The sequence below is a fragment of the Salmo salar genome, chromosome ssa20 (genome assembly GCF_905237065.1).
Source record: "Salmo salar chromosome ssa20, Ssal_v3.1, whole genome shotgun sequence".
NCBI lineage: Eukaryota > Metazoa > Chordata > Actinopteri > Salmoniformes > Salmonidae > Salmo > Salmo salar.
Genome location: NC_059461.1, coordinates 92,410,340 through 92,698,697, shown reverse-complemented (window position 1 = coordinate 92,698,697; position 288,358 = coordinate 92,410,340). Strand labels below are relative to the sequence as shown.

The 288,358-nt window shown below is 44.0% G+C and overlaps 6 protein-coding genes across 19 annotated transcripts; 1 reads left to right on the top strand and 5 right to left on the bottom strand.

Moving 5' to 3' along the window:
• Positions 1 to 10,670: 10,670 nt before the first annotated feature.
• Positions 10,671 to 58,407, bottom strand: prcp (prolylcarboxypeptidase (angiotensinase C)). Of its 2 annotated transcripts, XM_045704146.1 has the most exons (9): positions 58,015 to 58,407; positions 48,189 to 48,329; positions 47,383 to 47,484; positions 47,018 to 47,199; positions 39,697 to 39,854; positions 37,217 to 37,386; positions 32,654 to 32,824; positions 19,332 to 19,519; positions 10,671 to 12,435 (listed from the first exon to the last, which is right to left on the bottom strand). In XM_045704146.1, the coding sequence occupies exons 1-9, from the start codon at positions 58,198 to 58,200 to the stop codon at positions 12,222 to 12,224; spliced, it is 1,512 nt and encodes a 503-aa protein (XP_045560102.1). In that variant the 5' UTR covers positions 58,201 to 58,407; the 3' UTR covers positions 10,671 to 12,221. The 2 variants fall into 2 exon arrangements, with proteins under 2 accessions (XP_045560102.1, XP_045560103.1); XM_045704147.1 differs by lacking the exons at positions 48,189 to 48,329; positions 58,015 to 58,407 and adding an exon at positions 47,873 to 47,891.
• A 16,273-nt stretch (positions 58,408 to 74,680) lies between these two features.
• On the bottom strand, positions 74,681 to 84,782 carry rab30 (RAB30, member RAS oncogene family). The gene is made up of 5 exons (XM_014163691.2): positions 84,630 to 84,782; positions 82,584 to 82,682; positions 80,400 to 80,483; positions 79,206 to 79,389; positions 74,681 to 78,238 (listed from the first exon to the last, which is right to left on the bottom strand). Exons 2-5 carry the CDS (start codon positions 82,674 to 82,676, stop codon positions 77,985 to 77,987), a joined length of 615 nt encoding a protein of 204 aa, XP_014019166.1. The 5' UTR covers positions 82,677 to 82,682; positions 84,630 to 84,782; the 3' UTR covers positions 74,681 to 77,984.
• Positions 84,783 to 87,525: 2,743 nt separating this feature from the next.
• ndufc2 (NADH:ubiquinone oxidoreductase subunit C2) lies at positions 87,526 to 91,018 on the top strand. The gene is made up of 3 exons (NM_001140802.2): positions 87,526 to 87,774; positions 90,294 to 90,437; positions 90,836 to 91,018. Exons 1-3 carry the CDS (start codon positions 87,639 to 87,641, stop codon positions 90,883 to 90,885), a joined length of 330 nt encoding a protein of 109 aa, NP_001134274.1. The 5' UTR covers positions 87,526 to 87,638; the 3' UTR covers positions 90,886 to 91,018.
• A 542-nt stretch (positions 91,019 to 91,560) lies between these two features.
• thrsp (thyroid hormone responsive) lies at positions 91,561 to 92,304 on the bottom strand. Its single transcript, XM_014163692.2, has one exon. It carries the CDS (start codon positions 92,174 to 92,176, stop codon positions 91,721 to 91,723), a length of 456 nt encoding a protein of 151 aa, XP_014019167.1. The 5' UTR covers positions 92,177 to 92,304; the 3' UTR covers positions 91,561 to 91,720.
• A 22,604-nt stretch (positions 92,305 to 114,908) lies between these two features.
• On the bottom strand, positions 114,909 to 135,113 carry guca1c (guanylate cyclase activator 1C). Its single transcript, XM_014163693.2, has 4 exons — positions 133,525 to 135,113; positions 117,860 to 118,009; positions 115,243 to 115,330; positions 114,909 to 115,062 (listed from the first exon to the last, which is right to left on the bottom strand). Exons 1-4 carry the CDS (start codon positions 133,717 to 133,719, stop codon positions 114,920 to 114,922), a joined length of 576 nt encoding a protein of 191 aa, XP_014019168.1. The 5' UTR covers positions 133,720 to 135,113; the 3' UTR covers positions 114,909 to 114,919.
• Positions 135,114 to 152,393: 17,280 nt separating this feature from the next.
• LOC106581569 (TPA-induced transmembrane protein) lies at positions 152,394 to 260,822 on the bottom strand. Of its 13 annotated transcripts, none has more exons than XR_006761070.1 (15): positions 260,760 to 260,822; positions 223,618 to 223,704; positions 219,426 to 219,503; positions 218,927 to 219,007; positions 213,700 to 213,921; positions 187,920 to 187,997; positions 186,431 to 186,475; positions 185,724 to 185,801; positions 184,796 to 184,897; positions 174,721 to 174,814; positions 173,925 to 174,085; positions 157,541 to 157,611; positions 155,303 to 155,515; positions 153,907 to 153,966; positions 152,394 to 152,945 (listed from the first exon to the last, which is right to left on the bottom strand). XR_006761070.1 is itself a non-coding variant. In XM_045704138.1 (15 exons), exons 1-14 carry the CDS (start codon positions 260,763 to 260,765, stop codon positions 153,957 to 153,959), a joined length of 1,326 nt encoding a protein of 441 aa, XP_045560094.1. In that variant the 5' UTR covers positions 260,766 to 260,822; the 3' UTR covers positions 152,394 to 152,945; positions 153,933 to 153,956. The 13 variants fall into 13 exon arrangements, 11 of the variants coding, with proteins under 11 accessions (XP_045560094.1, XP_045560095.1, XP_045560096.1 ...); XR_006761071.1 differs by having other exon boundaries at positions 152,394 to 152,934; XM_045704138.1 differs by having other exon boundaries at positions 153,933 to 153,966.
• Between the last annotated feature and the right edge of the window lie 27,536 nt (positions 260,823 to 288,358).

Sequence of the window (288,358 nt, the reverse complement as noted above, 5' to 3'; positions counted from 1 at the left end):
GACAGTCTGTTAGTGTTATTACATAGAGACAGTCTGTTAGTGTTGTTACATAGAGACAGTCTGTTAGTGTTACTACATAGAGACAGTCTGTTAGTGTTGTTACATAGAGACAGTCTGTTAGTGTTACTAGATAGAGACAGTCTGTTAGTGTTACTACATAGAGACAGTCTGTTAGTGTTACTACATAGAGACAGTCTGTTAGTGTTATTACATAACAGAACTCAAGTCTTTTTGTTCACCTGACCTAGAATTCCTTACAATCAAATGCCCACCGCATTATCTACCAAGAGAATTCTCTTCGATTATAATCACAGTCATGTATACCCCGCCCAAGCAGACACCTCGACGGCCCTGAAAAAAACTTCATTGGACTCTATGTAAACTGGAAACCACATATCCTGAGGCTGCATTTATTGTAGCTGGGGATTTTAACCTGGCTAATCTGAAAACAAGGCTCCCTAAATTTTATCAGCATATCGAATGCGCGACCTGGGCTGGAAAAATTCTGGATCATTGTTACTGTAACTTCCGCGACGCATCAAAGCCCTCCCCCGCCCTCCTTTCGGAAAATCTGACCACGACTCCATTTTGTTGCTCCCAGCCTATAGACAGAAACTAAAACAGGAAGCTCCCGCCCTCAGGTCTGTTCAACGCTGGTCCGACCAATCTGATTCCACGCTTCAAGATTGCTTTGATCAGGTGGACTGGGATATGTTCCGGATAGCGTCGAACAACAACATTGATGTATATGCTGATTCGATGAGCGAGTTTATTAGCAAGTGTATCGGTGATGTTGTACCCACGGCGACTATTAAAACCTTTCCGAACCAGAAACCGTGGGTTGATGGCAGCATTCGCGCAAAACTGAAAGTGCGAAACACTGCTTTCAATTAGGGAAAGGCGACCGGAAGCATGACCGAATACAAACAGTGTAGCTATTCCCTCCGCAAGGCAACCAAACAAGCTAAGCGTCAGTATAGAGACAAAGTAGAGTCGCAATTCAACGGCTCAGACACAAGACGTATGTGGCAGGGTCTACAGTCAATCACGGACTACAAAAAGAAAACCAGCCATGTCGCGGACCCCGATGCCTTGCTCCCAGACAAACTAAACAACTTCTTTGCTCGCTTTGAGGACAATACAGTGCCACCGACACGGCCCGCAACCAAAACCTGCGGGCTCTCCTTCACCTCAGCCAATGTGAGTAAAACATTTAAACGTGTTAACCCTCGCAAGGCTGCCGGCCCAGACGGCATCCCTACCCGTGTCCTCAGAACATGCGCAGACCAGCTGGCTGGTGTGTTTACGGACATATTCAATCAATCCCTATCCCAGTCTGCTGTTTCCCCAGATGCTTCAAGAGGGCCACCATTGTTCCTGTTCCCAAGAAAGCTAAGGTAACTGAGCTAAATGACAATCGCCCCGTAGCACTCACTTCCGTCATCATGAAGTGCTTTGAGAGACTAGTCAAGGACCATATCACCTCCACCTTACCTGATAACCTAGACCCACTCCAATTTGCTTACCGCCACAATAGGTCCACAGACGACGTAATCGCAATCACACTGCGCACTGCCCTATCCCATCTGGACAAGCGGAATACCTATGTAAGAATGCTGCTCATCGACTACAGCTCAGCATTTAACACCATAGTACCCTCCAAACTCGTCATTAAGCTTGAGACCCTGGGTCTGAACCCCACCCTGTGCAACTGGGTCCTGGACTTTCTGACGGGCCGCCCCAGGTGGTGAGGGTAAGAAACAACATCTATACTCCGCTGATCCTCAACACTGGGGCCCCACAAGGGTGCGTTCTCAGCCCTCTCCTGTCCTCCCTGTTCACCCATGACAGCGTCGCCATGCACGCCTCCAACTCAATCATCAAGTTTGCAGACGACACTACAGTGGTAGGCTTGATTACCAACAACGACGAGACTGCCTACAGGGAGGAGGTGAGGGCCCTCGGAGTGTGGTGTCAGGAAAATAACCTCACACTCAACGTCAACAAAACAAAGGAGATGATTGTGGGCTTCAGGAAACAGCAGAGGGAGCAGCCCCCTATCCACATCGACGGTACAGTAGTGGAGAAGGTGGAGAGTTTTAAGTTCCTCGGTGTACACGTCACGGACAAACTGAAATGGTCCACCCACACAGACTGCATGGTGAAGAAGGCGAAACAGCGCCTCTTCAACCTCAGGAGGCTGAAGAAATTTGGCTTGTCACCTAAAACCCTCAAACTTTTACAGATGCACAATCGAGAGCATCCTGTCGGGCTGTATCACCGCCTGGTACGGCAGCTGCTCCGCCCATAACCGTAAGGCTCTCCAGAGGGTAGTGAGGTCTGCACAATGCATCACCGGGGGCAAACTACCTGCCCTCCAGGACACCTACACCACCCGATGTCACAGGAAGGCCAAAAAGATCATCAAGGACAACAACCACCTGAGCCACCGCCTGTTCACCCCGCTATCATCCAGAAGGCGAGGTCAGTACAGGTGCATCACAGCGGTGACCGAAAGACTGAAACACAGCATCTATCTCAAGGCGATCAGACTGCTAAACAGCCATCACTAACACAGAGAGGCTGCTGCCAACATACAGACTCAAATCATTGGCCCCTTTAATAAATGGACCACTAGTCACTTTAAATAATGCCACATTAATAATGTTTACATATCTTACATTACTCATCTCATATGTATATACTGTATTTTATACCATCTACTGCATCTTGCCTATGCCGCTCGGCCATCGCTCAGCCATATATTTATATGTACATATTCTTATTCCATCCTTTTACACTTGTGTGTATAAGGTAGTTGTTGTGAAATTGTTAGATATTACTGCATTGTCGGTACTAGAAGCACAAGCATTTCACTACACTTGCATTAACATCTGCTAACCATGTGTATGTGACCAATAACATTTGATTTGATTTGACATAGGAACAGCAGTAATATGTAATAACATAGAAAAATCTACCAAAACAAACCTACCCCAGGCCAAACCCTGTGAATAAAACTGACAACTGGTGAACATTTTTTTGGTGGATTAATTAAACCCTTTTCTGTGTCCCATCCATTGCTACTAACTAGCCCACTGGTGAGCAAGAATATTTTCTTTCCCAAGTACACAGTTCCCATATTGTTTGGATATTGTTAAACATCGGCCATCACACCCTCCTCTTCCATTGGAATGTACTTACTCAGCAACACCAACCCCCCCCACCCAACAATATCCCCCAGGTACCCACCCTGTCCCCCTCCCCACCCAGCCCTCCTCAGGGCGATGGGATGCGACACCCAGAGCCCTAATCTCCTCCCAGTAGTGGGTGGTCCCTGCCTGCTCTATGACACACTCAGAGCCCAAAGGTCAGGCCCACACTGAGAACACAGTTGATTGATGGGAGTGTCAGTGGGCAACAGAACAGGGTCAGCCCAAATTAATGACTGGGAGTTGCTGTTCAGAGGAGGAAAAGCTAAGGATCTGTTAGCTAGGGGACCTCCTCGCCTGTGGTTAGATTATTTCTGAGGGTTTCTATACCAGGGAGGAACCTCTGAGATCTGGACAAAATGGCATGGAAGTCTGGCTTTGTGTCTATCAATACACTGATAAACAACACACTGTCTACCATACACTGATAAACAACATACTGTCTACCAATACACTGATAAACAACATACTGTCTACCAATACACTGACCTGATAAACAACATACTGTCTACCAATACACTGACCTGATAAACAACATACTGTCTACCAATACACTGATAAACAACATACTGTCTACCAATACACTGATAAACAACATACTGTCTACCAATACACTGATAAACAACATACTGTCTACCAATACACTGATAAACAACATACTGTCTACCAATACACTGATAAACAACATACTGTCTATCAATACACTGATAAACAACATACTGTCTACCAATACACTGATAAACAACATACTGTCTACCAATACACTGATAAACAACATACTGTCTACCAATACACTGATAAACAACATACTGTCTACCAATACACTGATAAACAACACACTGTCTATCAATACACTGATAAACAACATACTGTCTACCAATACACTGATAAACAACATACTGTCTACCAATACACTGATAAACAACACACTGTCTATCAATACACTGATAAACAACATACTGTCTATCAATACACTGATAAACAACATACTGTCTACCAATACACTGATAAACAACATACTGTCTACCAATACACTGATAAACAACATACTGTCTACCAATACACTGATAAACAACATACTGTCTACCAATACACTGATAAACAACACACTGTCTACCAATACACTGATAAACAACATACTGTCTACCAATACACTGATAAACAACATACTGTCTATCAATACACTGATAAACAACATACTGTCTACCAATACACTGATAAACAACATACTGTCTACCAATACACTGATAAACAACATACTGTCTACCAATACACTGATAAACAACATACTGTCTACCAATACACTGATAAACAACATACTGTCTACCAATACACTGATAAACAACATACTCAATATCAAGCTCTACACTCTCACCAATATATTCCAACTAAATAATGTAGCAAACCATGTCGAAGAAAGACTGAGGAGGTTTTTTTACCTAAGGGACCTCTGATAGTCGGACAGGTGAGACAAAGGCCTAGATCCAATCAGAACAAGCGTTAACCGGTGTTAGCCGACACCCACATAGCTGATGTTTTGGCCGTGTGGTGCCAGGACAACAACCTCTCCCTCAACGTGATCAAGACTAAGGAGATGATTGTGGACGACAGGAAAAAGGAGGACCCGAGCACGCCCCCATTCTCATCGACGGGGCTGTAGTGGAGCAGGTTGAGAGCTTCAAGTTCCTTGGTGTCCACATCACCAACAAACTAACATGGTCCAAGCACACCAAGACAGTTGTGAAGAGGGCACGACAATGCCTATTCCCCCTCAGGAGACTGAAAAGATTTGGCATGGGTCCTGAGATCCTCAAAAGGTTCTACAGCTGCACCATCGAGAGCATCCTGACTGGTTGCATCACTGCCTGGTATGGCAACTGCTCGGCCCGAGGGTAGTGGGTAGTGCGTACAGCCCAGTACATCACTGGGGCCAAGCTTGCTGCCATCCAGGACCTCACAAGGCGGTGTCAGAGGAAGGCCGTAAAAATTGTCAAAGACTCCAGCCACCCTAGTCATAGACTGTTCTCTCAGCTACCGCACGGCAAGCGGTACCAGAGCATCAAGTCTAGGTCCAAGAGGTTTCTAAACAGCTTCTACCCCCCAAGCCATAAGACTCCTGAACAGGTAATCACATGGCTACCCAGACTATTTGCATTCCCCCCCTCCCTTTACGCTGCTGCTACTCTCTGTTATTATCTATGCATAGTCACTTTAATAACTCTACCTACATGTACATATTACCTCAATTACCTCGACTAACCGGTAATCACGCACATTGACTCTGTACCGGTACCCCCTGTATATAGCCTCCACATTGACTCTGTACCGGTACCCCATGTATATAGCCTCCACATTGACTCTGTACCGGTACCCCCTGTATATAGCCTCCACATTGACTCTGTACCGGTACCCCCTGTATATAGCCTCCACATTGACTCTGTACCGGTACCCCCTGTATATAGCCTCCACATTGACTCTGTACCGGTACCCCATGTATATAGCCTCCACATTGACTCTGTACCGGTACCCCCTGTATATAGCCTCCACATTGACTCTGTACCGGTACCCCCTGTATATAGCCTCCACATTGACTCTGTACCGGTACCCCCTGTATATAGCCTCCACATTGACTCTGTACCGGTACCCCCTGTATATAGCCTCCACATTGACTCTGTACCGGTACCCCCTGTATATAGCCTCCACATTGACTCTGTACCGGTACCCCCTGTATATAGCCTCCACATTGACTCTGTACCGGTACCCCCTGTATATAGCCTCCACATTGACTCTGTACCGGTACCCCCTGTATATAGCCTCCACATTGACTCTGTACCGGTACCCCCTGTATATAGCCTCCACATTGACTCTGTACCGGTACCCCTGTATATAGCCTCCACATTGACTCTGTACCGGTACCCCCTGTATATAGCCTCCACATTGACTCTGTACCGGTACCAACTGTATATAGCCTCCACATTGACTCTGTACCGGTACCCCCTGTATATAGCCTCCACATTGTTATTTTACTGCTGCTCTTGAATTATTTGTTACTTTTATGTCTTTATTTTTTTGTGTATTTTTCTTAAAACTGTATTGTTGGTTAAGGGCTTGTAAGTCAGCATTTTACTGTAAAGGTCTACACCTGTTGTATTCAGCATTTCACTGTAAGGTCTACTACACCTGTTGTATTCAGCATTTCACTGTAAGGTCTACACCTGTTGTATTCAGCATTTCACTGTAAGGTCTACTACACCTGTTGTATTCAGCATTTCACTGTAAGGTCTACACCTGTTGTATTCAGCATACAGCACAATACATGAACCCTCCTTATACAACACCACAATAACTGACAAGTTCAGGATAATTTTCCAACTAAATGATGTAGAAAACCATCACAAAAAGAGGACTCCAAATGAAAACCAAGTCATTACCACTGATATTGCTGTCGCTGTGAATGTTGACAAATGTTCTCAACTATAAAGGTCTGAAGAGTTGTGTGTGATAATGTAGTCATCAAATCTACACGATTCTGAGAGCAGTGACTTTACTGTGAACCACAAAAACCCATCAACTCTCCTTCCCTCCCTCTGTCCTCCCCTCCCTCTGTCCTCCCTCCCTCTGTCCTCCCCTCCCTCCGTACCCCTGCCTCTCTCCCAACCATCCCTGCCCTCCCTCCGTACCCCTGCCTCTCTCCTAACCATCCCTGCCCTCCCTCCGTACCCCTGCCTCTCTCCTAACCATCCCTCCCCTCCCTCCGTACCCCTGCCTCTCTCCTAACCATCCCTCCCCTCCCTCCATACCCCTGCCTCTCTCCTAACCATCCCTCCCCTCCCTCCGTACCCCTGCCTCTATCCTAACCATCCCTCCCCTCCCTCCCTCCTTTTCTCCTTCATCTCCTCTCCCATTACCCCCCCCCACCTCCCTCATACAACCACTCCACCCCCCCCTTCCCTCCCTCCCTCCTTCCCACCCTAGCCCTCCCTCCCTCCCTCCTTCCCACCCTAGCCCTCCCTCCCTCCCTCCTTCCCACCCTAGCCCTCCCTCCCTCCCTCCTACCTACCTACCATGGCCCTCCCTCCCACCCTAGCCCTCCCTCCCTCCTGCAAACCAAGGCCCTCCCTCCTTCCTTCCCACCCTAGCCTTCCCTCCCTCCTTCCTACCAAGGCCCTCCCTCCTTCCCACCCTGGCCCTCCCTCCTTCCCACCCTGGCCCTCCCTCCTTCCCACCCTGGCCCTCCATCCTTCCCACCCTGGCCCTCCATCCTCCACCTGGCCCTCCCTCCTTCCCACCCTGGCCCTCCCTCCTTCCCACCCTGGCCCTCCATCCTTCCCACCCTGGCCCTCCCTCCTTCCCACCCCTGGCCCTCCCTCCTTCCCACCCTGGCCCTCCATCCTTCCCACCCTGGCCCTCCCTCCTTCCCACCCTCTCTGGCCCTCCCTCCCTCCTTCCCACCCTCTCTGGCCCCCCATGTGTAGTAGTAATAATATTGCTAGCAGGGGTAAACTGACGGGGGACCATGGCCCGTCTAGGTACAGCAATTTAAAAAGCTTTGAGGTTCCCAGCTGTATGAATCTGTTCCAGGGGGAATCCCACAAGCTGGTCCGCATGGGGTAAGGGTCAACACTTCAATCCCTTGCATCCCAAATGGTACCCTATTGCCTATTATATAGTGCACAACTTGAGTCCTGGTCTAAACGTAGTGCACTATATATATATATATAGGCAATATGGTGCCAAATGGGACGCAAGCCTGTGGATTTACCCCACCAACCTCTATCCCCTCCCACCAGCGCCGTTATTGGTCTCCTCCGATTTGGCTTTCTATGCTTTTTGTTATTAAATCACAACCACATGCTACTGTGGTGATTGGCAACAGAATGAATATATACACTGAGTGAACAAAACATTAGGAACACTTTCCTAATATTGAGTTGCACCCCCCCTTTTTTGCCCTCAGAACAACCTAAATTCGTCATGGCATGGACTCTACGAGGTGTTGAAAGCCGGTTTCACAGGGGCGCTGGGCCCATGTTGACTCCAATGCTTCCCACAGTTGTGTCAAGTTGGCTGGATGTCCTTTGGGTGGAGGACCATTCAACATGAAACTGTTGAGTGTGAAAAACCCAGCAGCGTTGCAGTTCTTGACACAAACCGCTGTGCCTGGTACCTACTACCACACCCCGTTCAAAGGCACTTCAATATTTATGTCTTGTTCATTCACCCTCTGAATGGCACACAGACACAATCCATGTCTCAATGGTCTCAAGGTTTAAAAATCCTTCTTTAACCTGTCTCCTCCCCTCATCTACACTGATTGAAGTGGATTTAACAAGTGACATCAATAAGAGATCATAACCTGGATTTACCTGGTCAGTATGTCATGGAAAGAGCAGGTGTCCTTAATGTTTTGTCTACTAAGTGTATAATGAAGCCTTGCTCAGCGTGACGGGGAACGCTCAGCGTGACGGGGAACGACGGGGAACGCTCAGCGTGACGGGGAACGCTCAGCGTGACGGGGAACGACGGGGAACGCTCAGCGTGACGGGGAACGACGGGGAACGCTCAGCATGACGGGGAACGCTCAGTGTGACGGGGAACGACGGGGAACGCTCAGAGTGACGGGGAACGCTCAGAGTGACGGGGAACGCTCAGTGTGACGGGGAACGCTCAGCGTGACGGGGAACGCTCAGAGTGACGGGGAACGCTCAGAGTGACGGGGAACGCTCAGAGTGACGGGGAACGCTCAGCCTGACGGAGAACGCTCAGCCTGACGGAGAACGCTCAGTGTGACGGGGAACGCTCAGCGTGACGGGGAACGCTCAGAGTGACGGGGAACGCTCAGCCTGACGGGGAACGCTCAGAGTGATGGGGAACGCTCAGTGTGACGGGGAACGACGGGGAACGCTCAGTGTGACGGGGAACGCTCAGAGTGACGGGGAACGCTCAGAGTGACGGGGAACGCTCAGCGCGATGGGGAACGACGGGGAACGCTCAGCGTGACGGGAACGCTCAGAGTGACGGGGAACGCTCAGAGTGACGGGGAACGCTCAGAGTGACGGGGAACGCTCAGCGCGACGGGGAACGCTCAGCGCGACGGGGAACGACGGGGAACGCTCAGCGTGACGGGGAACGCTCGGAGTGACGGGGAACGCTCGGAGTGACGGGGAACGCTCAGAGTGACGGGGAACGCTCAGAGTGACGGGGAACGCTCAGTGACGGGGAACGCTCAGCGTGACGGGGAACGCTCAGCCTGACGGAGAACGCTCAGCCTGACGGAGAACACTCAGCGTGACGGAGAACGCTCAGCGTGACGGGGAACGCTCAGAGTCACGGGGAACGCTCAGAGTGATGGGGAACGCTCAGTGTGACGGGGAACGAGCAGCGTGACGGGGAACGCTCAGCGTGACGGGGAACGACGGGGAACGCTCAGTGTGACGGGGAACGCTCAGAGTGACGGGGAACGCTCGGAGTGACGGGGAACGCTCGGAGTGACGGGGAACGCTCAGCCTGACGGAGAACGCTCAGCCTGACGGAGAACGCTCAGCCTGACGGAGAACGCTCAGCGTGACGGGGAACGCTCAGCGTGACGGGGAACGCTCAGCGTGACGGGGAACGACGGGGAACGCTCAGAGTGACGGGGAACGCTCAGTGACGGGGAACGCTCAGTGACGGGGAACGCTCAGCGTGACGGGGAACGACGGGGAACGCTCAGAGTGACGGGGAACGCTCAGCGTGACGGGGAACGCTCAGCGTGACGGAGAACGCTCAGCCTGACGGAGAACGCTCAGCCTGACGGGGAACGCTCAGCGTGACGGGGAACGCTCAGCGTGACGGGGAACGCTCAGCCTGACGGAGAACGCTCAGCCTGACGGAGAACGCTCAGCGTGACGGGGAACGCTCAGCGTGACGGGGAACGACGGGGAACGCTCAGAGTGACGGGGAACGCTCAGCGTGACGGGGAACGCTCAGTGACGGGGAACGCTCAGTGACGGGGAACGCTCAGCGTGACGGGGAACGACGGGGAACGCTCAGCGTGACGGGGAACGCTCAGCGTGACGGGGAACGCTCAGCGTGACGGGGAACGCTCAGCGTGACGGGGAACGCTCAGAGTCACGGGGAACGCTCAGCGTGACGGGGAACGCTCAGTGTGACGGGGAACGCTCAGTGTGACGGGGAACGACGGGGAACGCTCAGAGTGACGGGGAACGACGGGGAACGCTCAGCGTGACGGGGAACGCTCAGAATGACGGGGAACGCTCAGCGAGACGGGATGAATATATAGATTATAGAAGTAGCCCTCTGATGTTTCAGCACGTCTACACATGAATAATTGTTACGCCAATGACTCGTCCATCAAATATCCATATCTTTCGAATGTTCAATGTAGTACACACATGATTTATTTAGCGAGTATTCCGTTCGTGAGTTTAGAGTTGCCAAAGATAGACAGAAACAGCATCAAAGTAAAATTGCTTTTAATCTGGGCACAACACATGGCAATAGCAGTAAGACATTAAAGGGATATTGATTAACAGCCATAGCCATTAAAGTCAATGAATCATGGTAACACTACATTGAGAGACACTGCTGGGTCCAGCCCTTCTGCTGCCATTGTTGTTAAATATGGGTCAATTCCTGGACCAAATACAACTCATGCCGTAGTATAAAAACTGTAAACTACAAGTGAATGTTATCAATTGTTTGTTTGAAAAACCTTTAGAATCACTGACTAATGCTAATTCTAGTTTAACAGAAATGGTAAATTACAAAGAATTGTAAACACTTAACGAGAGTTGTTAAATAAATATTTTCTGTACTAATTATCCAATAAACACAAGTGTTGTTCTGATATACAGTTTGTGTAAGCTATCAAACTTCAATTAAACACAATTCATAAATACTGTAACTGAATCTGGTGTTATGTGAAAATGTCTTTAATTTTCAAATTAAAGAAAATATTTCTTTAGTTTTAAATTTGATATTCTAGCCCTTTCTGACACTCGTAAAAAAAAAAAGACTTTGTCATGAAACAGAAAACACTGTAACCAATCATTGGAATCAATACATCAACATTGAAATAGCTACTTAACTAAACCTGATTATTGGTGCAAGTAGTTCTTCCTTAAACTCATCACATCTGAAAACAATATTCCACTGAAAATACATCAGTACATTCTGGTGGTAGAGTATTATATGGCATCCTATTCCCTACATAGTGAACTCCTTTTAAAAAAGAGGGTCCATAGGGGCCTCTGGTCAAAAGTAGTGCACTATATAGGGAATAGGGTAACTTTTGGGATGCAAACATTGGCTTAGTTTCAACGTCCACACTAGCATATCACTTAGAATACACATTCAATACATTGCTCCCTTTTTAGTAGTATGCTAGAGTGGGCATTGCAACAAAGCCACATGTTATATGCTCTGGTCTTTTAGCTTCAGGTAGTTTGAGAGGCTGGGGCTGCATCTCGTGCCCTACTTCTGACCAGAGTCCTAGGGGTCCTGGATAAAAGTAGTGCACTATATAGGGAATAGGGTGAAATTTCAGGCCGACCCTGGGTGTTTAAGTTCAGAGTGATTTAGTCTGGCAGTTTTAGTTCTGTTTGATTTAGCAATTGTAGTTCAGAGTGATTTAACCTGGGAGTTGTAGTTCAGAGTGACTTAGCATGAGAGTTGTAGTTCAGAGTGATTTCGCTTGGTAGTTGTAGTTCAGAATGATTTAGCCTGGTAGTTGTAGTTCAGAGTGATTTTGCCTGGCAGTTGTAGTTCAGAGTGATTTAACCTGGGAGTTGTAATCCAGAGTGATATAGCTGGGTAGTTGTAGTTTAGAGTGATTTAACCTGGGAGTTGTAGTTCAGAGTGATTTAGCTTGGTAGTTGTAGTTCAGAGTGATTTAACCTGGGAGTTGTAGTTCAGAGTGACTTAGCATGAGAGTTGTAGTTCAGAGTGATTTAACCTGGGAGTTGTAATCCAGAGTGATTTAGCTTGGTAGTTGTTGTTCAGAGTGATTTAACCTGGTATTTGTAGTTTCCTGGCCTGTGTGATCCACAGTTTGAAGTATTTCACCTCCAGGACGCGGGCTGAGAGAACGGTGTGAGGGTCATACTCGTTGTTGTAGCGTAGGTCCAGGTGGTGAGCTCCGTCAGGTATCACTATGGCAACCAACGAGTCCGAGATGTTTCGGGTCACCCCGCCACTTGACCACGGGTCCAGTCCACCGTTACTGTAAGAGTTTAGAGGAGAGGGATCAATCAATCACATTATATTACCTTTTTTTAAGGAAGGAGGATCAAAAGGTGAAGCAGGTGAAGCAGAGAAAGTTAACATAGAATAACATCAAATGGATTAACCTCTATTTAAGCAATAAGGCACAAGAGGCAGTGCTGAATCATGAATACAGTCACAGGTAAGAGGCAGTGCTGCAGCATGAATACAGTCACAGGTAAGAGGCAGTGCTGAATCATGAATACAGTCACAGGTAAGAGACAGTGCTGTATCGTGAATACAGTCACAGGTAAGAGACAGTGCTGTATCGTGAATACAGTCACAGGTAAGAGGCAGTGCTGCAGCATGAATACAGTCACAGGTAAGAGGCAGTGCTGCATCGTGAATACAGTCACAGGTAAGAGGCAGTGCTGAATCGTGAATACAGTCACAGGTAAGAGGCAGTGCTGCAGCATGAATACAGTCACAGGTAAGAGGCAGTGCTGCAGCATGAATACAGTCACAGGTAAGAGGCAGTGCTGCAGCATGAATACAGTCACAGGTAAGAGGCAGTGCTGCAGCATGAATACAGTCACAGGTAAGAGGCAGTGCTGTATCGTGAATACAGTCACAGGTAAGAGGCAGTGCTGAATCGTGAATACAGTCACAGGTAAGAGGCAGTGCTGAATCGTGAATACAGTCACAGGTAAGAGGCAGTGCTGCAGCATGAATACAGTCACAGGTAAGAGGCAGTGCTGAATCGTGAATACAGTCACAGGTAAGAGGCAGTGCTGCAGCATGAATACAGTCACAGGTAAGAGGCAGTGCTGCAGCATGAATACAGTCACAGGTAAGAGGCAGTGCTGTATCGTGAATACAGTCACAGGTAAGAGGCAGTGCTGTATCGTGAATACAGTCACAGGTAAGAGGCAGTGCTGCAGCGTGAATACAGTCACAGGTAAGAGGCAGTGCTGCAGCATGAATACAGTCACAGGTAAGAGGCAGTGCTGCAGCGTGAATACAGTCACAGGTAAGAGGCAGTGCTGAATCGTGAATACAGTCACAGGTAAGAGGCAGTGCTGCAGCATGAATACAGTCACAGGTAAGAGGCAGTGTATTCATGATACAGCAGTCACAGGAAAATGCCGTTCTTCGACCCGACGTGATAGCCTTAAACGTTCGGCCCGACGTGTGCCTAAAACTGTTGCCAACATATTAAAATAACAATAAATTTGATATTTTAATTTAAAAGTTATTTTGATAAGTAAATTCATACAATGTAATTCTTCCACCAGAAGATATAGTCTGGACAAAACTCTGGTTGTTAGTTATTTTGGTCATGTTGCTACAGATGCCTGCCAGTCATTCATTATGTTAAAATAGTTGCTATGCAAAAGGCTTGGTCGTCGGTTCTAAACAAAATGGTCGCTATTCAGGCTGGATAACGTTCTAGTCACCTGCTAGCTAGCTCAGCTAACTCAGCTAGCTCAGCTAACTCAGCTAACTCAGCTAGCTCAGCTAACTCAGCTAGCTCAGCTAACTCAGCTAGCTCAGCTAACTCAGCTAGCTCAGCTAACTCAGTCACGTCAAACATTGAACCTGGAATTACAGGACACTAGTGCAATTTCCTTTCTTTGAGCCTTTTTTTCTATTGCATTTACTTGGATATGTCCGCGATAATGACGATGATGTGTGATTTCGACTGGCTCGGAAAAAGTTGTCGTGTCTGGGGAACCATTCATTCTATGTATGGTACGGATATCGATAATTCAAAAGTTAAACATTGTTTCCCGAGGTCAGACAGGCAGACAGTGAGGCTTATATTAACCCCCGCTGTACCAGACTAAATGCTAGGCTTAAATTAACTCCCCCTGTACCAGACTAAATGATAGGCTTAAATCAACCCCCGCTGTAACAAACTAAATGATAGACTGGAAGCCTGGGGAAATAATGTGTGAGTTGAGATAAATACAAGAGATAGTAAAAACCACAGACAGCAACATACTGTAGATTCGTTAAATCAAACTCAACCAAAACAATGGAATTGCCATGGAAACGCATTGGGGGGAAAGATACTGTGGGGGAATGATACCGAATCTCCTTATTGCCCCCCCCCCCCACCCCAGCCAAATTAGCCTATAATTAGAATATTGTGTATATGTATATTTCACATTATGTTGAGGTAAAAATCTGAGTATAATGTTTGTATGGATGTCAACCCCAACACATTTATGTCATCGTCACAAATCAACTGTATTACAGTTCAAAAACGACTTTGACTACCAACACTGATTTCTGTATGCTAGCTATGCTAACCAGCTTACACGAATGGGAGATAGCATTTAGCAGCCACTTCCCCTGTATATAGTATCGCTATTGTTATTTCACTGCTGCTCTTTAATTACTTGTTACTTTTATCTCTTATTCTTATTTTTTTTTTACTCCATTGTTGGTTAAAGGCTTGTAGGTAAGCATTTCACTGTAAGCTCTACACCTGTTGCATTCAGCGCATGTGACTAATACAATTTGATTTGATTTGATTCGAAACCTGAAAAGGGATGTTATGCAGCAAATACAGTTGAAGTCGGAAGTTTACATACACCTTAGCCAAATACATTTAAACTCAGTTTCACAATTCCTGACATTTAATCCTAGTAAGAATTCCCTGTCTTAGGTCAGTTAGGATCACCACTTTATTATAAGAATGTGAAATGTCAGAATAATAGTAGAGAGAATTATTTATTTCAGCTTTTATTTCTTTCATCACATTCCCAGTGGGTCAGAAGTTTTCATACACTCAATTAGTATTTGGTAGCATTGCCTTTAAATTGTTTAACTTGGGTCAAACGTTTCGGGTAGCCTTCCACAAGCTTCCCACAATAAGTTGGGCGGATTTTGGCCCATTCCTCCTGACAGAGCTGGTGTAACTGAGTCAGGTTTGTATGCCTCCTTGCTCACACACACTTTTTCAGTTCTGCCCACAAATTTTCTATGGGATTGAGGTCAGGCCTTTGTGATGGCCACTCCAATACCTTGACTTTGTTGTCCTTAAGCCATTTTGCCACAACTTTGGAAGTATGCTTGGGGTCATTGTCCATTTGGAAGACCCATTTGCGACCAAGCTTTAACTTCCTGACTGATGTCTTGAGATGTTTCTTCAATATATCCACATAATTGTCCCCTCTCATGATGCCATCTAGTTTGTGAAGTGCCCCAGTCCTCCTGCAGCAAAGCACCCCCACAACATGATGCTGCCACCCTCGTGCTTCACGGTTGGGATGGTGTTCTTCGGCTTGCAAGCCTCCCCCTTTTTCCTCCAAACATAACGATGGTCATTATGACCAAACAGTTCTATTTTTGTTTCATCAGACCAGAGGACATTTCTCCAAAAAGTAAGATTTTTGTCCCCATGTGCAGTTGCAAACCGTAGTCTGGCTTTTTATGGCGGTTTTGGAGCAGTGGCTTCTTCCTTGCTGACGGGCTTTTCAGGTTATGTCGATATAGGACTCGTTTTACTGTGGATATAGATCATTTTGTACCTGTTTCCTCCAGCATCTTCACAAGGTCCTTTGCTGTTGTTCTGGGATTGATTTGCACTTTTCGCACCAAAGTACGTTCATCTCTAGGAGACAGAACGTGTCTCCTTCCTGAGCGGTATGACGGCTGTTTGGTCCCATCGTGTTTATACTTGCGTACTATTGTTTGTACAGATGAACGTGGTACCTTCAGGCGTTTGGAAATTGCTCCCAAGGATAAACCAGACTTGTGGAGTTCTACAATTTTTTTCTGATATCGTGGCTGATTTCTTTTGATTTTCCCATGATGTCAATCAAAGAGGCACTGAGTTTGAAGGCAGGCCTTGAAATACATCCACAGGTACACCTCCAAATGACTCAAATGATGTCAATTAGCTTGTCAGAAGCTTCTAAAGCCATGACATCATTTTCTGGAATTTTCCAAGCTGTTTAAAGGCAGTCAACTTAGTGTATGTAAACTTCTGACCCACTGGAATTGTGATACAGTGAATTATAAGTGAAATAATCAGTCTGTAAACAATTGTTGGAAAAATTACTTGTGTCATGCACAAAGTAGATGTCCTAACTGACTTGACAAAACTATAGTTTGTTAACAAGAAATTTGTGGAGTGGTTGAAAAACAAGTTTTAATGACTCCAACCAAAGTGTATGTAAACTTCCGACTTCAACTGTATATCCAAATCGGACTTCAGTAACCATATTGTGGGCCTGTTACACTACACAAATCATGTAGCATTTGACGAATATCCACTTTGTTAGATCAGATTTGTTGAATGTGAGCCAATCTGGTCAACGGAACGTCTGGTCAACGGAACGTCTGGGTCAACGGAACGTCTGGGTCAACGGAACGTCTGGTCAACGGAACGTCTGGGTCAACGGAACGTCTGGGTCAACGGAACGTCTGGTCAACGGAACGTCTGGGTCAACGGAACGTCTGGGTCAACACGGAACGTCTGGGTCAACACGGAACGTCTGGGTCAACACGGAACGTCTGGGTCAACACGGAACGTCTGGGTCAACACGGAACGTCTGGGTCAACGGAACGTCTGGTCAACGGAACGTCTGGTCAACGGAACGTCTGGGTCAACGGAACGTCTGGGTCAATGGAACGTCGCGTTCCACTGACTCCTTTATCACATCTATGACCATGATATTCTTATGGAGGCGCAGTGATCATTTTCAGATGGAAACTGTCTGCAGGCATAGTGTGCCTGTAACGGCCAAAACAGCACGGCTTGGAATGCTGCTTGTCCAATCAGCATCCTGGATCCAGAGAACAGCAGGGTATTATTTAAGATGGCTGAACCTCTATTGGGTAACAGTGTATTATTTAAGATGGCTGAACCTTTATTGGGTAATAGTGTATTAATTAAGATGGCTGAAGCTCTATTGGGTAACAGTGTATTATTTAAGATGGCTGAACCTTTATTGGGTAACAGTGTATTAATTAAGATGGCTGAACCTCTATTGAGTAACTGTCACGGTTGTCGTTGGAAATGGAGGACCAAAACGCAGCAGGTATGTGTATGCTCATCTTGCTTTTTAATAAATACAAAATGAACACCAAAATAACAAAGAACGAACGATCAACAAAAAACAGTCTGGTAAGGCACAAGGCTATACACAGAATAATCACCCACAAATAACAAACACACCCTCATATATGGGACTCTCAATCAAAGGCAGATAGACAACACCTGCCTTCAACTGAGAGTCCCAACCCCAACTAACCAAACATAGAAACAGACATACTAGACAAAATCATAGAATACCTGAAAACCAAACAGTGCCCAAAACCCCCGGAATACTTAAACCAAATGCCCCTTCAACAAAACACACCACCCCGAACCACATAAAACGAATACCCTCTGCCACGCCCTGACCAAACTACAATACCAATTAACCTTATACTGGTCAGGATGTGACAGTAACAGTGTATTATTTAAGATGGCTGAACCTCTATTGGGTAACAGTGTATTATTTAAGATGGCTGAACCTCTGGGTAACAGTGTATTAATTAAGATGGCTGAACCTCTGGGTAACAGTGTGTTAATTAAGATGGCTGAACCTCTATTGGGTAACAGTGTATTATTTAAGATGGCTGAACCTCTATTGGATAACAGTGTATTATTTAAGATGGCTGAACCTCTGGGTAACAGTGGTATTATTTAAGATGGCTGAACCTCTGGGTAACAGTGTATTATTTAAGATGGCTGAACCTCTGGGTAACAGTGTATTATTTAAGATGGCTGAACCTCTATTGGGTAACAGTGTATTATTTAAGATGGCTGAACCTCTATTGGGTAACAGTGTATTAATGAAGATGGCTGAACCTCTATTGGGTAACAGTGTATTATTTAAGATGGCTGAACCTCTATTGGGTAACAGTGTATTATTTAAGATGGCTGAACCTCTATTGGGTAACAGTGTATTAATGAAGATGGCTGAACCTCTATTGGGTAACAGTGTATTATTTAAGATGGCTGAACCTCTATTGGGTAACAGTGTATTATTTAAGATGGCTGAACCTCTGGGTAACAGTGTATTATTTAAGATGGCTGAACTTCTATTGGGTAACAGTGTATTATTTAAGATGGCTGAACCTCTATTGGGTAACAGTGTATTATTTAAGATGGCTGAACCTCTATTGGGTAACAGTGTATTAATGAAGATGGCTGAACCTCTATTGGGTAACAGTGTATTATTTAAGATGGCTGAACCTCTGGGTAACAGTGTATTATTTAAGATGGCTGAACCTCTATTGGGTAACAGTGTATTATTTAAGATGGCTGAACCTCTATTGGGTAACAGTGTATTATTTAAGATGGCTGAACCTCTGGGTAACAGTGTATTATTTAAGATGGCTGAACCTCTATTGGGTAACAGTGTATTATTTAAGATGGCTGAACCTCTATTGGGTAACAGTGTATTATTTAAGATGGCTGAACCTCTATTGGGTAACAGTGTATTATTTAAGATGGCTGAACCTCTGGGTAACAGTGTATTATTTAAGATGGCTGAACCTCTATTGGGTAACAGTGTATTATTTAAGATGGCTGAACCTCTATTGGGTAACAGTGTATTATTTAAGATGGCTGAACCTCTGGGTAACAGTGTATTATTTATGATGGCTGAACCTCTATTGGGTAACAGTGTATTAATTAAGATGGCTGAACCTCTGGGTAACAGTGTATTATTTAAGCTATAAGACATGAGAACCTGTTAATTATGGTAAATAACACATGGCGAGGGCTGTACTTAGCCATGGTCCAAGTTAGATTGACGTGTCCGGGAACAATTCCAGTCGCAATCTCTAGTTACACGGTCACAGGTAAATCTTCTGTCCCTCACTCAGTAAAATCAGCAGCTGTTAGTTTACCTGAAGATGATGTTACTGTGAGAAGCGATGTCCAGTCCTCCGTAAACGGTGTCTGCCCAGTCAGGCCGTGGACGCACCCCGAACAGGGAGTGACACTCATCTGAGAAGGCCTGGAAGTTCCAGTCCTGGGGCTCAAACATGTCCTGCACCCCGTCAGTGCAGAGCGGCATCACCATCTCTGTACACGCCTGAGGGAGGGAGAGGGGGAAAGGAGCAGTTAAGGACTGAAACCAAGGTGACCTACTGCTCTTCAGACATCGAAACATTTTACTGTAGAGACTAACAGGGTCCCCACAAATAAAGAGGACCAGACTAGAGAGTCCATACAGAGGACCAGACTAACAGGGTCCCCACAAATAAAGAGGACCAGACTAACTGGGTCCATAAAGAGGACCAGACTAGAGAGTCCATACAGAGGACCAGACTAACAGGGTCCCCACAAATAAAGAGGACCAGACTAACAGGGTCCCCACAAATAAAGAGGACCAGACTAACAGGGTCCCCACAAATAAAGAGGACCAGACTAACAGGGTCCCCACAAATAAAGAGGACCAGACTAACTGGGTCCCCACAAATAAAGAGGACCAGACTAGAGAGTCCATACAGAGGACCAGACTAACTGGGTCCATACAGAGGACCAGACTAACTGGGTCCATACAGAGGACCAGACTAACTGGGTCCCCACACATAAAGAGGACCAGACTAACTGGGTCCATACAGAGGACCAGACTAACTGGGTCCATACAGAGGACCAGACTAACTGGGTCCATACAGAGGACCAGACTAACTGGGTCCATACAGAGGACCAGACTAACTGGGTCCATACAGAGGACCAGACTAACTGGGTCCATATAGAGGACCAGACTAGAGAGTCCATACAGAGGACCAGACTAACTGGGTCCATACAGAGGACCAGACTAACTGGGTCCATATAGAGGACCAGACTAACTGGGTCCATATAGAGGCCCAGACTAACTGGGTCCATATAGAGGCCCAGACTAACTGGGTCCATATAGAGGACCAGACTAGAGAGTCCATACAGAGGACCAGACTAACTGGGTCCATACAGAGGACCAGACTAACTGGGTCCATACAGAGGACCAGACTAACAGGGTCCCCACAAATAAAGAGGACCAGACTAGAGAGTCCATACAGAGGACCAGACTAACTGGGTCCATATAGAGGACCAGACTAACAGGGTCCCCACAAATAAAGAGGACCAGACTAGAGAGTCCATACAGAGGACCAGACTAACTGGGTCCATACAGAGGACCAGACTAACTGGGTCCATACAGAGGACCAGACTAACTGGGTCCATACAGAGGACCAGACTAACTGGGTCCATACAGAGGACCAGACTAACTGGGTCCATACAGAGGACCAGACTAGAGAGTCCATACAGAGGACCAGACTAACTGGGTCCATATAGAGGACCAGACTAGAGAGTCCATACAGAGGACCAGACTAACTGGGTCCATATAGAGGACCAGACTAACTGGGTCCATATAGAGGACCAGACTAACTGGGTCCATATAGAGGACCAGACTAACTGGGTCCATATAGAGGACCAGACTAGAGAGTCCATACAGAGGACCAGACTAACTGGGTCCATATAGAGGACCAGACTAACTGGGTCCATATAGAGGACCAGACTAGAGAGTCCATACAGAGGACCAGACTAACTGGGTCCATATAGAGGACCAGACTAACTGGGTCCATAGAGAGGACCAGACTAACAGGGTCCATATAGAGGACCAGACTAACTGGGTCCATACAGAGGACCAGACTAGAGAGTCCATACAGAGGACCAGACTAACTGGGTCCATACAGAGGACCAGACTAACTGGGTCCATACAGAGGACCAGACTAACTGGGTCCATACAGAGGACCAGACTAACTGGGTCCATATAGAGGACCAGACTAACTGGGTCCATACAGAGGACCAGACTAACTGGGTCCATACAGAGGACCAGACTAACTGGGTCCATATAGAGGACCAGACTAACTGGGTCCATACAGAGGACCAGACTAACTGGGTCCATACAGAGGACCAGACTAACTGGGTCCATAGAGAGGACCAGACTAACTGGGTCCATATAGAGGACCAGACTAACTGGGTCCATACAGAGGACCAGACTAGAAAGTCCATACAGAGGACCAGACTAACAGGGTCCATATAGAGGACCAGACTAACTGGGTCCATACAGAGGACCAGACTAACTGGGTCCATACAGAGGACCAGACTAACTGGGTCCATACAGAGGACCAGACTAACTGGGTCCATATAGAGGACCAGACTAGATGAGTCCATACAGAGGACCAGACTAACTGGGTCCATACAGAGGACCAGACTAACTGGGTCCATATAGAGGACCAGACTAGAGAGTCCATACAGAGGACCAGACTAACTGGGTCCATATAGAGGACCAGACTAACTGGGTCCATACAGAGGCCCAGACTAACTGGGTCCATATAGAGGCCCAGACTAACTGGGTCCATACAGAGGACCAGACTAGAGGGTCCTCACAAATACATTCCTTGATCTGGAAGACCCTGAAGAGAAATATGCATCTGAAATGGAACTACTATTCTCTATTCCAGAGGCAGGGAACTACTATTCTCTATTCCAGAGGTAGGGAACTACTATTCTCTATTCCAGAGGTAGGGAACTATCTATTCCAGAGGTAGGGAACTACTATCTATTCCAGGGGTAGGGAACTACTATTCTCTATTCCAGAGGTAGGGAACTACTATTCCAGAGGTAGGGAACTACTATTCTCTATTCCAGAGGTAGGGAACTACTATTCCAGAGGTAGGGAACTACTATTCTCTATTCCAGAGGCAGGGAACTACTATTCTCTATTCCAGAGGTAGGGAACTACTATTCTCTATTCCAGAGGTAGGGAACTACTATTCTCTATTCCAGAGGTAGGGAACTACTATTCTCTATTCCAGAGGTAGGGAACTACTATTCTCTATTCCAGGGGTAGGGAACTACTATTCTCTATTCCAGAGGTAGGGAACTACTATTCTCTATTCCAGAGGTAGGGAACTACTATTCTCTATTCCAGAGGTAGGGAACTACTATTCTCTATTCCAGGGGTAGGGAACTACTATTCTCTATTCCAGGGGTAGGGAACTACTATTCTCTATTCCAGAGGTAGGGAACTACTATTCTCTATTCCAGAGGTAGGGAACTACTATTCTCTATTCCAGAGGTAGGGAACTACTATTCTCTATTCCAGGGGTAGGGAACTACTATTCTCTATTCCAGGGGTAGGGAACTACTATTCTCTATTCCAGAGGTAGGGAACTACTATTCCAGGGGTAGGGAACTACTATTCCAGAGGTAGGGAACTACTATTCTCTATTCCAGAGGCAGGGAACTACTATTCTCTATTCCAGAGGTAGGGAACTACTATTCTCTATTCCAGAGGTAGGGAACTACTATTCCAGAGGTAGGGAACTACTATTCTCTATTCCAGAGGTAGGGAACTACTATTCTCTATTCCAGAGGTAGGGAACTACTATTCTCTATTCCAGAGGTAGGGAACTACTATTCTCTATTCCAGAGGTAGGGAACTACTATTCTCTATTCCAGGGGTAGGGAACTACTATTCTCTATTCCAGAGGTAGGGAACTACTATTCTCTATTCCAGAGGTAGGGAACTACTATTCCAGAGGTAGGGAACTACTATTCTCTATTCCAGGGGTAGGGAACTACTATTCCAGAGGTAGGGAACTACTATTCTCTATTCCAGAGGTAGGGAACTACTATTCTCTATTCCAGAGGTAGGGGAACTACTATTCTCTATTCCAGAGGTAGGGAACTAATACTATTCCAGAGGTAGGGAACTAATATTCTCTATTCCAGAGGTAGGGAACTACTATTCTCTATTCCAGGGGTAGGGAACTACTATTCTCTATTCCAGAGGTAGGGAACTACTATTCTCTATTCCAGAGGCAGGGAACTAATATTCTCTATTCCAGGGGTAGGGAACTACTATTCTCTATTCCAGAGGTAGGGAACTACTATTCTCTATTCCAGAGGTAGGGAACTTCTATTCTCTATTCCAGAGGTAGGGAACTAATATTCTCTATTCCAGAGGTAGGGAACTACTATTCTCTATTCCAGGGGTAGGGAACTACTATTCTCTATTCCAGAGGTAGGGAACTACTATTCTCTATTCCAGAGGTAGGGAACTACTATTCTCTATTCCAGAGGTAGGGAACTACTATTCTCTATTCCAGAGGTAGGGAACTACTATTCTCTATTCCAGAGGTAGGGAACTACTATTCTCTATTCCAGGGGTAGGGAACTACTATTCTCTATTCCAGAGGTAGGGAACTACTATTCCAGAGGTAGGGAACTACTATTCCAGAGGTAGGGAACTACTATTCTCTATTCCAGAGGTAGGGAACTACTATTCCAGAGGTAGGGAACTACTATTCTCTATTCCAGAGGTAGGGAACTACTATTCTCTATTCCAGAGGTAGGGAACTACTATTCTCTATTCCAGAGGTAGGGAACTACTATTCTCTATTCCAGAGGTAGGGAACTACTATTCTCTATTCCAGAGGTAGGGAACTACTATTCTCTATTCCAGGGGTAGGGAACTACTATTCTCTATTCCAGAGGTAGGGAACTACTATTCTCTATTCCAGAGGTAGGGAACTACTATTCTCTATTCCAGGGGTAGGGAACTACTATTCTCTATTCCAGAGGTAGGGAACTACTATTCTCTATTCCAGAGGTAGGGAACTACTATTCTCTATTCCAGAGGCAGGGAACTACTATTCCAGAGGTAGGGAACTACTATTCTCTATTCCAGAGGTAGGGAACTACTATTCTCTATTCCAGAGGCAGGGAACTACTATTCCAGAGGTAGGGAACTACTATTCTCTATTCCAGAGGTAGGGAACTACTATTCTCTATTCCAGAGGCAGGGAACTACTATTCTCTATTCCAGAGGTAGGGAACTACTATTCTCTATTCCAGAGGTAGGGAACTACTATTCTCTATTCCAGAGGTAGGGAACTACTATTCTCTATTCCAGGGGTAGGGAACTACTATTCTCTATTCCAGAGGTAGGGAACTACTATTCCAGAGGTAGGGAACTACTATTCTCTATTCCAGAGGTAGGGAACTACTATTCCAGAGGTAGGGAACTACTATTCTCTATTCCAGAGGTAGGGAACTACTATTCCAGAGGTAGGGAACTACTATTCTCTATTCCAGAGGTAGGGAACTACTATTCTCTATTCCAGAGGTAGGGAACTACTATTCTCTATTCCAGAGGTAGGGAACTACTATTCTCTATTCCAGAGGTAGGGAACTAATATTCTCTATTCCAGAGGTAGGGAACTACTATTCTCTATTCCAGAGGTAGGGAACTACTATTCTCTATTCCAGGGGTAGGGAACTACTATTCTCTATTCCAGAGGTAGGGAACTACTATTCCAGAGGTAGGGAACTACTATTCTCTATTCCAGAGGTAGGGAACTACTATTCTCTATTCCAGGGGTAGGGAACTACTATTCTCTATTCCAGAGGTAGGGAACTACTATTCTCTATTCCAGAGGTAGGGAACTACTATTCCAGAGGTAGGGAACTACTATTCTCTATTCCAGAGGTAGGGAACTACTATTCTCTATTCCAGAGGTAGGGAACTACTATTCTCTATTCCAGAGGTAGGGAACTACATTTCTATTCCAGAGGTAGGGAACTACTATTCTCTATTCCAGAGGTAGGGAACTACTATTCTCTATTCCAGAGGTAGGGAACTACTATTCTCTATTCCAGAGGTAGGGAACTACTATTCTCTATTCCAGAGGTAGGGAACTACTATTCTCTATTCCAGAGGTAGGGAACTACTATTCTCTATTCCAGAGGTAGGGAACTACTATTCTCTATTCCAGAGGCAGGGAACTACTATTCTCTATTCCAGAGGCAGGGAACTACTATTCTCTATTCCAGAGGTAGGGAACTACTATTCTCTATTCCAGAGGTAGGGAACTACTATTCTCTATTCCAGAGGTAGGGAACTAATATTCTCTATTCCAGAGGTAGGGAACTACTATTCTCTATTCCAGGGGTAGGGAACTACTATTCTCTATTCCAGAGGCAGGGAACTACTATTCTCTATTCCAGAGGTAGGGAACTACTATTCCAGAGGTAGGGAACTACTATTCTCTATTCCAGGGGTAGGGAACTACTATTCTCTATTCCAGAGGTAGGGAACTACTATTCCAGAGGTAGGGAACTACTATTCTCTATTCCAGAGGTAGGGAACTACTATTCTCTATTCCAGAGGTAGGGAACTACTATTCTCTATTCCAGAGGTAGGGAACTACTATTCTCTATTCCAGAGGTAGGGAACTACTATTCTCTATTCCAGAGGTAGGGAACTACTATTCTCTATTCCAGAGGTAGGGAACTACTATTCTCTATTCCAGAGGCAGGGAACTACTATTCTCTATTCCAGAGGCAGGGAACTACTATTCTCTATTCCAGAGGTAGGGAACTACTATTCCAGAGGTAGGGAACTACTATTCTCTATTCCAGAGGCAGGGAACTACTATTCTCTATTCCAGAGGCAGGGAACTACTATTCTCTATTCCAGAGGCAGGGAACTACTATTCTCTATTCCAGAGGTAGGGAACTACTATTCTCTATTCCAGAGGTAGGGAACTACTATTCTCTATTCCAGAGGTAGGGAACTACTATTCTCTATTCCAGAGGTAGGGAACTACTATTCTCTATTCCAGAGGTAGGGAACTACTATTCCAGAGGTAGGGAACTACTATTCTCTATTCCAGAGGTAGGGAACTACTATTCCAGAGGTAGGGAACTACTATTCTCTATTCCAGAGGTAGGGAACTACTATTCTCTATTCCAGAGGTAGGGAACTACTATTCTCTATTCCAGAGGTAGGGAACTACTATTCTCTATTCCAGAGGTAGGGAACTACTATTCTCTATTCCAGAGGTAGGGAACTACTATTCCAGAGGTAGGGAACTACTATTCTCTATTCCAGAGGCAGGGAACTACTATTCTCTATTCCAGAGGCAGGGAACTACTATTCTCTATTCCAGAGGTAGGGAACTACTATTCCAGAGGTAGGGAACTACTATTCTCTATTCCAGGGGTAGGGAACTACTATTCTCTATTCCAGAGGCAGGGAACTACTATTCTCTATTCCAGAGGTAGGGAACTACTATTCCAGAGGTAGGGAACTACTATTCTCTATTCCAGAGGTAGGGAACTACTATTCTCTATTCCAGAGGTAGGGAACTACTATTCTCTATTCCAGAGGTAGGGAACTACTATTCTCTATTCCAGAGGTAGGAAACTACTATTCTCTATTCCAGAGGTAGGGAACTACTATTCTCTATTCCAGAGGTAGGGAACTACTATTCCAGAGGCAGGGAACTACTATTCTCTATTCCAGAGGTAGGGAACTACTATTCTCTATTCCAGAGGTAGGGAACTACTATTCCAGAGGTAGGGAACTACTATTCTCTATTCCAGAGGTAGGGAACTACTATTCCAGAGGTAGGGAACTACTATTCCAGAGGTAGGGAACTACTATTCTCTATTCCAGAGGTAGGGAACTACTATTCCAGAGGTAGGGAACTACTATTCTCTATTCCAGAGGTAGGGAACTACTATTCTCTATTCCAGAGGCAGGGAACTACTATTCTCTATTCCAGAGGTAGGGAACTACTATTCCAGAGGTAGGGAACTACTATTCTCTATTCCAGAGGTAGGGAACTACTATTCTCTATTCCAGAGGTAGGGAACTACTATTCTCTATTCCAGAGGTAGGGAACTACTATTCTCTATTCCAGAGGTAGGGAACTACTATTCTCTATTCCAGAGGTAGGGAACTACTATTCTCTATTCCAGAGGTAGGGAACTACTATTCTCTATTCCAGAGGTAGGGAACTACTATTCTCTATTCCAGAGGTAGGGAACTACTATTCTCTATTCCAGAGGTAGGGAACTACTATTCCAGAGGTAGGGAACTACTATTCCAGAGGTAGGGAACTACTATTCTCTATTCCAGAGGTAGGGAACTACTATTCCAGAGGTAGGGAACTACTATTCTCTATTCCAGAGGTAGGGAACTACTATTCCAGAGGTAGGGAACTACTATTCTCTATTCCAGAGGTAGGGAACTACTATTCTCTATTCCAGAGGCAGGGAACTACTATTCCAGAGGTAGGGAACTACTATTCTCTATTCCAGAGGTAGGGAACTACTATTCTCTATTCCAGAGGTAGGGAACTACTATTCTCTATTCCAGAGGTAGGGAACTACTATTCTCTATTCCAGAGGTAGGGAACTACTATTCTCTATTCCAGAGGTAGGGAACTAATATTCTCTATTCCAGAGGCAGGGAACTACTATTCTCTATTCCAGAGGTAGGGAACTACTATTCTCTATTCCAGAGGTAGGGAACTACTATTCCAGAGGCAGGGAACTACTATTCCAGAGGTAGGGAACTACTATTCCAGAGGTAGGGAACTACTATTCTCTATTCCAGAGGTAGGGAACTACTATTCTCTATTCCAGAGGTAGGGAACTACTATTCTCTATTCCAGAGGTAGGGAACTACTATTCCAGAGGTAGGGAACTACTATTCTCTATTCCAGGGGTAGGGAACTACTATTCTCTATTCCAGAGGTAGGGAACTACTATTCCAGGGGTAGGGAACTACTATTCTCTATTCCAGAGGTAGAGAACTACTATTCCAGAGGTAGGGAACTACTATTCTCTATTCCAGAGGTAGGGAACTACTATTCTCTATTCCAGAGGTAGGGAACTACTATTCTCTATTCCAGGGGTAGGGAACTACTATTCTCTATTCCAGAGGTAGGGAACTACTATTCTCTATTCCAGGGGTAGGGAACTACTATTCTCTATTCCAGAGGTAGGGAACTACTATTCTCTATTCCAGAGGTAGGGAACTACTATTCTCTATTCCAGAGGTAGGGAACTACTATTCTCTATTCCAGAGGTAGGGAACTAATATTCTCTATTCCAGGGGTAGGGAACTACTATTCTCTATTCCAGAGGTAGGGAACTACTATTCTCTATTCCAGAGGTAGGGAACTACTATTCTCTATTCCAGAGGTAGGGAACTACTATTCCAGAGGTAGGGAACTACTATTCTCTATTCCAGAGGTAGGGAACTACTATTCCAGAGGTAGGGAACTACTATTCTCTATTCCAGAGGTAGGGAACTACTATTCTCTATTCCAGAGGCAGGGAACTACTATTCTCTATTCCAGAGGTAGGGAACTACTATTCTCTATTCCAGAGGTAGGGAACTACTATTCTCTATTCCAGAGGTAGGGAACTACTATTCTCTATTCCAGAGGCAGGGAACTACTATTCTCTATTCCAGAGGTAGGGAACTAATATTCTCTATTCCAGAGGCAGGGAACTACTATTCTCTATTCCAGAGGTAGGGAACTACTATTCTCTATTCCAGAGGTAGGGGAACTACTATTCTCTATTCCAGAGGTAGGGAACTACTATTCTCTATTCCAGAGGTAGGGAACTACTATTCTCTATTCCAGAGGTAGGGAACTACTATTCTCTATTCCAGAGGTAGGGAACTACTATTCTCTATTCCAGAGGTAGGGAACTACTATTCTCTATTCCAGAGGTAGGGAACTACTATTCTCTATTCCAGAGGCAGGGAACTACTATTCTCTATTCCAGAGGTAGGGAACTAATATTCTCTATTCCAGAGGCAGGGAACTACTATTCTCTATTCCAGAGGTAGGGAACTACTATTCTCTATTCCAGAGGTAGGGAACTACTATTCTCTATTCCAGAGGTAGGGAACTACTATTCTCTATTCCAGAGGTAGGGAACTACTATTCTCTATTCCAGAGGTAGGGAACTACTATTCCAGAGGTAGGGAACTACTATTCTCTATTCCAGGGGTAGGGAACTACTATTCTCTATTCCAGAGGTAGGGAACTACTATTCTCTATTCCAGAGGTAGGGAACTACTATTCTCTATTCCAGAGGTAGGGAACTACTATTCTCTATTCCAGAGGTAGGGAACTACTATTCTCTATTCCAGAGGTAGGGAACTACTATTCTCTATTCCAGAGGTAGGGAACTACTATTCTCTATTCCAGAGGTAGGGAACTACTATTCTCTATTCCAGAGGTAGGGAACTACTATTCTCTATTCCAGGGGTAGGGAACTACTATTCTCTATTCCAGAGGTAGGGAACTAATATTCTCTATTCCAGAGGTAGGGAACTACTATTCTCTATTCCAGAGGTAGGGAACTACTATTCTCTATTCCAGAGGTAGGGAACTACTATTCTCTATTCCAGAGGTAGGGAACTACTATTCTCTATTCCAGAGGTAGGGAACTACTATTCTCTATTCCAGAGGTAGGGAACTACTATTCTCTATTCCAGAGGTAGGGAACTACTATTCCAGAGGTAGGGAACTACTATTCTCTATTCCAGAGGTAGGGAACTACTATTCTCTATTCCAGAGGCAGGGAACTAATATTCTCTATTCCAGGGGTAGGGAACTACTATTCTCTATTCCAGAGGTAGGGAACTACTATTCTCTATTCCAGAGGTAGGGAACTACTATTCTCTATTCCAGAGGTAGGGAACTAATATTCTCTATTCCAGAGGCAGGGAACTAATATTCTCTATTCCAGAGGTAGGGAACTACTATTCTCTATTCCAGAGGTAGGGAACTAATATTCTCTATTCCAGAGGCAGGGAACTAATATTCTCTATTCCAGGGGTAGGGAACTACATTCAGCCTCGGGACGAGTTTGGTTGGAGCAGATAGTCGGGGGACGGGGGGGACATAAATATAATAATTTTGAACACTGTAAATTGACCACAACTAAGCCAAAAAATATATTGTACGGTTACATACACACAATAATGAGATTATTGTGGATAGTCAGATTAATATAATAGTTTGGTTTAAACGTTTACACGCTTTGCAAGAAGAACAATTTCTCTACTGATCCTGTTTCCATGGACACATCTGAAATCAGGCCACCTGATCCTGTTTCCATGGACACATCTGAAATCAGGCCACCTGATCCTGTTTCCATGGACACATCTGAAATCAGGCCACCTGATCCTGTTTCCATGGACACATCTGAAATCAGGCCACCTGATCCTGTTTCCATGGACACATCTGAAATCAGGCCACCTGATCCTGTTTCCATGGACACATCTGAAATCAGGCCACCTGATCCTGTTTCCATGGACACATCTGAAATCAGGCCACCTGATCCTGTTTCCATGGACACATCTGAAATCAGGCCACCTGATCCTGTTTCCATGGACACATCTGAAATCAGGCCACCTGATCCTGTTTCCATGGACACATCTGAAATCAAGCTACCTGATCCTGTTAACATGGACAGTGCCTGATGGGACTCTGATAAATGCAGAAAATAACCAATCAAAATCAACGTTCCACCACAGCGACCATCTTATTTTTGGGAAGTATATTTTATTCTGAGTTTGGACAGTTTGTCACTTCACTCCCGCAAAAGAAGGAAGCTCCTGCTGCTCGTGCTAGCACATTAAATACACCGCCGTGACTCTGATTAAATACACCGCTGTGACTCTGATGATTAAATACACCGCCGTGACTCTGATTAAACACACCGCTGTGACTCTGATGATTAAACACACCGCTGTGACTCTGATTAAACACACCGCTGTGACTCTGATTAAATACACCGCTGTGACCCTGATTAAATACACCGCTGTGACTCTGATGATTAAATACACCGCTGTGACTCTGATTAAATACACCGCCGTGACTCTGATTAAATACACCGCTGTGACTCTGATTAAATACACCGCCGTGACTCTGATGATTAAATACACCGCTGTGACTCTGATTAAATACACCGCCGTGACTCTGATTAAATACACCGCTGTGACTCTGATTAAATACACCGCCGTGACTCTGATGATTAAATACACCGCCGTGACTCTGATGATTAAATACACCGCCGTGACTCTGATTAAACACACCGCTGTGACTCTGATGATTAAATACACCGCCGTGACTCTGATTAAACACACCGCTGTGACCCTGATGATTAAATACACCGCCGTGACTCTGATTAAACACACCGCTGTGACTCTGATGATTAAATACACCGCCGTGACTCTGATGATTAAATACACCGCCGTGACTCTGATTAAATACACCGCCGTGACCCTGATTAAATACACCGCTGTGACTCTGATGATTAAATACACCGCCGTGACTCTGATGATTAAATACACCGCCGTGACTCTGATTAAATACACCGCCGTGACTCTGATTAAATACACCGCTGTGACTCTGATTAAATACACCGCTGTGACCCTGATTAAATACACCGCTGTGACCCTGATTAAATACACCGCTGTGACTCTGATTAAATACACCGCCGTGACTCTGATGATTAAATACACCGCTGTGACCCTGATTAAATACACCGCCGTGACTCTGATGATTAAATACACCGCCGTGACTCTGATGATTAAATACACCGCTGTGACTCTGATTAAATACACCGCCGTGACCCTGATGATTAAATAAACCGCTGTGACCCTGATTAAATAAACCGCCGTGACTCTGATTAAATACACCGCCGTGACTCTGATTAAATACACCGCTGTGACTCTGATGATTAAATAAACCGCCGTGACTCTGATTAAATACACCGCTGTGACTCTGATTAAATACACCGCTGTGACCCTGATTAAATACACCGCCGTGACTCTGATGATTAAATACACCGCTGTGACCCTGATTAAATAAACCGCCGTGACTCTGATTAAATACACCGCTGTGACCCTGATTAAATACACCGCTGTGACCCTGATGATTAAATACACCGCCGTGACTCTGATGATTAAATACACCGCCGTGACTCTGATTAAACACACCGCCGTGACTCTGATTAAATACACCTCCATGACTCTGATGATTAAATACACATTAAATATACACAGCATTACCTTTGACCAGAGCCCTATTCCCTAATTAGAGCACGACCTTTGACCAGAGCCCTATTCCTTAATTAGCGCACAACCTTTGACCAGAGCCCTATTCCCTAATTAGAGCACGACCTTTGACCAGAGCCCTATTCCCTAATTAGAGCACGACCTTTGACCAGAGCCCTATTCCCTAATTAGCGCACGACCTTTGACCAGAGCCCTATTCCCTAATTAGCGCACTACTTTTGAACAGAGCTCTATATAGGGAATAGGGTGCCATTTTAGAAACAGCCTGTGAGTTTGTGTTACCTGGTAGTACCAGCCGATGAAGCCCAGGTTCCCTGTAGCCGTAGAGGAGGTGTTGAGACAGGGACAGTTTCCTGTGTAGTTGTAGTAGACTCTAGCAGCTTCGGAGATACCCCCTAACAACTGGTAGTCTGACACAACGCTGGGGTCAAAACCAAGGTGCTTGCACACCACCTGGGAACAAAACAAGAAAAGATGTAGAGGAATTAAAAAATATATTTAAAAAAGTAGGCAGAAATGACAATTATTGTCTCAGTATACTAAATACAGGATATTTTTGGTCAGTGTTCGTCACGAGGCACAAAGATGGAACAATTACTAATGAATTAATACATGTCTAACAATGGCAGAGTGAAAATACTTTACCCGCTAATTAAATAGTAATACTAGGTAATAAGTAAGAGTTTTTTTTTTTTTTAGGTATCTCTCTCTCTCTCTCTCTCTCTCTCTCTCTCTCTCTCTCTCTCTCTCTCTCTCTCTCTCTCTCTCTCTCTCTCTCTCTCTCTCTCTCTCTCTCTCTCTCTCTCTCTCTCTCTCTCTCTCTCTCTCTCTCTCTCTCTCTCTCTCTCTCTCTCTCTCTCTCGTCTCAGAGCTGTTCACCGGTTGATTTCACTATAAAAAAAATGTAGTGTCTAATTTACATATGAAATTGAGTGGAATGGAACTAAAGGCTTAACTTGAATGTATAGCTCTGCGCTTTGCAAAGAGAGAAGACATATTTCATTTAGCCATGCATGAGGATGTTAAAGGATTTAACGACCTAGCTATGGTTCCCCCCCCCCCCCCTCCGCCCCAATCTCACCCTACCAGGACAACTTCTCAACTTTATAAAAGTGACTGTTTCATCTATAGTGACGATTAGTGCAGTTGAGATACATTTTTTTTTTTTTTCCCCCTTCATCGTTCGTGGGGTTTGCTTTCAGACATAGTTACTGTATTGGTAGTTGTCATGGTAGCAGCAGAGTTTGCTGCCTGTCCTGTTCTGTCGCTGTTTTTTGTTCTTGTCAGTCTTTGTAAGGCTGCTGGAGAGACTGGAGAGACTGTGGCTGCTTGTTAGGACATTGGACTGGAGTTCTGGCAGAATGGAGGCTGTTACTGAGGCTTTTGTCTACAGGCGGGCTAGGGAGGAGGAGGAGGAGGAGGAGGAGGTTGAGGAGGAAGGGGGAGGATGTCGATGGATATATGAGAAGGAGGGGTAGAGCAACAGGCATGTCTGAACCACAGATTTATACCATGAAAAAAAAACGAAAAAAAAAACTCCTGCAATTGGTCTAAAGCATCTCCTCTCTACTTTTCAGATAGGATTAGTCTCCTACATTCATCTTTGCCAACAGATTTCCCCCCCTTTAAGCCCTCAATACTCCCTTCCCACAGTCACTCACATAATCACATTAGCTTTGTCATTAAAAAAGCTCACTGGCTAAACCGCTTAAACCACCCATAGGGCAGGCATACATTACAGGCACTGAGCCACAACGGCTTCAAATGTCCATTTAGCTTCTCCGTGTCTGCTAACCTGCTGCACCACTAGGGGATTTAGGATTTATATATATATATCGATGAGGACCGCAAATGTTTATTTAAAAAAAAAAAAAAAATTAAGTTGCACTGAAAGTGATATATTTATATATGTTATAGGATGATTGGAGCACCCCAGGAGGGAGAGCAAGCACTATCAGGGTTTAGGGTTTAGGGTTCAGGGTTTAGGGTTCAGGGTTTAGGGTTTAGGGTTTAGGATTCAGGGTTCAGGGTTTAGGGTTTAGGGTTCAGGGTTTAGGGTTTAGGGTTAATGTGTGCCTTGGTTGGTGACGTGCCGTGTCAGGGGAGCTGGTACAAAGAATGATGGGTCACATTCCTTCAGCCTTCCATAACGAACCGCCCTTGCTGTCTCTGCCTGGCCGGTTCCCCCTCTCTCCACTGGGATTCTCTGCCTCTACCCCTATTACAGGGGCTGAGTCACTGGCTTACTGGTGTTCTTCCATGCCGTCCATGGGAGGGGTGCGTCACTTGAGTGGGTTGAGTCACTGACGTGGTCTTCCTGTCTGGGTTGGCGCCCCCCCTTGGGTTGTGCCGTGGCGGAGATCTTTGTGGGCTATACTCGGCCTTGTCTCAGGATGGTAAGTTGGTGGTTGAAGATATCCCTCTAGGGGTGTGGGGGCTGTGCTTTGGCAAAGTGGGTGGGGTTATATCCTGCCTGTCTGGCCCTGTCTGGGGGTATCATCGGATGGGGCCACAGTGTCTCAGCCTCCAGTTTTTATGCTGCAGTAGTTTATGTGTCGGGGGGCTAGGGTCAGTCTGTTATATCTGGAGTATTTCTCCTGTCTTATCCGGTGTCCTGTGTGAATTTAAGTATGCTCTCTTTCGATCTTTCTCTCTTTCTGTCTCTCTCTCGGAGGACCTGAGCCCTAGGACCATGCCTCAGGACTACCTGGCATGATGACTCCTTGCTGTCCCCAGTCCACCTGGATGTGCTGCTGCTTCAGTTTCAACTGTTCTGCCTGCGGCTATGGAACCCTGACCCAGGTATCACTGAGTCCTTCAGCCTTCTATAACAGTCTCTATAATACAGGGATCACTGAGTCCTTCAGCCTTCTATAACAGTCTCTATAATACAGGGATCACTGAGTCCTTCAGCCTTCTACAACAGTCTCTACAGTCCAGGGATCACTGAGTCCTTCAGCCTTCTATAACAATCTCTATAATACAGGTAACACTGAGTCCTTCAGCCTTCTATAACAGTCTCTATAATACAGGTATCACTGAGTCATTCAGCCTTCTACAACAGTCTCTACAGTCCAGGGATCACTGAGTCCTTCAGCCTTCTATAATAGCATCTATAATACAGGTATCACTGAGTCATTCAGCCTTCTACAACAGTCTCTACAGTCCAGGGATCACTGAGTCCTTCAGCCTCCTATAATAGCATCTATAGTACAGGTATCACTGAGTCCTTCAGCCTTCTATAACAGTCTCTATAATACAGGGATCACTGAGTCCTTCAGCCTTCTATAACAGTCTCTATAATACAGGGATCACTGAGTCCTTCAGCCTTCTATAATAGCATCTATAATACAGGTATCACTGAGTCCTTCAGCCTTCTATAACAGTCTCTATAATACAGGTATCACTGAGTCCTTCAGCCTTCTATAACAGTCTCTACAGTCTAGGGATCACTGAGTCCTTCAGCCTTCTATATTAGCATCTATAGTACAGGGACCTTCTTTAACAGTCTCTATAATACAGGGATCACTGAGTCATTCAGCCTTCTATAATAGCATCTATAGTACAGGGACCTTCTTTAACACCCTACATTTTTTCTTGAGTGGATGGTCAGGGGGCCGGAACATAATTTCAAATAATTAATATATTTTCCATAATCAAAAATATTATATATCCAGCTGTTTTAAAGCTGGTGTACAAAACCTGAAAGTAAAAGAGGCAAAAACAAAACTTAAGAACGGGAAGCATAGAAATAGCGCACATAGAACGTATCTTCCGCTTCTTAAACTTGCTTTCAAATGACAATGGCAGATCTATAACTCACATTTCTATGTGAATTTGGACGGCTCGCCCAAAAAGTGACATATTGCAGCTTTAAGAGTTAAAAAGTATACAGCTGATATCATCAAGTTACATAGTACTGTTGCCATGTCAGACAAACAGGGTTTAGTGGAGCAGAAAACGCTACAGATGCACTTCTGAGGCCTACTGTGTAAAATGTCTCTCTCTCTCTCTCTCTCTCTCTCTCTCTCTCCTCTCTCCTCTCTCCTCTCTCTCCTCTCTCTCTCCTCTCTCTCTCTCTCTCTCCTCTCTCTTTCGGTATCTCTGTCTCCCTCTATCTCTCTCTCAATTCAATTCAAGGGGCTTTATTGTCATGGGGAAACATATGTTAACATTGCCAGAGCAAGTGAAATAGATAATAAACAAAAGTGAAATAAACAATAAAAATGAACAGCAAATATTACACTCACAGAAGTTCCAAAAGAATAAAGACATTACAAATGTCATATTATGTCTATTTACAGTGTTGTAACGATGTAAAAATGGTTAAAGTACAAAACGGAAAATAAATTATCTCTGTCTGTCTGTCTGTCTGTCTGTCTGTCTGTCTGTCTGTCTGTCTGTCTGTCTGTCTGTCTGTCTGTGCAGTTGAAAAGTTGTAGCTGCTGTTCTGAAGAGAAAAGCCACCTCACAACCCCACAGGAAATATACAAGTCCCAAATGGCACCATGTTCCCTATGTACAGTCGTACAGGGTACAGTCAAATGGCACCATGTCCCCTATGTACAGTCGTGGCCAAAAGTTTTGAGAATGACAAAAATATACATTTTCAAAGTCTGCTGCCTCAGTTTGTATGATGGTAATTTGCATATACTCCAGAATGTTATGAAGAGTGATCAGATGAATTGCAATGTCCCTCTTTGCCATGCAAATGAACTGAATCCCCCCCCCCCCCCAAAAAAACAAACATTTCCACTGCATTTCAGCCCTGCCACAAAAGGAGTCAGCCCTGCCACATTATTATGAAAGGTATACAAAATTGTATATATATATATATATATGTACCTGTATTGGCCAGCGTGGGAGAGGTTGGAGGAAATTAGCTTCGTAAGGATAGTCAACCATGGCCAGATTCACCCAGGTCTCTTGGAGCCAGGCCTTAAAACCATCCAAGTCCGTCTTCTTGAGCGGGGAACATAAGCTAAACTCACCAGACAGCCACTGGAGGCCATCATCTGTACAGAGATGAGGAAAATAGTCCTCATGAGTTAAAACTATGCTTTAAACTAGCTTTGAAAAAAAAAAGGCTTTCATCCTACCAGTTGCTGTGATGTTGTCATTCAGACAGGCTAATTCATCCTACCAGTTGCTGTGATGTTGTCATTCAAAGACAGGCTAATTCATCCTACCAGTTGCTGTGATGTTGTCATTCAAAGACAGGCTAATTCATCCTACCAGTTGCTGTGATGTTGTCATTCAAAGACAGGCTAATTCATCCTACCAGTTGCTGTGATGTTGTCATTCAGACAGGCTAATTCATCCTACCAGTTGCTGTGATGTTGTCATTCAAAGACAGGCTAATTCATCCTACCAGTTGCTGTGATGTTGTCATTCAAAGACAGGCTAATTCATCCTACCACTTGCAGTGACGTTGTCATTCAGACAGGCTAATTCATCCTACCAGTTGCTGTGATGTTGTCATTCAAAGACAGGCTAATTCGTCCTACCAGTTGCTGTGATGTTGTCATTCAAAAACAGGCTAATTCATCCTACCAGTTGCTGTGATGTTGTCATTCAGACAGGCTAATTCATCCTACCAGTTGCTGTGATGTTGTCATTCAGACAGGCTAATTCATCCTACCAGTTGCTGTGATATTGTCATTCAGACAGGCTAATTCATCCTACCACTTGCAGTGACGTTGTCATTCAGACAGGCTAATTCATCCTACCACTTGCTATGATGTTGTCATTCAAAGACAGGCTAATTCATCCTACCACTTGCTATGATGTTGTCATTCAAAAACAGGCTAATTCGTCCTACCAGTTGCTGTGATGTTGTCATTCAGACAGGCTAATTCGTCCTACCAGTTGCTGTGATATTGTCATTCAGACAGGCTAATTCATCCTACCAGTTGCTGTGATGTTGTCATTCAGACAGGCTAATTCATCCTACCAGTTGCTGTGATATTGTCATTCAGACAGGCTAATTCATCCTACCAGTTGCTGTGATGTTGTCATTCAAAGACAGGCTAATTCGTCCTACCAGTTGCTGTGATGTTGTCATTCAAAAACAGGCTAATTCATCCTACCAGTTGCTGTGATGTTGTCATTCAGACAGGCTAATTCATCCTACCAGTTGCTGTGATGTTGTCATTCAGACAGGCTAATTCATCCTACCAGTTGCTGTGATATTGTCATTCAGACAGGCTAATTCATCCTACCAGTTGCTGTGATATTGTCATTCAGACAGGCTAATTCATCCTACCAGTTGCTGTGATGTTGTCATTCAGACAGGCTAATTCATCCTACCAGTTGCTGTGATGTTGTCATTCAGACAGGCTAATTCATCCTACCAGTTGCTGTGATATTGTCATTCAAAGACAGGCTAATTCATCCTACCACTTGCAGTGACGTTGTCATTCAGACAGGCTAATTCATCCTACCAGTTGCTGTGATATTGTCATTCAGACAGGCTAATTCATCCTACCAGTTGCTGTGACGTTGTCATTCAGACAGGCTAATTCATCCTACCAGTTGCTGTGATATTGTCATTCAGACAGGCTAATTCATCCTACCACTTGCTGTGATGTTGTCATTCAGACAGGCTAATTCATCCTACCAGTTGCTGTGATGTTGTCATTCAGACAGGCTAATTCATCCTACCACTTGCTGTGATGTTGTCATTCAGACAGGCTAATTCATCCTACCAGTTGCTGTGATGTTGTCATTCAGACAGGCTAATTCATCCTACCAGTTGCTGTGATATTGTCATTCAGACAGGCTAATTCATCCTACCAGTTGCTGTGATATTGTCATTCAGACAGGCTAATTCATCCTACCAGTTGCTGTGATGTTGTCATTCAGACAGGCTAATTCATCCTACCAGTTGCTGTGATGTTGTCATTCAGACAGGCTAATTCATCCTACCAGTTGCTGTGATGTTGTCATTCAGACAGGCTAATTCATCCTACCAGTTGCTGTGATATTGTCATTCAGACAGGCTAATTCATCCTACCAGTTGCTGTGATGTTGTCATTCAGACAGGCTAATTCATCCTACCAGTTGCTGTGATGTTGTCATTCAGACAGGCTAATTCATCCTACCAGTTGCTGTGATGTTGTCATTCAGACAGGCTAATTCATCCTACCACTTGCTGTGATGTTGTCATTCAGACAGGCTAATTCATCCTACCAGTTGCTGTGATGTTGTCATTCAGACAGGCTAATTCATCCTACCAGTTGCTGTGATGTTGTCATTCAGACAGGCTAATTCATCCTACCAGTTGCTGTGATGTTGTCATTCAAAGACAGGCTAATTCATCCTACCAGTTGCTGTGATGTTGTCGATGGCCTTCCAGGACCTCCTGATGTTAACGTCACAGTTCAGTCCACTCCTGGCGAAGTCCTGGGTGACTATCTTATAGAAGTCTCCACATGGAACCATGTCAGGGAACTGCCATATGGGAGCAGAAGCAGCCAGAGCTCTGGAATACACAGAGAGAGACAGTTAGAACCCATTGTTAACCACACAGAGGCAGCCAGAACTCTGGAATACACAGAGAGAGACAGTTAGAACCCATTGTTAACCACACAGAGGCAGCCAGAACTCTGGAATACACAGAGAGACAGTTAGAACCCATTGTTAACCACACAGAGGCAGCCAGAGCTCTGGAATACACAGAGAGACAGTTAGAACCCATTGTTAACCACACAGAGGCAGCCAGAGCTCTGGAATACACAGAGAGACAGTTAGAACCCATTGTTAACCACACAGAGGCAGCCAGAACTCTGGAATACACAGAGAGAGACAGTTAGAACCCATTGTTAACCACACAGAGGCAGCCAGAACTCTGGAATACACACAGAGAGACAGTTAGAACCCATTGTTAACCACACAGAGGCAGCCAGAACTCTGGAATACACAGAGAGAGACAGTTAGAACCCATTGTTAACCACACAGAGGCAGCCAGAACTCTGGAATACACAGAGAGACAGTTAGAACCCATTGTTAACCACACAGAGGCAGCCAGAACTCTGGAATACACAGAGAGACAGTTAGAACCCATTGTTAACCACACAGAGGCAGCCAGAACTCTGGAATACACAGAGAGAGACAGTTAGAACCCATTGTTAACCACACAGAGGCAGCCAGAGCTCTGGAATACACAGAGAGACAGTTAGAACCCATTGTTAACCACACAGAGGCAGCCAGAACTCTGGAATACACAGAGAGAGACAGTTAGAACCCATTGTTAACCACACAGAGGCAGCCAGAGCTCTGGAATACACAGAGAGACAGTTAGAACCCATTGTTAACCACACAGAGGCAGCCAGAGCTCTGGAATACACAGAGAGACAGTTAGAACCCATTGTTAACCACACAGAGGCAGCCAGAGCTCTGGAATACACAGACAGTTAGAACCCATTGTTAACCACACAGAGGCAGCCAGAACTCTGGAATACACAGAGAGACAGTTAGAACCCATTGTTAACCACACAGAGGCAGCCAGAACTCTGGAATACACAGAGAGACAGTTAGAACCCATTGTTAACCACACAGAGGCAGCCAGAACTCTGGAATACACAGAGAGACAGTTAGAACCCATTGTTAACCACACAGAGGCAGCCAGAGCTCTGGAATACACAGAGAGAGACAGTTAGAACCCATTGTTAACCACACAGAGGCAGCCAGAACTCTGGAATACACAGAGAGAGACAGTTAGAACCCATTGTTAACCACACAGAGGCAGCCAGAACTCTGGAATACACAGAGAGACAGTTAGAACCCATTGTTAACCACACAGAGGCAGCCAGAGCTCTGGAATACACAGAGAGACAGTTAGAACCCATTGTTATCCACACAGACACTAAGATACAATTCTGCACTTTACAGTAACATTTAGGGGGTATTTATCTCTTAAAAAATACAAAAAGAAGCCTGAACACTTTAAAACTCCTTATAGCACCTTCTTGTAATTGTCACGTAAGAACATTCAGACCAAAGCGCAGCGTGAAATCGGTTCGACATTTTATTTGAGGTGAACCGCACAAAAAAAACAATAAAGAACAAACGAAACGTGACGTTCTGGAGTGCTCACAGGCAACTACACAAAAACATAACAAGATCCCACAAAACACAGTGGGGAAATGGCTGCCTAAATATGATCCCCAATCAGAGACAACGATAAACGGCTGCCTCTGATTGGGAACCATACCAGGCCAACATAGAAATAGAACAACCTAGATAACCCACCCTAGTCACACCCCGACCTAACCAACAAAGAGAATAAAAGGCTCTCTAAGGTCAGGGCATGACACTACCCCCCCCCCCCCAAAGGTGCAGACTACGGCCGCAAAACCTGACTCTATAGGGGAGGGTCCGGGTGGGCATCTAGCGTCGGTGGCGGCTCCGGTGCGGGACTTTGTCCCAGCCCAGCCCACGGGTCCGGCCATGGAGCTGAGTTGAACGCCACACCCAGACTGTGCACCGGCGCCGAGGAAGGCTCCGGCCTTGGAGCGGGACTAGAGGTCGACCGATTAATCGGAATGGCCGATTAATTAGGGCCGATTTCAAATTTTCATAACGAACGGAAATCGGTATTTTTGGACGCCGATTTGGCCGTTTTTTATTTTTATTTTATTCTTTTATTTTTTTACACCTTTATTTAACTGGGCAAGTCAGTTAAGAACACATTCTTATTTTCAATGATGGCCTAAGAACGCAGGGGCGAAAATGTGATATAATCTTTGGAGGGGACAATTACATGAAATCTTCTCAAGAGCAATTCCTGGGGGGGGGGACACCAAAAGTAGTGCTGTAACACATAGCCTACATTGTAATATGGTAAATGTATATTGAGGAACCAAAGAAATAAGGTGTTTGCCGTACTCCTAACTACCGGTACCCAAAACTACACAACTAATCACAACAGCAATACCATTGCCTTTAACAAATCTTAGTTCAGTCACCAGTTTAAGTTGGGAGTGGGGGTATCCATGGCATTTTCCAATTATGTTCCTATTTTACAAGTTAAAAAAATTGAGAACCTTTCATAATGTTGCCAAACAAAGACTCAACAAACTTACCTGAGACTCCCTGTCTCTGCCAGTCTGTCCCTGCATATCTGTCCCCAACTCTGCTGTCTGCGTGCCATATGTTGCCTGCTCTGCCCAATGACATCATTGTGAAACATTTCCATTAGAATTTCATTTCTTTCTTATGAACATTTTATCAACTAGTCTTTGAGATATTAGGCTACTAGGGTTCTTACTATGCGTTTTGGTGTATTGATAAATACTCTGATGTCCGTCTTTTATTTTTCTGCCATTTTTCTACCTGGCTGGCTGGCTACACACACACACAGTGTGTAGGTTATTTACAGTAGGAGATGGGCTTCTATCATCTTCTATCATTCTATTTGGGCTTCGATCTAAAAGGTAGCTAGCAAATGTGAAATGGATTAAAATGACAAGAGTTGACAGCTGTATGAGTTCACCATTTACACAACATATGCTGCAACCTTTTGTAATTTTAATAGTTTGTTTCATATTGGCTGGCTTCCAACAATAGCTGAATTTGCAAAGCTAGCGAGCACCAATTCAGTTTCAGTGGTGTTTGCTATAATCTTTGCTACCCGGGTGAAATAAAGGTGAAATAAAATAAATACATAAAAGTTCACTTGCGACAATTTAGCTTTTGCAACGAGACCATTAAATATATTTAAGACAATGGTGGAAGAGAGTGTAGTTCTGTTCAGTTTGGATTTCAGTTTATCGCTAACCTTATCACAGGGACTTTGAAGCACTAACTTACATCATCTGCATGCTGACTCCATCTTTGACGACGCCACATAAATGGAATAGGTACTAGCTAGCTTAATAGTTAATATTTGCGCGCTAGCTCTGCATATTCAGCTAGTGTGTGTGCGCGATTGACTGGATTAACCTCACGCCAGTTACGTGCATTGAGTGCCTTTCAGACAGAAGATACGAACTCTCTGTTACCGAGCAAGCTAAGAAACTGGCAGTGGATCAAACCATTGTGAGGCAAAGGGTGGGGGGGTTGCAATCTTTTGAAACTTAAAAACGCGCTATTAAGTGTCTATAATCAGCACAATTGCTTTCATTGCGTATTATTAATATTATTTAAATTACATAGTTATGTTTCAGTGATATATTGGGGGGGACAAATCATATTTTTCCCAGGATGGGGGGGTCGTGTGTCCCCCGTCCCCCCCGGGATTTCCGCCCCTGTAGGAACGGTGGGTTAACTGCCTTGTTCAGGGGCAGAACGACAGATATTTACCTTGTCAGCTCGGGGATTCAATCTAGCAACCTTCTGGTTAACTAGTCCAACGCTCTAACCACCTGCTTTACATTGCACTCCACGAGGAGCCTGCCTGTTACGCGAATGCAGTAAGAAGCCAAGGTAAGTTGCTAGCTAGCATTAAACTTATCTTATAAAAAACAATCAACCAATCATTATCACTAGTTAACTACACATGGTTGATGATATTACTAGTTTATCTAGCCTGTCCTGCGTTGCATATAATCGCTTAGGTACACGTTGCTCCAACCATAAACATCAATGCCTTTCTTAAAATCAATACACAAGTATATATTTTTAAACCTGCATATTTAGTTAATATTGCCTGCTAACATGAATTTCTTTTAACTAGGGAAAATGTGTCACTTCTCTTGCAACAGAGTCAGGGTATATGCAGCAGTTTGGGCCACCTGGCTCGTTGCGAACTGTGAAGACTATTTCTTCCTAACAAAGACAGCCGACTTCGCCAAACGGGGGATGATTTAACAAAAGCGCATTTGCGAAAAAAGCACAATCGTTGCACGACTGTACCAAACCATAAACATCAATGACTTTCTTAAAATCAATACATAGAAGTATATATTTTTAAACCTGCATATTTAGCTAAAAGAAATCCAGGTTAGCAGGCAATATTAACCAGGTGAAATTGTGTCACTTCTCTTCCGTTCATTGCACGCAGAGTCAGGGTAGATGCAACAGTTTGGGCCGCCTGGCTCGTTGCGAAATAATTTGCCAGAATTTTACGTAATTATTTACATTTTAGTCATTTAGCAGACGCTCTTATCCAGAGCGACTTACAGTAGTGAATGCATACATTTTATTAAAAAAATTCCCCGTACTGGTCCCCCGTGGGAATCGAACCCACAACCCTGGCGTTGCAAACACCATGCTCTACCAACTGACATAACATTGAAGGTTGTGCAATGTAACAGGAATATTTAGACTTAGGGATGCCACCCGTTAGGTAAAATACAGAATGGTTCCGTATTTCACTGAAAGGAAAAACATTTTGTTTTTGAGATGATAGTTTCCGGATTCGACCATATTAATGACCTAAGGCTCGTATTTCTGTGTGTTTATTATATTATAATTAAGTCTATGATTTAATAGAGCAGTCTGACTGAGCGGTGTTAGGCAGCAGCAGGCTCGTAAGCATTCATTCAAACAGCACTTTCATACGTTTTGCCAGCAGCTCTTCGCTGTGCTTCAAGCATTGCGATGTTTATGACTTCAAGCCTGTCAACTCCCAAGATGAGGATGGTGTAACCGATGTGAAATGGCTAGCTAGTTAGCGGGGTGCGCGCTAATAGCGTTTCAAACGTCACTCGCTCTGAGACTTGGAGTAGTTGTTCCCCTTGCTCTGCATGGGTAACGCTGCTTCGAGGGTGGCTGTTGTCGATGTGTTCCTGGTTCGAGCCCAGGTAGGAGCGAGGAGAGGGACGGAAGCTATACTGTTACACTGGCAATACTAAAGTGCCTATAAGAACATCCAATAGTCAAAGGTATATGAAATACAAATCGTATAGAGAGAAATAGTCCTATAATTCCTATAATAACTACAACCTAAAACTTCTTACCTGGGAATATTGAAGACTCATGTTAAAAGGAACCACCAGCTTTCATATGTTCTCATGTTCTGAGCAAGGAACTTAAACGTTAGCTTTCTTACATGGCATATATTGCACTTTTACTTTCTTCTCCAACACTTTGTTTTTGCATTATTTAAACCAAATTTAACATGTTTAATTATTTATTTGAGGCTAAATTGATTTTATTTATGTATTATATTAAGTTAAAATAAGTGTTCATTCAGTATTGTTGTAATTGTCATTATTACAAATAAATAACATTTAAAAAAATGGACGATTAATCGGTATCGGCTTTTTTTGGTCCTCCAATAATCGGTATTGGCGTTGAAAAATCATAATCGGTCGACCTCTACACTGGACGCCGTGTCTGGACTGGGCACCGTCGCCGGAGGTTCCGGACTGGGGACCGTCGCCGGAGGTTCCGGACTGGGCACCGTCGCCGGAGGTTCCGGACTGGGGACCGTCGCCGGAGGTTCCGGACTGGGGACCGTCGCCGGAGGTTCCGGACTGGGGACCGTCGCCGGAGGTTCCGGACTGGGGACCGTCGCCGGAGGTTCCGGACTGGGGAACGTCGCCGGAGGTTCCGGACTGGGGACCGCCGCCGGAGGTTCCGGACTGGGGACACGCACTTCAGGGCGAGTGCGAGGAGCTGGCGCAGGACGTACTGGGCTGTGGAGGCGCACTGGAGACCTGGTGCGTGGAGCTGGCACAGTTTTTACCAGACTGCTAGCACGCTCCTCAGGAAGAGTACAGAGAGCTGACTCAGGTGGCATCAAACAGAGAACACGCTCCTTAGGGCAAATGTCGTGCATCACACACCAACACAACAACTCTCTCATTTCTCTCTCCTCCAATTTCTCCATCAACTCACTAACGGTCTCTGACTCTCTCCGTTCACTCTCCTCCAATTTCTCCCTCTTCTCCCAGATTGGCTCTGGTTCGCTCCTCGGCTCCGCCGACCACCCCGTGTGCCCCCCCCCCCCCATTTTTTGGGGGGGGGGCTGTCCTTTGGGCTTTCCTTGTGGCCGCGAACCCCGGCGTCGTCGCTGTCCTCCCTTCTCTCCTTGCGTCTGCCGCCAAAGAAGGCGATCCTGTCCTGCCAGGATTTCCTCCCAAGTCCAGGATCCATTCCCATCCAAAATCTCTTCCCATGTCCAGGATACTCTCTCCTCCTGGGCACGCTGCTTGGTCCTGTTGTGGTGGGATCTTCTGTCACGCTCGTCGTAAGAACATTCAGACCAAAGCGCACCGTGAAATCGGTTCGACATTTTATTTGAGGTGAACCGCACAAAAAAAACAATAAAGAACAAACGAAACGTGACGTTCTGGAGTGCTCACAGGCAACTACACAAAAACATAACAAGATCCCACAAAACACAGTGGGGAAATGGCTGCCTAAATATGATCCCCAATCAGAGACAACGATAAACGGCTGCCTCTGATTGGGAACCATACCAGGCCAACATAGAAATAGAACAACCTAGATTACCCACCCTAGTCACACCCTGACCTAACCAACAAAGAGAATAAAAAGCTCTCTAAGGTCAGGGCATGACAGTAATAGTGACGTTTTGGTCTGAGGTTTTCATCAGGTCAAATAGCACCCTATTCCCTATAAATCACACTGCTTTGGCCACAGCCCTATGAGCCCTGGTGAAAAGTAGTTCACTATATAAACAAATATATATATATATATAGGACCACATGAAGACCTGTACACAGTATCTCTTACCCAACAACAACATTAGGGTATTTCATTCTCAACCAGGCAGAGAGCATCCCTCCGTAGGACCCTCCGATGGCGATCACAGGACTTTTCTGAGCTCCAAGCACAGTCCTCTTCAGTTCTCTGATCAGCACAGAGAAGTCAGCTAGCGCCTGCTCAGACGTCAGGTAGTTCAGGTGCTTGGCGTCCTGTTTGGGAACACAAAGCACGTTTTAAAGAATGTTGTTTCTAAACGTGTAATAAACCATCACGTTATATACCACGTGTGTGTGTGTGTGTGTGTGTGTGTGTGTGTGTGTGTGTGTGTGTGTGTGTGTGTGTGTGTGTGTGTGTGTGTGTGTGTGTCTGCAAAGGCATAACGGTTCATTTACACTGTAAGAGTCTTGTCCAAACGGCAGGGATTCTCCATAGTAACGATGTTCTGCAAACACCAACATAGCTCCCAGTTCCTCTGCAACGTCCCACATGAAACCCTACGGATAAAAGTACAAGTAAGGCATGCTGTGTAGATCAATACATTACAGAACAGAGAAGATCAATACATTACAGAACAGAGAAGATCAATACATTACAGAACGGAGAAGATCAATACATTACAGAACGGAGAAGATCAATACATTACAGAACAGAGAAGATCAATACATTACAGAACAGAGAAGATCAATACATTACAGAACAGAGAAGATCAATACATTACAGAACAGAGAAGATCAATACATTACGGAACAGAGAAGAGAAGATCAATACATTACAGAACAGAGAAGATCAATACATTACAGAACAGAGAAGATCAATACATTACAGAACAGAGTAGAGTAATTATTACAGTGTTATTGCAGAACAGAGTAGAGTAATTATTACAGTGTTATTGCAGAACAGAGAAGAGTAATTATTACAGAACAGAGTAGAGTGATTATTACAGTGTTATTGCAGAACAGAGTGATTATTACAGTGTTATTGCAGAACAGAGTGATTATTACAGTGTTATTGCAGAACAGAACAGAGTGATTATTACAGTGTTATTGCAGAACAGAACAGAGTAATTATTAGTGTTATTGCAGAACAGAGTAGAGTGATTATTACAGAACAGAGAAGAGTAATTATTACAGTGTTATTGTAGAACAGAGTAGAGTGATTATTACAGTGTTATTGCAGAACAGAGTAGAGTGATTATTACAGTGTTATTGCAGAACCAGGTAATGTCTCCTTCATTGCCGGTGTAGAACAGGATAGGCCCTCCCTTCTGATCCCAGTGTTCATTATTAACCAGGTATCTCTGCTTAAAGGTGCCATCCTCCAGGAAACCAAAGTGATCAATCTGTAAGGACAGAGAAATACATCAGAAGAAAAGAAAAACATGACCGACGCCATTTTAGAAAAACCCATGAAGAAATCAAGAGGACGATGGCTAAAATACGACATGCTGCTACTTTAAACCCAACCTAGTGTCACGGATCCCTCCGGAACGTTCATCACGAACACCTGTCCCCTATTTCCCACTGATTAGTACTTGTATAGGTGTGCCCTTTGGTTTCCATTGGGCTGTCCATCATTGTTACTATGTCCGTTGGTGCGTGTGAGTACCTGTGCTGTGTGTTTTGGGCTTTCGTTCCATTGCGCAGATGATTACGGGTCTCGTCCCGTGTGTTAATCATTGTGTGCGCGTGTTATTTATTCGAGGTACTCCTCGCTCTTTTGTTTGGGTTTCAACCCTGTGGTTTTGTTACGTGTTTGTTTGGTCGTCGTCCCCGTGCCTTTACACGGCACGCTGTAATTTGGGTAAATTAAAATCCCTATTACCCATTCCTGCACCTGTCTCTCTCGCCGAATAATTTATACCAGCATGACACCTAGTCTCTAAGATATTCATATTTAGCTTGAGATGAGATGAAGACTCAGGAGAAGAAATCGAATCAATGTGTTACGAATCCATTTCAAAGTCTCTGACTTTAACTCTAAATCGAGGCAGTTATAATGCGGCCCTGACTTCCAGTGGAATGGAACTGGGATTCAGCAGGCTGTCAAGCTGAGAACCAACAGTTCCCCTCAGACAGACACCTTGTAAAGGTTCCAGTTCCCCTCAGACAGACACCTTGTAAAGGTTCCAGTTCCCCTCAGACAGACACCTTGTAAAGGTTCCAGTTCCCCTCAGACAGACACCTTGTAAAGGTTCCAGTTCCCCCTCAGACAGACACCTTGTAAAGGTTCCAGTTCCCCTCTGACAGACACCTTGTAAAGGTTCCAGTTCCCCCTCAGACAGACACCTTGTAAAGGTTCCAGTTCCCCTCAGACAGACACCATGTAAAGGTTCCAGTTCCCCTCTGACAGACACCTTGTAAAGGTTCCAGTTCCCCCTCAGACAGACACCTTGTAAAGGTTCCAGTTCCCCTCAGACAGACACCTTGTAAAGGTTCCAGTTCCCCTCTGACAGACACCTTGTAAAGGTTCCAGTTCCCCTCTGACAGACACCTTGTAAAGGTTCCAGTTCCCCTCTGACAGACACCTTGTAAAGGTTCCAGTTCCCCTCTGACAGACACCTTGTAAAGGTTCCAGTTCCCCCTCTGACAGACACCTTGTAAAGGTTCCAGTTCCCCTCAGACAGACACCTTGTAAAGGTTCCAGTTCCCCTCAGACAGACACCTTGTAAAGGTTCCAGTTCCCCTCAGACAGACACCTTGTAAAGGTTCCAGTTCCCCTCTGACAGACACCTTGTAAAGGTTCCAGTTCCCCTCTGACAGACACCTTGTAAAGGTTCCAGTTCCCCTCAGACAGACACCTTGTAAAGGTTCCAGTTCCCCTCAGACAGACACCTTGTAAAGGTTCCAGTTCCCCTCAGACAGACACCTTGTAAAGGTTCCAGTTCCCCTCAGACAGACACCTTGTAAAGGTTCCAGTTCCCCTCTGACAGACACCTTGTAAAGGTTCCAGTTCCCCTCAGACAGACACCTTGTAAAGGTTCCAGTTCCCCTCAGACAGACACCTTGTAAAGGTTCCAGTTCCCCTCAGACAGACACCTTGTAAAGGTTCCAGTTCCCCTCTGACAGACACCTTGTAAAGGTTCCAGTTCCCCTCTGACAGACACCTTGTAAAGGTTCCAGTTCCCCTCAGACAGACACCTTGTAAAGGTTCCAGTTCCCCTCTGACAGACACCTTGTAAAGGTTCCAGTTCCCCTCAGACAGACACCTTGTAAAGGTTCCAGTTCCCCTCTGACAGACACCTTGTAAAGGTTCCAGTTCCCCTCAGACAGACACCTTGTAAAGGTTCCAGTTCCCCTCAGACAGACACCTTGTAAAGGTTCCAGTTCCCCTCTGACAGACACCTTGTAAAGGTTCCAGTTCCCCTCTGACAGACACCTTGTAAAGGTTCCAGTTCCCCTCAGACAGACATCTTGTAAAGGTTCCAGTTCCCCTCTGACAGACACCTTGTAAAGGTTCCAGTTCCCCTCTGACAGACACCTTGTAAAGGTTCCAGTTCCCCTCAGACAGACACCTTGTAAAGGTTCCAGTTCCCCTCTGACAGACACCTTGTAAAGGTTCCAGTTCCCCTCTGACAGACACCTTGTAAAGGTTCCAATGTGAGAGACAGTACAGTAGCACCTTCTCCAGAGGGTGACCTCTCTGTCCCTCCAACGTGCCCGTAGGGTGTGATCTTTGTGGCCCTGGCCTTCTGCCATACAGCACTTTGTACTGTGCAGTGAGTCGGTGACAACCCCAATGCAGAACGCTAGGATAATTAGCCTCAATTTGTATTAAAACCCAGAGAGAGAGAGACAGTTCCAGGGATGCCACGTTAGTTCCACTAGCACATCTGCCTCCCAAATTGAATCCTATACAGTGCACTACGCTATTTGGGACGCTATTCCCTCTCTCCAGCCTAATGCCACCACTGTGTGGCTAAAGACGAGTTGTCCCCTACTTGAAACCCGCCCAACACTTGATAAAGAATGTTTTTGTTGTGTTTGCACCCTCTCTCTCTCTCTCTCTCTCTCTCTCTCTCTCTCTCTCTCTCTCCCTTCCCAGCGCCTACAAAAGGAGCCACCAATTTTATGAGCCAATGACAGGGAAAAGATTTCAGGCTTGAATGTGTTCATTCATCCACTTCTGGAGCCTCTCTGCAGCTTGGCACTGGGCTAGCGGGACAGGAAAACCACATTGAAATCCAGACTGAAAATGTTTTGTCAATTTCATCTGCAAATAGTATATTCTCTGTAATAAATAAAAAATTACATATTAATTCCAATTCTGTTGGATGATCCAAAAATAGGTTTTACATCACTCAAGAAGGTACTCTAGGAAATAGATTAAAAATCTATAGCTGCTATTCCAGCTGAGTGGTTCTAACTCAGTGTTAAGCCAATCTGGGCTGGAGATTTTCCCTGTGTTTGTGCTTATGGTTTCATAATATGGTTTTATAATATAGATAAGGTTTTATAATATGGTTTAATAATATGGCTATGGTTTTATAATATGGTTTAATAATATGGCTATGGTTTAATAATATGGCTATGGTTTAATAATATGGTTTTATAATATGGTTTTATAATATGGTTTAATAATATGGCTATGGTTTAATAATATGGCTATGGTTTTATAATATGGTTTAATAAGGCTATGGTTTTATAATATGGCTATGGTTTTATAATATGGTTTAATAATATGGTTTTATAATATGGTTTTATAATATGGTTTTATAATATGCTATGGTTTAATAATATGCTATGGTTTAATAATATGGTTTAATAATAGTATGGTTTTATAATATGTATTTTATAATATGGTTTAATAATATGGTTTTATAATATGGTTTAATAATATGGTTTAATAATATGGTTTTATAATATGGTTTAATAATATGGTTTAATAATATGGTTTTATAATATGTGTTTTATAATATGGTTTTATAATATGGTTTAATAATATGGTTTTATAATATGTGTTTAATAATATGGTTTTTATAATATGGTTTTATAATATGGTTTCATAAGGGAACTGTAACCTTCATAGCGTTGATGTCCATGTCTTACTACCAAACCTAATACTGCCACCTTGTGGTATATGCTGGTAGCATTTAGTTACAGGAAACTCATTAGGCGAAATCTGCTGACACATTGTATGTCAAGTCAAATGCTGCAAAATCTGTAGCTTCTGAAAAGCAGTGAGGTAAACATTACTTACAACTAAATGTTATAGTATGAAAAAAAATGGCCAAAAAATTAATAAATGACAAAGCCAATGTAGGAAACAACTGATGAACATAGGAGGTTGGTGGCACCTTAATTGGGGAGGATGGGCTCGTGGTAATGGCTGGAGCGGAATAGGTGGAATGGTATCAAACACATGGTTTTTGATGCCATGCCATTCCATTCACTCCGTTCCAGCCATTATCTTGAGCCGTCACTCCCCTGAGCAGCCTCTACTGCTGTATTCAGAGTAAAGGCCTCCCTGTGGCTCAGTTGGTAGAGCATGGTGTTTGCAATGGTGTTTGCAACGCCAGGGTTGTGGGTTCGATTCCCACGGGGGGCCAGTACGAAAAGAAGAAAAAAAAGTATGAATTGAAATGTATGCATTCACTACTGTAAGTCGCTCTGGATAAGAGCGTCTGCTAAATGACTAAAATGTAAAGGACAGTAGATAACTTCATTAGGGTAGGGTGCAGCATTTGGAATTTTGGATGAAAAGCGTGCCCAAATTAAACTGCCTGCTACTCAGGTCCAGAAGCTAGGATATGCATATAATTGGTACACTCTAAAGTTTCCAGAACTGTTAAAATAATGTCTGTGAGTATAACAGAACTGATATGGCAGGCGAAAATCCATCCAGGAAGTACTATTACTTTGAAAGGCTGTATTTCCATTGAAAGCCTATCCACCATACAAAGACTTAGGACCCAGTTCACGATCTCTATGGCTTCTTCTACATGTGGCCAGTCTTTAGGCATTGTTTCAGGCTTTTACTCTGAAAAATGAGGGAGATACAGCACTTTCAATGAGTGGACAGTGGAAGTCCAGCGCGCGATCGGGGGAGCGACATTCTTGTTTCTCCTTTTCTATTAATGAAGCTTTTGTCCAGTTAAAATATTATTGATTATTTATGACAAAAACAACCTGAGGATGGATTTTAAACATCGTTTGACATGTTTCTACGAACTTTTATTGTACTTTTTTGACTTTTTGTCTGGGTGTTGAGAGCGCGCTTTGTGCCTTTGGATTACTGAACTAAATGCACCAACAAAACTGAGGTTTTTGGACATAAAGAGGGACTTTATTGAACAAAACAAACATTTATTGTGTAACATGGAGTACTGGGAGTGCCACCAGATGAAGATCATCAAAGGTAAGTGATTAATTTAATCGCCACTTCTGTCTTTTGTGAGTCCTCTCCTTGGCTGGAAAATGTCTGTATGGCGTTTTGTGGTTAGGCGCTGTCCTAACATAATCACATGGTTTGCTTTCGCCGTGAAGCCTTTTTGAAATCGGACACTGCGGTTGGATTAACAAGAAGTTAATCTTTAAAATGGTGGATAATACTTGTATGTTTTAATTATGGGATTTCTGTTGTTTGAGTTTGGCGCCCTGCAATTTCACTGGCTGTTGTGGAAGTGGGACGCTAGTGTCCCGATGATACCAGAGAGGTTAATGTACAGTTCACAATTGATGCTAAAAACAGGACTCCATTCTTTATTCCAGGAGAAGAGAGAAGCCAAGAGGATTTCCTGGATAACTGCTAGATCACTTGATTCCCTTCAGACCAGCCAGCCATCCCATCCCATCCTCCTTTTGTATAAATGTTTTGTCATTGTTCGTAAAGCACTGCCTTTAAGTCGTTGTGATATTGTCAAGTTTGCTACCCTGCCCGTTGGTTGCGCCTACCCCACCCCGCCCTGTACAGAGTTCGCGTGCACCTTCCCCCCCCAGTCTATCCGGGTACAGAGATCGCACGCGTAATATATTCAAACATGCATGGCTTGAGAGATGCGATCATCGGTGGAGTGTGTGGAGCCACCTAGTTTAACTAATCAACAGTACTGCCACTGCAGCATAACATTTGATTTAACCCATAGGTTATAAACATCATCATCAATATTTGGTAACTGTAACTAGCTTGGCATTTGGTGTGTTATGAGATATGAAAGTCAACAACAACAATAAATCAATCAGGGGACATTTTTTTCATTTTGAGTACCTGCCCCCTGAAAGGTCTGTGCACGGCCCTGGTGTGTGTGTGTGTGTGTGTGTGTGTGTGTGTGTGTGTGTGTGTGTGTGTGTGTGTGTGTGTGTGTGTGTGTGTGTGTGTGTGTGTGTGTGTGTGTGTGTGTGTGTGTGTGTGTGTGTGTGTGTGTGTGTGTGTGTGTGTGTGTGTGTGTGTGTGTGTGTGTGTGTGTGTGTGCGTGTGCGTGTGCGTGTATTTGTGGGAGAGTCGGTGTGTGTGTGTCCCGTGTGGCTCAGTTGGTAGAGCGTGGTGTTTGCAACGCCAGGGTTGTGGGTTCGATTCCCATGGGGGACCAGTACGTAGAAAAAAAATGAATGAAATGTATGCATTCACTACTGTAAGTCGCTCTGGATAAGAGCGTCTGCTAAATGACTAAAATGTGGGTGGTGATGAGGCAGAACCATTGCCTGTGTTCCCAAATGGCACCCTATTCCCTATATATTGCACTACTTTTGGCCAGAGCCCAATGGGTAGTTCACTATTGTAGGGAATATGGTGCTATAAGGGATACAACCACTAGTTATGGAACTGTTGTATTTTCTTTTAAAGGGTCTCTGCACTGGCTGCCTGTGAGTTTTAGAATTCATTTTAAGATTCTTCTATTGGTTTTTAAATCAATCCACGATTGTTCACTCCAATACATGTCAGACATGCTTTTAAGTTATTTACCCAGTAGGTCCCTCAGGTCCTCTGGCCTTTTAACTATCCCAAAGCCCAGGACCAAGAGGCATGGAGAGAGCAGCCTTTTAACTATCCCAAAGCCCAGGACCAGGAGGCATGGAGAGAGCAGCCTTTTAACTATCCCAGCCTAGGACCAAGAGGCATGGAGAGAGCAGCCTTTTAACTATCCCAAAGCCCAGGACCAAGAGGCATGGAGAGAGCAGCCTTTTAACTCTCCCAAAGCCCAGGACCAAGAGGCATGGAGAGAGCAGCCTTTTAACTATCCCAAAGCCCAGGACCAAGAGGCATGGAGAGAGCAGCCTTTTAACTATCCCAAAGCCCAGGACCAAGAGGCATGGAGAGAGCAGCCTTTTAACTATCCCAAAGCCTAGGACCAAGAGGCATGGAGAGAGCAGCCTTTTAACTATCCCAAAGCCCAGGACCAAGAGGCATGGAGAGAGCAGCCTTTTAACTATCCCAGCCTAGGACCAGGAGGCATGGAGAGAGCAGCCTTTTAACTATCCCAAAGCCCAGGACCAAGAGGCATGGAGAGAGCAGCCTTTTAACTATCCCAAAGCCCAGGACCAAGAGGCATGGAGAGAGCAGCCTTTTAACTATCCCAGCCTAGGACCAGGAGGCATGGAGAGAGCAGCCTTTTAACTATCCCAGCCTAGGACCAAGAGGCATGGAGAGACAGCCTTTTAACTATCCCAAAGCCCAGGACCAAGAGGCATGGAGAGAGCAGCCTTTGAACTATCCCAAAGCCCAGGACCAAGAGGCATGGAGAGAGCAGCCTTTTAACTATCCCAAAGCCCAGGACCAAGAGGCATGGAGAGAGCAGCCTTTTAACTATCCCAAAGCCTAGGACCAAGAGGCATGGAGAGAGCAGCCTTTTAACTATCCCAAAGCCCAGGACCAAGAGGCATGGAGAGAGCAGCCTTTTAACTATCCCAGCCCAGGACCAAGAGGCATGGAGAGAGCAGCCTTTTAACTATCCCAAAGCCCAGGACCAAGAGGCATGGAGAGAGCAGCCTTTTAACTATCCCAAAGCCCAGGACCAAGAGGCATGGAGAGAGCAGCCTTTTAACTATCCCAAAGCCCAGGACCAAGAGGCATGGAGAGAGCAGCCTTTTAACTATCTCAAAGCCTAGGACCAAGAGGCATGGAGAGAGCAGCCTTTTAACTATCCCAAAGCCCAGGACCAAGAGGCATGGAGAGAGCAGCCTTTTAACTATCCCAAAGCCCAGGACCAAGAGGCATGGAGAGAGCAGCCTTTTAACTATCCCAAAGCCCAGGACCAAGAGGCATGGAGAGAGCAGCCTTTTAACTATCCCAAAGCCCAGGACCAAGAGGCATGGAGAGAGCAGCCTTTTAACTATCCCAAAGCCCAGGACCAAGAGGCATGGAGAGAGCAGCCTTTTAACTATCCCAAAGCCCAGGACCAAGAGGCATGGAGAGAGCAGCCTTTTAACTATCCCAAAGCCCAGGACCAAGAGGCATGGAGAGAGCAGCCTTTTAACTATCCCAAAGCCCAGGACCAAGAGGCATGGAGAGAGCAGCCTTTTAACTATCCCAAAGCCCAGGACCAAGAGGCATGGAGAGAGCAGCCTTTTAACTATCCCAAAGCCCAGGACCAAGAGGCATGGAGAGAGCAGCCTTTTAACTATCCCAAAGCCCAGGACCAAGAGGCATGGAGAGAGCAGCCTTTTAACTATCCCAAAGCCCAGGACCAAGAGGCATGGAGAGAGCAGCCTTTTAACTATCCCAAAGCCCAGGACCAAGAGGCATGGAGAGAGCAGCCTTTTAACTATCCCAAAGCCCAGGACCAAGAGGCATGGAGAGAGCAGCCTTTTAACTATCCCAAAGCCCAGGACCAAGAGGCATGGAGAGAGCAGCCTTTTAACTATCTCAAAGCCCAGGACCAAGAGGCATGGAGAGACAGCCTTTAGTTACTATGCCCCCAGCCTCTGGAATAGCCTGCCAGAGAACCTGATGGGGGACGAAACTGTGGACATATTTAAAATAGATCTTAAAACACACCTTTTTAACACACCAATCTGAGATCACGAGTTACAAGAAAGCATTTCAACTCACATGAATCACAATTATCTACAAAACAGTTGATAATGCTATCTAGCCATAGCTTTACTAGACAACCTAACAAAATGGATATGAAGTGTTCAAATCATTTGTATTTTACCTTTATTTAACGAGGCAAGTCAGTTATGAACAAATTCTGACACCCTTGGAACAGTGGGTTACCTGCCTTGTTCAGGGGCAGAATGACAGATTTGTACCTTGTCAGCTCGGGGATTCGATCCAGCAACCTTTTGGTTACTAGTCCAACACTCTAACCACTAGGCTACCTATAGCACATGCATTTCTTGGGGGAAAGCTGTAACCTCCAGGATCTTTAATGTTCTTTAGTCTATAGTAGCCTACTTTAAATTCACTTTTATGGCAGTACACTGCAGTTCCTCTGGGCAGGATGCCAGCAGGGATTGAGTTGTGTTGGCAGGAAAACAGCCCAGAGTATGGATGGCTTTCCCGTCCTACCAGGAAGCAGAGCGGATACGCTGATTGTCTGCAGACACAATACCCAGACAGTTTAGAAGTGATTTAAAGTACACAGAGAATTAAGGAAATCCTCCAAGGAAAGCCAGCGGTGCAGTTATAAGTTCACCACAAACAAATAAAAACTACGGTCAATAGTAAATTAGGCAATAAGCGTCAATATAAACAATGCTCATTTAATTTCAATGACTTGGTGGCCAATGGCCATAGTGGAACGAGATAATATATTCCCTAAAAAACAACTACCAAATCTAGTTGTGGTAAATAATCATTACAACAAAAAAAAACATAGCTACATAACTGTGCACAAATTGGTGCACATGTAAATAAAATGCATCAACTCAACCGTTATAACGTTATTATTACTACATTAGCGCAAACTTTTTAAAGTTGTAAAGTTCTTACTAACATATCTGTCAGATAGCCTAAACGTGCAGTGTGTGTCCTGCTAATCTACAGAGCTGATTAGTCTAGTCCCTTTGTCTAGACAGTGATTGTTGACAGACATCATGACAGCCGTCAATAACTTTATGATATTATTATAGCGAAAAGAAACGTACCTTCTGGTCAAAATACCATGTTTCATAGTTGATGACGGTGTCCTGAGCATTGAGATCTGTAACCCCGCCATGCCTCGTCAAAAGTTGCGACTTGAGCGCCAACACATGAAAACAATAGAGCGATAAGATGAGAACGATAGACGTTAAGGCCGGTCTGGATACCGAAACGAATCCTCCAGACCTCATATCTGCAGTGGCCAGGACTATACTAAAGAAAAACCTGTATGAACAGTCTATATAAAGTGATCTGTGTGGGCTGCAGTCGCATGATGCAGCAGCGGTGAGTAGGAAGGAAGAACCTAGTTAAGATTTGTTGATGTTTCACTAAGAGGAAGTCAAATTGCCTGTCAGCAAATCAAAAGTGCAATGCAAAGACAGTACAGTATGAAGAGAGGCTAAAAACTGCTTCTCCAATAGAAATCCCTTATAAGGCTTTTTTTAGGCGACGTCATGGCGACGCTACGCTCATGTGTAAAAAAAATACGTAATCGCGTCTAATACGTTCGTATCGCGATGAACTGCGCATGTGCGAGCCGTCAAAAATTCAAAAGGCACTCCTTATATGAAGTTGTTTTTTGACGAAAATGAAAACGTGTCAGTTTATCACTTTTACTACGAGTTTGGAGTAATAACATGTTCAACGACTTAAGAAATTGTCTCGAATGTAAGTTGTGCGTTTTTAGATTTGGAGAAAATTAACAACTAAGGACAAATGTTTCACTTCTCTCATTGACTTCTCAAACCTCCTCAAAACACACCAGCATGGTCTGTTCCTCAATTCTCATAAATCTCGCGATGTTACGCTTCTGGGTTTAGAAACTCTGTGACGTGTGCTTGTCGCAAATTGATGAACAATGAAGCTATCACGTAACATTGATAAGATTCCTGCAAAATTATCTGCTTTCTCATAGACAAGTATTCATTGCGTGGTCGTTGTTATATAAACGTATTTTTTTCCCCCACTTTAATTTTTAAGAACTGGTTCAATAATCATATCCTGCTGGTGAGTCAAGTGTTTAATGTAGAAGGATTGTTACTCAATAATGAGGATTTTTTTTTTACTTGTTACAATATCCCTGTAACACCTAGAGAGTTGACCATAGTCTTTGATGCTATTCCATCTGGAAATCTCATGTTGTATAGAGGTGTAACCAGACCTAACCTTCTTGACCTACCCTCACTTAATCCAGTTGACTCTCCAATAGGGAATCATTTGTTCCTCCTTGCTCCCTCAGAACAACAGATCTATACGTGCTTTATTTCAAAGGGATATTGTATCCATTCCTTATGTCACAAGTTACTGGAATACATTGGTCACTAATATCTGTTGGGGGGAAAGTCTGGTTATTACCACACAAATACCTGCTTGTTAACAAGGTGAAAGAGGTGTCTTTCAGAATGATCCATAAGTATGACCCTGTGAATCATTACCTGAAAGAAACTAAAAAAAATACATTAATATTGATTGTACTTTTTGTGTTGAGCATCCAAAAACAGTTTCACATTTATTTTGGCTTTTGTCTACATGTAAAACAATTATGGAAAGATATTCACAGTTTTATAATTGTTAATATTCTTGATGACTTTTGTTTTTTTGTTATGGGAGAATGTGCTGCTCGGTTTCCTTAACCATAATAAAGATAAAGAAAAACTATTTTACCTCATAAATCTAATTGTGCTAATGTGAAGAAAAAAAATGTAAATTCACTAATTAAAAAAAAAACAGTCTTCCGTGTTTTCTAGAAGGAATTCGAGCAGTACATTAAGACCATTCAACATCAATATGTGTGTTTCTTTTAAGGCCTTTGTATAATCTGTAATTTATTCTACCCCCCTAACATATGTTATCATTGTCTATTTATGTACTTATTGTATGTATACAGACTTTTCTACATTGGTAATAAAAAATAAAAATAAAATATATATATATATATATACAAATATTTTTTTTAAATGAAGCTATCATGTGAGAAGACATCGTGCCATGATGCAAGTCAATCGATTGACAGACTGGACAAAGATTACAAACTAACAGTCGGTATATGGTGTAAAAGGTTTTCAGTTACAATGTAGCCATTGATCACGATTTGCGAAAACATAGATGCAAATGGAGCTGTTGTGTGTTGACACCATTCAAATAACGGTTGTCACCTGCGGCGTATTCATCATGCAAAACGTTTCTTAAACAGCCGCAAACAAACCGAAACGGGGAGGGACCTACCTGAATTTGTCCCCCCCCCCCAAAAAAAAACCTGTCTGTTTAGACTAGTAATCACACACCATGTTGACATGTCACTTTACGGTCGTTGTAAATGCTGTAACACATTTGGTTATAGGCAGTGCATTTGGTAGGCAAGACCTTCTCAAATGATCCAGTTCATATATACAGGCATTGTGTTGCAGATAGAAATATAATGTATAGAACCAGCATGATTCTATTTCAAGTGGAGGAGTCATTCAACTATTTCATTCTCTGAAACATTCTGCACCAGGTGTATCAGTTGAAGTACAGAATTCACACAAATAACATTTCCTGATACCTTGCTGATGTTATTTCTATTTGAGAATTACAAATCGTGGAAATATCATAATTATTCAACTATAAAAATCGACATTAAACTTGTAGTTCACTATTTTACAACGTGATGTTAGATGGCGTCTCACCCTGAAAATAGTCTATGGGCCAGGAGAAACTGTAATCCATGGTTCAGTTTCCTTTAAACAGCTTCCTTTAAACAGCTATTACAAACTTCAGCAAAAATGTGCCACCGCTAGCAAAAAATCCCTGACACTCGAAGGAGGGGGAGACGCCGCTATAGAGGCCTGCGTGTGGGGTACCTGACGAACCTACAGTACCAGTAAAAAAGTTTGGACAAGGGTTTTTCTATATGTTTACTATTTTCTACATTGTAGAATAATAGTGAAGACATCAAAACTATGAAATAACACATATGGAATCATGTAGTAAAGAAAAAAAGTGTTAAACAAATCAAAATATATTTTATATTTCAGATTCTTCAAGGTAGCCACCCAGATAGTCACCTGGAATGCATTTCAATTAACAGGTGTGCCTTGTTAAAACTTAATTTGTGGAATTTCTTTCCTTGTGTTTGATCCAATCAGTTGTGTTGTGACAAGGTAGGGGTGGAATACAGAATATAGCCCAATTTGGTAAACGATCAAGTCCATATTATGGCAAGAACCGCTCAAATAAGCAAAGAGAAATGGCAGTCCATCATTACTTTAAGACATGAAGGTCAGTCAATATGGAAAATGTCTGGAACTTTGAATGTTTCGTCAAGTGCAGTCGCAAAAACCATCAAGCACTATGATGAAACTGGCTCTCATGAGGACCGTCACAGGAAAGGAAGGCCCAGTTACCTCTGCTGCAGAGGATAAGTTCATTACCGTTACCAGCCTCAGAAATTGCAGCCCAAATAAATGCTTCACAGAGTTCAAGCACATTTACATTTTACATTTTAGTCATTTAGCAGACGCTCTTATCCAGAGCGACATACAGTAGTGAATGCATACATTTCATACATTTCATTTCATACATTTTTTTTTTTTTTTTCCTGTGCTGGCCCCCCCGTGGGAAGTAATAGACACATCTCAACATCAACTGTTCAGAGGAGACTGTGTGAATCAGGCCTTCAAGGTTGAGTTGCTGCAAAGAAACCACTACTAAAGGACACCAGTAATAAGAAGAGACTTGCTTAGGCCAAGAAACACGAGCAATGGACATTAGACAGGTGGAAATCTGAGTCCAAATTTGAGATTTTTGGTGCGAACCGCCGTGAGAGACGCAGAGTAGGTGAACAGATGAAATCTGCATGTGTGGTTCCCACCGTGAAGCGTGGAGGAGGAGGTGTGATGGTGTCGGGTTGCTTTGCTGGTGACACTGTCAGTGATTTTTCTTAGAATTCAAGGCACACTTAACCAGCATGGCTACCACAGCATTCTGCAGCGATACGCCATCCCATCTGGTTTGGGCTTAGTGGGACTATCATTTGTTTTTCAACAGGACAATGAGCCAACACACCTCCAGGCTGTGTAAGGGCTATTTGACCAAGAAGGAGAGTGATGGAGTGCTGCATTAGATGACCTGGCCTCCACAATCATCTGACCTCAACCCAATTGAGATGGTTTGGGATGAGTTGGACCGCAGAGTGACGGAAAAGCAGCCAACAAGTGCTCAGCATATATGGGAACTCCTTCAAGACTGTTGGAAAAGCATTCCAGGTGAAGCTGGTTGAGAGAATGCCAATAGTGTGCAAAGCTGTCATCAAGTCAATGGGTGGCTACCTTGAAGAATCTAAAATCTAAAATATATTTTGATTTGTTTAACACTTTTTTGGTTACTACATAATTCCATATGTGTTATTTCATAGTTTTGATCTCTTCACTATTATTCTAAAATGTAGAAAATAGTACAAATATAGAAAAACCCTTGAATGAGTAGGTGTGTCCAAACTTTTGACTGGTACTGTACAGCGGAGTGTGGATGAATCGCCTCTACGCTCCGTTCTATTGGCGAATGTGTAATCACTGGAGAATAAACGGGATGAGCTCAGTTCGAGCCTATCCTATCAATGTGATCTGAAGAACTGAAATGTCCTATGTTTCTCAGAGTCGTGGCTGAACAAGGACATGGTGAATATAAATCTAGCTGTATTTTCTATACATCAGCAGGACAGAATGGGGTAGCTCAGGGAAGAAGGTGTGTCTCTTCGTGAACAACAACTGGTGCGCGATCTCAAATATTAAGGAAGTCTTGAGGTTCTGCTCTCCTGAGTTAGAATACCTCATGATAAGCTGTAGACCATACTATTTTTCATAGCTGTCTATTTACCACCACAAATTGATGCTGGCACTAAGCGCAACACTCAACAAGCTGTATAGGACCATAAGCAAACAAGAAAATGCTCACCCAGAGGTTGCGCTCCTAGTGGCAGGTGACTTTAAAGTAGGAAAACTGAAATCCGTTTTACCTAATTATTACCAGCATATCAGCTGTGCAACTACAGGTGAAACACACAGAGACACATACAAAGCTCTCCCTCCTCCATTTGGAAAATCTGACCATAACTCTATTCCTCCTGATTCCTGCTTACAAGTAAAACTCAAACAGGAAGTACCAGTGATGCGCTCAATACGGAAGTGGTCCGATGAAGCGGATGCTAAGCTACAAGACTGTTTTGCACAGACTGGAATATGTTCCAGGATTCATCCGATAACATTGAGGAGTACACCACATCAGTCACCGGCTTAATGAGTAAGTGCATCGATGACATTATCCCTACAGTGACTGTACGTACATATCCCAACCAGAAGCCATGGATTACAGGAAACATCCGCATCGAGCTAAAGGCTAGAGCTGCCGCTTTCAACGAACGGGACACTAATCCGGAAGCTTATAAGAAATCCCGCTATGCCCTCAGACGAACAATCGAACAGGCAAAGCATCAATACAAGACCAAGATTGAATCCTACTACACCGGCTCTGACACTTGTCGGTTGTGGCAGGGCTTGCAAACTATCATGGATTACATAGGGAAACCCAGCTGTGAGCTATCCAGTGACACGAGCCTACCAGACAAGCTAAATACCTTCTATACTCAGCTTTGCTAGACACACTGAACTATGCATGAGAGCACCAGCTGTTCTGGACGACTGTGTGATCACCGTCTCCGTAGCCAATGTGAGTAAGACCTTTAAACAGGTTAACATTCACAAGGCCACAGGTTAGATTACCACGATGCGTACTCAGAACATAGGCTGACCAGCTGGCAAGTGTCTTTACTGACATTTTCCATTTCTCCCTGACCGAGTCTGTAATACCAACATGTCTCAAGCAGACCACCATAGTGCCTGTGCCCAAGAACACTAAGGTAACCTGTCTAAATGAAAATCGCCCTGTAGCACTCACATTTGTAGCCATGAAATGCTTTGAAAGGCTGGTCATGGCTCATGTTAACACCATAGTCACAGACATCCTGGTTCCACTTCAATTTGCATACTGCCCCAACAGATCCACAGATGACGGAATCTCTATTGCACTCCACACCTACCTTTCCCACCTGGACAAAAGGAACATCTGTGTGAGTATTAATTGACTACAGCTCTGCTTTCAACACCATAGCGCTCTCGAAGCTCATCACTAAGCTAAAGACCCTGGGATTAAACACCTCCTTCTGCAACTGGATCCTGGGTGGTGAGGGTAGGCAACAACACATCGATCACGCTGACCCTCAACACGGGGGCCCCTCAGGGGTGCGTGCTTAGTCCCCTCCTGTACTACTCTGCAGAGTTGCAAAGAAAAAGCCATACTCAGACTGGCCAATATAAAGAAAAGATTAAGATGGGCAAAAGAACACAGACACTGGACAGAGGAACTCTGCCTAGAAGGCCAGCATCCTGGAGTCGCATCTTCACTGTTAACGTTGAGACTGGTGTTTTGAAGGGTACTATTTAATAAAGCTGCCAGTTGAGGACTTGTGAGGCGTCTGTTTCTCAAATTAGACACTCTAATGTACTTGTCCTCTTGCTCAGTTGTGCACCGGGGCCTCCCACTCCTCTTTCTATTCTGGTTAGAGCCAGTTTGCGCTGTTTTGTGAAGGGAGTGGTATACAACGTTGTACGAGATCTTCAGTGTCTTGGCAATTTCTCGCATGGAATAGCCTTAATTTCTCAGAACAAGGATAGACTGACGAGTTTCAGAAGAAAGTTATTTGTTTCTGGCCATTTTGAGCCTGTATTCAAACCCACAAATGCTGATGCTCCAGGTACTCAACTAGTCTAAAGAAGGACAGTTTTATTGCTTCTTTAATCAGCACAACAGTTCTCAGCTGTGCTAACATAATTGCAAAAGGGTTTTCTACTGATCAATTAGCCTTTTAAAATGGATCAGCTAACACAATGTCCCATTGGAACACAGGAGTGATGGTTGCTGATAATGGGCCTCTGAACGCCTATGTAGATATTCCAATAAAAATCAGCCGTTTCCAGCTGCAATAGTAATTTACAACATTAACAATGTCTACACTGTATTTCTGATCAATTTAATGTTATTTTAATGGACAAAAAAAATCATTTTCTTTCAAAAACAAGGGCATTTCTAAGTGACCAGCCAACGGGACAAGGACCCTAAGAACACAGCCAAGACAGCGCAAGAGTGTGTTCGGGACAAGTCTCTGAACGTCCTTGAGTGGCCCAGCCAGAGGCCAGACTTGAACCCAATCTAACATCTCTGGAGAGACCTGAAAATAGCTGTGCAGCAACGCTCCCCATCCAACCTGACAGAGCTTGAGAGGATCTGCAGAGAAGAATGGGAGAAGCTCCCCAAATGCAGGTAAGCTTGTAGCATCATACCCAAGAGGACTCAAGGCTGTAATCGCTGCTAAAGGCGCTTCAACAAAGTACTGAGTAAAGGGTCTGAATACTTATGTGATATTTCAGTTTTAAAGGTTTTATAAATTTGCTAAAATTTCTAAAAACCTGTTTTTGCTTTGTCATTATGGGGTATTGTGTCTAGATTGACGAGGAAAAACAACAATTTAATCAATTTTAGAATAAGGCTGTGACGTAACAAAATGTATGAACATATCTATCTCCATCATACCCCTGCACATTGACTCAGTACTGGTACCCCATGTATATAGCCAAGTTATCAGTACTCATTGTGATTTCTATTTTACATTTTAGTCAGCAGATGCTCTGTTATCCAAAACGACTTAGAGGATTAAGTGTCTTACTCAAGGGCACAACTACACATTTTTCACCTAGTCAGCTCTGGGATTTGAACCAGTGACCTTTCGGTTACCAGTCAAATTCTCTTAACCGCTAAGCTACCTGCTCCTTGTGTTATTATTATTTTTTCTATTATTTATCTTTATTTTCTCTCTACATTGTTGGGAAGGACCCGTAAGTAAGCGTGTCACTGTTTGGATGTGTAACCCATATTTTCCATACTTCACGCACATTTGCTTCGCTTTCCAACTAGCTAAAAAGATAGCTAGTGTGTGTGTGTGTGTGTGTGTGTGTGTGTGTGTGTGTGTGTGTGTGTGTGTGTGTGTGTGTGTGTGTGTGTGTGTGTGTGTGTGTGTGTGTGTGTGTGTGTGTGTGTGTGTGTGTGTGTGTGTGTGTGTGCGTGCGTGTGTGTGTGTGTGTGTGTCTGTGTGTCTGTGTAGAATAGGATAGGACATCTACACCACCCGATGTCACAGGAAGACCAAAAAGATCATCAAGGACAACAACCACCCGAGCCACTGCCTGTTCACCCCTCTATCATCCAGAAGGCGAGGTCAGTACAGGTGCATCAAAGCTGAGAAACCAGAGACTGAAAAAAACAGCTTCTATTTCAAGGCCATCAGACTGTTAAATAGCCATCACTAGCCGGCCTCAACCCAATACCCTGGCCTGAACTCAGTCACTGTCACTCAGTGGTGGCTCTAGCTTGTATGGCTCCCTGGGCGAACTCCCCTCCCCAAAAAACACACAAATAAAACTAAATTGCACAAATCCTTTATGACACAAATACACAAATAGAATAACACACTTATAAAGAAGAGAACCTGGTTATTACACTATTGGTCTTCAAACAAGAAACACACAAACTAAATGACACAACTGTCATCTACATCCTGACCTTTCTTGCCTTCCTTGATGCCTAGTCATCAATTACATCGTCATAACAAATCTGCCCCAGCAATTGCATGGTTAATACTGATGACAGCAAGGCTACTAAAGGTGTTCCTGTGACATGGTGGACCTCAGGTAGGATTAGATGAGCTCCAGCTTTGAAAAGTCTTCCCTGTGGCTCAGTTGGTAGAGCATGGTGTTTGCAACACCAGGGTTGTGGGTTCGATTCCCACGGGGGGGCCAGTATAATTTTTTTTTTAAATGCATGAATTGAAAATGAAATGTATGTATTCATTACTGTAAGTCGCTCTGGATAAGAGCGTCTGCTAAATGACTAAAATGTAAAAGCTCCTCTCTGCTTCAGCTAGGGGTCACTGGAAGAGTAACACAAATTCTGAGAGCAGTCCACAAATTTGGATACATTTCTGAGAGCTCCCTTTCGTGTATAAATATCAGCAGCTCAAGCAGGGTCATGGTCTTCCGATGTCAAGTCAGGCAAGTTCTTCAGTTCCTGTGCAACAAGGTCTCAGCCATCCAAGTCTGAGTGGTCTTTATAGTACAGAGCTGATTAGTCTAGTCTCTTTGTCTAGACAGTGATTGTTGACAGACATCATGACAGCTGTCAATAACTTCATTATAGCGAAAAGAAACGTACCTTCTGGTCAAAATACCATGTTTCATAGTTGATGACGGTGTCCTGAGCATTGAGATCTGTAACCCCGCCATGCCTCGTCAAAAGTTGCGACTTGAGCGCCAACACATGAAAACAATAGAGCGATAAGATGAGAACGATAGACGTTAAGGCCGGTCTGGATACCGAAACGAATCCTCCAGACCTCATATCTGCAGTGGCCAGGACTATACTAAAGAAAAACCTGTATGAACAGTCTATATAAAGTGATCTGTGTGGGCTGCAGTCGCATGATGCAGCAGCGGTGAGTAGGAAGGAAGAACCTAGTTAAGATTTGTTGATGTTTCACTAAGAGGAAGTCAAGTTGCCTGTCAGCAAATCAAAAGTGCATGCAAGTCACAAGTTGATGAACAATTAAGCTATCATATGAGAAGACTTTGTGCCGTGGTGCAAGTTAATCTATGGACAGAGTGGGCAAAGATGACAAAGTAACAGTTGGTATATGGTGTAAAGGTTTTCAGTTAAAATGTAGCCTTTGATCTCGAGTTGCGACAAGATGGATGCAAATGGAGCTGTTGTGTTGACGCCTGGGGTATATTCATTATGCAGATTCCGTTGCAAAACGTTTCTGAAACGGAGAGAAACGGAGAGAGACCTACCTGAATGTTTCCAATAGAAACTCTCGGTTTAGTTGCAATTGTAACTGTCTGGACTAATGATTAAACCCCAGGTTGACACTTCACTTTATGATTGTCTTAAATGATAAACACGTTCTGTTTACCTCAGTGCATTCGGTACGCATGACGTTCTCAAATGCTCCGGTGCATTGGGAAAGTAGTCAGACCCCTTCTCTTTTTCCACATTTTGTAAAATATTTTTTTCCCCTCATCAATCTACACACAATATCACATAATGACAAAGCGAAAACAGGTTTTTAGATTATTTTTTTTTAGATCTTTTTTTTATAGAAATGCCTTATTTACATAACTATTCACATTTTAGTCATTTAGCAGAGGCTCTTATCCAGAGTGACTTACAGTAGTGAATACATTTCATTTTCATTACACACATTTTTTTTGTTCATATTTTTTAGTTTTTGTACTGGCCCCCCGTGGGAATCGAACCCACAACCCTGGCATTGCACACACTATGCTGGCGTTGCAAACACCATGCTCTACCAACTGAGCCACAGGGAAGGCTCAGTTGACCCTTTGCTATGAGACTTCAAATTGAGCTCAGGTGCTTCCTGTTTCCATTGATAATGGAAAAAGCCAAGGGGTCTGAATACTTTCCTGAATGCACTTATATACAGGGAACGGGTTACCTCGTCAGTTGCACAACTGAATGCATTCAACTGAAATGTGTCTTCCGCATTTAACCCAACCCCTCTGAATCAGAGAGGGGGCTGCCTTAATTGATGTCCATGTCATCTGCTCCTTCCCTGGCGCTTGAGGGCGCCAGGCTACCCATCATCATACACAGCTGTTACCTTCATTACGCGCATATACTGTTCCCGTGTTGTTCCCTGTATGTCTGTTCCTGTGTTGTTCCCTGTATGTCTGTGTTGTTCCCTGTATGTCTGCTCCTCTGTGTTGTTCCCCTGTTCCTCTGTGTTGTTCCCTGTATGTCTGCTCCTCTGTGTTGTTCCCTGTATGTCTGTTCCTCTGTGTTGTTCCCTGTATGTCTGTTCCTCTGTGTTGTTCCCTGTATGTCTGATTCCTCTGTGTTGTTCCCTGTATGTCTGTTCCTCTGTGTTGTTCCCTGTATGTCTGTTCCTCTGTGTTGTTCCCTGTATGTCTGTTCCTCTGTGTTGTTCCCTGTATGTCTGCTCCTCTATGTTGTTCCCTGTATGTCTGCTCCTCTGTGTTGTTCCCTGTATGTCTGCTCCTCTATGTTGTTCCCTGTATGTCTGTTCCTCTGTGTTGTTCCCTGTATGTCTCCTCCTCTGTGTTGTTCCCTGTATGTCTGTTCCTCTGTGTTGTTCCCTGTATGTCTGTGTTGTTCCCTGTATGTCTGTGTTGTTCCCTGTATGTCTGCTCCTCTGTGTTGTTCCCTGTATGTCTGTTCCTCTGTGTTGTTCCCTGTATGTCTGTGTTGTTCCCTGTATGTCTCCTCCTCTGTGTTGTTCCCTGTATGTCTGCTCCTCTGTGTTGTTCCCTGTATGTCTGTTCCTCTGTGTTGTTCCCTGTATGTCTGCTCCTCTGTGTTGTTCCCTGTATGTCTGTTCCTCTGTGTTGTTCCCTGTATGTCTGTTCCTCTGTGTTGTTCCCTGTATGTCTGTTCCTCTGTGTTGTTCCCTGTATGTCTGTTCCTCTGTGTTGTTCCCTGTATGTCTGTTCCTCTGTGTTGTTCCCTGTATGTCTGCTCCTCTGTGTTGTTCCCTGTATGTCTGCTCCTCTGTGTTGTTCCCTGTATGTCTGTTCCTCTGTGTTGTTCCCTGTATGTCTGCTCCTCTGTGTTGTTCCCTGTATGTCTGTTCCTCTGTGTTGTTCCCTGTATGTCTGCTCCTCTGTGTTGTTCCCTGTATGTCTGTTCCTCTGTGTTGTTCCCTGTATGTCTGTTCCTCTGTGTTGTTCCCTGTATGTCTGTTCCTCTGTGTTGTTCCCTGTATGTCTGTTCCTCTGTGTTGTTCCCTGTATGTCTGTTCCTGTGTTGTTCCCTGTATGTCTGTTCCTCTGTGTTGTTCCCTGTATGTCTGCTCCTCTGTGTTGTTCCCTGTATGTCTGTTCCTCTGTGTTGTTCCCTGTATGTCTGTGTTGTTCCCTGTATGTCTGTTCCTCTGTGTTGTTCCCTGTATGTCTGCTCCTGTGTTGTTCCCTGTATGTCTGCTCCTCTGTGTTGTTCCCTGTATGTCTGTTCCTCTGTGTTGTTCCCTGTATGTCTGTTCCTCTGTGTTGTTCCCTGTATGTCTGTTCCTCTGTGTTGTTCCCTGTATGTCTGTTCCTCTGTGTTGTTCCCTGTATGTCTGTTCCTCTGTGTTGTTCCCTGTATGTCTGTTCCTCTGTGTTGTTCCCTGTATGTCTGCTCCTCTGTGTTGTTCCCTGTATGTCTGTTCCTCTGTGTTGTTCCCTGTATGTCTGTTCCTCTGTGTTGTTCCCTGTATGTCTGCTCCTCTGTGTTGTTCCCTGTATGTCTGTGTTGTTCCCTGTATGTCTGTTCCTCTGTGTTGTTCCCTGTATGTCTGTGTTGTTCCCTGTATGTCTGTTCCTCTGTGTTGTTCCCTGTATGTCTGTTCCTCTGTGTTGTTCCCTGTATGTCTGCTCCTCTGTGTTGTTCCCTGTATGTCTGTGTTGTTCCCTGTATGTCTCCTCCTCTGTGTTGTTCCCTGTATGTCTGTTCCTCTGTGTTGTTCCCTGTATGTCTGTTCCTCTGTGTTGTTCCCTGTATGTCTGTTCCTCTGTGTTGTTCCCTGTATGTCTGTTCCTCTGTGTTGTTCCCTGTATGTCTGTGTTGTTCCCTGTATGTCTGCTCCTCTGTGTTGTTCCCTGTATGTCTGTGTTGTTCCCTGTATGTCTGTGTTGTTCCCTGTATGTCTCCTCCTCTGTGTTGTTCCCTGTATGTCTGTTCCTCTGTGTTGTTCCCTGTATGTCTGTGTTGTTCCCTGTATGTCTGTGTTGTTCCCTGTATGTCTCCTCCTCTGTGTTGTTCCCTGTATGTCTGTTCCTCTGTGTTGTTCCCTGTATGTCTGTTCCTCTGTGTTGTTCCCTGTATGTCTCCTCCTCTGTGTTGTTCCCTGTATGTCTGTTCCTCTGTGTTGTTCCCTGTATGTCTGCTCCTCTGTGTTGTTCCCTGTATGTCTGCTCCTCTGTGTTGTTCCCTGTATGTCTGTTCCTCTGTGTTGTTCCCTGTATGTCTGTTCCTCTGTGTTGTTCCCTGTATGTCTGTTCCTCTGTGTTGTTCCCTGTATGTCTGTGTTGTTCCCTGTATGTCTGTGTTGTTCCCTGTATGTCTGTTCCTCTGTGTTGTTCCCTGTATGTCTGTTCCTCTGTGTTGTTCCCTGTATGTCTGTGTTGTTCCCTGTATGTCTGTTCCTCTGTGTTGTTCCCTGTATGTCTGTTCCTCTGTGTTGTTCCCTGTATGTCTGTTTGTTCCCTTGTCTGTGTTGTTCCCTGTATGTCTGTTCCTCTGTGTTGTTCCCTGTATGTCTGCTCCTCTGTGTTGTTCCCTGTATGTCTGTGTTGTTCCCTGTATGTCTGCTCCTCTGTGTTGTTCCCTGTATGTCTGTTCCTCTGTGTTGTTCCCTGTATGTCTGTTCCTCTGTGTTGTTCCCTGTATGTCTGTTCCTCTGTGTTGTTCCCTGTATGTCTGTTCCTCTGTGTTGTTCCCTGTATGTCTGCTCCTCTGTGTTGTTCCCTGTATGTCTGTGTTGTTCCCTGTATGTCTGTTCCTCTGTGTTGTTCCCTGTATGTCTGTGTTGTTCCCTGTATGTCTGTTCCTCTGTGTTGTTCCCTGTATGTCTGTTCCTCTGTGTTGTTCCCTGTATGTCTGTTCCTCTGTGTTGTTCCCTGTATGTCTGTGTTGTTCCCTGTATGTCTGCTCCTCTGTGTTGTTCCCTGTATGTCTGTTCCTCTGTGTTGTTCCCTGTATGTCTGTGTTGTTCCCTGTATGTCTGTTCCTCTGTGTTGTTCCCTGTATGTCTGTTCCTCTGTGTTGTTCCCTGTATGTCTGCTCCTCTGTGTTGTTCCCTGTATGTCTGTGTTGTTCCCTGTATGTCTGTTCCTCTGTGTTGTTCCCTGTATGTCTGTTCCTCTGTGTTGTTCCCTGTATGTCTGCTCCTCTGTGTTGTTCCCTGTATGTCTGTGTTGTTCCCTGTATGTCTGTTCCTCTGTGTTGTTCCCTGTATGTCTGTGTTGTTCCCTGTATGTCTGTTCCTCTGTGTTGTTCCCTGTATGGTCTCTGTGTTGTTCCCTGTATGTCTGTTCCTCTGTGTTGTTCCCTGTATGTCTTGTTGTTTCTGTGTTGTTCCCTGTATGTCTGTTCCTCTGTGTTGTTCCCTGTATGTCTGCTCCTCTGTGTTGTTCCCTGTATGTCTGTGTTGTTCCCTGTATGTCTGTTCCTCTGTGTTGTTCCCTGTATGTCGTTCCCTGTATGTCTGTTCTCTGTGTTGTTCCCTGTATGTCTGTTCCTCTGTGTTGTTCCCTGTATGTCTGCTCCTCTGTGTTGTTCCCTGTATGTCTGTGTTGTTCCCTGTATGTCTGTTCCTCTGTGTTGTTCCCTGTATGTCTGTTCCTCTGTGTTGTTCCCTGTATGTCTGTTCCTCTGTGTTGTTCCCTGTATGTCTGTTCCTCTGTGTTGTTCCCTGTATGTCTGTTCCTCTATGTTGTTCCCTGTATGTCTGCTCCTCTGTGTTGTTCCCTGTATGTCTCCTCCTCTGTGTTGTTCCCTGTATGTCTGTTCCTCTGTGTTGTTCCCTGTATGTCTGCTCCTCTGTGTTGTTCCCTGTAGTAGTGTTTGTCGTGTCGTGTTTATGTCCAGATGCTGTTCCTGTTCCATGTCCGTCTGTATTAAATGGTTGATTCCCTGTACCTGCTACTCATCTCCTGCGTTGGGCCGCACAATTACAAACTTCAGCTAACTTTAGCAACGCTAGCTAAAAATCTATGTAAAGGCCGAATCACTTTTAAGTAAAATCAAACCAAATATGAGTTGATTTCAGGTGATCTGGACAGTATTTTTTTTTTATGGTCATGTCACGTCCTGACCCTTGTAAGAGGTCATTTTCCATAGTAGAGTGGTCAGGGCGTGACAGGGGCGGTGTTTTTGGGTGTGTTTTTGGGGGTTTCTGTTTCATTGTGGGGGTTTCTAGATTTCTATTTCTATGTTTTCCTTTTCTATGCGTTGGCCAGGTATGGTTTCCAATCAGAGGCAGCTGTCTATCGTTGTCTCTGATTGGAAACCATACTTAGGTAGCCTGTTTTCCATGTGTGGGTTGTTAATTTTTTGAGTAGTGTTTTGTTTGCCTGCTCTGCGTTACGGCTTTTGTTATTTAAAGTGGTTGGTGTATTGCATTTTAGTTTCACGATTAATAAAAAGATGTGGAACTACGAACACGCTGCGTTTTGGTCCGATCCTTCAGAAAGCCGTGACAGAACAACCCACCCAAAAAAAAGGACCAAGCAGCGTTGGAGGAAGTATCTGGAGTCATGGACTTGGGAGGAGGAAATCCTGGATTGGGAAAGGACCCTGGAGCCAGGCTGGGGAGTATCGTCGCCCGAGGGAGGAAATAGAAGAAGCAAAGAGGGAGCGACGATACTATGAGGCGCTATATCCTCCAAGAGGCAAGGTGGAGGGGGGGCATACGGGGAGTTTGGCGATGTCAGGGGGGAGACCTGATCTAACTTCCTGTGCTTATCGGAGAGAGCCGTGGAGTAAACCCGGAGCCAGTCAGGGAGTCAAGCGCGGAGCTCGACGCAAGATTCCGGAGAGAGGTACTGGGGGAAAGGGTACTGCGGAGCGGACGTGCTGAGGAGCGAGCAATAGGTTATGGTGTGATCGGTGCAAGCTCCTCACCGGTGTAGGGCGAAGATGGTCATTGAGCCAGGAAGGAGTAGGCCTGCTCAGCATGCCCGGTCTCCAGTTCGCCTCCATCGTCCGGTACGTCCTGTGCCTCCTTCCCGCACTCGCCCTGAGGTGCGTGCTACCAGTCTTGCGCCACCTAGGCCAGTTCCACGCATCAGACCTCCAGTGCGCATGCTCAGTCCGGAGTGTCCTGTTCCTGCTTCACGTACAGAGCCTCCAGCGACTCTCCCCAGTCCGGAGCCTCCAGCGACGCTCCCCCAGTCCGGAGCCTCCAGCGACGCTTCCCCAGTCCGGAGCCTCCAGCGACGCTCCCCAGTCCGAAGCCTCCAGCGACTCTCCCCAGTCCGGAGCCTCCAGCGACGCTTCCCCAGTCCGGATCCTCCAGCGACGCTCCCCAGTCCGGAGCCTCCAGCGACGCTCCCCAGACCGGAGCCTCCAGCGACTCTCCCCAGTCCGGAGCCTCCAGCGACGCTCCCCAGTCCGGAGCCTCCAGCGACGCTCCCCAGACCGGAGCCTCCAGCGACTCTCCCCAGTCCAGTCTCCAGCGACTCTCCCCAGTCCAGTCTCCAGCGACGCTCCCCAGTCCGGAGCCTCCAGCGACGCTCCCCAGTCCGGAGCCTCCAGCGACGCTTCCCCAGTCCGGATCCTCCAGCCCCCGGCCGGCACTTCCATAGATTTTTAAGCTAGCAGTGGCTAAAGATAGTTGAAGTTTGTAGTGGCTGTTTTAAAAGAAAACTGAACCATGAATTACAGTTTCTCCTGCCCCATTGACTAGAACCATCTAACATTAAGTTGTAAAATAGTGAGCGACTCCTCCTTTTTAAATTATTATTTAAAAATGACCATTTGCAATAATGGATGAGTCAGAAACACGAGTCATGTTTAGTGTGATTATTTAATGTAATACAGGTAAGCCTTAGGTATTATTTTGTACACATAAAAGAAAAAAAAACATTAATATCCAAATAAAATGTAACAACATCCTAATGCTTCTCAACTGTATTCTATTGAAGTATTTTACTGTATTTTACTCCTTCTAGAGTCTCTAGACCATAGAAGGAAAAGTACGAGACAGAAACATGGGTAAACACCAAGTTTGACCAAGTTACTCGGTACTATAGCAGTCAAAAGACAACAATACCAGCTAGATTAACATTAGTTTTTAATCAAATAATGTTCAGGAGGAGAGAAAAAAAAAAAAAAAATAAAGTATATATTACCGGTAATATAAAAGCAAAGTGCTAAAGTTAAAATACAGGCGTACAACATAAACAAGAAATTGAAATATTAAAACTACATTATCAATATACAGCAGATTATGATGCTGTGTAACAACAGTACACCATGGCAATCAGGTCTATAAAATAAAGCTAGAAGACACTCAAATATATGGCAGGAGCTGTAAGATAAAAAACACCAAAAGCATAAGAATATGGAATACAGTACAAATTATCCTGAAATCCAGACCTGTTTTATGCCAACATTACAACATTCCACAAGGAGTACAAGGAGTGGAATGTTAGCACAAACAGACTGGTACCCCAGGCTACAAATAATTCTGTTTACAAAACTAAAAATTCTAAACATTTTTTTTTTTTGCTTTCAAAGAAAAATGTGGTAATATAGAATGCATGACACTTTCAAATCATCGCAAGCATTGGGCAAGTGAACACTACAGATGTAGTCTCTTAATTTGATCACTCTTTTGTTGCTGAGAATTTATCTGCAAAGCAGGAAATGCAAACGTGTAGTAGGTTTTTTTAGTTTTAAAAAGGCTTCTAAAAGTTTGTCATTTCCACTTTGAAATTTCAGATTCGAGTTGCCCTAACGAAAAATTATATCAACCCCCAACAACAACCCCCCAAAAAAAATTCATTAATTATAATCCACATAATAATTCACATTTCCTGTTATAGTTAAACATGACGTGATTGGTCACTCTAAAAATCACAATAGATCACATGAGATGTCATGGACACATCTTAATATTAGAGTACTGTTGATGTCTGGAAACAGCTGACACTCATTTAAATCTAATAAATGTATTTAGAAACAGCAGATTGCTCCTTTTTATTTTATATCAACTGTAAAGAAAACAAATACATTTTGAACTTAAATGTTGAAGTGAACTTATTAGTGTTTTAACACTTTGAAAAGTTGAAATATATTTTCCGTGCAGCTAACTAGATACTGACTAAAGGCTATGGATTAACTGAATAGTTAATGTAGTACATTATTAAATGCATTATCAAGTAAACAATGCATTCAAAAAATAAAATAATACAATTGGCGATACAGAATTCTGTTTAACTTAAGAATAAATATAATCTATTCTTGAGTACGGGTTTGATTTCATATTAGACAACATGAAAATGTTAAAATAAATGTAGCAGCAGGTAAAAATGTTGAGAATCTATTTTAAAACGAAAAAAATATATATATAGATTCACAGTTCCATTGTAATAACATGTGCAAACAATCAGACAAATACATTAAGGGAATTGTTACATTTAGTCATGAACACTGGTCCATTATCTGAAATGAACATCATCATTCATGAACACTGGTCCATTATCTGAAATGAACATCATCATTCATGAACACTGGTCCATTATCTGAAATGAACATCATCATTCATGAACACTGGTCCATTATCTGAAATGAACATCATCATTCATGAACACTGGTCCATTATCTGAAATGAACAACATCACTCATGGACAAAGCAGACAAAAACAATACTTCAGCTGCATCCCTATTCTCTATATATAAGTGCACTACTTTTGACCAGAACCCATCGGGGCTCATAGGGCTCTGGTCAAAGGTAGAGCACTGACTATATAGTGAATAGCACAGGATACATACCGACTGCTTTCTTTACCATGTAGCACTGCATTGCAATCAGGCGTGTCAAACTACATACACCAATAGACACTTGAGTAAATTGAGCCTAGAGACAAAATTACATGTGCAATGAATTTTATAATATTGATACAATTTGAAATGAGTTTAACCATACTGGGTATATGCTACTAGAAGGAATTTGAATTTTTACTATGAGCTCTCGGACATGAAGTGTACTGATGAGGAATAAACACAAAAACCCTTATTGATCACTTCTGGCAAATTGGGCTTTTCATTTCTTTCAATACTGTAAAAAAAAAATGTTTTTTAAATGGCACCAATCAATTACTCAATAACCAATAGGTCAACTGAGGAAGCCTAAATCGAAAGGGTATATAATATCTATATATTAAAGTTGTGCATTGTATAGGTAGGCCACACTAACAAACAATTTCATGTAAGCATGCATCAAAATGTAAATGCATAAGTGTTTTGAATTGTATTTTATTTTTTGTTAAGCGGTTGAGTAGTTTCCCATTCCCACACATTTATCTATTCAAATCTTATTTATGATCATTTGTTGACAAATAATTTTTTTTTTTTTTTAAACTTGAATTGGGCTGTACATGTCCTGTTTGTGAGGAAATAATTGTGGTGCTTTTGAAATCAGGTAACACTGCTGGTGACTTCTCCTGGATTTTCATTTTAATCTACCCCCACCAACCCACAGGAAGGAGGCACAACCATCTCCCCCCCGTTGAACCTTTGTAAACCTCCCAATAACTCACATCATCTTGCAACAAGGCTCTATAGTACAATATGTTTCAATCCTGTTGCACCAGGAATACAAAGTGATGTACTCCCATCTAGTGGCAGCGACTTGTATTGCATCCTCTGAAACATATTTCTAATTCCCGCGAGGATAAAACAACAAAGAAGGTGATTGGTACAGATCATACTCTTGTTCTGTTGAAGGTATTAAAAAATAATAATTAAAAAGGCATGATGGAGGATACTCAACAAAAAAAAAAGACTGACATGTGGCACCATGGAGTCTGGACTGGAACAAACAGACAAAAAGACATCCTGCCAAATCCATTCCATTGTGTTAGGTCTACTTTGTAGTGTACTCAGCACAGCTGCATGGCCATAATACAGCTCAGGGTCGCGTTCAATAGGCATTAAACCTGGAAGAAAACGTCCCAAAACAGAGGGTAACCCGGAAGGTTACTGAGCTAAATCTGTCCGATTAAGAACCACCTCGCCCCGCCCCAGCCGTTGGTGTTGTTCCCTTATGAACAGGAATGAACACGACCCAACACTCTCAGAATCTGAACTAGTTAGTGCTGCAGCAGCCCAGGTAGCTGATGGTTTTTCCCTCTCCTGGCATAGCGTTAGCCGTGTCATTGTTGTCCAGTGTGTTCTGTTTGGCATCGCGGATCAACTCGCAGGCCAGATCCAGAAAGAGCTTCTCCACATTATCGGACTCCTTAGCTGACGTCTCCAGATAAAGCATGCTCTGGGAGTTCGCAAACTCTTCAGCTCTCTGCCTCACGACTTCTCTTTTCTCCGCTAGGTCGATCTTATTGCCTGGAGGGTGAAGAAGGACAAAAAATAAAATAAAAAAGGTAAATGACATTGAATGAAATACACTGGAAGAGAATGGACATGTTTCCCTTTAATAATGACCGTCAGCCATAGTGTCTAGTGAATAGGCTGATTTTTACAGAGTGACTTTAACCTCTCACCACTGACATTAAGCATCAACGACACTGTTGATCTTTTTCACAAGTTGTGTTCTTTGCCAAAAAATAAAATAAAAAAAGACATTCCAAAAAGGGAGTTATCTAATCTAAATATTTTCAATAGCAGATAGAATGGAAAGCGTCACATTTTTATATATATATATATATATATTTTTTTTTACTTTTATTTAACTAGGCAAGTCAGTTAAGAACAAATTCTTATTTTACAATGACGGCCTACCCCAGCTAAACCCTTCCCCTAACCCGGACGACGTTGGGACAAATTCTGCGCCGCCCTGTGGGACTCCCGATCACGGCCGGTTGTGATACAGCCCGGGTTCAATAACAACATACATATTATACATTATCTATGAAGCTTTTTCACTCTTGATAAAAATCCCTTCCCAAATTCTAGAGTGGACGCATGGTAACCTAACCCCGTGGAACAATTGCATCTAATATTAGTTTGTTGTACATTGTCTGATAAAAGTACAGAAATTAGTTACCGGTAAGTATATCTTTAGGACATCTGACCCTACCCTGATAAGCCAATAGCACATTTCAAGATGCCATCTACTTTAAATACCCGAATAACTTTTTGATTTCCTACGTTGAGCTAGTCCTTGGACTGATGACCATTGCTTTTGCATGGGGCTTGACCTTTAACCAGAGGGATATTGACATCAATGTGATGTAATGTGACGCAATGCTATTGGTCCACACTGAGTTCTGGTCAAACATAGTGCAACTTTCTAAACAATAGGATGTAATTTAGGACGCACGTTACTACAGTATGTGAACGCTAATCTCACCGACTAAAATAGTGACCACGGTGGTGTTGGCATACTGCTCAATCTCCCTCAGCCATTCCGGAAGGCACCGGAAGGAGTCCTCACACGTGATGTCATAGGTGAGGATGAGGGCGTTGGCACTCCGGTAGTAACTCTGGGTGATGGAACGGAAACGCTCCTGGCCTGCTGTGTCCCAGATCTGCAGCTGGAGGAAAATATAAAAAAGTGTTCAAATCACATTATCACAGCTCTTTGTCCAGAGCTCCTTAGTCTGGGCATTCATTTAACTAATTCATTAGATTCCTTTACAGCAGGGATCATCAACTAGATTCCTTTACAGCAGGGATCATCAACTAGATTCCTTTACAGCAGGGATCATCAACTAGATTCCTTTACAGCAGGGATCATCAACTAGATTCCTTTACAGCAGGGATCATCAATTAGATTCCTTTACAGCAGGGATCATCAACTAGATTCCTTTACAGCAGGGATCATCAACTAGATTCCTTTACAGCAGGGATCATCAACTAGATTCCTTTACAGCAGGGATCATCAACTAGATTCCTTTACAGCAGGGATCATCAACTAGATTCCTTTACAGCAGGGATCATCAACTAGATTCCTTTACAGCAGGGGTCATCAACTAGATTCCTTTACAGCAGGGGTCATCAACTAGATTCCTTTACAGCAGGGATCATCAACTAGATTCCTTTACAGCAGGGATCATCAACTAGATTCCTTTACAGCAGGGATCATCAACTAGATTCCTTTACAGCAGGGATCATCAACTAGATTCCTTTACAGCAGGGATCATCAACTAGATTCCTTTACAGCAGGGGTCATCAACTAGATTCAGCCGCAGGCCGAATTTTTTCTTGAGAGGATGGTCAGGGGGTCATAACATAATTACAAATAAATGTATAGACTGCAAATTGATCGCAAGAAGCCCGAAACAGATATAATATTTGACTAAAACATGACAATCCATTTGTATACGATCACACATATCTCTCTATTCTGCATGAGAATACTTTGAAACAGTTTTCCGAAATGAAAATCACTTGGAGCCGAGTTGCTGGTGTTTTTACAGTCTCAGAAAACTTGGGGGGGCAAATAAAATCACCTGCGGGTCAAATTCAGCCCATGGGACTCCAGTTGGGAAACCCTGCTTTATAGAACTCTAAAGTAATTGTACATGAAGTGTGATTGACAGACCTTTACTTTTTCCCCTTTGATCTCCACAGTCTTGATCATGAAGTCAACTCCTATGGTAGCCCCTTGTCCAGGCGGGAAAAGGCCCTGGGAAATGGACCGAAAAATTACAGAATTTAAAATATATATATTTTTTTCCCCCCGCAAACTCATTGATGAGACTGATGTACGATTACGACACTAACCTGAATGAACCATCTGACCAGGCAGGTTTGATGTACGATTATGATAATAACCTGAGTGAAGGGTCGGACTAGGCAGATTTGATGTACACTGCTCAAATAAATAAAGGGAACACTTAAACAACACATCCTAGATCTGAATGAATGAAATAATCTTATTAAATATTTTTTTTTTTCTTCTTTACATAGTTGAATGTGCTGACAACAAAATCACACAAAAATAATCAATGGAAATCCAATTTATCAACCCATGGAGGTCTGGATTTGGAGTAACACTCAAAATTAAAGTGGAAAACCACACTACAGGCTGATCCAACTTTGATGTAATGTCCTTAAAACAAGTCAAAATGAGGCTCAGTAGTGTGTGTGGCCTCCACGTGCCTGTATGACCTCCCTACAACGCCTGGGCATGCTCCTGATGAGGTGGCGGATGGTCTCCTGAGGGATCTCCTCCCAGACCTGGACTAAAGCATCCGCCAACTCCTGGACAGTCTGTGGTGCAACGTGGCGTTGGTGGATGGAGCGAGACATGATGTCCCAGATGTGCTCAATTGGATTCAGGTCTGGGGAACGGGCGGGCCAGTCCATAGCATCAATGCCTTCCTCTTGCAGGAACTGCTGAGAGACTCCAGCCACATGAGGTCTAGCATTGTCTTGCATTAGGAGGAACCCAGGGCCAACCACACCAGCATATGGTCTCACAAGGGGTCTGAGGATCTCATCTCGGTACCTAATGGCAGTCAGGCTACCTCTGGCGAGCACATGGAGGGCTGTGCGGCCCCCCAAAGAAATGCCACCCCACATCATGACTGACCCACCGCCAAACCGGTCATGCTGGAGGATGTTGCAGGCAGCAGAACGTTCTCCACGGCGTCTCCAGACTCTGTCATGTCTGTCACATGTGCTCAGTGTGAACCTGCTTTCATCTGTGAAGAGCACAGGGCGCCAGTGGCGAACTTGCCAATCTTGGTGTTCTCAGGCAAATGCCAAATGTCCTGCACGGTGTTGGGCTGTAAGCACAACCCCCACCTGTGGACGTCGGGCCCTCATACCACCCTCATGGAGTCTGTTTCTGACCGTTTGAGCAGACACATGGACATTTGTGGCCTGCTGGAGGTCATTTTGCAGGGCTCTGGCAGTGCTTCTCCTGCTCCTCCTTGCACAAAGGCGGAGGTAGCGGTCCTGCTGCTGGGTTGTTGCCCTTCTACGGCCTCCTCCACGTCTCCTGATGTACTGGCCTGTCTCCTGGTAGCGCCTCCATGCTCTGGACACTACGCTGACAGACACAGCAAACCTTCTTGCCACAGCTCGCATTGATGTGCCATCCTGGATGAGCTGCACTACCAGAGCCACTTGTGTGGGTTGTAGACTCCGTCTCATGCTACCACTAGGGTGAAAGCACCGCCAGCATTCAAAAGTGACCAAAACATCAGCCAGGAAGCATAGGAACTGAGAAGTGGTCTGTGGTCACCACCTGCAGAATCACTCCTTTATTGGGGGTGTCTTGCTAATTGCCTATAATTTCCACCTGTTGTCTATTCCATTTGCACAACAGCATGTGAAATGTATTGTCAATCAGTGTTGCTTCCTAAGTGGACAGTTTGATTTCACAGAAGTGTGATTCACTTGGAGTTACATTGTGTTGTTTAAGTGTTCCCTTTATTTTTTTTAGCAGTGTATAATATTGATAAAAACCTGAGTGAAGGGTCGGACTAGGCAGGTTCAAATCAAACGAAATGTTATTTGTCACATTCGCATTAACATCTGCTAACAATGTGTGTGTAGCGAAATGCTTGTGCTTCTAGTTCCGACCATACAGTAATATCTAACAACAACTACCTTATACACACAAGTGTAAAGGAATGAATAAGAATATGTACATAAAGATATATGAATGAGTGATGGCCCGAACAGCATAGGCAAGATGCAGCAGATGGTATAGAGTACAGTATATACATACAGTATATACATATGAGAAGGTTTGATGTACGATTACGATACTAACCTGAGTGAAGCGTCGGACTAGGCAGGTTTTCCCAACACCGGCATTTCCTATTAGTACAATTTTGAACAGGTAGTCATAATCTTCCATGCTCATCCTAAACTGTTGAGAGAAAGAGAGAGAAAGGGTGGGGAGAGAGAGAGAGAGAGAGAGAGAGAGAAAGAGAGAGATAGAAAGAGAGAGAGAAAGCGAGAGAGAAAGCGAGAGAGAAAGAGAGAGAGAGAGAAAGCGAGAGAGAGAAAGCGAGAGAGAAAGAGAAAGAGAGAGAGAGAGAAAGAGAGAGAGAGAAAGCGAGAGAGAGAGAAAGAGAGAGAGAGAAAGCGAGAGAGAGAGAGAGTGAGAAATAAAGGGGGGAGAGAAAGTGAGAGAGAGAGAAAGAAAGAGAGAGAAAGCGAGAGAGAGAGAGTGAGAAATAAAGGGGGGAGAGAGAGTGAGAGAGAGAAAGAGAGAGAGAAAGAGACAGAGAGAGAGAGTGAGAAATAAAGGGTGGGGGAGAGAGAGTGAGAAATAAAGAGAAAGAAATCAATGGATTGAATAACAGAATATTCTAGGTCATTCTGCAGAGGTAAACAACAACACGTGTGGACGACCTAATACAAATACTGACCTTGCATAAAAATTATTCTTTATAAACCTCCTGTATAACGTACTGTTTTTCTACACTGTCTCTTCCTACCGTTTCCATGAGCATAGTTTAGATAACGTCACCGATATTTTGCATAGCATAAGCGCACAATACGGAATTTAAGTAAAGGTCTATTCCCCCCCAAAAAAGAGGTGTTGAGTAGTTCTGCATTTCATCAACAGCGGCAATAGCTGCTCTTGAAGCTTTCGAGATTCTACAAAGTGAAATAAAACAACTGTTGACATTTAACCAGTATCTGACAGTAAGTGTTTAGTTCGAAATGCTGCCTTTTTATGCATCACATCAAAAGAACCATTGTGTTTCCCTGAAGCACATTCAGTGTTTTTCCTCTTGAAGGATCCAAGATGTTGCTATGGCAGAGCCTAGTGTGCATGTGTCTTTATGGACTGGTTGCCAGGGGCTAATGGTGTGATGCTGGGAAGACTGCAAGGAGAAGTCCGCACACACACACACAGAGAGAGAGAGAGAGAGAGAGAGAGAGAACAATCCAAGCCAACAACCCCTTTAGCTAGCCACTAGTTACTATCAAATTACAGCCTCGTAACATATGCATTGGAAATAGCACGCTATATTTTATCCTACTACTGTAATAGCTAGCTATGTATTAAATATCATTCAGTGGTTTCTGCTTTGAAGTAGGCCGATCATGTGGCATGCAAACCTGGAAAAGAAAAGACAAATTGCATGATGCGGCTAGATTTAAGTGATGGCTTAGCTACTTTCACGGGTTTCAACTGTAATCTTACTAATGTTAGTAAATTTACTGACACGTATCCAATGATACCAAACAAAATGTATTGGCCGTCCATAACCAGAAAGAGCTCTGGCTAAGGCCCCCAGTCCCCCACCCAATTCATAATTACATGAAAATATATATATATTTTCCTACTTTCATTGTTCTATTCTATAGAATATTAATATTTCGATATTACTAACACTTGATTACAAAAAAAACAATCCAATCAGTATTCGGCAAACAAAGACTAAGGGTTATTATTTATCTTAGAATAACAAGACTATAATATTTTCCAGGGAGGGTTTGCATCAGTGGCTAGCTGCAGTATATGTTAACTGGCTGGGTGCATTGATTTAGCCACCTAGCTAGATGGTCGTTTAGCTTTTCAACATATCGCTCAACTAAACGAACTATTTTTTTATATTTTTTTATGCAGCTTTTGTAGTTGTTATCTAGTAGCTACAAACTAAGATCCCATCTCAAAATGCAAACAAGCTAGTTAACTACCTAGCATAGCAAGCGATGGTTTCCCCCCCTAGAAAACAGCTACCGTACGTCCGCTAGCTTTTAGCTAGGTACCTAGTTAGCTCAGTCGCTAGCAAATATGCTTATTATGGCAATTGGCTAGCTAAATAATCGTGCCATTTAAAATACTAACTATACTTACCAAAAACGTGGGGATATTCCCCCGACTTCAAAGTATTTCGATATGCATTCAGTCTGCTCAGCAAAATCGGCAACAGGGTTTTTTTTCCCACCAACAGTGTTGTTCACTCAGCCTCAGCAACAGCAGCAGGCTTTCCACTAGTTACCACAGCCACACATTCTAAATGGGGAATATCATTCAAATGTATTAAAAACTAAAATGTGCTTCATTTAAAGGTTAGGGTTAAGCATAAGGTTATCGTCGTGATTAAAGTTAGATTTAAAATCACATTCTTTTTTTAATATATATATATATATATATATATATTACATGAACAGTAGTCTCTTGGCTACTATGGTATGGTATGCACTGTTTATTGCATATTTGTTTCCTGACCAGCCATTGAACTAATACACAAATATGATGATGATGGATGATGTAGTGATAGGGAGTCATCAACCAGGGTTATTACTACATCATTACAGAATGAACACGGCTGTTCATTGATTATTTAATGCCATAAGTATCTATCGATTTATCCTGCTACTGGTCACTATTACTCCCCCACACATACCCTCCTACTGTTTGTTATCTATCCTGTTGCCTAGTGAATTTACCCCTACCTTTATGTACATATCTACCTCATTTTATTTTTTAGTCATTTAGCAGACGCTCTTATCCAGAGCGACTTACAGTAGTGAGCGCATACATTTTTTTCTCCGTACTGGTCCCCCGTGGGAATCGAACCCACAACCCTGGCATTGCAAACACCATGCTCTACCAACTGAGCCACACGGGACCTCAATGACATTTACATTTTAGTCATTTAGAAAACACTCTTATCCAGAGCCACTTACAGTTGGTGCATTCATCTTAAGATAGCGACAGTAGATGAGACAACCACATAACACAGGCATAGTAATTACATTTTTCCTTAATAAAGTAGCTATCAGCAAGGTCTGAGCTATTAAAGTCAAGTTTAAGTGTTAGTTCACGAGGTGATGGGGGTGGGGGGGATACTGTGGGATGATTTAAGATACCCCTTGAAGAGGTTGGGTTTCAGATGTGTTCAAAAGATGGGCAGGGACTCTGCTGTCCTAGCTTCAGGGGGAAGCTGCTTCCACCATGGGGGTGCCAGGACAGAGAAGACCTTGGACTGGGCTGAGGGTGGGAGGGCCATGGGAAGGTTTAACAAGAGGCGAGCTGCAGTGTTGCAGGGGTTTGATGACACAAGCAGGGAGCCCAGCCAACAGCGAGTTGCAGTAGTCCAAACGGGAGATGACAAGCGCCACTTCCTGTGTGAGGTAGGGTCGTACTCTACGGATGTTGTAGAGCATGAACCTGCAGGAGTGAGTCACTGCTTTGATGTTTATGGAGGACAACAGGGTGTTGAACAGGGTCACGCCAAGGTTCTTTGCACTCTGGGAGAGGGACACCATGGAGTTGTCAACCGTGATGGAGAGGTCTTGGAGCGGGCAGACCTTCCCCCGGGGAGGAAGAGCATCTCTATCTTGTCGAGGTTGAGCTTGAGGTGGTGGGCCGACATCCCATCTGAGATATCTGCAAGGCATGCAGAGATGTGTGTCGCCACCTAGGTGTCAGAAGGGGGAAGGAGAAAAGTACAGTGCATTCAGAAAGTATTCAGACCACTTCACTTTTTCCATTTTTTTTTTTACTTTACAGCCTCCTCGTCTGCCACCACCATGCTTCACCGTAGGGATGCTGCCAGGTTTCCTCAAGACGTGACGCTTGGCATTCAGGCCAAAGAGTTGATTTCATCAGACCAGGGAATCTTGTTTCTTATGGTCTGAGAGTCTTTAGGTGCCTTTTGGAAATCTCCAAGCGGGTTGTCAGGTGCCTTTTACTGAGGAGTGGCTTTCATCTGGCCACTCTACCTTGAAGGCCTGATTGGTGGAGTGCTGCAGAGATGGTTGTCCTTCTGGAAGGTTCTCCCATCTCCACAGAGGAACTCTGGAGCTCTGTCAGAGTGACCATCGGGTTCTTGGTCACCTCCCTGACCAAGGCCCTTCACCCCAGATTGCTCAGTTTGGCCGGGCGGCCAGCTTTAGGAAGCATCTTGCTGGTGCCAAACTTCTTCCATTTAAGAATGATGGAGGCCACTGTGCATTTGGGGACCTTCAATGCTGCAGACATTTTTGGTACCCTTCCCCAGATCTGTGCCTTGACACAATCCTGTCTCCGCTCTCTACAAACAATTCCTTCAACCTCATGGCTTGGTTTTTGCTCTGACACGCACTGTCAACTGTGGGACCTTATATAGACAGGTGTGTGCCTTTCCAAATCATGTCCAATCAATTGAATTTACCACAGGTGAACTCCAATCAAGTTGTAAAAACATCTCAAGGATGATCAATGGAAACAGGATGCACCTGAGCTCAATTTCGAGTCTCATAGCAAAGGGTCTGAATACTTATGTAAATAAGGTATTTCTGTTTTTTATTGAATCAATTTTAGAATATGGCAGTAACGTAACAAAATGTGGAAAAAGGGAAGGGGTCTGAATACTTTCTGAATGCATTGTATCTACCTCAGTGCTTCAAAAACATGTTTTTATTGCAAAATATTTCCAACCATTAACTAGTTCAAGTTTTTTGTTGTTGTTGTCACATGCACTGTGTACAAATGTTTAACTTGCAGGCGCTACCCAACAGTGCAGTCGTATAAGAAATAGGACAGGAAGCTATATACAGTATCAGGACCAATTGAAATGTAGTCAACTTTAGAGAGTTGGGTCAAAATTATTGAATTAATAAAATGTGTTTTTCTTTGATGAAAATAAACCGTGCAAATATGGTTGCCTATAATACAAGGAATTTTGTGAACTGAAAAAGAGAAGAATCAGATTTTTGGGCGGAACCAGCTATTTGGTTCCTTGACGGAGTGATTTCACGGTTACACTGAACGACTAAATAATATGCCCTTGGTTTCCTCTGTGAGGTGAAGCGTCAACACGCTAGTCAATTTATAATAAGCACTTTGGATTAGTGCATTTTTTTTCTTCCCCCAGACATGGGGCTCCCAGATGAAGCGAAGGCTCTTCCACCTCCAGGAATAATAAACCGAAACTCTGTCTGGCTCGGTGTTATCGGCTGGTGCTCTGCGATGCTACAGAATGCCCTCAACCGCAGGCCGCCCATTAAATCAGGTAGGGTATCGCTAGCTCACTTTAGCATGAGTCGCCTAGCATTAGCCGCTAACTAACTGTTAACTAACTGTTAGCTAACTAGTTTGAGCTCAACACAGAGCCAGGTCAGGGCGTTTTTAATGTCATAGGCTATATAATAACTAGCTGTTTTAATTATTAAAAACAAATGTAACGATTTTACGTTAGTCAGTTAGCTAACACCGCTAGCTACAAACACATACTTTAACTGGTAGTTAACTTGACAGCTGACTACAAACACATACTTTAACTGGTAGTTAGCTTGACAGCTGACTACAAACACATACTTTAACTGGTAGTTAGCTTGACAGCTGACTACAAACACATACTTTAACTGGTAGTTAGCTTGACAGCTGACTACAAACACATACTTTAACTGGTAGTTAGCTTGACAGCTGACTACAAACACATACTTTAACTGGTAGTTAGCTTGACCGCTGGCTACAAACATACTTTAACTGGTAGTTAGCTTGACAACTGACTACAAACATGAGAAGTCTGCTTGCCAGCTTCCATTCTTAACAAAAAAATTCACTGTCTTGTGTAAATTAATGTTCAAGAAGTTAACGTTACATTATAATACAATGCATTATAGAAAATATATTTTCTAGTCTGCAATAATAACTGGGATCGATTGGTCTATGAAATGTGGCCATTTCAAATTGACTGACAGCATATCAGTCATGGGATTTGGTATTTACATTTTAGTCATTTAGCTGACGCTCTTATCCAGAGCGACTTACAATAGTGAATGCATACATTTCATCCATTTTTTTTTTTTTGTACTGGCCCCCCGTGGGAATCGAACCCACAACCCTGGCGTTGCACACACCATGCTGGCATTGCAAACACCATGCTCTACCCACAACCCTGGCGTTGCACACACCATGCTGGCATTGCAAACACCATGCTCTACCAACTGAGCCACAGGTATAATTATTCGTATAATTAACGTAAATAACAAGGATACCAACAAACAACACATACAAAGTTGTATAACGGCAGAATAAGATACCGGGTAGGGAATGGTCTTATTTACACATTTTTCACTCCCCATGTTTATTCCCCTGAAAAATGTCCTCCCTCTGGTAGCCTATCATCAAACATTTTAACATACAGCTACAGGGTGAGTTGCTACACTGTTCAGTAGCTAGTTAGCTAGGTGAATTGCTACACTGTTCAGTAGCTAGTTAGCTAGGTGAATTGCTACACTGTTCAGTAGCTAGTTAGCTAGGTGAGTTGCTACACTGTTCAGTAGCTAGTTAGCTAGGTGAATTGCTACACTGTTCAGTAGCTAGTTAGCTAGGTGAGTTGCTACACTGTTCAGTAGCTAGTTAGCTAGGTGAGTTGCTACACTGTTCAGTAGCTAGTTAGCTAGGTGAGTTGCTACACTGTTCAGTAGCTAGTTAGCTAGGTGAGTTGCTACACTGTTCAGTAGCTAGTTAGCTAGGTGAGTTGCTACACTGTTCAGTAGCTAGTTAGCTAGGTGAGTTGCTACACTGTTCAGTAGCTAGTTAGCTAGGTGAGTTGCTACACTGTTCAGTAGCTAGTTAGCTAGGTGAGTTGCTACACTGTTCAGTAGCTAGTTAGCTAGGTGAGTTGCTACACTGTTCAGTAGCTAGTTAGCTAGGTGAGTTGCTACACTGTTCAGTAGCTAGTTAGCTAGGTGAGTTGCTACACTGTTCAGTAGCTAGTTAGCTAGGTGAGTTGCTACACTGTTCAGTAGCTAGTTAGCTAGGTGAATTGCTACACTGTTCAGTAGCTAGTTAGCTAGGTGAATTGCTACACTGTTCAGTAGCTAGTTAGCTAGGTGAGTTGCTACACTGTTCAGTAGCTAGTTAGCCAGGTGACTTGATCATGTTATTTTGTTGTATACGTTGTTTGTTGACAACCTTGTACTTTACCAAGTTTTTGGAACATATTCCTGTTGGAAAGTTCCACAAATTATACCCATCCTCAGTCATGTCAGGGTGTCTTTATAGCGTCGATGCAACCATCAACAAATGAAAATAGGCTTTATAGGTATTTTTAATAATATAGAAATGACACTTTACCTGGCTGATCTAGGCTATCACTAGCTACAGATTGTAACACCAGAATGGGATTTAACCCCCCCCCCACAAAATTGATATCTATTATATTGGAAGTTACAGGTCTGCCAATAAAAATGTAAAAAACGTCAGGGATTTTTTTCTCCAACTAACCAGGTATTGGCGATACTATCCATGTTCTCAATTTGTGGGAACTGCAGTCTCATAAAATGACTGTGTACAGTTGCAGGGGGTCCGTTTTGAATTTAGAAAAATCTCTGTTATTAAAACAAATGTTTTTTTTGCGCCATGAATTAACCCAACAATGTGTACGCTGCCATCTTGTCTATTTCAAATATTTTCTCATTGATCGAGACCGGTGAGTGTCATCATATGTGACATGTGGACCCACCTGTATCGTTCAATGGCCTGTATCGATCAACCCACCTGTATTTGTCATTGTCTTTGCAGGTGTTCACCGGCAAGCCTTGCTGGCATCCATTGGTTGGTTCATTGGTTACCATGTCACCAAACACGAGAACTACACGTACGCTAGATTGGACCGAGACATGAACGAATACGTACGACTCCACCCAGAAAACTTTTCAGACAAAGGTAAATGGATTGGACTGATGTCCACATAGAAAGACATGAATGCCTCTGTGTTCAAGACAAGTCAATCACTAGGCTAGATTCTATCAACAACACCCCCCCCCCCCCCATGGCTTCATAATGTTCTCATGGACCATCAGATAAATAGAACAGGCATGTTTCTTCCAGTCACAAACCAGGCTCTAGCTGCAACCCCATAGAAATACCATCCTGCACCAAATGTTACGTCATTGGCACATTTTGATGTTATTGATTTCTTACATTTTATATGGCATTGACATGCACAGAGCAATCAACCCAGCTTGTTTCACAAAACTCAGGCAACTAACTGATATGTACATATGTCAGTCATTTTTATTCAATATTTAATCAAGTGTGTGTGTGTGTGTTAATCTCCACAGAGAAGAAGACATTTGCTGAGATTGTGGAACCTTTTCACCCAATTCGCTGAGTGTAGGAGGCTGGCTGAAGGAGAAGAGAGAACATTTTAACAGAATACCACCTGTCTCTGTAGTCCCTAGTTGGTGTTAATGCCATCACTCATTACGTTATGTGAAATCTAAAGAGTCTTGTGTATATATAATAAAAAAATTACAAATCCTACTCAAATAATGTGCTCTTGTTTACACAGAATATTTTTCCTCTCTCAATAAAGTGTTGTCATTATATGTTTCAGATAATAGATCATATTATTGCCTGTTGTTCATGGATATAGAATAGCATTTACTTACTCAATGTGACAGTTGCCTTGGACGCTCAGGCTTCGATCACCAAGCTTGTGACAGGTTGCAGGCCTGGGCAATTCCAGTCCTTAGGGGGGCCTGATTGGTGTCACACTTCTCCCCCCCCCCATCCCTAGTAAACATGTAGCTGATTTAAACTAATTGCATCTTTAACTGAAGATCATGAGGAGACAATTCTGAGCTGTTCACAATTCACACATAATTAAAATGTATCTTAATAGATTTAATATCAGAATCATTATCTGCTATGTTAGTCTTGATGAATACATAATAGGGAAGTAGATCAGCTAACAGACATATCATCCTGTAGCTGCTGTATGTGTTCTTTAACTCTAATTACAAACAGTCTTGGATATTTCAAAAACAACAAAGACATGCAGAAGTCAGTTTCGAAAAACAAAGCACCTTTAATTCAATTTTACACACGACTTGGTGTTATTGACAGTATATGTAAACCGCTTGACCGTTGTAAATCTTAGTTATGTTCAAGCCCCAAAATGTATTGCTTGTTTTGTCGACGGGTTTAACCTGAGTCTTCTTATTCTAATTCATTATTCTGATGATGTCCATGTACTTGGTCGTGACGCCCTGGGACTTCTTGGTGAGGTTTCCCATGACAGAGAAAAGTCCCCTGAGGTGGAAGTGGAACAGAGCCTCGGGGTCAGCCTCCAGCATAGGCTCCAGGGTCTTATTCTGGGCCAGGGAGGTCTGGTTCTTGGCCTTGCGGTCGTCCAGCGTGACCAGTCCACTCTCTACTGTGTTCCTGACAGCCTTCAGCATCAGGTAGTAGTCATAGAGGTCTTTACAGGAGCTTCCGGTTGCAGAGTGACAGTCCTGGAAACGGTCGTCAGAGTCAGAATCAGAGTCTGACTCCACATCTCTGAGCAGGCTGGGGAGGAGGACAGTCTGTTCCATGTTTTGAACTGTAGCGCAGTAGCGCCTCAGCGCCAGGACTAGACAATCCCGGTTCAGCATAGTGTTGGACTCGGCAGACTGCATGGCAGAGATTCCAGGTGGATGGATGGTTTCTGGCTGTTCCCGGTAGAGATGGCTTGTTCCTGGGCTGGTGGTGTTCAGGTGGGGATGGGGCTGGAAGCCTGAATGCAGTGCAAGGAGCTGAGGGGGAGTATTGAGGCTTTATAGGCTACGATAAACCTACCTGAGGTGGGCCGGGCTGGTCGACTGTAGTTATGCAATAGGATGGGGTGATCCTTTGAGGGACATTGTGACTGTAATGTTGAACCATGGCCAATAGGTCGACTGTAGTTATGCAATAGGATGGGGTGATCCTTTGAGGGACATTGTAACTGTAATGTTGAACCATGGCCAATAAGTCATTGTTTGCTTTTCACAAGCTTTATTTTAGGGCTGACCCCATTTAGTTGACTGGTCGATGGGCTGTTAGTCGACAGATTTTTTTAAATCGAGCAGTGGCAAATATATATATATATATAAAAAAAAATATGGTACACAAGACACCTGTCTGGGTGGAGTAATCCATCGTAGAGGCCCGTCTGGGTGGACTAATCCATTGCAGAGGCCTGTCTGAGGGGACTAATCCATTGTGGAGGCCTGTCTGGGTGGACTAATCCATCGTAGAGGCCTGTCTGGGTGGACTAATCCATCGTAGAGGCCTGTCTGAGTGGACTAATCCATTGTGGAGGCCTGTCTGAGTGGACTAATCCATTGTAGAGGCCTGTCTGGGTGGACTAATCCATTGTGGAGGCCCGTCTGGGTGGACTAATCCATTGCAGAGGCCTGTCTGGGTGGACTAATCCATTGTAGAGGCCTGTCTGGGTGGACTAATCCATTGTGGAGGCCTGTCTGAGTGGACTAATCCATTGTAGAGGCATTTCTGAGTGGACTAATCCATTGTAGAGGCATTTCTGAGTGGACTAATCCATTGTAGAGGCATTTCTCAGTGGACTAATCCATTGTAGAGGCATTTCTCAGTGGACTAATCCATTGTAGAGGCCTGTCTGAGTGGACTAATCCATTGTAGAGGCCTGTCTGAGTGGACTAATCCATTGTAGAGGCCTGTCTGAGTGGACTAATCCATTGTAGAGGCCTGTCTGAGTGGACTAATCCATTGTGGAGGCCCGTCTGGGTGGACTAATCCATTGCGGAGGCCTGTCTGGGTGGACTAATCCATTGCAGAGGCCCGTCTGAGTGGACTAATCCATTGTAGAGACATTTCTCAGTGGACTAATCCATTGTAGAGGCATTTCTCAGTGGACTAATCCATTGTAGAGGCCTGTCTGAGTGGACTAATCCATTGTAGAGGCCTGTCTGAGTGGACTAATCCATTGTAGAGGCCTGTCTGAGTGGACTAATCCATTGTAGAGGCCTGTCTGGGTGGACTAATCCATCGTGGAGGCCCGTCTGAGTGGACTAATCCATCGTGGAGGCCTGTCTGAGTGGACTAATCCATCGTAGAGGCCTGTCTGAGTGGACTAATCCATCGTAGAGGCCTGTCTGGGTGGACTAATCCATTGTAGAGGCCTGTCTGGGTGGACTAATCCATCGTAGAGGCCTGTCTGGGTGGACTAATCCATCGTAGAGGCCTGTCTGGGTGGACTAATCCATTGTAGAGGCCTGTCTGGGTGGACTAATCCATTGTAGAGGCCTGTCTGGGTGGACTAATCCATTGTAGAGGCCTGTCTGGGTGGACTAATCCATTGTAGAGGCCTGTCTGGGTGGACTAATCCATTGTGGAGGCCTGTCTGAGTGGACTAATCCATTGTAGAGGCATTTCTGAGTGGACTAATCCATTGTAGAGGCATTTCTCAGTGGACTAATCCATTGTAGAGACATTTCTCAGTGGACTAATCCATTGTAGAGGCATTTCTCAGTGGACTAATCAAATTTCAAATTTAATCAAATTTATTTTTATATAGCCCTTCGTACATCAGCTGATATTCTCAAAGTGCTGTACAGAAACCCAGCCTAAAACCCCAAACAGCAAGCAAAGCATGTGAAAGAAGCACGGTGCCTAGGAAAAACTCCCTAGGAAAAACTCCCTAGAAAGGCCAAAAACCTAGGAAGAAACCTAGAGAGGAACCAGGCTATGAGGGGTGGCCAGTCCTCTTCTGGCTGTGCAGGGTGGATATTATAACAGAACATGGTCAAAATGTTAAAATGTTCATAAATGACCAGCATGGTCAAATAATAATAATCATAGTAGTTGTCGAGGGTGCAACAAGCACGTCCGGTGAACAGGTCAGGGTTCCATAGCCGCAGGCAGAACAGTTGAAACTGGAGCAGCAGCACGGCCAGGTGGACTGGGGACAGCAAGGAGTCATCATACCAGGTAGTCCTGAGGCATGGTCCTAGGGCTCAGGTCCTCCGAGAGAAAGACAGAAAGAGAGAAAGAGAGAATTAGAGAGAGCATATTTAAATACACACAGGACACCGGATAAGACAAGAGAAATACTCCAGATGTAACAGACTGACCCTAGCCCCCCGACACATAAACTACTGCAGCATAAATACTGGAGGCTGAGACAGGAGGGATCAGAAGACACTGTGGCCCCATCCGATGATACCCCCGGACAGGCTAATCCATTGTAGAGGCCTGTCTGAGTGGACTAATCCATTGTAGAGGCCTGTCTGAGTGGACTAATCCGTTGTAGATGCCTGTCTGAGTGGACTAATCCATTGTAGAGGCCTGTCTGAGTGGACTAATCCATTGTAGCGGCCACGGGGGTGGCACACCAGTATCACCAGTAGTACATTTGCCATCAATTACCATCATTTCTAATCAACAATGTTTGTTTGGTTACTTACTCTGTTAATGCATTCAATATATTATTATTACAGTCTTACCGTTGTCGTTGTAGAAGTGGGCACGTTGTTTTGCAGAGCACACAACCTAGGCTACATTTGTGAGAAAACACATTTTGGTTTATTTCATTCCATTTACAAGTTGTTAATTTATTCATAAAAGTACAGGTAGGTTCCTCAAAGGCAGTACCGAGTCGATGTGCGGCGGTACAGGTTAGTCGAGGTCATTTGTACCTGTAGATGTAGGTTTACTTCTTATCCTTTGTGCAGCCACAGCTGTGTCTGTCTGTCCTGAGCTAACTGGTGTGGGAAACGCTGAGGGCCCAGAATATTTTATACAATGTTACAAGTTTGATAGCACAAGCAGGGCTGGTTCAAGTTAATAGTTGATACAATGTTTCAAGTTCCTTGCAGACAGACCAGACCGTTATAGCCAATGTTATTTATAGGATGTACATTTTGATCAGGATATTTTCTACCTGCGCCAGCTGCAATGTTTTTATTTGTTGGCAATAGAAGATACTTTTAGATTTGTATAATTTTAATTAATTTAGATATCATTTTGATTAACCACACGACATAGATTTTGAGGTATGAAGACTTTATTATAAATGAAATTTAAATAGTTCCACAAAAATGTGCATATGAAAAATCATAACTTTGCATACAGATCAGTAGAAATGGTACAATAACTTCTGCTGGTAGGCAATATAACGGCAGAATGTCCTAAGGCAGCAGCAGCAGGAGAAGGCTGATCCAGAACAGGTTTTTTGTTAGTCCTTCTCGTTAGGCTATATTGATCTCTGGCTCCCTCTTAAATAATTTGTGACCCTTCATTTTTAATGGCAGTGCTTAAAGCATCAGACAAGCTCAGTAGCCTACATATAGTTGATTTTATTCAAACATAGTGTGTCTATATATGGAAAATGTAGACCAATTTTGACCAGGAAAAGATGACTCTTGGTCGACCAATATTGTTTTTTTTTTTTTTTTTTGTCAGGGACAGCCCTACTTTCTTTTCTTTGGCAGTGGTCCATGGACAGTGCAACACGCTGACTGTGGATGAATGTGTGATGAAGAAATCTTTTTTGCCCGTTGCATCACCGGTTATCTCAAGTGTGGTTGTGTGTGCATAATATCGCCTTTGTTTTTCTTCGTTGAGGCTGTGGTTAAAACCATGTCATGTCTCAAATCAGCTCATATGCTCTGGCAGTTTATTTTGACTTTAATTTGTCATCCAACAGATATAGATTACTTTGTTTTTGTTTACATAGTTTATGAAAACATATTTTAAAAGGATTTAAGTGGGGAAATTTTTTTCATTTAAACGTATATAGTCAAGTGTACCGTACAACCTCCAAAATTACAGTTTGATAAGAATGTGATACCAGTATTGCTTTAGTCAGCACATTTCATACCAAGGCCACCTTTGTTTGGATTGTCAGGGTACTAGCATACAGATGAACTCAGTCCTTATCAGGTTAGCTGTCTCAACACAAAATCCTAAAATTAGAAAAGTGAAGAATGGTAGAGTAGTACACTACATGACCAAGGAACAGGAAGTACACTGCATGACCAAGGAACAGGAAGTACACTACATGACCAAGGAACAGGAAGTACACTACATGACCAAGGAACAGGAAGTACACTACATGACCAAGGAACAGGAAGTACACTGCATGACCAAGGAACAGGAAGTACACTACATGACCAAGGAACAGGAAGTACACTACATGACCAATGAACAGGAAGTACACTACATGGCCAAGGAACAGGAAGTACACTACATGACCAATTAACAGGAAGTACACTACATGGTGCCTAGTCACCATACCCCTATACTTACACTACAAAAGTATGTGGACAGCTGCTTGTACAACATCTCATTCCAAAATGATGGGGAATAATATGGAGTTGGTCCCCTCTTTGCTGCTGTAACAGCCTCCACTCTTCTGGGAAGGCTTTCCACTAGAGGAGGACGAGAGAGAGAGAGCTGTGGTGACTGAACATTGCTGCGGTGACTTGCTTCCATTCGCTGCAAGAGCATTAGTGAGGTCAGACACGGATGTTTGGCGATTAGGCCTGGCTCGCAGTCAGCATTCCAATTCAACCCAAAGGTGTTCATGCTGAAACATGCTGAAACATGCTGAAACAGGAAAGAGCCTTCCCCAAACGGTTGCTACAAAATAGGAAGCACAGAATCGTCTAGAATGTCATTGTATGCTGTAGCACTAAGATTTACCTTCACTGGAACTAAGGGGTCTGAACCATGAAAAACAGCTCCAGACCATTATTCCTCCTCCACCAAACTTTACAGTCGGCACTATGCATTCGAGCAGGTAGCGTTCTCCTGGCATCCGCCAACCCATATTCGTCCATCAGACTGCCAATGACGGCAAGCTTTATACCAATCCAGCCGACATTTAGTATTGCGAATTGTGATCTTAGGCTTGTGTGCGGCTGTTAGGCCACGGAAACCCATTTCATGAAGCTCCCAACGAACAGTTCTTGTGCTGACGCTGCTTCCAGAGGCAGTTTGGAACTCGGCAGTGCTGCAACCGAGGACTGAGGATTTTTTACACACTACACGCTTCATCACTCGGCAGTCCCGTTCTGTGAGCTTGTGTGGCCTACCACTTCGTGGCTGAGCCGTTGTTACTCCTAGATGTTTACACTTCACAATAACAGCACTTACAGTTGACCCCCGGCAGCTCTAGCAGGGCAGACATTTGACGAACTGACTTGTTGGAAAGGTGGCATCCTATGACGGTACCACATTGAAAGTCACTGAGCTGTTCAATCTTATACACCTGTCAGCAACGGGTGTGGCTGAAATAGCAGAATCCACTAATTTGAAGAGGAATCCACTCTTTTGAAGGGGAATCCACTAATACTTTTGGCCACGTAGTGGTATGTATTCTAATCTAAATATGTACTTTAAGAGGAAAATGTCCATCATACGCTGAGCAAGGAAGTTAAACAACAACTGCTCCCAGACGTGGATGTCGATTAAGGCAGCCCCCTGCACCTCTCTGATTCAGAGGGGTTGGGTTAAATGCGGAAGACACATTTCAGTTAAATGCATTCAGTTGTGCTAGGTAACCCCCTTCCTAGGGCTGTTACGGTGACCGTATTACTGCCACACCGGCAGTCACAAGTCATGAAGGCAGTCAATTTCCACGTGTCCGTTTAGTCACCGTAATTAGACTTCTCCAAGCTCCGATGCTGATGCTGGTCATTAGTAGCCTACCAAACTTGCTAACTGCCTGGTACTCAGCACTCTATTGTCCCTCTAATCACTCTAACATGAATGAAAACGTTATCGATAATCGAATCAAACACTTCATGAGAGCCCATGAATTCCATCCGCTTTCTATAGGCTAGGCCTACTATATATACTGCTCAAAAAAATAAAGGGAACACTTAAACAACACAAGTCCAAGTCAATCACACTTCTGTGAAATCAAACTGTCCACTTAGGACGCAACACTGATTGACAATAAATTTCACATGCTGTTGTGCAAATGGAATAGACAACAGGTGGAAATTATAGGCAATAAGCAAGACACCCCCAATAAAGGAGTGGTTCTGCAGGTGGTAACCACAGACCACTTCTCAGTTCCTATGCTTCCTGGCTGATGTTTTGGTCACTTTTGAATGCTGACGGTGCTTTCACTCTAGTGGTAGCATGAGACGGAGTCTACAACCCACACAAGTGGCTCAGGTAGTGCAGCTCATCCAGGATGGCACATCAATGCGAGCTGTGGCAAGAAGGTTTGCTGTGTCTGTCAGCGTAGTGTCCAGAGCATGGAGGCGCTACCAGGAGACAGGCCAGTACATCAGGAGACGTGGAGGAGGCCGTAGGAGGGCAACAACCCAGCAGCAGGACCGCTACCTCCACCTTTGTGCAAGGAGGAGCAGGAGGAGCACTGCCAGAGCCCTGCAAAATGACCTCCAGCAGGCCACAAATGTGCATGTGTCTGCTCAAACGGTCAGAGGGTCACCCATGAGGGTGGTATGAGGGCCCGACGTCCACAGGTGGGGGTTGTGCTTACAGCCCAACACCGTGCAGGACGTTTGGCATTTGCCAGAGAACACCAAGATTGGTAAATTCGCCACTGGCGCCCTGTGCTCTTCACAGATGAAAGCAGGTTCACACTGAGCACGTGACAGACGTGACAGAGTCTGGAGACTCCGTGGAGAACGTTCTGCTGCCTGCAACATCCTCCAGCATGACCGGTTTGGCAGTGGGTCAGTCATGGTGTGGGGTGGCATTTCTTTGGGGGGCCACACAGCCCTCCATGTGCTCGCCAGAGGTAGCCTGACTGCCATTGGGTACCGAGATGAGATCCTCAGACCCCTTGTGAGACCATATGTTGGTGCGGTTGGCCCTGGATTCCTCCTAATGCAAGACAATGCTAGACCTCATTTGGCTGGAGTGTGTCAGCAGTTCCTGCAAGAGGAAGGCATTGATGCTATGGACTGGCCCGCCCGTTCCCCAGACCTGAATCCAATTGAGCACATCTGGGACATCATGTCTCGCTCCATCCACCAACGCCACGTTGCACCACAGACTGTCCAGGAGTTGGCGGATGCTTTAGTCCAGGTCTGGGAGGAGATCCCTCAGGAGACCATCCGCCACCTCATCAGGAGCATGCCCAGACGTTGTAGGGAGGTCATACAGGCACGTGGAGGCCACACACACTACTGAGCCTCATTTTGACTTGTTTTAAGGACATTACATCAAAGTTGGATCAGCCTGTAGTGTGGTTTTCCACTTTAATTTTGAGTGTGACTCCAAATCCAGACCTCCATGGGTTGATAAATTGGATTTCCATTGATTATTTTTGTGTGATTTTGTTGTCAGCACATTCAACTATGTAAAGAAAAAAGTATTTAATAAGATTATTTCTTTCATTCAGATCTAGGATGTGTTGTTTAGGTGTTCCCTTTATTTTTTTTGAGCAGTGTATATTTCTCAACTTTCCTAATCTTAAGCACATTGCTTCTCTTTACAACAGGAGTATAGCCTACCTGGCTGGCATGAAAAATGAACCAGAGGAAAAGCGTCATCCGTTTGGGGCAGCAGGGTAGCCTAGTGGTTAGAGCAGGTAGCCTAGTGGTTAGAGCGTTGGACTAGTAACCAGAAGGTTGCAGGTAGCCTAGTGGTTAGAGCAGGTACCCTAGTGGTTAGAGGAGGCAGGTAGCCTAGTGGTTAGAGCAGGTAGCCTAGTGGTTAGAGCAGGTAGCCTAGTGGTTAGAGCAGGTACCCTAGTGGTTAGAGTGTTGGACTAGTAACCAGAAGGTTGCATGATCAAATCCCTGAGCTGACAAGGTAAAAAATCTGTCGTTCTGCCCCTGAACAAGGCAGTTAACCCACTATTCCTAGGCTGTCATTGGAAATAAGAATTTGTTCTTAACTGACTTGCCTAGTTAAATGAAGGAAAAATAAATAAATTAGCTATTTAAGTGCAAAGATGACATGTGTTTTTCCCCGCTGCTCCTGTTTGAAGACAGGTGCATGATAATGGTCCATTCTATATCAAAACAAATTTCACGCACATATTATTTAGTATATGTAAATACAAGATTAAATCAAGAATAGTTTGATGGGTGACAATATTAGCCTATCACTTGTGATTGAGGCCCAGCTTGGGTGCAGTCAGGCAAGAAACGGGGCATGCACGTTTTTTTCAAAATCATAATCGCACACCTCATGTAGCCTAGCCTACAGGCCTATATGTTTGGATAAGGTTTGTATCACACCTCATGTAGCCTAGCCCATAGCCCTATATGTTTTGATAAGGTTAGTATCACACCTCATGTAGCCTAGCCCATAGTCCTATATGTTTTGATAAGGTTTGTATCACAACTAAAGAGGCCAAATAACTTGTTAAAATGAAGCCCATTAATCTACTTTACAAGGAGTGTAGAGCCTAGCTGGCAGACATAAGCAGCACGTGAGTTTCACGTTTGGGGAGAGAATTTTCACCATAAAAATGCACCTTTATAATAAAAGCATTACATGCATAAACATGCATAATCACATTTGCGGTCACTTTTGAGAATTGGTGTTTTCCTGCAAATGGAACATTCGCGCTTAATGACGTGCCACCGGCTTTGAGTAAAGCCAGTGTCTATGTATGCGGATGACTCAACACTATACACATCAGCGACTGAAATGACTGCAACACTTAACAAAGAGCTGCAGTTAGTTTCAGAATGGTTGGTAAGGAATAAGTTTGTCCTAAATAGGTCCAAAACTAAAAGCATTGTATTTGAGACAAAACATTCACTAAACCCTAAATCTCAACTAAATCTTGTAATAAATAATGTGGAAATTGAACAAGTTGAGTTGACTAAACTGCTTGGAGTAACACTGGATTGTAAACTGTCATGGTCAAAACATATTGATACAACAGTAGCTAAGATGGGGAGAAGTCTGTCCATAATAAAGCACTGCACTGCCTTCTTAACAACACTATCAACAAGGCAGGTCCTACAGGCCCTAGTTTCTACCTTCTTAACAACACTATCAACAAGGCAGGTCCTACAGGCCCTAGTTTCTACCTTCTTAACAACACTATCAACAAGGCAGGTCCTACAGGCCCTAGTTTCTACCTTCTTAACAACACTATCAACAAGGCAGGTCCTACAGGCCCTAGTTTCTACCTTCTTAACAACACTATCAACAAGGCAGGTCCTACAGGCCCTAGTTTCTACCTTCTTAACAACACTATCAACAAGGCAGGTCCTACAGGCCCTAGTTTCTACCTTCTTCTTAACAACACTATCAACAAGGCAGGTCCTACAGGCCCTAGTTTCTACCTTCTTAACAACACTATCAACAAGGCAGGTCCTTCAGGCCCTAGTTTCTACCTTCTTAACAACACTATCAACAAAGCAGGTCCTACAGGCTCTAGTTTTGTCGCACCTTGACTAATGTTCAGTCATGTGGTCAGGTGCCACAAAAAGGGACTTAGGAAAATTGCAATTGGATCAGAACGGCAGCACGGCTGGCCCTTAAATATACACAGAGAGCTAATATTAATAATATGCATGTAAATCTCTCCTGGCTGAAAATGGAGGAGAGATTGACTTAATCACAACTTTTTTTTTTATAATTTTTTTTTTTTTAATTGAGTATGCGAAACATAAAATATACTTGCAGTGAAGCCGCTCAACAACTACATCATACCAGTCATCCAACAGATTCCCATTCAGAGAGACACACAGAAGCATCCAGGGTCAATGCCCTGCTCAAGGGTATGTTGACCAATCTACAACCAGGCCAAAAAACGTGAACCCAAACCCTCCAAGATCCCCAATGTACCAACAACCAAGAGAGAACTAAAGAGAAAAAAGGAAAATACAGAAGAAAACAGAATTAAAAAAAAATAAAACTAAATAATAAATTTAAAACAAAGGACATCAAGGACAACTGAAATCATAACAGCAATGCCAGCTGTATATGTTTGTGTGCATGTCTGGCACTATTACATGTATGTGTGCGTTCTTGTATGTGTTTATTTGAATGAGAGTGTGTGTGTATATGCATGTGTACCAACACCTGCACGGCATCAGCCTCAGGCAAACCGGCATTAGTTGTAAAAACACTGCCACTTAGTGTCATTCAAATGTACTTTTTATTATGTTTTAATTTGACTTTTTTTTTAAAACTTTTATCTTTGACCATCATTCTATCTCTCTCACAGCAACTCCACTCCCACTTGTCTCCAATTCCACATTCCAACCCTCAGCTTCCCTCAGCCCATCCCATCTATCTCTGCTGGCCACCCACTTCGGGTTTCAACTCAATACATATCTTTCAACTGTGCTGTGATGTTTAACGTACAATTTCAATCTATCTAATCGAATAGAATCCACAGATTGCGAGTTGAAGATAAATACTTTAACTAAGAGTATTAGTATATTAGTAATTGACTGACCCGGTCTCTCCAGATCTCCTAACAGTACTATTTCTAGGGTCAATTTTAGATCAATGCTATGCATTTTCAGGCATTCCTGAACCTGAGACCAGAAACAGGCTACCTGAGGGCAATACCAAAATAAATGGTCTATTGATTCTGTATCCTCACAACAAAATCTGCAGAGCTTCGATGATTTTATGCCCCAAATATTCAACATTTTTTTGGTGGCAAGAATTCTATATAATAATTTTATCTGAAAAGCACTAAGTCTTCAATCTTGTGTTGTTTTATATATCAACTCATACACCCTGTGCCATGGAATCGGTACATAAAAAATCTCTTCCCAAATATTTTGCAATCTGTATGGCACAGTTGTCAACATCCTGGTCCTCAAATGAAATTGGTATACTTTCCTATTTATGCTATTTTTATTCCTCTGCCAGTTTTGATCCTTTATATTGGGCAGACAGACCAGTTCCCTACCTCCTCCCGCTGCCACTTGCCTCCTCCATTTTTGGGGCAATGCTGTAATCAATTGGTTGTACTCTTGGATTGAGCAGACCTTCCCTTACAATTCTGATAACTCCATGAAGGACATAACCATACCATTCCAATTTACAATATCATTTAAGAACAAAATACCCTTTTCAAACATCTTTCCCATAAATACAGGTATTTGATCAACCAGCACATATGAGTTCAGCCATAATATTTGTTCTATCTTTTCAGGGGGATGAAATTGAAATTGTAGCCAGCTCTGCAATGCTTGTTTGAAGAAGAGAGACACTTTGTAAAAAGTATCATTTTCAATTAATCGAAAATGAGACATGGCAATCTACACAAAGGCAAAAAGGCCATTTTTAAACAATGGATGAGCTTTTCTTAGTAATCTACTTGAGAACCATTTAGGGTTCAAGTAAAACTGTTGAATGAGTGAAGCTTTTAGAGAGAGGTTTAGTGCTTTTATATTTAATAATCTCAACCCACCCAATTCATATTCATTATGTAGATAGGCTCGTTTTATTTTGTCTGGTTTAGCGTCCCAGATAAAGCTAAATATTTTTGCTCATATGATTTGAAAAACGAATCATCAGGAGTAGGCAGCGCCATAAGTAAGTGAGTAAACTGAGATATGACTAAGGAGTTAATCAGGGCAATTTTTCCATAAATAGACAGGTATTTACCTCTCCATGGTTGCAGGATCTTGTCTATATTTTACAAGTTTTCTATTGAAATTCGTTGTGGAGAGCTTATTTATATATTTTGTGATATGAATACCGAGTATGTCTACTTCACCATCAGCCCATTTTATAGGTAAACTGCAGGGTAATGTAAAAGTTGTATTTTTTAAGGATCCAATACGTAATATTGTACACTTATCATAATGAAGTTTTAGTCCAGAGAGTACAGAAAAGTTATCTAGATCTTTAATGAGACATTGCAGGGATCTAGCTTGCGGACTTAATATAAAACTTGAGTCATCGGCATACATGGACACCTTTGTTTTTAAGCCTTGGATTTCTAATCCTCTAATGTTGTTATTGGATCTGATTTTAATAGCTAGCATTTCGATGGCCATAACGAATATATATGGTGACAGCGGACACCCTTGTTTAACTCCTCTTGACAATTCAAAACTCTCTGAGAAGTAGCCGTTATTTACTATTTTACACCTGGGGTTGCTATACATTACTTTTACCCATTTTATAAAAGAATTAACGAAATTGAAAAAATCCAGGCATTTATAAATAAAATCCAGTCTTACTTTATCAAATGCCTTTTCAAAATCCGCTATAAATACCATTCCAGGCTTCTTATATGTTTCATGATGTTCTATTATTTCTAGTAGTTGTCGTATATTATTTCCAATGTATCGTTCATTTAAAAAACCTGTCTGATCAGGATGAACAATACCTGGTAAAACCCTTTTAATTCTGAGTGCTATGCATTTTGCTAGTATTTTTGCATCACAACATTGAAGTGTAAGGGGCCTCCAGTTTTTTAGATAGACCGGGTCTTTATATTTGCCATCTGGGTCTTGTTTTAATAATAGAGAAATCAGACCTTCCTGCTGAGTACCTGACAGACTACCATTTCTATAGGAGTAGTTAAAACAATCTAACAATGGAGCTTTGAGTATATCAAAAATACTTGATATACATCTACCGGTATGCCATCAAGCCCTGGGATTTTTGCAGACTAAAAGGATTTAATAGCCTCAAAAAGTTCTTCCTTTGTAAATTGGCCTTCGCACTGATCTTTCTGTACATTTGTTAATTTAATTTTTTTTAATATTATTTGAAAATAATTCCTTACCGTAATCTTCATTCAGTGGGAAAGGATGAGACGGAAAAGAGAACATCTGCCTAAAATAATTAGCTTCCTCTTTTAAAATATCATTCAGAGAATCATAAATGACTCCGTCTTCAGTAACGAGTTCCTGCAAATTCTTTTTGTTAGCGTTCCTGTATTGGAGATTCAGGAAAAATGTTGTGCATTTTTCTCCATATTCCATCCAGTTTGCTTTATTTTTGTAATAGATTACATTAGATCGTTCTTTTTGTTTTTCCTCTAACTTATTTTGTATCTCTGTAGTATCGTTTGTATTGCTATCTACCTGTACTATTAGTTCATGGATTTCCCTTGTTAGTCTTGTCTCTTTAGCCAGGAACTGCTTTTTTATTATTGATGAATATTGAATTGAATGACCCCTGAAGGTACATTTAAAGGTATCCCAAACAATAAGGGGATTTGCTGGACCTATATTATACTGGAAAAATGTGGTTATAATTTTTTTTGCCTTAGTTGAAAATAAGTTGTCCTCCAGTAAACTTTGATTCAATATCCCTGTCCACGTGGAAAATCTATAAGAGTTATGTGAAGGCCAATTAGATGATGATCCGATCGCATTCTGTCTCCTATTAAAACTTTTTTAATCTTTGATGCAAGAGAGAAAGAGACAAGAAAGTAGTCAAGACGACTAGCTTGATTAAGTCTCCTCCATATATATCTCACTAGGTCGGGGTTTTTTAGTCTCCAAATATCCACTATTTCTAGTGTGTCCATAATATTTGTGATTTCCTTAAGGGCACGGTGATGATAGTTTGTAGAGTGATTACCTTTACGGTCCATTGAGGTACTTAACACTGTGTTATAGTCTTCTACCATAATGATTAGGACATTTGTTGCCTGTAAGTTCAATAAATTGGTATAAATGTTTTCGAAGAAGTGTGGATCATCCTGATTTGGATCATATAGATTAATGATACAAATCTCTTTTTCGTCCACTTTCATATTCAAAAGGATCCACCTTCCTTGCAAATCATTCCTGACTATTTGCACATTCAGATCAAAATTGTTGTTAATTAATAATCATCACACTTCATCACTACTTGTTTTTGTAAGAAGTGTTGACAAGCTGAATGTACTACTAGCAAACACACAGCTCAGACATCCACCCCACAAGACATGCCACCAGAGGTCACAATCCCCCATGTCCAGAACAGACTATGGGAGGGGCACAGTACTACATAGAGCCATGACTACATTGAACTCTATTCCACATCAGGTACTGACGCAATCAGTACAATTTAAATTAAAAAAACAGATAAAAATACACCTTACGGAACAGCGGGGACTGTGAAGAGACACACAGGTACAGGCATACACACACAATCACTAGCACTCACACTCTACACACTCTGCACACGCATACATTGTAATATTGTTGTATTGTGGTATTACACATTTTGTATTGCAGATATGTAGTGGTGTAATAATGTTATATGATGTACTGTTCTTTCTTTTGTTTTATATGTAATGTAAGTGCCTTAATGTGTTTGGACCCCAGGAAGAGTAGGCGCTGAGGATCACAAATAAATACAAATACTGTCATGTGAGAATTGGTGTTTTCCTGCTAATTGATAGCATTTTGGAACATTCGCACTGATAGCCTACTGCAGTGTGTACATTTCTGCACTTAGAATGTGAAGAAATAGCCTAATAGTTTATCAACATTTTAAGCTAAACATTCTGAAATTATTTTTAATTTTTTATTCTAATAGTTGTACTAATTTGGGATCTATCGCATTCACAGGAGGTTGGTGGCACCTTAATTGGGGAGGACGGGCTGGTAGTAATGGCTGGAGCGGAATAAGTGGAATGGTATCCAATACATTAAACACATGGTTTCCATGTTTGATGCCATTCCATTTGCTTCCGTTCCAGCCGTTATGAGCCATTCTCCCCTCAGCAGCCTCCACTAATTGCATCCCACAACTGTCCCAGACTAAGTTTGGAATATTTATTTATCGCACAGAATAGAATAGGTCAACTTTTGTACTATGGGGGATAGTAGATTGACATAGACTAGTGCTTTTGCTGTTTGTTAGGCCTACTCATCTTGTTGGCTGATGAAAAGTAAATGTGGACAGTTCTTCCAATATCTTCAATGTGCTCCTCGGAATTGGATAAGGACGTACGCAGCGTCCCCGATGTTTTTGTCTTCACTTGTAGCCTGTGAGAAAGACCCGATCATGTGAACCATGTGAGTGAGAGGTGCTTCGGAGCAGGCAGCACTCAGTGTGAACGGCCCAACGCAGCACTCGGGGAGAAGGGCCCATCGGCCACTGGCCGCAAAAGCCACTGATTCTTTTTAGGGTGCATTATGGCCACACAAAGGAGATGCTGCCGGGAAATTCGAGGCGTTAGCAAGTGCTTGTCAAATTGTGAATGAGAGACTGATGAAGTGTGTACAGCCTGGGCAAAACAAAACAACAAAGCAGAGTTCACACCTTTTCAAGCGACTTTTAAAAAATCATCATCAGAGTCCCATCAAGCAGCTTTACAATGTGTTAAATCAATACATATAGCCCAACGGCTGTAGAACTACATTCACATGAACAACTCTAAATTAACTAACGGCTGTAGAACTACATTCACATGAACAACTCTAAATTAACTAACGGCTGTAGAACTACATTCACATTAACAACTCTAAATTAACTAACGGCTGTAGAACTACATTCACATTAACAACTCTAAATTAACTAACGGCTGTAGAACTACATTCACATTAACAACTCTAAATTAACTAACGGCTGTAGAACTACATTCACATTAACAACTCTAAATTAACTAATGGCTGTAGAACTACATTCACATTAACAACTCTAAATTAACTAACGGCTGTAGAACTACATTCACATTAACAACTCTAAATTAACTAACGGCTGTAGAACTACATTCACATTAACAACTCTAAATTAACTAACGGCTGTAGAACTACATTCACATTAACAACTCTAAATTAAGCATACAGGAATACCTGTTTCTTTGTTAACCTCTCAACACAGAATATCCGCACTCCCTCAAATCGTTTGGAGAAAACATCCTTTCTATTTTATTCAGCTTTGTTCAATTGTATTCTTCATACTATCAAATAATGCCACGGAATTCTAAGCAAATCTAGCCTGCTAAATGAACTAGTGGAGCCCACAGCCATTTGACACAGCCAGATCAGGACCTAACGTCAGGACAACTCAGAGTATGCTATTCTGTTCTTCTGAAATAGACTACATTTTCTTTATATCGTGTTTCTTTAGACCTGTCTAAAATAAACAATGGATTTATTGTGAAGGTGTAGGCTACATTACATGGATTTATTAGACTTTTTAAAATGTAGATGTTCCAAAAGGTCTGCGTCAGTGGCTTGTAGGAAAGCCAGGAGATGCTAAATGTGTTTATGTTAATTAACGGTCAATTACCGTGAGACCGACCAGTTATTTGCTTGACAGTCACCGGCTGACAAAATGTCGTGACCGCCACAGCCCTACCCCTTCCCTAACCCTAGTGTTGGGACAAATATATATATATATTTTTTTACATTCTGAATGCCAGTTCGTTGTTCATCTGCAGTGGTATTTCTCTAACCTGAAAAGCTCAAACCCTTTTACACCGTACATACAATCCAACAGTATCACAGTTGTGTTTCATTTTGTAGTAAAGCAAAAGTTCTTCACAGCAGCAAATTTAAAACGGTTGAAGAAATGGTATTTCTGTTGGAAGCAGGCACCATGGTTCCGTAGGTCCTCTACTGTTGAATAAATGGTATTTCTGTTGGAAGCAGGCACCATGGTTCCGTAGGTCCTCTACTGTTGAATAAATGGTATTTCTGTTGGAAGCAGGCACCATGGTCCTGTAGGTCCTCTACTGTTGAATAAATTGTATTTCTGTTGGAAGCAGGCACCATGGTCCCGTAGGTCATCTACTGTTGAATAAATGGTGTTTCTGTTGGAAGCAGGCACCATGGTTCCGTAGGTCCTCTACTGTTGAATAAATGGTGTTTCTGTTGGAAGCAGGCACCATGGTCCTGTAGGTCCTCTACTGTTGAATAAATGGTGTTTCTGTTGGAAGCAGGCACCATGGTCCTGTAGGTCCTCTACTGTTGAATAAATGGTGTTTCTGTTGGAAGCAGGCACCATGGTCCTGTAGGTCCTCTACTGTTGAATAAATTGTGTTTCTGTTGGAAGCAGGCACCATGGTTCCGTAGGTCATCTATGAGGCCTTATTCAGTCGTGATGATAAATGAAACACCAAGTTCTAAGCTTGTTAGAAATACACTACCGTAGGGTTAAATATAGGTCAACTAAGTACTCAGTAGGTAAGGATTGTAGCAAGTGGAGGGGATATCTTTCAGTATAAGCAAGCATCCAAATGTATGATTCTGGAAGTTTGTTAGCCGTAGAAATGATTGAAGACAGGGGCGTTTTAAGACGATATGAAAACTATATATGGTTAGACCTTTGGATGCCTGCAGTATCATGTTAAAGAAAATTGTTAAAACTGTTGAACCACTTCCTTTATTTAATCAAATGGAAATCTGTATGTTTATTTAGAATGGTTGTATTGATTCAATTGTTAAGGCAACCCAAAAACATGTTTCAAATTTCTTCGGGATCGGTGTCCCTTCCACGTGACGGTTGAGCTAACGTAGGCTAATGCGATTAGCATGAGGTTGTAAGTAACAAGAACATTTCCCAGGACATAGACATATCTGATATGGGCAGAAAGCCTAAATTCTTGTTAATCTAACTGCACTGTCCAATTTACAGTAGCTATTACAGTGTAAGAATACCATGCTATTGTTTGAGGAGAGTGAACCATTTTGAACATAAAAAGTTATTAATAAACAAATTAGGCATATTTGGGCAGTCTCGATACAAAATTTTGAACAGAAATGCAACGACTCATTGGATCAGTCTAAAACTTTGCACATACATTGCTGTCATCTAGTGGCCAAAATGTATATTGCACCTGGGCTGGAATAATACATGATGGCCTTTCTCTTGCATTTCAAAGATGATGGTACAAAAACAATACAAAAGAACGGTTGGGTTTTCAGAACCCCAATAGTAGTATAATGTTGAGATCAGTCCCAACCTACGGGACACGTGTGAATTTAGAATGTAGGGTCACTTTCAACATCCAGTCTAAAACACACTATGAAACATCTTTAGTGACTCAGAAACCTGGATGTTTTTGCTTTGTGAAAATATATTTCTCAAACATTTGCTTATGATTATAAATATCTATAACGTACCATAATTGTTTTTTTTTAAAACAACAATTCCATTCCATTTCTTTAGAATAAGAGGATATACAATACATCTATTCAGTTTCTTTAAATATTTGAGCCTGAATACAAATAGGAATGCATAGAATCCTAGTCACCAGCCAGAGAACGCCCCTAAAGTTCAACCCCCGTCTGTTTATGGAATAAGGGCTTCTAAAGTTCCATCCCCGTCTGTTTATGGAATAAGGGCTTCTAAAGTTCAATCCCCGTCTGTTTATGGTATAAGGGCTTCTAAAGTTCAAACCCCGTCTGTTTATGGAATAAGGGCTTCTAAAGTTCAATCCCCGTCTGTTTATGGAATAAGGGCTTCTAAAGTTCAATCCCCGTCTGTTTATGGTATAAGGGCTTCTAAAGTTCAATCCCCGTCTGTTTATTGTATAAGGGATTCTAAAGTTCAATCCCCGTCTGTTTATGGAATAAGGGCTTCTAAAGTTCAATCCCCGTCTGTTTATGGAATAAGGGCTTCTAAAGTTCAATCCCCATCTGTTTATGGAATAAGGGCTTCTAAAGTTCAATCCCCGTCTGTTTATGGAATAAGGGCTTCTAAAGTTCAATCCCCGTCTGTTTATTGTATAAGGGCTTCTAAAGTTCAATCCCCGTCTGTTTATGGAATAAGGGCTTCTAAAGTTCAATCCCCGTCTGTTTATGGTATAAGGGCTTCTGTCAGCAGAACTTATATACCCTCTCTTGAAAGACCTCTAAGAACAATGTATCAGTTGGTGACAAAGTGTGTTTTAAAGACCGTTACACAGGAGGACTAGAGAGAGCTGTGGTGACTGTGAGAGGAGGAGCAGGAGGACTAGAGAGAGCTGTGGGGACTGTGAGAGGAGGAGGAAGACTAGAGAGAGCTGTGGTGACTGTGAGAGGAGGAGGAAGACTAGAGAGAGCTGTGGTGACTGAGAGGAGGTGGAGGAAGACTAGAGAGAGCTGTGGTGACTGTGAGAGGAGGAGCAGGAGGACTAGGGAGAGCTGTGGGGACTGTGAGAACAGGAGGAAGACTAGAGAGAGCTGTGGTGACTGAGAGGAGGAGCAGGAGGACTAGGGAGAGCTGTGGGGACTGTGAGAGGAGGAGGAAGACTAGAGAGAGCTGTGGTGACTGTGAGAGCAGGAGGAGGACTAGAGAGAGCTGTGGTGACTGTGAGAGCAGGAGGAGGACTAGAGAGAGCTGTGGTGACTGTGAGAGGAGGAGCAGGAGGACTAGAGAGAGCTGTGGGGACTGTGAGAACAGGAGGAAGACTAGAGAGAGCTGTGGTGACTGAGAGGAGGAGCAGGAGGACTAGAGAGAGCTGTGGTGACTGTGAGAGCTGGAGGACTAGAGAGAGCTGTGGTGACTGAGAGGAGGAGCAGGAGGACTAGAGAGAGCTGTGGTGACTGTGAGTGCTGGAGGAGGACTAGAGAGAGCTGTGGTGACTGTGAGAGGAGGAGCAGGAGGACTAGAGAGAGCTGTGGGGACTGTGAGAGGATGAGGAAGACTAGAGAGAGCTGTGGTGACTGTGAGAGGAGGAGCAGGAGGACTAGAGAGAGCTGTGGGGACTGTGAGAGGAGGAGGAAGACTAGAGAGAGCTGTGGTGACTGTGAGAGGAGGAGGAGGACTAGAGAGAACTGTGGTGACTGTGAGAGCAGGAGGAGGACTAGAGAGAGCTGTGGTGACTGTGAGAGCAGGTGGAGGACTAGAGAGAGCTGTGGTGACTGTGCGATGAGGAGAACTAGAGGGAGCTGTGGTGACTGTGAGAGCTGGAGGAGGACTAGAGAGAGCTGTGGTAACTGTGAGAGCAGGAGGAGGACTCGAGAGAGCAGTGGTGACTGTGAGAGCAGGAGGAGGACTAGAGAGAGCTGTGGTGACTGTGAGAGCAGGAGGAGGACTAGAGAGAGCTGTGGTGACTGTGAGAGCAGGAGGAGGACTAGAGAGAGCTGTGGTGACTGAGAGCTGGAGGAGGACTAGAGAGAGCTGTGGTGACTGTGAGAGGAGGAGTACTAGAGAGAGCTGTGGTGACTGTGAGAGGAGGAGGACTAGAGAGAGCTGTGGTGACTGTGAGAGCAGGAGGAGGACTAGAGAGAGAGCTGTGGTGACTGTGAGAGCTGGAGGAGGACTAGAGAAAGCTGTGGTGACTGTGAGAGGAGGATCAGGAGGAGGAGGACTAGAGAGAGCTGTGGGGACTGTGAGAGCTGGAGGAGGACTAGAGAGAGCTGTGGTGACTGTGAGAGCTGGAGGACTAGAGAGAACTGTGGTGACTGTGAGAGCTGGAGGAGGACTAGAGAGAGCTGTGGTGACTGTGAGAGCAGGAGGAGGACTAGAGAGAGCTGTGGTGACTGAGAGCTGGAGGAGGACTAGAGAGAGCTGTGGTGACTGTGAGAGCTGGAGGACTAGAGAGAGCTGTGGTGACTGTGAGAGCTGGAGGAGGACTAGAGAGAGCTGTGGTGACTGTGAGAGGAGGAGGACTAGAGAGAGCTGTGGTGACTGTGAGAGCTGGAGGAGGACTAGAGAGAGCTGTGGTGACTGTGAGAGCTGGAGGAGGACTAGAGAGAGCTGTGGTGACTGTGAGAGGAAGAGGACCAGAGAGAGCTGTGGTGACTGTGAGAGCTGGAGGAGGACTAGAGAGAGCTGTGGTGACTGTGAGAGGAGGAGGAGGAGGAGGACTCCGGAGCGCTGTGGTGTGTGGTGGATGAATCAGAATTAGTTGGGTAACATAGATAATTAAGATATTTTAGAATGAAACACTGTCTTCATATGTGAATGTGTCTTTACCTATTCTTAAACCATGTGAAGCGATGGCGTGATTAATGGAGAACCAATTATTTGTCTCCACAATGTCTGTGCGCAGGTCACTCCCCTCAGTAAGCTTGTCCAGGAGTGGGATCAAGAGGGGGTTTGCTTGAGATGGGAGTATCTAGAGTTGACAATTGATATATGCCATTGGATGAAATTGTGTTTTTGTTCTATGAAGTACCAGGGACGAGACTAGAACCTCGCCATTAGGGACCAAACTGAACGATAATTTATAGCGAACGCGATCTGGCTGTAGATACTCCTCTCTAAAGTAAACAGTCTTTCTTTGTGAACCGTTCCTAAGATCTGTGGTTTGTCATGTCAAAAGGGGGTGGATCTTGCTATAAAGATGTCAGTAGCCACTGTGTTGACACTCTTAACGGGTCATTAGAAATGGTGAATCGTTGAAGGTCAAAGTATCTTCATTATTAAAGATGTACTTAATTCGGACTGGTGTGTTTGTAACTCTCCTCATTTGGTAATGCAGAAATTATCCACCACAGGTGACTGTGAGAGCAGCAGGAGGAGGAGGACTCCGGAGAGCTGTGGTGACTGTGAGAGGAGGAGGAGGACTGGAGAGAGCTGTGGTGACTGTGAGAGCTGGAGGAGGAGGAGGAGGACTCCGGAGAGCTGTGGTGACTGTGAGAGGAGGAGTGCTAGAGAGAGCTGTGGTGACTGTGAGAGGAGGAGGACTAGAGAGAGCTGTGGTGACTGTGAGAGCTGGAGGAGGAGGAGGACTCCGGAGAGCTGTGGTGACTGTGAGAGGAGGAGTACTAGAGAGAGCTGTGGTGACTGTGAGAGGAGGAGGACTAGAGAGAGCTGTGGTGACTGTGAGAGCAGGAGGAGGACTAGAGAGAGAGCTGTGGTGACTGTGAGAGCAGGAGGAGGACCAGAGAGAGCTGTGGTGACTGAGAGCTGGAGGAGGACTAGAGAGAGCTGTGGTGACTGTGAGCGCAGGAGGAGGACTAGAGAAAGCTGTGGTGACTGTGAGAGGAGGAGGAGGACTAGCGAGAGCTGTGGTGACTGTGAGAGCAGGAGGAAGACTAGAGAGAGCTGTGGTGACTGTGAGAGCACCAGACGGAGGAAGAGGAGGAAGTTGAGGAAAAGGTCTCTCCTCTGCTCCACTCAAGTGATACACACAGAGAGAACATATAGGCTGCATCCCAATTCTCTACACTTTGCACTTTCACACTTCCTGTCGTTGATCTCAAAGTATTTGTAATGGTGTAATCATTTCCTAGAGGGTTTCCACCGTGGTTAAATCTCTGATGGGACTTTGGGAAAAGGGTGAAAATACAATCGGGATGTAGAAATAGAGAACATAGAGTCGGCAAGACGGGTCACATGGCCTCCTGGCATGGTTCCATTATCCTTACATCAACTCAGCCTTCTTGGTCGATGGGACATGGCTCCCTCCCATTCACGTATATTCGCCTTCTCATCAAGATGCTCAAGTTCGTCGTTTGTTATTTTATAAAATTTCCTCCATATTTTATATAATAAACATTCCACTATAATTGCTTTCCGTCCCAGACAATCCTATTCTTTCTCAACAACCTTTTCTGCGTTGCGTTTCTGTAAATTCTGAGTCCATCAAACAGGAAGTGCAACAGGAAGTGACGTCATCGTCATTCGGGTGATTTGACCTGCTTTTTCTGTCCGTTGACAATGATCTCTAGAACGTTGGTGAGGTCCATCATCTTTCCCAACATCTCCATGATGTCTTGGTGGTCCCTGGCTCCTTCGATAAACTCCTCCAGAGTCAACTCACCTGGAGGCGTGAAGAATTAAAAATACATAGAACAAGATATACATTGGCTTCCTAGAGGATAGCAATTAAAACATTTAAAAAGCTAACTTAAATTCCACACCCCTGGGAATACGTATCTGTTTTATGTGTAAGCTCACCCATTTCAATAAATGTACTTCTCTAAATGTTGATCATTCTTACCTTCGTTATTTATGTCAACCTTCTCATAAATGAGGGTCACAATCTCCTCCGTAGGAGGGTCATAACATCTGGTGATGTCCTGGATGGCCTGAAGTAATCAAAACAGAACAAACAGGTGAAGTCACAGAGAATAACATTAGAAATAAGTGTTTTTATACTTTCATGTCATCCTCTGGGACTCTATCATCCTCTGGGGTTCTGTCATCCTCTGGGGTTCTGTCATCCTCTGGGGTTCTGTCATCGTCTGGGGTTCTGTCATCCTCTGGGGTTCTGTCATCCTCTGGGGTTCTGTCATCCTCTGGGACTCTATCATCAATGGGGTTCTGTCATCCTCTGGGACTCTATCATCCTCTGGGGTTCTGTCATCCTCTGGGACTTTGTCATCCTCTGGGACTCTATCATCCTCTGGGGTTCTGTCATCCTCTGGGGTTCTGTCATCCTCTGGGGTTCTGTCATCGTCTGGGGTTCTGTCATCCTCTGGGACTTTGTCATCCTCTGGCACTGTCATCCTCTGGCACTGTCATCCTCTGGCACTGTCATCCTCTGGGGTTCTGTCATCCTCTGGGACTCTGTCATCCTCTGGGACTCTGTCATCCTCTGGGACTCTGTCATCCTCTGGGACTCTGTCATCCTCTGGGACTCTATCATCCTCTGGGGTTCTGTCATCCTCTGGGGTTCTGTCATCCTCTGGGACTATATCATCCTCTGGGACTATATCATCCTCTGGGACTCTATCATCCTCTGGGACTCTATCATCCTCTGGGGTTCTGTCATCCTCTGGGGTTCTGTCATCCTCTGGGACTCTATCATCAATGGGGTTCTGTCATCCTCTGGGACTCTGTCATCCTCTGGGGTTCTGTCATCCTCTGGGGTTCTGTCATCCTCTGGGGTTCTGTTATCCTCTGGGGTTCTGTCATCCTCTGGGGTTCTATCATCCTCTGGGGTTCTGTCGTCCTCTGGGGTTCTGTCGTCCTCTGGGGTTCTATCATCCTCTGAGGTTCTGTCATCCTCTGGGGTTCTGTCATCCTCTGGGACTTTATCATCCTCTGGGACTTTATCATCCTCTGGGGTTCTGTCATCCTCTGGGGTTCTATCATCCTCTGGGGTTCTATCATCCTCTGGGGTTCTATCATCCTCTGGGGTTCTATCATCCTCTGGGGTTCTGTCATCCTCTGGGGTTCTATCATCCTCTGGGGTTCTGTCATCCTCTGGGACTTTATCATCCTCTGGGGTTCTGTCATCCTCTGGGGTTCTATCATCCTCTGGGGTTCTATCATCCTCTGGGGTTCTATCGTCCTCTGGGGTTCTGTCGTCCTCTGGGGTTCTATCATCCTCTGGGGTTCTATCATCCTCTGGGGTTCTATCGTCCTCTGGGGTTCTGTCGTCCTCTGGGGTTCTATGATCCTATGGGGTTCTGTCATCCTCTGGGGTTATGTCGTCCTCTGGGGTTCTGTCATCCTCTGGGGTTCTGTCGTCCTCTGGGGTTCTATCATCCTCTGGGGTTCTGTCATCCTCTGGGGTTTTGTCGTCCTCTGGGGTTCTGTCATCCTCTGGGGTTCTATCATCCTCTGGGGTTCTATCATCCTCTGGGGTTCTGTCATCCTCTGGGGTTCTGTCATCCTCTGGGGTTCTGTCATCCTCTGGGTTTTCTTGGTACTTTTCAATTGTTTTTAACTGTTTATACAAATTGTTTTACCCAAATATCAATCAATCAGGTCTACTGTGTCTGAGGTATACAACAGCATTTAAACATTATCGTGTCCTTAGTGAGGCCCCACAACACTTTGGGACCTATATTCTCCTGAAGTGTGCACTCATTCATTACTTCCCACAAGTAGTGGGACTTTCCACCATTTTTTTTTTTTTACCAGTCATTTCCTTTCAAATCAGTGAAAGGAAATGAACAAGTGCACACTTTAGGAAGAAGGCGGGATAATTGAGGACTCCGTTACCATATAAGGGCTTGAGTAGTCAGTAGCACGATGGTTCTGTCCGATTGGTCTAGTCTGAGATGTAAAGCGTAAACACCAGGCCCCAGAATATATTCTCCGATAGAGTCCATTGACCGTTTGGACTGTTTGAAGCTATCAAGCCAATCCACAACAGTCAGTTACTGTTACGTATTTCTTTATAACACTCTACTTTCTTAGTTCACTGATTAGCCTTAAAAAAAAAAATACTCTTATAGGAAATGTTTCCTCTAAACAAGACATTTTTTTTATGACCGCGTCTTTGTGGTGACTTAAATAGGACATCTCTAACAGGATGAATAAGAAACTGAATCCAACTCAGAATTCTACGGTATCTTTTACTGCTATGTAATTTCCAGCGTAGCTAGCTAGCAATGCAGCAAATTGATCGACAACATACAGTAAGTAGTGAGGGATATATTTAGGTTAGGATTAGATTAGCAACCCTTTGTTGATGTGTACCGTCTTGTTGTCGGCTATTTAAACCTTTCTGATCCCTTCACAGTTAATCTCTCTGGAGTCTATTTTCAGTGGAGATATAGAGAGTCTATAATGTTCCTCAAGGCTCTGAGACTGATAAAGATCCCTGTATAAAATCACAGCAACTAAATGACATAAATAAATAATAAATAAATACAGAAGCACACCTTGAATATTGTCCCCATTTCATCTTGGTCAATTTTGCCGTTTCCGTCCTGATCGAAAAGTTTGAAGTACCATTTTAGTTTTTGGTTGATTTCTCCTTTCAGCATCAGACTGACTGCTGCTATGTATTCTACGAAGTCTATATATCCATCCTGGAAGAGAGAGAGAGAGAGAGAGAGAGAGAGGGGGAGATAAATATGATTGTTAGACAACAACAAAAAAGAGAAGAGATACTTACTATAACTTTCTGGTTAACACCAACACCTAATGTAATTATAATAGCGCAGTAAAGTTGCCTCTCAAGGATGCCTCTCAAAGTTGCCTCTCACGGATGCCTCTCAAAGTTGCTTCTCACAGATGCCTCTCAAAGGATGCCTCTCAAGGATGCCACTCAAAGTTGCCTCTCAAGGATGCCACTCAAAGTTGCCTCTCAAGGATGTCTCTCAAAGTTGCCTCTCAAGGGTGCCACTCAAAGTTGCCTCTCAAGGATGCCTCTCAAGGATGCCTCTCAAAGTTTCCTCGTGTGGATGGTCTATGTCAGATATACCCAGAGTGCTGAGTGCTGAGGGTACGCCAAATTTCCAATGAGGTTATACAATTTAGTGATGTTTTTTTCCCCGCCTGAGTAGCCTTGTTTCACTGCCAGAAAATAAAATGAAACCATCTAGTGTTCAGCGAAATAACAACACAATGTCAAATACAGGTAGCCTAGTCAAATAATGAACGTCCAATCACATTAACCGTTACTCCCTCACGGGAATTCCACTAATGGTCCGTATGGAGTCAAAAGTAGCTGCTGTTCGTGTTGGTACACTGCAGCATCCACCGAGAGGCTGTTGCTGCCAAGGGAATGCCTGACAACTTGAAAGATGTTTTGGACACTACAGTGAAAATGGTTAACTTTGTTAAAGCAAGGCCCCTGAACTCTCGTGTATTTTCTGCACTATGCAATGATATGGGCAGCGACCATCTAATGCTTTTACAACATACAGAAGTGCACTGGTTATCAAGGGGAAAAATATTAACATGTTTTTCTAAACTGAGAGACGAGCTTAAAGTTTTCTTTACTGACCATAATTTTCACTTGCATGATGAGTTTCTCACACGACTGACCTATCTGGGTGATGTTTTTTCTCGCCTGAATGATCTGAATCTAGGATTACAGGGACTCTCCGCAACTATATTCAATGTGCGGGACAAAATTGAGGCTATAACTAAGAAGTTGGAGCACTTCTCTGTCTGCATTAAAAAGGACAACACACAGGTCTTTGCATCATTGTATGATTTTTTGTTCTGCAAATGAACTCAAGCTTACAGACAATGTCAAATGTGATATAGCGAAGCACCTGAGTGAGCTGGGTGCGCAATTACCCAGATACTTTCCCGAAACGGACGACACAAACAACTGGATTCGTTATCCCTTTCATGCCCTGCCTCCAGTCCACTTACTGATATCTGAACAAGAGAGACTCATCCAAACTGCAACAAGCAGTTCTGTGAAAATCTAATTTAATCAGAAGCCACTGCCAGATTTCTGGATTGGGCTGCGCTCGGAGTATCCTGCCTTGGCAAATCGCTCTGTTAAATACACTGATGCCCTTTGCAACCACAGTTGATGTCGGAAGTTTACATACACCTTAGCCAAATACATTTAAACTCAGTTGTTCATAATTCCTGACATTTAATCAGAGTAAAAATTCCCTGTTTTAGGTCAGTTAGGATCACCACTTTATTTTAATGGGCCTCTGTACACCTATGTAGATATTACATAAAAAATCACCCGTTTCCAGCTACAATAGTCATTTACAACATGAACAATGTCTACACTGTATTTCTGATCAATTTGACTTTATATTAATGGACAAAAAAATGTGCTTTTCTTTGAAAAACAAGGCCATATCTAAGTGACCCCAAACTTTTGAAGGGTAGTGTATATTTGACCTCTCAGCTTCCCTATCAAATCAGAAATCCTAAGAAAATTTACAACAATGACAAATGGTTTGATGAAGAATGCAAAAACCGAAGAAAGAAATTGAGAAACCTGTCCAACCAGAAACGTAAGGATCCAGAAAACCTGAGTCTACGCCTTCACTACGGTGAATCACTAAAACAATACAGAAATACACTACGGAAAAAGAATGAACAGCACGTCAGAAATCAGCTCAATGTAATTGAAGAATCCATAGAATCTAACCACTTCTGGGGAAAATTTTAAAACACTAAACAAAAATTCCCTGTCTTAGGTCAGTTAGGATCACCGCTATATTTTAAAGAATCTGAAATTTCACAATAATAGTAGAGAGAATTTCTTTCTTTCATTACATTCCCAGTGGGTCAGAAGTTTTCATACACTCAATTAGTATTTGGTAGCATTGCATTTAAATTGTTTAACTTGGGTCAATCGTTTCGGGTAGCCTTCCACAAGCTTCCCACAATAAGTTGGGTGAATTTTGGCCCATTCCTCCTGACAGAGCTGGTGTAACTGAGTCAGGTTTGTAGGCCTCCTTGCTCGTATACACTTTTTCAGTTCTGCCCACAAATTTTCTATAGGATTGAGGTCAGGGCTTTGTGATGGCCACTCCAATACCTTGACTTTGTTGTCCTTAAGCCATTTTGCTACAACTTTGGAAGTATGCTTGGGGTCATTGTTCATTTTGAAGACCCATTTGCGACCAAGCTTTAACTTCCTGACTGATGTCTTGAGATGTTGCCTCAATATATCCATATAATTTTCATTCCTCATGATGCCATCTATTTTGTGAAGTGCACCAGTCCCTCCTGCAGCAAAGCACCCCCACAACAAGCTACCACCCCTGTGCTTCACGGTTGGGATGGTGTTCTTCGGCTTGCAAGCCTCCCCCTTTTTCCTCCAAACATAACGATGGTCATTATGGCCAAACAGTTCTATTTTTGTTTCATCTGACATTTCTCCAAAAAGTACGATCTTTGTCCCCATGTGCAGTTGCAAACCGTAGTCTGGCTTTTTTATGGCGGTTTTGGAGCAGTGGCTTCTTCCTTGCTGACGGGCTTTTCAGGTTATGTCGATATAGGACTCGTTTTACTGTGGATATAGATCATTTTGTACCTGTTTCCTCCAGCATCTTCACAAGGTCCTTTGCTGTTGTTCTGGGATTGATTTGCACTTTTCGCACCAAAGTACGTTCATCTCTAGGAGACTGAACGCGTCTCCTTCCTGAGTGGTATGACGGCTGCATGGTCCCATTGTGTTTATAATTCCGTACTATTTTTTGTACAGATGAATGTGGTACCTTCAGGCGTTTGGAAATTGCTCCCAAGGATGAACCAGACTTGTGGAGGTCTACACATTTTTTTCTGAGGTCTTGGCTGATTTCTTTAGATTTTTCCATGATGTCAAGCAAATAGGCACTGAGTTTGATGGTAGGCCTTGAAATACATCCACAGGTACACCTCCAATTGACTCAAATGATGTCAATTAGCCTATCAGAAGCTTCTAAAGCCATGACATCATTTTCTGGAATTTTCCAAGCTGTTTAAAGGCACAGTCAACTTAGTGTATGTAAACTTCTGACCCACTGGAATTGTGATACAGTGAATTTTAAGTGAAATAATCTGTCTGTAAACAATTGTTGGAAAAATTACTTGTGTCATGCAGAAAGTAGATGTCCTAACCAACTTGCCAAACTATAGTTTGTTAACAAGAAATTTGTGGAGTGGTTGAAAAATGAGTTTTAATGACTTCAACCAAAGTGTATGTAGACTTCTGACATCCACTGTATATGAGAGTGGATTCTCGGCCCTCACTAGCATGAAACTAAATACAGGCACAGACTGAGTGTGGAAAATGATTTAAGACTGAGACTCTCTCCAATACAATCCAACATTGCAGAGTTATGTGCATCCTTTCAAGCACACCCTTCTCATTAACCTGTGGTGAGTTATTGAACAAATAAGGTTTTATATGTAAGATGGTTAAATAAAGAGCAAAATTATTGATTATTATTATATTATTATTTGTGCCCTGGTCCTATAAGAGCTATTTGTCACTTCCCCTCGAGCCGGGTTGTGACAAAAACACTCAATCTTATCTTTAATAAATGTATCGTATTGTGTGTGTGTGTGTGTGTGTGTGTGTGTGTGTGTGTGTGTGTGTGTGTGTGTGTGTGTGTGTGTGGCAGGCTTACAATGATGGTAAAAAAACAACATTTGGAAGTGTGCTGACCCTGGTGCTAGAGGGGGTACAGCTGGAGGTTGAATGTTTGAAGGAGTACGGGACTATAAAACGTTTGGGAACCACTGCTCTATGCCAACAATAAGACAGGAAGGTCTATGCCAACAATAAGACAGGATGGTCTATGTCAACAATAAGACAGGAAGGTCTATGTCAACAATACGAAATTATGGGCTATGTCAACAATAAGACAGGAAGGTCTATGTCAACAATAAGACAGGATGGTCTATGCCAACAATAAGACAGGATGGTCTATGTCAACAATAAGACAGGAAGGTCTATGTCAACAATACGAAATTATGGGCTATGTCAACAATAAGACAGGAAGGTCTATGCCAACAATAAGACAGGATGGTCTATGTCAACAGTAAGACAGGAAGGTCTATGTCAACAATACGAAATTATGAGCTATGTCAACAATAAGACAGGAAGGTCTAGGTCAACAATAAGACAGCATTCAAAGGGTTCATAACTGAATTATATGAAGATTATAACAGTTTCTTACAGGTAAGTCATCAGTCATATGTTATATTAGTGAAGTCTTTCAACCTGAGCAAGAGGCTTAGAAAGTTCAAGGGCAGCATGGTGGATGATGGCATCCTGTGGTTAGCTGATGTGTGGTGAGCTGATGTGTGGTGAGCTGATGTGTGGTGAGCTGATGAGCTGATGTGTGGTTAGCTGATGTGTGGTTAGCTGATGAGCTGATGTGTGGTTAGCTGATGAGCTGATGTGTGGTGAGCTGATGTGTGGTGAGCTGGTTAGCTGATGTGTGGTTAGCTGATGTGTGGTGAGCTGATGTGTGGTGAGCTGATGTGTGGTTCGCTGATGTGTGGTTAGCTGATGAGCTGATGTGTGGTTAGCTGATGTGTGGTTCGCTGATGTGTGGTTCGCTGATGTGTGGTTCGCTGATTAGCTGATGTGTGGTTAGCTGATGTGTGGTTAGCTGATGTGTGGTTAGCTGATTAGTTGATGTGTGGTTAGCTGATGTGTGGTGAGCTGATGTGTGGTTAGCTGATTAGCTGATGTGTGGTTAGCTGATGTGTGGTTAGCTGATTAGCTGATGTGTGGTTAGCTGATTAGCTGATGTGTGGTTAGCTGATGAGCTGATGTGTGGTTAGCTGATGAGCTGATGTGTGGTGAGCTGATGAGCTGATGTGTGGTTAGCTGATGTGCTGATGTGTGGTTTGCTGATGAGCTGATGTGTGGTTAGCTGATGAGCTGATGTGTGGTGAGCTGATGTGTGGTGAGCTGATGTGTGGTGAGCTGGTTAGCTGATGTGTGGTTAGCTGATGTGTGGTGAGCTGATGTGTGGTTAGCTGATTAGCTGATGTGTGGTTAGCTGATGAGCTGATGTGTGGTTAGCTGATGTGTGGTTCGCTGATGTGTGGTGAGCTGATTAGCTGATGTGTGGTTAGCTGATGTGTGGTTAGCTGATTAGTTGATGTGTGGTTAGCTGATGTGTGGTGAGCTGATGTGTGGTTAGCTGATGTGTGGTGAGCTGATGTGTGGTTAGCTGATGTGTGGTTAGCTGATTAGCTGATGTGTGGTTAGCTGATTAGCTGATGTGTGGTGAGCTGATGTGTGGTTAGTTGATGTGTGGTTAGCTGATATGTGGTGAGCTTATGTGTGGTGAGCTGATGTGTGGTGAGCTGATGTGTGGTTAGCTTATGTGTGGTTAGCTGATGTGTGGATAGCTGATTAGTTGATGTGTGGTTAGCTGATGTGTGGTGAGCTGATGTGTGGTGAGCTGATGTGTGGTGAGCTAGTGTGTGGTTAGCTGATGTGTGGTTAGCTGATGTGTGGTTAGCTGATGTGTGGTGAGCTGATTAGTTGATGTGTGGTTAGCTGATGTGTGGTTAGCTGATGTGTGGTTAGCTGATGTGTGGTTAGCTGATTAGCTGATGTGTGGTGAGCTGATGTGTGGTGAGCTGATGTGTGGTGAGCTGATGTGTGGTGAGCTGATGTGTGGTGAGCTGATTAGCTGATGTGTGGTGAGCTGATGTGTGGTTAGCTGATTAGCTGATGTCTGGTTAGCTGATGTGTGGTGAGCTGATGTGTGGTGAGCTGATGTGTGGTGAGCTGATTAGCTGATGTGTGGTGAGCTGATGTGTGGTTAGCTGATGTGTGGTTAGCTGATTAGCTGATGTGTGGTTAGCTGATTAGCTGATGTGTGGTGAGCTGATGTGTGGTGAGCTGATGTGTGGTGAGCTGATGTGTAGTTAGCTGATGTGTGGTTAGCTGATGTGTCGTTAGCTGATTAGTTGATGTGTGGTGAGCTGATGTGTGGTGATCTGATGTGTGGTTAGCTGATGTGTGGTTAGCTGATGTGTGGTTAGTTGATGTGTGGTTAGTTGATGTGTGGTGAGCTGATGTGTGGTTAGCTGATTAGTTGATGTGTGGTTAGCTGATGTGTGGTTAGCTGATGTGTGGTTAGCTGATTAGTTGATGTGTGGTTAGCTGATGTGTGGTGAGCTGATGTGTGGTTAGCTGATGTGTGGTTAGCTGATGTGTGGTTAGCTGATGTGTGGTTAGTTGATGTGTGGTTAGCTGATGTGTGGTGAGCTGATGTGTGGTGAGCTGATGTGTGGTTAGCTGATGTGTGGTTAGCTGATGTGTGGTGAGCTGATGTGTGGTGAGCTGATGTGTGGTTAGCTGATGTGTGGTTAGCTGATGTGTGGTTAGTTGATGTGTGGTGAGCTGATGTGTGGTGAGCTGATGTGTGGTGAGCTGATGTGTGGTTAGCTGATGTGTGGTTAGCTGATGTGTGGTTAGCTGATTAGTTGATGTGTGGTGAGCTGATGTGTGGTGAGCTGATATGTGTTGAGCTGATGTGTGGTGAGCTGATGTGTGGTGAGCTGATGTGTGGTGAGCTGATGTGTGGTTAGCTGATTAGCTGATGTCTGGTTAGCTGATGTGTGGTGAGCTGATGTGTGGTGAGCTGATTAGTTGATGTGTGGTTAGCTGATGTGTGGTTAGCTGATGTGTGGTTAGCTGATTAGCTGATGTGTGGTGAGCTGATGTGTGGTTAGCTGATGTGTGGTTAGCTGATTTGTGGTTAGCTGATTAGCTGATGTGTGGTTAGCTGATGTGTGACTAGCTGATGTGTGGTGAGCTGATTAGCTGATGTGTGGTGAGCTGATGTGTGGTTAGCTGATGTGTGGTGAGCTGATGTGTGGTGAGCTGATGTGTGGTGAGCTGATGTGTGGTGAGCTGATGTGTGGTTAGCTGATGTGTGGTTAGCTGATTAGTTGATGTGTGGTGAGCTGATGTGTGGTGAGCTGATGTGTGGTGAGCTGATGTGTGGTTAGCTGATGTGTGGTTAGCTAATGTGTGGTTAGCTGATGTGTGGTTAGCTGATTAGTTGATGTGTGGTGAGCTGATGTGTGGTTAGCTGATGTGTGGTTAGCTGATGTGTGGTTAGCTGATGTGTGGTTAGCTGATTAGTTGATGTGTGGTGAGCTGATGTGTGGTTAGCTGATGTGTGGTTAGCTGATGTGTGCTTAGCTGATGTGTGGTGAGCTGATGTGTGGTTAGCTGATCTGTGTTGAGCTGATGTGTGGTTAGCTGATGTGTGGTGAGCTGATGTGTGGTGAGCTGTTGAGCTGGAGACACCTGAAACCCCACCTCTTTAAGGAATACCTGGGATAGGATAAAGTAATCATTCTAACCCCCCCTTAAAAGATTTAGATGCACTATTGTAAAGTGGTTGTTCCACTGGATATTATAAGGTGAATGCACCAATTTGTAAGTCACTCTGGATAAGAGCGTCTGCTAAATGACTTAAATGTAAATGTGTGGTTAGCTGATTAGCTGATGTGTGGTTAGCTCATGTGTGGTTAGCTGATTAGCTGATGTGTGGTGAGCTGATGTGTGGTTAGCTGATGTGTGGTTAGCTGATGTGTGGTTAGCTGATGTGTGGTGAGCTGATGTGTGGTGAGCTGATGTGTGGTGAGCTGATGTGTGGTTAGCTGATTAGTTGATGTGTGGTGAGCTGATGTGTGGTGAGCTGGTTAGCTGATGTGTGGTGAGCTGATGTGTGGTTAGCTGATGTGTGGTGAGCTGATGTGTGGTGAGCTGATGTGTGGTGAGCTGATGTGTGGTTAGCTGATGTGTGGTTAGCTGATGTGTGGTGAGCTGATGTGTGGTTAGCTGATGTGTGGTTAGCTGATGTGTGGTTAGCTGATGTGTGGTTAGCTGATTAGTTGATGTGTGGTGAGCTGATGTGTGGTGAGCTGATGTGTGGTGAGCTGATGTGTGGTTAGCTGATGTGTGGTTAGCTGATTAGTTGATGTGTGGTGAGCTGATGTGTGGTGAGCTGATGTGTGGTGAGCTAATGTGTGGTTAGCTGATGTGTGGTGAGCTGATGTGTGGTTAGCTGATGTGTGTTTAGCTGATGTGTGGTTAGCTGATGTGTGGTTAGCTGATGTGTGGTTAGCTGATTAGTTGATGTGTGGTGAGCTGATGTGTGGTGAGCTGATGTGTGGTGAGCTGATGTGTGGTTAGCTGATGTGTGGTTAGCTGATGTGTGGTTAGCTGATGTGTGGTTAGCTGATTAGTTGATGTGTGGTGAGCTGATGTGTGGTTAGCTGATGTGTGGTTAGCTGATATGTGTTGAGCTGATGTGTGGTTAGCTGATGTGTGGTTAGCTGATGTGTGGTGAGCTGATGTGTGGTGAGCTGATGTGTGGTGAGCTGATGTGTGGTTAGCGGATTAGCTGATGTCTGGTTAGCTGATGTGTGGTGAGCTGATGTGTGGTGAGCTGATTAGCTGATGTGTGGTTAGCTGATGTGTGGTTAGCTGATGTGTGGTTAGCTGATTAGCTGATGTGTGGTGAGCTGATTAGCTGATGTGTGGTTAGCTGATGTGTGGTTAGCTGATGTGTGGTGAGCTGATGTGTGGTGAGCTGATGTGTGGTGAGCTGATGTGTGGTGAGATGATGTGTGGTTAGCTGATGTGTGGTGAGCTGATGTGTGGTGAGCTGTTGATGTGTGGTTAGCTGATGTGTGGTGAGCTGATGTGTGGTGAGCTGATGTGTGGTTAGCTGATGTGTGGTTAGCTATGATGTGTGGTTAGCTGATGTGTGGTGAGCTGATGTGTGGTGAGCTGATGTGTGGTGAGCTGATGTGTGGTTAGCTGATGTGTGGTTAGCTGATGTGTGGTTAGCTGATTAGTTGATGTGTGGTGAGCTGATGTGTGGTTAGCTAAGTGATGTGTGGTGAGCTGATGTGTGGTTAGCTGATGTGTGGTTAGCTGATATGTGTTGAGCTGATGTGTGGTGAGCTGATGTGTGGTGAGCTGATGTGTGGTGAGCAGATGTGTGGTTAGCTGATTAGCTGATGTCTGGTTAGCTGATGTGTGGTGAGCTGATGTGTGGTGAGCTGATTAGCTGATGTGTGGTTAGCTGATGTGTGGTTAGCTGATTAGCTGATGTGTGGTGAGCTGATGTGTGGTTAGCTGATGTGTGGTTAGCTGATGTGTGGTGAGCTGATTAGCTGATGTGTGGTGAGCTGATGTGTGGTTAGCTGATGTGTGGTTAGCTGATGTGTGGTTAGCTGATGTGTGGTGAGCTGATGTGTGGTGAGCTGATGTGTGGTGAGCTGATGTGAGGTGAGATGATGTGTGGTTAGCTGATGTGTGGTTAGCTGATGTGTGGTTAGCTGATTAGTTGATGTGTGGTGAGCTGATGTGTGGTGAGCTGATGTGTGGTTAGCTGATGTGTGGTTAGCTGATGTGTGGTTAGCTGATGTGTGGTTAGCTGATTAGTTGATGTGTGGTGAGCTGATGTGTGGTTAGCTGATGTGTGGTTAGCTGATATGTGTTGAGCTGATGTGTGGTTAGCTGATGTGTGGTTAGCTGATGTGTAGTGAGCTGATGTGTGGTGAGCTGATGTGTGGTGAGCTGATTAGCTGATGTCTGGTTAGCTGATGTGTGATGAGCTGATGTGTGGTGAGCTGGTTAGCTGATGTGTGGTTAGCTGATTAGCTGATGTGTGGTTAGCTGATTTGTGGTTAGCTGATTAGCTGATGTGTGGTTAGCTGATGTGTGGTTAGCTGATGTGTGGTGAGCTGATGTGTGGTTAGCTGATGTGTGGTTAGCTGATGTGTGGTTAGCTGATGTGTGGTGAGCTGATGTGTGGTGAGCTGATGTGTGGTGAGCTGATGTGTGGTTAGCTTATGTGTGGTTAGCTGATTAGTTGATGTGTGGTGAGCTGATGTGTGGTTAGCTGATGTGTGGTTAGCTGATATGTGTTGAGCTGATGTGTGGTTAGCTGATGTGTGGTTAGCTGATGTGTAGTGAGCTGATGTGTGGTGAGCTGATGTGTGGTGAGCTGATTAGCTGATGTCTGGTTAGCTGATGTGTGATGAGCTGATGTGTGGTGAGCTGGTTAGCTGATGTGTGGTTAGCTGATTAGCTGATGTGTGGTTAGCTGATTTGTGGTTAGCTGATTAGCTGATGTGTGGTTAGCTGATGTGTGGTTAGCTGATGTGTGGTGAGCTGATGTGTGGTTAGCTGATGTGTGGTTAGCTGATGTGTGGTTAGCTGATGTGTGGTGAGCTGATGTGTGGTGAGCTGATGTGTGGTGAGCTGATGTGTGGTTAGCTTATGTGTGGTTAGCTGATTAGTTGATGTGTGGTGAGCTGATGTGTGGTGAGCTGATGTCTGGTGAGCTGATGTGTGGTGAGCTGATGTGTGGTTAGCTGATGTGTGGTTAGCTAATGTGTGGTTAGCTGATTAGTTGATGTGTGGTGAGCTGATGTGTGGTTAGCTGATGTGTGGTTAGCTGATGTGTGGTTAGCTGATGTGTGGTTAGCTGATTAGTTGATGTGTGGTGAGCTGATGTGTGGTTAGCTGATGTGTGGTTAGCTGATTAGCTGATGTGTAGTGAGCTGATGTGTGGTTAGCTGATCTGTGTTGAGCTGATGTGTGGTTAGCTGATGTGTGGTTAGCTAATGTGTGGTGAGCTGATGTGTGGTGAGCTGGTGAGCTGGAGACACCTGAAACCCCACCTCTTTAAGGAATACCTGGGATAGGATAAAGTAATCCTTCTAACCCCCCCTTAAAAGATTTAGATGCACTATTGTAAAGTGGTTGTTCCACTGGATATTATAAGGTCAATGCACCAATTTGTAAGTTGCTCTGGATAAGAGCGTCTGCTAAATGACTTAAATGTAAATGTGTGGTTAGCTGATTAGCTGATGTGTGGTTAGCTGATGTGTGGTTAGCTGATTAGCTGATGTGTGGTGAGCTGGTTAGCTGATGTGTGGTTAGCTGATGTGTGGTGAGCTGATGTGTGGTGAGCTGATGTGTGGTGAGCTGATGTGTGGTTAGCTGATGTGTGGTTAGCTGATGTGTGGTGAGCTGATGTGTGGTTAGCTGATGTGTGGTTAGCTGATGTGTGGTTAGCTGATGTGTGGTTAGCTGATTAGTTGATGTGTGGTGAGCTGATGTGTGGTTAGCTGATGTGTGGTTAGCTGATTAGTTGATGTGTGGTGAGCTGATGTGTGGTTAGCTGATTAGTTGATGTGTGATGAGCTGATGTGTGGTGAGCTGATGTGTGGTTAGCTGATGTGTGGTTAGCTGATGTGTGGTTAGCTGATGTGTGGTTAGCTGATTAGTTGATGTGTGGTGAGCTGATGTGTGGTGAGCTGATGTGTGGTGAGCTGATGTGTGGTGAGCTGATGTGTGGTTAGCTGATGTGTGGTTAGCTGATTAGTTGATGTGTGGTGAGCTGATGTGTGGTTAGCTGATTAGCTGATGTCTGGTTAGCTGATGTGTGGTGAGCTGATTAGCTGATGTGTGGTTAGCTGATGTGTGGTTAGCTGATGTGTGGTTAGCTGATGTGTGGTGAGCTGATTAGCTGATGTGTGGTGAGCTGATGTGTGGTTAGCTGATGTGTGGTTAGCTGATGTGTGGTGAGCTGATGTGTGGTGAGCTGATGTGTGGTGAGCTGATGTGTGGTTAGCTGATGTGTGGTTAGCTGATTAGTTGATGTGTGGTGAGCTGATGTGTGGTGAGCTGATGTGTGGTTAGCTGATGTGTGGTTAGCTGGTGTGTGGTTAGCTGATTAGTTGATGTGTGGTGAGCTGATGTGTGGTTAGCTGATGTGTGATTAGCTGATTAGCTGATGTGTGGTGAGCTGATGTGTGGTTAGCTGATATGTGTTGAGCTGATGTGTGGTTAGCTGATGTGTGGTTAGCTGATGTGTGGTTAGCTGATGTGTGGTGAGCTGATGTGTGGTGAGCTGATGTGTGGTGAGCTGATGTGTGGTTAGCTGATGTGTGGTTAGCTGATTAGTTGATGTGTGGTGAGCTGATGTGTGGTGAGCTGATGTGTGGTGAGCTGATGTGTGGTTAGCTGATGTGTGGTTAGCTGGTGTGTGGTTAGCTGATTAGTTGATGTGTGGTGAGCTGATGTGTGGTTAGCTGATGTGTGGTTAGCTTATGTGTGATTAGCTGATTAGCTGATGTGTGGTGAGCTGAGTGTGGTAGCTGGGGAGCTGATGTGTGGTTAGCTGATGTGGTAGCTGATGGGGAGCTGATGAGGTGAGCTATGTGTGGTTAGCTGATTAGCTGATGTGTGGTTAGCTGATGTGTGGTTAGCTGATGTGTGGTTAGCTGATTAGCTGATGTGTGGTGAGCTGGTTAGCTGATGTGTGGTGAGCTGATGTGTGGTGAGCTGATGTGTGGTTAGCTGATTAGCTGATGTGTGGTTAGCTGATGTGTGGTTAGCTGATTAGCTGATGTGTGGTTAGCATTAATTAAGGCACACATTGGTGGTGAATGAGGTGAGTTTCCCTCCTTACTATGTAAGCGCTGTGAGCATCTTGAACAGGGCTATATTTCAGCATTAAGGCCAGAGGAGGTGTGGTATATGGCCAATATACCACAGCTAAGGGCTGTTCTTACACACGACGCAACACGGAGGGCCTGGATACAGCCCTTAGCCGTGGTACATTGGCCATATACCACAAACCCCCGAGGTGCCGTATTGCTGCTATAAACTGGTTACCAACGTAATGAGAGCAGTAAAAATAAATGTTTTGTCATGCCCGTGGTACACGGTCTGATATACCACGGCTTTCAGCCAATCAGCATTCAGGGCTTGACCCCACCCAGTTAATAATAATATATGAATCAAATCAATTCATACTTTCATTTTTATTTTTTATTTTTTTTAAATGGTGGATCAGCTTAGTATTGCGGAAAGATTGTTGCTTCCATCAATGTAATTGTCTGCATCATTTCCGATCCCCCATATACATATATTTTTTTGGTAAATATATACACTGCTCAAAAAAATAAAGGGAACACTAAAATAACACATCCTAGATCTGAATGAAAGAAATAATCTTATTAAATACTTTTTTCTTTACATAGTTGAATGTGCTGACAACAAAATCACACAAAAATAATCAATGGAAATCCAATTTATCAACCCATGGAGGTCTGGATTTGGAGTGACACTCAAAATTAAAGTGGAAAACCACACTACAGGCTGATCCAACTTTGATGTAATGTCCTTAAAACAAGTCAAAATGAGGCTCAGTAGTGTGTGTGGCCTCCACGTGCCTGTATGACCTCCCTACAACGCCTGGGCATGCTCCTGATGAGGTGGCGGATGGTGTCCTGAGGGATCTCCTCCCAGACCTGGACTAAAGCACCCGCCAACTCCTGGACAGTCTGTGGTGCAACGTGTCGTTGGTGGATGGAGCGAGACATGATGTCCCAGATGTGCTCAATTGGATTCAGGTCTGGGGAACGGGCGGGCCAGTCCATAGCATCAATGCCTTCCTCTTGCAGGAACTGCTGACACACTCCAGCCACATGAGGTCTAGCATTGTCTTGCATTAGGAGGAACCCAGGGCCAACCGCACCAGCATATGGTCTCACAAGGGGTCTGAGGATCTCATCTCGGTACCTAATGGCAGTCAGGCTACCTCTGGCGAGCACATGGAGGGCTGTGCGGCTCCCCAAAGAAATGCCATCCCACACCATGACTCACTCACCGCCAAACCGGTCATGCTGGAGGATGTTGCAGGCAGCAGAACGTTCTCCACGGCGTCTCCAGACTCTGTCACATCTGTCACATGTGCTCAGTGTGAACCTGCTTTCATCTGTGAAGAGCACAGGGCGCCAGTGGCGAATTTGCCAATCTTGGTGTTCTCTGGCAAATGTCAAACGTCCTGCACGGTGTTGGGCTGTAAGCACAACCCCCACCTGTGGACGTCGGGCCCTCATACCACCCTCATGGAGTCTGTTTCTGACCGTTTGAGCAGGCACATGCACATTTGTGGCCTGCTGGAGGTCATTTTGCAGGGCTCTGGCAGTGCTCCTCCTGCTCCTCCTTGCACAAAGGCGGAGGTAGCGGTCCTGCTGCTGGGTTGTTGCCCTCCTACGGCCTCCTCCACGTCTCCTGATGTACTGGCCTGTCTCCTGGTAGCGCCTCCATGCTCTGGACACTACGCTGACAGACACAGCAAACCTTCTTGCCACAGCTCGCATTGATGTGCCATCCTGGATGAGCTGCACTACCTGAGCCACTTGTGTGGGTTGTAGACTCCGTCTCATGCTACCACTAGAGTGAAAGCACCGCCAGCATTCAAAAGTGACCAAAACATCAGCCAGGAAGCATAGGAACTGAGAAGTGGTCTGTGCAGAACCACTCCTTTATTGGTGGTGTCTTGCTAATTGCCTATAATTTCCACCTGTTGTCTATTCCATTTGCACAACAGCATGTGAAATTTATTGTCAATCAGTGTTGCTTCCTAAGTGGACAGTTTGATTTCACAGAAGTGTGATTGACTTGGAGTTACATTGTGTTGTTTAAGTGTTCCCTTTATTTTTTTGAGCAGTATATATCCACATACATACACGTATACATACATATATACATACACATACCTATATAGACATACTTTTTTAAAGAATATACCTTTATTATTATTCCCCCAAACCCTACCACCCTTCCCTCGATTGGAGTAAACTAATAAACACTTCGGCTTTTACCTTCAATTTATTCATCTTATACACATTTTACAGACACAATCTATTTTACAATAGTTACATTTTGTTTGTTTTTAGTCCTTGCTCTATTTCTGATGTCCATCCAGTTTCTATTTGTAACTGTGTTATTTCACAAAAGTTCTGAACCTATATACATTTTACAGACCCCGTATGTTTTACATTGGTTATCTTGTTATTAGTCCCACCCTTCAGCTCCATTCAACCCCTCCCATCTATCTCTCAACACCATCCATTTTGGATTTCTATTTAAAAATATATATATTTTCAACTTAATTTTTAAAATTCATACTTAATTAATGAATCATCCATCAGTTGCCAATGCTCATCTTTCTATTCCTGGTGGAACCATGTCTTTGAACAGACAGGAGAGAGAGAGAGAGAGAGAGAGAGAGAGAGAGAGAGAGAGAGAGAGAACGAACAAGGGTTTTCTTACCCCGTCCATGTCGAAGGTAAAGAAGACCTGGTCGACGTAGCTGCTAGCTTCTTCTGTCATCCCTTGCATCTCCAGCATAGTCTTCAACTCAAACAACGTGATGAGTCCCGAAGGAGACTCTTTCATGAACTTGTTGTACCAGTGGTGCATGTCCTCTGCCAGGATATCGTCCAGGTTAGACTCGTAGGCCCCCATTCTTTCTTATTCCTACAGACACGTCCTGCTTCTGCCTAGGAGAGAGAGGTGCGTTGTGGGCCTGGGGTCTGGGGCCTGGGGCCTGCCTGCAGAGAGAGCTAGCTAGAAAGGTTGGCGGAGGGAGCAGAGCCGGAGGTGAGGTGAGGTGTAGTGGAGAACAACGCTTCAAGTGGCTGACTCTTGCTGCATTGACTCTGTCTTAATCTGCTTGAGTTAAGCCGCCCTCCCCAGCTACTAAAAAAAGGAGGTAACCCTATAATGAGATAACTGGACAGCTCTTCCAAGAACCTGGGGACATCTAGGCTTCAACAGGCGTAAAGTGTGTGGGGGGGGGCCCATGATTGGCTCGTTGGACAGAGACGTCCCACCAAGGAGAACAGTGATGGGGTAGAACATGCAGGTATAGTCCGCAATTCCATGACACTATAACTCTGGGTTAATGGGATTAACATTTCAAAGGAATCTCTGAGCCCACAAGGTCAAATTTAGTCATAGAGCCCAAGTCACTGTGGGCCAGACCTAATTTAGGTCTGCCGCTGGTCACAGGAACCCTCCACACCGACCTTGGCTGTGGTGTAACGGATCACATCCCACTGGGGCTAGTTTGAATCAACGTTGTTTCCACATATTTGACAAGTTTTTCCCAATTGTTAAAACGCGTTTGCTGAAACACATCGAAAGTATTCAAAACACAAAACAGACAATTTTCCCCAAACCCCCACCCCACAGACATCTTTTGCACAATGAAACACAATAATTCGGGATCAAAATCATGTAGACCCTGCTCAAAATGAAACTATGCATACAAATGAGACACACACACACACACACACACACACACACACATCAAATGAATCTAACTTAGTGACAATCGAGATCAAACTAATGTGACATATTCAAAACACTACTATCAGAACCTATTTCAGTGTAAAGACTTAGATGTTGCTGTTGTTGTTTGTGTTCACTCAAACAGAACACAAATGCAAAAAAAAAAATCATTTTAAATTTGAACATGACTCAATACATGTCAAACAGCATACTGTAAGCACATGTATAGTAAAAAAGCAAACATAAAGTAAATATATTTTGCATATGCAAAGGAAGAAAAATGTTCCTATTTGTACTACTGTACGTTAGATCAATTGTACGGAAATCAAAATCCTAACTGTAAAATGAAAGAAACAAATACTCCATTGCGAAAACAATGGATCAGTCATATCTGTTGTTTTGGTCCGGACACAGATTTTTCCTCAACATCACAGGCGATATTCTCCTTGGCCAGTCAGCGGGGGAAATAACTTCTGTCATGACGCTTCCTCCCCTGACAGGACGACACCACAGGGCTCCTTTACCAAGGTTCCGTTTTAGGACCACTATTGTTTTCACTATATATTTTACCTCTTGGGGATGTCATTCGAAAACATAATGTTAAATTTCACTGCTATGCGGATGACACACAGCTGTACATTTCAATGAAACATGGTGAAGCCCCAAAATTGCCCTCGCTAGAAGCCTGTGTCTCAGACATAAGGATGTGGATGGCTGCAAACTTTCTACTCTTAAACTCGGACAAAACAGAGATGCTTGTTCTAGGTCCCAAGAAACAAAGAGATCTTCTGTTGAATCTGACAATTAATCTGGATGGTTGTACAGTCGTCTCAAATAAAACTGTGAAGGACCTCGGCGTTACTCTGGACCCTGATCTCTCTTTTGAAGAACATATCAAGACTGTTTCAAGGACAGCTTTTTTCCATCTACGTAACATTGCAAAAATCAGAAACTTTCTGTCCAAAAATGACGCAGAAAAATTAATCCATGCCTTTGTTACTTCTAGGTTGGACTACTGCAATGCTCTACTTTCCGGCTACCCGGATAAAGCACTAAATAAACTTCAGTTAGTGCTAAATACGGCTGCTAGAATCCTGACTAGAACCAAAAAATTTGATCATATTACTCCAGTGCTAGCCTCCCTACACTGGCTTCCTGTTAAGGCAAGGGCTGATTTCAAGGTTTTACTGCTAACCTACAAAGCATTACATGGGCTTGCTCCTACCTATCTTTCCGATTTGGTCCTGCCGTACATACCTACAGTCACAAGACGCGGGCCTCCTAATTGTTCCTAGAATTTCTAAGCAAACAGCTGGAGGCAGGGCTTTCTCCTATAGAGCTCCATTTATATGGAATAGTCTGACTACCCATGTGAGAGACGCAGACTCAGTCTCAACCTTTAAGTCTTTACTGAAGACATATCTCTTCAGTAGGTCCTATGATTAAGTGTAGTCTGGCCCAGGGGTGTGAAGGTGAACGGAAAGGCTGGAGCAACGAACCGCCCTTGCTATCTCTGCCTGGCCGGTTTCCCCTCTTTCCATTGGGATTCTCTGCCTCTACCCCTATTACGGGGGCTGAATCACTGGCTTACTGGTGTTCTTCAATGCCGTCCCTGGGAGGGGTGCGTCACTTGAGTGGGTTGAGTCACTGACGTGGTCTTCCTGTCTGGGTTGGCGCCCCCCCTTGGGCTGTGCCGTGGCGGAGATCTTTGTGGGCTATACTCGGCTTTGTCCCGGGATGGTATGTTGGTGGTTGGAGACATCCCTTCAGTGGTGTGGAGGCTGTGCTTTGGCAAAGTGGGTGGGGTTATATCCTACCTGTTTGGCCCTGTCCGGGGGTTTCATCGGATGGGGCCACAGTGTCTCCTGACCCCTCCTGTCTCAGCCTCCAGTATTTATGCTGCAGTAGTTTATGTGTCGGGGGGCTAGGGTCAGTCTGTCACATCTGGAGTATTTCTCTTGTCTTTTCCGGTGTCCTGTGTGAATTTAAATATGCTCTCTCTAATTCTCTCTTTCTTTCTTTCTTTCTCTCTCTCGGAGGACCTGAGCCCTAGGACGGCCATGCCTCAGGACTACCTGGCTTGATGACTCCTTGCTGTCCCCAGTTCACCTGGCCGTGCTGCTGCTCCAGTTCCAACTGTTCTGCCTGCAGCTATGGAACCCTGACCTGTTCACCGGACGTGCTACCTGTCCCAGACCTGTTGTCCCAGACCTGCTGGAACCCTGACCTATTCACCGGATGTGCTACCTGTCCCAGACCTGCTGTTTTCAACTCTCTAGAGACAGCAGGAGCGGTAGAGATACTCTCAAAGATCGGCTATGAAAAAGCCAACTGACACTTACTCTTGTGTTACTGACTTGTTGAACCCTCGACAACTACTATGATTATTGTTATTTGACAATGCTGGTCATTTATGAACATTTGAACATCTAGGCCATGTGCTGTTATAATCTCCACCCGGCACAGCCAGAAGAGGACTGGCCACCCCTCATAGCCTGGTTACTCTCTAGGTTTCTTCCTAGGTTTTGGCCTTTCTAGGGAGTTTTTCCTAGCCACCATGCTTCTACACCTGCATTGCTTGCAGTTTGGGGTTTTAGGCTGGGTTTCTGTACAGCACTTTGAGATATCAGCTGATGTAAGAAGGGCTTTATAAATACATTGGATTTGATACGTTCATGGGGGTTTGCGATCATACACCGTTCACCGCCATGCTGGAAACAACCCCTCTATAGTGTTTGAGACATTGGGAATATGGTGAGAGATAGAGAATTGTAAACCTGGGATGGTCATGGAACCAGATGTGGATCTGAGCAGTCTGATTTAAACATACATTTGCTGCTCAGGATCACCTGGCCCTCTCTGCTCCGGCTGAAAACGATTGTCATGTAAAGGTATTCAGGAAATGAAGGATGTGGACAGTGTTGTATGGTCCAATGGTGGCATGGTGATGGAGGACCACATTGTGGCTCACCGCTGCGCATATGGTGACATTTCCCCCTGCGCTGGCCAGGTACCTCATGACATTTCCCCCTGCGCTGGCCAGGTACCTCATGACATTTCCCCCTGCGCTGCCAGGCCTCATGACACCCCTGGCTGGCCAGGTACCTCATGACATTTCCCGCGCTGGCCAGGTACCTCATGACATTTCCCCTGCGCTGGCCAGGTACCTCATGACATTTCCCCGCGCTGGCCAGGTACCTCATGACATTTCCCCCTGCGCTGGCCAGGTACCTCATGACATTTCCCCCGCGCTGGCCAGGTACCTATGACATTTCCCCCTGCGCTGGCCAGGTACCTCATGACATTTCCCCCTGCGCTGGCCAGGTACCTCATGACATTTCCCCCTGCGCTGGCCAGGTACCTCATGACATTTCCCCCTGCGCTGGCCAGGTACCTCATGACATTTCCCCCTGCGCTGGCCAGGTACCTCATTGATGGCGAGTTGACCAATGATGTTCCTTCCTCTCCTCCTCGTCTTCGCCTAAATTGAATCCAGCCTCATCTATGAATGTGAGTTCCTGGGGCGATGGGACGGACATCCAACTCCATGATCCTCTGAAATGACAGTAAATACTGTAATCGTTGTATAGTAAAGTTCACTGGCAACATCAATGAGTCTCTAATGTTTTATGAGTGTAATACTACTACAATAATTACTTGGACATATTCCGTACCGTTTATCCTTCACTCTCTGGGAATTCCTTTCAAACGGGTCTTTGTAGATTTGCTTCATCCGGAGTTGGTGTTTCTTAAGGATGCGGGCTATGGTTGATAAACTCACTCTGATGTTATGGAAGATGGCAGGGGGTTTTTCAATCATCTGTTGTTGGATTTCCCCACAGTCTTACGGCATTATTTTTCAACTACCGTTTGCACAATGGCAGCTTCCTGTTAGTTCTGTAAACAGACGCGCTCTACCACCACGTGGTCTTCGTCTTTCAGCTCTACCAAAAACAAAAATAGCATACGGTACAGTAAACACTACAGTAATACAGTATACCAGATAAACATGTTACAAAGTAGTATAGCTCCCAATTTCATACATACAGTAATACATGAAACATTGACTTTGTTTCCCCTTACAGGATGTATTGGAATCTACAGTCTTTACTGTGCTTTATGTTGTACTACTGTCAGGTAGTAAAAGTAGTAGAGAGGTCCAATGTCTGCAGTACAAACCTCTTCTCATTGTGGAACGTCTGGATGATGGATGCTACTTTGAAGCGGCTCAGATTTGGCTGCACTCTCTGCCCAGCCTCTCTCAAGGTCAAACCATGGTGGACCACATGGTCTGCCCAGCCTCTCTCAAGGTCAAACCATGGTGGATCACATGGTCTGCCCAGCCTCTCTCAAGGTCAAACCATGGTGGACCACATGGTCTGCCCGGCCTCTCTCAAGGTCAAACCATGGTTGATCACATGGTCCACCGCAGTCACCCGAATTTCATCAGGGATTTACTCTCCTTGTTCTTTTTCCACCCTACCAACCTACCAACCTATCTCTACCTCTCTGCCAACCAACCTACCAACCTACCAATCTACCTCTACCTCTCTGCCAACCAACCTACCAACCTACCAACCTACCTCTACCTCTCTGCCAAGTTTGCTTCCATTGTTCTCCATCCACAGGAGTACTCACCTGCAACCGTTTTATCCATACCAAAGGTCTGATTGCAAAGTGTAATCCGGTTCAGGTTATTAATCAACCTACCAGGGTGTTTACAAAAACTACAGGAACAAGATCATCCACATGTATCGATCACTTTTTTACTAAATCTGTAGAACTTTGTTCTAAAGCTGTATCCGTACCCATTGGATGCAATGATCACAATATATAGTGGAAAACCAAAGTTCCAACAGACCTAATAATAGTGTATTTCTGTTGTGACTCTTATGTGGATGATGTTAAAAAATATTGGTTGGTCTGATGTGATTAATGAGGAGCATCCAAACGCTGCACTTGATGAATTTATGAAATTGCTTCTTTCAATTATTGCTAAACATGCACCTGTTAAGAATCTGACTGTTAGAACTGTTAAGGCTCCATGGATTGATGAGGAATTGAAAAACTGTATTGTTGAAAGAGATGGGGGCAAAAGGAGTGGATAATAAGTCTGGCTGCACATCTTGACTGGCTTACTTACTGCAAAATGAGAAATGATGTGACTAAACTCAACAAAAACAAGAAGAAACTTTAGTATGAAGCCAAGATATCATTGATATAAAGTACTTTAAATGAAATTATGGGCAGAAAGACAAATTCAACTCCATCTTTCATCGAATCAGATGGCTTATTCGTCACAAAACCATTTGATGTTGCCAATTATTTTAATGATTACTTCATTGGCAAAGTGGACAAACGTAGGCAGGAAGTGCCAACAACAAACAGTGAGCTATCATATTCATGCATAAAAAAAAACAAATAATGAAAGAAAAGCATTGCAAGCTTGAATTTTGTAAAGTTAGTGTGGGAGAGGTGGAAAAACATTGTTATCGATCAATAATGACAAACCTCCTGGCATTGACGACTTAGATGGAAAGCTACTGAGGATGGTATCTGACTCTATAGCCACTCCTATCTGTCATATCTTTAATCTGAGCCTAGAAGGAAGTCTTTGTCCTCAGGCCTGGAGGGAAGCCAAAGTCATTCCACTACCCAAGAGTGGTAAAGATGCCTTTACTGGTTCTAACAGTAGACCTATCAGCTTGCTGCCAGCTCTTAGCAAACTTTTGGAAAAAAATAGTGTTTGACCAAATACAATGCTATTTCTCTGTAAACAAATTAACAACAGACTTTCAACATGCTTATAGAGAAGGGCACTCAACATGTACTGCACTGACACAAATGACTGATGATTGGTTGAAATAAATTGAAAATAAGAAGATTGTGGGAGCTGTACTGTTAGATTTCAGTGCAGCCTTTGATATTATTGACCATAACCTGTTCGTGCCGTGGCGGAGATCTTTGCGGGCTATACTCGGCCTTGTCTCAAGATGGTAAGTTGGTGGTTGAAGATATCCCTCTAGTGGTGTGCGGGCTGTGCTTTGGCAAAGTGGGTGGGGTTATATCCTACCTGTTTGGCCCTGTCCGGGGGTGTCATCGGACGGGGCCACAGTGTCTCCTGACCCTTCCTGTCTCAGCCTCCAGTATTTATGCTGCAGTAGTTTATGTGTCGGGGGGCTAGGGTCAGTCTGTTATATCTGGAGTATTTCTCCTGTCTTATCCGCTGTCCTGTGTGAAATTCAGTATGCTCTCTCTAATTCTCTCTTTCTCTCTTTCTTTCTCTCTCTCGGAGGACCTGAGCCCTAGGACCATGCCTCAGGACTACCTGGTATGATGACTCCTTGCTGTCCCCAGTCCACCTGGTCATGCTGTTGCTCCAGTGTCAACTGTTCTGCCTGCGGCTATGGAACCCTGACCTGTTCACCGAATGTGCTACCTTGTCCAAGACCTGCTGTTTTAAAATCTCTAGAGACAGCAGGAGCGGTAGAGATACTCTCAATGATCGGCTATGAAAAGCCAACTGACATTTACCCCTGAGGTGCTGACCTGTTGCACCCTCGACAACCACTGTGATTATTATTATCTGACCTTGCTGGTCATCTATGAACATTTGAACATCTTGGCCATGTTCTGTTATAATCTCCACCCGGCACAGCCAGAAGAGGACTGGCCACACCTCATAGCCTGGTTCCTCTCTAGGTTTCTTCCTAGGTTCTGGCCTTTCTAGGGAGTTTTTAGCCACCATGCTTCTACACCTGCATTGCTTGCTGTTTGGGGTTTTAGGCTGGGTGTCTGTACAGCACTTTGTGACATCAGCTGATGTAAAAAGAGCTTTATAAATACATTTGATTGATTGATTGAAAAAATATATACTACCGTTCAATAGTTTGGGCTCACTTAGAAATGTCCTTGTTTTTGAAAGAAAATCACATTTTTTGTCCATTAAAATAACGTCAAATTGATCAGAAATACAGTGTAGACATTGTTAATGTTGTAAATGACTATTGTAGCTGGAAAAGGCAGATTTTTTATGGAATATCTACATTGGCGTACAGAGGCCCGTTATCAGCAACCATCACTCCTGTGTTCCAATGGCACGTTGTGTTACCAAATCCAAGTTTATCATTTTAAAAGGCTAATTGATCATTAGAAAAACCTTTTTCAACTATGTTAGCACAGCTGAAAACTGTTGTTCTGTTTAAAGAAGCAATAAAACTGGCCTTCTTTAGACTAGTTGAGTATCTGGAGCATCAGCATATGTGGGTTCGATTACAGGCTCAAAATGGCCAGAAACAAAGACCTTTCTTCTGAAACTCGTCAGTCTATTCTTGTTGAGAAATGAAGGCTATTCCATGCGAGACATTGCCAAGACACTGAAGATCTCGTACAACGCTGTGTACTACTCCCTTCACAGCGCAAACTGGCTCTAACCAGAATGGAAAGAGGAGTGGGAGGCCCCGGTGCACAACTGAGCAAGAGGACAAGTACATTATAATGTCTAGTTTGAGAAACAGACTCCTCACAAGTCCTCAACTGGCAGCTTCATTAAATAGTACCCTTCAAAACACCAGTCTCAACGTCAACAGTGAAGAGGCGATTCCGGGATGCTGGCCTTCTAGGCAGAGTTCCTCTGTCCAGTGTCTGTGTTCTTTTGCCCATCTTAATCTTTTCTTTTTATTGGCCAGTCTGAGATATGGCTTTTTCTTTGCAACTCTGCCTAGAAGGCCAGCACCCCGGAGTTGCCTCTTCACTGTTGACGTTGAGACTGGTGTTTTGCGGGTACTATTTTCTTTGTAAAAGGTACAAGTTTAAGTTTGTTCCCGCCTAAACGGGTCTGACCACTAATCAGAGACCACTATGATACATTTACATTTACATTTTAGTCATTTAGCAGACGCTCTTATCCAGAGCGACTTACAGTAGTGAATGCATACATTTCATACAACTCATACATTTTTTTTTTTTTCTGTGCTGGCCCCCCGTGGGAATCGAACCCACAACCCTGGTGTTGCAAACACCATGCTCTACCAACTGAGCTACAGGGAGGCTATGATGACACTCCATCGCTCCTGTTATAGTGAATCAGGCATCTATCTCTCCTGTTATAGTGAATCAGGCATCCATCTCTCCTGTTATAGTGAATCAGGCATCCATCTCTCCTGTTATAGTGAATCAGGCATCCATCTCTCCTGTTATAGTGAATCAGGCATCTATCTCTCCTGTTATAGTGAATCAGGCATCCATCTCTCCTGTTATAGTGAATCAGGCATCCAATGCTCCTGTTATAGTAAATCAGGCATCTATCTCTCCTGTTATAGTGAATCAGGTATCTATCTCTCCTGTTATAGTGAATCAGGCATCTATCTCTCCTGTTATAGTAAATCAGGCATCTATCTCTCCTGTTATAGTAAATCAGGCATCTATCTCTCCTGTTATAGTGAATCAGGCATCTATCTCTCCTGTTATAGTGAATCAGGCATCTATCTCTCCTGTTATAGTAAATCAGGCATCTATCTCTCCTGTTATAGTGAATCAGGCATCTATCTCTCCTGTTATAGTGAATCAGGCATCCATCTCTCCTGTTATAGTGAATCAGGCATCCATCTCTCCTGTTATAGTGAATCAGGCATCTATCTCTCCTGTTATAGTGAATCAGGCATCCATCTCTCCTGTTATAGTGAATCAGGCATCCATCTCTCCTGTTATAGTGAATCAGGCATCTATCTCTCCTGTTATAGTAAATCAGGCATCAATCTTTCCTGTTATAGTGAATCAGGCATCTATCCTGTTATAGTGAATCAGGCATCCAGCCCTACTGTTATAGTAAATCAGGCATCAATCTCTCCTGTTATAGTAAATCAGGCATCTATCTCTCTTGTTATAGTAAATCAGGCATCTATCTCTCTTGTTATAGTAAATCAGGCATCCATCGCTCCTGTTATAGTAAATCAGGCATCTATCTCTCCTGTTATAGTGAAACAGACATCTATCTCTCCTGTTATAGTAAATCAGGCATCTATCTCTCTTGTTATAGTAAATCAGGCATCTATCTCTCTTGTTATAGTAAATCAGGCATCTATCTCTCCTGTTATAGTAAATCAGGCATCTATCGCTCCTGTTATAATAAATCAGGCATCTATCTCTCCTGTTATAGTAAATCAGGCATCTATCCTGTTATAGTAAATCAGGCATCTATCTCTCCTGTTATAGTAAATCAGGCATCTATCTCTCCTGTTATAATAAATCAGGCATCTATCTCTCTTGTTATAGTGAATCAGGCATCTATCCTGTTATAGTAAATCAGGCATCTATCTCTCCTGTTATAGTGAATCAGGCATCTATCTCTCCTGTTATAGTGAATCAGGCATCTATCTCTCTTGTTATAGTGAATCAGGCATCTATCCTGTTATAGTAAATCAGGCATCCAGCCCTCCTGTTATAGTAAATCAGGCATCCATCTCTCCTGTTATAGTGAATCAGGCATCCATCTCTCCTGTTATAGTAAATCAGGCATCAATCTCTCCTGTTATAGTAAATCAGGCATCTCTCCTGTTATAGTGAATCAGGCATCTATCTCTCCTGTTATAGTAAATCAGGCATCTATCTCTCTTGTTATAGTAAATCAGGCATCTATCTCTCTTGTTATAGTAAATCAGGCATCTATCTCTCCTGTTATAGTAAATCAGGCATCCATCGCTCCTGTTATAGTAAATCAGGCATCTATCTCTCCTGTTATAGTGAAACAGACATCTATCTCTCCTGTTATAGTAAATCAGGCATCTATCTCTCTTGTTATAGTAAATCAGGCATCTATCTCTCTTGTTATAGTAAATCAGGCATCTATCTCTCCTGTTATAATAAATCAGGCATCTATCTCTCCTGTTATAGTAAATCAGGCATCTATCCTGTTATAGTAAATCAGGCATCTACCTCTCCTGTTATAGTAAATCAGGCATCTATCTCTCCTGTTATAATAAATCAGGCATCTATCTCTCCTGTTATAGTAAATCAGGCATCTATCTCCTGTTATAGTAAATCAGGCATCTATCTCTCCTGTTATAGTAAATCAGGCATCTATCTCTCCTGTTATAGTGAATCAGGCATCTATCTCTCCTGTTATAGTGAATCAGGCATCAATCCTGTTATAGTAAATCAGGCATCAATCGCTCCTGTTATAGTAAATCAGGCATCTCTCCTGTTATAGTAAATCAGGCATCCATCTCTCTTGTTATAGTAAATCAGGCATCTATCCTGTTATAGTAAATCAGGCATCTATCTCTCCTGTTATAGTAAATCAGGCATCTATCTCTCTTGTTATAGTAAATCAGGCATCTATCTCTCCTGTTATAGTGAATCAGGCATCTATCTCTCCTGTTATAGTAAATCAGGCATCCATCTCTCCTGTTATATTAAATCAGGCATCCAGCCCTCCTGTTATAGTGAATCAGGCATCCAGCCCTCCTGTTATAGTAAATCAGGCATCTATCTCTCCTGTTATAGTGAATCAGGCATCTCTCCTGTTATAGTAAATCAGGCATCTATCTCTCCTGTTATAGTGAATCAGGCATCCAGCCGTCCTGTTATAGTGAATCAGGCATCTATCTCTCCTGTTATAGTGAATCAGGCATCTATCTCTCCTGTTATAGTAAATCAGGCATCCAGCCCTCCTGTTATAGTAAATCAGGCATCCAGCCCTCCTGTTATAGTAAATCAGGCATCCAGCCCTCCTGTTATAGTAAATCAGGCATCCAGCCCTCCTGTTATAGTAAATCAGGCATCCAGCCCTCCTGTTATAGTAAATCAGGCATCCAGCCCTCCTGTTATAGTGAATCAGGCATCCAGCCCTCCTGTTATAGTAAATCAGGCATCCATCTCTCTTGTTATAGTAAATCAGGCATCAATCCTGTTATAGTAAATCAGGCATCAATCGCTCCTGTTATAGTAAATCAGGCATCTCTCCTGTTATAGTAAATCAGGCATCCATCTCTCTTGTTATAGTGAATCAGGCATCTATCCTGTTATAGTAAATCAGGCATCTATCTCTCCTGTTATAGTAAATCAGGCATCTATCTCTCTTGTTATAGTAAATCAGGCATCTATCTCTCCTGTTATAGTGAATCAGGCATCTATCTCTCCTGTTATAGTAAATCAGGCATCCATCTCTCCTGTTATATTAAATCAGGCATCTATCCCTCCTGTTATAGTGAATCAGGCATCCAGCCCTCCTGTTATAGTAAATCAGGCATCTATCTCTCCTGTTATAGTGAATCAGGCACATCTCTCCTGTTATAGTAAATCAGGCATCTATCTCTCCTGTTATAGTGAATCAGGCATCCAGCCGTCCTGTTATAGTGAATCAGGCATCTATCTCTCCTGTTATAGTGAATCAGGCATCTATCTCTCCTGTTATAGTAAATCAGGCATCCAGCCCTCCTGTTATAGTAAATCAGGCATCCATCCTGTTATAGTAAATCAGGCATCTAGCTCTCCTGTTATAGTAAATCAGGCATCCAGCCCTCCTGTTATAGTGAATCAGGCATCCATCTCTCCTGTTATAGTAAATCAGGCATCCAGCCCTCCTGTTATAGTAAATCAGGCATCCAGCCCTCCTGTTATAGTAAATCAGGCATCCAGCCCTCCTGTTATAGTAAATCAGGCATCCAGCTCTCCTGTTATAGTAAATCAGGCATCCAGCCCTCCTGTTATAGTAAATCAGGCATCCAGCCCTCCTGTTATAGTAAATCAGGCATCCAGCCCTCCTGTTATAGTAAATCAGGCATCCATCCTGTTATAGTGAATCAGGCATCCATCCTGTTATAGTAAATCAGGCATCCATCCTGTTATAGTAAATCAGGCATCCAGCTCTCCTGTTATAGTAAATCAGGCATCCAGCCCTCCTGTTATAGTGAATCAGGCATCCAGCCCTCCTGTTATAGTAAATCAGGCATCCAGCCCTCCTGTTATAGTAAATCAGGCATCTATCCTGTTATAGTAAATCAGGCATCTCTCCTGTTATAGTAAATCAGGCATCTCTCCTGTTATAGTAAATCAGGCATCCAGCCCTCCTGTTATAGTAAATCAGGCATCCAGCTCTCCTGTTATAGTAAATCAGGCATCCATCTCTCCTGTTATAGTGAATCAGGCATCTAGCTCTCCTGTTATAGTGAATCAGGCATCTAGCTCTCCTGTTATAGTAAATCAGGCATCCAGCCCTCCTGTTATAGTGAATCAGGCATCCAGCCCTCCTGTTATAGTAAATCAGGCATCCATCCTGTTATAGTGAATCAGGCATCCATCCTGTTATAGTAAATCAGGCATCCAGCTCTCCTGTTATAGTAAATCAGGCATCCATCCTGTTATAGTAAATCAGGCATCCAGCCCTCCTGTTATAGTGAATCAGGCATCCAGCCCTCCTGTTATAGTAAATCAGGCATCCAGCCCTCCTGTTATAGTAAATCAGGCATCCAGCCCTCCTGTTATAGTAAATCAGGCATCCAGCTCTCCTGTTATAGTGAATCAGGCATCCATCCCTCCTGTTATAGTAAATCAGGCATCCAGCCCTCCTGTTATAGTGAATCAGGCATCCAGCTCTCCTGTTATAGTGAATCAGGCATCCAGCTCTCCTGTTATAGTGAATCAGGCATCCAGCTCTCCTGTTATAGTGAATCAGGCATCTATCTCTCCTGTTATAGTAAATCAGGCATCCAGCTCTCCTGTTATAGTAAATCAGGCATCCAGCCCTCCTGTTATAGTAAATCAGGCATCCAGCTCTCCTGTTATAGTGAATCAGGCATCTAGCCCTCCTGTTATAGTAAATCAGGCATCCAGCCCTCCTGTTATAGTAAATCAGGCATCTAGCTCTCCTGTTATAGTGAATCAGGCATCTAGCCCTCCTGTTATAGTAAATCAGGCATCCAGCTCTCCTGTTATAGTAAATCAGGCATCCAGCTCTCCTGTTATAGTAAATCAGGCATCTATCTCTCCTGTTATAGTGAATCAGGCATCTAGCTCTCCTGTTATAGTAAATCAGGCATCTAGCTCTCCTGTTATAGTGAATCAGGCATCCATCTCTCCTGTTATAGTGAATCAGGCATCCAGCCCTCCTGTTATAGTAAATCAGGCATCTATCCTGTTATAGTAAATCAGGCACTATCTCTCCTGTTATAGTAAATCAGGCACATCTCTCCTGTTATAGTAAATCAGGCATCCAGCTCTCCTGTTATAGTGAATCAGGCATCCAGCTCTCCTGTTATAGTGAATCAGGCATCCAGCCCTCCTGTTATAGTAAATCAGGCATCCAGCCCTCCTGTTATAGTAAATCAGGCATCCAGCTCTCCTGTTATAGTAAATCAGGCATCTAGCTCTCCTGTTATAGTAAATCAGGCATCTAGCTCTCCTGTTATAGTAAATCAGGCATCCAGCCCTCCTGTTATAGTAAATCAGGCATCCAGCTCTCCTGTTATAGTGAATCAGGCATCTAGCTCTCCTGTTATAGTGAATCAGGCATCCATCCTGTTATAGTAAATCAGGCATCTAGCCCTCCTGTTATAGTGAATCAGGCATCTCAGCCATCCTGTTATAGTAAATCAGGCATCTATCTCTCCTGTTATAGTGAATCAGGCATCCAGCTCTCCTGTTATAGTGAATCAGGCATCTATCCCTCCTGTTATAGTGAATCAGGCATCCAGCCTCCTGTTATAGTAAATCAGGCATCTATCTCTCCTGTTATAGTAAATCAGGCATCCATCCTGTTATAGTAAATCAGGCATCTATCTCTCCTGTTATAGTGAATCAGGCATCCATCCTGTTATAGTAAATCAGGCATCCATCGCTCCTGTTATAGTAAATCAGGCATCTATCTCTCCTGTTATAGTAAATCAGGCATCTATCTCTCCTGTTATAGTAAATCAGGCATCTCTCCTGTTATAGTAAATCAGGCATCTCTCCTGTTATAGTAAATCAGGCATCCATCCTGTTATAGTAAATCTGCCTTTAGAAGATCAGTCCTGTTGAAAACAGGATTAAAGAGGAAGGCAGGCAGGAAGGCACACCAGGCCAGCCGACACAGACAAACGGCTCTGACAGCCAATGTCTATGAGCTCTTGGCATGGAGTATTACTAGGCAGTAGGCTTACTACCAGGGGATCCTTCGCTCTCACAGCATGGGATCATTTAAAAATATATATTTGTATTTAACTAGGCTAGTCAGTTAAGAACAAATTCGTATTTACAATGACGGCCCAACCGGGGAACAGTGGGTTAACCCGCCTTGTTCAGGGGCCGAATGACCGATTTTTAACTTGTGAGCTAGGGGGATTCGATCCAGCAAACCTTTCGGTTTCTGGTCCAACGCTTTAACCACTAGGATAGCTGCCTATGAATTAACAATCAGTTCTATAATATCTTAGAATATCTTGGTCTTTCTTCCTCTTTGACCTGAAACCAGTTTCTACAGTATTCCATCTGTATGATCAGTATTCTCAATCTCCTCCAATCCAGCAGGAGCATTCAGCATTAGCTTTACCTGGAAACATCCGGTTGTAAGCTCAAATATAATATAAAGGTCCAGTGGATGGAAAAACTGTGATTGTCCTGTGTTTTAAATATAGATTTCCACACTACGAGGTTGAAATAATACTGTGAAACTGTGAAAATTATGATAATGCCGTTTTAGTGTAAGAGCTGTTTGAAAAATGCCGCCAGAAAATTCAGCCCGTTTCGGTGTGATGAAGTTTTGGCCCGCCTAGTGACATCACCAGGCGGTAAATCAGTTAATAGACCAATAAGAAAGAGAGTTCTAAAACCTCTCAGCCAATAACAGCTAGTTTCCAGTTTTCCCCCCCTCCCCTTTCAGACCACTCCCAGACAGTCCTAGCAAAATTCCTTCTTGAGAAATTGCTCTTTGCTAAGAAGCTATTTTTTGTTTATTTTCAACCATTGAAAACAATCACAGTAAGGTACTTGTTAACTACAAATTATTTGATATTGACATTAAAAAAAAGAAAGACATTTAAACCTGCACTGGACCTTTAATAAAGTCTTCTAGAAGAATCTACACACATGTATAGCCTGCTGAGACATATAAACCTATTATACTCATCTCATTCCAGGATCCAGTCCTCTGGTGGCAGACTTATCGCGTGGGAACACAGCCAGGCGATTTCCAAATAGCACTTTATTTTAAGGTACTGTTTCCAGTATTTACCTGGTATTTATAAATTGTAGTAAAAAGGGGTACTTTCTGGTATTTAGGCTACTTAAAATAGTTTAAAACAATTGAACAAGCAATACACAAGTTACTATTGTGTAATAACCATTTGACTCTTTCTAAGGAGACACCTGATCATTTCTGAACCCGGTGTTTAATACCTATTACAGATTAAAAAAAAACATGTGAAAATCTAAATTTTTTCATAAGTTTACTATTCCGTTAGTCAACACTTTTCCAACTATTTTGCTTGTGCGTCAAACTCGGATTTTACTACACAATTTCAGCAACTGTAAATGTTTATTTTTATTTTTTATAGTCGTACCAAGAAATCAATTCCTTTTCCATTGTCTGCCGTCCATCCTTAACTGTTGTTGTTGGATCCACATTAGCCTTTAAACTCTGGTGACATGTTATTGTCCGTAACTGTGGCAACAAATATCAATCAATTACAAAGTCAGATGTCAACTGACTCAGGCTTAAACAGACGATCTGGACATTTCCTGGATTCCTCGAGCTACGAACTCACCGCTGCTTAATGACCAGGAGGAGGAGGAGGAAATTAACCACTAGCCTCTTCAGGGCATATACAAGCACACTGATGACATCATTGATATTGCAAGTACTATATCCCCCCCAAAAAACACAGTTATACTGGAGTTAAGTAGCGCAGTACTTTTGAGTATTAGTGCAGTTATTTGGAAAGTACTGTGTCTGAAATTACAGTACACCCTGTTGGTTCAGAGAGCAGAGTAGAGACAGTAATGGTACAGAGACACATGGAACATCAGGAGACAGTAGAGACAGTAGAGACAGTAGGGACAGTAGAGACAGTAGGGACAGTAGAGACAGAGACAGTAGGGACAGTAGGGACAGTAGGGACAGTAGAGGTACAGAGACAAATGGAACATCAGGAGACAGTAGGGACAGTAGAGACAGTAGGGACAGTAGAGACAGTAGAGACAGAGACAGTAGAGACAGTAGAGACAGTAGAGACAGTAGGGACAGTAGGGACAGTAGAGACAGTAGGGACAGTAGGGACAGTAGAGGTACAGAGACAAATGGAACATCAGGAGACAGTAGGGACAGTAGAGACAGTAGGGACAGTAGAGACAGTAGAGACAGTAGAGACAGTAGGGACAGTAGGGACAGTAGAGACAGTAGGGACAGTAGAGACAGTAGGGACAGTAGAGACAGTAGAGACAGTAGGGACAGTAGAGACAGTAGAGGTACAGAGACACATGGAACATCAGGAGACAGTAGAGACAGTAGAGACAGTAGGGACAGTAGAGACAGTAGGGACAGTAGAGACAGTAGACAGTAGGGACAGTAGGGACAGTAGAGACAGTAGAGGTACAGAGATACATGGAACATCAGGAGACAGTAGAGACAGTAGGGACAGTAGGGACAGTAGAGACAGTAGGGACAGTAGGGACAGTAGAGACAGTAGAGACAGTAGGGACAGTAGAGACAGTAGAGATAGAGACAGTAGGGACAGTAGAGACAGTAGGGGCAGTAGAGACAGTAGGGACAGTAGGGACAGTAGAGACAGTAGGGACAGTAGGGACAGTAGAGGTACAGAGACAGTAGAGACAGTAGAGACAGTAGGGGCAGTAGAGACAGTAGGGACAGTAGAGACAGTAGGGACAGTAGGGACAGTAGAGACAGTAGAGACAGTAGGGACAGTAGAGACAGTAGAGACAGTAGAGACAGAGACAGTAGAGACAGTAGGGACAGTAGAGACAGTAGAGACAGTAGGGACAGTAGGGACAGTAGAGACAGTAGGGACAGTAGAGGTACAGAGACAGTAGGGACAGTAGAGACAGTAGGGACAGTAGAGACAGTAGGGACAGTAGAGACAGTAGGGACAGTAGGGACAGTAGAGACAGTAGGGACAGTAGAGACAGTAGAGGTACAGAGACACATGGAACATCAGGAGACAGTAGAGACAGTAGGGACAGTAGGGACAGTAGAGACAGTAGGGACAGTAGAGACAGTAGAGACAGTAGGGACAGTAGAGACAGTAGGGACAGTAGGGACAGTAGAGACAGTAGAGACAGTAGGGACAGTAGAGATAGAGACAGTAGGGACAGTAGAGACAGTAGGGGCAGTAGAGACAGTAGGGACAGTAGGGACAGTAGAGACAGTAGGGACAGTAGGGACAGTAGAGGTACAGAGACAGTAGAGACAGTAGAGACAGTAGGGGCAGTAGAGACAGTAGGGACAGTAGGGACAGTAGGGACAGTAGAGACAGTAGGGACAGTAGGGACAGTAGGGACAGTAGAGACAGTAGGGACAGTAGAGGTACAGAGACAAATGGAACATCAGGAGACAGTAGAGACAGTAGAGACAGTAGAGACAGTAGGGACAGTAGAGACAGTAGGGACAGTAGTTATCAGTCATGTGGATCACGGACAACTTCTGTAGCTGTAAACAACAACAACTTATTTACAGGAAAACAACAGAAGTGCAACTTTCTGCAGGTTGAATATCGTGGTCACTCAAGTCATTGCTTCTGCATAGCTGAGAATGAAACGACAACTGGATTTGAGTGACATAGCGCCCAGTTAGCGGTATGAGGCAGAGGGATTGTTTTGGCTAACAAAGACAATTCCTTCCAGAGTACAATAAAAAATAAAATAAAAACATTTATTTCACAAAATTACAAAATGCAGTTTCCAATCAATTCGTGTAAAATGTAAAAGAATATAAAGATTGACGCAATGCCTCATGTTGGAATAGTCCTCCCCTCAGACATGATATATATATACTACAGAGTAGGTATCAGGAAGTCACAACACAACAGATAAAAACATCTGGCTTGGCCACAGACATTGTTAATCCACTTTGACACTTTATAACACGCTAAAATAATACACTGTCAAACACCGCTTATAAACACTTAATGTCAACACCTCATTCCAAAAGTACACTTAGGTCTTTCCATTCTCTTGGCTACTTGAGATAAATGGAATGATTGGAATATGTAGAAAAGTCTCATCAATGTCTATTTGTCATACAGTCTGTCAGGTTGTACATGCCACTGATCCAGTAGTAGTGGTCCAGTTTCACAGGATTCCACTGTGTGTGTCTGTCTGGGTTGGTCCATGGGTTCTATGTATCCGTCGGGATATTCTACTCGATCAGGTGGGTCTCTTGATCTGCTCATCCTCTTGCTGGGGAAACTCTAAAATATAGAAACACATTTTTGTTTAAAAACACTAGAAAGCAAACATATCTCCCCTCTTTCTGGCTGTGGCCTCATCCTCATGTCATTTCCTCATCCTCATGTCACTTCCTCATCCTCATGTCACTTCCTCATCCTCATGTCACTTCCTCATCCTCATGTCACTTCCTCATCCTCATGTCACTTCCTCATCCTTATGCCACTTCCTCATCCTCATGTCACTTCCTCATCCACAAGTCACGTCCTCAAGTCACTTCCTCATCCTCATGTCACTTCCTCAAGTCACTTCCTCATCCTCATGTCACTTCCTCATCCTCATGTCACTTCCTCATCCACAAGTCACGTCCTCAAGTCACTTCCTCATCCTCATGTCACTTCCTCAAGTCACTTCCTCATGTCACTTCCTCATCCTCATGTCACTTCCTTCATCCACAAGTCACTTCCTCATCCTCATGTCACTTCCTCTGAGATATGGCTGCATCTGTCCCAGCTGTCGTGGAAGATAGAATGGGACCAAGGCGCAGCGGGTTGCGTGCTCAACATATTTATTATAACAATGAGAACTCCACGAAAAAAAATATCAACAAACTAACGACAGGAACAGAGTAGCTCAACAAAAAGCAGTGCTAACACATAACTACCCACAAGTGACAAACAAAACACACACCTACTTATAGGACTCCCAATCAGAGGCAACTAGAAACACCTGCCTCCAAATGAGAGTCCAGCACCCAACCTACACATAGAAAAACTAACCTAGAACCTACCCATAGAAATACAAACATAAACCAGTGACCAAAAAAAAAACCGTAATACATAAATCAACTACCCTCTGCCACGTCCTGACCAAACTACAATAACAAAATATCCTCTATAGTGGTCAGGACGTGACAGCATCATCACGACCGCAAAAACATGACAACCCTACAGACAGTCAGACTGTTTCACGACAATGTCTTACCCCCCAGATTATTGCGTAATATTCACCAATACAGCACGTCACTTCTGCTCTCACCAGTCACTGCAAAGGACAAAGAATAAAGAGACACGCCGTTAAGAATAACATCACAGGAACATTTCAGAATTTTAAATTCATTTGTTTATATTTACGCAACAGATAATATTGTTATATTGTGAGCGCATGTGTGCCACTCTCACCCTGTATGTCCAGTGTGTCTGTCTCGCACTGCATGTCCAATGTGTCTGTCTCACCCTGCATATCCAGTGTGTATCTCACCCTGTATGTCCAGTGTGTGTGTGTGTCTGTCTGTCTCACCCTGCATGTCCAGTGTGTCTCACCCTGCATGTCCAATGTGTATCTCACCTTGTATGTCCAGTGTGTGTGTGTGTGTGTGTGTGTGTGTGTGTCTCACCCTGCAAGTCCAGTATGTCTGTCTCACCCTGCATGCCCAGTGTGTCTCACCCTGCAAGTCCAGTATGTCTGTCTCACCCTGCATGCCCAATGTGTCTCACCCTGCATGTACAGTGTGTCTCACCCTGCAAGTCCAGTATGTCTGTCTCACCCTGCATGCCCAATGTGTCTCACCCTGCATGTACAGTGTGTCTCACCCTGCATGTCCAGTGTGTCTCACCCTGCATGTCCAGTGTGTGTGTGTGTCTCACCCTGCAAGTCCAGTATGTCTGTCTCACCCTGCATGCCCAATGTGTCTCACCCTGCATGTCCAGTATGTCTCACCCTGCATGTCCAATGTGTATCTCACCCTGTATGTCCAGTGTGTGTGTGTGTCTCACCCTGCAAGTCCAGTGTGTATCTCACCCTGTATGTCCAGTGTGTGTGTGTGTGTGTGTGTCTCACCCTGCATGTACAGTGTGTCTCACCCTGCATGTCCAGTGTGTCTCACCCTGCATGTCCAGTGTGTCTCACCCTGCATGTCCAGTGTGTCTCACCCTGCATGTCCAATGTGTATCTCACCCTGTATGTCCAGTGTGTGTGTGTGTCTCACCCTGCAAGTCCAGTGTGTATCTCACCCTGTATGTCCAGTGTGTATCTCACCCTGTATGTCCAGTGTGTGTGTGTGTGTGTGTGTGTGTGTGTGTGTGTCTCACCCTGCATGTCCACTGTGTCTCACCCTGCATGTCCAATGTGTATCTCACCCTGTATGTCCAGTGTGTGTGTGTGTGTGTGTGTGTGTGTGTGTGTGTGTGTGTGTGTGTGTGTGTGTGTGTGTGTCTGTCTTACCCTGCATGTCCACTGTGTCTCACCCTCATTGCCCAATGTGTCTCACCCTGCATGTCCAATGTGTCTCACCCTGCATGTCCAGTGTGTGTGTGTGTGTGTGTGTGTGTGTGTGTGTGTGTGTGTACGTCTCACCCTGCATGTCCAGTGTGTATCTCACCCTGTATGTCCAGTGTGTGTGTGCGTCTCACCCTGCATGTCCAGTGAAGCCGGGTGTATATACAGTGGGTGGTTGAGCTCAGGGTCTTGGTCATAGAGAGACTGTCTGAAGACATTATACACCATCTCTCTGCTCAGAGTGAACTGCTCCAACTCGGCATTATTCAGGGGCATCAGGAACCCCAGCCGGTAGTCGGCTACCACAGAGCCGTTTCTGAGAGGAAGATCAGACCAGACAGTCAATCATACAGTCGTCTCAAATAAAACTGTGAAGGACCTCGGCGTTAACCTGATCTCTCTTTTGAAGAACATATCAAGACTGTTTCAAGGACAGCTTTTTTTCCATCTACGTAATATTGCAAAAATCTGAAACTTTCTGTCCAAAAATGACGCAGAAAAATGAATCCATGCCTTTGTTACTTCTAGGTTGGACTACTGCAATGCTCTACTTTCCGGCTACCCGGATAAAGCACTAAATAAACTTCAGTTAGTGCTAAATACGGCTGCTAGAATCCTGACTAGAACCAAAAAATATGATCATATTACTCCAGTGCTAGCCTCCCTACACTGGCTTCCTGTTAAGGCAAGGGCTGATTTCAAGGTTTTACTGCTAACCTACAAAGCATTACATGGGCTTGCTCCTACCTATCTTTCCGATTTGGTCCTGCCGTACATACCTACACGTACGCTATGGTCACAAGACGCAGGCCTCCTAATTGTCACTAGAATTTCTAAGCAAACAGCTGGAGGCAGGGCTTTCTCCTATAGAGCTCCATTTTTATGGAATGGTCTGCCTATCCATGTGAGAGATGCAGACTCGGTCTCAACCTTTAAGTCTTTACTGAAGACTAATCTCTTCAGTAGGTCATATGATTAAGTATAGTCTGGCCCAGGGGTGTGAAGGTGAACGGAAAGGCACTGGAGCAACGAACCACCCTTACTGTCTCTGCCTAGCCGGTTCCCCTCTCTCCACTGGGATTCTCTGCCTCTAACCCTATTACAGGGGCCGCGTCACTGGCTTACTGGTGCTCATCCATGCTGTCCCTAGGAGGGGTGTGTCACTTGAGTGAGTTGAGTCACTGACGTAGTCTTCCTGTCTGGGTTGTGCCGTGGCGGAGATCTTTGTGGGCTATACTCGGCCTTGTCTCAGGATGGTAAGTTGGTGGTTGAAGTTATCTCTCTAGTGCTGTGGGGGCTGTGCTTTGGCAAGGTGGGTGGGGTTATATCCTACCTGTTTGGCCCTGTCCGGGGGTATCATCGGATGGGGCCACAGTGTCTCCTGACCCCTCCTGTCTCAGCCTCCAGTATTTATGCTGCAGTAGTTTATGTGTAGGGGGGCTAGGGTCAGTCTGTTATATCTGGAGTATTTCTCCTGTCTTATCCGGTGTCCTGTGTGAATTTAAGCATGCTCTCTCTAATTCTTTCTTTCTCTCTCTCAGAGGACCTGAGCCCTAGGACCATGCCTCAGGACTACCTGGCTTGATGACTCCTTGCTGTCCCCAGTCCACCTGGCCGTGCTGCTGCTCCAGTTTCAACTGTTCTGCCTGCGGCTATGGAACCCTGACCTGTTCACCGGACGTGCTACCTGTCCCAGACCTGCTGTCCCAGACCTGCTGGAACCCTGACCTGTTCACCGGACGTGCTACCTGTCCCAGACCTGCTGTTTTCAACTCTCCAGAGACAGCAGGAGCGGTAGAGATACTCTCAAAGATCGGCTATGAAAAGCCAACTGACATTTACCCCTGAGGTGCTGACCTGTTGCACCCTCGACAACCACTGTGATTATTATTATTATCTGACCCTGCTGGTCATCTATGAACATTTTAACATCTTGGCCATGTTCTGTTATAATCTCCACCCGGCACAGCCAGAAGAGGACTGGCCACCCCTCAGAGCCAGGTTCCTCTCTAGGTTTCTTCCTAGGTTTTTGGCCTTTCTAGGGAGTTTTTCCTAGCCACCGTGCTTCTACACCTGCATTGCTTGCTGTTTGGGGTTTTAGGCTGGGTTTCTGTACAGCACTTTGAGATATCAGCTGACGTAAGAAGGGTTTTATAAATACATTTGATTTGAATCATCATGTCCTTGCTACGACCAAGAGTTTTCCCAGAAGACTTGACCAAGAAAAACAGGCTTTACTGTAATTATATATGATTGCGGAAAGTACTGCATCGTACTGGAAATAGACAGCCTTTCAATGAAGACAGTAGAATATGTGTTACTTTGTTTTACTGTGTGTTACCTGAAGTCAGAGATTTCAACACTGGAGAAGTAGCGACTCAGGGCCGGAGATGAACTGTAGAGGTCAGACAACTGAGTGGAGAGAGAGAGGTGGAGTGGAGAGAGGTGGAGGGGAGAGAGAGAGGTGGAGGGGAGAGAGAGAGAGGTGGAGGGGAGAGAGAGAGAAGTGGAGTGGAGAGAGAGAGAGGTGGAGGGGAGAGAGAGAGAGGTGGAGGGGAGAGAGAGAGAGAGGTGGAGGGGAGAGAGAGAGGTGGAGGGGAGAAAGAGAGAGGGGTGAGAGAGGGGGGAAAGAGAAAGAGAGAGAGGGGGAAAGAGAAAGAGAGAGAGAGAAAGAGAGAGGGGGAGGGAGGGAGAGAGAGAGCGACAAAGGGAGAGAGAGAGAAAGAGAGAGAGGGGGAGGGAGGGAGGGAGAGAGAGAGGAGAAAGGGAGAGAGAGAAATAAAGGGGGGAGGGAGAGAGCGAGGAGAAAGTGAAAGTGAAGGAAAGAGAGCAGAGAGAAAAAGAGAGTAAGAATGAGAGTGTGAATGTATTTCCTTGGAACTCAAATACCTCTCACTATCATGGAAATTCCCTTGTACCAGTTAAGCCCTCCTCTTCCAGATTCCTTCCACTTTCTAACTTACACTGATATCACCAGAATACGCTAAGCTCTCGTCCAGGGACAAGTTTGACAGAACAATAAATAAACAGGTGGTGGTATTTCAATTATTATGTTATTTTTTGCATGATAGTACTGTTAAACCCCCCAAAAAGTGCCAATATTTTGAGAATAAAGTCGCAGTTATATTTCAAGATGAATGTAGGAGACTTGGTTAAGGTCATGTTTCCCTGGCAACACCGTAGAAACGCCCGAGTTAAATGACCTGTTGAAACTATACATCCTTGCTCTTTTATATAATAATAATTTATAATATTTATAATATTTATAATATTAGGTCCTGGTTAAGGTTGCGCCACGGATTCCTTTCAGGAGGAACCGCGGTTACATACATAGGTAGAGATGCTCGGGGTGTGTGTGTATGCATGGGCGGGGTGTGTGTGTATGCATGGGCGGGGTGTGTGTATGCATGGGCGGGGTGTGTGTATGCATGGGCGGGGTGTGTGTATGAATGGGCGGGGTGTGTGTGTATGCATGGGCGGGGTGTGTGTATGAATGGGCGGGGTGTGTGTATGCATGGGCGGGGTGTGTGTATGCATGGGCGGGGTGTGTGTATGAATGGGCGGGGTGTGTGTGTGAATGGGCGGGGTGTGTGTATGAATGGGCGGGGTGTGTGTATGAATGGGCGGGGTGTGTGTGTGTGGGCGGTAAAAAGTAGGGGCAAAAAACAAATGTCCATAAACCTAGTGATCTAATAACCATGTTCACTCAATCTAGAGATGTAATTTATTTATACATTTGTTATTTTACCTTTATTTAACTAGGCTAGTCAGTTAAGAACAAATTCTTATTTTCAATGACGGCCTAGGAACAGTGGGTTAACTGCCTTGTTCAGGAGGCTGAACGACAGATTTGTACCTTGTCAGCTCTGGGATTTGATCCACCAACCTTTCGGTTACTAGTCCAACGCTCTAACCACTAGGCTACCTGCCTCCTCGAACCACTAGGCTACCTTCTCTAACCACTAGGCTACCTGCCTCTCTAACCACTAGGCTACCTGCCTCCTCTAACCACTAGGCTACCTGTCGCTCTAACCACTAGGCTACCTGCCTCTCTAACCACTAGACTACCTGCCTCTCTAACCACTAGGCTAAGCTACCTGCCTCTCTAACCACTAGGCTACCTGCCTCTCTAACCACTAGGCTACCTGCCGCCTCTAACCACTAGGCTACCTGTCGCTCTAACCACTAGGCTACCTGCCTCTCTAACCACTAGGCTACCTGTCTCTCTAACCACTAGGCTACCTGTCTCTCTAACCACTAGGCTACCTGCCTCTCTAACCACTAGGCTAGGCTACATGTCGCTCTAACCACTAGGCTAGGCTACCTGTCTCTCTAACCACTAGGCTACCTGCCTCTCTAACCACTAGGCTAACTGCCGCCTCTAACCACTAGGCTAGGCTACCTGCCGCTCTAACCACTAAGCTACCTGTCGCTCTAACCACTAGGCTACCTGCCTCTCTAACCACTAGGCTAGGCTACCTGCCGCTCTAACCACTAGGCTACCTGCCTCTCTAACCACTAGGCTAAGCTACCTGCCTCTCTAACCGCTAGGCTACCTGTTGCTCTAACCACTTGTCTAGGCTACCTGCCGCTCTAACCACTAGGCTAGGCTACCTGTTGCTCTAACCACTAGGCTACCTGTCACTCTAACCACTAGGCTACCTGCCTCTCTAACCACTAGGCTAGGCTACCTGCCTCTCTAACCACTAGGCTAGGCTACCTGCCTCTCTAACCACTAGGCTACCTGCCGCCTCTAACCACTGGGCTAGGCTACCTGCCTCTCTAACCACTAGGCTACCTGCCGCCTCTAACCACTAGACTAGGCTACCTGCTGCTCTAACCACTTGGCTAGGCTACCTGTTGCTCTAACCACTAGGCTACCTGTCGCTCTAACCACTAGGCTACCTGCCGCTCTAACCACTAGGCTAGGCTACCTGCCTCTCTAACCACTAGGCTAGGCTACCTGCCTCTCTAACCACTAGGCAGAGCTACCTGCCTCTCTAACCGCTAGGCTAGGCTACCTGCCTCTCTAAGCGCTAGGCTACATGTCGCTCTAACCCCTTGTCTAGGCTACCTGCCGCTCTAACCACTAGGCTAGGCTACCTGTTGCTCTAACCACTAGGCTACCTGTCGCTATAACCACTAGGCTACCTGCCTCTCTAACCACTAGGCTAGGCTACCTGCGTCTCTAACCACTAGGCTAGGCTACCTGCCTCTCTAACCACTAGGCTAGGCTACCTGCCTCTCTAACCACTAGGCTACCTGCTGCTCTAACCACAGGGCTAGGCTACCTGCCTCTCTAACCACTAGGCTACCTGCTTCCTCTAACCACTAGGCTACCTGCCTCCTCTAACCACTAGGCTAGGCTACCTGTCTCTCTAACCACTAGGCTAGGCTACCTGCCTCTCTAACCACTAGGCTACTTGCCTCTCTAACCACTAGGCTACCTGTCTCTCTAACCACTAGGCTACCTGCATCTCTAACCAGTAGACTACCTGCATCCTCTAACCACTAGGCTACCTGCCTCCTCTAACCACTAGGCTACCTGCCTCCTCTAACCACTAGGCTACCTGCCTCCTCTAACCACTAGGCTAGGCTACCCACCTCCCTAACTAGTAGGCTAGGCTACCTGTCGCTCTAACCACTAGGCTACCTGCCTCTCTAACCACTAGGCTAGGCTACCTGTCGCTCTAACCACTAGGCTAGGCTACCTGCCTCTCTAACCGCTAGGCTAGGCTACCTGCCTCTCTAACCGCTAGGCTAGGCTACCTGCCTCTCTAACCGCTAGGCTAGGCTACGTGCCTCTCTAACCACTAGGCTAGGCTACATGCCTCTCTAACCACTAGGCTAGGCTACCTGCCTCTCTAACCGCTAGGCTAGGCTACCTGCCTCTCTAACGGCTAGGCTACCTGCCTCTCTAACCGCTAGGCTAGGCTACCTGCCTCTCTAACCGCTAGGCTAGGCTACCTGCCCCTCTAACCGCTAGGCTAGGCTACCTGCCCCTCTAACCGCTAGGCTAGGCTACCTGCCTCCTCTAACCACTAGGCTACCTGTCGCTCTAACCACTAGGCTACCTGCCTCCTCTAACCACTAGGCTAGTCTACCTGCCTCTCTAACCACTAGGCTACCTGCCTCTCTAACCACTAGGCTACCTGCCTCCTCTAACCACTAAGCTACCTGCCTCCTCTAACCACTAGGCTAGGCTACCTGCCTCTCTAACCACTAGGCTAGGCTACCTGTCGCTCTAACCACTAGGCTACCTGCCTTTCTAACCACTAGGCTAGGCTACCTGCCTCTCTAACCACTAGGCTACCTGCCTCTCTAACCACTAGGCTAGGCTACCTGCCACCTCTAACCACTAGGCTAGGCTACCTGCCTCCTCTAACCACTAGGCTACCTGCCGCTCTAACCACTAGGCTACCTGCCGCTCTAACCACTAGGCTACCTGCCTCTCTAACCACTAGGCTAGGCTACCTGCCTCCTCTAACCACTAGGCTAGGCTACCTGCCTCCTCTAACCACTAGGCTAGGCTACCTGCCTCTCTAACCGCTAGGCTACCTGCCTCCTCTAACCGCTAGGCTACCTGCCTCCTCTAACCGCTAGGCTACCTGCCTCACTAGGCTAGGCTACCTGCCTCTCTAACCGCTAGGCTACCTGCCTCTCTAACCGCTAGGCTAGGCTACCTGCCTCTCTAACCACTAGAATACCTGCCTCTCTAACCACTAGGCTAGGCTACCTGCCTCCTCTAACCGCTAGGCTACCTGCCTCCTCTAACCACTAGGCTACCTGCCTCTCTAACCACTAGGCTACCTGCCTCTCTAACCACTAGGCTAGGCTACCTGCCACCTCTAACCACTAGGCTAGGCTACCTGCCTCCTCTAACCACTAGGCTACCTGCCGCTCTAACCACTAGGCTACCAGCCTCTCTAACCACTAGGCTAGGCTACCTGCCTCTCTAACCGCTAGGCTACCTGCCTCTCTAACCGCTAGGCTAGGCTACCTGCCTCTCTAACCACTAGGCTACCTGCCTCTCTAACCACTAGGCTAGGCTACCTGCCTCCTCTAACCGCTAGGCTACCTGCCTCCTCTAACCACTAGGCTACCTGCCTCTCTAACCACTAGGCTAGGCTACCTGACTCCTCTAACCACTAGGCTACCTGCCTCCTCTAACCACTAGGCTACCTGTCTCTCTAACCACTAGGCTACCTGCCTCTCTAACCACTAGGCTAGGCTACCTGCCTCCTCTAACCACTAGGCTAGGCTACCTGCCTCTCTAACCGCTAGGCTACCTGCCTCCTCTAACCGCTAGGCTACCTGCCTCCTCTAACCGCTAGGCTACCTGCCTCCTCTAACCGCTAGGCTACCTGCCTCTCTAACCACTAGGCTAGGCTACCTGCCTCTCTAACCGCTAGGCTACCTGCCTCTCTAACCGCTAGGCTAGGCTACCTGCCTCTCTAACCACTAGGCTACCTGCCTCTCTAACCACTAGGCTAGGCTACCTGCCTCCTCTAACCGCTAGGCTACCTGCCTCCTCTAACCACTAGGCTACCTGCCTCTCTAACCACTAGGCTACCTGTCTCTCTAACCACTAGGCTACCTGCCTCTCTAACCACTAGGCTAGGCTACCTGCCTCCTCTAACCACTAGGCTAGGCTACCTGCCTCTCTAACCACTAGGCTACCTGCCTCTCTAACCACTAGGCTAGGCTACCTGCCTCTCTAACCACTAGGCTACTTGCCTCTCTAACCACTAGGCTACCTGTCTCTCTAACCACTAGGCTACCTGCATCTCTAACCAGTAGACTACCTGCATCCTCTAACCACTAGGCTACCTGCCTCCTCTAACCACTAGGCTACCTGCCTCCTCTAACCACTAGGCTACCTGCCTCCTCTAACCACTAGGCTAGGCTACCCACCTCCCTAACTAGTAGGCTAGGCTACCTGTCGCTCTAACCACTAGGCTACCTGCCTCTCTAACCACTAGGCTAGGCTACCTGTCGCTCTAACCACTAGGCTAGGCTACCTGCCTCTCTAACCGCTAGGCTAGGCTACCTGCCTCTCTAACCGCTAGGCTAGGCTACCTGCCTCTCTAACCGCTAGGCTAGGCTACGTGCCTCTCTAACCACTAGGCTAGGCTACATGCCTCTCTAACCACTAGGCTAGGCTACCTGCCTCTCTAACCGCTAGGCTAGGCTACCTGCCTCTCTAACGGCTAGGCTACCTGCCTCTCTAACCGCTAGGCTAGGCTACCTGCCTCTCTAACCGCTAGGCTAGGCTACCTGCCCCTCTAACCGCTAGGCTAGGCTACCTGCCCCTCTAACCGCTAGGCTAGGCTACCTGCCTCCTCTAACCACTAGGCTACCTGTCGCTCTAACCACTAGGCTACCTGCCTCCTCTAACCACTAGGCTAGTCTACCTGCCTCTCTAACCACTAGGCTACCTGCCTCTCTAACCACTAGGCTACCTGCCTCCTCTAACCACTAAGCTACCTGCCTCCTCTAACCACTAGGCTAGGCTACCTGCCTCTCTAACCACTAGGCTAGGCTACCTGTCGCTCTAACCACTAGGCTACCTGCCTTTCTAACCACTAGGCTAGGCTACCTGCCTCTCTAACCACTAGGCTACCTGCCTCTCTAACCACTAGGCTAGGCTACCTGCCACCTCTAACCACTAGGCTAGGCTACCTGCCTCCTCTAACCACTAGGCTACCTGCCGCTCTAACCACTAGGCTACCTGCCGCTCTAACCACTAGGCTACCTGCCTCTCTAACCACTAGGCTAGGCTACCTGCCTCCTCTAACCACTAGGCTAGGCTACCTGCCTCCTCTAACCACTAGGCTAGGCTACCTGCCTCTCTAACCGCTAGGCTACCTGCCTCCTCTAACCGCTAGGCTACCTGCCTCCTCTAACCGCTAGGCTACCTGCCTCACTAGGCTAGGCTACCTGCCTCTCTAACCGCTAGGCTACCTGCCTCTCTAACCGCTAGGCTAGGCTACCTGCCTCTCTAACCACTAGAATACCTGCCTCTCTAACCACTAGGCTAGGCTACCTGCCTCCTCTAACCGCTAGGCTACCTGCCTCCTCTAACCACTAGGCTACCTGCCTCTCTAACCACTAGGCTACCTGCCTCTCTAACCACTAGGCTAGGCTACCTGCCACCTCTAACCACTAGGCTAGGCTACCTGCCTCCTCTAACCACTAGGCTACCTGCCGCTCTAACCACTAGGCTACCAGCCTCTCTAACCACTAGGCTAGGCTACCTGCCTCTCTAACCGCTAGGCTACCTGCCTCTCTAACCGCTAGGCTAGGCTACCTGCCTCTCTAACCACTAGGCTACCTGCCTCTCTAACCACTAGGCTAGGCTACCTGCCTCCTCTAACCGCTAGGCTACCTGCCTCCTCTAACCACTAGGCTACCTGCCTCTCTAACCACTAGGCTAGGCTACCTGACTCCTCTAACCACTAGGCTACCTGCCTCCTCTAACCACTAGGCTACCTGTCTCTCTAACCACTAGGCTACCTGCCTCTCTAACCACTAGGCTAGGCTACCTGCCTCCTCTAACCACTAGGCTAGGCTACCTGCCTCTCTAACCGCTAGGCTACCTGCCTCCTCTAACCGCTAGGCTACCTGCCTCCTCTAACCGCTAGGCTACCTGCCTCCTCTAACCGCTAGGCTACCTGCCTCTCTAACCACTAGGCTAGGCTACCTGCCTCTCTAACCGCTAGGCTACCTGCCTCTCTAACCGCTAGGCTAGGCTACCTGCCTCTCTAACCACTAGGCTACCTGCCTCTCTAACCACTAGGCTAGGCTACCTGCCTCCTCTAACCGCTAGGCTACCTGCCTCCTCTAACCACTAGGCTACCTGCCTCTCTAACCACTAGGCTACCTGTCTCTCTAACCACTAGGCTACCTGCCTCTCTAACCACTAGGCTAGGCTACCTGCCTCCTCTAACCACTAGGCTAGGCTACCTGCCTCTCTAACCACTAGGCTACCTGCCTCTCTAACCACTAGGCTAGGCTACCTGCCTCTCTAACCGCTAGGCTACCTGCCTCCTCTAACTGCTAGGCTACCTGCCTCCTCTAACCGCTAGGCTACCTGCTTCTCTAACCACTAGGCTAGGCTACCTGCCTCTCTAACCACTAGGCTACCTGCCTCTCTAACCGCTAGGCTCCCTGCCTCTCTAACCGCTAGGCTAGGCTACCTGCCTCTCTAACCACTAGGCTACCTGCCTCTCTAACCACTAGGCTAGGCTACCTGCCTCTCTAACCACTAGGCTACCTGCCTCTCTAACCGCTAGGCTCCCTGCCTCTCTAACCGCTAGGCTAGGCTACCTGCCTCTCTAACCACTAGGCTACCTGCCTCTCTAACCACTAGGCTAGGCTACCTGCCTCCTCTAACCGCTAGGCTACCTGCCTCCTTTAACCACTAGGCTACCTGCCTCTCTAACCACTAGGCTAGGCTACCTGCCTCCTCTAACCACTAGGCTACCTGCCTCCTCTAACCACTAGGCTAAGCTACCTGCCTCTCTAACCACTAGGCTAGGCTACCTGCCTCCTGTAACCACTAGGCTACCTGCCTCCTCTAACCACTAGACTACCTGCCTCCTCTAACCACTAGGCTACCTGCCTCCTCTAACCACTAGGCTATCTGCCTCCTCTAACCACTAGCCTACCCGCCTCCTCTAACCACTAGGCTACCTGCCTCCTCTAACCACTAGGCTACCTGCCGCCCCAAATCTAATAACCTGCACGCACACACCACATTTCCCCATGGCAATTTCAGACTATAGGCACAAACTCTTCTAACCGGCCATGGTGCATTATGAGCACAAACAAAACCCTTTCTTGGCTTTGTCACTGACTGAAGAGAACTGGGGCTGAGTCCTTGTCTGTCACTGACTGAAGAGAATTGAGTCCTTGTCTGTCTGACATCTGAATTCGCTACAACATTCTGCTGCGTAGCCTAGGTGAACACTTTGCAAAGAATATGTGCATAATGGAAGCTATTAACGACCTTATCCGGGGTGCTTTACTAACAGTAGTATTTCCCCCTAGTGACAACTATCCTAACGGCTACAGGCTAGTAGGCTATGTGAAACAAGCGAAATGTTAATATAGCAACAAAGTAGAGACGCAATTCAACGGCTCAGACACGAGACATATGTGGCAGGGTCTACAGACAATCACGGACTACAAAAAGGAAAACCAGCCACGTCAGGGACACCGACTTCTTGCTTCCAGACAAACTAAACACCTTCTTTGAGGATAATACAGTGCCACCGACGCGGCCCGCTACCAAGGACGAGACAGGCAGGCAGTGTTATTCAGCCAGTCAAAATCATGAATCAGCTGGCATAATTTTGATGGATAAACTGGAAAAAGGTTATTAAAAAAAAACGAAACGAAGATCAGCTAGTTTGCAGTGTTTCCAGCTTCAGTTTGAAGTGGATGTATCCAAATAAATGTCACTAGAAAACATCTTAAACAAATGCTAATGCTGCTACTTTGTTGTTATTATGTCTGCACGGTTTGACGTGAATGTAAATTAGCCGTAGTTGGCTAGCTAGCAAACAAGGGATAAGAACGTTGCCAGCCAATACGGCACATTTAAAACAAACGACTGGGTCGCGTCCATATATTGGCTTCTCGGGAATTATCACTTAAATATACAGTTTTCTAGCTCTGAATCTCTACTTTTATCCAATGTAAAAATAACAATTTCAATAACAATTATAGTCCTGTCCAACGGCTGTGGGAGGAATTAACAATGAAGATGGAGTTTTACACAAGTCTCCATGGGAGGAGGAGGCGGCAACTCAACTCAACTCAACTCCTGCATTTCCAACACCAGCTAATCTGTTTGAATATATTCATGGATGGATTCTTGAAATAATTAGTCATCTAAATATATTAATTTTTCTCTCTCTGTCTCTCTCTCTGTTTCTCTCGCTCTCTGTTTCTCTCTGTTTCTGGCGCTGTCTCTCGCGCTGGCTCTCTCGCGCTCGCTCGCTGACTGAATGAATTTGATATAAATGATGATAGACTGTATAGGCAGGCTATAACATGTATTGGTTGTTAGCATCATATCTCCATCATATCTATCGGTCAAGGATGGGAGGAGTGAATGTCACGTCCTGACCATAGAAATGTTATTTTCTATGGTAGAGCAGGTCAGGGCGTGACAGGTTTTTTTCTTTCTAGTTTAGTTTTTCTATGTTGTGATGTTCTAGTTTTTGTATTTCTACGTTGGGCTTTGTGTGGGATGATCTCCAATTAGAGGCAGCTGGTCATCGTTGTCTCTAATTGGAGATCATACTTAAGTAGGTGTTTTTCCCCACCTGGGTTTGTGGGAGATTGATCTCGAGTAAGTGTATGTTAACTCTTCGTCACGGTTTGTTGTTTTTTGTTCATTCAGTTTATTTTGTATGTATCGCATAGTTTCACAGTTCAATAAAATGTGTGGAACGATAATCACGCTGCACTTTGGACCGTGACAGTGAAGGATGCATCGGTTATCCCAAAACAGGGGCATTGTCTCCATTCCAGGCTATTTGTCTCAGCTATACTGCTACCTGAGACTACCACTGGTTCACCTTATAGAGTCTAGTGGCTAGACCTGTTGACTGTTAGTCATTTTAATCTCTCTCTCTCTCTCTCTCTCTCTCTCTCTCTCTCTCTCTCTCTCTCTCTCTCTCTCTCTCTCTCTCTCTCTCTCTCTCTCTCTCTCTCTCTCTCTCTCTCTCTCTCTCTCTCTCTCTCTCTCTCTCTCTCTCTCTCTCTCTCTCTCTCTCTCTCTCTCTCTCTCTCTCTCTCTCTCTCTCTCTCTCTCTCTCTCTCTCTCTCTCTCTCTCTCTCTCTCTCTCTCTCTCTCTCTCTCAACAATAACCAAGGTTCAAAATAACCATACATTCAACAACAAGCATACAGTAGAGTACATGTGCAGGTTCATTGGTCTGTCAGACACTGTCCCTCATCTTATGGCAGGCAGCAATGTAGAGCGCTGCCAACCCACAGCTCTCTGCGTCCTCCCCCAACAGGACAGGTAGCCTATCCTCATCAGAGAGGTCTTTGAAACTTGAATAAGGGTTTCAAATTTGGGGAAATTACACTCTCTAATTGTTTTATGTTTTTGAACTGTCGTCAGGAAATGCAGCTCTGTCTCAGGTTCTGCTGTGGTGCAGTGGTTGCACAGCCTTTCCTCTACAGGGAGCCAGGTTTTCCTGTGTCTACCCTTCTCAATGGCAAGGCTGTGCTCACTGAGCCTGTACTTTGTCAAGGTTTTTCTAAGGTTTTGATCAGTAACCATGGTCAAATATTTAGCCACAGTGTACAGTCAGTCGATTTAGGGCCAGATAGCACTGCATGTTGCTTTGTGCTTGTGTTTCCCAATAAGCAATGTAGTTTTGTTTTGACTGTGTTGTAATTTGGTTTATTCTGATTGATTGGATGTTCTGGACTTGAGGCTTCAGTGTGTTAGTAGAACAGGTTAGTGAACTCAGGACCAGCTGGATGAGGGGACTCTTTTCTTTGCTCAGCTTTTGGCAAAGCAGGGCTTGGTAATGATATGAGAGGGGGTCACTGTATTTTCGGTGTTTCCTAAATTGAATTGCCCTTTTTTAGTTTTTATTATTAGTGGATATTGACCTAATTCTGCCCTGCATGCATTGTTGCATTGTTTGTAGTTTTCCTCTGGACATGTAGGAGAATCTTACAGAACTCTGCATGCAGGGTTTGTAGTTTTCCTCTGGACATGAAGGAGAATCTTACAGAACTCTGCATGCAGGGTTTGTAGTTTTCCTCTGGACATGTAGGAGAATCTTACAGAACTCTGCATGCAGGGTTTCAATGGGGTGTTTGTCCCATTTGATGAAATCTTGTTTCGCAAGTGGACCCCACACCTCGCTGCCATAAAGTGCAATTGGTTCAATGACATATTCAATTCGTTTTAGCCAAATTTTAACAGGTATTTCAATTTGAATTTGCTTTTTAATGGCGTAGAATGCCCTGCGTGCTTTCTCTCTCAGTTCATTCACTTCCTCATTAAGGTGTCCAGTTGAGCTTATTTTTAAACCTAAGTAATTGTAGTCTGTGCAGTACTCTATATATTTAAACCTCAGTAATTGTAGTGTGTGCATATATATTTTGTACCAATTGAGAACTTTGGTCTAATTCCCTGAGATCTAGATCTTCTCTGGAAAATCATTATTTTAGTCTTTTTGGGGTTTACTGCCAGGGCCCAGGTCTGGCAGTACTGCTCTAGCAGGTCCAGGCTCTGCTATAGGCCATGTGCTGTGGGTGACAGCAGGCATAGGTCATCTGCGAAGAGTAGGCATTTAACTTCTGAATTGTGGAGACTAACACCAGGGGCTGAGGATTTTTCTAGAATAGTGGCCAATCCGTTAATGTAAATATTGAAGAGTGCAGGGCTCAGATTGCAACCCTGACGAAGGCCCCCGCCCCTGGTTAAAGAATTCTGTTCTTTTCTTACCAATTTTAATGCTGCACGTATTGCCAGTATACATTGATTTAATTATGTCATATGTTTTACCCCCTACACCACTTTCAATAACTTTGTAGAACAGTCCTGTATGCCAAATAGAATCAAATGCTTTTTGGATGTCGATAAAGCAAGCGTATATTAATCGTGAAGACATCAAAACTATGAAATAACTGTCACGAAGTCTACTGAAGGTGTTCGTGCGGCGCTCGGCGCTCGTCGTCGCCGGCCTACTAGCTGCCACCGATCCTCTTTTTCTTTTCGGTTGGTTTTGTCTGGTTTTGTGTTACACCTGTTTTGAGTAATTAGTGGGGTATTTAGTCTTGCTGTCCGGGTTTAGGTTTTTGTGCGGGATTGTTCGTTTGTTGCTTTTCGTGGGGTTTTATGTGGGGTGTTTTAGTTTCTACACTGTTTTTGTAGAGGACGTGATTTCTGTTACTGGACTGCGCTCCAACCGCTTTAGGTGGACATTGTTATTGTTGTCTGGTACGGGTTTTCCTTGTTTATTTTTTCACATTTGGGTTTTTGTATTAGGAAAATAAACAACCTACTCCGTATATGTGGTCTCCTGCGCCTGACTTCAACCCCATCACTCTAGTGAGCTGTGACAATAACACATATGGAATCATGTAGTAACCAAAAAAGTGTACTAACCAAAAATAGCCATCCTTTGCATTGATGACAGCTTTGCACACTCTTGGCATTCTCTCAACCAGCTTCACCTGGAATGCTTTGGAATGCAGTCTTGAAGGAGTTCCCACATATGCTGAGCACTTGTTGGCTGCTTTTCGTTCACTCTGTGGTCCGACTCATCCCAAACCATCTCAATTGGGTTGAGGTCGGGGGATTGTGGAGGCCAGGTCATCTGATGCAGCACTCCATCACTCTCCTTCTTGATCAAATAGCCCTTACACAGCCTGGAGGTGTGTTGGGTCATTGTCCTGTTGAAAAACAAATGATAGTCCCACTAAGGCCAAACCCGATTGGATGGCGTATCGCTGCATAATGCTGTGGTAGCCATGCTGGTTAAGTGTGCATTGAATTCCAAATAAATCACAGACAGTGTAACCAGCAAAGCACCCCCACACCATCACACCTCCTCCTCCATGCTTTACAGTGCGTAAGACACATGCAGAGATCATCCGTTCAACCACATGGTTGGAAACAAAAATCTCACATTTGGACTCCAAACCAAAGGACAGATTTCCACTGGTCAAATGTCCATTACTCGTGTTCCTTGGCCCAAGCAAGTTTCTTCTTCTTATTGATGTCCTTTAGTAGTGGTTTCTTTGCAGCAATTCGACCATGAAGGCCTGATTCACGCAGTCTCCTCTGAACAGTTGATGTTGAGATGTGTCTGTTACTTGAACTCTGAGAAGCATTTATTTGGGCTGCAATATCTGAAGCTGGTTACTCAAATGAACTTATCCTCTGCAGCAGAGGTAACTCTGGGTCTTCCTTTCCTGTGGTGGTCCTCATGAGAGACAGTTTCATCATAGTGCTTGATGGTTTTTGCGACTGCACTTGAAGAAACTTTCAAAGTTCTTGAAATCTTCCAGATTGGCTGACCTTTCATGTCTTAAAGTAATGATGGACTGTCATTTGTCTTTGCTTATTTCAGCTGTTCTTGCCGTCATATGGACTTGGTCTTTTACCAAATAGGGTGATCTTCTGTATACATTCGAAAGGCACAGACAGGGACTGATGCACACAACTCGCAGTTTGACTACGCACCATGGCCGTTAGAATAGAATGATATTGCTTCGGGGATATCAAATAACGTCGCTCAAACAGAAGGGGGAACTGAAAAAAAAAAAAGTCACTGAACACAACGGAAACCATTTAGGAGGGGTTCTGAAAGACTCTCATGGGGGTGTCCTCTGAAAGTTGACTAGCATCATCAACTGGGACCTAAAAAGACGCCCACCATGAGAATCCACTACATCTGCCCAAGAAGAGGTAAACAAAAGAAAAAACCCACAACAAACGTAAAAACAGGAAGCAAACCAAAAAAGTGCAGGACAACAGGGATGATCAGATAAAGGATAGTTTTTCTACAAATCAAATAGAGAGCCAACTTAAGGTGTTAACCCTCCACATCTCTCAAGACAACTAGAGCACTGAACAAAGCCACTCTTAAATATCACCTGGGTAATCAGAGGTTTAGACCCCTTCCCACTAACGAGGTGACAACCAGCACAGGAGTTACATATAGTGACTAACGAGGTGACACCAATCGGTGTGCCCTACATGCAGAAGTCCAAACTCAATACATAAATGGAAGAATGTGTATGACGCCTGTTTGAATGAGTTTATTAGACCCCCAACACACCAGTGGAGGCTCCTCAGAGGAGTAAGGGGAGGACCATCCTCCTCAGTTAATTTCATTTTTAGATAAGACTATACTAAATATATTCACGTCACCAAATAATTTAATTAAAACACACTGTTTTTGCAAAGGTCTACAGTAGCCTCAACAGCTACTGTAGGGTAGCATGTAGGGTAGCGACATGGTGAAGCCGGAGGACAGCTTGATTCCGTCCTCCTCTGGGTACATGGGCTTCAATACAAAACATAGGAGGATCATGGTTCTCACTCCCTTCCATAGACTTACACAGTAATTCCTACAACTTCCAGAGGACATTGTCCAACCCTATCAGGGCTCTTGCAGCATGAACTGACATGTTGTCCACCCAATCAAATGATCAGAGAATGAATCTAGTACTAAAAGCACAAGCTACAGCTAGCTAGCACTGCAGTACATAAAATGTATTGAGTAGTTGATTCAAAGAGAGAGAAAGACAATAGTTGAACAGTTTTGAACAAATTAATTTCTTCCAAAATTAAGGAGAAGCAAGAGAGAGTTAGCTATATTTCATTGTACTTTTTTTCACTTACATAGTTAGCATGAAATGTAGCTAGCTAGTTTAGCCTACTCAAACAATCGGCTCAAACAGAGACAGAGAAGTACGCTATGTTAGCTAGCTGGCTATGGCTATCCAACACTGGAACTCTTCCATGTCAATGTCTGGCTCTCCTGGTTTTATTTTCATTTTTTTAATTTAACCTTTATTTAACTAGGCAAGTCAGTTAAGAACAAATTCTTATTTATAATGATGGCCTACCCCGGGCCAAACCCTAACCCGTTCAACGCTGGGCCAATTGTGCGCCGCCTTATGGGACTCCCAATCACAGCCGGTTGTGATACAGCCTGGGAATCGAACCAGGGTCTGTAGTGACACCTCTAGCACTGAGATGCAGTGCCTTAGACCGCTGCACCACTCGGGAGCCTTATACATTTTTTACCGCCGGGGACCGCCGGTGTAACTGCTTAACTGCTTGCTGCTGACTGTACACTGTACTGCATGATTGTAGTGGGATTACTAACGCGTTAATTCTAGTAGCTATGTTGACCATGACGTGACAACAATGTAGGCTGTGTGTAACGGTTAGCGGTTATGATACGAAGGTTTTGCTTCCTGGTCACAGACAGCTAATGTGTTGTGCACTGAATTCCACAAGTGAAGGGAAAAAGTGAGAGGAGGAGGAGAGAGAGCGAAGTGAGATAGATGCGAGAAGGAATGATATATACAACGAGCTGTTTTGTATATGTGGCTGCTATGAAAGTGAACTGCGTTTGCATTTGATCAGGGGTGATTGCGCCGATTCTATGGGGGGGGGTATTCTATAAAACGAAAGCAAACGGGGACACTTAGTTGAATGTATTCAGCTGAAATGTGTCTTTCACATACCTCATTTCGAGACTTGTGTGGTTCCTCATTCTGAAAAGAATCTGTGGCGTAACCTCTTTCAGGTCCTACTTTAAGTAATATGGTTATTATGTGCTAAGAGAGCAAGGATTTCCTTGCTACTAAATCCAATTCTAAAGCATAGCTTCACCAGGTCATCAAACTCAGGCATTTCAACAGCAACAGGGAGCCAGGGAGATACGTCGAAATAGGCTATGAATGTGACTTTATTTAAAACATTTTGACACTATATTCTCAAAATATATATTTTTAAATCCAAGTACCACCACGTTATCCTTTTTTTTCTCTTCACTTGTCCCTAATCCTCTTCCGTAGAAATTCACAGCCAGATGATATGTTGTAGTAACTCACTTGTTATTAAACAAGCATGCTTAAAACATGCATTCCTGATGAGTCGAAGGTCATAAATAGATTTACAGTGAGATTTCGAAACATTCCTTAAAGTCATAAATGCGAGGTACCTTCTCTCGTAGTTGGCTGGACAGGGCCTTACTCTGATTGGACGCTGGGGATAGCAGCTCTGGTATGAATATCTGATTGGTCAGTTTGAAGCTTCCGTTGAAACATCGCGGCAGCACAAACAAGGTTGGATTGTACTTCTCATCGGCGTCATCATGAATCACTGTTCAACCAGAGAGAAGGAGAGCCAGACGGTGTCAGAACCAGACAGATAACACATGATCTACAACTCTAATGTTATTTTTAGTCACATGCATTATATATGAAGCTAGTCTAAGGCACATGTCCATCCTGTGATCTAATCTATGTTATTCTCTCCTATTCTGTTTTTGTCTATTCCATTCTGCTCTATTCCATTCTATTGTTGTCGCAACTTCCACCGAAGCCGGTTCCTCATTCGGCGTCACCGGTCTTCTAGCTATCGTCGATCCACTTTTTATTTTCCATTTGTTTTGTCTTGTTTTCCTACACACCTGGTTTCTCATTTCCCTCATTAAGTGTTGTGTATTTAACCCTCTGTTCCCCCCATGTCCTTGTGTGGAATTGTTTGTTTGTAAGTGCTTGTAGTCTATGTTTACTGGTGCGCGTCGGGTTTCGTACCCATGTAGGTTATTTTTATATTGCCGTTGGTTTTGATATTAAACTGCTCCGGCTATTTACCTAGTTCTGCTCTCCTGCGTCTGACTTCACCGCCACCAGTGTTCTGCAACCCCCTTTACAATTGTGGTAAAGACACGGATGAACTATGGTAAGGACACCGGAGCATTAACAATAGAAGTGGAAACAGAAACGCTGTACCTAAACACAGAGCGAAGGAGACTCCAATCACCAGCAGGATGAGGAAGATGAGGAAGATGAGGATCATCCACCGTCTTCTGTGCGTGATGCAGGTCTACAAACAACACAATACACTTTACACTACAACACAGCGCACCATTTTACATTTTGGTCATTTAGCGGACCTTCTTATCCAGAACAATTTACAGTCTACAAACAGCACAACACGACTCAATTTACAGACAAACGGATAGCAACACACAACAGTCTACAAACAGCACAACACAATTATGTCCATAGGAATGCAATTCAGTTCAACTGATTGCAATTGAGAGTACAGGATTTACAGGCCTACTGTAAATTGATTTGAATGAACGAGTGGTTTGTTTGTCGTAACCCCATGATGAATTTGCATGAAAAGTCTGAAGTCAAATACCAAAACTGCTATCATAGAGCCAGACCCTTCTCATAGAGCCAGACCCTTCTCATAGAGCCAGACCCTTCTCACAGAGCCAGACCCTTCTCATAGAGCCAGACCCTTCTCACAGAGCCAGACCCTTCTCACAGAGCCAGACCCCAGACCCTTCTCATAGAGCCAGACCCCAGACCCTTCTCATAGAGCCAGACCCTTCTCATAGAGCCAGACCCTTCTCACAGAGCCAGACCCTTCTCATAGAGCCAGACCCTTCTCACAGAGCCAGACCCTTCTCATAGAGCCAGACCCTTCTCATAGAGCCAGACCCTTCTCACAGAGCCAGACCCTTCTCACAGAGCCAGACCCTTCTCATAGAGCCAGACCCTTCTCACAGAGCCAGACCCTTCTCACAGAGCCAGACCCTTCTCATAGAGCCAGACCCTTCTCATAGAGCCAGACCCCAGACCCTTCTCATAGAGCCAGACCCTTCTCACAGAGCCAGACCCTTCTCACAGAGCCAGACCCTTCTCATAGAGCCAGACCCTTCTCACAGAGCCAGACCCTTCTCATAGAGCCAGACCCTTCTCATAGAGCCAGACCCTTCTCATAGAGCCAGACCCTTCTCACAGAGCCCGACCCTTCTCACAGAGCCAGACCCTTCTCATAGAGCCAGACCCTTCTCATAGAGCCAGACCCTTCTCATAGAGCCAGACCCTTCTCATAGAGTCAGACCCTTCTCACAGAGCCAGACCCTTCTCATAGAGCCAGACCCTTCTCACAGAGCCAGACCCTTCTCATAGAGCCCGACCCTTCTCATAGAGCCCGACCCTTCTCATAGAGCCAGACCCTTCTCACAGAGCCAGACCCTTCTCATAGAGCCAGACCCTTCTCACAGAGCCAGACCCTTCTCATAGAGCCCGACCCTTCTCATAGAGCCCGACCCTTCTCATAGAGCCAGACCCTTCTCATAGAGCCAGACCCTTCTCACAGAGCCAGACCCTTCTCATAGAGCCAGACCCTTCTCACAGAGCCAGACCCTTCTCACAGAGCCAGACCCTTCTCATAGAGCCAGACCCTTCTCATAGAGCCAGACCCTTCTCACAGAGCCAGACCCTTCTCACAGAGCCAGACCCCAGACCCTTCTCATAGAGCCAGACCCTTCTGCAGGCGTTGTGAGATCTGGTAACGGTGCTACCCATCTATTACCTGACACCTAACTCACTTGTTACCTAACTGTTACCTGATACCTAACTCACCTGTTACCTGTTACCTAACTATTACCTGATACCTAACTCACCTGTTACCTAACTGTTACCTGTTACCCATCTATTACCTGATACCTAACTCACCTGATACCCAACTATTACCTGATACCTAACTCACCTGTTACCTAACTATTACCTGATACCTAACTCACCTGTTACCTAACTGTTATCTGTTACCTGCAACCTAACTGTTACCTAACTATTACCTGTTACCTGTTACCTAACTATTACCTGATATCTAACTCACCTGTTACCCAACTATTACCTGATACCTAACTCACCTGTTACCTAACTGTTACCTAACTGTTACCTGTTACCCACCTGTTACCTAACTGTTACCTGTTACCTAACTGTTACCTGTTACCTGTTACCTAACTATTACCTGATACCTAACTCACCTGTTACCCAAGTATTACCTGATACCTAACTCATCTGATACCTAACTATTACCTGTTACCTGCTACCTAACTGTTACCTGTTACACAACTGTTACCTAACTGTTACCTGCTACCTAACTGTTACCTGTTACACAACTGTTACCTAACTGTTACCTGCTACCTAACTGTTACCTGTTACACAACTGTTACCTAACTGTTACCTGTTACACAACTGTTACCTGCTACCTAACTGTTACCTGTTACACAACTGTTACCTAACTGTTACATGTTACATAACTGTTACATGTTACCTCACTGCTATCTAACTGCTACCTGATACCCAACTGTTACCTATAACTGTTACTTGTTACCTAGTTGTTACCTGTTACCTGCTACCTAACTGTTACATGTTACTTACCTGTTACCTAGTTGTTACCTGCTACCTGCTACCTAACTGTTACCTGTTACCTGACTGCTACCTACAGTGCGGGGAAAAAGTATTTGATCCCCTGCTGATTTTGTACGTTTGACTACTGACAAAGAAATGATCAGTCAATAATTTTAATGGTAGGAGTATTTGAACAGTGAGAGACAGAATAACAACAAAAAAATCCAGAAAAACATATGTCAAAAATGTTATAAATTGGTTTGCATTTTAATGAGGCAAATAAGTATTTGACCCCCTCTCAATCAGAAAGATTTCTGGCTCCCAGGTGTCTTTTATACAGGCAACGAGCTGAGATTAGGAGCACACTCTTAAAGGGAGTGCTCCTAATCTCAGTTTGTTACCTGTATAAAAGACACCTGTCCACAGAAGCAATCAATCAATCAGATTCCAAACTCTCCACCATGGCCAAGACCAAAGAGCTCTCCAAGGATGTCAGGGACAAGATTGTAGACCTACACAAGGCTGGAATGGGCTACAAGACCATCGCCAAGCAGCTTGGTGAGAAGGTGACAACACAAAAGAACTGTCAATCTCCCTCGGCCTGGGGTTCCATGCAAGATCTCACCTCGTGGAGTTGCAATGATCGTGAGAACGGTGAGGAATCAGCCCAGAACTACACGGGAGGATCTTGCCAATGATCTCAAGGCAGCTGGGACCATAGTCACCAAGAAAACAATTGGTAACACGCTACGCCGTGAAGGACTGAAATCCTGCAGCGCCCGCAAGGTCCCCCTGCTCAAGAAAGCACATATACATGCCCGTCTGAAGTTTGCCAATGAGCATTTGAATGATTCAGAGGACAACTGGGTGAAAGTGTTGGGGTCAGATGAGACCAAAATGGAGCTCTTTGGCATCAACTCAACTCGCCGTGTTTGGAGGAGGAGGAATGCTGCCTATGATCCCAAGAACACCATCCCCACTGTCAAACATGGAGGTGAAAACATTATGCTTTGGGGGTGTTTTTCTGCTAAGGGGACAGGACAACTTCACTGCATCAAAGGGACGATGGACGGGGGGCCATGTACCGTCAAATCTTGGGTGAGAACCTCCTTCCCTCAGCCAGGGCATTGAAAATGGGTCGTGGATGGGTATTCCAGCATGACAATGACCCAAAACACACAGCCAAGACAACAAAGGAGTGGCTCAAGAAGAAGCACATTAAGGTCCTGGAGTGGCCTAACCAGTCTCCAGACCTTAATCCCATAGAAAATCTGTGGAGGGAGCTGAAGGTTCGCCAAACATCAGCCTCGAATCCTTAATGACTTGGAGAAGATCTGCAAAGAGGAGTGGGACAAAATCCCTCCTGAGATGTGTGCAAACCTGGTGGCAAACTACAAGAAACATCTGACCTCTGTGATTGCCAACAAGGGTTTTGCCACCAAGTACTAAGTCATGTTTTGCAGAGGGGTCAAATACTTATTTCCCTCATTAAAATGCAAACCAATTTATAACATTTTTGACATGCGTTTTTCTGGATTGTTTTGTTGTTATTCTGTCTCTCACTGTTTAAATAAACCTACCATTAAAATTATAGACTGATCATTTCTTTGTCAGTGGGCAAACGTACAAAATCAGCAGGGGATCAAATACTTTTTCCCCTCACTGTAACTGTTATCTGCTATCTAAATGTTACCTGTTACCTAACTGTTACCTGTTAGCTGCTACCTAACTGTTACCTGCTACCTAACTGTTACCTGCTACCTAACTGTTACCTGCTACCTAACTGTTACCTGCTACCTAACTGTTACCTGCTACCTAACTGTTACCTGGTACCTAACTGTTACCTGCTACCTAACTGTTACCTGGTACCTAACTGTTACCTGTTAGCTGCTACCTAACTGTTACCTGGTACCTAACTGTTAGCTGCTACCTGTTACTTGATATGCAACTTTTACCTAAATGTTACCTGTTAGCTAAATGTTACCTGCTACCTAAATGTTAGCTGCTACCTAACTGTTACCTGGTACCTAACTGTTAGCTGCTACCTAACTCTTAGCTAACTGTTAGCTGCTACCTGTTACTTGATATGCAACTTTTACCTAAATGTTACCTGTTAGCTAAATGTTACCTGCTACCTAAATGTTAGCTGCTACCTGTTACTTGATATGCAACTTTTACCTAAATGTTACCTGTTAGCTAAATGTTACCTGCTACCTAACTGTTAGCTGCTACCTGTTACTTGATATGCAACTTTTACCTAAATGTTACCTGTTAGCTAAATGTTACCTGCTACCTAAATGTTAGCTGCTACCTAACTGTTATCTGGTACCTAACTGTTAGCTGCTACCTAACTCTTAGCTAACTGTTAGCTGCTACCTGTTACTTGATATGCAACTTTTACCTAAATGTTACCTGTTAGCTAAATGTTACCTGCTACCTAAATGTTAGCTGCTACCTGTTACTTGATATGCAACTTTTACCTAAATGTTACCTGTTAGCTAAATGTTACCTGCTACCTAACTGTTACCTGGTACCTAACTGTTACCTGGTACCTAACTGTTACCTGTTAGCTGCTACCTAACTGTTACCTGCTACCTAACTGTTATCTGGTACCTAACTGTTAGCTGCTACCTAACTCTTAGCTAACTGTTAGCTGCTACCTGTTACTTGATATGCAACTTTTACCTAAATGTTACCTGTTAGCTAAATGTTACCTGCTACCTAAATGTTAGCTGCTACCTGTTACTTGATATGCAACTTTTACCTAAATGTTACCTGTTAGCTAAATGTTACCTGCTACCTAACTGTTACCTGGTACCTAACTGTTACCTGGTACCTAACTGTTACCTGTTAGCTGCTACCTAACTGTTACCTGCTACCTAACTGTTAGCTGCTACCTAACTCTTACCTAACTGTTAGCTGCTACCTGTTACTTGATATGCAACTTTTACCTAAATGTTACATGCAACTGTTACCTACCTGCTACCTAAATGTAACCTGTTAAAATACAACGCTTGTCTTTTATAATTTGGTCAGATATACTTGGATGTGTAGTGTCAGCGTTTGTTGCTGGCATGTCACGCCTAAGTTTGCTAATCTTGCCAATGAAAAAGTCATTAAAGTAGTTGGTAATATCAGTGGGTTTTGTGATGAATGAGCATCTGATTCAATGAATGATGGAGCTGAGTTTGCCCTTTTTCTGAACATTTTATTGAAGATGCTCCAAAGCTTTTTACTATAAACCTTTATATAATTTATCTTTGTTTCATAGTGTAGTTTCTTCATCTTTTTATTCAGTTTAGTCACATGATTTCTCTATTTGCAGTACGTTTGCCAATCGGTTGTTCAGCCAGACCTATTTGCCATTCCCTTTGCCTCATCCCTCTACAACCATATAATGTTTCAATTCCTCATCAATCCACGGAGATATAACAGTTTTTACAGTCATTTTCTTAATGGGTGGATGTTTATTAGCAACTGGAATAAGCAATTTCATAAATGTCTCAAGTGCAGCGTCTGGTTGCTCCTCATTACTCACCACAGACCAGTAAATATTCTTTACATCATCAACATATGAATCACTACAAAATGTATTGTATGACCTCTTATACACTATATTAGGCCCAGCCTTTGGAACTTTGGTTTTCCTAGATATGGCTACTATATTGTGATCACTACATCCGATGAATCTGGATACTGTTTTAGAGCACATTTCTGCAGCATTAGTAAAGATGTGATCGATACATGTTGATGATTTCATTCCTGTGCTGTTTGTAACAACCCTGGTAGGTTGACTGATAATCTGAACCAGGTTACAGGCACTGGTTACTGTTTAAAGCTTTTTCTTGAGTGGGCAGCTCGATGAAAGCCAGTCAATATTTAAATCACCCAGAAAATATACCTCTCTGTTGATATCACATACATTATCAAGCATTTCACACATGTTATCCAGATACTGACTGTTAGCACTTGGTGGTCTATAGCAGCTTCCCACCAGAATGGGCTTCAGGTGAGGCAGATGAACCTGTAGCCATATTACTTCAACAGTATTTAACATGAGATCCTCTCTAATCTTTACAGGAATGTGGTTCTGAATATAAAACAGCAACACCTCCACCATTGGCATTTCTGTATTTTCTGTAAATGTTATAACCTTGTATTGTACCACTGTATCATCACAGGTATTATCTAAGTGAGTTTCAGAGATAGTCAGAATATGAATGTCATCTGTTTCAAGTAAATTATTGATTTCATTAACCTATTTTATTATTTTTTACCAGGTAAGTTGACTGAGAACACGTTCTCATTTACAGCAACGACCTAGGGAATTGTTACAGGAGGGGGATGAATGAGACAATTGTAAACTGGGGATGATTAGGTGACCATATGAGGGCCAGATTGGGAATTTAGCCAGAACACCAGGGTTAACACCCCTACTCTTACAATAAGTGCAATGGGATCTTTAGTGACCACAGAGAGTCAGGACACCCGTTTAACATCCCATCCGAAAGACAGCACCCTACACAGGGCAATGTCCCCAATCACTGCCCTGGGGAATTGGGATATTTTTTTAGACCAGAGGAAAGAGTGCCTCCTACTGGCCCTCCAACACCACTTCCAGCAGCATCTGGTCTCCCATCCAGGGACTGACCAGGACCAACCATGCTTAGCTTCAGAAGCAAGCCAGCAGTGGGATGCAGGGTGGTATGCTGCTGGCACGCTACATAACCTAAGCTACATATGTTAACGTGAGCTATTTTGAGCACTTTACTTCTGGGATGCTTACTTTCTTTTATTGCTTTACTGGGAAGCTTAACAGCAGTAATTGTGCTCATTTTCTTTATGTTAGTGCAGGGTGAGCTGCTCACAGTGGACTTCCTCCTAGAGCACACCGGCTTAGTGGTAACAGCATAAATCTGGTTCGTAGACACATGATTACTATGTACACTACCGTTCAAAGGTTTGGGGTGCTGGCCTTCTAGGCAGAGTTGCAAAGAAAAAGCCATATCTCAGAGTGGCCAATAAAAAGAAAAGATTAAGATGGGCAAAAGAACACAGACACTGGACAGAGGAACTCTGCCTAGAAGGCCAGCATCCCGGAGTCGCCTCTTCACTGTTGACGTTGAGACTGGTGTTTTGCGGGTACTATTTAATGAAGCTGACAGTTGAGGATATGTGAGGCATCTGTTTCTCAAACTAGACACTCTAATGTACTTGTCCTCTTGCTCACTTGTGCACCGGGGCCTCCCACTCCTCTTTCTATTCTGGTTAGAGCCAGTTTGCACTGTTCTGTGAAGGGAGTAGTACACAGCTTTGTACAAGATTTTCAGTTTCTTGGCAATTTCTCACATGGAATAGCCTTCATTTCTCAGAACAAGAATAGACTGACGAATATCAGAAGAAAGGTCTTTGTTTCTGGCCATTTTGAGCCTGTAATCGAACCCACAAATGCTGATGCTCCAGATACTCAACTAGTCTAAAGAAGGCCAGTTGTATTGCTTCTTTAATCAGAACAACAGTTTTCAGCTGTGCTAACATAATTGCAAAAGGGTTTTCTAATGATCAATTAGCCTTTTAAAATGATGAACTTGGATTAGCTAACACAACGTGCCATTGGAACACAGGAGTGATGGTTGCTGATAATGGGCCTCTGTACATCTATGTAGATATTCCATTAAAAATCAGTCATTTCCAGTTACAATAGTCATTTACAACATTAACAATGTCTACACTGTATTTCTGATCAATTTGATGTTATTTTAATGGACAAAATATTAGCTTTTCTTTGAAAAACAAGGACATTTCTAAGTGAGCCCAAACTTTTGAACGGTAGTGTACAATAGCTGTAGGATCAGTAGAGGCATTCAGGGCAGTTAATAGGGACATAAATTAGGTTACTTATATTGTGTCTACCAAAGTCCCTGGTGTAATGCACATTTGCTGAAGCATTATGACAACTCAGCGACACAATGGTAGGGATTAACTGAGCTGTGTTTGGGTCATTGATAAGTCATTGTCTCAACGCAGCCTTATACTGCTGTGAAAGGATCCAGGAACCCACAGGATTTGGGTGGATTCCATCCTCCCTATAAAACCTGTCTTGTTTACAAAAGGTGTCGAAATTGTCAAGAAACGTTACACCCATTGAGCTGCTATAATCACGTAGCCAGTTGTGAAGAGAAAAAATCCTGCTAAAGCGTTCAATGCCTCGATTCAGAGATGCCACAGGGCCAGATATGATGGGTCTTTTGTTAGTGTCTAGCAGAGAGTCAATCAGCTACCTAACTGTTACCTGATAGCTACCTGTTAGGTAACTGTTGTTTAACTTTACCTGTTACCTGGTATCTAACTGTTACCTGGTATCTAACTGTTACCTGGTACCTAACTGTTACCTGGTACCTAACTGTTACCTGGTACCTAACTGTTACCTGGTATCTAACTGTTACCTGGTACCTAACTGTTACCTGGTATCTAACTGTTACCTGTTACATAACTGTTACCTGCTACTTAACTGTTACATGTTACCTAACTGTTCGCTGCTACCTAACTGTTACCTGACTTTTACCTGTTACATAACTGTAACCTGCTACGTAACTGTTACATGTTAACTAACTGTTACATCTTACATTTTACCTAACTGTTATCTTCTACTTGACTGTTACCTGTTAGCTAACTGTTATCTAACTGTCACCTGTTACCTAACTGTTACCTGATACCTGACTGCTACCTGCTACCTAACTGTTACCTGATCGCTAACTGTTACCTATTAGTTAACTGATGCCTAACTGTTACCTGGTACCTAAATGTTACCTGCTACTTAACTGTTACCTGGTACCTAAATGTTACCTGGTACCTAACTGTTACCTGGATCCTAACTGTTACCTGCTACCTAACTGTTACCTGGTACCTGTTACCTAACTGTTACCTGTTACCTAACTGTTACCTGTTACCTAACTGTTACCTGTTACCTAACTGTTACCTGGTACCTGTTACCTAACTGTTACCTGTTACCTAACTGTTACCTGTTACCTAACTGTTACCTGTTACCTGTTACCTAACTGTTACCTGTTACCTGTTACCTAAATGTTACCTGGTACCTGTTACCTAACTGTTACCTGCTACCTAACTGTTACCGGCTACCTAACTACTATCTCACTGTTACCTGGTACTTAACTGTTACCTGTTACCTAACTGTTACCTGGTACCTAACTGTTACCTGGTATCTAACTGTTACCTGCTACCTAACTGTTACCTGCTACCTAACTACTATCTCACTGTTACCGGTTGCCTAACTGTTACCTTCTACCTAACTGTGTTAAAGACAGGATAGAAGCCAACCACAGTCTGGTGAAGAACAGATACGACAACGCATGCTGAGGATTCTGCGACTAGAATTCTTTAGACAGACAGACGTGTACATGTATTTCACCACTTCCTTAGCGCTGCAAAGAAGTGCCTTGGTGATGTGAACATTTCTCAGAGTTACAACGTCTGCATGGTCACCCACCAACATAATCCATCAGATGTTAAAAATGTTGTGGATTTGAATTAAAGCACAATCTTACAATCAAAGACCCTGGATTCAATCATGACCAAGGGGTTTGTGAGAGAGACATGAAAAGCTGTGACACTTTGTAATAAATACAAGTACCATTTCTTTGTTGGCGATGCTGTTCTGTACGATGAGAGAGATCGACTCTTGACTGACCTCTTCTCCATCAACCCGATGCTGCACGCCGTTATCGACAGGAACCTGAGAACACACAGGGCAGTTTCCTACCAACACTAAACAACGACGTGGAGACAGGGTTATTGTCTTACCCTGAATGATATATCATGATATTAAGATGTCGTAGCAAGCCAAGCCAGCCTAACGCTGAATGGGAAACGTGACCTACAAAATCTCTCACCTTCATCGGAGTGGTGGAACCAGTTGAGCCTGTTCTCTGTCTTGTCTGTCTGTCTGTCTGTCTGTCTGTCACTGCTACTGTCACTGTACTGTCACTGCTACTGTCACTGTACTGTCACTGCTACTATCACTGCTACTGTCACTGCTACTGTCACTGCTACTGTCACTGCTACTGTCACTGACACTGCTACTGTCACTGCTACTATCACAGCTACTGTCACTGCTACTATCACTGTCCTGTCACTGTACTGTCACTGCTACTGTCACTGCTACTGTCACTGCTACTGTCACTGCTACTGTCACTGCTACTGACACTGTCCTGTCACTGCTACTGTCACTGCTACTGTCACTGCTACTGTCACTGCTACTATCACTGGTACTGTCACTGCTACTGTCACTGCTACTGTCACTGCTACTATCACTGCTACTGTCACTGCTACTATCACTGCTACTGTCACTGCTACTGTCACTGTACTGTCACTGCTACTGTCACTGTACTGTCACTGCTACAATGACACTTATGACAGTGAGGATGTGGCTGTGGTTACAATTAGACAGTAGTCCTTCCAACAGTAGGCTAGACATATTTTCCCCTGTGCTGTATATAAAAAGGCCACTGTGTTGTTGAGGGAGAAAGTAATTCAGCCACCAAATGGCAGTGATGACCCACCTGTTCAGGAGAAAGCAAGGGGTTTCCTTCCTCTGCTGCATCATTGGTGGTCAGCCTGGGTCTATTACCTGAAGTCATCTGCAATATGGAATGTGGAATTATACAAACATTCTAATGGACATTCTAATGGACATTCTAATGGACATTCTAATGGACATTCTAATGAACATTCTAATGGACATTCTAATGAACATTCTAATGGACATTCTAATGGACATTCTAATGAACATTCTAATGGACATTCTAATGGACATTCTAATGGACATTCTAATGGACATTCTAATGAACATTCTAATGGACATTCTAATGGACATTCTAATGAACATTCTAATGAACATTCTAATGAACATTCCAATGGACATTCTAATGAACATTCAAATTAACATTCTAATGAACATTCTAATGGACATTCTAATGAACATTCTAATGGACATTCTAATGAACATTCTAATGGACATTCTAATGAACATTCCAATGGACATTCTAATGAACATTCTAATTAACATTCTAATGAACATTCTAATGGACATTCTAATGAACATTCTAATGAACATTCTAATGGACATTCTAATGGACATTCTAATGAACATTCTAATGAACATTCTAATGGACATTCTAATGAACATTCTAATGGACATTCTAATGGACATTCTAATTAACATTCTAATGAACATTCTAATGGACATTCTAATGGACTCTTGACTGACCTCTTCTCCATCAACCCGATGCTGCACGCCGTTATCGACAGGAACCTGAGAACACACAGGGCAGTTTCCTACCAACACTAAACAACGACGTGGAGACAGGGTTATTGTCTTACCCTGAATGATATATCATGATATTAAGATGTCGTAGCAAGCCAAGCCAGCCTAACGCTGAATGGGAAACCTGACCTACAAAATCCCTCACCTTCATCGGAGTGGTGGAACCAGTTGAGCCTGTTCTCTGTCTTGTCTGTCTGTCTGTCACTGCTACTGTCACTGTACTGTCACTGCTACTGTCACTGTACTGTCACTGCTACTGTCACTGTACTGTCACTGCTACTGTCACTGCTACTATCACTGCTACTATCACTGCTACTGTCACTGCTACTATCACTGCTACTGTCACTGTACTGTCACTGCTACTATCACTGCTACTATCACTGTACTGTCACTGTCCTATCACTGCTACTGTCACTGCTACTATCACTGCTACTATCACTGTACTGTCACTGTCCTATCACTGCTACTGTCACTGCTACTATCACTGCTACTGTCACTGTACTGTCACTGCTACTATCACTGCTACTATCACTGCTACTATCACTGCTACTGTCACTGTACTGTCACTGCTACTGTCACTGCTACTATCACTGCTACTGTCACTGCTACTATCACTGCTACTGTCACTGTACTGTCACTGCTACTATCACTGCTACTATCACTGTACTGTCACTGCTACTGTCACTGCTACTGTCACTGCTACTGTCACTGACACTGCTACTGTCACTGCTACTATCACAGCTACTGTCACTGCTACTATCACTGTCCTGTCACTGTACTGTCACTGCTACTGTCACTGCTACTGTCACTGTACTGTCACTGCTACTGACACTGTCCTGTCACTGCTACTGTCACTGCTACTGTCACTGCTACTGTCACTGCTACTGTCACTGCTACTGTCACTGCTACTGTCACTGTACTGTCACTGCTACTGTCACTGTACTGTCACTGCTACTGTCACTGCTACTGTCACTGCTACTGTCACTGTACTCACTGCTACTGTCACTGCTACTGTCACTGCTACTGTCACTGCTACTGTCACTGCTACTGTCACTGTACTGTCACTGCTACTATCACTGCTACTGTCACTGCTACTGTCACTGCTACTGTCACTGCTACTGTCACTGCTACTATCACTGCTACTGTCACTGCTACTGTCACTGCTACTGTCACTGCTACTGTCACTGCTACTATCACTGCTACTGTCACTGCTACTGTCACTGTACTGTCACTGTACTGTCACTGCTACTGTCACTGTACTGTCACTGCTACAATGACACTTATGACAGTGAGGATGTGGCTGTGGTTACAATTAGACAGTAGTCCTTCCAACAGTAGGCTAGACATATTTTCCCCTGTGCTGTATATAAAAAGGCCACTGTGTTGTTGAGGGAGAAAGTAATTCAGCCACCAAATGGCAGTGATGACCCACCTGTTCAGGAGAAAGCAAGGGGTTTCCTTCCTCTGCTGCATCATTGGTGGTCAGCCTGGGTCTATTACCTGAAGTCATCTGCAATATGGAATGTGGAATTATACAAACATTCTAATGGACATTCTAATGAACATTCTAATGAACATTATAATGAACATTCCAATGGACATTCTAATGAACATTCTAATGAACATTCTAATGGACATTCTAATGAACATTCTAATGGACATTCTAATGAACATTCTAACGGACATTATAATGGACATTCTAATGGACATTCTAACGGACATTATAATGGACATTCCAATGGACATTCCAATGGACATTCTAATGGACATTCTAATGAACATTCTAATGAACATTCTAATGGACATTCTAATGGACATTCTAATGGACATTCTAATGGACATTCTAATGGACATTCTAATGGACATTCTAATGGACATTCCAATGGACATTCTAATGGACATTCTAATGAACATTCTAATGAACATTCTAATGGACATTCTAATGGACATTCTAATGGACATTCTAATGAACATTCTAATGGACATTCTAATGGACATTCTAATGGACATTCTAATGAACATTCTAATGGACATTCTAATGGACATTCTAATGGACATTCTAATGGACATTCTAATGGACATTCTAATGGACATTCTAATGGACATTCTAATGGACATTCTAACGGACATTCTAATGAACATTCTAACGGACATTCTAATGAACATTCTAATGAACATTCCAATGGACATTCTAATGAACATTCTAATGGAATACTTATTCTATTAGCTGTTCTGCCTAAATAAAAAGGTACTTATGAGCTGCATGTCTTTGAAAAAGATATGTGAGAGGATGTTTACAGTAGCCAAGTTTTATTACACTCCCCGAATGATATGCAGAAGCCAAATCAAATGTTTGTCCACCTGTCTGCATGTTCCAACTGAAACACATGTACGTTTCTGCAAGAATGTTCTCTGGTCACGGACAAACGTATGAGTTAGGAAAGTCTGAATTGCAAGACAAGTGAATGTTGCCAAAACAATGTCTAGCACTTCTGTGGCAACAATCAATGACATTATGAAACTATGGAGCAATCAATGTGAGCAGAAAGAAGCAACTTTCGGTTGTTACTGGGCAAAATACAGTTATGATATAGTGGGAGTTCAGATGCCTTTTCCTGTCCTGACATGACATCCTCTCTCTTAATGCTGCGAAGCAGACAAGTCCTTGTTCAACGGTACAGAGCCCTCAAGTTACAAGTTATTATACAATCCAACTATAGATATGTGGAATGTAACAGGATTTTCAGGAAACAAGTTAAAAATGTTCACCCAATATTTCCCAACCTTGGCATTGTAGCCCACCATGTCTTATTTAGGGCACGTCTTTGGAGAAGGGTTGTAATTGCAGTTTTCTGAAATCGCCGTTTCTTGATGTTAAGTTACACGCATTGATGCTTGCTATTGGTCCGTGACCGTTTCTTTTGCGTCGTGGCATTATCGCTTAGCCTAACCCTTCTCACTTTTCCTGACCTTAACCTCTTTTCTCCTAACCTGCGATGTAATCAAATCATCTGTGTCGAGAAACTATTCGTCTCATAACGCTGATGTGGTGGTACTGATGGCTTGTTTACGTAGCATGTTAGGTTAACTAATGTGGCAGGTTAGGTTAACTAATGTGGCAGGTTAGGTTAACTAATGTGGCAGGTTAGGATAACTAATGTGGCAGGTTAGGTTAACTAATGTGGCAGGTTAGGATAACTAATGTGGCAGGTTAGGATAACTAATGTGGCAGGTTAGGTTGACTAATGTGGCAGGTTAGGATAACTAATGTGGCAGGTTAGGATAACTAATGTGGCAGGTTAGGTTAACTAATGTGGCAGGTTAGGATAACTAATGTGGCAGGTTAGGATAACTAATGTGGCAGGTTAGGATAACTAATGTGGCAGGTTAGGTTAACTAATGTGGCAGGTTAGGATAACTAATGTGGCAGGTTAGGAGAACTAATGTGGCAGGTTAGGTTAACTAATGTGGCAGGTTAGGATAACTAATGTGGCAGGTTAGGATAACTAATGTGGCAGGTTAGGTTAACTAATGTGGCAGGTTAGGAGAACTAATGTGGCAGGTTAGGATAACTAATGTGGCATGTTAGGATAACTAATGTGGCAGGCTAGGTTAACTAATGTGGCAGGTTACTAGAACTAATGTGGCAGGTTAGGTTAACTAATGTGGCAGGTTAGGATAACTAATGTGGCAGGTTAGGATAACTAATGTGGCAGGTTAGGTTAACTAATGTGGCAGGTTAGGTTAACTAACGTGGCAGGTTAGGTTAACTAATGTGGCAGGTTACTAGAACTAATGTGGCAAGTTAGGTTAACTAATGTGGCAGGTTAGGAGAACTAATGTGGCAGGTTAGGTTAACTAATGTGGCAGGTTAGGATAACTAATGTGGCAGGTTAGGATAACTAATCTGGCAGGTTAGGATAACTAATGTGGCAGGTTAGGATAACTAATGTGGCAGGTTAGGATAACTAATGTGGAAGGTTAGGATAACTAATGTGGCAGGTTAGGTTAACTAATGTGGCAGGTTAGGTTAACTAACGTGGCAGGTTAGGTTAACTAATGTGGCAGGTTACTAGAACTAATGTGGCAAGTTAGGTTAACTAAAGTGGCAGGTTAGGATAACTAATGTGGCAGGTTAGGTTAACTAATGTGGCAGGTTAGGAGAACTAATGTGGCAGGTTAGGATAACTAATCTGGCAGGTTAGGATAACTAATGTGGCAGGTTACGAGAACTAATGTGGCAGGTTAGGATAACTAATGTGGCAGGTTAGGATAACTAATGTGGCAGGTTAGGTTAACTAATGTGGCAGGTTACTAGAACTAATGTGGCAGGTTAGGATAACTAATGTGGCAGGTTACTAGAACTAATGTGGCAGGTTAGGTTAACTAATGTGGTAGGTTAGGATAACTAATGTGGCAGGTTAGGTTAACTAATGTGGCAGGTTAGGATAACTAATGTGGCAGGTTGGGATAACTAATGTGGCAGGTTAGGATAACTAATGTGGTAGGTTAGGATAACTAATGTGGCAGGTTAGGTTAACTAATGTGGCAGGTTAGGATAACTAATGTGGCAGGTTAGGATAACTAATGTGGCAGGTTAGGATAACTAATGTGGCAAGTTAGGTTAACTAACGTGGCAGGTTAGGATAACTAATGTGGCAGGTTACTAGAACTAATGTGGCAGGTTAGGATAACTAATGTGGCAGGTTAGGTTAACTAATGTGGCAGGTTACTAGAACTAATGTGGCAGGTTAGGATAACTAATGTGGCAGGTAAGGCTAACTAATGTGGCAGGTTAGGTTAACTAATGTGGCAGGTTAGGAGAACTAATGTGGCAGGTTAGGATAACTAACGTGGCAGGTTAGGTTAACTAATGTGGCAGGTTAGGATAACTAATGTGGCAGGTAAGGCTAACTAATGTGGCAGGTTAGGAGAACTAATGTGGCAGGTTAGGTTAACTAATGTGGCAGGTTAGGATAACTAATGTGGCAGGTTAGGTTAACTAATGTGGCAGGTTAGGTTAACTAATGCGGCAGGTTAGGTTAACTAATGTGGCAGGTTAGGATAACTAATGTGGCAGGTTAGGTTAACTAACGTGGCAGGTTAGGATAACTAATGTGGCAGGTTAGGATAACTAATGTGGCAGGTTACTAGAACTAATGTGGCAGGTTAGGTTAACTAATGTGGCAGGTTAGGAGAACTAATGTGGCAGGTTACTAGAACTAATGTGGCAGGTTAGGTTAACTAATGTGGCAGGTTAGGTTAACTAATGTGGCAGGTTAGGTTAACTAATGTGGCAGGTTAGGAGACTGATGTTAAGGTTAAGAAAGGGGTTACGCTTAGCAACAATGCTACTGTTGTCAACAACTGTTATCCCAGATGCTAGATAGAGCTGTAATTGTAGCCACAATGGTACAAACCATCAGTAACATAAAACCTGAACTGACCAACCAACGGCAAGTATCAATGAACTGAACAATTGCATGCACTAATGGGCGTTTCCTGACATCAAGGAACGCCCAAATCAAGAAACGCTCCGAATGTCGGTCTGCAATACACCATATTGGACTTTTGTGCATTTGAAAAACTGAGTTGAGTTCTCAAGGTGACGTATCCTACAACTGAACCGAAACGACTTTCAATAACAGCCTACCCTTTTCTTTCTATTTACGAATATGGTATTAATCGATTCGATTTAAACTCACCTGTTGCTTAGAGGTATTTTCAGCGTGGTGATTGTTGTTGTCAAGGCTTACAGGGCATCGAACCGGCTGTAACTCGATGCTGTCCATGTTTCCCAACTTATTACAATACTCTGGAATAATATCCCCAAAACCCGGAACTATGAAACGCTTTTACCCTTTAATCAGTCTCAAGACAGTAGGCTATATTTAATAACGAAGATTTAATCAATACTGACGTACATGATAAGTTCTGAAAATATGTTTTGTAGTCTAATCAGCGATGTTATACAACCGCCATTAGACTACTCCTTTCTCCCCTGCCCAGCAGGTTGGCCCAGGTAACTTTTTCTTGTCAAGTTTCGATGGAGACGGAAGAAGGCGTTGTCTTTACTCAGAGCGAGAAAGAATAAAAGAAAAGAGAGTTCCCAAATGTGTCAAATAGACCAGCCGTTTTCCCTGTCAATAATGTCTGTTCCCATATAACATTTACATTTCATTCCATAGGCATTTTCCAGGACTTTTGACGCTTGTTGAGTAGGCTAGACTGTGTTACTTCAGTACTGTAGGAATGTCCCCTAATATTGATATGTAGTAAATATTGATAAACCATGGAATAGAGTAGAATTTATTAGAATATAATTTATTAGAATGGAATACAGTAGAATTTATTAGAATATAATTTATTAGAATGGAATAGAATGTATTAGAATAGAATGGAATAGAGTAGAATGGAATAGAATTTATTAGAATAGAATTGATTAGAATAGAATATAATGTATTAGAATGGAATAGAATGTATTAGAATAGAATGGATTAGAGTAGAATGGAATAGAATTTATTAGAATATAATTTATTAGAATGAATAGAATGTATTGGAATAGAGTAGAACGGAATATAATTTATTAGAATGAATAGAATGTATTACAATAGAATGGAATAGAGTAGAATGGAATAGAATTTATTAGAATATAATTTATTAGAATGGAATAGAATGTATTAGAATATAATGGAATAGGGTAGAATGGAATAGAATTTATTAGAATATAATTTATTAGAATGGAATAGAATGTATTAGAATAGAATGGAATAGAGTAGAATGGAATATAATTTATTAGAATAGAATTTATTAGAATGGAATAGAATGTATTAGAATAGAATGTATTAAAGTAGAATGGAAAGTAGAATGGAATAGGCAGGCATAGAAGGGAAGGTTTTGCTGTTAAAAAAAGAAGAAGTTAAATAAAGTTAAATAAAGGTTAAATTAAAATAAATAGCTGGGAGTATTTCGCTCCCATGTGTAAGAAGTGAGTACTGCAGGAAAGTACTGAGTACTGACCTCTGTACTGTCAATATTGACAGTACAATAAACATTTATCCTTCTATTTTCCTTTTTTTCAAATCCAAAAAGTGTAAGCACACACAGCCACAACTGAATAAAACAATGGCTTGTATGACTACTGTCTATACAGGCAAGAAGGCATCACTGTCCTACCAGTGGAGGCTCCTCAGAGGAGGAAGGGGAGGACCATGCTACTCAGTGCTTATTATTATTTTTTTAAATTATAGTGAAACACTAAAAATGTTATCCTTTTTAGATAAATCCCGAATAAATATATTCACTTTACCAAATAACTGATTAAAACACACTATTTTGCAATGAAGGTCTACAGTAGCCTCAACAGCACCCTCTAGGGTAGCACCATGGTATAGCCGGAGGACAGCTATTTTCCGTCCTCCTCTGAGTACATTGACTTCAATACAAAACCTAGGAGGATCATGGTTCTCACCCCCTTTCATGAACCCACACAGTAATTATGACAACTTCCGGAGGATGTCCTCCAACCTATCAGAGCTCTTGCAGTATGAACTGACATGTTGTCCACGAAATTAAAGGATCAGAGAATGAATCTAGTACTGAAAGCATAAGCTACACCTAGCTAGCACTGCAGTGTATAAAATGTGGTGAGTAGTTGACTCAAAGAGAGAGAAAGACAACAGTTGAACAGTTTGAACAAATTAATCACAAGTAGCAGCAGAGAGAGAGAGAGCTAGCTATATTTCATTGTACTTTTTCTTCATCTTAGTTTATCTTTCACATGCTTAGCTAATGCAGCTAATTTAGCCTCCTCAACAACCTGAGTCAAACTGAGAGGAATGCTATTTATGTTAGCTAGCTGGCCAAGACTATCCAACACTGCAACTCTTCCAAGTCAAGGAAAGCTTTCAGTTTTATTAATTTATTGCCAACAAGGCCCGTAGGTGTTACTGCTAAACTGCTTGCTGTACACTGCACTGCGTGATTGGTGTCACGTGCGCTCCTTCTCAGGCCTCCGGTTACCAGGCAGATCGTTACGGTGCACACCTGTCGCCATCGTTACGCGTACCAGCGCGTCGTCAGACTCACCTGGACTCCATCACTTCCCTGATTACCTTCCCTATATATGTCAGTCCCTTTGGTTCCTTCCCAAGGCGTCATTGTTTCCGTTTCATGTCTGTGCGTTGTTCGTGTTTCTTGTTTTGTATTTAGTTGCGTTTATTTATTAAAACACTCACTCCTTGAACTTGCTTCCCGACTCTCAGCGCACATCGTTACAATTGGATTGTGGGTTTACTAACGCGTTACTTCTAGTTTGGTGACTATAACGTTAATATGGTGACAACGTTATAGTTTGTGTAGCGGTTAGCGGTTATGATATGAAGGTTTGGCTTGGAGAGGTGCTTGCGTCTGGTCACAGACAGCTGTTGTGTTGTGCACTTGAAGTCCACAAGCGAAAGGAAAAGGAAAAAGGTGAGAGGAGGTGGAGGAGAGCGCATAGATGCCAGAATTAATTATACAACGAGCAAAGTGATGACGCTGTATGTGGCTGCCATGAAAGTGAACTGTGAGTGAGGATGATCAGGGGTGTATTCATTCTGCCAATTCTGTAGCAAAAACAAATAAAAATAAAAACATTTCTTAAATGGAAGCAAGCGGGAACGAAACAGGGAAGGGACCTACCTGAATTCGTCCAACAGAAACTCTCGTTACACAGCAGGTCAGCTAGATGCAGGTAAGAGTGTACAAGTCGGTATTGAATGTGTCACTGTCTGTCACCTTGATTACTCCAGCTTGTCTCTCGACCTGTGTGCACCTTCGTTGTAATCTTTCATTCATAGGCTAGGTTGTAACAACCTCATGATGGCTATAGGGGAAGATTCTAATATCATTTAGTAGCCTAAACCTATCGCTGTTACATTGAACTGGGTGAATGGAATATGAATGAGAGTCATCCAATATGCTCTAATAGAAATAAAGCCATGCTCATAAAAAAATTAAAAAAATGTTCCTCCCTTATCTTAAATGGCACCAACCGCCACTGAGTCCCACAGTAGTGGCTTTGAAGCCATCCTCATCACCACCAACTCTGGACGTACAATAATAAACATCAAGCTCCTTCATTCTATTTTTATTTATATGCTGCGGACCAGAGCCATAGATTCAGGCTATACAATACAAGCCATATATCTGTCACTCTCCTGTGTCAAATATACACTAGCATTGTAATTTTTACAGTGAGAAAAGCAAAAAAGTCTAAACTTGAATGTACACAACGATTGATAAACAGAATCAGCAAGTAAATCCCCAAAAACACCTTGAGAAATTACAAAACAAAAAGGGGCAAAACGGTTACAAATATAATTCGGTGACTGAGGGGGTGGATGAAAGAACATGCACGTTTGTAAACTGTTAGCTCCTTATACCGTTTTGTATTTATAGGCTGCGTTACCAAATGGTACCCTAATTCCCTATATAGTGCACTAATTTTAACCAGAGACCTATATGGGTCCTGGTCTAAAAGTAGTGCGCTATATAGGGAATAGGGTGCCATTTTGGGACGTAACCATTGTATTTCAGCACCTCCACTATCCTCTGTCCCTCTGGGTACTATCATTGCGGTGATGTTATGACCAAAGGAACAGATTGTTTCACAGGATTCCTTCCATTCCGTTTCCTGATCTTTCATTTGTTTTGTATTTTTTTACATTCCATTCATCAGAACAGAAAAGGACTCCAGACATTAAGAATAGCTTAAACCACAACCATTTTCCTTTCTATCTTTTCTTTTCAATTTAAATGTTTCTTTCAACAAGTGTGTTGCGTATTTATTGCCTTGCGGTTGGTCTGTATGATCATTGTCATGTAAAGACAACAGCTGCTTCTGTGGAAACCAGGGAAGGCTGTCATGTAAAGGTTAAAACCAACAACAAAAAAAAGTATGATATTTTAATATGGCATGAACACAACTATCTGATTGTCAAACAAATCACTTTAAAAAAAAGTAGGCTACCTGCGGGCTGCACACATGGAAATAGACATCTGTGTATTCATGGATGCCAAATGAAGCCATGCTTCCCCAAAAAAGGTGAACAATTTTTTTTTTAAAAACATGAAAATGTTTCATAATTGTCCTTCGAAAAATGTCCTACTCTTTTTGCTCAGACAGCAGCATCAGATAGATAGGCTACACGTACTGTTTTACTTTCTCCATTGAGATTGATGTGTCTCGCTGTCGGCGAGAGTCTCAGTCAAATTATCAATATTATCAACAATTCACACCCTGCTCCAGTGTCCTAGAGCTTGACAAGCTGCCTGTCCTCCAGTGAGAGAGTTGACCAGGAGAGATGACCAGGAGAGGTGACCAGGAGAGGTGAGAGGTGACCAGGAGAGGTGACCAGGAGAGGTGAGAGGTGACCAGGAGAGGTGACCAGGAGAGGTGAGAGGTGACCAGGAGAGATGACCAGGAGAGGTGAGAGGTGACCAGGAGAGGTGAGAGTTGACCAGGAGAGGTGAGAGGTGACCAGGAGAGGTGAGAGGTGACCAGGAGAGATGACCAGGAGAGGTGAGAGGTGACCAGGAGAGGTGAGAGTTGACCAGGAGAGGTGAGAGGTGACCAGGAGAGGTGACCAGGAGACGTGACCAGGAGAGGTGCCCAGGAGAGGTGAGGAGAGGTGACCAGGAGAGAGGAGAGGTGACCAGGAGAGGTGAGAGGTGACCAGGAGAGGTGAGAGGTGACCAGGAGACTTGACCAGGAGAGGTGAGAAGGTGACCAGGAGAGGTGACCAGGAGAGGTGACCAGGAGAGGTTAGTGGTGACCAGGAGAGGTGAGTGGTGACCAGGAGAGGTGAGAGGTGACCAGGAGAGGTGAGAGGTGACCAGGAGAGGTGAGAGGTGACCAGGAGAGGTGAGAGGTGACCAGGAGAGGTGAGTGGTGACCAGGAGAGGTGAGAGGTGACCAGGAGAGGTGAGAGGTGACCAGGAGAGGTGACCAGGAGAGGTGAGAGGTGACCAGGAGAGGTGAGAGGTGACCAGGAGAGGTGACCAGGAGAGGTGAGAGATGACCAGGAGAGGTGAGAGGTGACCAGGAGAGATGAGAGGTGACCAGGAGAGATGAGAGGTGACCAGGAGAGATGACCAGGAGAGGTGACCAGGAGAGGTGAGACGTTACCAGGAGAGGTGAGACGTGACCAGGAGAGGTGACCAGGAGAGGTGAGAGGAGACCAGGAGAGGTGACCAGGAGAGGTGAGAGATGACCAGGAGAGGTGAGAGGTGACCAGGAGAGATGAGAGGTGACCAGGAGAGAGAGGTGACCAGGAGAGGTGACCAGGAGAGGTGACCAGGAGAGATGACCAGGAGAGGTGAGACGTGACCAGGAGAGGTGACCAGGAGAGGTGACCAGGAGAGGTGAGAGAAGACCAGGAGAGGTGAGAGAAGACCAGGAGAGGTGACCAGGAGAGGTGAGAGGTGACCAGGAGAGGTGAGAGGTGACCAGGAGAGATGAGAGGTGACCAGGAGAGATGAGAGGTGACCAGGAGAGGTGACCAGGAGAGGTGACCAGGAGAGGTGAGACGTGACCAGGAGAGGTGACCAGGAGAGGTGACCAGGAGAGGTGAGAGGTGACCAGGAGAGGTGCAGGAGAGATGACCAGGAGAGGTGAGACGTGACCAGGAGAGGTGACCAGGAGAGGTGACCAGGAGAGGTGAGAGGTGACCAGGAGAAATTGAGGTGACCAGGAGAGTTAACCAGGAGAGGTGACCAGGAGAGGTGAGAGGTGACCAGGAGAGTTAACCAGGAGAGGTGACCAGGAGAGGTGAGACACCTGGGCCAAATACTATAAAGATAACTATTACTTCAAACTGCTGCAGAAACCAGAAACTATCACCTCCAACAATAGCTGATAGAACACAAAGCCATGCAGAGGATCGTCTATACATCGCTAACAGACACATTTAAATGTGACAGGTGTGCAAGGAAAGATTTAATTCTGGGAACCAAGATTATGCAGGATGCAGAATGTCCAACGATGTGTTCTTAGAAATCAAAGCAAGTTTCATAATTAATGAGGATGCATCCCAAATGACACCCTATTCCTTATATAGTGCACTACTTTTAACCAGGGCTCTGGTCAAAAGTAGTGCACTTTGAAGGCAATATTATGGGGCCCTGGTCAAAAGTAGTGCACTTTGAAGCAGTAGGGTATCAAGTGGGACTGATTGTATGATTTTTTTTTTTCAACAGTGATTTGTAAACATTGTTCAGAGGTGTTCATCCCTTTCCTGAGGCTGTGCTGGATCCTCCTGTTCTTCTGTTTGGTTGTTGTCTATTGTTCCATAAGAGCTACAAGACCCTTCCTTCTCATCTATGGCCTCCAGAGAATCTGAAGCCTGGGGCTCACCTAGCGCCTTTCCCCCAGCTTCCTCCTTCCCATCCTGGGTGGTTGGGGCTGCCTCGACTGTCTCCTCCTCCAGAACTTTGTCCTCTTTGGCCTGTTCACTGTCCCTGTCATTGTCTCCGGTCTCTGTCAGAGTGTCTGGGTGAGACGTGCGGCTTCCCTGGGTTTCCCCGCCCTCCCGTGTCTGCTCAAACACCTGGTCCTCGGCCCCGTTCACCTGCGGGACGTCTGGGTTACCTTGTAACACACCCACTCCCTCAGAGACTACGCCCTCCTCGCCACATGACTGCCGGTGCTGCCGTGTGGGCGGACGCCTCTTGAAGGACAGCCGAACTCGACTCTACGTGGGGAGAGAGAGAGAGAGAGAGAGAGAGAGAGAGAGAGAGAGAGAGAGAGAGAGCGAGAGAAACAGGAAAGACTGAGTATTGTGTAACACACAATAGCTAATGAATAAAGTCAGGCTTTAGTAAGACTTGATGATCTTTGAGCTCGGTTACAATCTCTGTTTTTCTATGATTTTGGCCTTCTGCACTTTAGTACAATATCATAAAAAGACAACCATTAGTCATGTTTGTGTTTCTGTTTTATTAGGAACAAACTTAAACACAATATGCATTTTAATGTTTAATTATGGACTCTGTTGCTAATTACTTGTAAGAATCTAACAAGCCAAATAGAATAGTAGTAGTAGGGCACTAGATCAGAGGGACAGATCCTAGAGGAGTAGGGCACTAGATCAGAGGGACAGATCCTAGAGGAGTAGGGCACTAGATCAGAGGGACAGATCCTAGAGGAGTAGGGCACTAGATCAGAGGGACAGATCCTAGAGGAGTAGGGCACTAGATCAGAGGGACAGATCCTAGAGGAGTAGGGCACTAGATCAGAGGGACAGATCCTAGAGGAGTAGGGCACTAGATCAGAGGGACAGAGCCTAGAGGAGTAGGGCACTAGATAAGAGGGACAGATCCTAGAGGAGTAGGGCACTAGATAAGAGGGACAGATCCTAGAGGAGTAGGGCACTAGATAAGAGGGACAGATCCTAGAGGAGTAGGGCACTAGATCAGAGGGACAGATCCTAGAGGAGTAGGGCACTAGATCAGAGGGACAGAGCCTAGAGGAGTAGGGCACTAGATCAGAGGGACAGATCCTAGAGGAGTAGGGCACTAGATCAGAGGGACAGATCCTAGAGGAGTAGGGCACTAGATCAGAGGGACAGATCCTAGAGGAGTAGGGCACTAGATCAGAGGGACAGATCCTAGAGGAGTAGGGCACTAGATCAGAGGGACAGAGTCTAGAGGAGTAGGGCACTAGATCAGAGGGACAGATCCTAGAGGAGTAGGGCACTAGATAATATACTTTTTGATTTTGGATCCCGCAACTCGGTTAGCCTCAGTTGTTGTGATCTTTACTATTTTTCCCGGGATCCTGCCAGATCAAAAAGCCAGACCAAAAAAGCAGGGGCGCAACTTTCACTGGGGACAGGGGTGACATGACATGTCCCTCCGCCACATTCTGAAATTGCAATTTTGTCCTCTCCAGTTTTATCATTTGGAATGTGATATAAAACGAGGCAACGGTGTGCTTTAGGACCATGCAGACGCCTCAGAGCGGTTGGGTAGGCTGTTAATCCGACCTAAAAATAATAAAATAATAATAATAAAAAACTTCTAAAACCAAGGTTGTGCCCCTGTCAAAAACTCTTAAGTTGTTTGTCGTATCTAGCTACAATCCTAGCTGGTAGCTATCAGTATTAAGCTAGCAGGGTTTTCAACGAACAGCTTGAACACAGCCCACGACGTGATTGGCCCTTGTGGCTGAGACCGTGGAGGTGTCCCATGCTAATTGTAGCTGTATTCCCTGCTGCTTTTTCCCTGCAACCTGACCTGGTTGGAACTGTGTTGTATAGCTACCAACGTTAGCCGATGCTGATACCAACGTTAGCCGATGCTGCTACCAACGTTAGCCGACGCTGCTACCAACATTAGCCGATGCTGCTAGTCCCGTGTGGCTCAGTTGGTAGAGCATGGTGTTTGCAACGCCAGGGTTGTGGGTTTGATTCCCACGGGGGACCAGTACGGAGATAAAAATGTATGAAATGTATGCATTCACTACGGTAAGTCGTTCTGGATAAGAGTGTCTGCTAAATGACTAAAATGTAAATGCTACCAACGTTAGCCGATGCTGCTACCTACGTTAGCCGATGCTGCTACCAACGTTAGCCGATGCTGCTACTAACAGTATGTGCAAAGACACAATGCTTTCGTGCTCACCACTGTGAAAGGATTTAAAGTAGGACACATAGCTACTTGGGAACCCAAGCCCAGCTACTTTTTCTTTCTCTTCTACCACAGTAGCCGGACGCCGCTCTGGTCTGGTGGAAGTGTCGCCTCCGTGTCGGTTCTCCACAGCCGACTGGCCGTTACTCTGCAGGGATCTGATCCCTGAAGGGGTCTCCCGCTTCCCTGGAGAACGGAGCTAGGTAGGATACTCCTCGATAACATGGAGGATGTTCCTATTCTCGATCCTACCAACCGACCATAGTGATATGTCACTCTCTGTGGAAAATCGAAAACAGCATCCTCTGGCAACGGGGGGCCTCCTTGGAGATGTTAGGCCCGGACCGGACACAGACCAGAAACAGCTTCACCACCCTGGATCCAGAGGTTCCGGCACCTTCTTTCCCTGGGAGCTTCCAATTCGAGATTGGATGCGGCTGTATCTGCGCCTTCGTCCTCTGTTCTGTCTCCGTCTCCGGTGGCTTCTACCTCAGGTTCAGATCCTCAGAGCTCCCACCCTCATCAGACTGTGAGGCTGTCTAAGTCTTCGGCCCATCCATCATCCACAATGGATACTACAGCTAGCTCGGGTCCATCAGGCCCCACTGCCCTTCGGTCCTTGAGGGGTTTGCGAAACCTCCAGATCTCCTCAGCCATTGCACTAGCTGTTGTCATCGGCAGTTGTATTGTAAGAAACATCTTGGTTCCCGGGGCAAAAACCCTGTGCTATCCTGGAGCATGAGTACAGGACGTTACAAGGCTGCTTCCGACCGCTCTACCACAGATTCTGGGAGCTGACGCTGTCGTAGTCCATGTGGTGTCAAACAACATTAGGAGGGTTGGCTCGGAACTTCTGAAAATTGTTTTTAAAGAACTGATTCTAGCACTGAATGATTCCAAAAAAGCGGCCAACTATTTCAGGTCCGGCACCATGGTTGGGCTGTGGGTGCGAAAGATTCAGCAGGCTACTGGCATTACAAATCTGGCCAGAAAATTGGATAAACTTACTCATTCAAGTGTTTTTCTTTATTTTTACTATTTTCTACATTGTAGAATAATAGTGAAGACATCAAAACTATGAAATAACATATATGGAATCATGAAGTAACCAAAAAAGTGTTAAACAAATCTAAATATATTATATATTTGACATTCTTCAAAGTAGCCAGCCTTAGCCTTGATGACAGCTTTGCACACTCTTGGCATTCTCTCAACCAGCTTAGTCACCTGGAATGCATTTCAATTAACAGGTGTGCCTTGTTAAAAGTTAATTTGTGGAATTTATTTTCTTCTTAATGTGTTTGAGCCAATCATTTGTGTTGTGACAATATAGGGGTGCTATACAGAAGATAGCCCTATTTGGTAAAAGAACAATTCCATATTATGGCAAGAACAGCTCAAATAAGCAAAGAGAAACGACAGCCCATCATTACTTTAAGACATGAAGGTCAGTCAGGAATATTTCAAGAACTTTGAAAGTTTCTTCAAGTGCAGTCGCAAAAACCATCAAACGCTATAATGAAACTGGCTCTCATGAGGACCGCCACAGGAAAGGAAGACCCAGTTACCTCTGCTGCAGAGGATAAGTTCATTAGAGTTACCAGCATCAGAAATTGCAGCCCAAATAAATGCTTCTCAGAGTTCAAGTAAGAGACACATCTCAACATCAACTGTTCAGAGGAGACTGTGTGAATCAGGCCTTCATGGTTGAATTGCTGCAAAGAAACCACTACTAAAGGACACCAATAAGAAGAAGAGACTTGCTTGGGACAAGAAACACGAGCAATGGACATTTGACCAGTGGAAATCTGTCCTTTGGTCTGATGACTCCAGATTTGAGATTTTGGGTTCCAACCGCCGTGTCTTTGTGAGACGCAGAGTAGGTGAACGGACAATCTCCGCATGTGTGGTTCCCACCGTGAAGCATGGATGAGGAGGTGTGATGGTGCTTTGCTGGTGACACTGTCTGTGATTTATTTAGAATTCAAGGCACACTTAACCAGCATGGCTACCACAGCATTCTGCAGTGATTTGCCATCCCATCTGGTTTGGGCTTAGTGGGAGTATCATTTGTTCTTCATCAGGACAATGACCCAACACACCTCCAGGCTGTGTAAGGGCTATTTGACCAAGAAGGAGAGTGATGGAGTGCTGCATTAGATGACCTGGCCTCCACAATTACATTTTACATTTTAGCCATTTAGCAGACGCTCTTATCCAGAGCGACTTACAGTAGTGAATGCATACATTTGATTTCATACATTTTTATTATTATTATTTTTTTTTTCTGTGCTGGCCCCCCGTGGGAATCGAACCCACAACCCTGGCGTTGCAAACACCATGCTCTACCAAATGAGCTACAGGGAAGGCTGACCACAATCACCCGACCTCAACCCATTTGAGATGGTTTGGGATGAGTTGGACCACAGAGTGAAGGAAAAGCAGTCAACAAGTGCTCAGCATATGTGGGAACTCCTGCAAGACTGTTGGATCATGGTTACTACATCATGGTTACTACATTACTACATGATGTGTTATTTCATAGTTTTGATGTCTTCGCTATTATTCCACAATGTAGAAAATAGTAAAAATAAAGAAAAACCTTTGAATGAGTAGGTGTGGCCAAACTTTTGACTAGTAAAATTTTGGAACCCACAATCTATCTGCAATGTTAAAGCTGATTTACCCCTTAAATTTAAAAAATAAATAAAAGAATGATGGAGGAGGAGGGAGAAGGAATGGAGGAGGGGGAGGAGGAGGAGGAGGAGGGAGAAGGAATGGAGGAGGGGAGGAGGAGGAGGAGGAGGAGGGAGAAGGAATGATGGAGGAGGAGGAGGAGGAGGGAGAAGGAATGATGGAGGAGGAGGGAGAAGGAATGGAGGAGGAGGAGGAGGAGGAGGAGGGAGGGAGAAGGAATGGAGGAGGAGGAGGGAGGGAGAAGGAATGGAGGAGGAGCAGGGAGGGAGAAGGAATGGAGGAGGAGGAGGGAGAAGGAATGGAGGAGGGAGGGAGAAGGAATGGAGGAGGAGGAGGGAGGGAGAAGGAATGGAGGAGGAGGAGGAAGGAGAAGGAATGCAGGAGGAGGAGGAAGGAGGGAGAAGGAATGGAGGAGGAGGAGGAGGGAGGGAGAAGGAATGGAGGAGGAGGAGGAGGAGGGAGGGAGAAGGAATGGAGGAGGGAGAAGGAATGGAGGAGGAGGAGGAGGAGGGAGAAGGAATGGAGGAGGAGGAGGAGGAAGGAGAAGGAATGGAGGAGGAGGAGGAAGGAGGGAGAAGGAATGGAGGAGGAGGATGAGGAGGAGGGAGGGAGAAGGAATGGAGGAGGAGGAGGAGGAGGGAGGGAGAAGGAATGGAGGAGGAGGAGGAGGGAGAAGGAATGGAGGAGGGAGGAGGAGGGAGAAGGAATGGAGGAGGAGGAGGAAGGAGGGAGAAGGAATGGAGGAGGAGGAGGAGGGAGGAGGGAGAAGGAATGGAGGAGGAGGAAGAGGAGGAGGGAGGGAGAAGGAATGGAGGAGGAGGGAGAAGGAATGGAGGAGGAGGAGGAGGGAGAAGGAATGGAGGCGGGAGGAGGAGGGAGAAGGAATGGAGGAGGAGGAGGAAGGAGGGAGAAGGAATGGAGGAGGAGGAGGAGGAGGGAGGGAGAAGGAATGAGGAGGAGGAGGAGGGAGAAGGAATGGAGGAGGAGGAGGGAGAGAGAAGGAATGAGGAGGAGGAGGAGGGAGAAGGAATGGAGGAACAGGAGGAGGAGGGAGGGAGAAGGAATGGAGGAGGGAGGAGGAGGAGGAGGAGGAGGAGGAGAGGTGAAGGAATGGAGGAGGAGGAGGGAGGGAGAAGGAATGGAGGAAGAGGAGGAGGAGGGAGGGAGAAGGAATGGAGGAGGGAGGAGGAGGAGGAGGAGGAGGGAGGGAGAAGGAATGGAGGAAGAGGAGGAGGAGGGAGGGAGAAGGAATGGAGGAAGAGGAGGAGGAGGAGGGAGGGAGAAGGAATGGAGGAGGAGGAAGAGGAGGAGGGAGGGAGAAGGAATGGAGGAGGAGGAGGAGGAGGGAGGGAGAAGGACTGGAGGAGGAGGAGGGAGGGAGAAGGAATGGAGGAGGAGGAGGAGGGAGGGAGAAGGAATGGAGGAGGGAGGAGGAGAAGGGAGGGAGAAGGAATGGAGGAGGGAGGAGGAGGAGGGAGGGAAAAGGAATGGAGGAGGAGGAGGGAGGGAGAAGGAATGGAGGAGGGAGGAGGAGGAGGGAGGGAGAAGGAATGAGGAGGAGGAGGGAGGGAGAAGGAATGGAGGAGGGAGGAGGAGGAGGGAGGGAGAAGGAATGGAGGAGGAGGAGGAGGAGGGAGGGAGAAGGAATGGAGGAGGAGGAGGAGGGAGGGAGAAGGAATGGAGGAACAGAGGAGGCGGGAGAAGGAGGGAGGAAGGGAAGAGTGGAGGATGAGGGAAGGAGGGAGGAGTAGGCTAAGTGGATTACACTTCCAATCCCCCTGGTCCCTGTGTTGAGCCACTGCAGGAGGCCTGTTCCTGGGTTTACAGAGCATAGAAATAGAATCTATAGAAGGGGCTTAGAATGTCTAACCCCGGCAATTTGACCTGAACAGGGAGGCCCATTCTCTAGATTATATTTCTATGTTACAGAGGGCCTATTTTAGTACAGCAGGACACACAGCTTGGGACACGTGTCACCAGGGGGAGAGGGAATAAGTGGCCTTGAGTGATGTCACAGCTCACGTACAGGAGATGGCGTGAGAGACCAAGACCACAAGGCTTCCACTGACTGACGTAGGACCACCAAATCAAATCAAATCAAAAGTGTATTTGTCACGTACGCTGAATGCAACAGGTGTAGACCTTACAGTGAAATGCTGAATGCAACAGGTGTAGACCTTACAGTGAAATGCTGAATACAACAGGTGTAGGTAGACCTTACAGTGAAATGCTGAATACAACAGGTGTAGGTAGACCTCACAGTGAAATGCTGAATACAACAGGTGTAGTAGACCTTACAGTGAAATGCTGAATACAACAGGTGTAGTAGACCTCACAGTGAAATGCTGAATATAACAGGTGTAGTAGACCTTACAGTGAAATGCTGAATACAACAGGTGTAGTAGACCTTACAGTGAAATGCTGATTACAACAGGTGTAGACCTCACAGTGAAATACTGAATACAACAGGTGTAGTAGACCTTACAGTGAAATGCTGAATACAACAGGTGTAGTAGACCTTACAGTGAAATGCTGAATACAACAGGTGTAGTAGACCTCACAGTGAAATGCTGAATACAACAGGTGTAGTAGACCTTACAGTGAAATGCTGAATACAACAGGTGTAGTAGACCTTACAGTGAAATGCTGATTACAACAGGTGTAGACCTCACAGTGAAATACTGAATACAACAGGTGTAGTAGACCTTACAGTGAAATGCTGAATACAACAGGTGTAGTAGACCTTACAGTGAAATGCTGAATACAACAGGTGTAGTAGACCTTACAGTGAAATGCTGATTACAACAGGTGTAGACCTCACAGTGAAATACTGAATACAACAGGTGTAGTAGACCTTACAGTGAAATGCTGAATACAACAGGTGTAGTAGACCTTACAGTGAAATGCTGAATACAACAGGTGTAGTAGACCTTACAGTGAAATGCTGAATACAACAGGTGTAGTAGACCTCACAGTGAAATGCTGAATACAATAGGTGTAGTAGACCTCACAGTGAAATGCTGAATACAACAGGTGTAGTAGACCTTACAGTGAAATGCTGAATACAACAGGTGTAGTAGACCTTACAGTGAAATGCTGAATACAACAGGTGTAGTAGACCTTACAGTGAAATGCTGATTACAACAGGTGTAGACCTCACAGTGAAATACTGAATACAACAGGTGTAGTAGACCTTACAGTGAAATGCTGAATACAACAGGTGTAGTAGACCTTACAGTGAAATGCTGAATACAACAGGTGTAGTAGACCTCACAGTGAAATGCTGAATACAACAGGTGTAGTAGACCTTACAGTGAAATGCTGAATACAACAGGTGTAGTAGACCTTACAGTGAAATGCTGATTACAACAGGTGTAGACCTCACAGTGAAATACTGAATACAACAGGTGTAGTAGACCTTACAGTGAAATGCTGAATACAACAGGTGTAGTAGACCTTACAGTGAAATGCTGAATACAACAGGTGTAGTAGACCTCACAGTGAAATGCTGAATACAACAGGTGTAGTAGACCTTACAGTGAAATGCTGAATACAACAGGTGTAGTAGACCTTACAGTGAAATGCTGATTACAACAGGTGTAGACCTCACAGTGAAATACTGAATACAACAGGTGTAGTAGACCTTACAGTGAAATGCTGAATACAACAGGTGTAGTAGACCTTACAGTGAAATGCTGAATACAACAGGTGTAGTAGACCTTACAGTGAAATGCTGATTACAACAGGTGTAGACCTCACAGTGAAATACTGAATACAACAGGTGTAGTAGACCTTACAGTGAAATGCTGAATACAACAGGTGTAGTAGACCTTACAGTGAAATGCTGAATACAACAGGTGTAGTAGACCTTACAGTGAAATGCTGAATACAACAGGTGTAGTAGACCTCACAGTGAAATGCTGAATACAATAGGTGTAGTAGACCTCACAGTGAAATGCTGAATACAACAGGTGTAGTAGACCTTACAGTGAAATGCTGAATACAACAGGTGTAGTAGACCTTACAGTGAAATGCTGAATACAACAGGTGTAGTAGACCTTACAGTGAAATGCTGATTACAACAGGTGTAGACCTCACAGTGAAATACTGAATACAACAGGTGTAGTAGACCTTACAGTGAAATGCTGAATACAACAGGTGTAGTAGACCTTACAGTGAAATGCTGAATACAACAGGTGTAGTAGACCTCACAGTGAAATGCTGAATACAACAGGTGTAGTAGACCTTACAGTGAAATGCTGAATACAACAGGTGTAGTAGACCTTACAGTGAAATGCTGATTACAACAGGTGTAGACCTCACAGTGAAATACTGAATACAACAGGTGTAGTAGACCTTACAGTGAAATGCTGAATACAACAGGTGTAGTAGACCTTACAGTGAAATGCTGAATACAACAGGTGTAGTAGACCTTACAGTGAAATGCTGAATACAACAGGTGTAGTAGACCTCACAGTGAAATGCTGAATACAACAGGTGTAGTAGACCTCACAGTGAAATGCTGAATACAACAGGTGTAGTAGACCTTACAGTGAAATGCTGAATACAACAGGTGTAGTAGACCTTACAGTGAAATGCTGAATACAACAGGTGTAGTAGACCTCACAGTGAAATGCTGAATACAACAGGTGTAGTAGACCTCACAGTGAAATGCTGAATACAACAGGTGTAGTAGACCTTACAGTGAAATGCTGAATACAACAGGTGTAGTAGACCTCACAGTGAAATGCTGAATACAACAGGTGTAGTAGACCTCACAGTGAAATGCTGAATACAACAGGTGTAGTAGACCTCACAGTGAAATGCTGAATACAACAGGTGTAGGTAGACCTTACAGTGAAATGCTGAATACAACAGGTGTAGTAGACCTTACAGTGAAATGCTGAATACAACAGGTGTAGTAGACCTCACAGTGAAATGCTGAATACAACAGGTGTAGTAGACCTCACAGTGAAATGCTGAATACAACAGGTGTAGACCTCACAGTGAAATGCTGAATACAACAGGTGTAGTAGACCTTACAGTGAAATGCTGAATACAACAGGTGTAGTAGACCTTACAGTGAAATGCTGAATACAACAGGTGTAGTAGACCTCACAGTGAAATGCTGAATACAACAGGTGTAGTAGACCTTACAGTGAAATGCTGAATACAACAGGTGTAGTAGACCTTACAGTGAAATGCTGAATACAACAGGTGTAGTAGACCTTACAGTGAAATGCTTACTTACAGGCTCTAACCAATAGTGCAAAAAAGGTATTAGGTGAACAATAGGTAGGTAAAGAAATAAAACAACAGTAAAAAGACAGGCTATATACAGTAGAGAGGCTATATACAGTAGAGAGGCTATATACAGTAGAGAGGCTATATTCAGTAGAGAGGCTATATACAGTAGAGAGGTTATATACAGTAGACAGGCTATATACAGTAGAGAGGATATATACAGTAGAGAGGCTATATACAGTAGAGAGGCTATATACAGTAGAGAGGCTATATACAGTAGAGAGGCTATATACAGTAGAGAGGCTATATACAGTAGACAGGCTATATACAGTAGACAGGCTATATTCAGTAGAGAGGCTATATACAGTAGAGAGGTTATATACAGTAGACAGGCTATATACAGTAGAGAGGCTATATTCAGTAGAGAGGCTATATACAGTAGAGAGGCTATATACAGTAGAGAGGCTATATACAGTAGAGAGGCTATATACAGTAGACAGGCTATATTCAGTAGAGAGGCTATATACAGTAGAGAGGTTATATACAGTAGACAGGCTATATACAGTAGAGAGGCTATATTCAGTAGAGAGGCTATATACAGTAGAGAGGCTATATACAGTAGAGAGGCTATATACAGTAGAGAGGCTATATTCAGTAGAGAGGCTATATACAGTAGAGAGGCTATATTCAGTAGAGAGGCTATATACAGTAGAGAGGTTATATACAGTAGAGAGGCTATATACAGTAGAGAGGTTATATACAGTAGACAGGCTATATACAGTAGAGAGGCTATATACAGTAGAGAGGCTATATTCAGTAGAGAGGCTATATACAGTAGAGAGGTTATATACAGTAGAGAGGCTATATACAGTAGAGAGGCTATATACAGTAGACAGGTTATATACAGTAGAGAGGCTATATACAGTAGAGAGGCTATATACAGTAGAGAGGCTATATTCAGTAGAGAGGCTATATACAGTAGAGAGGCTATATACAGTAGAGAGGTTATATACAGTAGCGAGGCTATATACAGTAGAGAGGCTATATACAGTAGCGAGGCTATATACAGTAGCGAGGTTATATACAGTAGCGAGGCTACATACAGACACCGGTTAGTCAGGCTGATTGAGGTAGTATGTACATGTAGGTATGGTTAAAGTGACTATGCATATATGATGAACAGAGAGTAGCAGCAGCGTAAAAAGAGGGGTTGGTGGGGGGGGGGGCATGGGACGGCACACAATAGTCTGGGTAACCATTTGATTACTTGGGTTACGTCACAGGCAGTATACCCAGCACAGAAAGGGTGTTCAAATTAACGCCAAATGATGATGTTCAATACAGCTACAATATCAATATACTGCTGTAGGTTACTATACAGCTACAATATCAATCTACTGCTGTAGGTTACAATACAATATCAATCTACTGCTGTAGGTTCAATACAGCTACAATATCAATCTACTGCTGTAGGTTACAATACAATATCAATCTATTGCTGTAGGTTACAATACAATATCAATCTATTGCTGTAGGTTCAATACAGCTACAATATCAATCTACTGCTGTAGGTTACAATACAATATCAATCTACTGCTGTAGGTTACAATACAATATTAATCTATTGCTGTAGGTTCAATACAGCTACAATATCAATCTACTGCTGTAGGTTACAATACAATATCAATCTACTGCTGTAGGTTACTATACAGCTACAATATCAATCTACTGCTGTAGGTTCAATACAGCTACAATATCAATCTACTGCTGTGGTTACAATACAGCTACAATATCAATCTACTGCTGTAGGTTACAATACAGCTACAATGTCAATCTACTGCTGTAGGTTACAATACAATATCAATCTACTGCTGTAGGTTACAATACAGCTACAATATCAATCTACTGCTGTAGGTTACAATACAATATCAATCTACTGCTGTAGGTTACTATACAATATCAATCTACTGCTGTAGGTTACAATACAGCTACAATATCAATCTACTGCTGTAGGTTACAATACAATATCAATCTACTGCTGTAGGTTACAATACAATATCAATCTACTGCTGTAGGTTACAATACAATATCAATCTATTGCTGTAGGTTACAATACAGCAACAATATCAATCTACTGCTGTAGGTTACAATACAATATCAATCTATTGCTGTAGGTTACAATACAGCTACAATATCAATCTACTGCTGTAGGTTACAATACAATATCAATCTACTGCTGTAGGTTACAATACAATATCAATCTACTGCTGTAGGTTACAATACAATATCAATCTATTGCTGTAGGTTACAATACAGCAACAATATCAATCTACTGCTGTAGGTTACAATACAATATCAATCTATTGCTGTAGGTTACAATACAGCTACAATATCAATCTACTGCTGTAGGTTACAATACAATATCAATCTACTGCTGTAGGTTACAATACAGCTACAATATCAATCTACTGCTGTAGGTTACAATACAGCTACAATATCAATCTACTGCTGTAGGTTATAATACAATATCAATCTACTGCTGTAGGTTACAATACAATATCAATCTACTGCTGTAGGTTACAATACAATATCAATCTACTGCTGTAGGTTATAATACAATATCAATCTACTGCTGTAGGTTACAATACAATATCAATCTACTGCTGTAGGTTATAATACAATATCAATCTACTGCTGTAGGTTACAATACAATATCAATCTACTGCTGTAGGTTACAATACAGCTACAATATCAATCTACTGCTGAATGTTACAATACAATATCAATCTACTGCTGTAGGTTACAATACAATATCAATCTACTGCTGTAGGTTACAATACAGCTACAATATCAATCTACTGCTGTAGGTTACAATACAATATCAATCTACTGCTGTAGGTTACAATACAGCTACAATATCAATCTACTGCTGTAGGTTACTATACAGCTACAATATCAATCTACTGCTGTAGGTTACAATACAGCTACAATATCAATCTACTGCTGTAGGTTACAATACAATATCAATCTACTGCTGTAGGTTACTATACAGCTACAATATCAATCTACTGCTGTAGGTTACAATACAGCTACAATATCAATATACTGCTGTAGGTTACAATACAGCTACAATATCAATATACTGCTGTAGTTACAATACAGCTACAATATCAATCTACTGCTGTAGGTTACAATACAGCTACAATATCAATCTACTGCTGTAGGTTACTATACAATATCAATCTACTGCTGTAGGTCACAATATCAATCTAATGCTGTAGGTTACAATACAATATCAATCTACTGCTGTAGGTTACAATACAATATCAATCTACTGCTGTAGCTTACAATACAATATCAATCTACTGCTGTAGGTTACAATACAATATCAATCTACTGCTGTAGGTTACAATACAATATCAATCTACTGCTGTAGGTTACAATACAGCTACAATATCAATCTACTGCTGTAGGTTACAATACAATATCAATCTACTGCTGTAGGTTACAATACAATATCAATCTACTGCTGTAGGTTACAATACAATATCAATCTACTGCTGTAGGTTACAATACAGCTACAATATCAATCTACTGCTGTAGGTTACAATACAATATCAATCTACTGCTGTAGGTTACAATACAATATCAATCTACTGCTGTAGGTTACAATACAATATCAATCTACTGCTGTAGGTTACAATACAATATCAATCTACTGCTGTAGGTTACAATACAGCTACAATATCAATCTACTGCTGTAGGTTACAATACAATATCAATCTACTGCTGTAGGTTACAATACAATATCAATCTTCTGCTGTAGGTTACAATACAATATCAATCTACTGCTGTAGCTTACAATACAATATAAATTTACTGCTGTAGGTTACAATACAGCTACAATATCAATCTACTGCTGTAGGTTACAATACAATATCAATATACTGCTGTAGGTTACAATACAATATCAATTTACTGCTGTAGGTTACAATACAATATCAATATACTGCTGTAGGTTACAATACAATATCAATCTACTGCTGTAGGTTACAATACAGCTACAATATCAAATATCAAACCTACCCTGCTGATGTACATTACAGTACACAAAGATCCTATACATGTAATTCTATGCACCTAGCCACAAAGATCCTATACATGTAATTCTATGCACCTAGCCACAAAGATCCTATACATGTAATTCTATGCACCTTGCGACAAAAGACCTGCTGTTGCCATGACATAGACTGACCAGGTGAATCCAGGTGAAAGCTATGATCCCTTATTGATGTCACTTGTTAAATCCACTTCAATCAGTGTAGATGAAGTGGAGGATGACAGGTTAAAGAAGGATTTTTAATTGAGACATGGATTGTGTGTGTGTGTGCCAATCAGACGGTGAATGGGAAAGACAAAATATTTAAAGTTCCTTTGAACGAGGTATGGTAGTAGGTGCCAGGCACACCAGTTTGTGTGAAGAACTGCAACACTCCTGGGTTTCTCCACACTCAACAATTTCCCGTGTGTATCAAGAATGTGTTCCTAATGTTTTGTATACTCGGTGTAGAATATACAATGTTCATCACGAGAATCTCTACCTTGTTGAAGCTGGGTAATGGGGTCCCCTCCGCCGGGCTCTCAAAGCATACCGGCTCCTCCTCCTCAATGGACAGCTGGGGCCTCAGGGTGGGGCTGAGTGGGCTGCAGGGGCTTGTAGGAAAGAAGCAATGGGTTGTGGGGGAGGTGGGCGTCGGCGCCAGCTTCACCTCGGGACTCTTGGGCGAGGGTAGCAGAGAGGTGGGCGACAGGGTTAGGTTTGCCTGGAGAGAGAGAAAGAGAGAGAGGGAGAGAGAGCAAGAGAGAGAGAGACAGAGAGAGAGAGAGAGAGACAGAAAGACAGAGAGAGAGAGACAGAGAGAGACAGAGAGAGAGAGAGAGAGAGAGAGAGAGAGAGAGAGAGACAGAGACAGAGACAGAGAAGTCAGTTCCTATTACCTTGCAGTCTCACCATAACAGGTTTTTATATACCTGTCCAGGGGCTACAGATCAAAGTCCACCTTTAGCAAAAAAGCTTGATTCTTGATTCTGGTACGAAGTTTTAAAGAAGAACATGTACATTACACATGACACAGGCTTCCAGGTGACATTCATCAACACTGACCCACTCCTCCTATTCACATAGACAGTGACCCACTCCTCCTATTCACATAGACACTGACCCACTCCTCCTATTCACATAGACACTGACCCACTCCTCCTATTCACATAGACTCTGACCCACTCCTCCTATTCACATAGACAGTGACCCACTCCTCCTATTCACATAGACAGTGACCCACTCCTCCTATTCACATAGACACTGACCCACTCCTCCTATTCACATAGACACTGACCCACTCCTCCTATTCACATAGACTCTGACCCACTCCTCCTATTCACATAGACAGTGACCCACTCCTCCTATTCACATAGACAGTGACCCACTCCTCCTATTCACATAGACGCTGACCCACTCCTCCTATTCACATAGACGCTGACCCACTCCTCCTATTCACATAGACGCTGACCCACTCCTCCTATTCACATAGACGCTGACCCACTCCTCCTATTCACATAGACACTGACCCACTCCTCCTATTCACATAGACACTGACCCACTCCTCCTATTCACATAGACTCTGACCCACTCCTCCTATTCACATAGACACTGACCCACTCCTCCTATTCACATAGACACTGACCCACTCCTCCTATTCACATAGACACTGACCCACTCCTCCTATTCACATAGACACTGACCCACTCCTCCTATTCACATAGACTCTGACCCACTCCTCCTATTCACATAGACAGTGACCCACTCCTCCTATTCACATAGACAGTGACCCACTCCTCCTATTCACATAGACACTGACCCACTCCTCCTATTCACATAGACGCTGACCCACTCCTCCTATTCACATAGACGCTGACCCACTCCTCCTATTCACATAGACGCTGACCCACTCCTCCTATTCACATAGACACTGACCCACTCCTCCTATTCACATAGACACTGACCCACTCCTCCTATTCACATAGACACTGACCCACTCCTCCTATTCACATAGACTCTGACCCACTCCTCCTATTCACATAGACAGTGACCCACTCCTCCTATTCACATAGACAGTGACCCACTCCTCCTATTCACATAGACGCTGACCCACTCCTCCTATTCACATAGACGCTGACCCACTCCTCCTATTCACATAGACGCTGACCCACTCCTCCTATTCACATAGACGCTGACCCACTCCTCCTATTCACATAGACACTGACCCACTCCTCCTATTCACATAGACACTGACCCACTCCTCCTATTCACATAGACTCTGACCCACTCCTCCTATTCACATAGACACTGACCCACTCCTCCTATTCACATAGACACTGACCCACTCCTCCTATTCACATAGACACTGACCCACTCCTCCTATTCACATAGACAATGACCCACTCCTCCTATTCACATAGACACTGGCCCACTCCTCCTATTCACATAGACACTGACCCACTCCTCCTATTCACATAGACACTTGCCCACTCCTCCTATTCACATAGACGCTGACCCACTCCTCCTATTCACATAGACACTGACCCACTCCTCCTATTCACATAGACACTGACCCACTCCTCCTATTCACATAGACACTGACCCACTCCTCCTATTCACATAGACGCTGACCCACTCCTCCTATTCACATAGACACTGACCCACTCCTCCTATTCACATAGACACTGGCCCACTCCTCCTATTCACATAGACACTGACCCACTCCTCCTATTCACATAGACACTGACCCACTCCTCCTATTCACATAGACACTGACCCACTCCTCCTATTCACATAGACGCTGACCCACTCCTCCTATTCACATAGACACTGACCCACTCCTCCTATTCACATAGACACTGACCCACTCCTCCTATTCACATAGACACTGACCCACTCCTCCTATTCACATAGACACTGACCCACTCCTCCTATTCACATAGACGCTGACCCACTCCTCCTATTCACATAGACACTGACCCACTCCTCCTATTCACATAGACGCTGACCCACTCCTCCTATTCACATAGACGCTGACCCACTCCTCCTATTCACATAGACACTGACCCACTCCTCCTATTCACATAGACACTGACCCACTCCTCCTATTCACATAGACACTGACCCACTCCTCCTATTCACATAGACACTGGCCCACTCCTCCTATTCACATAGACACTGACCCACTCCTCCTATTCACATAGACACTGACCCACTCCTCCTATTCACATAGACACTGGCCCACTCCTCCTATTCACATAGACACTGACCCACTCCTCCTATTCACATAGACACTGACCCACTCCTCCAATTCACATAGACACTGACCCACTCCTCCTATTCACATAGACACTGACCCTCTCTATTCCCCCAGAAAAGCTGTGTTGGCACCAAACAGATTTTTACCTGCGTCATAGAACAGGACAGAGAGCGAGACAGAGAGAGAGAGAGAGAGAGAGAGAGTGAGACAGAGAGATAGAGACACAGAGAGAGAGAGAGAGAGAGAGAGAGAGAGAGAGAGAGAGGAGAGAGAGAGACAGACAGAGAGATAGAGACAGACAGAGAGACAGAGAGACAGAGACACAGAGAGACAGAGACAGAGAGAGACAGAGAGAGAGACCGAGAGAGATTACTGTCCTTATCCTGCTTTAGAAACAACATTAATCATGATCATACAGTATCCTGAAGTGCCCTCCTCTATTCAACACAATACACCTGACACAACACAACTACGGACCAGTAACCCGAGTCATCCTACAGAACACATCCTCCCTCTAACATCCTAGTTCTTTCCTACCTGGACGGGGGAGAAGAGGAAGAGAGAGAAGCGACAACCATTCTGTCCCATGGCTTCTCCCAACAGCTTCTGTCCGAGCCGAGATGAGGGAGTCAAGAGAGACTATTGTGATGTAAAGCCGTCTGCCAGCTCAGAGAATGGCCTTGAGCTCTGTCTCTCTCTCTCTTTCCTTGAGCTCATTAGCTCATCAATGTCAGCCGATTGGAGAGTATTCAGGGATTTGGGCCCTTCCCCCACCTCTCTCTCTCTCTCTCTCTCTCTCTCTCTCTCTCTCTCTCTCTCTCTCTCTCTCTCTCTCTCTCTCTCTCTCTCTCTCTCTCTCTCTCTCTCTCTCTCTCTCTCTCTCTCTCTCTCTCTCTCTCTCTCTCTCTCTCTCTCTCTCTCTCTCTCTCTCTCTCTCTCTCTCTCTCTCTCTCTCTCTCTCTCTCTCTCTCTCTCTCTCTCTCTCTCTCTCACTACTCACACGTTGATGGTAATATTCATGAACTGACATATACATACCACTAGGTGGCGGTTTGGTGTCAGCAATAAAAATCCACAGCATAAAAAAACATTGCCAGCCTACTAACGTGACAGTACAGCTGTATACTGGTATCCTAAGCTTGTTGTTGCCTCGGTTACACTACAACAAAACTGTGATGCAAGTCTGTACGAATATAGACAGGTTGGCTAAAATGATGCAGATCGATAGAGCCAGGAGCCGTTGCCTTGTTATGATTCTGAAGAGTCAAATAGCTTAGATGACAAGAAGCTTCCATGTGGGGAATCGTAGGTGATTTGTTTCAGCTAGTTTCAGCTTGTTTCTTGGCACTATGTCTTTGAGGTGTTTCGACTGATCTCATGTCTATGCTAAAATGGCCAAAAAAATTCGCTGTAACAATGTACAGTATTTGATAGAAAAAACGAGTGCACATTGAGCAAATGTACGTTTTCAATAAACATTTGGAGACAAAATATAGTTTTACATGGTGACAACTCCGTCTGTTTTGCCACATATTTCAGTAAAATTAACGGTATCCGTTTCATTCAAATTAAGCAGAAACGAGTGACACAGAATATAATTTTTCTTCTGTGGGGTTTTTATGTTTATCAAGCATTTCTACTGGCCTCTGTGACAGACAGAGATCTATAGAGCACCTCTCCTGGTCTCTGTGACAGACAGAGATCTATAGAGCACCTCTCCTGGTCTCTGTGACAGACAGAGATCTATAGAGCACCTCTCCTGGTCTCTGTGACAGACAGAGATCTATAGAGCACCTCTCCTGGTCTCTGTGACAGACAGAGATCTATAGAGCACCTCTCCTGGTCTCTGTGACAGACAGAGATCTATAGAGCACCTCTCCTGGTCTCTGTGACAGACAGAGATCTATAGAGCACCTCTCCTGGTCTCTGTGACAGACAGAGATCTATAGAGCACCTCTCCTGGTCTCTGTGACAGACAGAGATCTATAGAGCACCTCTACAGGCCTCTGTGACAGACAGAGATCTATAGAGCACCTCTACAGGCCTCTGTGACAGACAGAGATCTATAGAGCACCTCTACTGGCCTCTGTGACAGACAGAGACCTCTAGAGCATTTAGGATAAACATGCAGAGTAGAAAGTTGGCTTTAGATTTTGACCGCAAGACAAGGATCAGGATATCCTGTTTCTTATTAAGAGAAGCCTAAATGCAGACACGGTGAACAAGGCTAAAACATGCCAACTCAGAGAGATAAAGCCTTGGGTGTTTCCTGCTTCAACATCTACTAAAAAGTTTTCACTTTGTTTTTTTGAGGTACATTGAAAAACAATTCTGTAGGAGTGATTTGAAAGTTCAAGCAAAAGCTGGTACCAGATCTTGACATGTTTTTTTTTCCCCCAACCCTCTCAAACTATATCGTTGTCAGATCTTGTGACCAGCTAGGGCAAGACGCGGACAGCAACACACAGACCTGTAGCCTCTCGACGAGGGGGGAACTCTTGGAAGTCCTCATCTTGACTTTGGGTGGGTGTGGAGAGACGATGCTGGGTTTCTATGGATACGACAGACACCAAAGAGTTAACAGAGACGGTTACCACTATAAGGCCAAGATAGTGATGACAGAGACAGACGTTTACATTTTAGTCATTTAGCAGACGCTCTTATCCAAAGCAACTTACAGTAGTGAATGCATACATTTCTCCGTATTGGTCCCCCGTGGGAATCGAACCCACAACCCTGGCGTTGCAAACACCATGCTCTACCAACTGAGCCACACGGGACCACCAATCCCCAGAAAGACAACTAACAGACCAAAACATCACCCAGACATGCTTGACATTTAAAGGTAATTTCCAGGCCTTTGTTGAAAAAAGGGGAATTTCCTCGTAGCCAAATCAGCATTTTCCATTTCTTTGGCTTCATAATTGCAACATGACATTTGATGTCTAAAACAGAAAGTTGACTTCTACCTCCAGTTCCTCATGGTCATGTTTCTTGTTGTGAAGCTGCAGGGAGCACGGAGGAGGTCTCCTTTTAACAGGCTTGCTCTGCAACACAATGACAGAATAGTTAATAACATACAGATACAGGCATTCAGATACAAATACAGGCATTCAGATACAAATACAGGTATTCAGATACAAATACAGGCATTCAGATACAAATACAGGTATTCAGATACAAATACAGGTATTCAGATACAAATACAGGCATTCAGATGCAAATACAGGTATTCAGACACAAATACAGGCATTCAGATACAAATACAGGCATTCAGATACAAATACAGGTATTCAGACACAAATACAGGCATTCAGATACAAATACAGGTATTCAGATACAAATACAGGCATTCAGATACAAATACAGGTATTCAGATACAAATACAGGCATTCAGATGCAAATACAGGTATTCAGACACAAATACAGGCATTCAGATACAAATACAGACATTCAGATGCAAATACAGGTATTCAGATACAAATACAGGCATTCAGATACAAATACAGGTATTCAGGTATTCAGATACAAATACAGGCATTCAGATACAAATACAGGCATTCAGATACAAATACAGGTATTCAGATACAAATACAGGTATTCAGATACAAATACAGGCATTCAGATGCAAATACAGGTATTCAGACACAAATACAGGCATTCAGATACAAATACAGGCATTCAGATACAAATACAGGTATTCAGACACAAATACAGGCATTCAGATACAAATACAGGTATTCAGATACAAATACAGGCATTCAGATGCAAATACAGGTATTCAGACACAAATACAGGCATTCAGATACAAATACAGGCATTCAGATGCAAATACAGGTATTCAGATACAAATACAGGCATTCAGATACAAATACAGGTATTCAGGTATTCAGATACAAATACAGGCATTCAGATACAAATACAGGCATTCAGATACAAATACAGGTATTCAGGTATTCAGATACAGGCATTCAGATACAAATACAGGCATTCAGATACAAATACAGGTATTCAGATACAAATACAGGTATTCAGGTATTCAGATACAAATACAGGCATTCAGATACAAATACAGGCATTCAGATACAAATACAGGTATTCAGATACAAATACAGGCATTCAGATACAAATACAGGCATTCAGATAAAAATACAGGCATTCAGATACAAATACAGGCATTCAGATGCAAATACAGGTATTCAGATACAAATACAGGCATTCAGATACAAATACAGGCATTCAGATACAAATACAGGCATTCAGATACAAATACAGGTATTCCAATACAAATACAGGCATTCAGATACAAATACAGGCATTCAGATACAAATACAGGCATTCAGATACAAATACAGGCATTCAGATACAAATACAGGTATTCAGACACAAATACAGGCATTCAGATAAAAATACAGGCATTCAGATACAAATACAGGTATTCAGGCATTCAGATACAAATACAGGCATTCAGATACAAATACAGGCATTCAGATACAAATACAGGCATTCAGATACAAATACAGGCATTCAGATACAAATACAGGCATTCAGATACAAATACAGGCATTCAGGCATTGGTAACCTCTATACTAGTGTTGTCACGATACCAGGATTAGTATCACAATATAATACAATGCAAACTGCATTGCTACAGATGCTGGTCCAATACCCGTGTCGGCCGCGACCCGGGAGACCCATGAGGCGACGGTGGGCTTTTGGTTTCTCTCTAAAAACAGAAATAAATAATTCTAAATAACAAAACTGCCTTTATTTACAAATTAGTAAGAATGTCTCAGCCCATGTTCAAGAATGGCCTTTTTCTCACTTTAGGTTATTTGAAATCAAAATCATCTCCAAAATATAGATTATTATTATTATTATATTATTATATTATTATTATTATTATAAAATAGCGATTATTATTATTAAAATGACTAAATGTAAAATGTAAATTATCATTAAATAATTTAGGATTATATAAAAGCTCCTTAGATATTAATGTAGAATCCTCCAATCCTCTAAATGTAATTATTGGCGGAGAGTCACGTCATTGAAAAATAAAATAATCTGATATACTGTAGGCCTACCGTAGGCTACATGAGTCTCACTAGTGTTGAGTAATGTGCTGTTAAAGTTGTGTAGGTCTAATTTATTTTTAAAAAGCATATTGAAGTTAGAAGCCAAAGGATTTGAAGCAATAGCCTACCTGCTGTGGTCAACTATTTCAGCACCGTTTTTTTGCGCTGCTCTGAGACAAGCATGGGGACTGGTCTTGATAAATCAATGAGATTTTTTATTCTCACTGAATCTCCGTTTGAGTATTGGTTAGACTAGAATTAGGGTGTGGAAATGTTATGCTCTTAGTACTGTAACCTACTCCCGACCGTCACGTTGTACAGCGCCATATTTTCCTAACGGAAACTCTGAGGGTTTTGTTTTTCTTGGAATAGAAACACTATAATATTAATCAAATTAAATAAAGCTACATTTCTTAAAATCAATCCCATATACTATGTTCTTACAAAAAAAAAGGTTTTCAATTCTCTAGTACAGCCACTATTGAAGGCTTATCAAACGCTTCTCAGTCCATATGGGACTTATTTTACTGTTACTGATCAACAATTGTTTTATTTTTTTTTATAAAAGTGTGCGCTGTCTCTTTAAGACCTAATGATGTAATTCACACAGCGAGAGAGAGAGAGACAGGAGAGATGTGACTGAGGCAAGGGTCAGGTAGTGAATTAATTTTTTTGGCAATGACTATAGTGACAATCAGCAGCGTTGAAATCAGCATACTTTGCGTTATGGTTCTGCATGTTAGCACAAACAAAGTACAAGGGTAGTGAATTAGTGAACAGAAATGAACAGTTGCAAATTATTATTGCATTATTCAAGTGTGTTCAATTCTGTGCAGTATGAGAGGGGAGATAACATGATACAGTCCAGACTCCCAGTGGTTCCTCAGTCCAGACTCCCAGTGGTTCCTCAGTCCAGACTCCCAGTGGTTCCTCAGTCCAGACTCCCAGTGGTTCCCCAGTCCAGACTCCCAGTGGTTCCTCAGTCCAGACTCCCAGTGGTTCCTCAGTCCAGACTCCCAGTGGTTCCTCAGTCCAGACTCCCAGTGGTTCCCCAGTCCAGACTCCCAGTGGTTCCTCAGTCCAGACTCCCAGTGGTTCCTCAGTCCAGACTCCCAGTGGTTCCTCAGTCCAGACTCCCAGTGGTTCCCCAGTCCAGACTCCCAGTGGTTCCTCAGTCCAGACTCCCAGTGGTTCCTCAGTCCAGACTCCCAGTGGTTCCCCAGTCCAGACTCCCAGTGGTTCCTCAGTCCAGACTCCCAGTGGTTCCTCAGTCCAGACTCCCAGTGGTTCCTCAGTCCAGACTCCCAGTGGTTCCCCAGTCCAGACTCCCAGTGGTTCCTCAGTCCAGACTCCCAGTGGTTCCTCAGTCCAGACTCCCAGTGGTTCCTCAGTCCAGACTCCCAGTGGTTCCCCAGTCCAGACTCCCAGTGGTTCCCCAGTCCAGACTCCCAGTGGTTCCTCAGTCCAGACTCCCAGTGGTTCCTCAGTCCAGACTCCCAGTGGTTCCTCAGTCCAGACTCCCAGTGGTTCCCCAGTCCAGACTCCCAGTGGTTCCTCAGTCCAGACTCCCAGTGGTTCCTCAGTCCAGACTCCCAGTGGTTCCTCAGTCCAGACTCCCAGTGGTTCCTCAGTCCAGACTCCCAGTGGTTTCCCTCAGTCCAGACTCCCAGTGGTTCCTCAGTCCAGACTCCCAGTGGTTTCCCTCAGTCCAGACTCCCAGTGGTTCCTCAGTCCAGACTCCCAGTGGTTCCCCAGTCCAGACTAGAGCTAGCTATGAGTCCAGGTGGACCAGGCACGGTGTCTCGCGCTTTAAAGGAGACATCGGTTGCGCTGACAGACTTGATCCTCTCTCAATCAGTAGACAACGTGAGACACATTTAATAAAAATACCCAAAGTAACAAAAATTCTTGTACCAAACCGTGTTTTTTTTTCTTCATGTTTTAGTATTTAAAAAGTACAGAAGTTTTGAGTACACTATATCTCCATTATAGAGGATAAACCAGTGAGTTAACCATCAACGACAGAGACAGACATGAAGACTTTACCACAGAACTAGAATGAGAAGATATTTAGGAACTTTACCTCGTCGTGTGGAGTTGGTGTCGGTATGACGTGATCTTTGAATCTCCCGGCCAACTCGGCCACCGAAGGCTTGACCGGTGAGTCCTTCTGAAACACAAAGGTCATACGTTTAACAACATAGAAACACGGTCACGAACATTACCTTTGGTATCGCCGTGAGCCGGGAAAGTACTCTAGACAAAGTGTCTTCCCATTGAGGAGAAGGGGTCCAACCTTCTGAAATTCCTTGGAAGCATTTCGATCTCTCCCACTGAATACAGAGCTGTGATTGTGGTTCTATCTGTCCACAGGAAGAGAGACACAGCTGGCCAACGTCATGCTGCTGCATCTGCTTTGGGACATGACATCATGGTCTTTTTGTCCTGATCTACAGCCTTATCATCTTATCACTGGTTGTGTTGGCCTCTCTCTCTATCTACCTCTGCAATGATTTTCTCTCTGCTGCCCCCCTCCCCCCTCCCCTCTATAGTCAACTCCCACAATTCCCATGCTGATTTCTGGGTCTGACTCAATGTTTTTTCTCTGATGGCTGTTAGGTCATTCCTGATATCTGTGTAGCAGGGAGTGATACGGTGGTTTGTGTTTGGTGACCTAAGGCCTGAAGAAGCTTGAACGTACGTCAGCATGTATTGGCCGTGCCCCAAATGGTACCCCTATTCCCATATAGTGCACTATGTAGGTATTAGGGTGTCATAATATACATCTTCAAAAACACAATACTAGTGTCGTCCATTTAGATTCCCAGTTCCCATAACTGATATATGACAAGCTCAGCGTGCGCTTCGGAGGCTTTTGATTGGCCAAGTTGTTTGTAGCGTGAAAGGAAATGTGAATTGTTGAAATATTCTGGACATCCTAATATGACACTATTCATGTCTGAAGTCGAAGGAATACAGCTCCACCTTCTCTCTCTCTCTCCCTGTTTCTCTCTCTCTCTCCCTGTTTCTCTCTCTCTCTCCCTGTTTCTCTCTCTCTCTCCCTGTTTCTCTCTCTCTCTCCCTGTTTCTCTCTCTCTCTCCCTGTTTCTCTCTCTCTCTCCCTGTTTCTCTCTCTTTCTCTCTCCCTGTTTCTCTCTCTCTCTCCCTGTTTCTCTCTCTCTCTCCCTGTTTCTTTATGTCTCTCTCCCTGTTTCTCTCTCTCTCTCCCTGTTTCTCTCTCTCTCTCCCTGTTTCTCTCTCTCTCTCCCTGTTTCTCTCTTTCTCTCTCCCTGTTTCTCTCTCTCTCTCCCTGTTTCTCTCTCTCTCTCCCTGTTTCTCTCTCTCTCTCCCTGTTTCTCTCTCTCTCTCCCTGTTTCTCTCTCTCTCTCCCTGTTTCTCTCTCTCTCCCTGTTTCTCTCTCTCTCTCCCTGTTTCTCTCTCTCTCTCCCTGTTTCTCTCTCTCTCTCCCTGTTTCTCTCTCTCTCTCCCTGTTTCTCTCTCTCTCTCCCTGTTTCTTTATGTCTCTCTCCCTGTTTCTCTCTCTCTCTCCCTGTTTCTCTCTCTCTCTCCCTGTTTCTCTCTCTCTCTCCCTGTTTCTCTCTCTCTCTCCCTGTTTCTCTCTCTCTCTCCCTGTTTCTCTCTCTCTCTCCCTGTTTCTCTCTCTCTCTCCCTGTTTCTTTATGTCTCTCTCCCTGTTTCTCTCTCTCTCTCCCTGTTTCTTTATGTCTCTCTCCCTGTTTCTCTCTCTCTCTCTCCCTGTTTCTCTTTCTCCCTGTTTCTCTCTCTCTCCCTGTTTCTCTCTCTCCCTGTTTCTTTATGTCTCTCTCCCTGTTTCTCTCTCTCTCTCCCTGTTTCTCTCTCTCTCTCCCTGTTTCTCTTTCTCTCTCCCTGTTTCTCTCTCTCTCTCCCTGTTTCTCTCTCTCTCTCTCCCTGTTTCTCTCTCTCTCCCTGTTTCTCTCTCTCTCTCCCTGTTTCTCTCTCTCTCTCTCTCCCTGTTTCTCTCTCTCTCTCCCTGTTTCTCTCTCTCTCTCCCTGTTTCTCTCTCTCTCTCCCTGTTTCTCTCTCTCTCTCCCTGTTTCTCTCTCTCTCTCCCTGTTTCTTTATGTCTCTCTCCCTCTTTCTCTCTCTCTCTCCCTGTTTCTCTCTCTCTCTCCCTGTTTCTCTCTCTCTCTCCCTGTTTCTCTCTCTCTCTCCCTGTTTCTCTCTCTCTCTCCCTGTTTCTCTCTCTCTCTCCCTGTTTCTCTCTCTCTCTCCCTGTTTCTCTCTCTCTCTCTCCCTGTTTCTTTATGTCTCTCTCCCTGTTTCTCTCTCTCTCTCCCTGTTTCTCTCTCTCTCTCCCTGTTTCTCTCTCTCTCTCCCTCTTTCTCTCTCTCTCTCCCTGTTTCTTTATGTCTCTCTCCCTGTTTCTCTCTCTCTCTCCCTGTTTCTTTATGTCTCTCTCCCTGTTTCTCTCTCTCTCTCCCTGTTTCTCTCTCTCTCTCCCTGTTTCTCTCTCTCTCTCTCCCTGTTTCTCTCTCTCTCTCCCTCTTTCTCTCTCTCTCTCCCTGTTTCTCTCTCTCTCTCCCCTGTTTCTCTCTCTCTCTCCCTGTTTCTCTCTCTCTCTCCCTGTTTCTCTCTCTCTCTCCCTGTTTCTCTCTCTCTCTCCCTGTTTCTCTCTCTCTCTCCCTCTTTCTCTCTCTCTCTCCCTGTTTCTCTCTCTCTCTCTCCCTGTTTCTCTCTCTCTCTCCCTGTTTCTCTCTCTTTCTCCCTGTTTCTTTATGTCTCTCTCCCTGTTTCTCTCTCTCTCTCCCTGTTTCTCTCTCTCTCTCCCTGTTTCTCTCTCTCTCTCCCTCTTTCTCTCTCTCTCTCCCTGTTTCTCTCTCTCTCTCCTGTTTCTCTCTCTCTCTCCCTGTTTCTTTATGTCTCTCTCCCTGTTTCTTTATGTCTCTCTCCCTGTTTCTCTCTCTCTCTCCCTGTTTCTCTCTCTCTCTCCCTGTTTCTCTCTCTCTCTCCCTGTTTCTCTCTCTCTCTCTCTCCCTGTTTCTCTCTCTCTCTCCCTGTTTCTCTCTCTCTCTCCCTGTTTCTCTCTCTCTCTCCCTGTTTCTCTCTCTCTCTCCCTGTTTCTCTCTCTCTCTCCCTGTTTCTTTATGTCTCTCTCCCTGTTTCTTTATGTCTCTCTCCCTGTTTCTCTCTCTCTCTCCCTGTTTCTCTCTCTCTCTCCCTGTTTCTCTCTCTTTCTCTCTCCCTGTTTCTCTCTCTTTCTCTCTCCCTGTTTCTCTCTCTCTCTCCCTGTTTCTTTATGTCTCTCTCCCTGTTTCTCTCTCTCTCTCCCTGTTTCTTTATGTCTCTCTCCCTGTTTCTCTCTCTCTCTCCCTGTTTCTCTCTCTCTCTCCCTCTTTCTCTCTCTCTCTCCCTGTTTCTCTCTCTCTCTCCCTGTTTCTCTCTCTCTCTCCCTGTTTCTCTCTCTCTCTCCCTGTTTCTTTATGTCTCTCTCCCTGTTTCTCTCTCTCTCTCCCTGTTTCTCTCTCTCTCTCCCTGTTTCTCTCTCTTTCTCCCTGTTTCTCTCTCTCTCTCCCTGTTTCTCTCTCTCTCTCCCTGTTTCTCTCTCTCTCTCCCTGTTTCTCTCTCTCTCTCCCTGTTTTCTCTCTCTCTCTCCCTGTTTCTCTCTCTCTCTCCCTGTTTCTCTCTCTCTCTCCCTGTTTCTCTCTCTCTCTCCCTCTTTCTCTCTCTCTCTCCCTGTTTCTCTCTCTCTCTCCCTGTTTCTCTCTCTCTCTCCCTGTTTCTCTCTCTCTCTCCCTGTTTCTCTCTCTCTCTCCCTCTTTCTCTCTCTCTCTCCCTGTTTCTCTCTCTCTCTCCCTGTTTCTCTCTCTCTCTCCCTGTTTCTCTCTCTCTCTCCCTGTTTCTCTCTCTCTCTCCCTCTTTCTCTCTCTCTCTCCCTGTTTCTTTATGTCTCTCTCCCTGTTTCTTTATGTCTCTCTCCCTGTTTCTCTCTCTCTCTCCCTCTTTCTCTCTCTCTCTCCCTGTTTCTCTCTCTCTCTCCCTGTTTCTCTCTCTCTCTCCCTCTTTCTCTCTCTCTCTCCCTGTTTCTTTATGTCTCTCTCCCTGTTTCTCTCTCTCTCTCCCTGTTTCTCTCTCTCTCTCCCTGTTTCTCTCTCTCTCTCCCTGTTTCTCTCTCTCTCTCCCTGTTTCTCTCTCTCTCTCCCTGTTTCTCTCTCTCTCTCCCTGTTTCTCTCTCTCTCTCCCTGTTTCTTTATGTCTCTCTCCCTGTTTCTCTTTCTCTCTCTCTCTCCCTGTTTCTCTCTCTCTCTCCCTGTTTCTCTCTCTCTCTCCCTGTTTCTCTCTCTCTCTCCCTGTTTCTCTCTCTCTCCCTGTTTCTCTCTCTCTCTCCCTGTTTCTCTCTCTCTCTCCCTGTTTCTCTCTCTCTCTCCCTGTTTCTCTCTCTCTCTCCCTGTTTCTCTCTCTCTCTCCCTGTTTCTTTATGTCTCTCTCCCTGTTTCTCTCTCTCTCTCCCTGTTTCTTTATGTCTCTCTCCCTGTTTCTCTCTCTCTCTCCCTGTTTCTCTCTCTCTCTCCCTGTTTCTCTCTCTCTCTCCCTGTTTCTCTCTCTCTCTCCCTGTTTCTCTCTCTCTCTCCCTGTTTCTCTCTCTCTCTCCCTGTTTCTTTATGTCTCTCTCCCTGTTTCTCTCTCTCTCTCCCTGTTTCTTTATGTCTCTCTCCCTGTTTCTCTCTCTCTCTCTCCCTGTTTCTCTTTCTCCCTGTTTCTCTCTCTCTCCCTGTTTCTCTCTCTCCCTGTTTCTTTATGTCTCTCTCCCTGTTTCTCTCTCTCTCTCCCTGTTTCTCTCTCTCTCTCCCTGTTTCTCTCTCTCTCTCCCTGTTTCTCTCTCTCTCTCCCTGTTTCTCTTTCTCTCTCCCTGTTTCTCTCTCTCTCTCCCTGTTTCTCTCTCTCTCTCTCCCTGTTTCTCTCTCTCTCCCTGTTTCTCTCTCTCTCTCCCTGTTTCTCTCTCTCTCTCCCTGTTTCTCTCTCTCTCTCTCCCTGTTTCTCTCTCTCTCTCCCTGTTTCTCTCTCTCTCTCCCTGTTTCTCTCTCTCTCTCCCTGTTTCTCTCTCTCTCTCCCTGTTTCTCTCTCTCTCTCCCTGTTTCTTTATGTCTCTCTCCCTCTTTCTCTCTCTCTCTCCCTGTTTCTCTCTCTCTCTCCCTGTTTCTCTCTCTCTCTCCCTGTTTCTCTCTCTCTCTCCCTGTTTCTCTCTCTCTCTCCCTGTTTCTCTCTCTCTCTCCCTGTTTCTCTCTCTCTCTCCCTGTTTCTCTCTCTCTCTCTCCCTGTTTCTTTATGTCTCTCTCCCTGTTTCTCTCTCTCTCTCCCTGTTTCTCTCTCTCTCTCCCTGTTTCTCTCTCTCTCTCCCTCTTTCTCTCTCTCTCTCCCTGTTTCTTTATGTCTCTCTCCCTGTTTCTCTCTCTCTCTCCCTGTTTCTTTATGTCTCTCTCCCTGTTTCTCTCTCTCTCTCCCTGTTTCTCTCTCTCTCTCCCTGTTTCTCTCTCTCTCTCCCTGTTTCTCTCTCTCTCTCCCTCTTTCTCTCTCTCTCTCCCTGTTCTCTCTCTCTCTCTCCCTGTTTCTCTCTCTCTCTCCCTGTTTCTCTCTCTCTCTCCCTGTTTCTCTCTCTCTCTCCCTGTTTCTCTCTCTCTCTCCCTGTTTCTCTCTCTCTCTCCCTCTTTCTCTCTCTCTCTCCCTGTTTCTCTCTCTCTCTCTCCCTGTTTCTCTCTCTCTCTCCCTGTTTCTCTCTCTTTCTCCCTGTTTCTTTATGTCTCTCTCCCTGTTTCTCTCTCTCTCTCCCTGTTTCTCTCTCTCTCTCCCTGTTTCTCTCTCTCTCTCCCTCTTTCTCTCTCTCTCTCCCTGTTTCTCTCTCTCTCTCCCTGTTTCTCTCTCTCTCTCCCTGTTTCTTTATGTCTCTCTCCCTGTTTCTTTATGTCTCTCTCCCTGTTTCTCTCTCTCTCTCCCTGTTTCTCTCTCTCTCTCCCTGTTTCTCTCTCTCTCTCCCTGTTTCTCTCTCTCTTTCTCTCCCTGTTTCTCTCTCTCTCTCCCTGTTTCTCTCTCTCTCTCCCTGTTTCTCTCTCTCTCTCCCTGTTTCTCTCTCTCTCTCCCTGTTTCTTTATGTCTCTCTCCCTGTTTCTTTATGTCTCTCTCCCTGTTTCTCTCTCTCTCTCCCTGTTTCTCTCTCTCTCTCCCTGTTTCTCTCTCTCTCTCCCTGTTTCTCTCTCTTTCTCTCTCCCTGTTTCTCTCTCTCTCTCCCTGTTTCTCTCTCTCTCTCCCTGTTTCTTTATGTCTCTCTCCCTGTTTCTCTCTCTCTCTCCCTGTTTCTTTATGTCTCTCTCCCTGTTTCTCTCTCTCTCTCCCTGTTTCTCTCTCTCTCTCCCTGTTTCTCTCTCTCTCTCCCTCTTTCTCTCTCTCTCTCCCTGTTTCTCTCTCTCTCTCCCTGTTTCTCTCTCTCTCTCCCTGTTTCTCTCTCTCTCTCCCTGTTTCTTTATGTCTCTCTCCCTGTTTCTCTCTCTCTCTCCCTGTTTCTCTCTCTCTCTCCCTGTTTCTCTCTCTTTCTCCCTGTTTCTCTCTCTCTCTCCCTGTTTCTCTCTCTCTCTCCCTGTTTCTCTCTCTCTCTCCCTGTTTCTCTCTCTCTCTCTCCCTGTTTCTCTCTCTCTCTCCCTGTTTCTCTCTCTCTCTCCCTGTTTCTCTCTCTCTCTCCCTCTTTCTCTCTCTCTCTCCCTGTTTCTCTCTCTCTCTCCCTGTTTCTCTCTCTCTCTCCCTGTTTCTCTCTCTCTCTCCCTGTTTCTCTCTCTCTCTCCCTCTTTCTCTCTCTCTCTCCCTGTTTCTCTCTCTCTCTCCCTGTTTCTCTCTCTCTCTCCCTGTTTCTCTCTCTCTCTCCCTGTTTCTCTCTCTCTCTCCCTCTTTCTCTCTCTCTCTCCCTGTTTCTTTATGTCTCTCTCCCTGTTTCTTTATGTCTCTCTCCCTGTTTCTCTCTCTCTCTCCCTCTTTCTCTCTCTCTCTCCCTGTTTCTCTCTCTCTCTCCCTGTTTCTCTCTCTCTCTCCCTCTTTCTCTCTCTCTCTCCCTGTTTCTTTCTGTCTCTCTCCCTGTGTCTCTCTGTCTCTCTCCCTGTTTCTCTCTCTCTCTCCCTGTTTCTCTCTCTCTCTCCCTGTTTCTCTCTCTCTCTCCCTGTTTCTCTCTCTCTCTCCCTGTTTCTCTCTCTCTCTCCCTGTTTCTCTCTCTCTCTCCCTGTTTCTTTATGTCTCTCTCCCTGTTTCTCTTTCTCTCTCTCTCTCCCTGTTTCTCTCTCTCTCTCCCTGTTTCTCTCTCTCTCTCCCTGTTTCTTTATGTCTCTCTCCCTGTTTCTCTCTCTCTCTCCCTGTTTCTCTCTCTCTCTCCCTGTTTCTCTCTCTCTCTCCCTGTTTCTCTCTCTCTCTCCCTGTTTCTCTCTCTCTCTCCCTGTTTCTCTCTCTCTCTCCCTGTTTCTTTATGTCTCTCTCCCTGTTTCTCTCTCTCTCTCCCTGTTTCTCTCTCTTTCTCTCTGTTTCTTTCTCTGATTCGCTCTATTTCACTCCCTCTTTCTTTTTGTCTTTACCGTAGTAAAACTCAAGCTGACCAGCTGCCAAGTTTCTTCTCCCACACTCTGTCTGTTTTGTCGCTTGTGTTAGTGAAGTCGTCATGTGTGTTTCTATCTTAAGCGGTTGTCTGTGGGATTTAACGGATGAGATCTGGAAGTCCTATGCCATGTGTCTCTCTTTCTTAAATTCAACCAAAAGGTGAACTTTCATCTGTAGCCCCTAGGCAGGTAGTTAAGAACCAGTTGTGGTGAGACTGCAAGGTAATCGGAGCTGACCTCTCTGTGCCTGTTAGAGAACGGCCTTGAGCTCTCTCTAGTCCATTAGTTCTGTTCACGAAAACACATATCTCCCACCACATTCTTAACAACAGTCCCAGATATACACACACAACATTCCACTTTAATCACACTTTATTTTTCTTCTCCCCCCCCCCTTCCTCCCTCTCTCTCCTCCTCCCTCTTTTTCTCCCCCTTCCTTCCTCCCTCCCTCTCTCTCCCCCTCCCTCCCTCTCCTCTCTCTCTCTCCTCCTCCCTCTCTCTCCCCCTCCCCCCCTCTCCTCTCTCTCTCTCTCCTCCTCCCTCTTTTTCTCCCCCTTCCTCCCTCTCTCTCCCCCTTCCCCCCTCTCCTCTCTCTCTCTCTCCTCCTCCCCCTTCCTCCCTCTCTCTCCCCCTCCCCTCCCTCTCCTCTCTCTCTCTCTCCTCCTCCCTCTTTTCTCCCCCTTCCTCCCTCTCTCTCCCCCTCCCCTCCCTCTCCTCTCTCTCTCTCTCCTCCTCCCTCTTTTTCTCCCCCCTTCCTCCCTCTCTCCCCCTCTCTCAGAATGACATCACCCACCTCTCTCCCTCCACCCAGTTGTATTACGCCATCATGGACTGACTGGCTGGACCCAGAGGGTGTGTGTGTGTGTGTGTGTGTGTGTGTGTGTGTGTGTGTGTGTGTGTGTGTGTGTGTGTGTGTGTGTGTGTGTGTTAATGCCACTCAGTGCCTCCCTTTCTGGGTCTGATCCACAACCAACTCCTTTAACATCCTTTCCTGAGCCTGATGCTTTTTTTTCCCTCCCTGATATATCCAGCTCACTGAAGACCCCCCAAGCCTCAACCTTTATTTTGTGGCACCTGATTGTTGAACTGTTTCCTGTGTGTGTGTGTGTGGAAAACTAAGCTCCTCTACAGTTCAGACCTGAGAGAGGAAAAACAACAAGGAGAAACATTCAGTTAAGTTGTTCTGATTGGACTGACGCAAAGCTGGAAGGGTTCTGACAACAAGCACAGGAATAGAACGGCGTACTAGTCCACCACACGCACACGCCATTCAGAGACAGAGCCTTGTGTTCTCTCTATAAGTAATAGGTTATTTCTGTAAGACAACCAACCCAGTTATAGATTCACTTTGTTTCAGTCAGCTGATACTCAGCTGAGCTCTGGCGAAGAACAGAAGGGGAGAAGAGAACAGAGGAAAAGAGAAGAAGAGACCAGAGGAGAAGAGAAGAAGAGAACAGAGGAGAAGAGAAGAGAACAGATGAGAAGACAACAGAGGAGAAGAGAAGAGAGGAGAAGAGAAGAGGAGAAGACAACAGAGGAGAAGAGAACAGAGGAGAAGAGAAGAGGAGAAGAGAACAGAGGAGAAGAGAAGAAGAGACCAGAGGAGAAGAGAAGAAGAGAACAGAGGAGAAGAGAACAGATGAGAAGACAACAGAGGAGAAAAGAGGAGAAGACAACAGAGGAGAAGAGAACAGAGGAGAAGAGAAGTGTGGGAAACAACTAACTGTCCCAGCAGGGGAGAACAGAACAGGCCAGGGAACAGGGAGAGACAGAGAGCAGGGTCAGTCCAGGGAGAAGCTCTATTTTAGGGGACCAAGGCCTGGGAAAAAGCCCTGAAGCACTCAACATGGTCTGGATCACTGGTCTGGACGTGACCCCTGACCTCTGAGGTCTGAGGAGATATGTCCACTCTAAAGACCCTGTCCTCTCTTCTATTCCTTCCCCACTACATTGTCATGAAGCGATTGTCCCCAGGCTATTGTACAGTAACATTACTACAGTAACATTACTACACTAGATTTACTACAGTAACATTACTACACTAGATTTACTACAGTAACATTACTACACTAGATTTACTACAGTAACATTACTACACTAGATTTACTACAGTAACATTACTACAGTAACATTACTACACTAGATTTACTACAGTAACATTACTACAATAACATTACTACACTAGATTTACTACAGTAACATTACTACACTGGATTTACTACAGTAACATTACTACAGTAACATTACTACACTAGATTTACTACAGTAACATTACGACACTAGATTTACTACAGTAACATTACTACAGTAACATTACTACACTATATTTACTACAGTAACATTACTACATTATATTTACTACAGTAACATTACTACACTAGCTTTACTACAGTATCTTTACTACAGTATCTTTACTACAGTAACATTACTACACTAGATTTACTACAGTAACATTAGTACAGTAACATTAGTTCAGTAACATTAGTTCAGTAACATTACTACAGTAACATTACTACACTAGATTTACTACAGTAACATTACTACAGTATCTTTACTACAGTAACATTACTACACTAGCTTTACTACAGTATCTTTACTACAGTATCTTTACTACAGTAACATTACTACACTAGATTTACTACAGTAACATTAGTACAGTATCTTTACTACAGTAACATTAGTTCAGTATCTTTACTACAGTAACATTAGTTCAGTAACATTAGTTCAGTAACATTAGTTCAGTAACATTAGTTCAGTATATTTACTACAGTAACATTAGTTCAGTATCTTTACTACAGTAACATTAGTTCAGTAACATTAGTTCAGTAACATTAGTTCAGTATCTTTACTTCAGTAACATTAGTTCAGTAACATTAATTCAGTAACATTAGTTCAGTATCTTTACTACAGTAACATTAGTACAGTAACATTAGTTCAGTAACATTAGTTCAGTATCTTTACTACAGTAACATTAGTTCAGTAACATTACTACAGTAACATTACTACAGTAACATTACTACAGTAACATTACTACACTAGATTTACTACAGTAACATTACTACAGTAACATTACTACACTAGATTTACTACAATAACATTACTACACTAGATTTACTACAGTAACATTACTACACTAGCTTTACTACAGTAACATTACTACACTAGCTTTACTACAGTATCTTTACTACAGTATCTTTACTACAGTAACATTACTACACTAGATTTACTACAGTAACATTACTACACTAGCTTTACTACAGTATCTTTACTACAGTATCTTTACTACAGTAACATTACTACACTAGATTTACTACAGTAACATTAGTACAGTAACATTAGTTCAGTATCTTTACTACAGTAACATTCGTTCAGTAACATTAGTTCAGTAACATTAGTTCAGTAACATTAGTTCAGTAACATTAGTTCAGTATATTTACTACAGTAACATTAGTTCAGTATCTTTACTACAGTAACATTAGTTCAGTAACATTACTTCAGTAACATTAGTTCAGTAACATTAGTTCAGTATCTTTACTACAGTAACATTAGTTCAGTAACATTAGTTCAGTAACATTAGTTCAGTATCTTTACTACAGTAACATTAGTTCAGTAACATTAGTTCAGTAACATTAGTTCAGTATCTTTACTACAGTAACATTAGTTCAGTAACATTAGTTCAGTAACATTAGTTCAGTATCTTTACTACAGTAACATTAGTTCAGTAACATTAGTTCAGTAACATTAGTTCAGTATCTTTAATTCAGTAACATTAGTTCAGTAACATTAGTTCAGTAACATTAGTTCAGTATCTTTACTACAGTAACATTAGTTCAGTAACATTAGTTCAGTAACATTAGTTCAGTATCTTTACTACAGTAACATTAGTTCAGTATCTTTACTACAGTAACATTAGTTCAGTAACATTAGTTCAGTAACATTCGTTCAGTAACATTCGTTCAGTAACATTAGTTCAGTATCTTTACTACAGTAACATTAGTTCAGTAACATTAGTTCAGTAACATTAGTTCAGTATCTTTACTACAGTAACATTAGTTCAGTAACATTAATTCAGTAACATTAGTTCAGTAACATTAGTTCAGTAACATTAATTCAGTAACATTAGTTCAGTAACATTAGTTCAGTATCTTTACTACAGTAACATTAGTTCAGTAACATTAGTTCAGTAACATTAGTTCAGTAACATTAATTCAGTAACATTAATTCAGTAACATTAGTACAGTAACATTAATTCAGTAACATTAGTTCAGTACATGGCTGGAAAAGGAATCAACGATGAGAGTTAGTGTACTAATACCAGTGTCCCCTTATGGACCCTGGTCAAAAGCAGTGCACTATATAAGAAGTAGGGTGCCCTTTGAGATTCAGCCATGATACTCTATCATCTTCCCAGATGTCTCGGGGTCGAGGTTAACGAGATACAAGCCATTAACAAATCCCTGACCTCGCTCTGTTTTCCCCAGACACGGCCTGTTGTTTACTGTATGAGGCTTGGCCAATAAGGACAGAGAAACGGTACGCACGCACACATTACACGTATGAACATAGAACCTAAAGTCTCCAGTCACACATGCAGTGTATGTTTTTACATTTTAGACATTTTAGTCATTTAGCAGACGCTCTTATCCAGAGCGACTTACAGTAGTGAATGCATACATTTCATACATTTCATACATTTTTTTTTCTTCTTTTTTTCGTACTGGTCCCCCGTGGGAATTGAACCCACAACCATGGCGTTGCAAACACCATGTTCTACCAACTGAGCCACACGGGACTATATGTAAAGGTCAACATTACAATGCCTGGCTTCGCCTACCGATTATCTCTATTCCTGAACCATGGAGATCGAAGAACATGACACTGTAACCCCAGGAGAGCGCGCGCACACACACACACACACACACACACACACACACACACACACACACACACACACACACACACACACACACACACACACACACACACACACACACACACACACACACACACACACACGCACGCACACAAACACACACCACGCACGCTTAAACACTGTAACCCTTGGCACACACACACAACACAACACAACACACACACGTAAACACTAACTCCGAGACTGTATCTGCTTGCTGAGTCCAGGTGGTGGTTCAAGTCCAGCTGACGTGATCTGTCGCTGTCGGAGAGTTAATGCCATGATCCAGGTGATGATTAATTAATGCCATGATTCAGGTGATGATTAATACCATGATCCAGGTGATGATTAATGCCATGATCCAGGTGATGATTAATGCCATGATCCAGGTGTGATTAATTAATGCCATGATCCAGGTGATGATTAATTAATGCCATGATTCAGGTGATGATTAATACCATGATCCAGGTGATGATTAATGCCATGATCCAGGTGATGATTAATGCCATGATCCAGGTGTGATTAATTAATGCCATGATCCAGGTGATGATTAATTAATGCCATGATTCAGGTGATGATTAATACCATGATCCAGGTGATGATTAATGCTATGATCCAGGTGATGATTAATACCATGATCCAGGTGATGATTCATTAATGCCATGATCCAGGTGATGATTAATACCATGATCCAGGTGATGATTAATACCATGATCCAGGTGATGATTCATTAATGCCATGATCCAGGTGATGATTAATGCCATGATCCAGGTGATGATTAATGCCATGATCCAGGTGATGATTAATGCTATGATCCAGGTGATGATTAATGCCATGATCCAGGTGATGATTAATGCTATGATCCAGGTGATGATTAATGCCATGATCCAGGTGATGATTAATACCATGATCCAGGTGATGATTAATGCCATGATCCAGGTGATGATTAATTAATGCCATGATTCAGGTGATGATTAATACCATGATCCAGGTGATGATTAATGCCATGATCCAGGTGATGATTAATTAATGCCATGATTCAGGTGATGATTAATGCTATGATCCAGGTGATGATTCATTAATGCCATGATCCAGGTGATGATTCATTAATGCTATGATCCAGGTGATGATTAATTAATGCCATGATCCAGGTGATGATTCATTAATGCCACGATCCAGGTGATGAGTAATACCATGATCTTCCACCCCTCCCTGTACTAATCTTAGATAAGCTTTTAAATGTCTCTGAGAAAACTGAGAAAGCAGTCTAACAATTTCACAAGCAAATAACAGAGAGCTACCATATCCCAGCTGTCCAGCAGGGTGCTGTTGTCCTGGACTACGTTCTGGGCTAGGGTGCTGTTGCCGTGGACTACGTTCTGGGCTAGGGTGCTGTTGTCCTTGACTATGTTCTGGGCTAGGGTGCTGTTGCCGTGGACTACGTTCTGGGCTAGGGTGCTGTTGCCGTGGACTACATTCTGGGCTAGGGTACTGTTGCCGTGGACTACGTTCTGAGCTAGGGTACTGTTGCCGTGGACTACGCTCTGGGCTAGGGTGCTGTTGCTGTGGACTACGTTCTGGGCTAGGGTGCTGTTGCCGTGGACTACGTTCTGGGCTAGGGTGCTGTTGTCCTGGACTACGTTCTGGGCTAGGGTACTGTTGCTGTGGCCTACGTTCTGGGCTAGGGTGCTGTTGTCCTGGACTACGTTCTGGGCTAGGGTGCTGTTGCCGTGGACTACGTTCTGGGCTAGGGTGCTGTTGCCGTGGACTACGTTCTGGGCTCGGGTGCTGTTGTCCTGGACTACGTTCTGGGCTAGGGTGCTGTTGCCGTGGACTACGTTCTGGGCTAGGGTGCTGTTGTCCTGGACTACGTTCTGGGCTAGGGTGCTGTTGCCGTGGACTACGTTCTGGGCTAGGGTGCTGTTGCCGTGGACTACGTTCTGGGCTAGGGTGCTGTTGTCCTGGACTACGTTCTGGGCTAGGGTGCTGTTGCCGTGGACTACGTTCTGGGCTAGGGTGCTGTTGCCGTGGACTACGTTCTGGGCTAGGGTGCTGTTGCCGTGGACTACGTTCTGGGCTAGGGTGCTGTTGCCGTGGACTACGTTCTAGTCTTACTGGATGGTCTGGATCTGGCCTGTGTTCTCTCCAGTCAGAAGGGCCACAGAACACCTCCTCCAAAGTCAGCCAACACTGAAAAACAGTATACACACACCGTCCTTTTTCCTTCAGGTTAGGCTCCAACTTGTTAAAACTGGTCAGAGAGCAGACAGCCACCTTCTCTCTTTCTCTCCACCTCTCTGTCCAGGAAAACATGAGGGTGTTTTTGGATTGGCCTTCCTCTTTCCTCTCTCTGAATATCTCACTGTTCCACTACATTCACAGGTTGCTTGTTTGTCTGACACGTGTGTGTGTGTGTGTGTGTGTGTGTGTGTGTGTGTGTGTGTGTGTGTGTGTGTGTGTGTGTGTGTGCACGTGTGTGTGTGAGTGAGTGAGTGAGTGAGTGAGTGAGTGAGTGAGTGAGTGAGTGAGTGAGTGAGTGAGTGAGTGAGTGAGTGAGTGAGTGAGTGAGTGAGTGAGTGAGTGAGTGAGTGAGTGAGAAATGTTCCCTACATAGTCCTGGTAGTTGCAAGCAAAGGCTAACTTTTAAAACAGAAATGTGCATCCTGTAGCACAAATTTCAAAAAGTTTAAGGACATTGTAAAGTCCATGGAGAATAAGAGCACCTCCTCCCAGCTGCCCACTGCTCTGAGGCTAGGAAACACTGTCACCACCGATAAATACACTATAATTGAGAATTTCAATAAGCATTTTTCTACGGCTGGCCATGCTTTCTCCCTGGCTACCCCAACCCTGGTTAAATAAAGGTGAAATAATAAAAATAAATATATATATATAACAAAATAGTGCACTACTTTGACCACAGCACTATGGGCTTTATAGCGCTCCATGTCCTATATAGGAAATAGGTTGCCATTTGGGACTCAAAGCTGATACACTTGTAAGGGTGACTACAAATCAAATTTTCTGAATGGTACATAAACACACAGACATGAAGTGTGCCTGACATTATGATGAACAACAGATATAGCTGTCGATTATCTTTCACTATTGATTGGTTATCCTGTAGATACAGACAAACAGAGCCAGGAATGTTCCAGAGACTTCACGTCATCTAACGCTAACTAAACTCCCGTTACACTTCAACTACCTACCCGGTGAAAATACACACCGCTAACACAGTTACAACCAAATGTCTACCGTTTCCTCTAGATGTTTCTTTAGTAGTGCAATGAAAACACACACACACACACACACACACACACACACACACACACACACACACACACACACACACACACACACACACACACACACACACACACACACACACACTACCACCGAGAGTAAAAGCTTCAGATATGGAAATCCGTAGTGGTGAAATTGACACGTCTGTTTGTTATATTACAATAACAAAGACGTTCACTTCAAAACAATGAACATCATCGCACTCTAGAACAGCAAAGTGCGTACTGTTGTTGTTGGGTTTTTTTTTTTTTTACCCACAATGCAGGATGCTCTTCTGCCATGTTTCATAAACAAAACAAAAACAATAACAAATGTTCCTGGGGAGACCTGTGGCGCTTCTTCACCTTTAATGTTCCTGGGGAGACCTGTGGCGCTTCTTCACCTTTAATGTTCCTGGGGAGACCTGTGGCGCTTCTTCACCTTTAATGTTCCTGGGGAGACCTGTGGCGCTTCTTCACCTTTAATGTTCCTGGGGAGACCTGTGGCGCTTCTTCACCTTTAATGTTCCTGGGGAGACCTGTGGCGCTTCTTCACCTTTAATGTTCCTGGGGAGACCTGTGGCGCTTCTTCACCTTTAATGTTCCTGGGGAGACCTGTGGCGCTTCTTCACCTTTAATGTTCCTGGGGAGACCTGTGGCGCTTCTTCACCTTTAATGTTCCTGGGGAGACCAGTGGCGCTTCTTCACCTTTAATGTTCCTGGGGAGACCAGTGGCGCTTCTTCACCTTTAATGTTCCTGGGGAGACCTGTGGCGCTTCTTCACCTTTAATGTTCCTGGGGAGACCTGTGGCGCTTCTTCACCTTTAATGTTCCTGGGGAGACCTGTGGCGCTTCTTCACCTTTAATGTTCCTGGGGAGACCAGTGGCGCTTCTTCACCTTTAATGTTCCTGGGGAGACCAGTGGCGCTTCTTCACCTTTAATGTTCCTGGGGAGACCAGTGGCGCTTCTTCACCTTTAATGTTCCTGGGGAGACCTGTGGCGCTTCTTCACCTTTAATGTTCCTGGGGAGACCTGTGGCGCTTCTTCACCTTTAATGTTCCTGGGGAGACCAGTGGCGCTTCTTCACCTTTAATGTTCCTGGGGAGACCTGTGGCGCTTCTTCACCTTTAATGTTCCTGGGGAGACCAGTGGCGCTTCTTCACCTTTAATGTTCCTGGGGAGACCAGTGGCGCTTCTTCACCTTTAATGTTCCTGGGGAGACCTGTGGCGCTTCTTCACCTTTAATGTTCCTGGGGAGACCTGTGGCGCTTCTTCACCTTTAATGTTCCTGGGGAGACCAGTGGCGCTTCTTCACCTTTAATGTTCCTGGGGAGACCTGTGGCGCTTCTTCACCTTTAATGTTCCTGGGGAGACCTGTGGCGCTTCTTCACCTTTAATGTTCCTGGGGAGACCTGTGGCGCTTCTTCACCTTTAATGTTCCTGGGGAGACCTGTGGCGCTTCTTCACCTTTAATGTTCCTGGGGAGACCTGTGGCGCTTCTTCACCTTTAATGTTCCTGGGGAGACCTGTGGCGCTTCTTCACCTTTAATGTTCCTGGGGAGACCTGTGGCGCTTCTTCACCTTTAATGTTCCTGGGGAGACCTGTGGCGCTTCTTCACCTTTAATGTTCCTGGGGAGACCTGTGGCGCTTCTTCACCTTTAATGTTCCTGGGGAGACCTGTGGCGCTTCTTCACCTTTAATGTTCCTGGGGAGACCTGTGGCGCTTCTTCACCTTTAATGTTCCTGGGGAGACCTGTGGCGCTTCTTCACCTTTAATGTTCCTGGGGAGACCTGTGGCGCTTCTTCACCTTTAATGTTCCTGGGGAGACCAGTGGCGCTTCTTCACCTTTAATGTTCCTGGGGAGACCTGTGGCGCTTCTTCACCTTTAATGTTCCTGGGGAGACCTGTGGCGCTTCTTCACCTTTAATGTTCCTGGGGAGACCTGTGGCGCTTCTTCACCTTTAATGTTCCTGGGGAGACCTGTGGCGCTTCTTCACCTTTAATGTTCCTGGGGAGACCAGTGGCGCTTCTTCACCTTTAATGTTCCTGGGGAGACCTGTGGCGCTTCTTCACCTTTAATGTTCCTGGGGAGACCTGTGGCGCTTCTTCACCTTTAATGTTCCTGGGGAGACCTGTGGCGCTTCTTCACCTTTAATGTTCCTGGGGAGACCTGTGGCGCTTCTTCACCTTTAATGTTCCTGGGGAGACCTGTGGCGCTTCTTCACCTTTAAAGCAATGTTAAACCAAATCCTACTCTAAGACACTCTGTGAATACAGACCGTGGTCTTTTTCGTTGAGAGAGTCAAGTGTACTCCCAACCTCAACTTCTCCTGGGAATCCAGACTCTAGCTACACAGACCTTCAAGCCCTCCTCCACCCAGACCAGATATAAATCAGGACTAGAACCATCTACTTTAGCTACACAGATCTCCAAGCGCTCTTCCACCCAGAACAGATATTATCAGGACTAGAAACATCTTGCCTGCTAGAGTGGATGGGAGTTTAAATGTTAGAAGGAGAGACCTTCCCATCCTATGGGATTACTTGATTTGATAAAACCTCACATCGCTTAGATTTTTTATTTATTTAATCTAGGCAAGTCAGTTAAGAACAAATTCTTATTTACAATGACAGCCTACCCCGGGCCAAAACCCAAACCCGACGCTGGGCCAATTGTGCAATCCCTTATGGGACTCCCAATCACGGCCAGTTGTGATACAGCCTAGAGTCAAAACAGGGTCGGTAGTGACGCCTCTAGCACTGAAATGCAGTGCCTTAGACCACTGCACACACGCGCACACACACACACACACACACACACACACACACACACACACACACACACACACACACACACACACACACACACACACACACACACACACACACACACACACACACACACACACACACACACACACACACACACACACACACACACACACACACACAGGTCTGAACTTACTATCAGGTCTGAACCAGGCTATAGCGTGTCCTGTCAGGTCTGAACCAGGCTATAGTCTATCCTGTCAGGTCTGAACCAGGCTATAGCGTGTCCTGTCAGGTCTGAACCAGGCTATAGTGTGTCCTGTCAGGTCTGAACCAGGCTATAGTGTGTCCTGTCAGGTCTGAACCAGGCTATAGCGTGTCCTGTCAGGTCTGAACCAGGCTATAGTGTGTCCTGTCAGGTCTGAACCAGGCTATAGTGTGTCCTGTCAGGTCTGAACCAGGCTATAGCGTGTCCTGTCAGGTCTGAACCAGGCTATAGTGTGTCCTGTCAGGTCTGAACCAGGCTATAGTGTGTCCTGTCAGGTCTGAACCAGGCTATAGTGTGTCCTGTCAGGTCTGAACCAGGCTATAGCGTGTCCTGTCAGTGCTAATGGAGCTGTAAATCAGACATCTAGCTGACCTGTGTGAGTAAGTTGTGATGCTAACCGAGGGAAACATTAACAGATGAGGTACAGTTGTTACAGAGTTGTACCAACCCACCAGCCTGTCTCTCTCTCTCTGTGTCTGTCTCTCTCTCTCTGTGTCTCTCTCTCTCTCTGTGTGTGTGTCTCTCTCTCTCTGTGTGTGTGTCTCTCTCTCTCTCTGTCTCTCTCTCTCTCTGTGTGTGTGTCTCTCTCTCTCCTTCTGTGTGTGTGTCTCTCTCTCTCCTTCTGTGTGTGTGTCTCTCTCTCTCTCTGTGTGTGTGTGTCTCTCTCTCTCTCTGTGTGTGTGTGTGTCTCTCTCTCTCTCTGTGTGTGTGTGTCTCTCTCTCTCTCTCTCTCTCTCTCTCTCTCTCTCTCTCTCTCTCTCTCTCTCTCTCTCTCTCTCTCTCTCTCTCTCTCTCTCTCTCTCTCTCTCTCTCTCTCTCTCTCTCTCTCTCTCTTTATGCTATTGTCCAGTGACAATCAGACAGTGTAATTGTCTGGTAGAAACATGTAATCGTAGTAATGAAAGCAACAAGAGGTTAGGTTGTAGTAGGGAGATGGCAGCAAGAGTCCCTCTATTGTTTTCTAACACACTTACTACAGATGACATAATAAATGTGCAGTCCATATGGTTGGCAAGCTGATCCCATACGCTCACTCACTCTAGTTACACTGTGTTCCTCGAAGAAGCACAGCTTTACACATTTACAAGCCTTATGTGGCCACACCCACACACAAACACACACAAACACACTCTCAAACACAAACACACGCACACACAGTATTTGCCGTCCTTCAGTATACTGGTAATAGCATGAGGTCCCACTTGCTTTGTAGGATTGTGATCTTGTGATGTTCTCTCTCTCTCTCTCTCTCTCTCTGTTTTTTCCCACAGGAGTTCTCCTCCCATTTTTGTGCCCAGGCTGTAAATAGTTACTCACTCCCTGCTGATGTATTCATATGAAATGGTCCTATGAATAGATGAAGTTTGAACCCTCTCCCTACGCTCTCTCTCCCTACGCTCTCTCTCTCTACGCTCTCTCTCCCTACGCTCTCTCTCACTACGCTCTCTCTCCCTACACTCTCTCTCCCTGCTCTCTCTCTCCCTGCTCTCTCTCTCCCTACGCTCTCTCTCCCTACGCTCTCTCTCCCTACGCTCTCTACGCTCTCTCTCTCTCCCTACGCTCTCTCTCTCCCTGTTCTCTCTCCCTACGCTCTCTCTCTCCCTGCTCTCCCTCTCCCTGCTCTCCCTCTCCCTGCTCTCTCTCTCCCTACACTCTCTCTCCCTCTCTTAAATAATTACATCTAATGGTAACACAAGCGTTTCCTCTCTCCCCTCCGTAGTTTAAACCAGGTGGATTAAAGATAAGATTAAAGTGAAGTCTCTCTCATACACTGAACAAAAATATAAAATGCAACATGCAACAATTTCAAAGATTTTACTGAGTTACAGTTCATATAAAGAAATGATAATCCAATAAGACAAATGTTCCCTCTTTCCCTACATAGTGGATTCAATGTTCCCTCTTCCCTCTACATAGTTTAAACCAAGTGGAGTAAAGTTTTTAAAAAAACAGAGTGTTTCTGTCAGAGAGGTTCTGCTCCTGCCTCCTAGACACACCGTCTGGGTCCCAAATGGCAACCTATGCACTACTTTTGGAGGAATACAAACCCAGCTTTCAGTTAGGAGAGCTAAATACAGAAAATAACAGCTAGATTACATCCCAAATAGCAGCATATTTAAGGCTGGGCAGTAAACCGTAAAAAAAAAAACGATATACCAGTATTCTCACGGAACGGTTTGGATTTTTTACTTTACCTTCTATAACAGTATTTATATTTTCATTTTTTTTTTTTTTACATTAAATAATTCAGTAATGAATTGAAGAAATTATGGCAACCATACATTATACATATCACTAGCTAACAGGAGACTGCTTGCTAACACTAGCTAACAGGAGACTGCTAGCTAACACTAGCTAACAGGGAAGAAATACAAGACAGCTAGCTCACAGGAGACTACTAGCTATCACTAGCTAACAGGAGACTACTAGGTATCACTAGCCAACAGGAGACTACTAGCTATAACTACCTAAAAGGAGACTAATAGCTATCACTAGCTAACAGGGAAGAAATACAAGATTGGTAGCTATCAGTAGCTAACAGGAGACTACTAGCTATCACTAGCTAACAGGGAAGATATACAAGATGACTAGCTATCACTACCTAACAGGAGACTGCTAGCTAACACGATATTTCTAGCTATCACTAGCTAACAGGAGACTGCTAGCTAACAGGGAAGAAATACAAGACTGCAAGCTATCACTACTAGCTATCACTAGCTAACAGGAGACTACTAGCTATCACTAGCTAACTGGGAAGAAATACAAGACTGCTAGCTATCACTACTAGCTATCACTAGCTAAGAGGAGACTGCTAGCTATCACTAGCTAAGAGGAGACTGCTAGCTAACACTAGCTAACAGGGAAGAAATACAAGACTACTAGCTATCACTAGCTAACAGGAGACTACTAGCTATCACTAGCTAACAGGAGATTACTAGCTATCACTAGCTAACAGGAGACTACTAGCTATCACTAGCTAACAGGAGACTACTAGCTATCACTAGCTAACAGGAGACTGCTAGCTATCACTAGCTAATAGGAGACTGTAAGCTAATACTAGCTAACAGGAGACTGCTAGCTAACACTGCTAGCTAACACCCCTCATAGCCTGGTTCCTCTCTAGGTTTCTTCCTAGGTTTTTGGCCTTTCTAGGGAGTTTTTCCTAGGGAGTTTTTCCTAGCCACCGTGCTTCTTTCACATGCATTGCTTGCTGTTTGGGGTTTTAGGCTGGGTTTCTGTACAGCACTTTGAGATATCAGCTGATGTACGAAGGGCTATATAAATACATTTGATTTGATTTGATTTAACACTAGCTAACAGGGAAGAAATACAAGACGACTAGCTATCACTAGCTAGCAGGAGACTGCTAGCTAACACTAACTAACAGGGAAGAAATACAAGATGACTAGCTATCCCTAGCTAACAGGAAAGAAATGCAAGACTGCTAGCTATCACTAGCTAACATGAGACTACTAGCTATACTAGCTAACAGGGAAGAAATACAAGACTGCTAGCTATCACTAGCTAACAGGGAAGAAATACAAGACTGCTAGCTATCACTAGCTAACAGGAGACTACTAGCTATCACTAGCTAACAGGGAAGAAATACAAGACTGCTAGCTATCACTAGCTAACAGGAGACTACTAGCTATCACTAGCTAACAGGGAAGAAATACAAGACTGCTAGCTATCACTAGCTAACAGGGATGAAATACAAGACTGCTAGCTATCACTACTAGCTATCACTAGCTAAGAGGAGACTGCTAGCTATCACTAGCTAAGAGGAGACTGCTAGCTATCACTAGCTAACAGGGAAGAAATACAAGACTGCTAGCTATCACTAGCTAACAGGAGACTACTAGCTAACAGGGAAGAAATACAAGACTGCTAGCTATCACTAGCTAACAGGAGACTACTAGCTATCACTAGCTAACAGGGAAGAAATACAAGACTACTAGCTAACACTAGCTAACAGGAGACTACTAGCTATCACTAGCTAACAGAAGACTACTAGTGATCATAATATAATAGCCATATTACAAAAAAAATGCATGAAATTAAATTAAATGTATGAAATGTATGCATTCACTACTGTAAGTCGCTCTTGATAAGAGCGTCTGCTAAATTACTAAAATGTAAATGTAAATGTATTTACAGTAGAAAAACAGCTCCAAAAACTGGACCTAAAATAGTGTATAAGCTATAATACAAGAGGTTTCCAAATCAAATCAAATTGTATTTGTCACATGCGCCGAATACAACAGGTGTAGACTTTACAGTGAAATGCTTACTTACGAGCCCTTAACCAACAATGCAGTTTTAAGAAAAATAAGCATAAAGTAAAAAACAGATGAGTAAAAAATGTCATATAAAAGAGCAGCAGTAAAATAACAATAGCGAGGCTTTATACAGGGGGTACCAGTACAGAGTCAATGTGGAGGCTATATACAGGGTATTACGGTACAGAGTCAATGTGCGGGGGCACCAGTTAGTCGAGGTAATTGAGGTAATATGTACATGTAGGTAGAGTTAAAGTGACTATGCATAGATAATAAACAGAGAGTAGCAGCAGTGTAAAATGGGGGGCGGGGGGCAATGCAAATAGGAGCACTCAAAATGCTTGAAACATGTAGGTATTACAGACTCGGACAGGGAGAGGTTGAAAATGTCAGTGAAGACACTTGCCAGTTGGTCAGCGCATACTCAGAGTACACGTCCTGGTAATCCATCTGGCCCTGCGGCCTTGTGAATGTTGATCTGTTTAAAAGTCTTACTCACATCGGCTACAGATAGCGTGATCACACAGTTGTCCGGAACAGCTGCATGTTTCACTGTTACTTGCCTCGAAACGAGCATAGAAGTAATTTAGCTCGTCTGGTAGGCTCGTGTCACTGGGCAGCTCTCGGCTGTGCTTCCCTTTGTAGTCTGTAATAGTTTGCAAGCCCTGCCACATCCGACGAGCGTAGGAGCCAGTGTTGTACGATTCAATCTTAGTCCTGTATTGATGCTTTGCCTGTTTGATGGTTCATCGGAAGGCGTAGTGGGATTTCTTATAATCTTCCGGGTTAGAGTCCCGCTCCTTGAAAGCGGCAGCTCTACCCTTTAACTCAGTGCGAATGTTGCCTGTAATCCATGGCTTCTGGTTGCGGTATGTATGTACGGTCACTGTGGGGACGGCGTCATCAATGCACTTATAGATGAAGCCAGTGACTGATGTGGTGTACTCCTCAACGACATTGTCCTGTCTTATCTGGTGTCCTGTGTGAATTTAAGTATGCTCCCTCTAATTCTCTCTCTCTCCCTGCCCTCCCAGAGGACCTGAGCCCTAGGATCATGCCTCAGGACTACCTGGCCTGATGACTCCTGGCTGTTCCCAGTCCACCTGGTCGTGCTGCTGCTCCAGTTTCAACTGTTTTGCCTGCGGCTAGGGAACCCTGACCTATTCACCGGATGTGCTACCTTGTCCCGGACCTGCTGTTTTCGACTCTCTCCCTACAGCACCTGCTGTCTTGACCTCTGAATGCTCGGCTATGAAAAGGCAACTGATATTTACTCCTGAGGTGCTGACCTGTTGCACTCTCGACAACCACTGTGATTATTATTTGACCTTGCTGGTCATCTATGAAAGTTTGAACATCTTGGCCATGTGCTGTTATAATCTCTACCCGGCACAGCCAGAAGAGAATTGGCCACCCCTCATAGCCTGGTTCCTCTCTAGGTTTCTTCCTAGGTTCTGGCCTTTCTAGGGAGTTTTTCCTATCAACTGTGCTTCTACATCTGCATTGCTTGCTGTTTGGTGGTTTTAGGCTGGGTTTCTGTACAGTATTTTGTGACATCAGCTGATGTAAAAATGGCTTTATAAATACATTTCATTGATTGATTGATGGCTTGTTCATAACAAAACCCTTTGATACTGCCAACAACTTTAGTAACTTTTTTGTTGACACGATTAGCAAATTTAGGCATGACATGCAAACAACAAATGCTGAGCCTTCATATTCAATGGACCAAATAATGAAAGACAAGCACTGTAGTTTTTGAATTCCGCAAAGTTAATGTGGAAGAGGTGAAGAAATTATTGCCATCTATAAATAAGGACAAGCCACCTGGTACCAACAATCTGGATGGTCAATTTTCTGAGGTTAGTAGTGGAATACATTGTGACTCTTATTTGCCACATCTTCAATCTAAGCCTAGGTTTCCTTACGCCTGAAGGGAGGAAATGTTATTCCACCGCCCAAGAATAGCAACACACTCTTTAATGGTTCAAACAGCCGACCAATCAGCCAGTTACCGGAGCTCAGCACACTTTAAGAAAAATACAAATGTTATTTTACAGAACACTAAATAACAACAGACTTTTCAGCATGCTTATAGGGAAAGGCCCTCAACATGTTCTGTACTAACATAAATGACTGGTTTAAAGAAATGTATAATTTTGTTCAGTGTGGCTTTTGATATATTTGATCATAAACTATTGCTGGGAAATAAAAACGTAGGTGTTATGTATTTACAGTGCCTTCAGAAAGTATTCATACCCGCTTCACTTAATCTACATTGTTGTGTTACAGCCTGAATTCAAAATGGATTAAATATATTTTGTTTCTCACCCATCTACACACAATGCCCCATAATTACAAGGTGAAAACATGTTTCAAGAAACGATTGAAAATTAAATACGGAAATATCTCATTTACTTAAGTATTTACACCCCTGAGTCAATACATGTTAGTTAGAATAACCTTTGGCAGTGATTACAGCTGTGAGTCATTCTGGGTAAGTCTCTAGGAGTTTTCCACACCTGGATTGTACAATATTTGTAAATTATTATTATTTAAATTCTTCAAGCTCTGTCAAGTTGGTTGGTGATCATTGCTAGACAGCCATAGATTTTGAAGCCGATTTAAGTCAAAACTCTTAACTAGGCAACTCAGGAACATTCAATGTCGTCTTGGTAAACAACTCCAGTGTATATTTGGGCTTGTGTTTTAGGTTATTGTCCTGCTGAAAGGTGAATTTGTCTCCCAGTGTCTGTTGGAAAGCAGACTGAATCGGGATTTTCTCAAGGACTTTGCCTGTGCTTGGCTCTATTCCGTTTAAACGCCTTGTATTCAGGACATAAAGTTAATTTCTTTGCCACAAATTTGGCAGTTTTACTTTAGTGTCTTGTTGAAAATAGGATGCATGTTTTGGAATATTTTTACTCCTTACAGGCGTAAGGTTAGTATTATTAGGTTAGTATTGTGGAGTAACTATAATGTTGTTGATCCATCCTCAGTTTTCTCCCATCACAGCCATTAAACTGTAACTTTTTTAAAGTGACCGTTGGCCTCATGGTGAAATCCCTGAGCGGTTTCCTTCCTCTCTGGCAACTGAGTTAGGAAGGACGCCTGTATCTTTGTAGTGACTGGGTGTATTGATACACCATTCAAAGTGTAATTAATAACTTCACCATGCTCAAAGGGATATTCAATGTCTGCTTTTTTGTATTTTCTTTGCCAGGCATTGGAAAACCTCCCTACTGTTCTGTTCTCTCCTGTTCTCTACTCGACTCTCCTGTTCTCGACTCTCCTGTTCTCGACTCTCCTGTTCTCGACTCTCCTGTTCTCGACTCTCCTGTTCTCGACTCTCCTGTTCTCGACTCTCCTGTTCTCGACTCTCCTGTTATCGACTCTCCTGTTATCGACTCTCCTGTTCTCGACTCTCCTGTTCTGTTCTCGACTCTCCTGTTCTGTTCTCGACTCTCCTGTTCTCGACTCTCCTGTTCTCGACTCTCCTGTTCTCGACTCTCCTGTTCTGTTCTCGACTCTCCTGTTCTGTTCTCTACTCTCCTGTTCTGTTCTCGACTCTCCTGTTCTCGACTCTCCTGTTCTCGACTCTCCTGTTCTCGACTCTCCTGTTCTGTTCTCGACTCTCCTGTTCTGTTCTCTACTCTCCTGTTCTGTTCTCGACTCTCCTGTTCTCGACTCTCCTGTTCTGTTCTCGACTCTCCTGTTCTGTTCTCGACTCTCCTGTTCTGTTCTCGACTCTCCTGTTCTGTTCTCTACTCTCCTGTTCTGTTCTCTACTCTCCTGTTCTGTTCTCGACTCTCCTGTTCTCTACTCTCCTGTTCTCTACTCTACTGTACTGTACTCTACTGTATTGTACTGTGTTCTTCAAACTGGTGAAACTTAGACATGTATGATTGGTTCAGATTTGGTCCGGTCAAGGTGGACTGACCAAATTTCAAGTACTTTTCAACGTCCGTGGACATCTGGTGTCGGTTGGTGCTCAGTGGGTGGTGATGCTTGTTACAGAACATGAACAAAAGAGTAGGTGTCATGGTAGGTGTCAGTAAAAGCCAGGAAAGGTGACATTAACTGGAGAGAGAGAAGAGAGAGAGAGGGGGTTGTCCAGACTGTTTTCACAGTCTTGTTTTGACCACCAGACGACAAAAAGAGAAAGATGTGAGCTGAACATATTATCCCAGGCGAAGGGAGGGCAGTAGCAGATGGCCCAACTGTCGTTTGTGCTATGACTTCCCATCGTAACCAATTCAATTGCGGTAATTCCGTTATAGATTTCATTATCCTCCCTCCTCACGAGAGAAACTAGAAAATATCTTCCAGATATGGGGGGGGTTTTGGTAACAGAATTACAAGACAATGTTTCTTAAAATACATTTTCTCCAACACTAAATATAAGTGTTGATATTACATATAGTTGAAGTCAGAAGTTAACATACACCTTAGCCAAATACATTTAAACTCAGTTTTTCAGAATTCCTGACATTTAATCCAAGTAAAAATTCCCTGTCTTAGGTCAGTTAGGATCCCCACTTTATTTTAAGAATGTGAAATGTCATAATAATAGTAGAGAAATGTAACGTCCTGGCCATAGAGAGTTTTTTTGTTCTTTATTTTGGTTAGGCCAGGGTGTTACATTGGGTGGGCGTTCTATGTTCCTTTTTCTATGTTTTTGTATTTCTTTGTTTTGGGCCGTGTGTGGCTCCCAATCAGGCACAGCTGAAGCTCGTTGTTGCTGATTGGGAGTCACACATAAGGGAGCATGTTTTTCCTTTGGGTTTTGTGGGTAATTGTTTCTGTTAGTGTGTTTCACCTGACAGGACTGTGTTGGCTGTCAGTTCCTTGTTTTGTTTGAATAGTGTTACGGCAATAATTAAATATGTTGAACACTAACTCCGCTGCGTTTTGGTCCACTCTCTCTAAAGGCAGTCGTTACAAGATAATTATTTATTTCAGCTTTGATTTCTTTCATCACATTCCCAGTGAGTCAGAAGTTTACATACACTCAATTAGTATTTGGTAGCATTGCCTTTAAATTGTTTAACTTGGGTCAAACGTTTTGGGTAGCCTTCCACAAGCTTCCCACAATAAGTTGGGCGGATTTTGGCCCATTCCTCCTGACAGAGCTGGTGTAACTGAGTCAGGTTTGTAGGCCTCCTTACTCGCACACACTTTTTCAGTTCTGCCCACACATTTTCTATGGGATTGAGGTCAGGGCTTTGTGACAACCACTCCAATACCTTGACTTTGTTGTCCTTAAGCCATTTTGCCACAACTTTGTAAGTATGCTTGGGGTCAATGTCCATTCGGAAGACCCATTTGCGACCAAGCTTAACTTCCTGACTGATGTCTTGAGATGTTGCTTCAATATATCCACATAATTTTCCTACCTCATGTTGCCATCTATTTTGTGAAGTGCACCAGTCCCTCCTGCAGCAAAGCACCCCCACAACATGATGCTGCCAACCCCGTGCTTCATGGTTGGGATGGTGTTCTTCGGCTTGCAAGCATCCCCCTTTTTCCTCCATACATAACGATGGTCATCATGGCCAAACAGTTCTATTTTTGTTTAATCAGACCAGAGGACATTTCTCCAAAAAGTACAATCTTTGTACCCATGTGCAGTTGCAAACCGTAGTCTGGCTTTTTTATGGCGGTTTTGGAGCAGTGGCTTCTTCCTTGCTGAGCGGCCTTTCAGGTTATGTCGATATAGGACTTGTTTCACTGTGGATATAGATACTTTTGTACCTGTTTCCTCCATCATCTTCACAAGGTCCTTTGCTGTTGTTCTGGGATTGATTTGCACTTTTCGCACCAAAGTACGTTCATCTCTAGGAGACAGAACGCGTCTCCTTCCTGAGCGGTATGACGGCTGCGTGGTCCCATGGTGTTTATACTTGCGTACTATTGGTTGTACAGATGAACGTGGTACCTTCAGGCATTTGGAAATTGCTCCCAAGGATGAACCAGACTTGTCGAGGTCTACAATTTTTTTCTGAGGTCTTGGCAGATTTTTTTAGATGTTCCCATGATGTCAAGCAAAGAGGCACTGGGTTTGAAGGTTGGCCTTGAAATACATCCACAGGTACACCTCCAATTGACTCAAATTATGTCAATTAGCCCATCGGAAGCTTTTAAAGCCATGATATAATTTTCTGGAATTTTCCAAGCTTTTTAAAGGCACAGTCAACTTAATGTATGTAAACTTCTGACGCACTGGAATTGTGAGACAGTGAATTAAAAGTGAAATAATCAGTCTGTAAACAATTGTTGGAAAAATTACTTGTGTCATACACAAAGTAGATGTCCTAACCGACTTGCCAAAACTATAGTTTGTTAACAAGACATTTGTGGAGTGGTTGAAAAACGAGTTTTAATGACGTAAACTTCCGACTTCCACTGTATGTGTATTTTATATGTATAATATACAGGAGCAGTTGGAAAAGAGACCTGGGTCACAATGTCTTCCCTGTCAAAAATATGCCTCCATTCATCTTGGTCTTGCCATTGTAAAATCACTCTCAGTGTGTACTCCAAGTAGACTGATAAAACTGCTTGGACTGATTATAGGAGATGATAATTAGAACATGACCCGCCCTGTTATCCATTCACAACGGGTGATTACATAATTATGCATAGTTCGCGTCTCCTCACTTATCAACTCACCAATCCCCCCCCCTCTACTGTAGGGAGAATGACCGGAGGAGGCCCTACTGTAGGGAGAATGACCGGAGCAGGCCCTACTGTAGGGAGAATGACCGGAGCAGGCCCTACTGTAGGGAGAATGACCGGAGGAGGCCCTACTGTAGGGAGAATGACCGGAGCAGGCCCTACTGTAGGGAGAATGACCGGAGCAGGCCCTACTGTAGGGAGAATGACCGGAGCAGGCCCTACTGTAGGGAGAATGACCGGAGCAGGCCCTACTGTAGGGAGAATGACCGGAGGAGGCCCTACTGTAGGGAGAATGACCGGAGCAGGCTCTACTGTAGGGAGAATGACCGGAGGAGGCCCTACTGTAGGGAGAATGACCGGAGCAGGCCCTACTGTAGGGAGAATGACCGGAGCAGGCCCTACTGTAGGGAGAATGACCGGAGCAGGCCCTACTGTAGGGAGAATGACCGGAGCAGGCCCTACTGTAGGGAGAATGACCGGAGCAGGCCCTACTGTAGGGAGAATGACCGGAGCAGGCCCTACTGTAGGGAGAATGACCGGAGCAGGCCCTACTGTAGGGAGAATGACCGGAGCAGGCCCTACTGTAGGGAGAATGACCGGAGCAGGCCCTACTGTAGGGAGAATGACCGGAGCAGGCCCTACTGTAGGGAGAATGACCGGAGCAGGCCCTACTGTAGGGAGAATTACCGGAGCAGGCCCTACTGTAGGGAGAATGACCGGAGCAGGCCCTACTGTAGGGAGAATGACCGGAGCAGGCCCTACTGTAGGGAGAATGACCGGAGCAGGCCCTACTGTAGGGAGAATGACCGGAGCAGGCCCTACTGTAGGGAGAATGACCGGAGCAGGCCCTACTGTAGGGAGAATGACCGGAGCAGGCCCTACTGTAGGGAGAATGACCGGAGCAGGCCCTACTGTAGGGAGAATGACCGGAGCAGGCCCTACTGTAGGGAGAATGACCGGAGCAGGCCCTACTGTAGGGAGAATGACCGGAGCAGGCCCTACTGTAGGGAGAATGACCGGAGCAGGCCCTACTGTAGGGAGAATGACCGGAGGAGGCTCTGGTTCTGACTCCAGTTCTGTTTGTGATTTTAAGTGTATGTAAACTTCCCACTACAACTGCAGATGGGTCTTTACTTCAATAAAAAGTCATTACGACTTCAACTGTCGCACACCCAGGGAAAATTATTTAGTGTACAGATGCAGACTAATAAAGAATAAACTATAAGCTATAATAATAAATGAAGAGAGTCACACACTCTATATATATAAACTCCCAGTAATGTATTGGGTAAAACACCAACGTTTCGAGCATCACTGTGCCTTCTTCAATGGTCTATACATCAACATTACTGTTTATATGTATTTAGAATACCTTTTAAAACTTTTTCTGGTAGAGTGTGTCAAGAACTGCAACGCTGCTGTATCCAGAATAGTCCACCATGCAAAGGATATTCAGCCAACTTGACACAACTTTTGGAGGCATTGGAGTCAACATGGGCCCAGCATCCCTATGGAATGCTTTTGACACCTTATAGAGTCCATTCCCCTGACTAATTGAGGCTGTTCTGAGGGCAAAAGGTGGTGAAAATAAATATTAGGAAGGTGTTCCTAATGTTTTGTTCACTCAGTGTATAGATTTACTATAGAATCCATAGGTGGTCTGTAGCCTGTCAAGATGTTGCCCTCTTTGGACACAGCGAGCACCATCCCCCTACCTCTGCACCATCTCTCTCTGTCTCCTACACCCAGGCTGCTGTGGTCAGAGAGGTCGTAAATTCCTGGAGGAGACTATCTCCTCATGGCCACAGTTTAGAGAGAGAGTGAGTTTTCATAGAGAGAACAAAGGAATTTCTTCCACCTCACAGAACTTGACAACCGAACAATATTCAGGTTCTGGAGAAGGTATAAAAGATCGGTGAAGAATCCAGCTACGAACTGGTCCGTTTGGTACAATTTTGTGAAACTCATGAGAGACAATACAGCCACATTACCATAATCCTGTTGATACAAAAGTCTCCGTTATGAGGCTTACATCTAATTGTTGTATAGAATGAATGAGTAAAGATGGAACTATTTGTGAAATTATGTAATGTGACTTTAGACTGTTTAATGAGGGGAAACTCCAATTCCCTTTGGAGTTTAACTGAGTCAGAGGACCGCCCCATGAGCGCAGTTCTGAGCCGGCGTCATGAGACAGGCCCTTTTCTATGTTCCGAATAAAACCCCCCACCTGGGTTTCCCCACTCCAGACCGAGCTTACCTCAATTACGAGAGGGCTAAGAGTTGAGACGAGACCAGCTTACCTCTATTACCGAGAGGGCTAAGAGTTGAGACGAGACCAGCCTACCTCAATTACCGAGAGGGCTAAGAGTTGAGACGAGACCAGCTTACCTCAATTACCGAGAGGGCTAAGAGTTGAGACGAGACCAGCCTACCTCAATTACCGAGAGGGCTAAGAGTTGAGACGAGACCAGCTTACCTCAATTACCGAGAGGGCTAAGAGTTGAGACGAGACCAGCCTACCTCAATTACCGAGAGGGCTAAGAGTTGAGACGAGACCAGCCTACCTCGATTTCCACGAGAGGGCTAAGAGTTGAGACGAGACCAGCCTACCTCAATTACCGAGAGGGCTAAGAGTTGAGACGAGACCAGCCTACCTCGATTTCCAAGGTTTGAGACGAGACCATAAAACCTGAGTATAAGCTAAGGTTGTAATGCTTGTTGAAACTCTAAGACTATCGATACCGACAGAACAAGAACAAATCTTTGATACTAATTACTAGTCTGCAGCTAGGAATTCGGTATCGTTGAACGCGAAGACCGACAACCGCCGAAACAGCTATTCTATAAAGACATGAATGAATGTCACTCTGAACTATCCATTCTAACCACGACAGAGAGAGAGAGAGAGAGAGAGAGAGGGGTGGACAAACTCTCCAACAGAAACAAACTTTCCAACAGATATCAGGATGACACACTGAGCGTAAATATATATTTTGATTGCAATTATTCCCGAATTAGTGAGCGTTTATGTGCAAAGGATTAGCATTTCAATTGTTATAATTATCAACTGTGTGTTATCTTATCTCAGTCGACCCCCACTTCCCTTTTTGTCTAACAAGCCGCCATGCCGGTTTATCCCACTAGGACACATTCCCCTATCAGTTCTTTGTAACCATATCTACTGTTTGTTTGTGCATTTCTGTGAATTACTTAGTTTAGTAAATAAATGATTTTAAGACAATTGATGTATGGATGATTCATAGTGAAGACTGGGTTCGTGCAGATAACCAACAATTTACGACGTTTGGAATGAGACTAACGTGAGGTAAAGAATAATTATTTAATCAGAAGACTAAGTGATCAGATATTTTTTTTTTAAAGTTGAAAGTTATATTAGGAAAATTATAACTTTGTAATCTGAATATTTTCCTTGGTGCCCCGACTTCCTAGTTAATTACAGTTACATGATTAAGTAGTTTAATCACGTAATAATAATAATAATTACAGAGAATTTTTGATAAAGATAAGTCTTCAATTTTAATGATGCCAAAGACACGACAAGCCCATATACCGTAGACTCACTTTAAAATCCATATGTTGTCTGTAATCAATCCCATTTATTTTACAAAGCCCGTTTTTTTTTTACATCAGCAGTTATCACAAAGTGCTGTACAGAAACCCAGCCTAAAACCTCCAAAGAGCAAGCGACGCAGACGCAGAAGCACAGTGGAGAGGAAAAGCTCCCTGGAAATGCCCGGAACCTACACTGTAAAAATAGAAAGTCTCAAAACAACATGATTGTGTAATGAATAAAATATAAATAAAATAAAGATTAGACTTTAAAAAAACAAAAAAAAAAAAAAATTACATGCATACAACATTGTGTAAAAAAATAATCATTAAGTCTTAAAATGTTGAATTACCCACAATACTCTGAAAACAGAGACACGTCAAGATAGAAAGGGCAAGGAGATTAAAACTAGACTTCCGATGAGTTCAATCAGTCAGTTCTCTATGTTTGGTTATCCTGTGGTTATCGTGCATCTGAACAAATCAATGGATGATGTCCTTCTGATTATCTCGTGATCGCGACTAAACAACTTTTGTTATGTAGTGAACGCGAGATAAATAGGGAACTATTTTTTTTTTTTTTTTTCATACGTCCTCTCTGGACTTCCATAGTAACCTGCAATGCTTGCTGTAAAACCCAATAATGTGTATAAACCCTGGATGACTAACAGGAGGTGCTGTATTGAAGCCACAGGGCAGCCATCTTGGCACTCCTCTTCCATTGTAAAGAATATATTGTAAAGCTATATAAATGCATGTATTAATGTCTACATTCGTTTTTGCCACATTTATTCTATTACAGACACTTCAATGCATACTTTAAAATTATGTGAGCTAAACATTAACATTTAAAATGTAAAAATATATTTTGAAAAAATGTCCTTAATATATATTTTTTTTGGGGGGGGGGGGGAGAGTACTAAATGTTATTGTCCCCACTACAACAAAGAAATACTTAAACACATGTAATTTTGTCCTTGAAACATTTAATTGAAATAGAATTCCATTCATTCCCATGGAGGACTGTTCTTACTGGGGAGTACCAATATGGCCGACCAGTGACTTCAATGGCCAATACACAGCATCAACAATCCAGGGTTTATATACATGTACGTACATCATTGGTAAAACCTCTAGTCATTTCTGGTGGTTGGAACACTGTGCTCAACAATGCCTGCCCAAAAAAATGGTTAAACTGGTTAAACTGGCAAATGATCAACAATTACAATACAATACTTAATCTCTTACAAGAAGGATGACTACTTTTGGCGCGGATGTAAATTAAAAACACGACGAAGGGAGGAGGGGGATGTGGATGGTAACGCCTGTGGATGTCTCACAAAAAAAAGAGGGGTAACAAAACATATGGATGAAGTAATCATCATATGGATGACGTAATCACATAAACCAACGTTAGCCATTTGAATACTCCAGAAGGAGTGATCTAATTCTTCACTAGACAGGAGGTGAAACACCATCATAGTGTTTAGAAGCTATAGAGAGAGAGAGAGAGAGAGAGAGAGAGAGAGAGAGAGACAGAGAGAGAGAGAGAGAGAGAGAGAGAGAGAGAGAGAGAGAGAGAGACAGAGAGAGACGAGAGAGAGAGAGAGAGAGAGAGAGACAGAGAGAGAGAGAGAGAGAGAGAGAGAGAGAGAGAGAGAGAGACAGAGAGAGAGAGAGAGAGAGAGACAGAGAGAGAGAGAGAGAGAGAGAGAGAGACAGAGAGAGAGAGAGAGAGAGAGAGAGAGAGAGAAAACGACACCAACAGAGAAGGAATCTAATTCTGTACTAAACAGAACACGAAACACCATCATAGTGTTTTCAACCTTTTCTAGTAGGTCTCCCAGTCCCTGGCAAGGTGTTACACAACACCTGATTAACTGGTGTTCCAACACAACACTATGTCATGTTTCAAAACATCTCAGGATGATGTGTTTCAATACTCCAGGCAAAGTTAAGCTTCCGTCTCCTTCACGTTAGTGGGCAGCTAGTTTTGGTGTTACAAAACATTTAATTTGATCAATCGGGTGGAGATTTTAAGAGTACCTGGCCATTATGGCCAGATTGTTAATCAAGATGTTCATAGATGACAGGCAGGGTCAAATAATAATAACCACAGTGGTTGTAGAGGGTGCAACAGGTCAGCACCTCAGCAGTAAATGTCAGTTGGCTTTTCATAGCCAGAGCATTCAGAGGTCGAGACAGCAAGTCCAGGAGAGAGAAGGAGACAGAGGAGAGAAACAGCAAATTGATTTTTTTAGAGAACTCAGCTGACTTCATGGATTTTTCTTACAAAATAACAATGATTGACTGTATGGATGTTTTCTGTATGTAACTCTCCCACTGGGAACACATTGGTTGAATCAGCGTTGTTTCCATGTCATTTCAATGACAATGAAATCGATGTTGAATTGACGTCTGTGCCCAGTAGGCTGTGACCAAGTCACTTGACAGGATGTGCTACGCTTTAGTAAAACGGTTATAAAATTGCAATGGTGTAAAGTACTTAATTAACAAAATAATTTAAAGTACTACTTAAGTGGCTTTTTGGGGGTATCTGTACTTTACTATTTATATTTTGTTGACAACTTTTACTTTAATTTCACTACATTCCTAAAGAAAATCATATACTTTTTACTCTGTACATTTTCCCTGACACCCGAATGAACTCGTTCCATTTTTAATGCCCATCAGGACAGGAAAATGGTCTAATTCACACACTTATCAAGTGAACATCCCTAGTCATCCCTACTGCCTCTGATCTGGAGGACTCACTAAACAGAGAACATCCCTGGTCATCCCTACTGCCTCTGATCTGGAGGACTCACTAAACAGAGAACATCCCTGGTCATCCCTACTGCCTCTGATCTGGAGGACTCACTAAACAGAGAACATCCCTGGTCATCCCTACTGCCTCTGATCTGGAGGACTCACTAAACAGAGAACATCCCTGGTCATCCCTACTGCCTCTGATCTGGAGGACTCACTAAACAGAGAACATCCCTGGTCATCCCTACTGCCTCTGATCTGGAGGACTCACTAAACAGAGAACATCCCTGGTCATCCCTACTGTCTCTGATCTGGAGGACTCACTAAACAGAGAACATCCCTGGTCATCCCTACTGCCTCTGATCTGGAGGACTCACTAAACAGAGAACATCCCTGGTCCTCCCTACTGTCTCTGATCTGGAGGACTCACTAAACAGAGAACATCCCTGGTCATCCCTACTGCCTCTGATCTGGAGGACTCACTAAACAGAGAACATCCCTGGTCATCCCTGCTGCCTCTGATCTGGAGGACTCACTAAACACATCTGCTTCGTTTGTAATGTCTGAGTGTTGGTGTGTCCTCCTCGCCATTAGTAAATACAAGGAAAAACAAAGAAAATGGTGCAGTCTGGTTTGCTAAATACAAGGAATTTAAAATGATTTTAGCTATAACATTTACTTTTGATGATTCGACTTTTACTCAGGTACTATTTGACTGGGTGACTGACTGACTTTCACTTTTACTTAAGGAGCCTATGACAATTGGGGACTTTTTCCACCACTGATCAAATGTGAATCAGAGATTCTTCACAGAAATAAGTACAGGGTGGCTTAACTAGCCAATATTAGAAAGTACATTTTTTATCCTCAATGAAAAATAGATTTATATTAAATACAACGTCGCACCGCTGAGAATTGTTGCCAACAACTCCACATTTCCAAGGCGACAGAGTCTGCTTCCACAAGTTGTTAAACCAACTTCATCAGAGTTGTAGTTCCATGAATATTTTTTATTATATTTATCTACAACGAAATCCTACTGTGCAAACACTTCATTCTAAACTTGTTAACAACTGTTGCTTACCTCCATCCTTGTCCTCTTGTCTGTCTCCTGTCCTCTTGTCTGCCTCCTGTCCTCTTGTCTGTCTCCTGTCCTCTTGTCTGTCTCTTGTCCTCTTGTCTGTCTCTTGTCCTCTTGTCTGTCTCCTGTCCTCTTGTCCTCTTGTCTGTCTCCTGTCCTCTTGTCTGTCCCCTGTCCTCTTGTCTGTCCCGTCCTCTTGTCTGTCTCCTGTCCTCTTGTCTGTCTCCTGTCCTCGGATGTCCGCGCTGCTGCGTTTGTTTGAGCGAAGTCACTACAGAGTCTGAACTCACCGCTCCTCCCTGAAGAGCTCTCTCTCCTCACACTCCTCACGCAGAGAGGGAATGAGAGATGTGAGCACACTCCTTGAAAAGCGGAGGTCTGTGTTAATATGTAGAGATAACTACACTGTCGTCTCCTCATAGGCAGTGTAGGAGACTCGGCTGATCGAAGGAGAGAGGCAGGGCGGAGGCTTCCGTTTTGCGCACAGTTACATTGACGCCGCTCTTCTCACACAACAGTACGACGATATATTCAGGCTGATGATTTAAGTTTGCTATTGGCCTTGGCAGATGTCATTGTGCAAACAAGTCGATATATTTCGCAAGACACACTACTTTGTTTTTGAAGAAATAGTATACTGAACTTCAACCTGGTATCATTGCACTTCGTATTATTTTTTTACTAATTAAATTCGGGACGTTCCATTTAGTATGATATGTTACGTTTCGTATAGTGTGTATTAATTTGTGGATGTCCACCATCCATTTTGTAGGATATGTTACGAATTACAATTCGTATTATATGCCCCGGATTCGCAAAACGTACAATATGTTACGAATTGTCAAAACGTGTTATATTATACACATTTAAAAAAATGTACAATATGTTATGATATTTTCAAACGTACAATACGTTACGAATTTCCAAAACGTATGATATGTTACAAATTCTAGCTAGATGGCTAGGGGATAGGGTTAAGTTTAGGAGTTAGGTTAAAGGTTTAAGGTTAGGGTTAGGTGAAAGGTTAGCTAAAAGGGTCAAAGTTAGGGGAAAGGGGAAGGGTTAGCTAACATGCTAAGTAGTTCCAAAGTAGTAAGTAGTTCAAAAATTGCTCATTAGCAAGAGATTAGATTCAAACTCGTAATCTTTAGGTTGATAGACATCTGCATTATAGACCTACCAACCACCCTACTTTCGTTTTTGCCTTAAATAACCATCATATGGTCTTATGTAACCATATCAAACGTAACATACATAATCATACTAAATATAGCCTCGGATTTATGTACAGAATAATACGAAATGCTCTTAGACCAAGTTGCAAGCTTGGATAAAACATTCAAACTGGTGTGGAGGTATGACAATAACAGCTGTGTGTTTAATGGTATTAAACATGAACTTATGGACCACATCATCATCAATATCAACATCATCAACCACATCATCATCATCATTAACCTCATCATCATCATCATCATCAACCACATCATCATCATCAACATCATTAACCTCATCATCATCATCATCATCAACCACATCATCCACATCATCAACCACATCATCATCATCATTAACCTCATCATCACCATCATCATCAACCACATCATCACCATCATCATCATCAACCACATCATCATCATCATCAACCACATCATCATCATCATCATCATCATCAACAGCATCATCATCATCATCATCACCATCATCAACCACATCATCCTCATCATCCACATCATCATCATCATTAACCTCATCATCACCATCATCATCAACCACATCATCACCATCATCATCATCATCAACAGCATCAACATCAACATCATCATCAAAATCTTCATCAACCACATCATCAACATCCTCATCATCATCAACCACATCATCATCATCATTAACCTCATCATCATCAACCACATCATCATCATCAACCACATCATCACCATCATCATCATCATCATCATCAACCACATCATCACCATCATCATCACCATCATCATCATCAACCACATCATCATCATCATCATCATCATCATCAACAGCATCATCATCATCACCATCATCAACCACATCATCATCATCATCAACCACATCATCATCATCATCAAAATCTTCATCAACCACATCATCATCATCAACCACATCATCATCAAAATCTTCATCAACCACATCATCAACATCAACCACATCATCATCATCATCATCATCATCATCAACCACATCATCATCATCATTTCAGCTGTAGAAGCTTGTCTCAAACTAGAACAAACATTGTATTGTAAATCTTGGCTTGTTAGAAGGGGGGGATTTAATAATGAACTACATCAATGATAATGGCTTGTTAGAAGGGGGGGATTTAATAATGAACTACATCAATGATAATGGCTTGTTAGAAGGGGGGGATTTAATAATGAACTACATCAATGATAATGGCTTTAGAAGGGGGGATTTAATAATGAACTACATCAATGATAATGGCTTGTTAGAAGGGGGGGATTTAATAATGAACTACATCAATGATAATGGCTTTAGAAGGGGGGATTTAATAATGAACTACATCAATGATAATGGCTTTAGAAGGGGGGATTTAATAATGAACTACATCAATGATAATGGCTTGTTAGAAGGGGGGGATTTAATAATGAACTACATCAATGATAATGGCTTTAAAAGGGGGGGGATTTAATAATGAACTACATCAATGATAATGGCTTGTTAGAAGGGGGGGATTTAATAATGGACTACATCAATGATAATGGCTTGTTAGAAGGGGGGATTTAATAATGGACTACATCAATGATAATGGCTTTAAAAGGGGGGGATTTAATAATGAACTACATCAATGATAATGGCTTTAGAAGGGGGGGATTTAATAATGGACTACATCAATGATAATGGCTTTAGAAGGGGGGGATTTAATAATGAACTACATCAATGATAATGGCTTTAGAAGGGGGGATTTAATAATGAACTACATCAATGATAATGGCTTTAGAAGGGGGGATTTAATAATGAACTACATCAATGATAATGGCTTTAGAAGGGGGGGATTTAATAATGAACTACATCAATGATAATGGCTTTAGAAGGGGGGATTTAATAATGAACTACATCAATGATAATGGCTTTAGAAGGGGGGATTTAATAATGAACTACATCAATGATAATGGCTTTAGAAGGGGGGGATTTAATAATGAACTACATCAATGATAATGGCTTTAGAAGGGGGGGATTTAATAATGAACTACATCAATGATAATGGCTTTAAAAGGGGGGGATTTAATAATGAACTACATCAATGATAATGGCTTGTTAGAAGGGGGGGATTTAATAATGAACTACATCAATGATAATGGCTTTAGAAGGGGGGGATTTAATAATGAACTACATCAATGATAATGGCTTTAGAAGGGGGTGATTTAATAATGGACTAGATGCTAATAATGCTAGATATCCCCTTATTGTTACTATCCGTCCTTCATCTTGTTTTGCTGCCGACCTACAGCTCTCCTTGTCCTCTACTCTGATTGGCAGACTGAATTATCATTTCAAATTTGGGGAAGTGACGTTCTCTAATTGTTGTATATTTTGTGCATTTTATGAGGAAGTGCAGCTCTTGTTTTTTTTCATAATGCAGTGATCCACAGCCTTTCCTCTCAGGGCCAGATAACCCTAATCCATTCATAATGCAGTGATCCAGGGCCAGATAACCCTAATCCATTCATAATGCAGTGATCCAGGGCCAGATAACCCTAATCCATTCATAATGCAGTGATCCACAGCCTTTCCTCCCAGGGCCAGATAACCCTAATCCATTCATAATGCAGTGATCCAGGGCCAGATAACCCTAATCCATTCATAATGCAGTGATCCAGGGCCAGATAACCCTAATCCATTCATAATGCAGTGATCCAGCCTTTCCTCTCAGGGCCAGATAACCCTAATCCCTTCATAATGCAGTGATCCAGGGCCAGATAACCCTAATCCATTCATAATGCAGTGATCCACAGCCTTTCCTCCCAGGGCCAGATAACCCTAATCCATTCATAATGCAGTGATCCAGGGCCAGATAACCCTAATCCATTCATAATGCAGTGATCCAGGGCCAGATAACCCTAATCCATTCATAATGCAGTGATCCAGGGCCAGATAACCCTAATCCATTCATAATGCAGTGATCCAGGGCCAGATAACCCTAATCCATTCATAATGCAGTGATCCACAGCCTTTCCTCTCAGGGCCAGATAACCCTAATCCCTTCATAATGCAGTGATCCAGGGCCAGATAACCCTAATCCATTCATAATGCAGTGATCCACAGCCTTTCTTCTGTTGATAGCCAGCTTTTCCTGTGTCTACCCTTCTCAAGGCTTTGCTCACTAAAGCTGTACTTATTCAAGGTTCTTCTAAGGTTTTGATCAGTAACCATGGTCAAATATTTAGCCACGGTGTACTGTGGATTTAGGGACAGATAGCACTGCATGTTGCTTTGTGCTTGTGTTTCCCAATAGGTAATGTAGTGCTGCTTTGTGCTTGTGTTTCCCAATAGGTAATGTAGTTTTGTGTTTCCCAATAGGTAATGTAGTGCTGCTTTGTGCTTATGTTTCCCAATAGCTAATGTAGTGCTGCTTTGTGCTTGTGTTTCCCAATAGGTAATGTAGTTTTGTGTTTCCCAGTAGGTAATGTAGTGTTGCTTTGTGCTTATGTTTCCCAGTAGGTAATGTAGCGTTGCTTTGTGCTTGTGTTTCCCAATAGGTAATGTAGTGTTGCTTTGTCTGTGTTGTAATTTGGTTTATTCTGATTGATTGGATGTTCTGGTCCTGAGGCTTCAGTGTGTTAGTAGAACAGGTTAGTGAACTCAGCCCCAGGACCAGCTGGATGAGGGTCCTGAGGCTTCAGTGTGTTAGTAGAGCAGGTTTGTGAACTCAGCCCCAGGACCAGCTGGATGAGGGTCCTGAGGCTTCAGTGTGTTAGTAGAACAGGTTAGTGAACTCAGCCCCAGGACCAGCTGGATGAGGGTCCTGAGGCTTCAGTGTGTTAGTAGAACAGGTTTGTGAACTCAGCCCCAGGACCAGCTGGATGAGGGTCCTGAGGCTTCAGTGTGTTAGTAGAACAGGTTTGTGAACTCAGCCCCAGGACCAGCTGGATGAGGGTCCTGAGGCTTCAGTGTGTTAGTAGAACAGGTTTGTGAACTCAGCCCCAGGACCAGCTGGATGAGGGTCCTGAGGCTTCAGTGTGTTAGTAGAACAGGTTTGTGAACTCAGCCCCAGGACCAGCTGGATGAGGGTCCTGAGGCTTCAGTGTGTTAGTAGAACAGGTTTGTGAACTCAGCCCCAGGACCAGCTGGATGAGGGTCCTGAGGCTTCAGTGTGTTAGTAGAACAGGTTTGTGAACTCAGCCCCAGGACCAGCTGGATGAGGGTCCTGAGGCTTCAGTGTGTTAGTAGAGCAGGTTTGTGAACTCAGCCCCAGGACCAGCTGGATGAGGGTCCTGAGGCTTCAGTGTGTTAGTAGAACAGGTTTGTGAACTCAGCCCCAGGACCAGCTGGATGAGGGTCCTGAGGCTTCAGTGTGTTAGTAGAACAGGTTTGTGAACTCAGCCCCAGGACCAGCTGGATGAGGGTCCTGAGGCTTCAGTGTGTTAGTAGAACAGGTTTGTGAACTCAGCCCCAGGACCAGCTGGATGAGGGTCCTGAGGCTTCAGTGTGTTAGTAGAGCAGGTTTGTGAACTCAGCCCCAGGACCAGCTGGATGAGGGTCCTGAGGCTTCAGTGTGTTAGTAGAACAGGTTTGTGAACTCAGCCCCAGGACCAGCTGGATGAGGGGACTCTTTTCTTTGCTCAGCTTTTGGCATTGCAGGGCTTGGTAATGATATGAGAGGGGGTCACCATATTTTAGATGTTTCCTAAAATGAATAGCTATTTTTTTTAGTTTTTATTATTAGTGGATATTGACCTAATTCTGACCTGCATGCATTGTTGCATCGTTTGTAGTTTTCCTCTGGACATGTAGGAGAATCTTACAGAACTCTGCATGCAGGGTTTGTAGTTTTCCTCTGGACATGTAGGAGAATCTTACAGAACTCTGCATGCAGGGTTTCAATGGGGTGTTTGTCCCATTTGATGAAATCTTGTTTCGCAAGTGGACCCCACACCTCGCTGCCATAAAGTGCAATTGGTTCAATGACATATTCAATGTCTTTTTTGGGGTTTACTGCCAGAGCCCAGGTCTGGCAGTACTGCTTTAGCAGTTCCAGGCTCTGCTGTAGGTCATGTGCTGTGGGTGACAGCATTTAACATCTAAATTGTGGAGACTAACACCAGAGGCTGAGGATTTTTCTAAAATAATGGCCAATTCATTGATGTAAATATTGAAGATTGCTGCGATTGCAATCCTGGCAAAGGCCCTGCTCTTGGTTAAATAATTATATGTTATTTAATTGCCAGTTTTGATGCTTCACGTATTGCCTGTATACATTGATTTAATTATGTCATGTTTTACACACTACACCACATTCAATAACTTTGTAGAACAGTCATGTATGTCAAAAATAATCAAATGCTTTTTGGAAGTCAATAAAGCAAGCATATATTGTGGTTGACATGTTTATATATCAGAGTGTGTAGGGGGTAAATATGTTTTGGTATAAATCCAATCTGGCTTTTACTCAAGACATTGTGCTTATTAAGGAAAATAATAAGTCTTACGTTTATAATACTACAGAAAACTTTCCCCAAGTTACTGTTCACACAAATGCCTCAGTGATTGTTAGGGTATAATTTGTCTGTCACAACGTCCAAAGAAGGTGGCGCCTCTCCTCGTTCGGGCGGTGCTCTGCGGTCGTCGTCGCCGGCCTACTAGCTGCCACCGATCTGTGTTTCAGTGTCTGTTAGTTATGTCTGTTTTTTGATTGCACCTGTTTCGTGTTTATCATTAGTGGGGGGGTATTTAGTCTGTCTGTCTTTAGTTAGGATTCGTGCGGGATTGTTCTTTGTTACGTGTGGTGTTATATTGTTTATGACTTATTGTCTAGGCATTAGGGTTGCCGGGCTGCGCCCCATCTGCCTTTTTGAGCGGAGCTTCTTTTAGTCTTTTTGACTGTTGTGCTCCCAGCCGTATATGGATTTTGCCCTTGGATTTATTAAATCAAGTTTGTTCCAACGGACCTCAGTCTCCTGCGCTTGACTCACCCTTAAAACTGTTCTATCCGCCCGTGACATTGTCTCCGTTCTTAAAGATTGGCCTTATGAGTCTCTCTCGATCTCACACACAAACACTCACTATGGTCGCTGGGGGATAAAAGTCTTACTTCCCTCTGTTCTGCTGAGACAGGGTTCTGGTGTTGAACTACAGTAAATCTCCCTCTTCCCCTCTGTTGTAGAAGTATTTGTCACAGCCGAGCAAGCACACTTCCTGTTGGAGATTAAGGAATAGATGGAGTAGAGGGTGAAATGCCACAGAGAGAGAGAGATAGAGATGCCACAGAGAGAGAGGAGAGATGCCACAGAGAGAGAGAGAGAGAGGAGACAGAGCGGGGGGAGAGAGAGAGGAGCGAGAGAGAGAGAGAGAGAGAGAGAGAGAGAGAGACATAGCATGGCAGCAACACATGAAAACACAGAATAGTAGCAACACAACAACAACATGGCAGCAGCACAACACGGTAGCAGCACAAAACACGGTACAAACATTACTGGGCACAGACAATGGCACAAAGGGCAAGAAGGTAGAGAGAACAATATATCACGCGAAGCAGCCACAACTGTCAGTAAGAGTGTCCATGATTGAGTCTTTGAATTAAGAAAATGCATTGTCTTGGCTGTGTGCTTAGGGTTGTTGTCCTGTTGGAAGGTGAACCTTCGCCCCAGTCTGATGTCCTGAGCGCTCTGGAGCAGGTTTTCATCAAGGATCTCACTGTACTTTGCTCAGTTTATCTTTCCTTCGATCCTGACTAGTCTCCCAGTACCTGCCGCTGAAAAACATCCCCACAGCATGATGCTGCCACCACCATGCTTCACCGTAGGGATGGTGCCAGGTTTCCTCCAGACGTGACGCTTTGCATTCAGGCCAAAAAGTTCAATCTTGGTTTCATCAGATCAGAGAATCTTGTTTCTGATGGTCTGAGAGTCTTTAGGTGCCTTTTGGCAAACTCCAAGCGGGCTGTCATGTGCATTTTACTAAGGAGTTGCTTCCGTCTGGCCACTCTACCATAAAGGCCTGATTGGTGGAGTGCTGCAGAGATGGTTGTCCTTCTGGAAGGTTCTCCTACCTCCACAGAGGAACTTTGGAGCTCTGTCAGAGTGACCATCAGGTTCTTAGTCACCTCCCTGACCAAGGCCCTTCTCCCCCGATTGCTCAGTTTGGCCAGGCAGCCAGCTCTAGGAAGAGTCTTGGTTGTTCCAAACTTCTTCCAATTAATAATGATGGAGGCCACTGTGTTCTTGGCGACCTTCAATGCTGCATAAATGTTTTGGTTCCTTTCCCCAGATCTGTGCCTCAACACAATCCTGTCTCGGAGCTCAAGGGACAATTCCTTCGACCTCATGGCTTGGTTTTTGGGACCTTATATAGACAGGTGTGTGCCTTTTCAAATCATGTCCAATCAATTGAATTTACCACAGGTGGACTCCAATCAAGTTGTAGAAACATCTCAAGGATGATCAATGGAAACAGGATGCACCTGAGCTCAATTTAGAGTCTCATAGCAAAGGGTCTGAATAATAATGTACATTTTTTCTGTTGTTTTTTTAAAATTATACATTTGCAAAAATGTATAAAAACCTGTTTTCACTTTGTCATTATTGGGTGTTGTGTGTAGATTGCTGAGGATTATTATTTTTTAAATCCATTTTAGAATAAGGCTGTAACGTAACGAAATATGAAAGAAGTCAATGGGTCTGAATACTCTCCGAAACGACTGCATATAGCGATTTACACCAGCGACAACACCAGAACCCTGTCTCTCAGTAGAAATAGAGGGAAGTGAGACTTTATTTGTGTGTGAGAGAGGGAGAAAGAGAGACTCATGAGATTATGAGGAGGGGTCTACAGCAGACAGACAGAGAGGACATTGGGGGCTATGAGGGGTTAGTGGGATAGAGGCGTGGCCTCTGTTGGTCAGGTGTGAAGGTGAGGGTGACAGAGGTTATAAACCAGTTATAGACTTTCCAAAGACACAGCTGCTTTAGACCCAAATAAAAAAAAGACCCCAGAACCAATCTCTTCTCCTCAACAGCCTGTCTGTGTCTCCATCTCAACACCACTTCCTGCTGTTAAAGCACACTTCCTGTGGTCAGGCCATCGGGACTGTGTCCCCGTAGTGCACTACTCTCATTTCACCGGAGCACTATGGGTAGTGCACTACATAGGGAATGTCATGCCATTTGAGACACAGACAGGGAGGCGTGGGGGCATGGACCATAATAACAGGAAGTATATTTAGTCAACAGGACGTATAAACATGTTTTGTTGGTGGTTTTGGAGAAATGGGTTAGAAAAAGGGGAAATAAGACAAACAACCTTCCATCCATTCTCTTCAGGGTGAATTCAGAAAGAGTTGGTCGGGCATCCCGAGTGGCGCATTGGTCTAAGGCACTGCCTCGCTGTGCCACTAGAGATCCTGGTTCGAGTCCAGGCTCTGTAGCAGCCGGTCGCGACCAGGAGACCCATGGGGAGGAGCACAATTGTCTCAGCGTCGTCTGGGTTAAGGGAGGGATTGGCCAACAGGGATGTCCTTGTCCCATCGCGCACTAGCGACTCCTGTGGCAGGCCGGGCGCAGTGCACGCTGATACGGTCGCCAGGTGTACAGCATGGAGTAGCTATAAGAGGACAGCATGGAGTAGCTATAGTAGGACAGCATGGAGTAGCTATAGTAGGACAGCATGGAGTAGCTATAGGACAGGACAGCATGGAGTAGCTATAAGAGGACAGCATGGAGTAGCTATAGGAGGACAGGACAGCATGGAGTAGCTATAGTAGGACAGCATGGAGTAGCTATTAGGACAGGACAGCATGGAGTAGCTATAGGACAGGACAGCATGGAGTAGCTATAGGACAGGACAGCATGGAGTAGCTATAGGACAGGACAGCATGGAGTAGCTATAGGAGGACAGGACAGCATGGAGTAGCTATAAGAGGACAGCATGGAGTAGCTATAAGAGGACAGCATGGAGTAGCTATAGGAGGACAGGACAGCATGGAGTAGCTATAGTAGGACAGCATGGAGTAGCTATAGGACAGGACAGCATGGGGTAGCTATAGGAGGACAGGACAGCATGGAGTAGCTATAGGAGGACAGGACAGCATGGAGTAGCTATAGGAGGACAGGACAGCATGGAGTAGCTATAGGAGGACAGGACAGCATGGAGTAGCTATAGGACAGGACAGCATGGAGTAGCTATAGGACAGGACAGCATGGAGTAGCTATAGGACAGGACAGCATGGAGTAGCTATAGTAGGACAGCATAGAGTAGCTATAGTAGGACAGGACAGCATGGTGTAGCTATAGGAGGACAGGACAGCATGGAATAGTTATAGGAGGACAGGACAGCATGGAGTAGCTATAGGACAGGACAGCATGGAGTAGCTATAGTAGGACAGCATGGAGTAGCTATAGGACAGGACAGCATGGAGTAGCTATAGGACAGGACAGCATGGAGTAGCTATAGTAGGACAGCATGGAGTAGCTATAGGACAGGACAGCATGGAGTAGCTATAGTAGGACAGCAAGGAGTAGCTATAAGAGGACAGTATGGAGTAGCTATAGGAGGACAGGACAGCATGGAGTAGCTATAGTAGGACAGCATGGAGTAGCTACAGTAGGACAGCATGGAGTAGCTATAGTAGGACAGGACAGCATGGAGTAGCTATAGGAGGACAGGACAGCATGGAGTAGCTATAGTAGGACAGCATGGAGTAGCTATAGGAGGACAGCATGGAGTAGCTATAGGAGGACAGGACAGCATGGAGTAGCTATAGGAGGACAGGACAGCATGGAGTAGCTATAGGAGGACAGGACAGCATGGAGTAGCTATAGGACAGGACAGCATGGAGTAGCTATAGGACAGGACAGCATGGAGTAGCTATAGGACAGGACAGCATGGAGTAGCTATAGTAGGACAGCATAGAGTAGCTATAGTAGGACAGGACAGCATGGTGTAGCTATAGTAGGACAGGACAGCATGGAGTAGCTATAGGACAGGACAGCATGGAGTAGCTATAGTAGGACAGCATGGAGTAGCTATAGGACAGGACAGCATGGAGTAGCTATAGGACAGGACAGCATGGAGTAGCTATAGTAGGACAGCATGGAGTAGCTATAGGACAGGACAGCATGGAGTAGCTATAGGACAGGACAGCATGGAGTAGCTATAGTAGGACAGCATGGAGTAGCTATAGGACAGGACAGTATGGAGTAGCTATAGGAGGACAGGACAGCATGGAGTAGCTATAGTAGGACAGCATGGAGTAGCTACAGTAGGACAGCATGGAGTAGCTATAGGACAGGACAGCATGGAGTAGCTATAAGAGGACAGCATGGAGTAGCTATAGTAGGACAGGACAGCATGGAGTAGCTATAGGACAGGACAGCATGGAGTAGCTATAAGAGGACAGTATGGAGTAGCTATAGGAGGACAGGACAGCATGGAGTAGCTATAGTAGGACAGCATGGAGTAGCTATAGGAGGACAGCATAGAGTAGCTATAGGAGGACAGGACAACATGGAGTAGCTATAGTAGGACAGGACAGCATGGTGTAGCTATAGGAGGACAGCATGGAGTAGCTACAGGAGGACAGCATGGAGTAGCTATAGTAGGACAGGACAACATGGAGTAGTTATAGGAGGACAGGACAGCATGGAGTAGCTATAGTAGGACAGGACAGCGTGGAGTAGCTATAAGAGGACAGGACGGCATGGAGTAGCTATAGGACAGGACAGCATGGAGTAGCTATAGTAGGACAGCATGGAGTAGCTATAGTAGGACAGGACAGCATGGAGTAGCTATAAGAGGACAGGACAGCATGGAGTAGCTATAGGACAGGACAGCATGGAGTAGCTACAGTAGGACAGGACACCATGGAGTAGCTATAGTGGGACAGCATGGAGTAGCTATAGTAGGACAGCATGGAGTAGCTATAGGAGGACAGGACAGCAAGGAGTAGCTATAGTAGGACAGGACAGCATGGAGTAGCTATAGTAGGATAGGACAGCATGGAGTAGCTATAGTAGCACAGCATGGAGTAGCTAAAGTAGGACAGCATGGAGTAGCTATAGTAGGACAGGACAGCATGGAGTAGCTATAGAAGGACAGCATGGAGTAGCTATAGTAGGACAGCATGGAGTAGCTATAGTTGGACAGCATGGAGTAGATATAGTAGGACAGCATGGAGTAGCTATAGGAGGACAGCATGGAGTAGCTATAGTAGGACAGCATGGAGTAGCTATAGTAGGACAGCATGGAGTAGCTATAGTAGGACAGCATGGAGTAGCTATAGTAGGACAGGACAGCATAGAGTAGCTATAGTAGGACAGCATGGAGTAGCTATAGTAGGACAGGACAGCATGGAGTAGCTATAGGAGGACAGGACAGCGTGGAGTAGCTATAGGAGGACAGCATGGAGTAGCTATAGTAGGACAGCGTGGAGTAGCTATAGTAGGACAGCATGGAGTAGCTATAGAAGGACAGGACAGCATGGAGTAGCTATAGTAGGACAGCATGGAGTAGCTATAGTAGGACAGGACAGCATGGAGTAGCTATAGTAGGACAGGACAGCATGGAGTAGCTATAGAAGGACAGCATGGAGTAGCTATAGTAGGACAGGACAGCATGGAGTAGCTATAGGAGGACAGCATGGAGTAGCTATAGTAGGACAGCATGGAGTAGCTATAGTAGGACAGGACAGCATGGAGTAGCTATAGGAGGACAGGACAGCATGGAGTAGCTTTAGTAGGACAGGACAGCGTGGAGTAGCTATAGTAGGACAGGACAGCGTGGAGTAGCTATAGTAGGAAAGCATGGAGTAGCTATTGGAGGACAGCATGGAGTAGCTATAGTAGGACAGCATGGAGTAGCTATAGGAGGACAGCATGGAGTAGCTATAGTAGGACAGGACAGCATGGAGTAGCTATAGTAGGACAGCATGGAGTAGCTATAGTAGGACAGCATGGAGTAGCTATAGTAGGACAGCATGGAGTAGCTATAGGAGGACAGGACAGCGTGGAGTAGCTATAGTTGGACAGGACAGCATGGAGTAGCTATAGTAGGACAGGACAGCATGGAGTAGCTATAGTAGGAGAGCATGGAGTAGCTATAGAAGGACAGGACAGCATGGAGTAGCTATAGTAGGACAGCATGGAGTAGCTATAGGAGGACAGGACAGCGTGGAGTAGCTATAGTAGGACAGGACAGCATGGAGTAGCTATAGTAGGACAGGACAGCATGGAGTAGCTATAGTAGGACAGGACAGCATGGAGTAGCTATAGTAGGAAAGCATGGAGTAGCTATAGTAGGAAAGCATGGAGTAGCTATAGTAGGACAGGACAGCATGGAGTAGCTATAGTAGGACAGCATTGAGTAGCTATAGTAGGACAGCATGGAGTAGCTATAGTAGGACAGGACAGCATGGAGTAGCTATAGTAGGACAGGACAGCATGGAGTAGCTACAGTAGGACAGCATGGAGTAGCTATAGTAGGACAGCATGGAGTAGCTATAGTAGGACAGCATGGAGTAGCTATAGTAGGACAGCATGGAGTAGCTATAGGAGGACAGGACAGCGTGGAGTAGCTATAGGAGGACAGGACAGCATGGAGTAGCTATAGTAGGACAGGACAGCATGGAGTAGCTATAGTAGGACAGGACAGCATGGAGTAGCTATAGGAGGACAGGACAGCATGGAGTAGCTATAGTAGGACAGCATGGAGTAGCTATAGGAGGACAGGACAGCGTGGAGTAGCTATAGTAGGACAGGACAGCATGGAGTAGCTATCGTAGGACAGCATGGAGTAGCTATAGTAGGACAGGACAGCATGGAGTAGCTATAGTAGGACAGGACAGCATGGAGTAGCTATAGTAGGAAAGCATGGAGTAGCTATAGTAGGACAGGACAGCATGGAGTAGCTATAGTAGGACAGGACAGCATGGAGTAGCTATAGTAGGACAGCATGGAGTAGCTATAGTAGGACAGGACTGCATGGAGTAGCTATAGGAGGACAGGACAGCATGGAGTAGCTATAGGAGGACAGCATGGAGTAGCTATAGGAGGACAGGACAGCATGGAGTAGCTATAGTAGGACAGGACAGCATGGAGTAGCTATAGTAGGACAGCATGGAGTAGCTATAGTAGGACAGCATGGAGTAGCTATAGTAGGACAGGACAGCATGGAGTAGCTATAGGAGGACAGGACAGCATGGAGTAGCTATAGGAGGACAGGACAGCATGGAGTAGCTATAGTAGGACAGGACAGCATGGAGTAGCTATAGGAGGACAGCATGGAGTAACTATAGGAGGACAGGACATCATGGAGTAGCTATAGGAGGACAGCATGGAGTAGCTATAGGAGGATAGCATGGAGTAGCTATAGTAGGACAGGACAGCATGGAGTAGCTATAGGAGGACAGCATGGAGTAGCTATAGTAGGACAGCATGGAGTAGCTATAGTAGGACAGCATGGAGTAGCTATATCAGGACAGGACAGCATGGAGTAGCTGTAGTTGGACAGCATGGAGTAGCTATAGTAGAACAGGACAGCGTGGAGTAGCTATAGGAGGACAGAACAGCGTGGAGTAGCTATAGGAGGACAGGACAGCGTGGAGTAGCTATAGTAGGACAGGACAGCATGGAGTAGCTATAGTAGGACAGCATGGAGTAGCTATAGGAGGACAGGACAGCATGGAGTAGCTATAGTAGGACAGCATGTAGTAGCTATAGGAGGACAGGACAGCATGGAGTAGCTATAGTAGGACAGCATGGAGTAGCTATAGGAGGACAGGACAGCGTGGAGTAGCTATAGTAGGACAGGACAGCATGGAGTAGCTATAGTAGGACAGCATGGAGTAGCTATAGGAGGACAGGACAGCATGGAGTAGCTATAGTAGGACAGGACAGCATGGAGTAGCTATAGTAGGACAGGACAGCATGGAGTAGCTATTGTAGGAAAGCATGAAGTAGCTATAGTAGGACAGCATGGAGTAGCTATAGTAGGACAGCATGGAGTAGCTATAGTAGGACAGGACAGCATGGAGTAGCTATAGTAGGACAGGACAGCATGGAGTAGCTATAGTAGGACAGCATGGAGTAGCTATAGGAGGACAGGACAGCATGGAGTAGCTATAGTAGGACAGGACAGCATGGAGTAGCTATAGGAGGACAGCATGGAGTAGCTATAGGAGGACAGGACAGCATGGAGTAACTATAGGAGGACAGGACAGCATGGAGTAGTTATAGGAGGACAGCATGGAGTAGCTATAGGAGGACAGGACAGCATGGAGTAGCTATAGTAGGACAGGACAGCATGGAGTAGCTATAGTAGGACAGCATGGAGTAGCTATAGGAGGACAGGACAGCATGGAGTAGCTATAGTAGGACAGCATGGAGTAGCTATAGGAGGACAGGACAGCATGGAGTAGCTATAGTAGGACTGCATGGAGTAGCTATAGGAGGACAGGACAGCGTGGAGTAGCTATAGTAGGACAGGACAGCATGGAGTAGCTATAGTAGGACAGCATGGAGTAGCTATAGGAGGACAGGACAGCATGGAGTAGCTATAGTAGGACAGGACAGCATGGAGTAGCTATAGTAGGACAGGACAGCATGGAGTAGCTATAGGAGGACAGCATGGAGTAGCTATAGGAGGACAGCATGGAGTAGCTATAGTAGGACAGCATGGAGTAGCTATAGTAGGACAGCATGGAGTAGCTATAGGAGGACAGGACAGCATGGAGTAACTATAGGAGGACAGGACAGCATGGAGTAGCTATAGTAGGACAGCATGGAGTAGCTATAGTAGGACAGGACAGCATGGAGTAGCTATAGGAGGACAGGACAGCATGGAGTAACTATAGGAGGACAGAACAGCATGGAGTAGCTATAGTAGGACAGGACAGCATGGAGTAGCTATAGTAGGACAGGACAGCATGGAGTAGCTATAGTAGGACAGCATGGAGTAACTATAGGAGGACAGGAAATCATGGAGTAGCTATAGTAGGACAGGACAGCATGGAGTAGCTATAGGAGGACAGGACAGCATGGAGTAACTATAGGAGGACAGGACAGCATGGAGTAGCTATAGTAGGACAGGACAGCATGGAGTAGCTATAGTAGGACAGGACAGCATGGAGTAGCTATAGTAGGACAGCATGGAGTAACTATAGGAGGACAGGACATCATGGAGTAGCTATAGTAGGACAGGACAGCATGGAGTAGCTATAGGAGGATAGGACAGCATGGAGTAACTATAGGAGGACAGGACAGCATGGAGTAGCTATAGTAGGACAGGACAGCATGGAGTAGCTATAGTAGGACAGCATGGAGTAGCTATAGGAGGATAGCATGGAGTAGCTATAGGAGGACAGCATGGAGTAGCTATAGGAGGACAGGACAGCATGGAGTAGCTATAGGAGGACAGCATGGAGTAGCTATAGTAGGACAGGACAGCATGGAGTAGCTATAGGAGGACAGGACAGCGTGGAGTAGCTATAGTAGGACAGCATGGAGTAGCTATAGGAGGACAGGACAGCATGGAGTAGCTATAGGAGGATAGCTTGGAGTAACTATAGGAGGACAGGACATCATGGAGTAGCTATAGGACAGGACAGCATGGGGTAGCTATAGGAGGATAGCTTGGAGTAGCTATAGTAGGACAGGACAGCATGGAGTAGCTATAGGAGGACAGCATGGAGTAACTATAGGAGGACAGGACATCATGGAGTAGCTATAGGAGGACAGCATGGAGTAGCTATAGTAGGACAGGACAGCATGGAGTAGCTATAGGAGGACAGCATGGAGTAGCTATAGTAGGACAGGACAGCATGGAGTAGCTATAGGAGGACAGCATGGAGTAGCTATAGGAGGACAGGACATCATGGAGTAGCTATAGGACAGGACAGCATGGGGTAGCTATAGGAGGACAGGACATCATGGAGTAGCTATAGGAGGACAGCATGGAGTAGCTATAGTAGGACAGCATGGAGTAGCTATAGTAGGACAGGACAGCATGGAGTAGCTATAGGAGGACAGTCTTTTCCAATAGAGGAAAGATATCCAGTTTACAATAGGGACCCCCTGTACTGAGGTCAGGCAGGGACCTGGTCCCTGTAGTACTAAGTCCAGCTAATTGTTTCTTGTAGTACTGTTAGGCAAGAGGCGTCACTACAGTCCCTGGTTCAAATCCAAGCTGTATCGCATCCGGCCGCGATTGGGAGTCCCATAAGGTGTTGCACAATTGTCCCAGCGTCATCCGGGTTTGGCTGTGGGTAGACCGTCATTGTAAATAAGAATTTGTTCTTTACTGACTCGCCTAGTTAAATACAGGTTAAATTTACTGTACTGTTATTTGGGACACTTTTACCATTTCCATCTTCGGCAACCTCTTCAGACATCCAATCTAACATACTGTAGTGGTCCAATCTAACATACTGTAGTGGTCCAACACATTTCTGAAATCATCAGATGTTTCCTAATCACACAACACCGAATTATAATAATGGTGTCGTAGTTTATCTAACCTACTGTCCCAGTCTACCAAATGCAAACTGAAAAAATTGTTTTGACTCAGTGTACACAAATGGGTGTGCCATGCCTCCAGTAAATATGATATCAATATATATATATTTTTTTGTGTGTGTGATCAGGAAACATCTTGAGGATTTCAGAAATTGATCATGTGTTGGGCTAAAATGTTGGATAGATGTCTGAAAAGGTTACCGAAGACGGAAATTATTTTCTTTTTTTATTGGTAAATGTTTTGGGGGAAGCCTGGCTTCCATGAATACACGCCACTGTTGAATTGACTTCTCGACAGACAGACAGACAGACAGACACTGATCAACCGACAGGGAGAGGAGAGGAGAGGAGAGGAGCGGAGAGGAGAGGAGAGGAGCGGAGCGGAGCGGAGAGGAGAGGAGCGGAGCGGAGCGGAGCGGAGAGGAGCGGAGCGGAGCGGAGAGGAGAGGAGAGGAGAGGAGAGGAGCGGAGAGGAGAGGAGAGGAGAGGAGAGGAGAGGAGCGGAGCGGAGAGGAGAGGAGAGGAGCGGAGCGGAGCGGAGCGGTGTTAAGTTTTGAAAGGTTCGGCCTTACTGATGACCTTTGTGAAGTTGGTGTATACAGTATGACTGCTTCTGTTGCTGACAGAGACAGGAAATGGTGACTGTGGTTTGCTGAGGATGAATGTATTTTAGCAGAGCAGGACAACACTAATAATAGAAATGAAACGAAAGCTGGCTTGTAGGTCCATACATTAACCTCACACATTTTCTATCAACAAAACAAAAATTATGTTTTATTGACGTAGCAGATTGCCCTTACAGATCTAGGATCAGGTGACCTTTACCACAGATGTAGGATCAGGTGACCCTTACCACAGATCTAGGATCAGGTGATCCTTACCACAGATCTAGGATCAGATGACCCTTACCACAGATCTAGGATGACCCTTACCACAGATCTAGGATCAGGTGACCCTTACCACAGATCTAGGATCAGGTGACCCTTACCACAGATCTAGGATCAGGTGACCCTTACCACAGATCTAGGATCAGGTGACCCTTACCACAGATCTAGGATCAGGTGACCCTTACCACAGATCTAGGATCAGGTGACCCCTTACCACAGATCTAGGATCAGGTGACCCTTACCACAGATCTAGGATCAGGTGACCCTTACCACAGATCTAGGATCAGGTGACCCTTACCACAGATCTAGGATCAGGTGACCCCTTACCACAGATCTAGGATCAGGTGACCCTTACCACAGATCTAGGATCAGGTGACCCCTTACCACAGATCTAGGATCAGGTGACCCCTTACCACAGATCTAGGATCAGGTGACCCTTACCACAGATCTAGGATCAGGTGACCCTTACCTAAGCAGAGGGGATCTTACTCTGCTGGTGGTATAGGACGAACTGTTGCCAACTCCTGAATGGTTTCAAAATGGATTGTTTTTTAACCAACACTGTAGCTCCCCTCTGTGGTGGAAATCACCACACATAAAGACTAGGACAGGTCGGGTAAAAGAACTGCATACTGCATGTTGCCATTTGTGAGAAAACCAATATCTCCTGGATTTTATTCATTAGTTGATAAAGGACTAATCAAGTCGATAAGTTACGTTTCCATCCAATTTACCACAGATTTTAATGCGAATAAAATCTGCATGAAACAATATGCGTCGGGTATGAGATTATTATGGATAAGAGCGATATTATTATTTCTATTTGCCAAACGGCAGCCAATCATCGATCAACATGTCACCAGAATTAGACCCTGGATATTTATTGGAAAGGAGCATCAATCTCATCACCAGGCTCTTTCACCACCCTGGGAGGTTCATCAGTCAGTCTGCTCTGTCTAAGTGGAGTAAATATGATTAGTGGAGTCAGTCTGCTCTGTCTAAGTGGAGTAAATATGATTAGTGGAGTCAGTCTGCTCTGTCTAAGTGGAGTAAATATGATTAGTGGAGTCAGTCTGCTCTGTCTAAGTGGAGTAAATATGATTAGTGGAGTCAGTCTGCTCTGTCTAAGTGGAGTAAATATGATTAGTGGAGTCAGTCTGCTCTGTCTAAATGGAATAAATATGATTAGTGGAGTCAGTCTGCTCTGTCTAAGTGGAGTAAATATGATTAGTGGAGTCAGTCTGCTCTGTCTAAATGGAATAAATATGATTAGTGGAGTCAGTCTGCTCTGTCTAAGTGGAGTAAATATGATTAGTGGAGTCAGTCTGCTCTGTCTAAGTGGAGTAAATATGATTAGTGGAGTCAGTCTGCTCTGTCTAAGTGGAGTAAATAGGATTAGTGGAGTCAGTCTGCTCTAAGTGGAGTAAATATGATTAGTGGAGTCAGTCTGCTCTAAGTGGAGTAAATATGATTAGTGGAGTCAGTCTGCTCTAAGTGGAATAAATATGATTAGTGGAGTCAGTCTGCTCTGTCTAAGTGGAGTAAATATGATTAGTGGAGTCAGTCTGCTCTGTCTAAGTGGAGTAAATATGTTTAGTGGAGTCAGTCTGCTCTAAGTGGAGTAAATATGATTAGTGGAGTCAGTCTGCTCTGTCTAAGTGGAGTAAATATGATTAGTGGAGTCAGTCTGCTCTGTCTAAGTGGAGTAAATATGATTAGTGGAGTCAGTCTGCTCTGTCTAAATGGAATAAATATGATTAGTGGAGTCAGTCTGCTCTGTCTAAGTGGAGTAAATATAATTAGTGGAGTCAGTCTGCTCTGTCTAAGTGGAGTAAATATGATTAGTGGGGTCGGTCTGCTCTGTCTAAGTGGAGTAAATATGTTTAGTGGAGTCAGTCTGCTCTAAGTGGAGTAAATATGATTAGTGGAGTCAGTCTGCTCTAAGTGGAGTAAATATGATTAGTGGAGTCAGTCTGCTCTGTCTAAATGGAGTAAATATGATAAGTGGAGTCAGTCTGCTCTGTCTAAGTGGAGTAAATATGATTAGTGGAGTCAGTCTGCTCTGTCTAAATGGAATAAATAGGATTAGTGGAGTCAGTCTGCTCTGTCTAAGTGGAGTAAATATGATTAGTGGAGTCAGTCTGCTCTGTCTAAATGGAATAAATATGATTAGTGGAGTCAGTCTGCTCTGTCTAAGTGGAGTAAATATGATTAGTGGAGTCAGTCTGCTCTGTCTAAGTGGAGTAAATATGATTAGTGGGGTCGGTCTGCTCTGTCTAAGTGGAGTAAATATGTTTAGTGGAGTCAGTCTGCTCTAAGTGGAGTAAATATGATTAGTGGAGTCAGTCTGCTCTAAGTGGAATAAATATGATTAGTGGAGTCAGTCTGCTCTGTCTAAGTGGAGTAAATATGATTAGTGGAGTCAGTCTGCTCTAAGTGGAGTAAATATGATTAGTGGAGTCAGTCTGCTCTGTCTAAGTGGAGTAAATATGATTAGTGGAGTCAGTCTGCTCTAAGTGGAGTAAATATGATTAGTGGAGTCAGTCTGCTCTAAGTGGAATAAATATGATTAGTGGAGTCAGTCTGCTCTGTCTAAGTGGAGTAAATATGATTAGTGGAGTCAGTCTGCTCTGTCTAAGTGGAGTAAATATGATTAGTGGAGTCAGTCTGCTCTAAGTGGAGTAAATATGATTAGTGGAGTCGGTCTGCTCTGTCTAAGTGGAGTAAATATGATTAGTGGAGTCGGTTTGCTCTGTCTAAGTGGAGTAAATATGATTAGTGAAGTCAGTCTGCTCTGTCTAAGTGGAGTAAATAGGATTAGTGGAGTTAGCCTGCTCTGTCTAAGTGGAGTAAATATGATAAGAGGAGTCAGTCTGCTCTGTCTAAGTGGAGTAAATATGATTAGTGGAGTTAGTCTGCTCTGTCTAAGTGGAGTAAATATGATTAGTGGAGTTAGTCTGCTCTGTCTAAGTGGAGTAAATATGATTAGAGGAGTCAGTCTGCTCTGTCTAAGTGGAGTAAATATGATTAGTGGAGTCAGTCTGCTCTGTCTAAGTGGAGTAAATAGGATTAGTGGAGTCAGTCTGCTCTGTCTAAGTGGAGTAAATATGATTAGAGGAGTCAGTCTGCTCTGTCTAAGTGGAGTAAATATGATTAGTGGAGTTAGTCTGCTCTGTCTAAGTGGAGTAAATATGATTAGAGGAGTCAGTCTGCTCTAAGTGGAGTCAGTCTGCTCTGTCTAAGTGGAGTAAATATGATTAGTGGAGTCAGTCTGCTCTGTCTAAGTGGAGTAAATAGGATTAGTGGAGTCAGTCTGCTCTGTCTAAGTGGAGTAAATATGATTAGAGGAGTCAGTCTGCTCTGTCTAAGTGGAGTAAATATGTTTAGTGGAGTCAGTCTGCTCTGTATAAGTGGAGTAAATATGATTAGAGGAGTCAGTCTGCTCTAAGTGGAGTAAATATGATTAGAGGAGTCAGTCTGCTCTAAGTGGAGTAAATATGATTAGTGGAGTCAGTGTGCTCTGTCTAAGTGGAGTAAATAGGATTAGTGGAGTCAGTCTGCTCTGTCTAAGTGGAGTAAATAGGATTAGTGGAGTCAGTCTGCTCTGTCTAAGTGGAGTAAATATGATTAGTGGAGTCAGTCTTCTCTCTACACACACAGACATCAGTTCTTATATTTTCATATTGATCTGCCCTTATCAGATTTGTGTTCCAGGGGGAGACAGACAGACAGATATATACACACACAGTGGTGGAAAAAGTACCCAATTTTCATACTGTAGTAAAAGTAAAGATACCTTCACAGAAAATGACTCAAGTAAAAGTGAAAGTCACCCAGTAAAATACTACTTGAGTAAAGGTCTAAAAGTATTTGGTTTGAAATATACTGAAGTATCAAAAATACATGTAATTGCTAAAATATACTTAAGTATCAAAGTATAAATCATTTCAAATTCATTATATTTAGCAAACCAGACTGCACCATTTTCTTGTTTTTATTTTTATTTATGGACATCTAAAAAGCACAACACTCAGACATCTTTACAAACGAAGCATTTTGTGTTTAGTGAGTCCTCCAGATCAGAGGCAGTAGGGATGACCAGGGATGTCCTCTGTTTAGTGAGTCCTCCAGATCAGAGGCAGTAGGGATGACCAGGGATGTTCTCTTGATACAGTAAGTGTGTGAATTGGACCATTTTCCTGTCCTGCTAGTCATTCAAAATGTAACGAGTACTTTTGGGTGTCAGGGAAAATGTATGGAGTAAAAAGTACATTATTTTATTTAGGAATGTAGTGAAGTAAAAGTAAGTCAAAAATATAAATAGTAAAGTACAGATACCCCCAAAAAACTACTTAAGTAGTACTTTAAAGTATTTTTACTGAAGTACTTTACACCCGCACACACACACAGGGGCAATTCTCCACACCACAGGGGACAACAGACAATGACTACAACCTGTATCAACACATTTTTATATAATTTCTGAGAACAAGTTAATACCTTGAAGTGACAAAGAGCTCTTGAGAAAGACATTTAACATTCTGTAGCACTATGCATGTGTTTGTAGCAGAACTGCAATGAGGTACTCTGATACAGAGCCTTCAGAAAGTATTCACACCCCTTGACTTTTTCCACATTTTTGTTGTGTAAACAGCCTGAATTTAAAATGGATTATATTGAGATGTTTTGTCACAGGCCTTAACACAATATCCCATAATGTCAAAGTGAAATTACGTTTTTTGAAATTATTTCAAATTAATAAAATATAAAAAGCTGAAATGTATTGAGTCAATAAGTATTCAACCCCGTTGTTATGGCAAGCCTAAATACAGTGCATTCTGAAAGTATTTCAGACCCCTTCCCTTTTACCACTTTTTGTTACGTTACAGCCTTATTATAAAATGGATTACATAAATGTTTTCCCTCAATCACTCTACACACAATACCCCATAATGACATCACAATACCCCATAATGACATCACAATAGCCCATAATGACATCACAATAGCCCATAATGACATCACAATAGCCCATAATGACAAAGTAAAAACAGGTTTTTAGAAATGTTTGCAAATTTAACTGAAATATCACATTTACATAAGTACTCAGACACTTTAATCAGTATGTTGTTGAAGCACCTTTGGCAGTGATCTGGGGAAGGGTACCATTTTGTTTTTTAGCAGCATTGAAGGTCCCTAAGCACACAATGGCCTCCATCATTCTTAAATGGAAGAAGTTTGGAACCACCAAGACTCTTCCTAGAGCTGGCCGCCCGGCCAAACTGAGCAATTGGGGGAGAAGGGCCTTGGTCAGGGAGGTGACCAAGAACCTGCTGGTCACTCTGACAGAGCGCCAGAATTCCTCTGTGGAAATGGGAGAACCTTCCAGAAGGACAACCATCTCTGCAGCACTCCACCAATCAGGCCTTCAAGGTAGAGTGGTCAGATGGAAGCCACTCCTCAGTAAAAGGCACATGACAGCCTGCTTGGAGTTTGCCAAAAGGCACCTAAAGACTCTGAGACCATCAGAAACAAGATTTTCTGGTCTGATGAAACCAAGATCGAACTCTTTGGCCAGAATGCCAAGCGTCACATCTGGAGGAAACCTGGTACAATCCCTACGGTGAATCGCGGTGGTGGCAACATCATGCTGTGGGGATGTTTTTCAGAGGCAGGGACTGGGAGAATAGTCAGGATTGAGGGAAAGATGAACAGAGCAAAGTACAGAGAGATCCTTGATGAAAACCTGCTCCAGAGTGCTCAGGACCTCAGACGAAGGTTCACCTTCCAATAGGACGACTCTAAGCACACAGCCAAGACAACCCAGGAGTGGCTTCGGGACAAGTCTCTGAATGTCCTTGAGTGGCCCAGCCAGAGCCCGGACTTGAACCCAATCTAACATCTCTGGAGCGACCTAAAAATAGCTGTTCAGCAACGCTCCCCATCCAACCTGACAGAGCTTGAGAATATCTGCAGAGAAGAATGGGAGAAACCCCCCAAATACAGGTGTCGTGTCTCTGACTTATCATTAAATGTGAAGACCTATTTTATCAATTCTCTGTCATTTTTATTACATGATTAAACTAATCATGTAAATGTAATTAACTAGGAAGACGGGGCACCAAGGAAAATGTTGGTTTACAGAGTCATAATTTTCCGAATATAACTCTTCAGATATTTTAATATCTGATCAATTATTCTGCTATTAATTAATTATAATTATTACCTTCCATCAGTATCCTCTGAATGTCGTAAAATTCTTGGTTATCTGCACGAACCCTAGTTCCCGTAATGAATCAGCAACATACAAATTGGCTTAATTATTTATTTACTAACTAACTAAATAATCACAGAAATACATAAACAGTAGATATTGGTTATAAAAAAATGATAGGAAAGAGTCCCTAGTGGGCTAAGCCGATATGACGGCTTGATAGACAAAAGGAAAGGGGTGGGGACTGAGAAAGAGCGGGAATGACAAAATGGATTCATTACACACAGTCTATAATTATATTAATTGAAATGCTAATCCTTTGCCATGAACGGTCGCTCATTCAAAAAGGAATTGCAATTTGAATTTACACCCGCGTGTCGTTGTCGTCTTCTCTGTTGGAATCCGTCTGCTGGAGAAAGTCGACAAAGTCTCTCTGGTTAACTTTCATTGAAGTCGCAAAGTCTTTAGTGGTTAAAATGGATACTTCAGAGTACCATTCAGAAATGTTCTCATAGCATAGATGTTTCGGCGGTTGTCTGTATTCTCGTCCTCGGTTTACTCAATTTCTAGCTGCAGACTAGTAATTAGTGTCTAAGATTTGCTCTTATTCTGTAGGGATCGATAGTCTCAGAGTGTAACAATTTTCAGCCGGGTAGCCAATGCTCCACGTGGAATAGTCTTGTCCTTTGGTAGAGTTGTAGTTTAAACCACTTCACACACCAGCGTCACCCGGCAAGTTTTGGTCTTAGAAATTCAACTATTTACACCCTTCAGCTCACGTTGGGGTTTGTTTAGTCTGATGTGTGAATTTGATCAGCAGTGGCTTTTATACATAACAATAGAAAAGGGCGGTTCTATGTGATGTCTGGGCTCACGGGGGTGTGGCCACTGACTAGTTCATCTTTATATGAAAAATCCATACTCTCATTTAGAAGGTTAATAATCACATTACATCTTTTCACAAATAGTTTCATGTTTAATCACATACGTTTCACAGTATTTAGATGTAAACCTGACAGCTGGGAAATGTACACTTTAAGAGATACAGTTATGTTGTGTTTCCTGTCCTTTGTGAGATCACCAAATGAAACACATTCGTCATGACTGTCCCTTAAGTGTCCACAGACTATTCTCAAAAGTAGCAATATTGTTTAATTCTCCCATTTTGGGGACTTAGGAGTTCAGCCAAGGGAAGTCTTTTGTTCTCTCTCTGTGCTCTCTCCCTCCCTTTCTGCATGACCAGGGGGAGAGAGTCTCCACCAGGAATTTATGACCGGAGATACTAAAACCTGGGTGTAGGAGAGAGTGAGGGGGGGGGGATACCACGATCGACCCCCAGAAAGGGCCAAATCATGACACAGGTGTGCCAAGCTTTTAGCGTCATACCCGAGAAGACTCGAGGCTGTAATCACTTCCAAAGGTGCTTCAACAAAGTACTGAATACTAATGTAAATGTCATATTTCAATTCTAAAAACCTGTTTTCACTTTGTCATTATGGGGTATTGTGATGTCATTATGGGGTATTGTGATGTCATTATGGGGTATTGTGATGTCATTATGGGGTATTGTGATGTCATTATGGGGTATTGTGATGTCATTATGGGGTATTGTGATGTCATTATGGGTTATTGTGATGTCATTATGGGGTATTGTGTGTAGATTGATGAGGGGGGGAAAAACTATGAAATACATTTTAGAATAAGGCTGTAATGTACGAGGCCAATGGTGACTTTAAAACAGTTACAGAGTTTAATTGTTTTGATGGGAGAAAACTGAGGATGAATCAACAACATTGTAGTTACTCCACAATACTAACCTAAATGACAGAGTGAAAAGAAGGAAGCCTGTACATAAATAAAATATTCCAAAACATGCATCCTGTTTCCAACAAGGCACTAAAGTAATACTTCAAAAAATGTGGCAAAGAATACAAAGTGTTATGTTTGGCACAAATCCAATGCAACACATTACTGAGTACCACTCTCCATATTTTAATAGTGGTGGCTGCATCATGTTATGGGTATGCTTGTAATCGTTAAGGACCGGGGAGATTTTCAGGATAAAAAAGAAACGGAACGGAGATAAGCACAAATAAAATCTTAAAGGAAAACCTGGTTCAGTCTGCTTTCCACCAGACACTGGGAGATTAATTCACCTTTCAGCAGGACAATAACCTACAACACAAGGCCAAATCTACACCGGAGTTATTTACCAAGAAGACAATGAATGTTCCTGAGTGGCCGAGTTACAGTTTTGACTTAAATCTACTTGAACATCTATGGCGAGACCTGAAAATGGTTTTCTAACGATGATCAACAACCAACTTAACAGATCTTGAAGAATTTAGAAAAGAATAACGGGCAAATGCTGCACAATCCATGAGTGGAAAGCTCTTAGAGATTTACCCAGAAAGACTCACAGCTGTAATCACTGCCAATGGTGAATTTAACTCAGGGGTGTGAATACTTATGTAAATGAGATATTTATGTATTTCATTTTTAATAAATCTGCAAACATTTCTAAAACCATATTTTCACATTATAATGAAGTGCTATTTTGTGCAGATGGGTGAGAAAGAAAAATCAGGCTGTAACCCAACTAAATGTGGAATAAGTGAAGGGGTATGAATACTTTCTGAAGGCTCTGTAAACAGCTAAATATAACTAATACTGAGGAAAACAAGTCCCTTCGTATCTGGAAACCCAACATCAAAATGACAGAGACAGCCCTCTACACACAGCACAGCCCTCTACACACAGCACAGCCCTCTACACACAGCACAGTCCTCT

What these genes read in the sequence shown, in the direction of transcription:
- prcp (XM_045704146.1), bottom strand. Translation starts at nt 58,200, where the DNA reads ATGAGGTCTGGAGGATTCGTTTCGGTATCCAGACCGGCCTTAACGTCT. An exon ending in CATGGTATTTTGACCAGAAG is followed by an intron (nt 48,330 to 58,014) that starts GTACGTTTCTTT and finishes CTGTCCTTACAG; the next exon opens with ATTGATCACTTTGGTTTCCT. An exon ending in TCATCGGCTGGTACTACCAG is followed by an intron (nt 19,520 to 32,653) that starts GTAACACAAACT and finishes TCCCTCCCTCAG; the next exon opens with GCGTGTACAGAGATGGTGAT.
- rab30 (XM_014163691.2), bottom strand. Translation starts at nt 82,676, where the DNA reads ATGAGCATGGAAGATTATGACTACCTGTTCAAAATTGTACTAATAGGA. An exon ending in TAGTCCGACGCTTCACTCAG is followed by an intron (nt 80,484 to 82,583) that starts GTTAGTATCGTA and finishes TCCATTTCCCAG; the next exon opens with GGCCTTTTCCCGCCTGGACA. An exon ending in CGTGGTCACTATTTTAGTCG is followed by an intron (nt 78,239 to 79,205) that starts GTGAGATTAGCG and finishes TTCACCCTCCAG; the next exon opens with GCAATAAGATCGACCTAGCG.
- ndufc2 (NM_001140802.2), top strand. Translation starts at nt 87,639, where the DNA reads ATGGGGCTCCCAGATGAAGCGAAGGCTCTTCCACCTCCAGGAATAATA. An exon ending in CAGGCCGCCCATTAAATCAG is followed by an intron (nt 87,775 to 90,293) that starts GTAGGGTATCGC and finishes TTGTCTTTGCAG; the next exon opens with GTGTTCACCGGCAAGCCTTG. An exon ending in AGAAAACTTTTCAGACAAAG is followed by an intron (nt 90,438 to 90,835) that starts GTAAATGGATTG and finishes TAATCTCCACAG; the next exon opens with AGAAGAAGACATTTGCTGAG.
- thrsp (XM_014163692.2), bottom strand. Translation starts at nt 92,176, where the DNA reads ATGCAGTCTGCCGAGTCCAACACTATGCTGAACCGGGATTGTCTAGTC.
- guca1c (XM_014163693.2), bottom strand. Translation starts at nt 133,719, where the DNA reads ATGGGGGCCTACGAGTCTAACCTGGACGATATCCTGGCAGAGGACATG. An exon ending in TTACCTTCGACATGGACGGG is followed by an intron (nt 118,010 to 133,524) that starts GTAAGAAAACCC and finishes TCTCTCTTCCAG; the next exon opens with GATGGATATATAGACTTCGT. An exon ending in AAATGGGGACAATATTCAAG is followed by an intron (nt 115,331 to 117,859) that starts GTGTGCTTCTGT and finishes TGATTACTTCAG; the next exon opens with GCCATCCAGGACATCACCAG.
- LOC106581569 (XM_045704135.1), bottom strand. An exon ending in ATCGGGTTGATGGAGAAGAG is followed by an intron (nt 185,802 to 186,430) that starts GTCAGTCAAGAG and finishes TCCATATTGCAG; the next exon opens with ATGACTTCAGGTAATAGACC. An exon ending in GCATCGCCAACAAAGAAATG is followed by an intron (nt 174,815 to 184,795) that starts GTACTTGTATTT and finishes TGTTGTTTGTAG; the next exon opens with ACCTGCATCACGCACAGAAG.